This window comes from Oryza sativa, chromosome 3, assembly GCF_034140825.1.
Source record: "Oryza sativa Japonica Group chromosome 3, ASM3414082v1".
Classification (NCBI taxonomy): domain Eukaryota; kingdom Viridiplantae; phylum Streptophyta; class Magnoliopsida; order Poales; family Poaceae; genus Oryza; species Oryza sativa.
This window is the reverse complement of record NC_089037.1, coordinates 26,169,361-26,404,271: the sequence shown is the minus strand read 5'-3', so window position 1 is coordinate 26,404,271 and position 234,911 is coordinate 26,169,361. Positions and strand designations below refer to the sequence as shown.

The 234,911-nt window shown below is 43.3% G+C and overlaps 11 protein-coding genes, 2 long non-coding RNA genes and 3 pseudogenes across 25 annotated transcripts; 9 read left to right on the top strand and 7 right to left on the bottom strand.

Annotated features, from left to right (window-relative positions):
* The first annotated feature begins 5,814 nt into the window (after positions 1 to 5,814).
* On the top strand, positions 5,815 to 10,993 carry LOC4333605 (plant cysteine oxidase 3). The gene is made up of 6 exons (XM_015773402.3): positions 5,815 to 7,077; positions 7,197 to 7,634; positions 9,607 to 9,743; positions 9,978 to 10,137; positions 10,283 to 10,501; positions 10,587 to 10,993. The coding sequence occupies exons 2-6, from the start codon at positions 7,199 to 7,201 to the stop codon at positions 10,715 to 10,717; spliced, it is 1,083 nt and encodes a 360-aa protein (XP_015628888.1). The 5' UTR covers positions 5,815 to 7,077; positions 7,197 to 7,198; the 3' UTR covers positions 10,718 to 10,993.
* A 1,483-nt stretch (positions 10,994 to 12,476) lies between these two features.
* On the top strand, positions 12,477 to 17,540 carry LOC4333604 (chlorophyll(ide) b reductase NOL, chloroplastic-like). 2 transcript variants are annotated; one of them, XM_015772787.3, is made up of 14 exons: positions 12,480 to 12,848; positions 13,442 to 13,510; positions 13,945 to 14,006; positions 14,142 to 14,228; positions 14,510 to 14,577; positions 14,676 to 14,724; positions 14,824 to 14,909; positions 15,350 to 15,407; positions 15,834 to 15,884; positions 16,085 to 16,135; positions 16,220 to 16,261; positions 16,780 to 16,842; positions 16,925 to 17,035; positions 17,131 to 17,529. In XM_015772787.3, exons 1-14 carry the CDS (start codon positions 12,599 to 12,601, stop codon positions 17,176 to 17,178), a joined length of 1,095 nt encoding a protein of 364 aa, XP_015628273.1. In that variant the 5' UTR covers positions 12,480 to 12,598; the 3' UTR covers positions 17,179 to 17,529. The 2 variants fall into 2 exon arrangements, with proteins under 2 accessions (NP_001405320.1, XP_015628273.1); NM_001418391.1 differs by lacking the exon at positions 16,780 to 16,842 and having other exon boundaries at positions 12,477 to 12,848; positions 17,131 to 17,540.
* Positions 17,541 to 18,089: 549 nt separating this feature from the next.
* LOC107280215 (myb family transcription factor PHL12-like) lies at positions 18,090 to 20,191 on the top strand. Of its 10 annotated transcripts, none has more exons than XM_015772790.3 (9): positions 18,090 to 18,203; positions 18,471 to 18,634; positions 18,748 to 18,833; positions 18,970 to 19,061; positions 19,253 to 19,301; positions 19,396 to 19,431; positions 19,510 to 19,545; positions 19,682 to 19,714; positions 19,800 to 20,191. In XM_015772790.3, the coding sequence occupies exons 2-9, from the start codon at positions 18,475 to 18,477 to the stop codon at positions 19,908 to 19,910; spliced, it is 603 nt and encodes a 200-aa protein (XP_015628276.1). In that variant the 5' UTR covers positions 18,090 to 18,203; positions 18,471 to 18,474; the 3' UTR covers positions 19,911 to 20,191. The 10 variants fall into 10 exon arrangements, with proteins under 10 accessions (XP_015628276.1, XP_066164850.1, XP_066164854.1 ...); XM_066308753.1 differs by having other exon boundaries at positions 18,095 to 18,203; positions 18,973 to 19,061; XM_066308757.1 differs by having other exon boundaries at positions 18,139 to 18,203; positions 19,621 to 19,714.
* A 360-nt stretch (positions 20,192 to 20,551) lies between these two features.
* Positions 20,552 to 33,585, top strand: LOC4333602 (uncharacterized). The gene is made up of 24 exons (XM_015774111.3): positions 20,552 to 20,867; positions 21,507 to 21,699; positions 21,771 to 21,928; positions 22,038 to 22,183; positions 22,761 to 22,823; positions 22,933 to 23,025; positions 24,109 to 24,270; positions 24,396 to 24,493; positions 24,572 to 24,732; positions 24,970 to 25,284; positions 27,809 to 28,276; positions 29,411 to 29,612; positions 29,781 to 29,865; positions 29,967 to 30,107; positions 30,204 to 30,322; positions 30,399 to 30,495; positions 30,574 to 30,746; positions 30,848 to 30,914; positions 31,676 to 31,834; positions 31,976 to 32,219; positions 32,306 to 32,414; positions 32,505 to 32,617; positions 32,711 to 32,786; positions 33,140 to 33,585. Exons 1-24 carry the CDS (start codon positions 20,639 to 20,641, stop codon positions 33,294 to 33,296), a joined length of 3,828 nt encoding a protein of 1,275 aa, XP_015629597.1. The 5' UTR covers positions 20,552 to 20,638; the 3' UTR covers positions 33,297 to 33,585.
* A 247-nt stretch (positions 33,586 to 33,832) lies between these two features.
* LOC107280325 (uncharacterized) lies at positions 33,833 to 54,735 on the top strand (annotated as a pseudogene).
* Positions 54,736 to 69,552: 14,817 nt separating this feature from the next.
* Positions 69,553 to 74,934, top strand: LOC9270359 (60 kDa jasmonate-induced protein). The gene is made up of 8 exons (XM_026023862.2): positions 69,553 to 69,588; positions 69,691 to 69,753; positions 69,843 to 69,903; positions 69,989 to 70,054; positions 70,662 to 70,727; positions 72,640 to 72,753; positions 73,529 to 74,355; positions 74,682 to 74,934. Exons 3-7 carry the CDS (start codon positions 69,896 to 69,898, stop codon positions 74,334 to 74,336), a joined length of 1,062 nt encoding a protein of 353 aa, XP_025879647.1. The 5' UTR covers positions 69,553 to 69,588; positions 69,691 to 69,753; positions 69,843 to 69,895; the 3' UTR covers positions 74,337 to 74,355; positions 74,682 to 74,934.
* A 2,029-nt stretch (positions 74,935 to 76,963) lies between these two features.
* On the bottom strand, positions 76,964 to 132,794 carry LOC136355673 (uncharacterized; annotated as a pseudogene).
* Positions 132,795 to 140,947: 8,153 nt separating this feature from the next.
* On the bottom strand, positions 140,948 to 142,567 carry LOC136355872 (uncharacterized; annotated as a pseudogene).
* Positions 142,568 to 144,650: 2,083 nt separating this feature from the next.
* LOC136355588 (uncharacterized) lies at positions 144,651 to 148,151 on the bottom strand. The gene is made up of 2 exons (XR_010739867.1): positions 147,227 to 148,151; positions 144,651 to 146,107 (listed from the first exon to the last, which is right to left on the bottom strand). It is a non-coding gene; the product is annotated as an uncharacterized lncRNA (long non-coding RNA).
* Positions 148,152 to 156,488: 8,337 nt separating this feature from the next.
* LOC112938223 (protein argonaute MEL1-like) lies at positions 156,489 to 160,722 on the top strand. 2 transcript variants are annotated; one of them, XM_026023844.2, is made up of 5 exons: positions 156,489 to 157,026; positions 158,629 to 158,935; positions 159,019 to 159,733; positions 159,827 to 160,327; positions 160,418 to 160,722. In XM_026023844.2, exons 2-5 carry the CDS (start codon positions 158,711 to 158,713, stop codon positions 160,591 to 160,593), a joined length of 1,617 nt encoding a protein of 538 aa, XP_025879629.1. In that variant the 5' UTR covers positions 156,489 to 157,026; positions 158,629 to 158,710; the 3' UTR covers positions 160,594 to 160,722. The 2 variants fall into 2 exon arrangements, with proteins under 2 accessions (XP_025879629.1, XP_025879630.1); XM_026023845.2 differs by having other exon boundaries at positions 159,827 to 160,339.
* Positions 160,723 to 179,602: 18,880 nt separating this feature from the next.
* On the top strand, positions 179,603 to 181,285 carry LOC136355876 (uncharacterized). Its single transcript, XM_066309057.1, has 2 exons — positions 179,603 to 180,390; positions 180,499 to 181,285. Exons 1-2 carry the CDS (start codon positions 179,645 to 179,647, stop codon positions 181,187 to 181,189), a joined length of 1,437 nt encoding a protein of 478 aa, XP_066165154.1. The 5' UTR covers positions 179,603 to 179,644; the 3' UTR covers positions 181,190 to 181,285.
* A 615-nt stretch (positions 181,286 to 181,900) lies between these two features.
* Positions 181,901 to 182,539, bottom strand: LOC136355672 (uncharacterized). The gene has a single exon (XM_066308500.1). It carries the CDS (start codon positions 182,537 to 182,539, stop codon positions 181,901 to 181,903), a length of 639 nt encoding a protein of 212 aa, XP_066164597.1.
* Positions 182,540 to 193,288: 10,749 nt separating this feature from the next.
* On the bottom strand, positions 193,289 to 204,418 carry LOC4333598 (uncharacterized). Of its 2 annotated transcripts, none has more exons than XM_015776827.3 (16): positions 204,259 to 204,418; positions 203,954 to 204,085; positions 201,934 to 202,071; positions 200,424 to 200,474; positions 199,914 to 200,003; positions 199,665 to 199,811; positions 199,447 to 199,557; positions 199,290 to 199,358; positions 198,148 to 198,888; positions 197,661 to 197,825; positions 197,223 to 197,289; positions 196,961 to 197,085; positions 194,195 to 194,464; positions 193,979 to 194,113; positions 193,681 to 193,862; positions 193,289 to 193,509 (listed from the first exon to the last, which is right to left on the bottom strand). In XM_015776827.3, exons 1-16 carry the CDS (start codon positions 204,349 to 204,351, stop codon positions 193,434 to 193,436), a joined length of 2,592 nt encoding a protein of 863 aa, XP_015632313.1. In that variant the 5' UTR covers positions 204,352 to 204,418; the 3' UTR covers positions 193,289 to 193,433. The 2 variants fall into 2 exon arrangements, with proteins under 2 accessions (XP_015632313.1, XP_015632314.1); XM_015776828.3 differs by having other exon boundaries at positions 201,934 to 202,050.
* Positions 204,419 to 208,685: 4,267 nt separating this feature from the next.
* LOC4333597 (multiple C2 domain and transmembrane region protein 14) lies at positions 208,686 to 212,209 on the top strand. Its single transcript, XM_015773196.2, has one exon. It carries the CDS (start codon positions 208,887 to 208,889, stop codon positions 212,049 to 212,051), a length of 3,165 nt encoding a protein of 1,054 aa, XP_015628682.1. The 5' UTR covers positions 208,686 to 208,886; the 3' UTR covers positions 212,052 to 212,209.
* A 79-nt stretch (positions 212,210 to 212,288) lies between these two features.
* On the bottom strand, positions 212,289 to 213,676 carry LOC112938331 (uncharacterized). The gene is made up of 2 exons (XR_003241509.2): positions 213,359 to 213,676; positions 212,289 to 212,993 (listed from the first exon to the last, which is right to left on the bottom strand). It is a non-coding gene; the product is annotated as an uncharacterized lncRNA (long non-coding RNA).
* Positions 213,677 to 221,449: 7,773 nt separating this feature from the next.
* On the bottom strand, positions 221,450 to 223,294 carry LOC4333595 (putative germin-like protein 3-2). Its single transcript, NM_001418390.1, has 2 exons — positions 223,020 to 223,294; positions 221,450 to 222,319 (listed from the first exon to the last, which is right to left on the bottom strand). Exons 1-2 carry the CDS (start codon positions 223,141 to 223,143, stop codon positions 221,775 to 221,777), a joined length of 669 nt encoding a protein of 222 aa, NP_001405319.1. The 5' UTR covers positions 223,144 to 223,294; the 3' UTR covers positions 221,450 to 221,774.
* Positions 223,295 to 234,911: the final 11,617 nt, after the last annotated feature.

Below are 234,911 nucleotides of genomic sequence, written 5' to 3'. Positions count from 1 at the left end.
ACCACGCGAAATTACTTTCTTACCCTTCCACCTCACTTCATCCGACGGTACCAAATGTGGTACCTCACGGTACCGAACTCTAACAGCCATTCGATCGGGCCGATCCAACAGCCAGGATTTAGGTACCTCGCGGTACCGCCCCAGTTGCTTGGACGGTAGAAAAACTCTTATGCTAGGGATAGGAGTCGTGTTCAACAAGGACCTGTTATGTATTTTGGGTATAAATATAGGCCGACCCCATGTAATCAAGGGACGACAGTTCAATACACTTCGGCGCATCGCCACCTTTTTACTTTTATTATTTCGACGAGTTTTTGCTTTCTAGTTGGGCTGCATCGGGTTCGATCTCCGACAAAAAGGTAAATCTTGTCATGGCTGCTTGCGTTCTCGGGATTAGTGCTTACATCTTCGTGACACTCTAATCATGTCCACGCAATTCATTGAGTTATCATATATATATATATATATATATATATATATATATATAGTATATATATATATATATATATATATATATATATATATATATATATATATATATATATATATATATATATATATATATATATATATATATATATATATATATATATATATATATATATATATATATATATATATATATATATATATATATATATATATATATATATATATATATATATATATATATATATATATATATATATATATATATATATATATATATATATATATATATATATATATATATATATATATATATATATATATATATATATATATATATATATATATATATATATATATATCGCATTATCTAGACCGATCTCGTCATCTAAGCTTTATCGGCTAGCCTCTATCATCGAAAACGAACGATAGGCTTAGGCTTCGATATTAAGCTAGATTATGTGATGTATCTACCATCTCGAACGAGCTTTCATCGATTTGATTAAATCTTATGTTTCTCTTCATGCTTAATGCTGCATCGGTTAGGTTCGATCTGTTAAGTACTATCCCGAAACGTTTTATCTATTCATTTCTTTGACTGCTAGTAGAGATAGTATCGGGGTTTCAATCGATTTTACCTGATTTAGTCGTTTTACTTCCTTATTTGGCTCTAGATCGCCTAAATCGGCCAATTATATCAAGATCCCTTCCTTCTGAAGTATATTAAGCTAGTTCGTCATTCTCACTAGATTGGTCTTAGCTTCATATATTTCATCTGCGCTGATATCTTGGTATAAGGTGGTATCGGAGTACTAGCCGATACAGGTTAGGTTTACCCCATCAGCTATGCTGTCCAAAAGGGCTAATCGGCGGTCAGTCGTGCGCACCCTCCCGCGTGTGACTGGACACGTGTCGCGCGCGGAGAGGGGGCGCGAACGGGGCGCGTGGAGACGATTTTTCCAGTTTTGTTTCCGGTTTTCTTTTGGTTTCTCTTTCTTTTTTTCCTTTTTTTAAAGATGTACGTTTGCAAAGTTTGTATTCGTATGTATACCAAATTTTGTATTCGCACGTATACAAAGTTTGTATTCGTGATTTTTTCTCTCGGGTTTTAATACGTACATATACAATGTTTGTATACATGTACGTAAAGTTTGTATACGCGTATGCAAAGTTTGTATACGTGTATGCAAATTTTGTATATGCGTATACGTGTATATTTTTTATACGTCAATTTGTTGATACACATAAAAATTATATATATGTATGTATATACTTTATATACATACGTAGAAACTTTATATTGATACGTAAAAACACAAAGTTTAAAATATATAAATACGTATATATACATGTAGTAGTACTGTTATAGTAATAGACTAGTAGTAGTAGTACTAGTAGACTAGTAGTAGTACTAATGGACTACTAGTAGTAGGAGGAGCCTGGTCGCGCGGGGGTCAGGGCACGCGACCAGTCGCTTATTAGGCGTCCCCTATGCTGTCAGCGTACCTAATCCCTACTCTGGGGTGCTTCTAGGTATAGAGCGATTTATACTGTCTCAGTGTTCCCACCGATCTATCCCAGTCACTCAATCTAAGCATGCCCCGTTGGATAGATTACGTATCGCTAACATCTACAACTGATCGAGCACACCGAACAATCTCCAAGTTTTTACCTGCTTCTGCCGATCTGACTCAAGTTACATCAGCGTGGCCTCGGACAATATGTCATCGGCAATCTTGCCGATCGGCTATCGTTGATGGATTTAACTCTTTGTTGTTTTCTACCTTGTTGGTTGCAGGATCAAACCATCTGGCACGCTCAGAACCCGAAGGCGATTCTTTTGGACCTGCACTGGAGTTAAGCAGATCTCCCAGGCCACTACGCGTTGATTTTTCGCGTCAACACGCTCTTAATAGTAAGGCATTCCTAAACTCAAATGTAAATAGGAAAATAATTATACCAATAGGAATGCCTTCTTTCCATCTTTTTTTCATTGTCTTAAGGGACGCCAATGCCAAAACCGTTTTACCATATATTCTTCAAATGATTGATGCGGTTACTTGTAGCTTCAAATGGCCTCGCACGGTCCATCATGACAAAGCCGTCACTCGCCCTTCATCGCCGGATTTGGTTCTTCGGCGCCAAACCCCTTGCTTGCCCTTCACCGCCGCATGGTCCATCGTGACCTAGCATCACTTGCCCTTCACCGTCGTGCCATAGTATCCACTTCGTATCTTCACTTTGTCATCCTTGGTATCTTTAGGTGTAGTGATATCACTTGAGCATCAATACCTTTGCAATCCTTGGGACATATTTCTCTCATTCAACGCAATAAAATTATTATTCCTAATGATCCGGTTGTCAACCTTCACATGTTGACCAACCGATCACGTATATAAAAGGATATGAATAAATAATGAGTACTAATCGACACCACAAGTGTCATATACTGGAATGTATACTCAAATGTAGAGATCCCAATTAAATGAAAGTGAATAACTTGGATCAAATACATGCATAACTAATGTATAGGATTTGCTCCCCTAAATGTATGCATACGGAATATTTGTGTGAAGCAAGAGTATATTATATTAATATATCAATATGTGTACGGAGAGAAAGAGTATATTTCATCCTTGTGATTTAGGTCCACCATCAATGAACGTTTCTATCTTAACTCACACGAAGTACGGGAATCATCTCTCACATATTCCACTTTCATATCCATATGAGATTAGTAGACAAAGAAATGCTTATAACAATATTAGTCTCATTTAATTGGATTTATCATTAATCACCAAAACCAAATTAATGACACATGAACTTTCAATCGCCATGTCTATCTCCTCGAGTCTTCTTCCTCATCCATTATCTCCACACTACACCACTTTAGTGGCCATCCCTCGTATTACCGCGCGAAAGTAGTAGCACTCCCTTGTTCTAAGCTTTAGGCCTGTATCTATGTTGCACTACCAACAACACACTTTTAGATTCAAATGGAGGATCGAAAAATGGAGAGAGAGGGTGAGTTGGTATAGTAGAGGGAATGGTGAGGGGACACTTGCTGTAAGGAACTCGCATTGCGGCAGTGGAATAGAAAAAAGAAGGAAGAAAGGTAAACATGATGCATAATAGAAATAGTATAATGGTGCACGCGAAGTGCAAAAGAAGAAAAAAGAATGTTGTTGGAGTTGTCATCCATGGCATGTGATGGCATATTTCAAGGCTTATCTATAATGAGAGAAGACAACCGGATGTGCAGAGTGTGATACCAAATACCCACCATGGCTTACATATATGATTAGAGATTGGAGATGGTCAGATCAATGTAATATGTAATATAGCAAGACTCAACCGCCATGTTGCCTTGTCATAAGGCGGTGTCTAGAGTCCTAGCTGAATACTACCCTGTATAGATTACAAAACTAAAGCCGTGTCCCCCAACCTATGGGGGGCAGGGAACCCCCTCAAGTCACAGGATCGGCACAACCCACAATCAGGTCACAAGATCGATAACATCACTATGCCTAGTGGATACAATCCATCAAAACAGGAGTAGGCTATTACCTCTCACCGAGGCAGCCTGAACCTGTTTAAACCTCTATCTCCGCGTACCCATCCACTTTTAAATCTCGTGTGCTACCCTATTATTACCAATACAAAACATTGACACCAGGCATATTGTGAGGCTGCAACCTAGAGATGGCAGTGCTAGAGAGAGGAAAAGCAAGGAAGGGACAAGGGCAAGGAGGTGGAGAATGCGTGAGATAGGAGAGCATCGTCGGGTCACACCGATGGAAAGGAATAGAGTAAATAATAGACAAAGAAATTACTATTTTGCCCTTTTAGTAGTGGTCCCTCCACAATTTTGCCTTATCCGTGAGGTGCGCCAAACTTTCTTTGCCCTTGGATATAAATGAATGGATGGCTTAAAACTTTCTCGAGGCCGATTGTACATTTTTTTGCCCTTAATGACTTGAGCTGAGTTCTATACCTCCTTTCCCATTTTCTACACTCTCATTTTCCACGCTTCCTAAACTGCTAAACAGTCCATCTTTTGTAAAAATTTTGTATAAGAAAGTTGTTTTAAAAAATTATATTAACTATTTTTTAAGTTTTATTTAGCTAATACTTAATTAATCATTTACTAACAAGCCATTCCGCTTTACGTGCTAGGAGGATTAGTTCCCAACCTGAAATGCTGAACACAACATCGGTGGGTGTAACATGGATCACACAATAGACTTCCCTTCCCCCTCCCCGAGCTACCAGCTTTACATAAGTGAGGAAGAAGAATAATAAGAAAAAGTTTAAACATATATATGTCTGATATAGACAATAGAATGATGTTTTTTTGGTATGCGGCACACTACGCTCACCTCCCTCCATGTACGGCACGTATTTGTACAGCGCACAATAGTTGTATGATTGGCATGTGCGTGCAAGTGGACGGTCGATATAATTTACATTTTAAATATTCTTTAAATTGGAACATCAATTTCTAGTTGCACGCGTTACGTCTCTTCTACTATTTGTCGTATCCGACACCTTTCACTGCCTTCCCGCAAAATCCTCACCTACCTCTCTCGGTTCTTCTCTTATTTATACGACCTATTCATTGCTTACAACCACACAATCGAACCCAAAGAAATACCCTTCTCGCCGATGTTTATTTGCTTTCAAGCATATGAAATGCTTAGTATCATCTATCGCTAAATCCTCAAGCCTCCTTTCATATGCTCCCAACACATGTACCATCGATAATCTCACACCACACTTCTTCTTCATGGTGTATCTACACTCTAAAATGCTTGATTCATAGTTGCGACTAATATGTCGACGCCAAAAATGATTCTATTAGCCAACCAGCTAACCGGGTCGTCTATCATCATGATCCTCGTATTAGGTAAGTATTGCCTCTTTCTTGACAATTCATTAATTTTTCGGAAATAGAACTGAATTCTATTATTTTCAATCTATATTTGGTTCATTATCAACTTCGATTTGATCAACCTCTTAGGCGTTGCAACCAGCTCCTTCCACACAGGACCCCTCCCTTCACCGCCCCCGGCCTCCATGCTGTGTCCACCACAATCACCGGTAACGTGCCCTTTCCCTCCGTCAGTACAACGCAACATGCAAACAAGAACTAGTTAAGTCTTGTCCGGGACCAAACAAAATCCAACCATTGAATACGAAGTTATTCTCACCGTGCACAGCTGCAGAGCAAACACCAATCACACGAGTGAGGAAAACATAACGCATGAGTCGATGAGCAGTGTGGGGACCTATAGGCAACCGGCATCAAGATTCAAGTTATTCATAAAAAGAAAATTTTACATAGCTACATATAACAACTTAACAACTTAACATGATGCATGTCTAAATAAATTCGATCTAGATCCTCGATTTTTAGATCTAATTTAACCTCTCATGTATAGATTTTATATCATTATTTTCAGTCGTATGTAATAGCGGGGCTACTGTAAAAAAAAAACATGTCCAGTTATTTCCACGGTCACCATTTTTGCTAGGCACACCTGTTTCCATGATCCTATATCTCACCCGTGTGCAGATCGCCCCTGTGATCCGCACATCAAAACCTCCAGTCCTCTACAGTAGCAAGGAGTAAACCACAGATCCAACGGGCGCCAGGCATGCATGCACAGCTATCATCGGTCGATCACGCGATGCACCCGCACACACGGGCCCACGGCGCACACTTAGCGGTACACGTGTACGGCAGAGGCGTAGAAACGGTAAGCCTCTCTCTGTGCTGTCTCGCACCATTCCAGAACCGTTCCAGTTCACTTCCCCCCAAGCAAACAAAAGCACTGCAAAGCTAGCTAGCTAGCGCTGCATGCAACGCACGGCACTGGTGGCCGGGTGGACGGACGGTCGTTGCTAGCTTGACCAGCCGTGTGCGCGGCGCGCCCCAGTCCCGGACGACAAGAAACCCCCCGGCCCGGTTCACTTCCGCGCGCGGGGCGGTGCGCGCCCCACATCGCACCGCGCGCTGCACGCACGCACGTACGCGCACGCACACGCGACGCAAGCGCAGCCGCCCGCACCGCACGCAGGTGCAAAGCCGCAAACAACAAAACGCTCCCCCGTCACCTCCCACCACTGCATGCGAGGAAGCGTGCGGGGGACCACCGTCGGTGTGGTGGTCCACCCCGAGGCAAGCTACGTACGTCGCGCGCCGGCCGCGCCGCCCGTTGGGCTGCATGCTGGCTTGCGTCGCGTCGCGTCGTTGGGACGCCCGGGGAGGAAAAGGCGCAGCTAGCGGAAACCGCCACCCGGCCCCGGAGCAGCGCGCGCCGCGCGGGGTCCGTTTCGTCCGACCCCGATCGATCGATCAACCGGCCACGGCCGTCCGTCTGCACGAAGCATTTCCATCCACCACACGCGTACGTCCCCGTCACGCGATCCCATCTCGGTCCCCTGGCCCCTGCAGTGACGCGATCATATGCATGAATGTACGTGCGTGCTCTCTCTCGTGTGGTCTGGTCCGCGCGCTCGTGTATAAATAGGCCCGGCCGGTCGCGTTCACCTCCCCACGCTGCTCCTCGATCGGCTCTCTCGCGCTCCCTGATCATTCCTGGCTGGTTCGTACGTTGTGATTGATCGAGAGATCGGCGTTGCACGGTGAGCATGCATGCAGCTTCGCGTTCGGTAATGGCTGGGTTTTCCCCGTTGGTTATTTCCCGTGAGATTCTTACTACTTCTTCTCGTACTATACGTCGTTGCGTGTTGTGTGTTGATAGCGATGGCGGGGATCAGTGCCTGTGCCTCGTTTCCTGTGGTTGCGGTGGACTCCGCGTTGAGACCAGAGGCGGTGGAAGGGCAGGGCGCGGCGGCGACGGCGGTGGCGGCGCCCAAGACGGTGACCGAGTCTGAGTCGTCGGCGTCGGCGTCGGCGTCCATGGAGCCGGAGGAGCAGGTGGAGGAACCAGCGAAGAAGAGGAAGAGGGACCCGGCGCCGGACGTGGGGAGCTCCAGCATGGACGGTACTGACGGCCAAGGAAGCGACGACGACAAGAACGACGACGGCGAGGAAGCGCCGGTGCTGCAGGCGGTGTCCCCGCCGCGGCAGAATGCTCTCCAGCGGCTTGTCGACGAGTGCCGCGTGCTGCTCGATGGCTCCTCCAAGTCCACTCAGCCGCCCAACAGTACTACCGTCTCCCGTATCGTCGCCTTGCTCAGTACGTGGCTACGTGCACCTATCCTCATCAGCTTTCTCGATCGTTGCATATATTTCAAAATTTAAGTTAGATTCATATTCTTGCATTTTTCAAATTTTCGACAGCGATTTACAGATGTTTTTGAGAAAACAAGGGATGTTCCCTCGAGGTGTGCGTGTGACACTTTTTTTTTTGATACATAGGTGTGTGAGAAACATTAATAACCCACAAATCACCATGCATGTGCAAGTGCAATATGCATTGTCCACAAACGACACACGCGCGCGCGCGCGCACACACACACTTTTTAGTGGTAAACACACATGTATAGATTGACAGGGCTATTATTTGTTTGAGGGATATATATCAAATTAAAACTTAAAAAGGCTATTTATGCTCGAGTTAATTATTGACTGCCGTTAATTAGTTCGTGTAGACACTTCTTAGTAAAATGTTATGTCGACTGAAATATGTGTATGGCATATGCATGTATGTTGAAGGGGGTGTTTGGCTGAGTAGTGCTCCATTTAACCAAGATTTTTAAAGTTTTTTTTTGTTACATTGCCATTAGTATGCCATACCACAGTTTTTGGCAATGGACTCTACTTGTCATTCATATTTTTCTTGCTCTCGTCGTGCCTAAGGATTTGAGCACATTGTCAACAAATTCTTGACCACACCTTAACTATGCTCTGGTAAGATTGTGCGATTTGTTTGCACACACATATTGACTTTAATATGCATACACCCGTATATGTGTAGTCGGTATGTAATTAATGTAGTATACGTGTGCTATCTTTTGGATGCCCTAGGAGATAGATATTTTTCGCATATAAAAATATTTGTATTGTCGGGTGGACATGTGCTTTGAGTATTTATGTATGATATGGATTGTAGTTGTCATGGTTATATCTTCACTACCAAACACATCGAACCATGCGTATTAAATACATACGTCATTATGTAAAAAAATATTTGAAAAAAAAATCGTGTGCAAATATTTGAAGAAATATGTCTTAAGAGGGGAGTGTTAAAAGTATATGCTGCTATACCAAACATATTTGAGATACATATGTCATTATGTAAAAAATATTATTTTAAAAAAATTGTGTGCAAATATTCGAAAAAATGTGTCTTAAAAGGGGAGTGTTAAAAGTATATACTGCCATACCAAACGTATTTGAGATACATACGTCATTATGTAAAAAAGTATTATTTGAAAAAAATTGTGTGCAAATATTCGAAGAAATGTGTCTTAAGAGTGGAGTGTTAAAATTATATAATGCCAAACCAAACATATTTGAGATGTTGATTTTCTTCTGATGTTTATTTTCTTGTATATTTGTGAAGTGATTGCAGATTAATCTATCTTGTTAAATTTTTTTGATGATTTTTTAAGGTGATGTGTAAAAAAAATGAGGGGACATTTTATCTATAGGAAAAAAAAAACCTTTCCCCCTTCTTCTGCCTTTTTCTTTTCTTTGTGATACTGTAGTCCCCATGGCCCCACCCTTCTCCAAGTAATGTGATTCTGTCCGAAACCCTGAACACAACAATACACCTGATAATCAAAGTGACGACCTTCATTTTTTTTTCGGTTTTGCTATAGATATGTCGCCATAAATCTTCTCTAATTACAGTCAGTTTGTTAGCCCTCAAAGTTTCGTTTAGATTCGTGCAGGACTGCTTAATTTGCCATCGTGCGTGCAAGTACATACACATGCACCTATGCTGCTTGCTGTGATTTATCCGATCGATCACGTTCCTTTGCTATCTACATGTAAAATTACACTCTATTTACATATGTAATTTTAATATTTACATATGTAATTTCAAGATTTACATTATAAATACACTAAAATTACATATGTAATTTAGGAAGTTACAATGTAAATACATGCCGACTATTTTTTGGTGAAAAATATGACGCCATAAATATAGCTACACCCTTTTTTTTTCTAAAGAAAAGTGACGACCTGACTTTGAGTTCCAGATGGAATTGGACCGGATGACCTCAAGCTGGGCACGGTGCTCGACACCTCCGAGGTAACGAGAGCTGCCGCTTTCCGCCGCCGAGACCCCATACAGGTTATCGGGGGCAATTACCTGTACGAATGCGATAATTTCACGGTGCGTACGTACTACTAATTCCGATCCCTGAACGTAATTGCAATTTGTTAACGATGATATATATATATATATATATATATATATATATATATATATATATATATATATATATATATATATATATATATATATATATATATATATATATATATATATATATATATATATATATATATATATATATATATATATATATATATATATATATAGTTACTGATTAATTCTTTGATGCAGGTGGCGGTCTTCTACCTGCCCGCCGGGACGGTGATGCCGCTGCACGACCACCCGGGGATGACGGTGTTCAGCAAGCTCCTCGCCGGCTCGGTGCACGTCCAGTCCTTCGACTGGGTCAGCCCCTCCGTCTACGGCTCCGGCGGGAAGCGCGCTGTTCACTGTACGTAAGCCTTACCCCCCTCCCCCCCCCCCCTTGTGCAGTTCAGCGCCGCCGCTCGCCGGCGTAAGTACGTACGTCGCGCCGCCGATCTGATCACACTCTGCGTGCTTGCGTGCGTACGGGCGTGTTGGATATGATGTGGCAGCTAAGAATACGAAGCTGGTGAAGAAGGTGCTGGACCACGTCGTGGAGGCGGGGTGCGGCACCTGGGTGCTGTACCCGTCCACCGGCGGGAACCTGCACCGGTTCGTCGCCGGCGTGGACGGGCCCTGCGCCTTCCTCGACGTCCTCACGCCGCCCTACTCGGAGGGCCGCCTCCGCCGGTGCACCTTCTACCGTGATTACCCCTTCCAACTCCACCGCAGTAAGCAAGCACAGCTGCAGAAATTTGTGCCATTTCTTGGCTTGATCGATCGGCGTTAATTGTTGATTTGTGCGTATACATGCAGATCACAGGTTCGCCCGCAACTTGAGCGCCCAGGAGAAGAGCCAGTTTGCATGGCTGCGACCGATCAACGCCAGCGCGCCGCCGGACCTTCGGATCGTCCCCTTGACGTACAGTGGCCCGCCGGTCGTCTAGGCCGGCCGGCTCGCCGGCGGGCTGGCCGGCCGCCGCCGGCCGCCGATCGAATGAACGGTGGCCACCGCGCGCGCGCTAGCTCGATCGTGTGTCGCTTACTGTTGACGAACGAATAAATTGGTGTGATATGATCGATGGTTTGCGACGATGATTATTAGTATTGGAGCGAGTACTCGATCCGCTTGTTATCTTAGCAGTACTTTGCGTTGCAGCAACTTGCTCTCTTCGTGTGCAGCAATAATAAACAATAATGACCATCCCCAGATGTTTTAATTACTTTGAGTGTCCTTAGTGTAATTTGTTGGTGTGAATTTCTCAATCCTGTGTGATGTGGTGCTCATGCGTATGAAGTGATTGTCAGGTTGTGTATGCAAAGAGTTTACTGAGGCTGAGGACGAACTTATGCAGATCAAGACAGAATATTATGCTCTGCAAATGCAGTGCACAAGGATACTACAATTAATTTGGTTGGGAGTATATGCGATGTACAGCCAGCATGTGCAAACCAGCAAGCAACGCTCACCGCGAGAGTGGCATGGTGACAGCGACGAACTGATCGAGACTTAATAGTATCACTAGTGCAGAAGCAACGGCAACATATCGATCGTAGTACTACTAATTACTACCAGGACACGTGTAATCACTACCCCAGATGCAACAAGAGAAGGGTGGCGTTTCTTCCCAGTAGCCACATTTTCCCTTTGTCTAACTTATGAATCAAGTATGCACTAACACTACAGTCCATAAATCCCAAGTGTTCCTTACCTGTAAAACTGAAACACCCTGCTCAAAGCCAAGCAACTAACTGAGTTTCTAAGCAGCATAAAAACCGAAGCAAGCAATTAACCCATAATTAATTAATTATTAATTATTATAAATTTGATAAGTTGGTCCATTTGAATCCTTTAGAAAACTTCTATATTTTTTTTTAAAAAAACACTTTTTAACAGTTTGAGAAATGTTCTAACGAAAAACGAGAAAAGTTGAAGTTTAGAGTTAGAGTCTAGAACAAAGCATAATCATCTTACTTTCATCCCCTTCTCATCATGTGTTTCTCATAGGTGTGTAACTATATAGGATCCAATACATTCTTCCCAATTTATAATTATATATGGTTTAGCCCATGTTTTATTCTCAATTCACTCATCCAGTCAATTCCTAATTATATGGTTTAGTCCGTTGCATGTTACTATAAGAAAGGAAAAGAAACTATTATAAAAGGAACTATTGTAAAGCTTCGACTCCAGGTATTCCTAGTCTCCTGGTAGCTGTGGAAGGAACGAAACTCCAGGGTTTTCGACTCTGCGCTCGCTTCGGTCGCAGTGGTTCTGGAGTCCATCCGCTCGGAGGGCCAGCTGTGGTCTTTAGTCGGCGTTGCTTTTTTTGGGGATTTATTGGGAGTGTAGCGTGGCTTTGCCCCCTCCCGCTGTTTGGAATTACGTTTTTAACCGTCGTAGTAGTTCCTAGCTTCAAGTCCCCCCTTTAGGCATAAGCCAATCTGGCTGATTGCTTTGTGTAACAAAAACTCTTTTCCTACTAATATATTGACGTGCAATTCTTTTGCGCGTTCGAAAAAAAAAACTATTGTAAAGCACATGCATATAATAGTTAAAAAAACCTTGCAAAATAGTACTAGTACATACTACTAGTAGTTTAAAAGAGAGAGAGAGAGAAAGGATGATTGCTCACACTGACTTGTGGGCCACCTCCACCTCTTAACATCCGTACTTAACTCGCAGGCCCCCTCCCTTCTAAAATCCTCGCTCGTTAATCGTTATCCAGACTCCGCGACGGCGAGCCGGCAAGGCGAGCACCGCAGTTGACGACGCCTCTCCACTCCGCTCCCCTCCCCTCCCCTCCCCTCGTCTCGCTACCGCCGCAATGGCGGCCACCGCCGCCTACCTCCCGCTCCGTGCCCAGGCGCAGGTGGGCCTGGCTCCGCTCCGGCCGTCGGGCTCGGCCGCTGCTGGGGCGCGGTTGCCCGGCCGGACGGCGCGGCGCCGGCTTGCGGCGAGAGGCGGGCCGGAGGCTGCCGGTATCCGCGCGGAGGCTGTCCCTGGTGGTGGAGGGGTCGCGCGGAGGGCGGCCATGGTGCCCCCGTATAATGTTCTAATCACCGGTTCCACGAAAGGTGTTGTTGAGTTCTCCCCCCCTCGTCGTCGTGTTGCTTCGCATGCTTGATCTTGCTTACAAGAAAGAAGTAGGATGTCTGTGGATGCTTTTTGTTGGGATGCAATTTAGTAGGAGCATATAGGAACTGGTGGTGATCGATATTTCTGAAATTCTGAATGCTTGTGTTGGAAATAATTCAGATGGTCAGGGTGTGGTGTGGTGGCGATGTTGTTTTTTCGTGCCTTATGTAGCCGAGAAGAGAGCAACACCAATTTGGAAGTAGGGGTGGAAGTGGGTAGTGCCGCTACCAGCATAAGAACCTGCTTAATTAGTTCATTTCCTACTTTCTAGTACACAATTTAGAAGACAAAATGAACTAGAACATCAGTGCATTCGGCATTGACCTTTTAATCAAACAATGCAAATCAGCTTGAAACTGTGTGGAGCAATTGCTTTGATACTGTATTGTGGTAAAAAAATATTTAAATCCTGACATATTAGATCTTTTGGTCAATGGTGGTAGAGGTATATCTCCTAAACGCTTCCTTTGTGGAAGCTTGTTTCAAAAACCTTTGTAGTACAACTCAATGACCCTTGTTTGCTCTTAAACAGGTATAGGATATGCTCTGGCAAAGGAATTTTTGAAGGCTGGCGATAATGTTGTAATCTGCTCAAGATCAGGTACAGAAATGATTTTGTGCTTTCAATAGGTAGCGCTAGTTTTAGTAATTATTTTTGAGTGATGACATAAATAAAATTGGATAAATTATCGAGCCTAAGATGCATTGCAAATTGATTTGCATGGTCAAGTCTCGTTTACCTGTTTCTTTATTTTCCTCTCTTCTCATTTGGATGATCCATTGACCTAACACTAAAATATGCACTATCCAGCTTTTGTCATTTGATGCTCATTATCGCTCATTAGGTGCTCTATATAGGGGTCATCTGCTTGATATGACTGACCTGTTAAATTGATCTTTCATGAAATTTTAAAATGAATAAACAAATGGATTGCTAGGATTTTCTTGAGCCCACTTTTAGTGAGAGAATGAAAAAAAAAAAAGCAAACAAGTTACAGTTTAGCCTTTCCTTGACATGCAGTCTATCCTCTACAGCTGAAAGGGTAGAATCTGCGGTGACTGACTTGAAAAAGGAATTTGGAGAGCAACATGTGTGGGTACCTACTTCCTACTGCTGAGCTACTTGATACTTTTACTGCCATTGGAGTCTCCACTTATAATTATGTTTGTTGAAAATTTTACAGTGCAATAATACTTATGCAACTGAACTGCTTCTATTTGTATTATTGCAGGGAATTGTCTGTGATGTTAGGGAAGGAAAGGATGTAAAGGCACTAGTTGATTTTGCACGTGACAAGATGAAGTATATTGATATTTGGGTACATAATCACCCCATCATCATCAAATATCTGCACATGAACTTACTCATGTTTATATTCTTTTCATATGTACAAATATGAAAATCACTGGCTATAAAGTTATGCTGATTCTCACTACATACTCATGAGTGTTCGAAATTTCTCAGCTACCCTTTTTGAATATTTAAACTTCAGTAATTTAATTGAAGCACTCAGTTATGTAGTGTTGAATCTTTTTGGGTAAAATCTAGAACCATAAGAAGGCAGGATTTTCTCCTTATCTTTGTGTTCCTTTGGCACAGATCAACAATGCTGGATCAAATGCATATAGTTACAAACCGTTGGTCGAGACCTCCGACGAGGCTCTCATGTAATTTTCATGCTGTCTTTTTATTTATGGCTTGACCAAATACATTCAATTGTGCTTTCAAGCTATATTCAAACTCCACTCTTTCTTTGATTTAATAGGGAAGTGATCACAACTAACACTCTTGGATTAATGATATGTTGTCGTGAGGTATTTCTTTCAACTCATACTAGCTTTCTGAATTTCATTACAACAACTGTGAAGATTCATTTTCCAAATATTCATCTTCTTGCCATCTTGCCATCTTAGGCAATAAATATGATGAGAAACCAACCTCGAGGTGGCCACATATTTAACATCGATGGTGCTGGTTCTGATGGAAGGCCAACCCCAAGGTATGCATTTCCATTTGTTCTGTTCTGTAGTAAAATGTAGACACTCAATGTGCAATTCAATCATTATATCATTATGTTTGAATTCTCATACAGTATGAAGCTATGAAATTTCACATCATGTATTATGTCCTTTTAGTTTATTGCTAATTGCTAATAGGAGAGTACCTATGATTCCACATAACTGTGCCTCATAAGTTTCTGTGCTGAATTTGGCTTCCATATAGACATATACTGTACTGTTATCAGTAGTTTCAACCAAATGAAAAAATTACACCACTGCGGTGGCCCCCGCGCGCGCGCGTTGGGGGGTTGGGGGTATCAAGCGATATTAAATATAATTATATTTTGGTAACTAGTGCTTTTGTGGTTACACCAGGATACTACTTAATAACTTAATATCCTTTCAGAAATAGACACTGATTATTATTGATAATGACTAGGTTTGCTGCATATGGTGCAACGAAGAGAAGTGTGGTGCACCTTACAAAATCTCTGCAGGTAAAGGTTATGTGAGGATATAACCTCATATCATTTTGTTTTGATCAGAACATATCCAGTGTAGCATTTATTCATAGTCCACTATTTGTGGCATTGTAACTTCATATAAATTGTTAACTGCATTGTGACATCACAACTATGATGCAATATTGATTACCACCATTTCTCAGTATCCAGAACAATAAAGCTGTGATTATCAAATAGTTACTCAATACTCATTAATAATTTGAAAAAAAAAACATAAAGCTGTAATCATCCATATAATCCTTGGACTTGAGTCTTGAGGTTCAGACCCTTCCCTTCTTAAATGGAACGATTTTTCTGGAGAACTCGCAATGTAGGTTTTCATTTCCTCTTTTTTTTGTCCTTCTGGAATTCTTGTTTATTAGAATTTGCAGGAAGAAAATAATTTGATTCTAATTGCAGGCCGAGTTGCAGATGAATGAAGTGAACAATGTTATGGTGCACAATTTGTCGGTACATAACTCCAACCTTTTTCCTGGTGTCTTACTACTTTAGACTTAACTAGATGATTAAACACTGGAGTAGTTTAGCAAATTAGTTCCTGTAAGCTTTGAATCATGCATCTCTGCAAGTTAATTGGTTGCATTCTTCTTGTATAATCGATTAATAATGATGCAAGAATAATTATACCGAGTACATATTAATCTGTGCAGCCTGGCATGGTTACAACAGATCTTCTTATGTCTGGTGCCACAACAAAGCAGGTGAGTGATCCACATGGTCTCCTTTTAACAATTGTTGACAAGATAGTTCATCGTTATTAAATTCTGGATTTATACTGATGGCAGGCCAAATTTTTCATCAATATATTAGCTGAACCTGCTAATGTGGTAAGAGCTCCATCTTGATTTCTTTTTTCCCCAGCATATCGTTGTTTCTTGTTCTAGTTTCCATATGGCTGAAGACTGAAGTAGCAAACATGATTTAGCTACTGCAAGCCAAATAGCTTGAAATATCTAACCAAATAGCTTGAACATGATCTCTGGACCTGGTTATATGTTCATGAAAATCATGAGACAATTCTTTATCGATGGGTTAAGTTAAACCTGACGTATTTACTTGCATTATCAATGTTCAAACATGCTAATGAATACCTCGTTGATCATGCATACCTTTACATCTGTCATGAAACACATGCATACCCTTAGTATTTATTAATTTCAGTGCAAAACAATTATTCGCACAGCTTCAGTTGTTTTGATCAGAACAAATGTGGCCATCTAATATTTTCATAGGACACATAAAAAAACTAGTTGTTTATAGTTCAATACGTTAGCTCGATTGAACTTAAAAAGTTGAAAAGCTTTACATGACATGGGCAGTGCTTTATACCACCAATGACATCCAGGTTCATGTAACACGGGATATATCTATGAGTGATCCAATTTACCTGCCTTACATGTTATTGATGGTAATGTACACTCGTTGAGTCTTCTAGTTAGCTGTAAGGTCCAAAATATATTTTTTTATAACTTTATTATGAATTATGATAGGTTGCGGATTATCTCGTTCCAAACATCAGAGCAATACCTACTAACCAGTCCATGAAACCAACCTACATCCGTTTTCTCACAGGCTTGAAAGCCTACTCCAGAATATTTTCAGTAAGATCTCCACTGTATTTTGTTATTATTTGACATCCTCAACTACTGTCAATTCCACTGTGTTGAATAACCATTGTCCCTGATTTCACTTGCAGAGGATTGCTTTTGGTGCTCGTAGGAACAAGTATGTTGCTGAGGATTAGTGTCCGTTTTGCTGCCATCTTACAACCCTGAAGAGAACTAGGGACATTTTCTTGTTCTCTCTTGTAATTACATTCTTTGTAAAATAGCATGTATTACCGATGGCATTTCAAGAAGGTGATGTACTCCTATGTATAATATCAGCAATTTGATTATACACTAATTCAGTTGCTGCTCATGTGATGCACTTCTTATCATCCTTGTGATCTCTACTGTTCTACAAAATTTCCAACCATACCTAGAATACAAGTTTGACAAGAGTTGCATTTATGTATGTTTCATCTTCCATGTAAAGAGCACCTCATGATACATCTGTGCAAATACATGTATGATTGAACTAATTTTCGATAGTACTTCCAGTTCCAGATCTTTTGGAGTTGTTCCCTACTTTTCCAGTTTCAATTTGAAGGATGGACAACGTTTTGCAGTGTCAAAATTTAGGCACCTAGTATGGATGATTGATTTTCTGTAATTCTATATTTTCTTGATTGGAAAAATGTGCAGATGACATCACAATGACAAGACAAGGTCATGCTGCCATGCTGCTGCTAGGTGTTGGCAGGATAGGACTTTGTTCACATCATAAACATCCAGCTTGCCTGATAAGTTAACCTCAACATTCATTTTGTACCTAATTTATATTTGCAGTTCTGTGCTTCTTTCTTTATCACGTTCATGATTTTGCATGATCTATGATGCCCTTCCATTCATGTATTGGGCAGAGGCCGCATGTGCTGCGAAAAGAGCACCCTGTTATACTCCATGCTTAATATGAGATAATCATTCATTTTGTTATCTTACCATTTTGAAATCTTGTACTTCTCTGCCTACCTTTCCTTCCATGTACACCAACTGTGATGACCGATGTGCTAGACAAAATGTAGAATGTCCCTTCCATAGGCAGTGTAGTGATAGGAAGAACTATATAAAAGGGGTGATATCCTTTCAAGGTTGGAATGCCATCTCACTCTTCTCCCTAAAAATAGACGGCACAGTCTCAATTCCTTTTTCTTCATCATATACATTGGTACTAGTATTTGTATTAAGTTCTGGTTTCTCTTATTCTGATCTAATGCATTCTTGATTTCTAAATAGGATTTTAAAACATCGGTACTCATGTTTGATCTCTCACATTTCTATTTGGAAATGTTTTCCCTTACCATAAGGGCACATCCTCACATTTACTCCATACTGACAATTTAATGAATCTGTCTTGTTTGATTACACAAATACACAATCCAAACAGGCTTTATGTCTTTTATATTTACTGAAGTGCTCTGAGTATGATTTACAGAATAATGTCCAACAGCCAGCCAGCACAAGAGGATGATTGCATGTCGAGCATTCTGGTTTCTCGCCTTATCCGGGCTATGCAGCCAACAAGGAGTTACCTTCGATGGTCTGATGATCTCCATAAGATGTTTGTGGAGGCTGTGGCCTACCATGGAGGTCCCTATGGTAAAACTGTTTGTTATTCACTGCTTGATCTCAAAATACTCGTTGATGGAACTGATGCCATGTTATTGTTAAAAAAAACTGATGCCGTGTTATACATTTGTTGCAATCTTCAGAAGCTAAACCAACTGCAGTGAAGGAGACAATGCAAGCTATGGGTGTCACAAGCCTTACGACCCACAACATCAAGAGTCACCTCCAGGTACCCTCCTGCCATGTTGCAGAGCTTTTTATCAGATATTTTGATAATTCTTTCTCTCTATTATCATTCTCGTTCTGCTGCACAAGATCTTGATGCATCTTGATTGTTCGTGCTATTGATTTCTTTTGTTTTTCAGAAGTACAGGGAGAGTTTCAGTTCAGGTGTTGGGTCTCTTCATGATCATGATCTGCTGAGAACCACTTCTCCAAGCAAGGAAGCACTTGATCTGTATGGTTGTTTGAGGAAACTAGATTGTGGAATTCACATGCTGCATGGCATTTTTTCTCTTTCAAAAAGATACAGTGCTGCATGCCATAAACTTCTCTGAAACATGTTGCAGTTGGCTGTGTATATCCACTTGTGGATATAGAGACCGGATTTCTATTCATTATCTCAAAAAAACATGTTGCGATGTGCAGGGCATCTGAGATGGTTAGGGACAACGATGCCGCTATGGCTGAAATCGAGGTACAAATCTTCTTTCATCTTTAATTGAAGTTTTGCCTTCTTGTACCTGATTTGAGGGTATATATCGTCATGATGAATTCAACATGTGATGCAGATGTTGAACGATTTGCTGTTGGATCACGATATAGAGGTATGTTTTTCGCGACACACCTGCAAATGCACTTGTTCTATGCGATCGCAACTTAACATCGATGCTGCGCCTTTGCAGATGGTAGAGACCAGTTTCTCTGTGGACGATTTGCAGGTAGAATGACATCATCATATTTGCACCTCTTTGAATTAATCAGATATTGAAAACTTCATGATACAGAACTTCCAGATAACAATGTTTATGTGCATCTTCTGCTCGTGTTTTTTCTTGAAAAAAACGTGTGATACAGATGATGGAGAGGGAGCTGATGAGTGAAATCAAGGTACCAACCACCTTGTTCGTGTTACCTTTGCTTGAATTGGCTTCGTTCTTGTTGTGTTTCCCTAATTATTCCCCCATGCGTGCAGCTGATCGAGCACAACTTCGAGATATCTGAGAGTGCTCTTGATGAGTACATGGATGACTTGGCCAACTACGCATTTGACCTTACGGGTCCTGCAAACTCTTCTAGTCCATGACGAAAGAAAACGCAATGAAACAAGCTTATTTTCTGCAGAAATCAAGAAAATCTTCCACGTTCTGTCTCTCACTGTGTAATTGGGATTCTAATACCCGTGATTTGCTTCTTGTCCAAATGGTCATCAAAATGCGATTGATCATTTATATATATATATATGTAATCGTGTATGTTTAGCCTCGTGTGCTTACATGTAGTCCCCTCGTGCCTCGTGAGGCGAATGTGAATTTGGGGTGCACGTTTGATCTCAATGCTATCGGGCTTACGCTGAATTTGTAGTTTGTAGTTCATTTTCAAAACAAAATCTTTTACCATTTTTAAAATAATTTTTTTGAGAAGGGGTCAATTTGTCAAAATTTAGGTACTCACCGAAACCAAGTACGCGCTAACCGACTATTGCGGTAGCCATGGCGGATTGGCGGGCATGGGCCCGCGTGTCAGCCTCTTTGCTCGGAGGTCTTGACGGTCAACGGAGGAGTCTCCCTCACAAACTCATCAGGAATTTCCTCGCAATAAAATAAGCCTAAGAAGCGCCGAGTCAGCAAAAAACAGGCCCACCTGTCAGTGACAATAGCCGTAGCTTACCATCGAAGACAATCAGCTGTTTCGCCATAAAAACCAATCTCCTTTTCCCCTCGCTTTCTTCATCAGATAATAATAGCAATAAAACAAAAAAAAAAGAAGAAGAAGAGTCGCTTGAATTTGCAGCGTCGCCGCCGCCCGCGCGAGATGGCCCCCGCCGCCGAAGTCTCCTCGTCGTCGGCGGAGACCACCGGCTCCTCCGCCGGTAGCGCGCCCTCGACCGCCGCCGCCGCCGCCACCTCCACCTCCCATTCGTCGTACCGGCGCACGGCTCCCCCGCTCCTGCTCCTAGCCTCGCTCGCCGCGCTCCTCATCATCTCCACCGGCGATGACACCGCGGCCTTCGATTCCGCCGCCGTGGGGCGGTCCATCAAAGGTATAATCGTGCCCGCTGTTTGGTGCACCATGGGCCGGATTTGGGACTGCTGCTGCGTTTGCACGGGGATCGTAGCGCCGTTCTATCTAGGGTTTAGGGGCCTTTGGGGTGGTTTGGGGTTTTCGCTGTAAGATGCGTCTGGTAGCTGCTTCATATTTTAGGTTTTCATGGGGCTTAGTTATAGAATAGGGTTTTGGAGTTGGTTTGTGGAGGGGTGATTGGAAAGTTGCAACTCTTTTGTCGCGAATAAATCTGCAGTAACATGCCTCTCCTTTTACTTCAGAACCAATGCATTTTTGATAATGTCTCAAAATTTGTTTTGTATTCAGTGGTTTCGGCCTTGGCTGAAGGATAAGTATTGTCATTTTGAAGTATACAGATGGATGATTTTTACCTGAATAACATCTCTTAATAGCTAGACCGTACCCACTTTGTTCCGATTCACCTGTGTGTTTGGTATGAGCTTCTTTTCATGTATAGCCCTTTTACTTACATGTTCCTTTTAGCACAACACTTGGATTTTTGTATGATAATCCCCTTGTAGGTTTGCCTATATGGTTCCAATGTCCTATTATTATTATTTTTTTGTGTTCCAATGTCTTCTACCTAACATGCTGGTCTAATTGATTACTTCCGCAGATGTTAGTCTGGAAAATCCAGAGGTGACTTTTGTTCCTTCATCCCTGGGTGGACAGTTTTGCGAGCGAGTTCGCTTGTCTGGAATACCGAAGTTACATATTGGAAGCTATGCAAATCAAATACGAGTCAAAATGAATGTTTCCCAATCAATGCCTGAAAAGTTCCATTGGAAAATAGAAATTTGCTTTCATGGGTAAGTCATACTGTCCAAAGTGTAAATATACACATGCTTCGGGAAAGAAATGAGTCAATTTTCCTTTGCAGGAATGCTTCTATGGGATTATGCCAATGTGAGACAGGTGAATGGCAAAATTTGCAAAATGGCATGTGGAATGCTGTAAAGTCTCCATATGGAAACAAATATGTTGATGTTAAAGTGGCTGATAAGACATCTACTAGGTTCAGTATTTCCATTCAAGAAGGTGTGTATTATTCATGAACCTAATATTTGTTCTACCAGTCATACAATCAAGAGCATCTATGTCCATTCCTTCCCTATAATTACTGTTCTTGTTCTGTGTATTTATGCAGAGTTTCAGAAATGGCGTCTAGCTTGCCTCGGTATTGGATTTATTCTGCTATTCCTATCACCCATTGTTAGCAAATGGGCGCCTTTTTACTATAGCAGTTCTATGGCTCTTGGGGTCCTGCTTGTTGTTCTGATTGTCCTTTTCCAGGTATTCTCAATCAAATAATTTTGTATGTTTCTTTTTATCATTGTTGGTATAGACACTTCGTATTGTGGCTGGCCAGCAGCAACTGCCTAAATAGTTCCTAGACAGGCTAGGTGCTTGCTAAGGGAACACCAACTTACTGTTCAATAAAGACTCATATTGAAAGACATGAAAATACAACATTGTTAAGTTAACTGGCTGCATTTTGTTATTGGGGCACTTCCACCAAGTTTATTATTAAGGAGTAATATACATTGTTAACTTACTGCATTTCGCTAAAACACCTCACTCTTGAGTTTATTCATAATATTTTCAAGTCTAAACTTAGATCTCTTGCTCTAATTAGCGAAGATAGTTTTATTTTTCTCTTAGTTTCCTGTAAAATAGAGCATGAAGCAACTCTAAATTCTGTGACAAGACCAAGAAGTAATAACATTTTCTTTTGATAAGGAACGATCAGTGACTCAATTTTAACAAGTATTTTATTTTGCTTATGGAAAAATGTGTTCTATCAAATTGATTGATGGTCTGTCCTGGCGAAAAAAAATTGATTGATGGTCTGACCTATTTTTCGTTATAGGGGATGAAATTGTTACCAATGGGCAGGAAAAGTTTATTTTACCTCACAATTTATGGATCTGTGGTAAGTTACCTATGCCCACAACTTCCTGGTATTAATTTTATTGATATACTCTTCAGGAAATTGCAATTAATTCTTCTTACATGTTTATCATTACTATTCTGATGTTCAGGTAGGGGTTGGCTCCTATGCTGTACATTATTTCTCCACATTGGTTGCTTCTATTCTGGAAAATTTTGGTTTGAGTGAAGAGATGCACAACCCTGTAAGTCATTCCTCTTGAATGTGTCAATGATATCAATTAACTGATCCGTTTATTACTTGACATAGTATATTTGCTTGCTATCTGCTTGCTTATAATTTCTGTTCCATAGGGCACAAAGCACATCATCTGTTGTTAAGTTGTAATGACTAATAAACCACTTCAGAAAAATATGAATTTGAAAAATGAATTATAGAAATAATAATGCATTTGTATTAAAGCTAAAGTAAAGTGTTCTTGGTTCTTTATTTTACTTTTGTCCTGTCTAAGCTGAATTGTAACTACCAGTAAAGTTTATTTTGTGTTTTCCTGTTCATTTTGGTGTTCATACTTTATCCTTATTTTCTCCAGTAGTAAATTGACTTGAAACCTCTCTCTAAATTGTCCCCTAAGATTTGATTCAAACAGTGCCCTATTGAATGATTCAATAGTAAGTGTTGGGACTAACATGAGATGACTACAAACTATAAAAGTAATCAATAATAATGCGTGATTTTTCTAGGGTAGGAAATCATACGGTAGCATAGTTATTAATGTTGGGTTGGAACATCAGTAATTTGATTTACAGGGCAGGGCTTATATTTTGTGAAAAGACGCTGATTTCAAGTTCTACTGCTCAGATTCAGTGTTATCTGGACACTGACACGTGTCAGGTTCTGTCTCGGATTTCCATGTCCAATTCGTTTTTTAAAAAAATTGGATGTGCGAAATACTACCTGGAATCCACCACAGGTGGAGTCCAATTTCGGACTCTGGGATTTTTTCTCCTTGTTATTGATGTTTTGATGCTAAAAAAGCTACTATATGTGCAAAAGCATAATATAAATTACAATTATTATTTTTTGTCTACATATGGAATTGTATATCTTTATTTTCATCTATGCATGGTAGGCCTGCTTGTTTACTTATTTAGCATATGCATGTGATACCATTATGCACAATATAATTGAATATCTATTTTCAGTAGTTAACACATAATTTTGTGATCCCTCGCTTCTTGTTGCATGAACAATGGAATCTATTATGTTACATGCGTGTTTGTTTACATTGTGCCACCTAATGTAATGAGTTAAAACTGGATTACAGGTATCAATCTTCCTGCTGGTAGCAATTGTCTTGACTGGCGCTGGTTTTGGTTATTGGATGGTCAGAAGATTCATCCTTTCAAAAGATGGTAGTGTTGATGCTGGGATAGCACAGTTTGTGAAGTGGGCTATGCGTGTTGTTGCTATATGCTTTGTTATGCAGGTGTGGTTTATTTTTACATATCTTTGGCATTTTCTTGGTTTCTGAGCCGTGGTTACTAAATCTGCCAGATTTTATTATCTTGTTTAGTTCCCTAAGAACATGTCTGGTATGTATTTATTTTGCAGAGCACACTTGATCCTCTTCTAGCGTTATTCGCGCTGGCCGCTAGTTGGTGGATTTGTTCTGTGTTCACAGCATATAGAGCTCCAAAGTCAATGACACTGTGAGTCCCTTCAGCTATCTCTGGTCTGTGTGCACGTTCACTGTCATTGAAGTCCTCAACATGCTGATTCTGCTGCAGGAAGCAAAAGCAATCAAAGGCTTCTACTCAGCCAATGTATAATAAAGGATCACCTAACCCTCGCCAAATCCAATTCTTAAGCCCATCCAAGAGGGATATTGGAAGAACCACATCAAACAGTTCAGCCACACAGTATGGCTGGAGCAATTTAGCCAATGGAGGTAACATAACTGCTACTGTTGTATGCCTTCCTGGAAATGATTTTTTGGGGCTGGTCTGTACCCCCTATAGTGAACTGTCAGTAAGAATATTAACACATTTGAACTTTTGAAGTGCTGTTTTAATTTTTGTCTGTGTGTTGTACTAGAATGGTGCTCTTTTAAGCATGATTAACTTGAGTATCTTTAAAAGCATCGTATTTGTAGCATTTGAAATTGGCTTTCTACTGGTTTTTGCAGGACTGGTGTCTCCAACACTTACAAAGAGGGTGGTACCCGATAATCAAGATGAAGACCACTACTCCACCTTCCACAATATCCAACCAAGGAAATATTCAAAGGAAGAATGGGATGACTTCACCCAGAAATCCACCAGAAAGGCACTTATGGAGTGCACGGCAACCCCAGAGTTTGCTAGATGGGTTGCTGATAATGCTCACCGGCTACGAGTAGAGCAGCAAGATGACGCCTCGGAGGACGAGCTCATCGAGAGTTCCTCAAATTCATCCGAAGAAACAGCACAGGAAGCTGATACCGGGCTGTTCAGGTGGTATTGATCTTGGCATGCTAAGAGGCTATGCCGAATTGCTGATGCTGTGCACGCTCTGTAGAAGTAGGAGGCAGTAAGAAAGCTAGTTAGCAGTAGGGTTAGCATTTCTATTATTTCCACTATTGTTCCCACGGTTCATGCTTCTTGGTGACTGTAGTTAGTTAGCGATCTCAAGTTAACTAATGGTAGATTTAGCTTAGTTCGTAACGGGCCATGGATCGGTAGTTAGCTAGTTGCCTAGAGTTGATCGACTTACCAGAGGGCTCGAACTTGTGTAAATGCAGTCTATTCGATCCATCATAATTGATAAATCAATCCTGTTGGAACGTTGGATCGGTATTAGGATTACAGTGGTAGCTCATCTTATGGCTAAGAGGAACACATGGCAGGAAATGTAATGCTTGGGATCTCCGTGTTGACTTCGATGTCGATATGAGGTAAGGGCAGCAAGAAGCCAAGGGAGTATGATGTCGATAGGATGTGGGCTTGAAAGAATCATGCAACTACAATTCTCTTCCTATTGTTTTAGTTTCTTTTACCCCTCAGTTCCTTGCGTCTGCTCTTCTGCAAGGCATCCCAGGCGATTCTTTTCTCCTTTTCAATTTTTCTAAAGGCATGCGTGCCCATCGTTTCCATTCTATGACAGGGGTAAAGAACGAGGACCACTGTTTTCTTTTCTAAATTAGGACCACAGTTGCTTAATCAACTACGGAGTAATACGAGTGTTTGCTTTTTCTCATATAGGAAAAACATTTATGTGAAGTCGTGTTCGTCGTCCAGCCGCACAAACGTCGTCCACAATTCTCACGCATCTGGACGAGGCTACTGATGCAGAATGTTTGCTGGTACGAATGTTTGGTCCCTTCATAAAAATCTGAAAGCTGTTAAACAAGAACTAGTGCTGCTTGTAGCATAATACAGTATCATTTGGATTCCGATGTTATCAATCAGCTGACGAGCCGTGCGTATGGAGATGGAATAATAATCGGACGCGCACGCTGCACGAATCGATTCGATTCGACCCATCTCTTGTGGATCTGTGTCTTGGCCGTCTCTTCTTCCTCCCACCAGCCTCCTCCCCTGGGTCTGCCTGCAGAGTGCAGACAAAACCCTCCCATCTCCAGTGGATCCTCTTCTCGTCTCTCGACCCCACACCCTCCACTGGAGGCCTCCAATTATTGGCCAACGCACGAAAAAAAACGTGAATACTAAAAAAAATGATCGGATGGGACGTTTACTATAAATCTGGATATGGACATGTAGTACTAGGAAACGTCACATCCGGTTATATGTTGTTATATTCTGAGATGGAGGGAGTAATTAGAAGGGGTAAGACTTCGAATATAGACCGGCTAACCTACCACCTTTTCACAAGGCTATCCGGAAGACTCTTGAGTGTTTCTCGCCAACGCACGTCTCTATCGCATGAGTTTCTCCCCATTCTAATACGGATAATTTCAAATTTCTATTCCATCACTTCCGTCTTAGTGTCCGGATTTCTCATTGCCTAACGCCTCTGCTGCATCTTGTGCTGCCGCCTGCGTCAGGTACTACGAACTACTCACCACGGCATAGATTAAAGGAGATAGAGAGGGACAGAACAAAATAATGGTTTGGTGAGATGATAGTATTAATCAGTATATAAACCAGCTTATGACATTCCTGCGCGTGGAGAACGTGTGATTACGAACTCTTGTCGTCAAAGACCCACTCCACAGGACCACAGCCTTGTCTGTGTATTTTTTTTTTAGAATGAAGAAAAAATGAATTTTAGAATGAAGCCTTGTCTGTGTATTGGAAAAGAATAAAGATATTTTTATTTGCCTCGTATTCTCGTGTAATGGCATACTACACCTACTCTATACAATTAAATGGTACTGTGTTAAGGAATGAGGTAAACATGGCATGCTGATTGAGTTTATGTTCAGGTAAGCTATGAGAAAATGACTCACTGATTTGTTTAGATGATCGATTAATTGCATTACTTGTTTATTTAGTTTATTTAGGCTGAGTTCTTTTCTGCATCTCCAAATAACAACTTCATTTCCGTTATCATACTTTACGAACTACTACACAATATATTTCGTGCAACAAATTTCTATATATTTTTCTAAAGTGAAATAAAATCTATTTTTAATTTTATAGTAGTTAATAATTAATTAATTATGCTCTAATGAACTTTATCGTTTTACGCATGGCTGAATATTCTATGAAAAACATGCAGAAATAAACAGGCCCTTAGCCATGCTACAGTGTGTTTTTCTTTTAAAAAAAGACGTGGACATAAACCCGTTTATACCCTCATCATGTACTTGTTTGTTTACTAAAATTGTAAACGAGAATCTCGGGAATCAGTTGAATAAGGCAACTGAATCTCAAAGCTTTCGTTGTATCGAGCGTACATGTAGCAAAAAAGGAAAATATTCCTTTTCCCAAGTTGTTTTCTCCTCCTCTTTCTTCTTTTTAATTTAACTCGGCTATCTTTATACCATGGTAAAAAGTGAAACCCTCCACGTGGATCGCTATAAGATTCTCCTCCCCCTCGCTCTCCTCCTCGCCTCCCCCCACAGCGGAAGAAGATTCCAACGAGAAGGCGAGCGAGAGAGAGGAGAAGAAACCAAGAGAGCGAGGGCGGAGGAAGCAGTCGAGCTCTCCCAGCCTCGGCGGCTAAACTCCCCCCCCCCCTCGCTTTCTTCCCCTCCTTCCTCAATCTCCAAGCCTCGATATCCGTGTTCTTCTCTGACCGAATCCGAATCCCGCGTTTCTTTGTTGCGCGCGCGACCGCCCGCGGGAATCTTGGTGGTTCTTGGGCGATCGTGATGGCATTGGATGGCGGCGGCGAGGTTGGCAGGAGGAGGAGGAGGAGGGGATGGGGAGGCGGGTTCCCGAGCCTGATGCGGCGGAAGCAGGTGGACTCCGACCGGGTCCGCGCCGCCGAGGGGGAAGGGCAACCCCAGCTCGCCAAGGAGCTTAACATCCCGGCGCTGGTCGCGATCGGTATGTTCATCGAATTCCTGATTCTTATGTTTTTTAATGAGAGAAATGATTTGTTGGCTTTCTTTTTTCTTTTGTATGACGTGTTTTTTCTTTTCTTTTCTTTTTTTTTTGAAATTTTGATTACTTGTGTTGAAATTAGTTTATGCATATATTCATTGTGAAATGTTTATGAATGTACAGCCTTTTGGAACCAGAGAATTATTAGATGTTTATTGTGGTTTCAATGTTTAGTTGGTTGGCCTATTTAAAAGTTTGAAGATTCAGCTGGCAAATTTATATTTGTTCTTTCTTTAGAAGTTTCATTCTTTCATTCATGGAGTTGGAATGACTAGCATCATACATTGGGGAATCCATTTTTTAATAGTTCTCCAGTTGTTTATTACATATATCTGAATGCTTTGCATTAGTTTGTGACAGAAATTCATTAAGTGTATAGGAGTAAGTGTGTGTGGTACTGTGGTAGTATACTAGTATAACGCTATTTCTAGCTGCTGTGCTTCTACTACTTTTTAGTTGTCTATCTCCAACTTCTTCTACTTGTTAGTTGTCTATCTCCAAGTCTCTGTTGGTGTTATGGTGTATCTCTCATGATCTTTGACTTTCAAAAATGGAAAATGATCCTCCAACTTTAGACCTGTAAATTCCCTCAAACAAAAAAAACTTTAGCTCTGTAATACATAAACACTTGTTTTTGTGGGAGGCATTAACTAATTACACTGTAGTGAACTTCTTTCTACACAGTAAATTAATCGAGCTCATAAGTTCTACGCAGTAAATTAATCTAGTTCATAAGTTGATGCAAGGTGAATGATTGTAATTCTACCTAGGTGTAGAGAAATACTCCCTTTGTCCCAAAATATAAGCATTTTTAGAGTTAGACACGGTTATTAAGAAAGTAAGTAGAATTAAATAGGGGAGAGTTGTGATTGGATGAGAAGTGGATGTAGGTAGGAAAATCGAATAGTGGATGGTTGTGATTGGTTGAGAAGAGAATATTGGTGTAGAAGTTGTTATATTTTAGGACAAATTCTAGCGGCTAGAAGTTGTTATATTTTGGGACGGAGGGAGTATTTGTTTACATGAACTGTCCATGTTACATGAATTGTTTTAGTGAGCGTTTGTGTTATCTACCAGGTGTCGGTTCAACAATTGGAGCTGGGGTATATGTTCTTGTCGGAACAGTTGCTAGGGAGCATGCTGGTCCAGCATTGACAATTTCATTTCTGATAGCTGGAATAGCTTCCGCGCTCTCAGCCTTCTGTTATGCCGAGCTTGCTAGTCGGTGCCCATCTGCTGGAAGCGCCTACCATTATTCATACATCTGCGTTGGTGAAGGGTAAATTACTTACACCATAATGGAATACACACTCTTCATGGAAGAAATATTGCACCTTTGATAGTCTGTGATATTGTCAAATCTATTGTCATAAAGGAGGATTAACAATCTAAGATACTGTAAACAGATGACTAGAGTTTCTCACATGACTCATTTTTATTTTTCTAGTGTTGCCTGGTTGATTGGTTGGGCTTTAGTGCTGGAATATACTATTGGTGGATCTGCTGTTGCCCGTGGCATATCCCCCAATCTTGTAAGTGTCGTTTTTCCTTCATCTAGTTCTATGGCATTTGATCAATATTCGAACTACATGTCTCATATATTCTATTTTCATAAGTTTCGCTCGTCTTTCAGGCCTTGTTCTTTGGAGGACCAGACAGTCTTCCATGGATTTTATCACGCCACCAGCTTCCATGGTTTGATGTCATTGTTGATCCCTGTGCCGCTGCCCTCGTTTTTGTTGTTACTGTTTTGCTATGTGTTGGGATAAAAGAGGTTGTTACATTGGTCGATTTGTAAGTTTCCTATTCTTTCATCTGCAAACTAGGATTATAGGACTGTTACTAATTATTCTATTTGAATCTGTTGCAGAGTTCAGCTGTACAAGAGCTTATAACAGTTCTGAATGCTTGTGTGATGATATTTGTTATTGTAGCTGGTAGTTATATCGGCTTCCAGATAGGATGGGTTGGCTATAAAGTTACTGATGGGTAATGCAAAAAAAAAAAAACAGTTGATTGTATTTTGAGAGTAATTACTGATGCACTTACCATTTGAACATTTCAGATATTTTCCACATGGGATAAATGGAATGCTTGCTGGATCAGCAACTGTTTTCTTTGCATATATTGGCTTTGATACAGTTGCTAGTACTGCTGAGGAGGTTAAGATGATCCTAACTAACCATGTCGTCCACTTCCTGTATGGGGATGCTGATTTTTCCCTCTTTCAACCCTTATAGGTGAAGAATCCACAGAGAGATCTACCACTGGGAATAGGAGCGGCATTGTCTATCTGCTGTTGCTTGTACATGATGGTTTCTGTTGTTATTGTTGGGCTGGTACCATATTTCGCTATGGACCCAGATACGCCCATTTCATCTGTCTTTGCGAAACATGGAATGCAGTGGGCCATGTAAGGACTCGCTCTCCTTTTGTTTATTCCCATATATCCAATTATCTATAATGGTCTTGCAACGTGCTTATTTAGTCTGTCACTATGCTGTTTTGTTTTAGGTATATTGTGACAAGTGGTGCTGTTCTTGCACTTTGTTCAACTTTGTTGGGGTCACTTCTTCCGCAGGTATACAAACACATCCCTCGATATAAAAAAAAATCCTAATAATTCCCAAGCTTTAAACAAGACAGTGAGCACATAGAGTTGATTCTAGTCGTCTACTATATGCTTGGTCCATAAGGAATTTGCGTTCTAATATCACAGTCAATTATTCCGCATTATATTAGTGAGAGTGGTCTTCTAACTAGCCAAAGCTGAATCTATAATCCTTGTGGAAAAAAAGTTATTTTTTTGTTGTACTTCTCACTTGTATTCTGATTTCTGAATCTGAATCAAACTGCTTGGTCCATAAGGTCAATTATTCTGCAGTACATTAGCGAGCAGTTGATTGCACTTTTCACTTGCATTCTGATTTTTGAATTTTAATTAAACTATTCATATAATGATTAACGTTGTTTCTCTCCTTGCAATTTTGCCGATAGGCTCTGTTTTGACAAAATAAACTATAGTACCTGCAAATGTATATTGAACTAATACCATATCAACATAAATGAAATTTGTAGCACACACATCAACACTAGATTGATGATGTGGCATGTATACCAGTACTTGTTACATTTGAGCTATCCCTGATTGCCTTATACGTAAAACTGATCCCATGCCTACACAGACAAACTCAAATGAGAACACAAAAACATAAACTTAGAAACAGACACCCACCCGCCCACTCTTTCCTTGCACATTATTATGTGAAACTGAGAACTTGGGGATGCATTACCTTGTTTTTTAAAATACATTTTAAAGATTTTAGTTGCCATTTCATGCAGCCTAGAATACTAATGGCGATGGCACGAGACGGGCTGCTGCCATCTTTCTTCGCCGATGTTAACAAGAGGACACAAGTTCCTGTAAAGAGCACAGTCGTGACTGGTCTCTGTGCAGCAGCTCTGGCTTTTTTCATGGATGTTTCCCAGCTGGCAGGAATGGTAAGGAACTTACCCGGCTGTTATCTTTGGATATACTGATGGTCTTTTGCAATGAGAGGTGCATTCTATAAGACCATACTTGCCATTAAGCATTACAGAGATTGTAAGGTGGAGATAAAATTAAATACTCATTTGTTGCAGGTCAGTGTAGGTACACTCCTTGCATTCACCATAGTTGCTGTCTCGATCTTAATACTCAGATATATTCCTCCGGATGAGGTTCCTCTGCCTTCATCTCTGCAAGAAACATTCTGTTTGAGCCAAGAATATGATGAGGAAAGGGTTAGCGGTATTCTTGGAGATGAGAGATGCAAAACATCTGAAACAAAGGATGTGATTCTCGCAGAATCTATGGAGGATCCTCTCATTGAGAAGAAAATAACAAGTAAATTGCATTCCCATTTTTCTTATAACTGCTGTATTTTATTTACTTCAGTTATCCAACAAGAAATCTTCTGATAAACTCTGCAGGAAAGATGGACGAGATGAAGCGTCGGAAGGTGGCCGCTTTCAGCATAGGATCTGTTTGTGTTGGAGTTATGGTTCTCACATCCGCAGCTTCTGCCACATGGCTGCCTTTGTAAGTGTCAATGATGCACAAAAACAGTATGTAGTGATAGCCAGGTTCCTTCCTGTTTCGAGAATAACCTCTATCTGTTGTTGATGCCAGTCTTCCTATGTGTATTGGCTGCATCGTTGGCGCTCTGTTGCTTGTAGCCGGTCTTGGCCTCCTCTGCTGGATCGACCAAGATGATGGCAGGCATTCTTTCGGCCAATCTGGAGGTACATAGCAAACTGTTCTCTCTTTTTAGGAAGGATAAAACACTGCTTTATTCTGCCAGTACATTCGGACTAAACAGCACACTTCTTGTGCAGGATTTACATGCCCTTTCGTTCCACTTCTGCCAGTCTTGTCTATCCTCGTAAACACATACCTGTTGATAAATCTGGGGTTCGTGTCTGACTTACCCAAATTATTACTCCCTCCGTCTCATATTATAAACCACTTTGGGTTTGTGCTAGAAAAATGTAGTAACATCTGCAGCACCAATTTAGTTTCAATAAATCCATATTGACTATATTATATTTTTATAGTAAATTTATTTTTTGTTGGAGATATTGATATATTTTTCTGTACACTTGATCGGACTAGAAGAGGTTTGACGTAAAAACCCAAAGTGACTTACAATATAAAACGTATGGAGTATTTTTTTTTCTTTTTCCATACCACTAGATGCCTTTAATCTCACCATTTTCTCTACCATCCATCATGAACATTAATTCATTTTGCATTGTCTTGTTCAGTGGAGAGGCATGGATGAGAGTAGGCATATGGCTGCTGATAGGCGTCTTGGTGTACATTTTGTACGGACGAACTAACAGCTCCTTGAAGGATGTCATCTACGTCCCCGTAGCGCAGGCCGATGAGATATACAAGAGTTCATCTGGATATGTGTCCTAGAAAAAAATATTTTTTAGTTTGCACTATTCTTCAGTGACAACATGCCTCACCTGTCTGCAATTGGAAGATTAGCCTGGACAGAGGAGATGCTAAATCATTCATACTTGGGGAAAAAACATGGATGCAATATTATATTTAGGATGTGCATAGGTGTATATATAAACCCAATTGGACAGTGGAATACATGATTTTGTGTATATAAGCCCTTTGTACTAAATGGTAAACTGAAAAGCAGTTATCGATGAAAAAAAAGTGCAATAGACGAAGTACTACTATACTTATATCCCTATTGCATTATCTTTGCTGTATTTGTTTTCTTTTTGGTTGTTTGTTCGGTGGAACACGTATGGGTTATACCTCTATACGATGCGAGTTGTAGTAGTATACGTACGTACTGCATGATCCCAGTCCGAATCGAAGTCTCATATATATGTGTTAGCCTGTATTTTTACATGCCTAGCTAGTCGATCATTGTAATGTAATAAAAAAGGAGTTGCTGTCCGTCGACCCGTTCCACCAATACGTACGTGGAGATGATGGAGGAGGATCAACCGGCCGACGAGGTGGTGCTGCTGCTACCGGAGGAAATCCTCGCCGAGATCCTCGCCGCCTGCCCCCGCGCAGCCTCGCGGCGTCGCGGTGCGTTTGCACGGACTGGCGTTCTACCATTGACTCCCGCCGGCTGCTACGTGCGGACCTCCTCCCGCTGTCGCTCGCTGTCATATTTATCGACTTCTGGGGCCTTAGGTTTCCGGACTTCTTCTCCCGCCCAACCTCATCGACCTCACCGTCGACGATCAGCGGCAAGCTCGACTTCTTGCCCATCAAAATAGATCTCCACAGCATCTACGCCATAACAGGCCACTGCAACGGCCTCCTCATGCTCCCCGGCGTCGTGGTGAACCCGGCCACTCGGAGATGGGCGCGCTTGCCACCATTGCCACGCCACTTCACCGTGCCTCAAGGATTGTTTTATAACGAATTCATCATCTTCGACCCCACCATATCGCTGCACTACGAGGTGTTCAAGATCCCATACGGTGGGACGACGGACTACGTCGACCGGATGGATCCCGTCTTGAAGGAATCGGAATGGCCACCATCGTCCCTCGTCCTACGTGTCTTCTCCTCGGCCACAGGCCAATGGGACGAGAGATCTTTCACCAGAGAAGGGGATGCCACAGGAACACATGCCGATGCACAGAGGCAGCCATGGCCGTGGATTCAACACGGACATGCTTATTGGAGGGGAGTACTTTATGTGAACACATGCCATGTAATGAGGTTTGATCTCTTTACACTATTTGTTTACTAATTTTGTAAATTTCAAATCCTTACAAGTTGAAATCTTTTTTATGTCTGGTAATGTGTGCATCTCTATATCTTTGTTCTTTGCAGGATATCTCTGTCTGATGGAAAATATCAAGTAATTAAACATCCCACAGTTTACTACAAGAAGTTTAAACCAAATTTTTTAATTGGAAAATCAGAGAAAGGGGTGTACCTCGCGTCACTTGAATTTGACCATAATCTTTCAATTTGGGTCCTTAATGAATCATGTGGTCATTTTGAGTGGTTACCGAAGCACCAGAACAACCTTATGCCTTTGTTGCTACGTTTGAACTGTGGAAAACAAGCTCGCCGGCCATGGATTTTACAGAATGTTAACTATCATCTTTACTGTCAAAAGTTTCCTGGTGAATGGAATTTATATGATTGGGAGTATGATCCCTCTCATCCTGATTATCAAAGCGATAGTGATGACGACGATAGTGATGAAGCATTGGATGAAAATAATTTTAAATGGAATTTTGACGATGATAGTGTTGTAGACACTCAAGAATGTTTTGAGAACTATAAAAGTGGCAGTCTTGATTTCCTCGGCTTTCATCCATATAAAGAGATGGTTTTTTTAGTTCCTCGAAAGGATTGGCATATCATTGGAATAGCACAAAGCTCCAATATTTGGGAAATTTATGCCCGAAACATCGTGAGTACTTCGTTCGAAATGGAAATATAAACCGGTCATTTCCATACACACCATGTTGGATGGACAATTTCTCAGAAACTAGATAACTCAATCAAGATTAGCATGCAAAGCTGTCATTTGGTGTAGGTTTTTGGTTTGTTATCTCAAGTAATGATTCTAAGTTATACATATCATATTGTCTTGTTGCTGCTATAATATTTTGTTGCATAAGTTAGCCATGTCAACTGACGGTTGATTGTGAACGTCAATTTTCTATAGTCATTTTACAATACCTCCCACTAGGGGTGGCAATATTTTAGTAGGAACAAGGGCGAATTAAGCCAGGATTTGAGAAAGAGGAGACAAGCCAATAAGCCACGTCCACGAAAAAAAAGTATATGCCTTTATTATAGCTAATACATAAGGAACCAATATATGTAAAAGCAATCATCCGGCTTCTTGTTCATCTTGGCTAGATGATTCGATTTTAATAAGTGGCTGATTTTTTTTTCAAAGAACATAATACGTGACTGAATTGTATTATCAGTGGATTGGCTCCATTCTCTTAGGAACTAGGAAAATTAGAGCTCAAATATTTAGGGTATTAAGACAGAGCATAAACCCGTGGACGATGGCTCGACTCTGGCAACCCCACCGCAATACCTTCGCCGCTGAGTAGGAATAGATCTCACTGTTGATTTTGTTGGTCCTCAGTCATTTGCTTAAGTGGAAGGGCAATTTAGTCGTCGTGATCGTATCATTGGCCAAGCATGCCAGCTTTGCAGGTCCAATAATTTCGTTCCATCACAAGTTGTTGAAGCAGGAGGAACAGCCGCTGGCATAATCTTGTGCTCGTGGCCATAGTCTGCCGTTGCACAGGCAGAGTAGTGCCACCCCTCCTTCCCCCGAATTCAGTGTGCACCACGGTCACCGTGGGTTAGCCCGCATAAGAGTGTGCCCAAATAACAATAGCAAAGCCAAACAAAACCAAAACCACAAGCACTAATATTGGTAAATAATCGGATCTAACAACTATAGGCCTAAAACAAATCCACACATAGGATATATCAGGATTAACATGTGTTCATTAATACAGCTTCCAGGGATTTAATAGGTAAGTACAATACTAAATAAGAACTCAACATATAGCCGTATAGGATGTGAGAATTAACATGCGTTTAACACTTCATTTTTCAGGGACAGAACAGGTACAATACTAAATACGAACACCATTTTTTTTTCTTCCAGCTTCATGACACATAATTCTCAAAAGGCAATGTATATATTTTCCTCTTCATGATGATAAACCAGCCGCTTCATTTGAAAAGCGAGAAACAAACTGCTTCCAGCTTCATGAACTTTTCTGGTCTAACTCCATATTTCCTTCACCATACATACATTAAATAAAGTTAGAGTGGACGAATTGCTGATCCAAAATTACTATATGTACAAGATCCTGAAGGCCAAATCACACACTACTGAAAGTCAAAATCATTTCTATTGAGAACCATAAATAACAAGATGCGGTAAAATCATGCATGACAACATCCTGAAGAAAATTTGGCTAGCTGATAGAAGTCATAGAACAAAATGATTCCATCAGTGATTTCAAATTCAGATTTTCAGGAGCCCGATATTTTTTTCCTAACTACTCAACTGCAGGAAAGCTTACTATAAACCACTAAAAAAAATTAACGAAAGCATTATATGTTGCCTTGGGAATGCATCGGCATGATAACTATATTATCTACTATCCCCAAAGTAGCAAACGTATTGAAGGATGATACCAGGGATACAGTCTGGATAGTTTAACTTTCTGTAATACCTTGATTAGAAAATTCTCAATCCCACTCTTCATATATGTGATTGACATGGTGGCACTCACTAACACACAGACGTCACCATAGAATATCACATCAGAGCATTGGAATGGTTTAGAATCCGTCTGGACCTATATGACACACCTAAGATAAATCCAGAGACCTAAAAATACATTTTGTGAGTTTAGGAATCTAGATGATACACCCGTACAAGTAATCTAGATGACACACACGTACAAGTATAGGACCGTCAATGTACTTCACTCTTCTACTACATCACTACCCAATCTAACATGAGCGGTAGTAACAGATCTGGTCCATTACATCTACTACAATAGATGACTCATATTCACGAGTGGTATAAAAAGAGAAAAATCTAATTTCTACGGTTGATGCATAAGATGATCTACTTGACTCCATGAGTGTGGTATTCTCCAGGTGTGTTCGATGGATATGGCTGCTTCTATATATACAGCCACACCAGCTACATCAAATGCAGTAAAATTTGTATTGGCTTGTACCGTACTGCAGCCAGCCACAACTGGCTGCAATGTAGCTCAAGCGAACAAGCCAAAACTTTCAACACACCTAGTTTACCTCATCATCGAGGGAGGGATAATATACTCTTTTTTTTAATTCTAATAAGCTAGCTTTTGTGACTAAAGGGCCCAACAAATTCCATCATTAGCATGTTATATAAATTTATCAGAGTAAATTTCATAAAACCCCACCTATTATAGTTCAGGTTACACAAAACCACATGGATCTCGACATGTGGCATATAACCCTAGTTATTGTGGTCATAAAATTTCACAAAACCGTTAATCAATTTGACGTACTCCTATATCAAAATTATAAAATACCATATTTATATTTATATGTATGTAACATTTGTATAATAGATAAAGAATTCGTAAATTCGAGATGTGATCGTAAACTGAAAAGTGAGGTAGATTAAAGTCAAAATGATCAATAGTGTGATTTCTTGAAACTTTATTATCATAATGCCTAGGGTTATGTGCCACGTACCAAAAACCATGTGGTTTTATGCAAATAGACCACAATACCAGTGGTCAAGTGAAATTTACCCTTCTGTGATATGCCTCACGCCACTAGAAAACCATTTTTGGGGACACCACCCATTTATTTCTACTATCGGATTTAAAAACATGTACTTGTGAAAATGCATTGAAGGGGTTTCCGATCACAAACTGCCAGTAAAATTTGATTTTCATTGGCAGCCGCTAAAACGCTCTACATGAGAAAAAAAACACGATACTAAATCGCAGTCTCCTAGATGCGAGAGCCAGCTAAATCTATCTTCTCCCCAAGTCTCTCCTCCTTCTCACCTTTACCACTCCCCTCTCTCTCTCTCCGTCCCTACTCCCTCTAGCCTCCTACCTCCACCGCAGTGCTCTCAGCAATGGTGCCACGGCGGCGATGGCGATGGCGATGGCATATGTGACAGCGACGACTGCAACACGCCAATACGGGGGTGGTGGATCCGCCGCTGGTAGGTTCGGGAGTGGCAAATTCACAGGAGGAGCTTGTCCAGGCATTCGGACGGTGGATCCGGCGGTGGGGGGCACATAGGTGGTGGATCTAGCAGGGGAGAGCTAGGCTCACAGGCAGTGGATCCGGCGGTGGTGAGGCTCGCGGGGCATATATCCTGCTATTGAGCTCGGGCATGAATGCTAGCGGGTGACGGAGTTCAGGCAACAAGCAGCCTTGGTGGGGCGTTGGGTTCATTTTGTTACTGCAGGTAAGCATAGTATCCTAGGACTGATATCGGCATCACGGTTATGCACGAGACAGTTCACCATTCCCCAATGGCGTACCCTCATTTGCATTGTCTATATGGTGGTGTCAAGGTGGGGTGTGACATGGATGAAGACGAACTTTATATGAAAATTGTAGCTCTAGAATAGATCTACATCTTTGCTGTAGAAAGTTTTTTCATTTGAGATTATTTAGTATTCAAATATTCAATTGTTGCATGTGGTTCTACGTATGAAAACCGCCTTTAAAAATGAGAGCAGTAGTAGTACTTAAATATAAAAGAAAATCATAACTCTTTTAAATGAAGTCGGATGATGACATACTTTGTATGAAAAAATTGATCTACAACTTTGTAGATGAAAGTTTGTTTATTTGAGATTGTTTACGGATTCAAGTATTTGTTTTTCTATCTCATATTTATTTTTCTTTTATTTGTAAACGACCGCAGATGGATACTGTCGACGTTTGATGTCGCGATTCCGGTATTTGCATAGTATGGGGATCGTTGGTACTAGGATATACGTGAGACTGAGGTAAAAGAGACAGAGACGATGATTTTTATACAGGTTCGGGCCCCTGAATTGTTAGGTAATAACCCTACATCCTGTTGGCCGAAGCCGGTATTGCTCTTATTCACCATAATCACACCAGTATAATATTTGGGGTAGCCTATCTAACTGTTGTCGACATGGCGGTCTGAAGTTCTGACTCGTAATCGACAACAGGGTAGTCTTCCTCCTCGAATCCGTGCCCGGCGAGATTAGAGATAGCGCTTTCGTCTCTCCTGACAGTATCCGGAGACACCGTAGGGGACTAGCCGTGCTTATCCCTGAAGTCGATATCCGGCGTCTTGTCTTGGCGTATGTTGGCTTGTATGTTGATCTTGTGTCTTGATCTATTGTTCCGTGTATTCTATGGTGGGTGTGTCCCCTCTCCTCCTAGGGGGTCTTGTATTTATACCCATAGGTGTCCCCTTGTCCAAGTAGAACTAGGAAAACCAATATGGATACAATCCGAGTAGTCCTTGTCGTTTCCATGTAGAACTCTGGTTGTCTTTCCTTATCCGGAACTCTCTCCATATCCAAGGTCAGTTTCCGTATAAAACATGGTATGTGGTGGGTCTTGCCGAGATTTAGTCAACTACTATTAGATATGTGGTATCCATAACCCTGACAGATACGTATTATATATGAAAATTGTAGCCCTTGACGAGATTTACAACTTTGTAGTTAAAATGTTCTATTCGTTTTTTGTTCTCAGATCTATTTTTGAATTTGTTTCTTTTAGTTTTTTAAACGACCTTGGATAGGGACATATTCTATATTAAAATTGTAGAGCTCAATGATATCTATAACTTTATATTTGAACTTTTTTTTCAATTGAGATTGCTTAGGGGAGCAAATATTCATTAGAAACTCTCTGGTATATATGTTTATAAAAAAAATTATTTTTTTTTCAAATGAGCTTGAATGGAGATATGCTTTATATTAAAGTTGTAGAGCTCGGTGTGGTTTACAACTTTTTAGTTGATGACTTTTTCATTTTATATTATTTAGAGTGTAAAATATATGTTGCAAGTTTTATGAGAGGTAGAGTAAAAAAGAATAGCATTCAACTCATAGTCAGAAGTGCTTCATATGTGAGATGGTAAGGAGACTATGCACTAAATGATAGGACTTAGGTTCGAATCCTATTCATGTGTGAAATCATGTGACTTGTGACATAAGAGAGATGCCTGCTAAAATACGAGATTTTTTTTTGAGTTTTTTTCCCTATAGAGATCAAAAACTAAAAATTCATTTTCACGGGTAAGTACTTAAGAGAGTCACCCGTGAAAATTTCCAAGGATGGTCGGTATTCCGCCCGCACAAATCATGTGATATCTACATACCATAGCTACATGCATGTCTGAAAACACCTGTGTAAATGGGTTATTGGCCGTATGCACAAACGCTTCTTAAAAGTAGTGGATGATCTTGGGTCGTGACCTCAGGCCATTGCTCCACTGTTGAGTTGTAGTCTTGCAGATTCAGATTCAGTTTGTATTAGAAACAAAAATGAAAATATATTTTATTTTTAGCATTTTTACAGTTATATACATGCTTTGGAAAAAAATATAAAAATATACGTGTGCCACGAAATGGTAACACGATTGTTTGGCGCAATGTGAAGGTACGGGACCGTCTGCTGGGACAATCCGGTGTCGTGGACGAACGGTACCGTGTTGCATTGGTCCATGGCTTGGCCGTGCGGCACTGCAGTCCCGCGGGTCAGCCGCGCATGCGGCATCGCGAGCCGGCTGAGTAATGCCGCGAGATGGCTGCGCGCGACATAGCCTCACACATGCATGCATATATCTCACGTATACCTCATGCATGCACATAGTATTTATTTGCATCTTGGCCGGTGTCACATTGCCAGCCCAAGGAACTATGCGGTGCCGAACAGACAGCCAGCCCGGGACCCAAGCGGTGGTCCACATTTTTACGCCGCTCCAAACACTCTGTCCCGCGTTTCCACCTGGCGGTACAGGCATATTTTCACAATTCTGCTTAAAAAGAAGTATATAATTAAAAAAATAGAAATAATGCATATTTTTCAATTTTTTTAAGGTGCCATGCTGTGTGATTCGTGATGGAATTTGTGACTTGTAGTTTCTGTAATTGTGTGGTGTGTTAATTTATGGATGACAATAACTGCAATTTTGTTCCGTGATGAGCATATTGATTATGTTGGATTTGTTACAATAACTAATTGTCATTTCGTGCATTTTTTAATGGAAAAATCGGCTCGATTAAGTCGAGCTGACTCTTTTTTGTTTTTTTTCTTGTGGAATCAAAATATGTAGGTGCCGGTTCTCAAATCCTCGTGTCCTCATTAGCACCACTTTGGTAGTGCCTGCATCAGATCCGACAGTAATAAAGGTACGAACTGGTACTGTTTATATGTTCTAAAGTGGTGATCGATCACAGCAGACGCAACCATTTTCGGTATAAACCACCTGAAAATGCACCTGATCCGCATGCTAAGTTGCTGCTACTAATCACACTTCTGTTTACATGTTCTAAAGTGGTGAGCGATCACTGCCGACGCAACCATTTTCGGTGTAAACCACCTGAAAATGCACCCGGTCTGCATGCTAAGTTGCTGTTACTCTTCACACTTCATGCTTTTTGAGTTGTTGCCATATAATGCATGCATGCCTGATGCCTTCAACAACCAAGCACCACATGCATGCCTCAATGACCAGTGAAATTCACATAGCCACACCTAACTCCACGCCTCCACCTCATTATGTATCTATATATCTCTATATCCTCATATTCTCGTTGCTCGTATAACTTCTCGTGTGTTAATTATCCCGTATTAATATAATGGGGCACTTGCACTCCTCATGTGCATATGGATTATTTTGCTTGATATCGCACACTCCGAAGACGTGGTGGTGGCGCAGACAGTTTTATGCGACAGCATGGATATGTCTTTCGAAATGGAGAATGCTTGCTTCCCAAACACAATGCCTAGCATCGATTGTTGCATTTTTGCTGTGCATGTCATTGACATGGCGATTTTAAACGATCTAGAGTGTCTCTGCGGTTTGAAGGATGAACGGTCATTCTTTGATAACGGTTTATCCCTACAGGATATGGCTGATTTCTATTCCAGTAGTATTTGCCAGGGTCAGGATCTTATAAATGCCCAGGTTGTCGTCGACGCATGTGAAGGTACGCACGTAAAATTATTTCCACATATTACCCCCCCTTTATTGATCGTGAGTATATTCATTCGGTCCTTGCATCGATATCTTTATCGCCTTTTCCCCCTCCCCTTTTTTCTTTCTTTCTTTCTCTCTTTTGGAAACTTTAATCTTGAAGGTAGTCTCCTTTCTTTTGGTTCTCTGTTAATGCGACCAAGCGTGCATCGTTTTCTGTATAGGTATGGAGCAACGTAGCAAGATGCCCTCAATGCCTCCTCAGCGGTTGCTCGAAAGCAGGGTCCGGGTCGAGGCTAGCCCTGCCGACTCGCCAACTCCGCCGGCTTCTACCTGATTTGCTCCTTGGAAGAATTGTTAGCTGGGGCTGGTGATCATATGCCTGATCAGTTCTACTTGAGCAACCGTGGCCCTTTTCATTAATGTAGTTTAGTAAATCGATTTTTCCATGCTATTATTTGGTTCTTGTATCCTGGGCTCCGCCCAATCTATCTTTAATCGTGCTAGCTGTGTCCTTGTAGTTTAGTGGAATCTATCCTCTTAAAGAAAGTGGTTTTCGATCACCATCCTCATTGTAATCGTGTTTTGTCAGTTGTCAAATAACTCTGGTGTTTTTTTTTTCTTTCAGTAGCAGTTATTTCAGTTCCAGCTCCTCGATTCTGTCCTTTGCTCCCTTGTTTAGTTTCGTTTGGTTTCCACATCCTTTTTCACTGTCAGGTTCATTTCTTAGTTTCTTTTGGCGGCAACTTGAATTTCTTTTCTGTTTAGTGGATGACACCGCGTACCATGTCAACATGTCCGCTCTGTTTGATGAAAAGAAAAGAACAAACACAGAAAAATATGATAAAGTCTACTTCATCCTTTGAAGTATTGAGGTTGGTTTACTTAAACCCTCTAGTATGAAACCGGATATTTTATTCCCTAAAATATAGAAAACGGTTTAAATAACCTCATACAGTGGTTTTATAGGTGGTTTTATGGTAAACATGACGATGCAGCAGTAGTTTTAGCCACATGGACTATATGGAGTGGCTATAGCGATAGACTCGATTAAGTTTTATATGGAGTGGCTAATGACATGGCGATAGACTCGATTAAGTTTTTTTTATAAGTGGAACATCTTGAGAACGATATCATTACTATAGAAAGTAACAAAGGATACGACACTATAGATGTCGGAATAGGTAAAACTAACATCTACAGTGCTTTTCCTACCTTCAAAGGATGAAAAAAGAAAACCGCCACCTTTAAGCAACTATAAATGTAGGTTTTAGAGAAAACCGGCACCAATGCTATAAGTCCTTTTTTTTAAAAAAAACGAACACTTTTAATATATTATAGATGTTGGTTTATTAAAAAAAAGGCACATATAATATTATTATATATGCCAATTTTAAAAAGCCGGCCCCATAAAAATCGAGTCGGGTCGAGCCGGCGGGTAGGAGAAAATATTTTTGGCTAGCGGGGCTCAGATCCACAAGGAGGAGAGGATAAGGCCACTACGGCACTACCTCTCCTCTCTCTATCCATATCCAGCCACAACCTCCACTCTCTCTATCTATCTCTCTATCTCTATCGTCGCTGGCGGCTGCGTCATCCTTGTCGCTCGATGACCAAGTCATCCCTGCCATCCTCGTCCGGTCATTGCCGATGCCCAGAGGCAGCCATGGCCGTGGATTCAACGCGGGCACGTTTATTGGAGGGGAGTACTTTATGTGAACACATGTCATGTGACAAGTATTTACTTACTAACTAATAATTTCTAAAAGTCGGGTAATGTTTCTTTGCAGGATATCTCTGTCTGATGGAAAATATCAAGTAATTAAACATCCCACAGTTTACTACAAGAAGTTTAAACCAAATTTTTTAATTTGAAAAGAGAAAGGGGTGTACCTCGCATCACTTGAATTTGACCAACGTCTTTCGATTTGGATCCTCAATGAATCATGTGGTCATTTTGAGTGGTTACTGAAGCCCCAGAACAACCTTATGCCTCTGTTGCTACGTTTGAACGGTGGAAAACAAGCTCGTGGGCCATGGATCTTACAAGCTCGTGGGCCTTGGATCTTACAGGATGTTAACTATCATCTTTATTGTCAAATGTTTCCTGGTGAATGGAATTTATATGATTGGGAGTATGATCCCTCTCATCCCGATTATCAAAACGATAGTGGTGAAGCATTGGATGAAAATAATTTTAAATGGAATTCTGATGATGATAACGTTGTAGATACTCAAGGATATTAAATCGCAGAGTCTCCTAGATGCGAGAGCCAGCTAAGTCTATCTTCTCCCCAAGTCTCTCCTCCTTCTCACCATTACCACTCCTCTCTCCCTCTCCATCCCTACTCCCTCTCCATCCCTACCCCCCTCTACCCTCCTACCTCCACCATGGTGCTCTCAGCAACGACGACCACGACGTTGACAGCGATGACATCTCTGATGACGACGGCTGCAACACACCAATACGGGGGTGGTGGATCCGTCGCTGGTGGGCTTGGGAGTGGCAAATCCGTATGAGGAGCTTGTCTAGGCACCTGGGCGGTGGATCCGGTGGTTGGAGGCATGTGGGCGGCGGATCTAGCAGAGGTGAGCTAGGCTCACAGGCAGTGGATTTGGTGGTGGCGAGGCTCGTGGGCGCGAATGTTGGTGGGCAACAGAGCTCGGGCAACAAGCAGCGGCCATGGTGGGGCGTCGAGTTCATTTTGTTACCGTGGGTAAGCATATGTAACCTGGGACTGATATTGGCATCGCGGTTATGCATGAGACAATTCGTTGTTCCCCAATGGCGTACCCTCCTTGGCGTTATCTGTACGGCGGTGCCAAGGTGGGGTGTGACATGGATGAAGATGAACTTTATATGAAAATTGTTGCTCTAGATGAGACCTACATCTTTGCTATTGAAAGTTTTTTCATTTGAGATTATTTAGGGTTCAAATATTCAATTGTTGCATGTGGTTCTACGTATGAAAACCGCCTTTAAAAATGAGAGTAGTACTAGTACTAAAATATAAAAGAAAATCATAACTTTCAAATGAAGTCGGATGATGACATACTTTGTATGAAAACTGTAGCCCTTGATTTGATCTACAACTTTGTAGATGAAAGTTTGTTTATTTCAGATCGTTTAGGGGGTTCGAATGTTTGTTTTTCTATCTCATATTTATTTTTATAGTTAAAATGTTCTATTCGTTTTTTATTCCCAGATCTATTGTTGAATTGCTTTCTTTTAATTTTTTTAAACGACCTTGTATAGAGACATATTCTATATTAAAATTGTAGAGCTCAACGACATCTACGACTTTATGTTTGATCTTTTTTTTTCATTGGAGATCGTTTAGGGGAGAAAATATTCGTTAGAAACTATATGATACCTTTACTTATTATAAAAATTAAAGATGTTTTTGCCAGAATTTTGGTACGTCATCTGTGTTTGATTAGGTTTTGAGTTTGTCCTATTTCTCTTTCGTATGTTTTTTGTCAGACACTAGCGCTAGGTCGCAGCCTCACACGGGATCGGCTCCGTTTCCACGCGAATCCGCCCCGCACAGGAATACACAATCACTCCATCATCCTGGACAAGATTGTGGTGGTTTCGGCATGGGACCAAATCGGACTGATCAAAGTAGTAAAAGCTAATCCAGCCCGTTTAAGTTCTGGCCGAGTCATCTTCGAGACAAATCATCACGCACGAGCGAGGAGTACGCATATCGATCACAGGTGAACATATGGCTGCTCTTTGATTAGTTGAGGAAATTATCTGAATAGCATATATTATTCTTAGTGATAAACATGTCGGTGAAGTATGCCTTGCAAAAGTGTACGTACAACATCTTGAATCTTGATGATTGTATAACTAATTAAAATTGATCTCTATATCTATATCTCTATCTCTTCTCTACTTCTCTATCCCATCTCTTCTCTATCTCTACTATTATAAAAATCGAAGATATTTTTACCGGTTTTTTGGTACGTCATCTTTATTTGAGTCGGTTTTTAATTAAGTTTGTTCGCTTTTAGAAATATAGATCTGTGTATGAGTCGGATTCTAAGTTCGTTTGCTTTCGGAAATACAAAAGAAGTCGTATAAGAAATTTCTTTAAAAAAACATGCATAATAATTTGAGATAAAAATCGGGCTCCTAATTGCAGCTCATGATTTTCTTAAAAAAATATTCAAGCGAATTCACATAGTGTATTTCATCCCAGCTAAACCGTATAACAATAATAAGATTAAAATAGTATTCTCCCGTTGCAACGCACATGCATTTTGTCTAGTATATTTAATAAAGCAACATTTTTTTTTCAAATGAGCTTGATTGGAGATATGCTTTATATCAAAGTTGTAGAGCTCGGCGCGGTTTACAAATTTTTAGTTGATGACTTTTTTATTTGATATTATTTAGAGTGTAAAATATGTCTTGCAAGTTTTATGAGAAGTGGAGTAAATAAAGAATAGCATCCAACTCATATTCACGAAGTGCTTCATATGTGAGATGGCAAGGGGACTACGGGTCTGTTTGGTTGCTACTTTGATGGAGATTTGCCTGGCCTGTAGCAAGCCTGAGCAACATACAGCTATGTTTGGTTGTCTCCCTGAAGACTTGCCTGACTTAGGCCACCGAAAATGAATGCCTGACTTAGGCACGGTGCATGCCTGCTTCTCCTTCATAGATTCTTCATTGATGTGACTACTACCAATACTTGTAATCATCCTAACTCACACAAGTGTACTTTTTATGTTTAATATATTTACTCAGGCTTGGATTACAACCAAACAATAAATTTTCGACATGCCTGGCCAGGTAGAACTCAACACAAATTTTCTTTCCACACAGGCACCTTTTTTTTCAGGCACATAACTCAAGTCATCAACCAAACTGACCCTACACACTAAACGATAGGTCCTAGGTTCGAATCCTATTCGCGTGTGACTTGTGACTTAAGAGAGATGTCTGCCAAAATACGAGATATTTTTTGAGTATATATATATATATATATATATATATATATATATATATATATATATATATATATATCTCAAAAAACTAAAAATTCATTTTCAAGGGTGGGTAGAGTAGCCTGTGGAAATTAATTCCCAAGGATGGTCGGTATTCCGCCCGCACAAATCATGCGATATCTACAGGCCATTATCTACCTGCGCGTCTGAAAACACCTATGTAAATAGGTTATTGGCGAATTTTTTTGAGGATTAATATTATTTTTATGGAAAATCGCAAAAGTAGTGGCCAACCGGGGAAAATCGCGAAAGTAGGTCCCTGTCGAACGGGTGCAATTCGATAGGGCACCTATCGAACGACGGGCAGTCGACAGAGCCCTGTCGAACGGCTGGCGTTCGACACGCTCGCCCGTCGAACGGAGGGAGTTCGACAGGGCCCACCACCCCGCGCCGCCAGGCCTGTCGAACCGGGGGCGTTCGACAGGTCCCTCCACCGACCCTGTCGAACAATGGGCGTTCGACAGGCCGGTTTAAAGCCCCGTCTCCCCAGCCCGCGATGCTTGTTCGATTTATTTGAGGACCACATCGCCAGCCGCCGTCGAGAGTCGCCACATCGTCGCCGTGAGCGCCGGAGGGAGCGAGGGGAGGGGATAGCAGGCCGGAGAGGAGGCGCCGGCCGGGAGGAAAGGGTTGGCGACGCCCTCCAGCAGTGAAGTTAAGGTATACATTAGTAATCCCTAAGTACAATGCATATGAAAGTTTAATAAAAAATTGGTTTAAGAGTTGTTAATTGTTTCGCATTGTTCGATGTTAGTATGTATGGTTAGCACATATTTGTTATTGCTAAATGTTGGTAGAGGTATTTAAGTAATTGTACGGTTAAATTAGTTCTTAGTTAGTACATATTATTGATATGTTGTGTGTTAAAATATGTACAAAGGTGTTATATTTTATTTGGATTATTAAACTAGTTGTTTGTTACTAATAGTTGTAAATTAGTACACGGCAATGTAGTATAAGTTGTAATAGGGTAATTATCGAATGATTAAATGATTAAACGTGAGACTATTTGTCATGTTTTATCAGGATGTCAGGTGATATGCCCATTCGTCTGTATTATGGCGATGCTCCTATACAAATATGTGATAGCGGGGTGGATTTGACTGTATATGCCTTCCATGATACTAGTCTGAATGCACCGGAGCATATGGGTTTGAACGACGTGTTAGGGTGGTTGTATAATATGTTTGGGGTAGATCCAGTGCACGATAAATTTATCATAAATGCCGTGTGGCTAGTGAGGGGTCAACATGGATGGCAGTGGAGAGTAGTGGAGGTTGCGTCAACTGGGAGTTGGAGGAAGTTTGTTAGTAAAGTAAGGGAGAAAGGCTATAGCCTGGCAATAGTGGTGCAGAAGACAAAATGTGTTGATCGATCGGGGGAGTCAAGTCATGCCGTGGTGGAAGAAACTCCGTTGGAAGGTGGACAAGCTGAAAATGTTTGGCGGACTGAGCAAGGTCGAGGGGAAGAAGTAGTAGAGGGTAATACACAAGGAGAGGTCATTGTTCGTGGTACTAATCGTGAGGCCAACGACTCGGACGATGAAGAACCGGATTCGCCTATGCGTGTTGATGCAGCGGAGGAGAATGAGGCGGTAGTGGATCAGATGGAAGTGGAAAACGAGGAATACATTGCGCTTGTAGTGGAAGGAGAAGATACAACACTGTGGGACAACGAAACTTACATACCCGATAATTGGACGACCATATCAATGAGTCGTATGAAGGTAAACGATGGTTTAGATGCCCACTGGTGTTATGATAGTAAGCAGGTGAAAGTTGGACAGATGTTTCATGACAAAGGTCACTTACAAGATGCGGTGAAGAGGTGGGCATTTGTCCAGAAGCGTGAGTTCAGGGTGAAGGTTTCAAATAGGACGACGTATGACGTGAAGTGCATACAGGGTGGATGTCCTTGGAGAGTGCATGGTTACAAGCCACAACATGACACTTTATGGGTAGCTTCGAGGGTTGAGCAACATACGTGTTTGTTGGAGAATACCCGTCTGGTGCACAGAAACCTGACAGCGGCATTTGTGGCACAAATGGTATATTCAAAGGTGGTTAGAAAAACATCTTTGTCCCCTTTCACCATAATGCATGACGTTGAGAAAGAGTACGGATATGAGATATCGTACGACAAGGCTTGGAGGGCAAAACAGAAAGCATTGGAGATGAGGTTTGGAACTTATGAGGATTCTTATCACAATCTTCCCCCACTATTGGAGGTGATGCAGGCAAGAAACCCAGGCACACACATGGCTATTCTCGATGAGGTGAATGAATATGGGGAGAATGTTCTTCGTCGGGCTTTCTGGTCATTTGGGTGCATGATAGAGGCCTTTAAAAATTGCATTCCTTTGCTCTGTGTTGATGGCACTTTCATGACAGGCAAGTACAGAGGAACAATTCTAACCGCGATCGGAGTTGACGCGGATAGCCATGTCGTTCCTGTTGCTTTTGCATTTGTTGAAAGCGAGAACACATCAAGCTGGCTATGGTTTTTGCGGCACATTAAAATGTGTGTTGTTGAAAACAGACCAAATGTGTGTGTTCTGCAGACCGACACGCCGGTTTGCTATCCGCGATACAGAAGCTTCAAGAAGATGTCACACAGTCCGTGCCATGGCCAGATTTACATAGCAGATGGTGCATGCGACATTTTGGGGCTAATTTTTATAGACAATTCAGGAGTAAGAGATTGATGGACCTGTTCAAGAAGTTATGCAAGCAGAATCAACAAAGAAAGTTTGATGCCATATGGGAGCAACTGGATCGTTTGACCACTACACACATGGAAGAGGTTAGGAAAAAACCCATAGTTGCCAGACAGGAGGAGCCGGAGGGACTTGAACCCATTCCTAATGAAGCACCAAGTATTACTCGGCGCAGGAAGCGTGGAAGGGCCACGAAGTGCTTCACGGAGTGGGTAGAATTTGAGCCAAGGGAGAAATGGTCGTTGTTGTACGATACAGATGGATCGAGGTATGGTGTGATGACAACAAATCTTGCTGAAGTATATAATTGGGTTATGAAGAATACACGACCTCTACCACTTGTTGCTATCCTGGAGGGCATCACGAGGGGTACACAGAAGTATCTCTGTAAAAGGTATTCCATGGCTAGTCTGAACCTCAGCAAACCCAGTGTTAAGTATAGCCCCGCTATTACACAGTACATGGATGAGAAAAGTAAGAAGGGAGGAATCCACAGAGTGTGGCCTGCTGGGAATAGAGAGTTGTTATTTGAGATACGACTTCGTGACAAGAGTGGTGTCGGCATTGGGACTACTGACATCACATTGGAATGCACGTTGTGGCCAGAGTATCACGCTTGCAAATGCAATTGCAACAAGCCTTACCTGTTACATCGGCCATGTTCCCATGTTCTTGCTGCTTCCGCAAAAGGGGGTGTTGATGGAAACATTTTTGTTTCTCCCTACTTTAGAAAGGAATCGTGGGAGGCAACTTGGCGTGGTGAATTGCGTGGTTGGCGTGCCGTGTGTGATTTCACTCGTCCTCCTCCAGGGCAAGCCAATTGGGTTCCTGACTCAAATTTATTAGTTGATACTAAGGGTCGTCGCCAGTCACGCAGGATCAAGAACCTTATGGATGAAGCTGAAGTGAAAGATCGTTCTCGTCGTAAGAAAGCTTGCATTCTTTGCGGGGAGAACCATTCCCGTAAAGATTGCAGCATGTACAATGTAGGGCAAGATGCCACAGGCGCTGATGTTCGTCGCGTTCCAAAGGGGAAGTCGAAGAAGAAAAATAATCCTTAGTTCGCTATTATCCTTGGTGGACTCCCTACTTTGAAGATCGTTATCGTTCAATTTATGTTTAGTGCGTCTGTAATTTTAATTTGAACTTTCTTGCACTTTTATTACCCGAATCTATTTGTAATGGCCTTGTAATTTTCATTTTGAACTGCACTGCACTTTTAATATCGTCATGTATTTGTATTGGAATTGTAATTTAAATTTCGAACTGCACTGCACTTGTAATATCGTAATATATGTGTCGTGGGCTTGTAATTTTAAATTGAAATGTATTGAACTATTCTTATCTGTATCTATGTGTGCTGGTACTGTAATTTTAAATTGAAATGGCATGCAAATTTGTTAATTGAATTATGTTGCATACATTTATTGTACTGTTACCATACGTGCATTGTACTAATGTGGTTTTCGATCTGCAGGTATGGCTGATCAAAATGATGGGCAGCTGATAGACAAGGAGATCGATAGGAACCATCGATCGCGACGTCTTAGTACAGGAACTTTCTGCAATGTGCTAAAGATGCGAGGACCGGATCAATATTGGCGTATTGATCCTCGTTGGGTTCCAAGGTGTGTGAAAATATATTGTTTTTACTAATACAAGGTGTTTATATTTTCATGTATTAATAACTTGCGCTCTGTCATGTTGTAGGCTGAGAGCAGCTGGGTTGTTGACGTTTGCACGGTTGGTCGAGCCTTCACGTGCAAGGTCCGAACGAATCCACATTGACGCGGCGCTTATGAGTGCTCTTGTCGATAGATGGAGGCCTGAGACCCACACTTTCCACCTCACAGTTGGAGAGATGGTGCCCACTCTGCAGGATGTGTCTTATTTGTTGGGGCTGCCGATAGCTGGGCCAGCAGTTGGCCCAACAATGGTGAATGCTGGATGGGCGGATGACCTTCTGGCCAGTTTTGGTGGTGTGCTGCCTGTTGCACTGGAGGATCTCACAGATGGGCACGGGCCTACGAAAAGTTGGTTGAATCAGTTTCGACAGGATGTCTTCCCTGATGACCAGGAGGAGTGGATCGTGCAGCGGCACTTAGTCGCTTACCTGTTGTGGTTGTTTGGATGGGTGATGTTCACGGGAACTCACGCTGACTCCGTGGACAAGCACTTCATCCACTTTGCGGAGCAGATTGCAGAGTTACCTATCGCGGAGATTCCACAGTACAGTTGGGGGTCGGCGGTACTTGCGGCGACATATGCCGGACTGTGTGATGCTTGCGTGAGGAACAGCAAGCAAAGTTCACTCCCTGGATGCTCGTTGCTACTTATGTTGTGGGCGCACGAGCGCTTCGACATTGGGAGGCCTCAGCTTGACTCGTACGCAAACTACGGTTTGCGAGAGATGTACAGGTCTGGTGTTGATGACATCGACGATCGTCCCACTATGGGATCCTTGTGGACACACCGTGAGGTAATTTTTGTTAAATTCGTTTATGTTATCATTATGAATACTAGTTCACAAACTTTCCTTATATGACTGATGAAAACTACTACTTGTTACAGCCGCAGTGGGTTAGCGGGACGACACGTCGTGTCTACACTCAGTTTGTAGCTGACTTTGATCAGCTTACGCCTGACCGTGTTCGGTGGACTCCCTACACTCAGCACGATGTCAATGATCGTGCACCGCACGGTCTCGCGGATCTTTGCACGCGAGATATGCAACTCTGGAGGACGACTTGTCACCTCGTGGTGGACGTGCACGTCGAGCCACACAATGTCCACAGGGTTCTCAAACAGTTGGGCATGTATCAGGACTTCCCTCCGAGAGATGGTCGTCCTTTGGCTGATAGTCTTCATAGGTTAGTTCACATCACAGTTGTTTAATCCTACATTTTTTAAAATAAATCACTGCACAACATTTTTTCTGATGTGTGAATTTGTTGTTGTGCAGGTACTCCAGAAAGGGGCTCGGGCTTTCCTACGAGCTAGTTATTGTGACCACAGTTCAGCTGACGGTACAAGAGTGGGAGCACGCAGCTGATAACTTGGCACTTCAGACACCTCCAGACGATGGGAGTTATTATGGAGCTTACCTTCGTTGGTACCGCAGTGTTACACGATGGAGGTGTTTTCCTCCACAAGGAGATAGCACCGTCCCCCACCAGGCAGCGATTACTGACACGTTTGCCCCTCAGCCTAGATCAGCTTACAACTCAATGGTACGTGTTTATTTGTGGAATTTGAGCAACTAGTTCAATATTTTTAAAAAGTTAGCAAGTAGTTCAGTATGTCTAATAAATGTGCAATTGGTTCACCTAGTTCCTTTTCTTACATAAATGTGGAACTAGTTCAGTATTTATAAATGATGTGCAACTGGTTCATTATTTCTAACAAATGTGCATCTTGTTAAATACTCTTAATAAATGTGCAACTGGTTAAATAATTTTAATTGCCTTGATTATTTGTGGAACAGGCGGAATTTGTTGAGCACGTTCACGTGGAGTCCGACACCCTGCTGCAAAGACTAGAGGCGAGACCTCCAGTCGTCAGGTCTGACGACGTGGCAAGTGTCCTTCGCAACTTCCGTGCACGTGCTGCCGCACTACTACGTCGTGTCTCCTGTCGGAGCGCGGCAGATGTGGTGCAGACGTCGGGCCGACGGCCATCACCACCACTACCCCGACGTTCCAGCGTGGATCGGAGTGGTCCATCCTCTTCACGTCGCGGGTACGAAGCGGCCCACACATCTCACGGTCGTCCTTCCTTTCAGCACACCCCAGCACCGGAGTACACCAGGGGGTCAGCCGGATCAGGGGTACCCACGTCGAGCACGGCACCACCACGTCCGCAGGTATTCCAAACTCCGCCTTATGTTCACCCCTCGCAGGGAGCATCTGGGTCGGCACACTTCCCTTACATGCCAACGGGGGACAACGTGTTGAACACACCAGCATGGGGACTTCATATCACTCCGCGTGCGCCAGAGCAGGGCCACACACAGCACACATGTAAGTCATTTTAAACAATAACACGCTTTAGTTTCTAATTATATGTATCGTTACTAACTACGCCATATTTTTTGGTTTCTCCCTCTTGTACAAACAGACGATGAGTACGGTTCGGCGTCGACGCATCACGGAGTGCCTGCTTACTCCCCTCGCACAGCATTCATTGAGGACTTCTTTTCCACTGATCCTCCCCAGGGGGAAGTAGGGATGGATTACTGGCACGCAGCACCTCAGGTCACACAGCCGACGCAGGAGACGGAGGCCGGTCAGGGGCCAGACGTGACACCACAGCAGGCAGCTAGAGATAGGCACCCCCCTGATAATTTGACATATCCCACTGAGCAGATTAGGCGTAGGAAGAAGGGAGGACCTAGCAAGCGTGCGAAGGGCACTGATCGTCCTTGACTTATCTATTTGTATTAAACTTTTAGTCATTTATGTTCTGTCCGTACTATTTGAGAAACACTTTACGATTAACTTAGTACTATCAGTACTATTTCATAAACTTCTTCGGATAATTACTCAGTAGCATACCCTTCGAATGAATCATGACAAATTATCATTCAAATATACAAATAATGAAACTAAATAATTCAAATATTTTAACCAACAAATAAATACTACAATTTCTGACCAAACATTATCAAAACCCTAAATCACATACATATAACATTACAAAAATATTTTCCTTTCTTACACACTAAAATAAATTACATATTATTAAAAAAAATAACTTATTACAAATAAATGGAGAACGCGACCCTGTCGAACTGCGGCAGTTCGACGGACATCCTGTCGAACTGCGGCAGTTCGACAGCCCAGCCTGTCGAACGGGGGCTGTTCGACAGCCCTGCCTGTCGAACGGGGGCTGTTCGACAGGTCCTGTCGAACGGCAGCCTTCCGATCTCGTCGCCAGTCGCGCTCTGGCCGTTCGATAGGCGCCCTATCGAACTGCACCCGTTCGACAGGGACCTATTTTCGCGATTTTCCCCGGTTGACCACTACTTTTACGATTTTCCATAAAAATAATATTAATTCTCAAAAAAATTCGTTATTGGCCGCCTGCACAAACGCTGCTTAAAAGTAGTGGATGATCTTGGGTCGTGACCTCAGGTCATTGCTCCACTGGTGAGTGGTAGTCTTGCAGATTTAGTTTGTATTACAGGTGCCATGCTGTGTGATTCGTGATGGAATTTCAAACCTGCAGTTTCTGTAATTGTGTGATGTGTTAATTTATGGATGAGAATAAATGCAATTTTGTTCCGTGATAAGAATATTGATTCTGTTGGATTTGTTACAATAATTAATTGTTATTCATTTCATGCAATTTCATTTTTTAATGGAAAAATCGGATCGATTAAGTCGAACTGACTCTTTTTTGTTTTTTTTCTGGAAATAATAATATGTAGGTGCCGGTTCTCAAATCTTCCTCCCCTCATTAGCACCACTTTGGTAGTGTCTGCGTTAGATCCGGCAGTAATAGAGGTATGAACTGGCACCGTTTACATGTTCTGAACTGGGGATCGATCATTGCCGACGCGGTCATTTTCGGTGTAAACCACCTGAAAATGCACCCGTTCCGCATGTCAAGTTGCTGTTACTCTTCACACTTAATGCTCTTTAAGTTGTTGCCACCTACCTATGCATTCATGCCTGATGGCTTCAACAACCAAGCTTGCATGCATGCCTCAACGACCAATGAAATTCACGCAGTCACACTTACCGCACGAACGCAAGGTAGTAGTTGGTAGCTCTAACCACATTATGTATATCTATATATCTCTATATGTTCGGTTGTCGCTTTACTCGTATAACTTCTTATGTGTGTTAATTATCCCATATTAATATAATGGGGCACTTCTACTCACTCCTCATGTGCATATGGATTATTATGCTTGATGTCGCACGCTCCGGCGACGTGGTGCTGGCGCAGACTGTTATATGCGATAGTAGTGATATGTCTTACCAAATGGAGAGTGTTTGCTTCCCAAACACAACGCCTATCATGGATTGCTGCATTTTTGTTATACATGTCATTGACATGGCAATTTTAAATAATCTGGAGTGCCTCTGCGGCTTGAAGGACGAACGTGCATTCTTTGATAACGGTTTATCCTTACAGGATATGGTTGATTTCTATTCCAGTAGTACTTGCTAGGGTCAGAATCTTAGAAATGCCCAGATCGTCGTCGATGCATGCGAAGGTACGTAAAATTATTTCCACATGTTACCCTTTTTTATCATGAGTTTCATCCTGGCCTTGCATCAATCCTTATCACCATTTTCCCTCCCTTTCTTTCTTTCTTTCTTTTTCTTTTTTTGAAACTTTCATCTCCAAGGAAGTCACCTTTCTTCTGCTTCTCTATTAATTTGATCAAGCGTGCATCGTTTTCTGTGTAGGTAGGGAGCAACATAGCAAGATGCCCTCGATGTCTCAGCAGCTGCACGAAAGCAGGGTCCGGGTTGAGGCTAGCCCCGCCGATTCGCCAACTCCGCTGGTTTCCCCCTGATTTGCTCTTTGGAATAATTGTTAGTTGGGGCTGGTGATCATGTACCTGATCAGTTTTACTTGAGCAGCCAAGGTTTTTCATTCATGCAGTTTAGCGATCAGTCGTTTCATGCTATTATTCGGTTATTGTATCCTGGGCTCCGCCCAATCTATCTTTAATCGTTTTGTCCTCTTAGATTAGTGGAACCTATCCTCTTAATAAAGGTAGTGGTTTTCAATCATTAATCGTAAGAGATGTGCTTCTATGCTCTACAAATAACAAACAGCACAATTTTTAAAAAAGATGAGAGGCCCAAATTAGATGGTACATAATTAATAGTATGATTATGAACATCATTTAGAGAGGGCAATTTCATCATTGAGGGAGTTAATCTCCGACAGCCCCACCAAAGCTCACACTTTTCCTGCTCGAAGCCGTCACAAACTGAAAACCACTAATCAACAATCACGATCACCATTGTGTTTGCAACGCATCACAAACACAAATCGTTCATCAGTTCAAACGGCGAGCCCGTTGGCGCAGTAGACCTTATAGAGGAGGTGGGGAGATGTTTTGCTTCCGGACACAACACAGGTGAAGCCCATGAAGAATGAGGATGGGGCCGACGACTGCCAATGTTACCCACCCTGCCCATCACAAACGGATGGTTAGATTCGATTTGATACCTCGAGACATGTTGGACCGAAGCAAATTTCTACTTAAGTACTCTTGGATAATTTAAATAGATAAAATGAACCTCTCAACTCATGATGCAGGATTAGGGGGAAGTTACACATCAATTCTCTAGGAATCTTCGCAGATTTGATTCGAATCTTGGAATATTTGTACGTCCTCCAAAGCGAGTTTGTCAGGAAGACTCTAGTTTACCAAAAAAAAAGAGTATACATAAATCACATGAACTATTATGTTCGTAATTTAATCTTCTGAGACAATAAGCATTTTAGGATAAACAAAATAATTGGATCAAAATTATGATAATCAATGAATATGCAATGGCATGTATTACTGAAATTCATAGATGTATTTCTAGGTCATTAAGTAATGGGGTGAAATTCATTTTCCATCCTGCAAGAGGCCCTAAGCAATATATGCCAAAACAAGAAAGGTATCCATAAAATATTTTCCTTGGGATTAATGATTAGTTTATGCAAATATTATTGGCTTCGAAATGAGGAATGATTTATACTTGAAATGCCCTGTTATAACGCAGATGAGCCCACGTTATGACAAGATAGCCTATCATGCTCATGGAGTGAATTTGAGTGTCTAAACTTAGGCCTGGTTTAGTTCTAAATTTTTTTCCCAAAAACATCACATTGAATCTTTGGATACATGTATAAAACATTAAATATAGATTAAAAGAAAAACTAATTACACAGTTAAGGGGGAAATCACGAGACGAATCTTTTGAGCATAATTAGTCCATAATTAACTATAAGCGCTACAGTAACCCACATGTGCTAATGACGGATTAATTAGGCTCAAAAGATTTGTCTCGCGGTTTCCAGGCGAGTTATGAAATTAGTTTTTTCATTCGTGTCCGAAAAACCTTCCAACATCCGGTCAAACATCCGATTTGACACCCAAAAATTTTCTTTTCGCGAACTAAACAAACCCTATATTAATGTACCTAACTTTGTACGATAGATATGGGCGGATCAACTAATCAACACGTGTTGAGGTGGGTGTTTTTCTTTTTACAATAAAATAAGTTATGGGATGAAATCTCATAACTAAGTAACAATTTTGATGGTTTATGCTTTTCTGCCTTAGGAAAATGGCAATTACTGAAAAAAATTTGATAATATACCTTCCTTTTTAATGATTTGCATTTATATATCTGTATAAGAAGAATTAGCACAAATATACCCGTATCGCACGATGGGAATACGGGAGCGGTACGTAACCGCAGCCGGGTTGTTCACGCAGGTTGAACGAGCGGCACTGCGGTCCCGTGCACTGAAAGTGCGGCACCGCGTCGGTGCCGTGGTCTCGGAGAGCTGGAACGTGGTGGCGAGGCGGTGCCGCGGCTGTGTCCTGCGGGACCGTCGCGTCCCCGCAGATTGGTGATGCGGGATGGCGCATGCTCCTCCAATACATGCATGCTTACGTGCATATGCTTTGCACGAGCCAGCCAATGGAATGCCGGCTCACAGGATGCTACAGTACGCACGTAATCTAACTTACTGCTAATGCATGCATGCCACTAATCCCGAGCAACCAATCCGCGGAACTGCGTCGGTTCCGCGCAACTGTATCGCGGCACCGCTAGACTGACACGGTCCCACGTCTTCAAGCTGCGCCGCCGGTGCGGTAGCGCGTTCCCGTTCAGCGGGAAACGTATGTTTCGTATATATGTGTAAAACTACAAAAAATAATGCATATTTCAAAATATAATTCGGCAATTACTCCGTTAGTTACTCACCATTGAAGATCATGAGCGTACAACGTAAGTAGGAGAAAAAATTGAACCATGTGTATAGGGAAGAGGCTGCCCTGCTCTTTCCAGCTTATACACCGGATTATTGAAATGAATTATTTGCTCTAGTTTCTTAAAAAAATCTTGTTCTAATGACGTTTAGGCCACTTGTTTTAAGTTATTTATAAATTTATTTTTTAAAATGTTTTATTTATCCACATAATCAAATTAATAATCGATGATATTAATATGCTCAGTAATTGTAACATACCCGAATTCTAAATCTTAAAAAATTTCCTATCAAAATAGTTGGAAGCTAACTTTTCCATTTTCGAGAGCCGAAAATTTTCATTTTTAACCTAGGAGTGGTCAATCTGACTTGTACTAAAGTAAAATTTGAGAACATATTAAAACCATTTCATCTCTAACGTAGGACATAAATGCGAACACAAGTGTAGACATGCATACTCACATATGATATGGTTTAACTTAAGTCTTTCTTGTGCATTTGGATCTTTGTTTGCATTTCATATCAGGACTCATGAGCATGATTAAAAGATAATTTCACTAAGCAAAACCTAAAAGTGTTCATGAGTAATAATATTAAAGACATGAAAAGGAAGTCTAATATTACCACTTCAGGTCAAGAGTAGTCTAAATAAATTTCTTATAACTATTTAGATGCATCTAAAAATTGGAAATGCACATATAAAGAAAGACCTTGCTAATTATCTAAAATAATTTGTGCAAGATAAAATCATGGGAAAATTCATGTAGGCTCTAATTAACACGTAGAACTCACTGTAATTTTGGTACAATTTAATAACTAAATTTGATACCTTAAATAAATCAGTCAAACCAGTCAAATAATAGACTAATTATAATTCCTAATCGGCTAAAACCATATTTTGTCTAAAAGTGCATTTAACTGCATGGAAGAGCATAAGGGAAATAATTTATTCAAATATTAGGTTAATTTTAAAGAATAAATATTATTTTTCCAGAATTTATTTCTTCTGTTTAGACCTCCTAAAAATTCAAACAAAGTTCTATCGAGCCCATTTTCTCCATTTTTCTAAGAGCAAACTACACATACTTTTTGAGTGTAACCCAAGAAAATGGAAACTAGGTACATACACCTACCTCCAGAAAAATCCACCTGAATTTATCTACACCACAAATTAATCCATGAATTAACAAATATGGGGAAGAGAAATAATCCTGAAAAATTCCTGAAAATCTCTGAAAATCAAGTCTTTCACCACTCTCACCCACGGACCCACCTAGCTTACATCGACTTGGGCTCACTTGGCAGCTACTTGGGCTTGCCCACTCCCTATCCATCTCTTCCAACCGACCAGTAGACAGAAAGAGAGAGATCGAGGGCGCTGGCAGTGCTCGACGTGTTGGGAGCGACGTGTCGACGCCTTCAAAATGCCGAGCTCCTTCTCTACTCTCCCAGACGCGTCGCCACTCTTCACTTTCCATCCCAGTGCCGATCCAACCGAGGGTGAGAGCTCCAGCTCTCCCACTCCACCTCTATTTCATCGTCGGCCGCCGAGAAAGAGGGCGCCACCGATCACCAACAAGCCGTCAACATCCCTATATAATTCACGTTCTATTATCTTCTCTCCATGCCGATCAAAACTCGTTTTGACAACCTCTCGATTCATGCAGCCAATCGATGGGAACGCTGCCATGCCCACCGGAGCTCTGGAGCGCACTCTGTGCACCGCCGCAGCGACATCATCGCCGTTCCCGCTTCTGTGGTCAGCCAGGCCAAGCTGTCGCGCCACCATCATCGTCTCATCACTACGACCAAAATCCCTCAAGAACCCCCAATATTTATGGGCCATGGACGGAGATCGGTATTGTCTTCTCTGGCTTCGGCCAATCGTCGCCGTCGCCGATTCCTTCTCCTCTGGTGAGCCATTGTCCGATACTTTGCACATGAAGCATCCCTGAGACCTCGCTAACAATGTATGTCCTCATGAATGCCAATTAGATTGGTAGATCAAGCCGTCGACATCATCCCGGAGTGAAGCGCCGTCGCCAAGCCATCTCGTGTGCTGCCGCCATCGTCCGGACCTCGTCAACTCCGGCCAACACCTCGGTAGAGACCCAAGAACCTCCAATACTCACATGCATGCACCCAATGAACCAATACATGACTGCGGATGCACATGCACCATCACCCGAAGACACCTTCCGCTCACACTCGCCATCGGCGGTACTCCGATGTCCCCTAACCAAGAAAACTAGAGGAATGGAATTGCGAGAACATGCTCTTCATTTTATATTTTGACCTGAACTCCAACCGAGCCGCCGTTTGCCGCCGGCGAAGCCATGGCTTAGCTCTGCTTTATCTAGAGCACAAGGACGTCTCCTGTGAATTAGATTAAGTACAGGGGTCTGTATATAAATGTAGAATCACACTGACATATGGGCCTAGGACCGAGTAATGATTTATGAAACTCTAAGGGCCTTTTTGCATATTGGACTGAGACTGACTTAGACCCATAAGCTTAGGGCCCCCTTTGATTTGGAGGAAAAACATAAGAATTTTAGAGGATTTTAATCCTATAGGAAAATTTCCTATGAAGCCCTTTGAAACAAAGGATTGAATCCTATCCAATCCTTTGAAATTCCTATGGAATGGACAATCCTATAGAGATTTTGGAGGAAATTTTGCAAGAGCTTCAACCTCTTGCTAACTTTCCTTTGAGTCTATCTCTCTCATCCAATTCCTGTGTTTTTCCTGTTGTTCAATCAAACGGTCATTCCTGTGTTTTGCAATCTCTGTTTTACACTTACATTCATATTAAAATCCTACGTTTTTCCTATCCCTATGTTTTCTCAATCCTGCGATTTAAAGGGCCCTTAAAATCTGAGAATATAAGAGAAAACACCAAAAGCACTCATTTTTCAACAGAAAAACATGCAAAATTGTAGAGTCCATAATAAATTGAAAACAACTCATTTTGGAGTAAATCAAATTTCTGTGAACTCACCGGATTATGAACTTTAAAGTTATGAAATAAAAACTTGCACTCACAGTACAACTTTCACCTCTAAAATTTATCTAAGAAAAATTCTACATAAAGCATGCACAAACTTATAAAATGCTTACAAAATTCATTTCAACTCATTTTGGGGTAAATTCACTTTACACAGATTCACCAACTTACACTCTCTGGTAAAGTGAAATAAAAACATATACTTTTTGCCAAATGTCTCTAAAACTAATATCTTCAAAATAATTAGTTTTATGTAGGCTGAACTTTTAGAAGTTTATATAAAATTCATATTAACTCCTTTTTCAGTAAACTCAATTTCTGTACAATCACAAAATTATGCACTTCAATGATATAAAATAAAAACACACACTTATAGTACAATAAAAGCCCCTAAATATTTATATAAAGAATAAACAACCAAATATACACTTTAGCTTAAAAAATTTGTAGAAAATTCATCTTTAGTCTAAATGGAGTGAACCAAATCTCTATTAACCAGCAGGAAATGAACTTCATCCCAGTAAAATAAAATATGGCACCTTCTGTACTAAATATATCTCTAAACTTTAAATTGATAAAACTATATGCTAATCACATATTACTAGTTAAGCAAATTATAAAAAATACATCCAAACTTCAAATGAACCCATTAGATCCTAGATGGACCAGAGAACCTATAACTCCAACCTCTCCCACCAAAACTTAAGGCACTTAGCTCATATAATAATTTCTATGTTGACATAATAAATTGCTAGCATAGACTAGAGCTCCCCTAGTTTATAAAAATATGAACCATGATAATAAAGACCATAAGCTTATGAACTACAAATGGATTAATTAACCAAATTATTCCTTGAGTAAATTGCATCGCCAGTACATGAACTCGGCAGGTAGGTGCAATCTAGTGCACAAACTTGTAAAATGCTTGTTTTGGTGCATGAACTTGTCCAATGCGTGCGGAGGAAGGCGAAAAGGACACTAGATGGCTAATCTTATTGATTTAGGAGCTAATTAGGATACTATGTAAACATATATCTGAGAAGGATACCATTAGACATACAACTCTTCAATAAAGAAAATAGAATAGGATAGAGGGATAGTAGAAAAAGATTACAAAACCAAGCAATTATATAAAGGTTAGAAATATATAAAATTCATCATTTTTATGATGAAGGATAAAGTAGAGACCAAATTTATAAATATTGCATGTCTTTTGCATACTCACTACATGTATGCATGTTACATCCTAATCAACATCAACATCATAAAATTAACATTGCCAAGTTATTTTGGTCCTCGTTCACATGAACTAGACAAGTTCATGTACTGAAACGAGCATTTTATAAGTTTATAAACTAAATTACACTCACCTAACAAGTTTGTATACCACCAATGCAATTTACTCTTATTCCTTTTACTCAACTCAATCAAGAAGTAACATGTTCTGGACATAAAACTATTAAGACATATACATGTAAAACACTATATGCCTACAACACGCTATAACTTGTAAAATTTATAAGAAAATCATTATAACTCCAAAAAATCGTGAAACCAAGTATGTTAGTCTTAAAAAATAGACACCACTACACGCCTGTGAAGTCTAATATAATAAAAATCACTTGGCAAAAATATTTCATAATGCTACCTAAGCCAATAGTACACTATACCGACGTAACTTCTAAAATTCATAACTCTCTAATGTAAAGTGATAAAATATAAACCCTTTCACCTAAATTCATATTTGACTAGTACCTATTCACTATGCACAAATCATTCATTTTAGAGCATTTTGGATTTTTCGCATATTTTGGTGTTTAATTGTATAACGTGTACTTTGTATAGATGATTGCTTAAACGGTGAAGAAGTGATTTAGATGCTGACTTTTTCCAGTTACTAGTCAAGTCCCACCTCCCTATCTCTTTGATCACATTGGTCCTATGTTTTGGAGGTTATTGAAAATGTTTGCAAATCTTGCATGTCATTTGTACACTAATACATTAAAATTTTGTTAAACTTGTTAAAATAACACCTATTGATTGCATTATCACTTGAACTTCACATATAACCATAACCTTCATTCCTAGCCCTAGAAACAATATGGCTACGTTGGAATAGGTAGGGAAGGCCCAAAGGGGAACTCGCCAGTCATCTAGTGGCGGTGGCTAGTATCGGTGATGTCAGTTTGGGAGGAGGTGATGGTGACGACGAGGCGAGGGAGTAAGGTGGCAGCGGCGGTGAGTGCCATGGAATTGGCACTCGTTTTACCTTTTTTTTCCCGATCGTAACCTTTGCAATTGAACGATTGGATTTATTTTGGTACCTAATGATACCAGTACCCCAGGGTACCAAGTGCTGGACTATAACAAAGCTCTTCCTATATACAACCCAAGTCAGCGAGACAAATCTGACGAGTTCACTAGATGTGTTGATAACTTATGTCAAAGACTACTTGTGGGCTCATCAGAACAAAAGCTTCATCCTACTAGCTCATAATCATCAGTAAACGTGTTACCTAATTAGATGAAAAGTAAAGATGCGCATAGCTATAGTTTCTAACTTGCAATATATTAATGCCGCAAGTACCATTGGGTTCTCTTAGTCATAGTGTTGAAGTGGAGTAAGGTCTACTACCTTAACTCCCGAATAAGTGATAAATATGACTTTTTCATGCTTAAAGGTTCATTTTATGATGCGTGGGCACCAAACGTGGAAAAGGGGGGGGGGAACCTCTATCACCACAAAGACTTCCCATGCCATCAACAAATTAGTGAAACTTGTGGTTTCCACGTGTGCCATAACATAAAGACCTTGCTGAATAAGGTGACAAAGGGGGGAGGGAGGGGGGGAGGGGGAGAACCTCTATCACCACAAAGACTTCCCATGCCATCAACAAATTGGTGAAACTTGTGGTTTCCACATGTGCCATAACATAAAGACCTTGCTGAATAAGGTGACATTGCTAGATATTGAGGTTCGTATTTACTTGCATGTACTTAGTTGTAAAAAAATGTTAGTTGCTCAACTGTATGCTAACTTGGTGCCTCCACTTGCAGGCAAGCATTAACAACAATCTGTCATGGCTATGGATACCACATATCCAATAGTAATCGACTAAAGCTCAGCGGGGCCTACCACATACCAAGTCTTATATGGAATCATACCTCGTATAGAGAAGTAGTTCCGAATAAGGAAGGATAAGTAGAGTTCTATATGGAAACTACAATGACTACTCAGATCGTATCTATAATTGTCTCCCTAGTTCTACTTGGATAAGGGGACATCTATGGGTATAAATACAAGACCCCCTAGGAGAAGGGGAGACAGGACAAGACAAACAGACACACAAGATAGAATAGACACCAACACATGCCGCCAAACATCGACATCAGAGATAAGCCTAGACAGACCCCATATGGTGCCTGCGGAGGCCGATAAGAGGGATTTAGTGCCATCTCAGATATCGACGAGTTCGTATTTGAGGAGGAAGACTACCCTGTCGTCGACTACGTGTTGGTGATCCATACCGGCAAGTCGACGACAACTAGATAGGTTATCTCAATTATTGTGCTTGTGTGAATCAGATGAGTAAAGAGCAACACCGGCTTCGGCCAATAGGAGTAGGGCTATTACCCGTCAGATAAGGGACCCGAACATGTATAAAATCCTTATCTCTGTCTCTTTTACCTCAATCTTGCATATACCCTGGTACCGATGATCTCCCTACCATCCAAATACCGTAGTCGTGACCTAAAACGTCTACACAATCCGCCGCACAAATTTGAACACATTAGAGAAGAGTTAGATGCCTTCATAATTGCAGAAATAACATCTTCAAAAGGAAGCTTCGTTTTAAAGTAGCCTGTCCAAAAATTGTGGAACATTTAACAATGCTTGTGTGAGATTAATTAGCTCGTCCAAAGACATATGATCATGTGACATTTATGTATATATTATATAGTACAATATCATATGCTTCTGTATATATTTGCATTGCTAATTACATATCTCCTTCCAAATGGTAACTCGGTTGTTGCACATTGTAATGCTTAACTCTTGGAGATGCATATCGACGGTTTGGTGAAATGTGAAATACTTGTACATGTTAATGTGAATGCATGGATGTATAACATGTCAATGGATTTGCGAAATGAATGTGTTTTGTGTTATGAAATGATTTTCCTAGCAAAGGCATGAGGTTAATCATAAAAAATATTTTTAGCCATAAAAATATCTTTTTATAAATTAATCATCGGTGTCAGGTTTTTACAAACCAACATGACAGATGCACATCGGTGACGTCGGTTCTAAAGAAGAAACCGTCACCGATGAGTCATCTGTGACGATCTCCAAAGGAAACCGACAAAAGGTGACCTAGTCATCTTTGTCGGGTTTTAGTACGGGACCATCACGGATGACTCATCGGTGACAGTCGGTGATAGACTGTAGGTCGACTCATTTCTAGGTCAAATTCATCGGTGACAGGTGTTCAGTTAGGCCCGACAAACATGACTGTCATCGGTGACGGTGGTCGGATCGAGAAAGATGATTTTTCACATCACTAACCAATAATCCATGATGGCCTCTTGCCGACACAGATGAGGATTCCCGTCTGATACATATGATCTATTCCGCATTAGTGACAACAAACCATGACAATATAAGTTCAGGGATTATTCTTTCCAAAAATTACTATTTTGTAGTACAATATAGGGATGTCAACAATAATATTTATAAAATCTATAAACATATTTTTATTATAGATTCCTAGCACAACGGATGGATAAGAGAACATTTATGAATGTCTGCATCCAACATGGCTGTTGCAACGCTCTTGGTCTGTTTTTCAACGATGCAGCGCACTGGCGACAGAAGACAAATACAAGCTACTTTGAGAACGGGAAAAAGAACATATACAATGAAAACTTTATTCTTATGCGATCCAAGATAGACCATTTGTAATCAACTTTAGACGAGCAATTTTACAGTACTTAAGAAGGTACCATAAGATATCACCTTTTCTATTGTAAATTTGGTACCTCACAATACCTAGGTACTAATAGGTACTATGAGGTACCAAATTTTACATAAAAATTTTGGTACCTCATGGTACCTTATCAGGGACTATAAAAATGCTCACTTCATAAACATATATTTATACTAGTCGATAGCCTGCGTTTTGCTGCGGGATATGTTTAAATAATGCAAAAAAATGATGTGGAGATAATGATTTGACATTGCTTCTTTATTAAGTTAGTTTTAAAAATACAACAAAACTGCAAATGATATGTTATGTTTGTATGATATTTAAAATATTCTAAATAATAATTGCTATAGTGGGTAATGATGTGATATATTTTAGCTTTAAAAGTCGGTGGGCATCAACTATATAGATATTACAGATATGTCTCCGTTTGTGCATATTCAACATATTTGTCAACCCAAATATTAGTATATTAAGAGGTACAGAAAATACCGCTAGCTGTAGCCTATAGTACTACTACAGGATAGCGCCACTCAAAACTGAAAATTTTCAATTTGAAAAACATTTTCAAATTTTGATTTGAAAATAGGCAAGGAAATCTATAAATATGGTGCTTCTTCCCAAGCGAGCCTAATTTGCCACAATTGCATGGAAAAACCTTCTTTCCAGTTGAGCCGCTTAACTCCGTCATGTTAGGGCGGCCACCTGGGATAATCATTTTCCTTACGTGGTTGGGTGGCCAGCCTTCAATAATTACCAAACATTTCTCATAGACATCTGCGAGCCGCCTAACCGCTTTGAAAAACTGATTTTAGCTGTCCGCTATCTGCAGAAATCTTTTCCATAAATCTTTTCTATGGTAGTGGCTTAAACAAATCTCTAATATTATAAAAATTGAAGATGTTTTTGCCGGTATTTTGGTACGTCGTTCTTGTTTGAGTCGGTTTTTAATTTCGCTCACTTTTAAAAATATAGATTAATGTTTGAGTCAGTTTTTATATTTGTTCGCTTTTGTAAATACAAAAGGAGTCGTATAAGAAATATTTAAAAAAAAACTCATATGCTAACTTGAGATGAAAGTCGGACTCCTAATTGCAGCTCATGATTTTCTTTAAAAAAATCAAGTGAATTTCTAGAGTAAATTTTATCTTAGCTAAACCGTATAACAATAATAAGATTAAAATATCTTTCACCAGTTGCAATGCACGGGCATTTTTTCTAGTAAGGATGATGTGGCACAATGTGAGAGCTGGTAATGGGTTAGAGATGAACCCTGAGCTCCTTTCGATAAGCTCATGGCTTTGATTGGCATGATATTTAGGCGAGTTGATGATAACTATAATTTGGAAGAAACGTTAACGACATGACTACAACCGTACGAGACATTATTGTGTTGCGCTTTAGTGATCAATATACCTCTCCGCGAGTTTTTAATCTTGCCGGTGCAGATCAACCTTATTTCTGCAAGCAAATCAAAGAAACAAGCAAAACAAGATAAAAGCAATCTGGATTACAAATAGAAATTTAATACAAATAATAAGTTGGGTTTCCGTAACGAGCAAACCGGCGATCTAACCAATCACAAGATTACATGGCAAATAGCGAAGCTAAACTTTAATATAAACAATACCCAAGAAACCCTGAAGGGTACCTTGTTATTTAAGGAGGTGGGAGGACCGCCAAGGGGTCTCTAGGGTCATACTCCACCAGGTTGGGATGCACCCACATGGGCTCCACTTGTGCCAGGGTTCCAAATTGAAGTTACAAGCCTATAGGCTCATCATAGGTGATGTAGCATATTGTTTTTGTGATTTCAACTGACTAAGATGGAATTTGGAGATGATGCTAGATTCATTGGAAAGAGAACTCTGAGAGCTTTGCATCATGTACTCACAAGTTAAAAACGAAGCTTCTATGTATATTTGGTGGCTGTTCGAAATCAATATTGTTGTAGGTGACTGAACTAGATTCCGTACCTTTTACGGCTTGATCTCGATATCTTTCAGTAACCATGGTCACATTAGTTGGATGCACTTGTATCCAAAGAAAGGATGGCATGTTTCTAACTCCTAGCACATGAATGTAATTCTAGTTTTTGCAGCCACACTGCCACTCAATGGCTAGACCCACAAGATGACCCGGTCGCAATCACGCTAGACGCACCCGAGAAAATGACCCGGTCGCGATCACGCCACACGAACCCCTCACCTGCCGCGATCATGCCACACGACCACCTGCAGTCGTCCTCGCTGCTCCGGTTTTAAATGTTCGCTCTGGAGCCTCTTGTCCGCTGCCGCGGCCTCCCTCGTTCTCCCGTTGGTGAGCCGGTGAGTGTCCCGGGTTTTTACTCCCATCGCATTGCACCCAAAAATTTTTTTTTGTGCTGCTCTCTGCTCTCAGATTCATCACAATTTACTGTTCGCTCACAGTTTCAGGTAGCTCCAGGGGGCCTATCTGCCGCGGCCCTCGTCGATCTGGCCATCAGTGAGCCGGTGAGTGTCCCCGGTTTCCATTTGTTTGCCTTTCTTGCTGCCATTTTCTTTTTTGGTCCTGCATCTCACATTGTACTGTTCGCTCCCAGTTTCGTCAGGCAAGAAAAGCCTTGTCAGCTGCCGCCGGCCGGCCGGTCGGCGGATGAGACGGTGAGAGAGCCTCTCCTCCATCCCCAGACCCCAGTGCCGTCCAATTGCCTATATCTAATACTTGTCGACTTTGTTTTCATTCCAGGTGTATGCATTCCGGCGTTGCAACGGAAACCCGTATGGAAGCTCGCGGTGGACTGAAACTTAACAGGTACATCATTCGTCCCAAAATATAGCTATTTTTAGCACAGTATTTTATACTAAAATAAAGTTATTTCTCCACTTTCCTCATCCTTTCAACCAATCACAACCATTTTTCTCCACCTATTTTTTCTTTTCAACCAATCACACACTTCTTCAAATCATTCTCATCTAATTTCTTAACCTGTACCAATCTTAAAAATAGTTACATTTTAGGACGGAGGAGCTTCGTTAAAAAAAATGTATAGGTAATTAATGTTTACATTGCTGTTATTACCGCAGAAGGATCACAACGACACTTTTCATATTTGAACCGATCTTTCGTCACAAATTAACTTTTGGTCTTCTAAAACATTGCCTCAACATCCATAAAAAATTCCCAGTTATAAAAAGAAAGAATATGAGCTATAAATTTAATTAAATTCATCTTAAGCCCATGTTTTCGGTGATTATATAAAATGCTTCAGTTAGAGTTTTAGGGGAGCAGCTCATTTTGATTTAATCAGTTTTTGCTAAACGAATGAAATGGACCGATTAATCGCGACTATATATCCACTGTGCCGCACGCCGAACTGCCCGTATCTAATACGTACTTCTCTACTTTGTTTTCATACCAGGGGTATGCATCCCCGCGTTGCGGCGAAAGCATGTATGGAAGCTCGCCGCGGACTCAAACATAACAGGTAATTAACGTTAACATTAATTAATTGCTGTTTATCACCTCGGTAGGCCGACTTGTTTTGAACTGATCTTTCGCCACAAACTTATATAAAAATATATGAATCGGCATTTAAAATTCTAAGCAAACAGAAGGAGCAACACAGTGATAAAATTCAAAATAACTGTATGTATGTATCGCCAGAGGGCAGAATATACTCCGTTTTCTAAATATTTGATACAGTTGACTTTTTTTAATATGTTTGACTGTTTATCTTATTCAAAAAAATTTAAGTAATTATTAATTCTTTTTCTATTATTTGATTCATTGTTGAATATGCTTATATGTATACATATAGTTTTACATATTTTATAAAAAAAAAAATAAGACGAACGGTCAAATATGTGCTAAAATATCAATGGTGTAAAATATTTAGAAACGAAGGGAGTACATTATATTAGGAAACCTTGTTTTGTACTTACTAGTGGTTTATGGGGTGATTTATAATTATTTTCATAAGAGCATGCATGTTTAACTCCCTAGCTAGCTACACAGTCGTCCACAACTTTTATAGCTGGCCTGCTGCAGCCTGCCCATATTATTTGTCCTGCAAAGCGAAGAGCAGTCATCACGCATCAGTAGGGTAGATACATAGATTATGCATGTATACGGTACGTGAGTTAGCATAGGCAGCTAGCTTGCCCTACTGTTATGTACTCTACTCGACCACCTGCAGCTCGTCGACCCCGGCGCGCAGCAACAGGCCACGGGCAAAACGCCAGTGAACACAGACTGCTGTGAGATTACTCTGCGGCATTTTTTTTTTCCAACAGCTTTGTCTCATTTTACTCTGTGCCATATACTCACACCTTCTCATTTTAAATGCAGCAATGATTTTCTACACCTAACTTTAACCGTCCATCTTATTTAAAAATATTTTAAAAAAAATTAAAAACATAAGTCACGAGTAAAGTGCTATTCATATTTTATCATCTCATAACAAAAGTACTAACTATAAAAAAATTTCAAACAACACGGACGATCAAAATTGGGCGCATAAACTTATGGTTACACTTAAAATGCGACGGAGCGAGTATATAATAGCCCGTTATAACTAGTTTTATTAGTCGACAAACTAGCTATTTTTCCTTAAAAAACAAATTAACTATATTTTTTGTTGCGTAGTGTGTTTATCCATGCAATATATATAGCCTACACCTTTTTAGTTAATAATCAACTATGAGACCTTGCTTTTGTGGGAAAAAAAATACTACATTGTTAGCGCAAGGGAACGGCAAAGCCATGTAATGGTACAGTTCAGTAGTAAATTGTCGGACTAACAGTAGATCAGATCGAAAGCCATTTAAGTTTGTTAATTTGTTCACTTTTTTATTGTTATAATATATATTTGCTCCCGCATAACATTTTTAATTCCTTGAATATATCGCTAACCATTTTACCAAGAATTTGTAATGTTTTCTGAAGGAGTAACACAAAAGTGAAAGAAATACGAAACAACATTTGACAATTTAATTTGGCTTAGCGGTAAAATTTGTAAAGTTTTCTGAAGTAACACAAAAGTGAAAGAAATACGAAAAAAACATTTGACAATTTAATTTGGCTTAGCGGTAGATTGTAACTGATCTTAAGCATCCCTAATGTTGTAATTATTTTGTACATTTACAGAAACTTACCAGTATTATATGTTGAGATTTGCGTAGGGTAATGTTTGGTCAGGTCTTAAGATATTGAAAAAAATACGTATATAGTTAATCCATAAAAGAAGGATGTATTCTTTTTTTTTTAACTTGGACATGTTTTTATTATTTTTGCTCCATATAATATTCTACTTTAGAGTGTTCTTTTAATTGCATTTCATGAATAGTTTTCTAAAGTGTGAAAGAAATCCATCTTTATATTCTCCCTACTATCTGCAGATGCAGTACCTCCACGAGCTTGAAAGAAATTATTAGCACTAATTTGTTGATCCTGGTGGCACTATCATATCTAGTTCATGCTGTCAGTGCGCAATCACTAGATGAACCATTCAGGTATATACTGTATATTAAATGCTTTTATATTGTCAACGTGCATAAACATAAGTTATTTTTGAATTGATCTTCCTTTAATTAAAGTAGTTTAGAGTATAAAATGAACTTTTCCTTTGTTAAATAAAAAATTGGATTCTAAAATTAATTATAGTAAGAAGAAAACTTTATGCATTTCTCTCATATATAATTAAGAGAATAAATTTTAAAACGTTTTTACCTTATGTTTAGACATTTCAAAATAATTTATACCTCTAACATTATATTTTATCCTATTATATAATATTAAAATGGATTTAAAGAATAATTTTATTTTCTTTTAGTACAGATGTGATTTATTTATACACTTTATTACTTTCAGTTAAGCAAGTTTCAAAGACTTTTTTTAAGTTGTAGGTAAAATTTTCTGCAATTTAATTGACGGGAAGAAATGATTATTTGAAACAAATAATTATGTCCAATTGTACTTTCCTATTGTGTTCTTCATGCATTTCTAGTGCTAGTACTCCCTCCGTCTCATAATATAAGGGGATTTTGAGTTTTTTACTTGTATTGTTTGACCACTCGTTTTATTCAAAAAATTTATGCAAATATAAAAAACAAAAAGTTGCACTTAAAGTACTTTGGATAATAAAGTAAGTCAAAAAAAATAATAATACTTTCAAAATTTTTTGAATAAGACGAGTGGTTAAACAGTGCAAACAAAAATTCAAAATCCCTTATACTATGAGACGGAGGGAGTATATGTTTAATTCAATTGTCTAATGGCTTTATATAGGGGGACTGGAGCAGAAATTTATGAAATGACATACGACCTCAAACAGGATCAGCAGGCTTCATTTATTGTTAGCTTCATTGACTGTGCAACCAAAGAATCTGAATTTCACTTAGGGACCCTGAAGGTTCTTAGAAATCAAACAGATACCGATCGAGAAGTGCCATTTGGTTGGATCCTACCCAGACTAATTGCCCGTAAGGGGTCCGTTACCTTGGCTTTTAGGACCGATAACTTATACTTGATAGGGTTCACAGATAAATATGGAGGTTGGTATAGTTTCAATGGGTACAAAGTTTTGATCCCGGGTTCCACTGAATTGGAAATTAATGGAGGATACGGAGAGGGTGGGATGGGTGGGTTTAGAAAACTGGAAGATCTACCCCTAAGCAGGAGACATGCCTTAGATGCTGTAGATATTCTTTGGGATTACGACCCATCTACTACACCCAAGGAAGTCCTCCAAAATGCAACAGCAACACTACTGTTAGTAATCCCTGAATCTGCAAGATTTAAAGAAGTGTTTGAGCCGGTCATTGCTGATTGGGACAGTAATGAGGGCATCAGCTTAAAGGAAAAGATTAAAAGCATAGGACTACTGCATAATTGGGGTATGCTTTCAAGTGTGGGAATGATCGGATTACCATGGGATAGCAGCGAAGTGCAGGGCTATGTTAAAAAAATGAGAAAAGACGAAGTTTATATAAATAGCAAAGAGGATGCACTCCGACCTCTTAAGGTTTTACTTATGTCGAAAGCAATGAGACCAAAAGAACTCGTCATCAAAAGGATTAATGACCCCCAGTCCTAGAGTGTGATGTCAACAAACGGTATGATCTTCAACTTTTAATATGATTGGAGTCTAAAATTAATTTTACTCTGCTTTGCATTCGTAACAATAGATCCTTGGAAGTAATGGGTGCTCATATTTTCTTTATGATCAAAATATTAGTAAATCCCTAGAAGTACATGCACCTGTAGTAGGTTGCTAGGATGCACTCAGAAATTGTGTATAACTTCTGTAAATCTTGCACACTCCCAATTACTAAACTTCCATAATACATGTACTAGATCGATCCCAGTCATTATAAAAATATTTAAAATAGGTATAACATATATTCTTAGTTTAATGTGTACCTTTTCTTGTACAATGCAGTGATGCTTTGAGGAAGTGATATTTGCTAGAAGGACCACAACAAATTTTAGTTGCAGTACATTGGATGGAACTGTGTCGATATGTCCAGTTTTATTGAATTGAAATAAATTTGGTGCACTCTAGCAATGTTAGATTTATTGTTGAAAATAACAATCGTAGGCGTATATTATTTACACTGTGGATCAATTAGCAGTTAGGTAATGCCAGGTTGAGATGAATTGCTGTTGTGGTATGAGTAAAGGACGAAACACTGAGAAAATTCATTCAGCACAAAGGCTGTGTTTAGATCCAAAGTTTGGATCTAAACTTCAGTCCTTTTCTATCACATCAACCTGTCATACACACGCAACTTTTCAGTCACATCATCTTCAATTTCAACCAAAATATAAACTTTGCGCTGAACTAAACACAGCCAAAGTCCTATTTGGATTAATGCGTCAGTTGCCACGTCTTGGCATGCTAGTACTGCTAGTTAATTAGTGTAGTGCTAGTTTGCTTAATGCAAATTAGCCTGCGCCAAAAAGTTAGCCATCAACGAACTGCTTTGCCAAAAGGTTTCTTTGTCAAATGTGTGCGCTCAAACAATATTCGCTAGATTAACTAGCTAGCTGTGCCCCCCGCGCGTTGCGCGGGCATATGATGAGGCAAACTGTAATATCTCAAGATAAGAAAAGAGCACATCACAAGATAACATGCAACACTGTTCCACAGTAATAGCTCTGCATATCATAAGATAAGTGCAACACCGTTCCAGGGTAATAGCTCAAGATCAAAAAGGACATATAACATTGTTCTCAATTTTGAGTGATGTAATCAAACCGTTGAATAGTCTAACATTAGTTGTCTAAGGACAAGGGACCTAGGCTGTGTTTGGAGCAATATGGGTTCCTGACATGCATAGTGCGCACGGAAAATGGAGCGGTCCATTAGCGAGTGATTAATTAAGTATCAGCTAATTTTTTTTAAAATGGATCAATATGATTTTTTAAGCAACTTTCGTATAGAAATTTTTTTACAAAAAAACATACCGTTTAGCAGTTTAAAAAGCGTGCGTGCAGAAAACGAGGCGGAGGAGCTGGGAATCAGTAGTTCCGAACACACATCCCTAAGAGCAAGTTTAATAGTATAGCCAACTAGTGGCTCCAAATCATTTATAGTTAATCTAATAATAGCCAGTTCATACAATAGTTACCAAGCATATACTACACAATTAATATTTGGTCCCACCTATCATACACACATGCATCTTGGAGTATGTACTGCAGCTGGCTATAAATCTGTAGCCCACTGCTCTTCTTTATCGTCTTTTATTTTCTCGAAATATGTTTATAGCTGGTTTATAATATGTTATTGTACATACTCTAATATATAAGTGAGGGAGCCCTTCACCTCAATGGCTAGCTTTTGAGGTGGCAAAGGCATCTTACGATTCTACAGTTGGTATTAGAGCCTGGCTAGTTCAACATCTATGGTCCGAAGGATATATTGTGTGAAGCCCTGATGGACTGTGGGTGCCTGCGCGGGGGCAGGGGGGAGGGGCTAATGCACGACTAGTCGCGCGGCCCCCTAGGTGCGCGACCGCTGACCAGTACTACTCTACTACTCTACTCTACTACTACTAGTAGTCTACTACTAGTACTACTACTACACTACTATACACTACTAGTACCAGTACTACTACTGCTGCTATACTACTACTAGTATTACTACTATAAAAAATATATTTTTATAGGTATATATTTTTTATGTATAAAAAAAATATACACATATGCAAACTTTGTATACGACATGTACAAATTTTGTACAAATTTTGTATATGATGTATACAAACTTTCTATATAACGTGTACAAACTCTCTATACATACATATTAAAAAATTGAAAAAACAAAAAAAACATCATGTATATTCGAATACAAATGTACAAACTTTATATACGACGTATATAAAGTTTGTATATACGTCGTATACAAAGTTTGTATACACACATACAAACTTTTTATATGTATACGTATATACTAAAAAAACCAAAAAGAAAAAACTGGAAAGAAAAAAAACGAATGGAAAACCGCAAAAAACGGAAAGAAAAAAACCGAAATCAGAAAAAAAAACCAATGGAAAAAACCGCGGCTCCACCCCGACACGCGCTGCCGCGCGGCCCACTCTACGCGCGCCTTGTGCCTTGCAGCGCGCGGGGGTGGGGGGGGGGCTGATCGCGTTTTAGCTGGCGAGACCCGTATACCTGAGGGACTGTGGTGAAACGGTGAAATATTGAATCCTTCAGCTACTCGTAGACCCATCCTTTTATTGATGCGGAATTCAGATAGACAACCTCTTTGTAATCAGGGGCGGATCCAGCATGGGGGGCGGGGTCTCGAGCCCCCACTACTGGCGTGAAGACTATGAGAGACTCTACGAAAACCTCACTAAATTTTTTGTTACCATATTTAGATGGGAGGGGAGACTGTAACTCTATTTAGTTTGCTCAGACCCTATTGCTATTTCTTTCTGGATCCGCCACTATTTGTAAGGGTGAAATCCAAGGAATTCAAGATGGTCACCATCATTAAGACTGTTGCCTTGATTGTCTACAATGTTATTATCATCATCAGAATACCATTCGAAATTATTTCCAGCCGGTGATTCACCATTCTGAAGAATGAAAATTAGCGGGATCATATTCCCAATTGTATAAATCCCACTCCCCTAGAAACTTTTGGCTATAAAGATAATAGTTAATATCCCCTAAAATCCACGGTCCATAAACTTGTTTGCTATGGTTCAGACAAAGCATAGGGCTTAAGGTTGTTTTGGTGCTTCAATACCCACTTAAACTCGCCACACGATTCATTAAGGACCCAAATTGAAAGGCAATAGTCAGTTTTAAGTGATGCAAGGTACATCCCTTTCTCTGATTTTCCAATGTAAATATATGGTCTGCTCTTGTAAATCCCAGTAGGATTTTTGATTACTTGGTAGATCCCATTAGATATACTAGGTGATTCCCCGCGTTTTGCTATAGGAATTACTAATTAATTTTCAATATTATTTTTCGTTACAATTGAGCTAGTAGCAAAAAAGAAAAAAAACAAATCTTAAGGCTTATCAGTATTTATCATGAAAAAAATGAAATTTACTCTTTAATGTATAACATATTGTAAGTATGCTTGCATGAATTATTGCTAGTGGATGATGTGGCATGGTTGTATGTCAAGCTTTAGAGTTAGTGGGTTATAACTTTATAGAAAGTATAGATATGGATATCCTACGAAGGAAAAACACAAAGATCTATTATATAGTAAAAGTTCATTAAACTTCCTACAAACGCTCCTAAGCTACTACATAGTACCTTAAAAACACTCTTAAGCCGCCACATGGCATTTCAACAAATTCTAAAAAAGACAAAATATCTAACCGTCGATTTTCATTTAATCTGATGGACCCATTATTTTCAACCATTAGATCTATCTTAAATTAAAAAAATATCAATTAAATTTATCTTCATCAATCCTACGTACACATGCATGTAAGCACAACACGTACGAGAATGATACCTAGCGATCGATCGCTAGGGGTCGCTAGGGGGCAATCAGATTCTGATTCCCTCTCTCCACCTGGTTTCTTTTTAGATACCATATTACTTTTCTATTTTAGTAAATTTATGCACCCTAAAGTTTGTACACCTCAAGTTTACACATTTTCACAAGCATTTTGTTTATTAGAAAAATTTATGTATAGAAATACTATATATAAAAAATTTGAATTTAAATTCAAATTTAAATCAGGTATGTAAACTTTTGACTTATAAACTTTGGGTCTATAAACTTTAGATGTATAGAAATACTATATATAGAAAATATTTGAATTCAAATTTAAATTTGAATCAGATATAATTCAAATTCAAATTTGAAGCGGGTCTATAAACTTTAGGTTTATAAAATTTAAATGCAAATTTAAATCGGGTATGTAAACTTTTGACTTATAAACTTTGGGTCTATAATGTATAGAAATACTATATATAGAAAATATTTGAATTCAAATTTAAATTTGAATCAGATATAATTCAAATTCAAATTTAAAACGGGTCTATAAACTTTAGATTTATAAACTTTAGGTGTATAAACTTTAGGTGTATAGAAATACTATATATAAAAATATTTGAATTCAAATTCAAATTTGAATCGGATATATAAAGTTTTGACTTATAAACTTTTGGTCTCTAAACTTTAGATGTGTAAACTTGAGGTATATAAACTTTAGGTGCATAAATTTACTAAAATAGAAAAGTAATACGGTGCCAAAAAAGTAAACAGGTGGAGGAAAGGAGGGGGATCGATCGCTACCCCTGTCGCCGGGCGATCGATAGCCCATTAGGCGTACCCCAACAGGTACGTATGTACGTAACTAGCTGGCCTCATGTCCCTCTTTTTCTTTCCTTTTTCTTTCTGAAATAAAAAAATAAATACACCGTTAAAAAACCATTAGATCTATCATGAAAAAACAATTAAATTTAAGTCTACAAATCCCTAAATACACGTGCACATAAAAACCGTATGTAAGTACGTAAGCACAAGCACTTTGGCCTCACAACCCTCTATTTCTTTCTTTTTATTTCTGAAATCCAAACAAACATAAATACACCATAAAAAAATTGGATTCAGCTCAAAGCTATATTTAGGATCTAAAATTAAAATTCTAGGCTCCTTTGGATTATAGGATGTAAAAACAGTATGCAATTTGGATTCCTATTGATTCATCGCTATATTATCCTTTGGTTTCCACAAATATTAGTAGGAATTACACGAATATGTCATAACAATTCTGAAGGAAAACAAATCCATTTCCCACCGATACCATGCAAGAAACACACAAAAATTTAAGCCCATTAAACATCATCAAAACGCTCCTAAATTATCATATGACATCCTACGAACACTCCTAAGCCGCTACATGGAACTTTAATAAATTATAAAAAAATCATATAAAAATTATAATAAAAAATGCTTAGTTATCTGTTATAACTTAAATCGGTTGACCCATTATTTTCAACTGTTAGATCAATCGTTCAAAAACACAAACCCCTTCCACCTCACACCTCCCTTATGTACATAATCACTCGTCCCTCCCCAACATCCATATGTACAAAGCATATATCTTACGTACAACAGTCAATGAACCCTGAGTTCTACAAGACACTTAAGGTAGTTTTTTGGTCCGATCTTTCGGTGAGTTGTGGATAACTACAATTTGAGAGAAATGTTGACGATCCGACTACAACCGTACAAGACGTTGTGTTGCGCCTTTGCGATCGATACACCTCTCCGTGGGTTACTGATCTTGCCGGTACAGATCAACCTTATTCCTACAAGCAAATCGAAGAAACAAGCAAGAACAAGATAAAGCAATCTGAATTGCAGACAGGAATGAATACACACGATAAGTTGGGGTTTCGAATACAAGCAGACGGACGGTCTAGCCGACACGCGTGCTGCAAGGAAGTAGCAATGGCTAAACTTTCATCTCAACAAAACCCAATTAACCCTGAAGGGGTATCTAGCTATTTATGGAGGTGGGATGACCCTAGGACGTCCTCCACCTGGTTGGGGCGCACCCCACATGGGTCCCACTTGGGCCGGGGTCTCAGACGAAGTTACAAGCCCATAGGCCCATTACAGGTGACGCATCACCTTGTTCCCTCAATTGCGCATGTTTGAGAAGGAGTTTGGTGGTGAGGCTGGATCCTTTGGAAAGAGGACTCCGAGAGCTTTCTGTCAAGTACTGATGGGTCGAAAACGGATGTTGTATGCAGATTCAACAGCCGTTTGAAGTCAGCAGTGTAGCAGGTGGCCGAATCGGATTCCAACACTTGGAGGACTTGATCTTGATATCATCTTGTTCATCCATGATGTGGGCAACGGTTGTATCCGTAGTAAATATGGTCACATCATCCTCCCCTTCTTCACAGAAAACCGTCCTCGGTTTTTCCATATGGTGCTCGTCACATGGTCCATTCAAAATATCATGTTTCATCCAATCAAAACTAGAGAAACTCGAAGTAGTGTGATTAGCAATAACATATCTCTCTAAATCCGAAGAGATGAAAACTCTATGAACCAAATATATTCCTCTTTCATTATATTCACCAAAGATATGAAAAATAACATTAGTTGGACATGGAAAATCAGTCTTAGCAAATAATTTCTCCTCCAAATTATTGAGCTCACAAAAATCATCAAACTGAACATAGCCCAAAGTATTTAAATAAGTTATCAAATTACGTTCCTCAACATCATTAGTAATGTGAACAACATGCTTAAAATCAGCACACAATGAAACAGTAGATATAGCATGTTCATTCACTAGTTGTGGCATGGATATAAGTGAAGCATTATCACACAACTCTTCTTTATCACAAGGAACAACAAATAAATCAACTTGTGACAAAGGCAAATCAGCAATTGGTTCCACTAATGGTTGCTCTATTATAGCATGAAAATTGACACGTGTAGCTCAGCTTGAGAATACTCACCTTCATTTATCTCAGCACCAATTAGTTGACGTTGCAAACTTTCTTCAGACTCCGCTGGTGCAACATCCTCTTTTTTCTCAAGTACACCATTCTCCTTTTGTTGAATGTTTTGAACTCCCTGCAAAACGTTAGTAACGGGAGAGACAAAAGATTGCTCCTCCAATGTTTGCACATCATCATTTTGCACATCATCATTGCATAAGGATATAGGAGATTCAGAAATAGGAGATAAATCACATTGTTCATACTTCCTCCCATTTGATATGATCCGACTCTCAATGCTACCAGCAAGCATGAATAGGTGTCCAATATGATTATATGTCACATTAGCAAGCAAAACCTGAATTTCAGAATTAAGCCCATTGAAAAATATGCGCATTGTATTTTCATTGCACTCTTTGAGACCACTGTAGATGATACAGACCTCAAATTCATGAATGTACTCCCTAATAGTTCTATCACCTTGTTTCAGATGTTCTAATTTCTCCCGAAGAGTACATTTGTAATAAGAAGTCACAAAGTGTTTTCGAATCATGGTTTTGAATTGATCCCAAGTTTCAGGTTTATTACTCACATAACTCCACCAAAAGAGAGCAGAAGAGGTAAACTTATTACTAGCAGCCTTAACCATTTGAGCATCAGAAAAATCATATTTATCAAATTCATTGTCTACTGCTAGTTCCCAATCAATATATGCAACAGAATCATACTTCCCATCGTAAAATAGTAACTTAGATTCAACTCGTGCAAAATTATAGTCAGGTACCTCATATGCATCTTGTGGAGAAGTCGACATCTCTCGTCGATGGTGAAGAAGCCGATGTTGAGCATGGCCGTTTCGTGTCCCCTTGCGCAATCCTGCCATGGTTAGTAGCAAACAACAAACATAAACAACAATATGCATGGTCCTATCAACTACTAGGTAGTGGAAGCTCCAATATCACATACACTCAAGCTTTTTACCAAGCTCTTACAAGTTCTTACCAAAGCAAGCGGAATGGTGATGTACACCGACTCAACCAAGCACCTCAATGGAGGTTGGATATATCGATGCCTTGGCAAACAATTGTTGTACGGCTGCAATCAAATCTGTGGAGCTCTGGGTAGGCTTAAATATTTAGCAAAGGATAGCAATTGCACAAATCAGAGAATGCAAAGTTGAATAATCGTTTAAAGTCAAGTACCGTGCTAGTCCTAGGCTAGAACGTACTAGAGACGCAAGCTTAGATACAAACGATACCACAAGATAACACCAGAAACAATTGAAGCACACTCTAATATATCCAAATTCAGCTCAAAGATACAACTGCTTTTTTTTATTTCTTTCTTCTTCTTCTTTTTTCTTCTTCTTGTTTTTTTTCTTTTTTTTCTCCTTTTTTTGGGTGCGGCTTTTTTTTTCTCTTTTTTTAGCACCTTTCTGCCTTTTTTTTTCGTTTTTCTTTAAAAGAAAAGACTCAAGGACCTCAATGTAAGGTCATAGGGACTCAAATGTAAATATAAAATATACAGGGACTCAAGTGTAAAAGTCCAAAGTAAAATTAAAAATTATATAAAAATGGAATGCTGAATTTATACTTGTTCCGTTTCTCCAAACAGATCTTGGAACCGACACCAAACAAAAATTCACCAAGGTGTTTGACACAACTCGGAAGAGGCGAAACCGACTTGAGAGGGAGGGAGTCGGACTCAGGTAAAGTGGGCGACAAGAGGAGATGGCGCCAACCGGTCTTCACGCGTGGGGGAGGGAATAGACTCGGCCCAAGTGGAAAGTTTGGCCTTAGATGGAAACTAACCAACCGGATTGATCTAATATGCAAAACTTCCTCTGAAAACCGATCTGTTATCCTCTTTTCTACCGATCTGTTATCTTCTTCCTCACACACACATGCCGTTCCATGCACACACATGCACGGCACAACCACCGAACAGAAGCCCTTAGATGCAACTCAAGAACTTAAAAACTAACCGACAGAAACTTCTAAAAACTACAAAAATAGAACCGTGGCAGCGAGCTGATTCCATTTTCGTAAATCCCGATGAGAGCAAACATACGGCGGCGGCGATGATAGTGGTACTAAACGTGACTAAAAATCGAAACTCTAAACGAACTAGACGCTAAGACCAGCAACACGACTTGACGATGCAACACAAATTCAACAAAGCAAAAACGGAAAAGAACAATGCAATGGCACAAATATAGCTAGGTGATGGATGTAACTTTTTTTTTAGCTTTTTCTGGTTATAGGTAGATAAAAACTCACCGAGCAACGAAAGGTCTGATACCACATGATGAACCCTGAGTTCCACTCGACACTCAAGGCAGTTGTTTGGCCCGATCTTTCGGTGAGTTATGGATAACTACAATTTGAGAGAAACATTGACGATCTGACTACAACCGTACAAGACGTTGTGTTGCGCCTTTGCGATCGATACACCTCTCCGTGGGTTGCTAATCTTGCCGGTGCAGATCAACTTTATTCCTACAAGCAAATCGAAGAAACAAGCAAGAACAAGATAAAGCAATCTGAATTGCAGACAGGAATGAATACACACGATAAGTTGGGGTTTCGAATACAAGCAGACGGACGGTCTAGCCGACACGCGCGCTACAAAAGTAGCAATGGTTAAACTTTCATCAAAACAAAACCCAATTAACCCTGAAAGGGTATCTAGCTATTTATGGAGGTGGGAGGACCCTACGACGTCCTCCACCTGGTTGAGGCGTACCCCACATGGGCCCCACTTGGGCCGGGGTCCCAGATGAAGTTACAAGCCCATAGGCCCATTACAGGTGATGCAGCACCTTGTTCCCTCAATTGCGCATGTTTGAGAAGGAGTTTGGTGGTGAGGCTGGATACTTTGGAAAAAGGACTCCGAGAGCTTTCCGTCAAGTACTAATGGGTCGAAAACGGATGTCGTATGCAGATTCGGCGGAAGTTTGAAGTCAGTAGTGTAGCAGGTGGCCGAATAGGATTCCAACACTTGGAAAACTTGATCTTGATATCATCTTGTTTATCCATGATGTGAGCAACGGTTGTATCCGTAGTAACCATGGGCACATCAACAGTGTTTTAAATAATTCAATTAGGTTAAAAGTAAAAAAAAATGACACATAAGTTGTTTCGTAGTAAGTATGTCTAAGGAGGAATAAGTTTACATTAATCACTACCTTTCTTATAAATAATGGAGGTATAGTTCCAACCTTTTCATATAAAAGGTTGTGTTTCTCAAATGTGCTTTCTTGCGCACTCATTTTAAAATATACAAATAATCAGTTTGAAATATATATTTTATATTTTTATAAATAAGAAAATACTTAGAACATGTGACAAGTTTTTAATACACGCATATTGTTATGATGCCAGACTCAGTCGTCATATAGAATATAATTACGATTTTAGTCTCTTACTGTCTAAATATGTCACTGATTGTTAGGATAACTAATGCTCAACATTTAATTTTGAAAATATCAAACACTCATATTCAAAAGAAAAAGATATGGTTGTATAATTTTATACGATATTAACAAAGTGCCCGTAGAGTGAGCTATAAATATTAATCTTGGTGGTTTATAAATATATACAATCTAGCTACTAAAAATTTTTTTAGGACAAAGATCATATATTTAAACATTGTCAAATAACATGTTAAGTAAAAGTCACTATATATCCCTACGGCAATAAAAACAATAAAATAAAAAATAAGATGTCCATGCATGTTTTATTCCTTCACATAGCATCGAGCCAATCAAGCTGCTAATGCAAAGTTTTTTTGGTTATTATTTATGCATTGATTGATGATAATTTGATCTAGGTGCGTTAGTAAATTTTCAATTCCTGTGTTTTCTATGCTCCATTGAAACATTCGTTCTTTTCAATACTCTACTTTACACATGTATTATTTTCACACTTTTCAATTTTTTTTTTCAATGCTGTGTTACAAAGGAACCTTTAATTTCTTTCACCGAGAGACAAAGTCATAACATTTCATAATTGTAATAACACAAATTATGATAGCTTAAATAAGATGCTCGCGCAAATGCGTGGGCTACCTTCCTAGTTTGTATTAATTAATATATAAAAAACAGAATACAACTTTAAGGAGTTAACTAAGATAAAATAGAAATATTAAGGCTAGAGTTGAAACCTAATAACAAAATGTGATTTCACATAGAGTGCTCCTCGCCAGTAGACATGTTGCTCGAATAAATATAGCCTCTGAGCGTCAGCCATGGTCCCTGCACCATCCCCTTATCTAATGAATGATCTCTCCTCCCATCATTCCGTTGCTGATGAGAAGACATGAAGGATAAGCGGCGACGGTGGACATTCTGATTCCTTCAAGACGGGATCCATCTTTCAACGCTGTACCGTCCGGTGTTAACAAATAAGATCTTAAACACCTCGTAGTGCGGTGATACGGTGGGGTCGAAGACGATGCATTCTTTGTCGAAGAACCCAAATTATAGCTCGGGTTAGTGGCAGGGCAATAGTGGCAAGCTCACCCACCTCCGAGTGGCTGGGTTCACCACGAGGAGAGAGAAAAGCAAAAGGAGGCCGTTACAGTGGCCCATGATGGTGGGATTTTTTTCACAGAAGTGCTAAACATCAGTCGACTGAAAACCTACCTCCAAATCTTGCAAATTTTGGTTCACTAGATGTGCTTCGTGATTCATGCTCCAGCTGCTTCTTCTCCAACTTTGTCACACCCAGAAATTCCCGAATAGATTTCCAAACAGAATGTGCATTAAAACCCCCGTCTAGGACCGGCTGGGGTACACAAATGACAAAATTGACACACAGATTCACGTCTTACAAACATCATAAAAGTCTTACACAAATGCAGCGGAAAATTGAAAGATAACTGGAGCTAAGCCTTGACTTGGACTGCAGCGGGAACACCACTCCACAGGCATCCTCGACGGCACGGATGAAGCCTACTCCTCGGAAAAGCCACCATCTGACGCGTACTCAAACTCTGGGGTTTTGGGGGAAATAGAGCAAGACTGAGTACAACCACCGTACTCAGCAAGTCATACCGGAATAGGGGGTATGATGCAGGGTATTATCAAAGGATAGCTAGAGTGGTTCATTTGCATACGAGCATTTATAAACAGTAGTTGAAAGCAGTAAAAACAGTTGTAATAGTTACTCAATATTAACCATCCACTGTCCAACGCTACACCACGTTGCAACAGGCCCAACCATCCACCTGAGCTAATCAATTCCATTAGACTAGACTAAGGTGAGACTAATCACGGTGAATCTAGTTGACCGCCCAGAACAGCGGGCACGGCTGTTCGAATAGTTTTACTCTGATCAGAGGTGTACAACTGTACCCACAAGACACAGCCCCACGACACGTTTCCGTGCGCCGACATGCCACCACGACATACCGGAAAGAGGCCGTGACAGGACCCTTCGCATAACCCCCTCTAATCAAGCACACCATACCTCAGGTTTCACCCCCGTCCCCAGCGGGCAACGGGCAGTCCCCTCTCGTGCCTAGGTGAATCCGGAAGCGACAGAGGCCGTCGCAGGGCCCGCCCCACTCCATCACGCCCACCCTTGCCTGGATGCGTCAGCTAGAGGAAAGCTACACTACAAGCCCAGCCGTTGCCCACGCTGGCTTGTGGTGAGTACGAGGAATTCTTCCAGGGTTTCCCGCGAACCGGTCCTTAAGTGCCATGGGTGCGACCATCAAAACCATACACCCACAGCCCACCATTTAGTTAATTTTAATTAACCAACACCGGAGCGGTGACACTAAACCAACATGAACACTAAAACCTGAAGTCTAGTCATTAATGTGATTCCCCCATTGTGTGCTAGTTGAACTAAGCATGGCTAAGCAATCCCTAGTCCAATATCTAGTCATGTTATATCCCAGGCTAACAAAGGAACATGGTACAAATATCATGGCGGTAACAGTAGGTAAACATCCCATGGTAACATTATAAAACAATGCAATATTTAAGGGAAAACGATAGAGCATTTGTAATATAGGTTCAATATGTTCAAGTGACAAGCATGACTTGCCTTGCTCTGCTGCTGGAGGAAACTCGGCGACTATTTCAAAGTACACCGGAGCGCCGGAAGAGCCGCAATCTAAGCGACATACAAAGCAAACAATACAAACAGGCCATAAGACTACTGAAACAAAGAACAAAATTATTTTTAATGGATTCTTTGCATTTTTCTTGATTTACTGAGACTTGAATGGGCTTAAACAGAGCTCGGATGAATTTTCTATGAATTTTAGAAGATTCACTAAGTTTTTACTATAAACAGAAAAACCCTTAAATGATTTATTGTGCAATAAATAAACCCTGGGAGAGAGAGGGGGCGGCGCCGACATGCGGGCCCCACATGGCAGTGACTCGGGTGGCGGTCCGCGGTGGACCGGTTCGACGGACCGGGAAAGGGGCGGCGCACCACGTGGAGCTAACGTGGCACCGATGCAGGGGCCACGCGGCAGCCACGCGGGCGGCCGAACGGACGGCCCCGATCGACCCGGGGTGGATCGGACGGCAGAGGGGTGGCACGTGGCCGGCGCACACGGGTGGCTCAAGCCGGCCCGGCGGCCACGGCGCGCGGCGACGTGGCATTGACGCAGCGGTGGCGCAAGGCGGCGACCGGCTGGCGGTGGAGGGCGGCGGCGCGGCGGCTAAGCGGCGCGCGAGAGAGAGAGATGGAGAGGAGGATGGGCCTCACCGAAGAATATTGACGACGGCGAGCGACGGAGGGCGATGGCGACGGCGGGACGAGCTCCGGGATCACCTAAGGGAACAAAAAGGGAGGAGTTAGAGAGGGGGAGAGAAACCATGGATGGCTAGGGTGCCGGCCATGGCGAAGCTCACCGGCGTGCGGTGCGAACGGGGTTCCTGCGGCGGAAAACGGCGACGGAGAGGCGGACGGCGTGGCCCTCGGGCTCGTGAACCCGACCGTGACGATGGCGCGGCTCGCCATGGCGGCTAGCGGAGTAGCGGCGGCGGCGGCGGAGTGGAGGGCGATGGCGCTAGGGCGATGGAGGGCACGGGGAGCTCGGCGAAATGGAGAAAAAGAGAGAGGGGAGGGCGGTGATGCTTAAATGGGGGAGAGGGGGCTCGGACGTGGCTGGGAGCGGCCCGATTTCGCTGGCCGACGTGGGGAGGTGGAGGTGGAGAGAGAGGCGGGATTTGAAAATCGAATCCCGGCCGTCTCGAGCGCGGACGCGGGCGGGAGAGAGAGGGAGTGGGTACAGGAGACGAGGGGAAGGCGGCGACGTGGGCGACGTGGCTCCGGGAGGCGAGAGCGGCGGTTGCGGGACGCAGCGGCGCCAGCCAGAGGTGGGAGACGGGCCCGACAGGTGGGGCCCACCTGTCGGTGACCCTAGGGGAGAGGGGCGTGGGGCAGCCGGCTTAGCTGGGCCGTGGCCGTCGGCCGGCCCAGTGGGGAGGGGGAGGGGGAGGGGAAGAGAATGGGCCGGCGGCCCATTCGAAAAGAAAAAGAAAAAAAGAAAAAAAGAAAAAGAATTTCTAGGGATTAAATATTGCTTGTGCTCATTTTTAATTGGTTAAAATTATTTCTAGATCTCCAAAAATTCCATTAAAAATCTTGTTAGCATATTTCGACATGTAGAACTCAAGAAAAATTCCACATGCCAATTCCGATTATTATTTACATTACTTTCTTTAGGGTTTCTCTCTTGCTTTTACACCGATATTTTGTTGAGACCATTTATAAATTCCATTTAGGCTTGGGATAAGAACTTCAGGGTGTGACAAACCTATCCCCCTTAAACGGAATCTCAACCCCGAGATTCGGAAGAGCTGGCGAAGAGGTGCAGATGGGCGGCCTTCAACTCGTCCTCCCTTTCCCAGGTTGCTTCTTCCTCTAAGTGGTGGCTCCACTGAACCCTGCAGAACCTGGTAACCTTATTTCTGGTTCTCCTTTCACTGGTCTCAAGAATACGAACTGGCTTCTCCACATAAGTGTGGACCCCCATTTTTATAACAGGAATCAATTGTGTAAACAGTACCATTTCCCTGGATCAAGTAGTCTGGTACACACGAATTCATAGCTAAAATACCAAGTGCACATACACGAGTGTCTAGTACGAATTATTACATCATAAGCCCGCAGGCATAGTTTTAAATCATCGAACCGAGCGGTCCAGAATACATCCCAAAAATAGAAGTAGATAAGGCAGCGGAGTTAAGGCAGCGGCACGCCATTGCCACAGGCAACGACCGTAACTAAGACCTACTGAGCGCCATCGTCTTCATCACCCTCCTGGTAGTAAGCGTAGGGGTCCACCGAAGCTTCATCTCCGACCTCTGATTAAGTTTGTATATTGCAAGGGTGAGTACCAACCGTACCCAGCAAGCCACCACAGCAACAACACACATGATAAAGGGTATTCAAGGAATGGCTATGGTTCTTTTGCACAAAGCAAGTTTTGTAATTCTTTTCACAAGCCTAAGACCTAGCATAGACTGATCAAGTTTTAATACCAGTGTTCGCATTAGACAACGACGGTTCTATCCACCATCCATTGTGATCCCAAGGATAGCTTCCCGCCATTGAATCGTCATGGTTTTCTGAGGACGTCCACCTTCCCGCCTCTCAGGAAGTGGCTCCATCAGTATAGAAATCATTATGCAATATCCCATCCCATACAAGTTAAGAATTTAGAGTCTAGCCAAGTGTAATACATGTCCCGGTGCTTAATAACCGCGAGCACGGCTATTCGAATAGATTTGGTTTACTCACACTGCAGTGGATATACACTTTACCCGCACTCCACGATTGCCCAACACATGAGCCTCATCCCAACACATGAGACTCGTCACGGCAAAGCTTTTCGATAACCTTGCATTGGCAGTACCCGCTCCATGAACTTAAATCCTCATGCACTCTAGGCGTCCATGTTTCTAGCAGTGAGAGGAGTTCTGGCGCTCCCGGGAAAGAGAAGTCTCACACACATATTAAATTATGGTTCAAGTTAAGTTCTCTCTCACACACACTCATGGCAGTCCTACCAATGGCGACACCGATGTAGGGCACGCCTCTCGGCCCTACCTCAACGGCTGTCCCACCGTAGCGCACCTGCCTCACTCGGGGTGAACCATCTATGCAGGGATACTGCCTCCGCTGTCACGTCGCAAAACGACTCTAAAATACATCCTCTAAATTATGCCTAGAATAATTAAAATCCGTGTGAAAGCCTCCAACAATTAAAATGTGGAAAGTTAAAAGTCAAATAAGGCTTGGAGGATTTTTGTATATTTCCTAAAAGCCTAAAATGCGTAAATAAATTTTAGTGGAATTTTTAGAGCACAAATAATAATTATTAAGAAATAAACAAAGTTAAAATGATTTTATAAAAAGAAAAACTCTAAAAAGTCCCCTTTCCCTGCCTCTCCCACTTGGGCCGGCTCGGCCCATCTCCCTCCCCCTCCCTCTCCTCTCCCCGCGGCCCATCCGGCCTCTCCCCGCGCGCGCGCCGCTGACGGGTGGGCCCGCCCGCCACCCTCGCTGACGGGTGGGGCCCACCCGTCATCCCCTTCCTCCCGCCGCTCCCGCCGCCTCGCCCGCGCCCTAGCGCCGCCGCCGCCGCGAATCCCGCCGCCCCCGTCCTCCCCGCGTGCAATCAATAGGGGGGAATTATTCCCCGTGATTCCCTCCCCCTTTCCCCCCCCAATTTTCCCTCCCTCTCTCCCTTGGATTCGTTTGGAAACCCTCCCCTAATCCCGCCGGCGCCATTGATGGAGCCCGAGAGCGCCGCGCCGGTTTTCTTCCCCTCCGGCCGCCCTCTCCCCCTTCCAACCCAATATAAACCCTCCCCGCACCTCCTCCGTTCGTTTCCGCCTCTCGCCGCCCTTCCTCCTCGCCGGAATCGAGCTCGCGCCGTCGCTCTCTCTCTCCGCCGTCGCCGCCGAGCTCCAGTCCGCCGCCATCGTCGCCCCGGACCACCTCCCACCTCGGCGCCGCCTCCTTCGGCTTCGCCGCATCCTCGCCGACCTCGTCCACCCCTCCGTTTCGCTCGTCGACCGTCGGAGCGCCGCCGTCCCCGTCTACCCGAGCCGCGCCGCCGCCTTCCTCCGCTCCGGCCGCCTTTTCGTCGTCGCCGTCGACCTAGGGTGAGCCGTGGACCGCCGCCTCGTTTCCCCCTTTCCCTCCCTTCTCTCGGCCGCCGCTCCGCCGTGCCTATGGCCGCCGCCGGCGACCATAGGGGCGCGGGCGCGCCGCCTCCCGCCGGCCGCGCCGCCGTGGCCGCCTTCGGGCGCACCGAGCGGCTGCCGCGTGGGGCCCGGCCGTCAGCCGCCGGCGCCCTCGGGTGCGGCTGACGCGTGGGGCCCACGGCGCCGGCCGGTGTGAGCCCGGGTGCACCCGGTTCACCGTGGACCGTGAGGCTGCCGTGTGGGCCCCACTCCCGTGGACCCGGTCCGCGCGCCCCCTCCCCTCGGCTGACGCAATAAACTTTTGTTTAAATTAAAATTTAAATGAAGAAATTCGCAAATATTCACTTAAAGAGCATATAAACTTCAAATAGCCATAACTTGGCCATTTGAACTCGGAATTGGACCGTTCAAGTCTCTAATTTTTTCTTAAGAAGTCAAGAACCCATTTTTGTGCTTTGTTCCTGCTTGTTATATGGAGTTTATTAGAGTAAAAGCCTTTTCTTTTCCGTTGGTCGTGTAGACGCTGCAGCTTCGGAAGATCCGCTCTTCGTGAAAGTTGAAGCCGACGGTTGGGAAAGCGAGCAAGGCAAGTCACATCATCCTTGAACATATTGAATCCCAGTTTATAAAATTATGTTGATTTAAATTATTGCATTATCGCTTTGTTCACCCTAGAATAAACAAAACCCCAACTAGTGGACACTCTACTAATGGTACCACTAGTATAATTTTAGATAGATGCTTCGCCGCTTAATTAGGCAACATTAGGTGGTTTTACAACTCTAGACTTTGGGATATTCATATCACCTGGACACTATGGAATGGTTGGATTATTGTGTAATTGGATTCACACCTCCCCATCTATTCAAAATCCTCAAAATGGTTTTAGGCTGGTCTCGGGGTGCATGGTTTTGATAGTAGCACCTCGGCCATAAAGGACCGGTCTTCGGGCCTCTGTTGCAAAGCACTACCGTAGTTCCACATGTCTAGTGGGTAAGGCTTAGTTTGTGGCTCAGTCTGGTTATAAACAAAAGTACACGGATGGAGATGGACGAAGTCGGGGGTCGATGGACATCTCTAGGATAAATGAAGGCTACACGAGCTGCGGCCCGGTAGTCGAGATGTCATGGCACAGGGCCGGTGTCCTGCTGCTAGGGGCTCAGTCCTGCCTACCTGTCCCGGGGGTTCCGGCCGTAGGTGGGGTTGGGTCGGTACTCTTGTCTATGGCTAGGATGGGTTGGAAACTATGTCACGTCTTCCGTCTGTATACCGTGGTGGTATGCGGCACGTGGTTACACGTGAGGAAGATGTGTCTTGTGGGTAAAGATGTACACCTCTGATCAGAGTATAATCTATTCGAATAGCCGCGCCCTCGGTTATGGGCAAGCCGAGCAATGTACCCAAGTTAGTGTTTTAATTCTTAAAACCTTCTTAACAACTAAAATGTGGAATGGTTGCCCTAGGTTGGCTTGGAACGAGCTGGGACCCAGGGTCGGGTTGTCAGTTCGGTCTGAATCATCGTAGGCCTTGGGTTAAGGCAGGTTCGTGTGGGTTCACGGCCTTGATTAATAATATTGTATAGCTCTGGAATCGTGTTTACAAAATAGCTTTGAGCAACTAAGTGTCTTTTAATGCTGTTTACTGCAAACCCTAACCCTTTATATTATAACCCCCTTGTACTCCCTTGCATTTATCCTGCACTTGTGGGTGTGTCTTGTTGAGTACGGTGGTTCTACTCAGTCTTGCTCAATTTTTCCCAAACCCAGAAAAGGAGCCCCTGGAAGATGAAGGCTTTGGTGTCTAGCTCGTGCCTGCCATCAAGCGCCTGTGGTCGTCGCCCTAGTCTTCCGCTGTTTCTCATTTGTCTTTGTGTGTGCTGGGCCTTCGCCGCCCATGTAATAAATTAACTATTTACGCTTCCGCTTGATAAACTCTGAAATGTATCAACTTTTGGTGTACCTTGCCTCCTGGGACAAGGAATAATACACGCACGTAAGGAACGCCCGTTGGGTTAATTCCGGTCGTGACATCCGCTCGGCTATCTAATCCGCTAGGTCTATACCCATTCAAGAAGTACGGTTGTACGGGGGTCGTTTCATGCTTAACTTCATGGCTCGGTCCTTAATTGACCGGGGACGGTACTAGCCTTTTCCATATATCACCAAAATCCTCCGTCCGCCCCAGTCGAAAACAGTTGTTTAGTTTTATTTCTTCTTTCACAAATCATGTCATCAATATCATGGCAATGTGGCGCTCATGTCTTCACATGCCGCATCTCAATTACCTTCCCAAAGGTAATTACCCAAGCATATATCATTTGATAAATATGAGTGTGCATGATTCTAGAATAGCATTTCTAAGCAATTGTCATAATTGACTAGGGACTCATACGTAATCATAGTTACAAAGATTTAAGGATAAACAATAATCAAGGCATGGCATAATCACAAGTGGGATGTTTATCATTGCATGTAATTTTATTTGTAAACAAAATAGTTTCGCAATTGGGATCAATATGTTCAAGGAATAGTGATGACTTGCCTTGCTCAAAGTCTTGCGGGTCTTGACCTTCGCTTGGATCCGCAACTCCCTCGGGCTCTATAGTTACGTGCGAAAATCTATTTGAATTCAGTTATAATTCAAATAAAAATCCAAGTAAATCCAAATGGAAGTCGAATGCGAAAGTCGATTCTTTTATATTAACTTTACTATTCGCGAACTAGGGCAAACCCAATTTCGATTTATACATCCTAAACTATTTTGCGGGTATAAATATTTTGTTATCATAAGTTTTTAATCTAATCTACCCAAGCATTATATCCATATAATAGGTTAGAAATTTCTATCGTGAGCTAAATATCGGACGAAATCCTAAAATTATCTTATAATATTATACGATTTAATTTAGTCTATGACTAAACGATTAAATATAATATACGTCTAAAATTCCTAGTAATTAAATCCGAGTATCTACCGGGAATTGATCACCTATAGAGATTACCAAAACAATCTATAATTATATTAAATTTTGCAATTCTACGACTATAATTGATCTATAATTAAATTCTAATTATTTTAAATTTTCTAACTTCCCTAATCTCCCTCTAATTTCTATTTATTTTTCCTTTTCTTTTTCTCTCCTCTTTTCTTTCTTTTCTTTTTCCTCCCTCCATTTCTTTCTTTTCTCTTCCTTCTCCCTCCCGGCTTCTCCCTTCCTCTCTCTCTCGGCTCAGGCTACCCGGGGCGGCGACGGCGGCGGAACGAGGGAAGGGGCGACGGCTTACCGACGGTGGCGGTGGCGACGGCGGCGCAAGGCGAGGCGACGCTCGGCGCGGCACACGGCGCGGCGCGGCGGCACCGAGGGCGGCAGCGCGGCGGCACGAGGACGGCGGCGCAGTGGCACGAAAGCGGCGGCGCGGTGGAGAGGGAAGAGGGGAGGAGGAGGGAAATGGAGTGGGGGAAAATGGAGAGGGGGTGGGGTATTTATAGGGAAGAGGGGGAGAAGGAGAGGGGAAGGGGCGGCGGCTTAATGGCGACGTGACGGCGGCGCACGGGGCTCGGGACGACGGCGACGCGCGGGCGGCGACGCGATGGCGGCGCGGGGCTCGGAGCGGCGATGCGACGGGCAGCGGTGTGGGGCTCAAGACGGGCGACGCGACGGGTGGCGTGGGGCTCGACGTGGCGACGACGACGGCGCGGGGCGTCGGCGACGGTGAGGGCGCGCGGCGATGGGACGGCGATGCGGCGGCGACGGGCGACGCGACGGCGACGGCGGAGCGGGGCTCGAGACGACGGCGACGCGCGCGGCGCGGCAGCGGGACCGGTGACGCGACGCGGCAGCGGCGGCACGGAAGCGGCGACGCGACGGGCGAGCGGCACGGCGGGGCGCGGGGCGCGAGGCGGCTAGGGGACGGGCGAGCGGCGTGTGGGCGCGGGGCGTGAGACGGCGAGGGGACGGTGTGCGGCGACGGGACGACAGAGGGGAGGCGGAGCGGCGAGCGACGCGCGGGGCCCGAGGCAGCGCGACAGAGGAGGGGCTAGGGAACGCGATCGAACACCTAGGGAGCAATGAACAGTGTATTTTCCTATTTTTCCCATTTTAGTCTATTTCTTATATAAATTTGATTCCACAATTCCTAATTTTTGCATATTTGAATATTACTCAATATTTGTGTTATCTTAACTAATGAATTCACCCTAAATCAATATTACTCATATTTTATTTATATAATTTATTTGAATTTTTAATTAGGGTTAATTCTTATTCTGTCGCATTTAAATTTAATTGACACTATTATGGTCGCGATAATATTTTATTTATTTCTATCCTTACATAATCTTTATTTTAAATTATAATTTATTTATTTCTTTAACCAACCTAATTTTAGGGTTAATTCCTAATTAATTTTTCCTCTATTTGTGATCGATGAACTCCGAGATCATAATCCAATAAAATCATCGAACAAAATCGGCATGATGCAATTTATTTAAAAAGTTTTCGCAGGTCCATATTTTTAGAGTTTTGTTTTTATTGGTCAAATTTTCAGGGTGTTACAATAAGTCAGGTCCTCCTGAATGTCAATGTGCTCCGAATCGGCTTGTTCTTTGGGTACCCTCAAGCACTTCTTTAACTGGGACACATGGAACACGTCATGGATACCAGCCATGTTGGATGGAAGTTCTAGCTGATATGCAACTTATCCTCTTCGTTCCAAGATTTTGTATGGTCCTACAAAGCGTGGTGCCAACTTGCCTTTTATCTGGAAGCGGTGTACTCCGAGGAGCGGAGTGACACGGAGGTACACAAAATCCCCTGCTTCAAAAGTGAGCTCCCTTCGGTGGTTGTCTGCGTAGCTTTTCTGTCGAGACTGTGCAATTCTCAGCCTCTCTCTGACGGTCCTGACTTTTTCCTCTGCTTCTATTAGCACTTCTGTTCCGAACAGCTGACGTTCGCCTATTTGATCCCAGAAGAGAGGTGTCCGGCACTTCCGACCATACAATGCTTCGAACGGTGCCATTTGTAAACTGGCCTGATAGCTGTTGTTGTAAGAGAATTCAGCATAAGGCAGACTTTTATCCAAAGCTCCACCAAAATCGAGCGCACAAGCTCGCAGCATATCCTCCAAGATCTGATTGACCCTCTCGGTCTGGCCATCTGTATGCGGATGGTAGGCTGTGCTGAAATTCAAACGGGTCCCCAATTCTTCCTGCAGCTTCTGCCAAAATTTTGAGGTGAACTAACTCCCTCGATCAGATACAATCTTCTTGGGTACCCCATGCAGACACATGATCCTTGCTAAGTACAGCTCTGCCAATTTCTTTCCCGTCTATGTGGTATGCACTGGAATGAAATCGGCAACTTTAGTGAGTCGATCCACGACTACCCAGATTGAATCGTGGCCAGATGATGTCTGTTAACGACCAAATTTGGTAACCTCAATATCGGAGATGAAGATTAGATCGAAGTGGAATCCAAAACCAAGATTGTTTCGGAGACAGAGTAAGAATCGGCTGGAGTTCAGATCGGCTACGTCAAAACACGGCCGAGTTCAACTTAGACTGGGTTAAGTGATTGTCACGTCCTGATAAATTCATCCCAAAATAAAAATCATTTTCTAAAAGGAATAATAGAATTAATTAAAATTCGAAAAGAAATTGGCAAACACTAAAATACGTACAAGAAAAATTCGAATGTGGTCCGGAGAATTTTTGTTAAATTCTCCTTGGTCTAAAAGGAGCCCTCAAATTTTACTTGAATTTTCATAGCACCGGAAATATTTATTAAACAACAACAACAATAAACAAAGTTGAAAAGGTTTTATAAAAAGAAAAACCCTAAAAATCCCCCTTCCCTCTCTTGGGCCGAATCCGGCCCATCTCCCTCCCCTTCTCTCCTCTCCCCTGCGGCCCATCTGGCCTCTCCCCGCGCGCGCGCCGCTGACGGGCGGGCCCGCCCGCCACCCTCGCTGACGGGACGGGTTTCATCCCCTTCCTCCCGCCGCTTCCGCCGCTCCGCCTGCGCCAAGCGCCGCCGCCGAATCCGCCGCATCCTGTCCTCCCCGCGTGCAATCAATAGGGGGAAATTATTCCCCGTGATTCCCTCCCCCTTTCCCCCTAATTTTCCCTCCCTCTCTCCCTTGGATTCGTTTGGAAACCCTCCCCTAATCCCGCCGGCGCCATTGATGGAGCCCGAGAGCGCCGCGCCGGTTTCCTTCCCCTCCGGCCGCCCTCTCCCCCTTCCAACCCTATATAAACCCTCCCCGTGCCTCCCTCGCCCGTTTCCGCCCTTACCGCACCGTCTCCCCGCCGGAATCGAGCTCGCGCCGTCGCCCTCTCTCTCCTCTGTCGCTGACGACCTCCGGCCGGTCTTCTCTGCTCGCCGGGACCGTCTCCCGCCCCGGCGTCGCCTCCTCCGGCTTCGCCGCACCGCCGTCGACCCCGTCCACCCCCTCGCCGAGCCCGCGGACCGCCGGAACGCCGTCGACCCCGTCGACCCGAGCCGCGCCGCCGCCTTCCTCCGCTCCGGCCGCCTTTTTCGTCGTCGCCGTCGACCTAGGGTGAGCCAAGGATCGCCGCCTCTTTTCCCCCTTCCCTTCCCCTCTCTCGGCCGCCGCTCCGCCGTGCCTATGGCCGCCGCCGGCGACCATAGGGGCGCGGGCGCCGCCTCTCGTCGGCCGCGCCGAGTGGCCGCCGCGTGGGGCCCGGCCATCAGCCGCCCGCGCCCTCGAGTGCGGCTGACGCGTGGGGCCCACGGCGCAGGCCGGTGCGAGCCCGGGTGCGCCCGGTCCACCGTGGACCGTGAGGCTGCCGTGTGGGCCCCACTCCTGTGGACCCGGTTCGCGCGCCCCCTCCCCTCGGCTGACGCAATAAACCCTTTTTAAATTAAAATTTAAATAAAGAAATTCACAAATATTCATTTAAAGAGCATATAAACTTCAAATGGCCATAACTTGGCCATTTGAACTCAGAATTGGACCGTTCAAGTCTCTAATTTTTCCTTAAGAAGTCAAGAACCCATTTTTATACTTTGTTCCTGCTTGTGATATGGAGTTTATTAGAGTAAAAGCCCTTTTATTTTCCATTGGTCGTGTAGACGTTGCAGCTTCGGAAGATCCGCTCTTCGTGGAGGTTGAAGCCGACGTTTGGGAAAGTGAGCAAGGCAAGTCACATCATTCTTGAGCATATTGAATCCCAGTTTATAAAATTTTTTTGATTTAAATTAATGCATTATCGCTTTATTTAAATTCCTGCGTTATCACTGTTTTATTTAGCCATGCCTATTTACCTTTGTTATGACCTTATTATTATTGCTAATGTTATTATTACCTTGTTCACCCTAGGATAATCAAAACCCCAACTAGTGGGTACTCTATTCATGGTTCCACTAGTATGAATTTAGGTAGATGCTTCGCTGATTAATTAGGCAACATTAGGTGGTTTTATAACTTTAGACTTTGGGAATTCTCATATCATTTGGACACTATGGAATAGTTGGCTTACGTTGGAATTGGACACACACCTCCCCCTCTATTCAAAACCACCAAAATGGTTTTAGGCTGGGCTCGAGGTGCGTGGTTGGGTTTTGTTAGTCGTACCTCGGGTACTATAAGGATTAAGCTCGGGCCTCTGTTGCAAAGCAGTACCGTACTTCCACATGTCTAGTGGGTAAGGCTTAGTTTGTGGCTCAGTCTGGTTATAAACAAAAGTACACGGATGGAGATCGACGAAGTCGGGGGTCGATGGACATCTCTAGGACAAATGAAGGCTACACGAGCTGCGGCCCGGTAGTCGAGATGTCATGGCACAGGGCTGGTGTCCTGCTGCTACGGGCTCAATCCTGCCTGCCTGTCCCGGAGGTTCCGGCCGTAGGTGGGGTTGGGTCGGTACTCTTGTTTATGGCTAGGATGGGTTGGGAACTATGTCACTTCTTCCGTCCGTATACCGTGGTGGTATGTGGCACGTGGTTACACGTGAGGAAGATGTGTCTTGTGGGTAAAGATGTACACCTCTGATCAGAGTATAACCTATTCGAATAGCCGCGCCCTCGGTTATGGGCAAGCCTAGCAATGTACCCAAGTTAGTAATTTAATTCTTAAAATTGGCTCAACAACTAAAATGTGGAATGGTTGGCCTGGGTTAGCTTGGGACGAGCTGGGACCCAGGGTCGGGTTGCCAGTTCGGTCTGAATCATCGTAGGCCTTGGGTTAAGGCAGGTTCGTGAGGGTTCACGGCCTTGATTAATAACACTATGTGTAACATCCTGAAAATTCAATACAATAAAAATCACTAAAATTTTGAACTTTTTAAAACTTTTGCATCATGCTGGTTGTTATGATTGCTATTGCTTGCCAAACCATAAATGATCACAAAGAAAGTAAAGTAAGGATCGATATTTAAACAATAGATATAATTTATGAGAATATATTTAATCCTACAAATAATTATGCACAAGATAGTAAAGTCAAATATTAATTTCTATTACAAATTACAAATCAGGTATTAGATATTCGAACCATGATTGATAGCTTGATGTCACAATTAGCTAAAGAAATAGTAAGATTAAATCTAATTCATTTGAATCGAATCTCACATGAAATATAAGAACACATGAAATGATGATCACCACTATAGTGATCGTGTTTATAAATAAGTAATTCACCGGAATATATAGATTGATACTTGCAACATGTCGCCGAGTTACCCATGACAGAAAAATCACTCATATAAAATAATGGTCATATAAATAAATTAATCCTTATATATAAACAAGAATATGTGAGTGTTTAAAATTAGATTAATGTTGTACCGAGTCTTAATATACTATTTATAGAATAAATAGATTCAACCTATCCGTGTAAAATATATTGCTATAAGTTCATTCAATGTGCTATTGTAATAATAAGGGCCACACTAGGATATTTTAGAACCCTCAAAGCCTCCAAAATTATCTAGGCTAATTTTAGAATTAGACCTCATTTAAATAATACAATAGAAAAATATATATAAGAATAAAATATGGGTAATATTAAAATTTGGTAAACTTTCATCTAAATTAAAACATATATTGGGTAAACCTCATTTATGTAAAATTTGGATTTATAGAATGAAATTTATACAAGGGATAAACTAAAATCGGGTTAAATAGAAAATGGCACTGTTCATTGCGCCTAAGGTGTTCGATGTGGTCCCTAGCCTTCCCCCTCCTCTCCCACCTCTTCCCCTAGCCGCCCCGAGCCCGTCCATCGCGTCGCCGCTGCCGCGCCGCGTCGCCGTTGCGTCGCCGTCATCACGTGCCGCCGCACCGCCGTCGCCGTCGCGCCATCGCCGTCGCGTCTTGTCGCCGCCGCCGCACCGCGCGTCACCATTGCCGCTGCCGCGCCGCGCCGCCGTCGCGTCGCCTCGCGCCTCGCGCCCGCACGCCGCTCGCCCGTCCCGTCAACTGCGACGCGAGCCTGCCGTCTCGCGCCCCGCGCCGCTGCTGTGCGCCGTCGCCGTCGCATCCCGTCCCCGCTGCCGCGCCGCGCGCTGTCGCCGTCGCGTAGCCATCGCAGCGCGCCGCGAGCCGTCGCCCTCGCGCTGCCGCGCCTTCGAAGCCCCGAGCCCCGTGCTGCCGCGCGCCGTCCCATCGCCGTCGCATCACCGCCCACATCACCGTCGCCGTCGTCGGTCGCATCGTCTCGAGCCCCTCCCCTCCGCGCGCGCTGTCGCCGTCGCTCCCGCGTTGCGCCCCGTGCCGCGTCGCCTCGCGCCCCGCGCCCACGCGCCGCTCGTCCGTGGCTCCGCCGCCTCGCGCCCCGCGCCGCGTAATCATCGCATCGCCGACGTGCCGCCATCGCCGCGCGCCAAGCCCCGTGCCGCGCCGCGCCGTCCCATCGCCGCGTCGCCGTCCCGTCGACGCTCCGCCGTCGCCGTCGCATCGCCCGTCGCCATCACCGCCCGCCGAGCCCCGAGCCGTCCCGAGCCGCGCGCCCGCCACCTCGCGCCCCACGCTCCGCGCGCCGTCGCATCGCCATTAAGCCGCCGCCCCTTCCCCTCTCCTTCTCCCTCTCTTCCCTATAAATACCCCACCCCCTCCCCACTTTTCCCCACTGCATTTCCCTCCTCCTCCCCTCTTCCCTCTCCACCGCGCCGCCGCTCTCGTGCCACTGCGCCGCCGCCCTCGTGCCGCCGCGCTGCCGCCCTGGTGCCGCCGCGCTGCCGCCCTCGGTGCCGCCGCACCGCGCCGTGTGTCGTGCCGAGCGTCGCCTTGCCTTGCGCCGCCGCCGCCGTCGGTAAGCCGCCGCCCCTTCCCTCGTTCCGCCGCCGTCGCCGCCCGGGGTAGCTTGAGTCGAGAGAGAGAGGAAGGGAGAAGCCGGGAGGGAGAAGGAAAAAAAGAAAAGAAAGAAAGGTGAAAGAAAAAGAGAAGGAAAAGGAAGAAAAGAAAAGAGAAAAGAAAAAAAAGAAGAGAGGGTAGAGTGGGCCCCACCTGTCAGTCACTATAGCTTGTGGATAAGGTTGTAGTATAAATAAATGAATTAGGAACAGTAGCCTTTTACAATTTTTCGGATTTATTCCAATTTGAATCCATAAACTAGCGTAACTTATTCGTTTTAACTCCGATTCGAGTGAAACTTGAACCTAAATTCATCTAAATTCATAAGCTTACCAATGGTATACAATTAACTATTTAATAAAATATATTTATAATTATAAATTAATTAATATCAAATGATTAGATAATAGTTAACCTAAATAGTGTGCCAATAAATAAAAATGGATATTGTACAGTAGAATAATTATCCTTAATATGTTTTGTCACTGTAGCAACCACATAAATTAAGTATAATCAATGTTTGAAATTAATGGATATATAGGAAAATATTAGTGCCATTTATTAATCTATGTCCAAATATAATTAAAACCCACGACTTATTAGTTATTTAAATAGAGTTAGCCTTATAATTATTAGGTAAGTAAAATATAGATACACATAGATCGGTCCTAAGCTTGTTTATGGCAAATAATAACAGAGCTAGTGTGATTAAATCACCTATATGAAATTAATCAACGACATATCCCATATAATAGCATATATTAGGAGAGGTGAGCAACCCTTAGTTAACCAAGCAGTAAATAGAAACTATTCAAATAAATGATTCAATATATTAAGATATTGTGCACACGTATATTGTACATCCCATTATAGATATATGGTATCGTATTAATTTGCTTGTTGCATATATTAATTTAGAGGGAGTATAAGACAAACATGAATATTAGATAAATACTAGCTATACATCTTGTCCTCGTATAATTACAGATCAACTGTAAATTTGGATTATTCATTGTAAAATTATGTGATGGGATAATCCGTAACCATAATATGATTAACCTAAACAATTCTAACATACAAAGCAGGGGTAATTGTTAACCTTTTATAATTTATTTTGACAAGTGAAATATGTACATAATTAAAATAAAGCCTCCATTAATAAAATAATAATACAAATGATTCACAGTAATTATTTGACCGATCCAAAATCCATCCGGCAACAGAACCTCTAGTGTATAACCGTGCTATGTAGATAAATGCATGCCTAGCCATAATCCTTCCATAGCCATTTGATAGACTAAACCACCGATTAGCCAAATATATATGTATCCTATAAATGCTATGTTGGTTAACTCCTAAATAGGCCACGTTGACAATAGAAAGATTAAGAAACCTTAGCCCCTAGCGAGATTGGAATCCATTAGCAGACATGAATAGTATATTTTGTTGTGCATATTTGGTTGTTATTTGAATATTGGTTTTTCTTGCGTATTATAGAATTTATGTATCGGTTAGTCGTGAGGCAACGTCAGCAACTTCCAGGAGGTGAAGGTTGATCAAGAATTATATCAAGAATAAGGACTATCCTGAGCAAGGCAAGTCATCACTATTCGTTGAACATGTTGATCCTAATTGCGAAATTGTTTTGTTTACAAATAAAATTGCATGCAATGATGAACATCCTACTTGTGATTATGCCATGCCTTGATTATTGTTTACCCTTAAAATCCTTGTACCCATGATTACGTATGAGTCCCTAGTCAATTATGACAATTGCTTAGAAATGCTATTCTAGAATCATGCATACTCATATTTATCAAATGCTATATGCTTGGGCAATTACCTTTGGGAAGGTAATTGAGATGCGGCATGTGGAGACATGAGCGCCACATTGCCATGATGTTGATGACATGATTTGTGAAAGGAGAAATAAAATTAAACAACTGTTTTCGACTGGGGCGGACGGAGGATTTGGGTGGTATCTGGAAAAGGCTAGTACCGTCCCCGGTCAATTAAGGACCGAGCCATGAAGTTAAGCATGAAACGACCCCCGTACAACCGTACTTCTCGAATGGGTATAGACCTAGCGGATTAGATAGCCGAGCGGAGGCAGTATCCCTGCATAGATGGTTCACCCTTGAGTGAGGCAGGTGTGCTACGATGGGACAGCCGTTGAGGTAGGGCCAAGAGACGTGCCCTACATCGGTGTCGCCATTGGTAGGACTGCCATGAGTGTGTGAGAGAGAGAACTTAACTTGAACCATAATTTAATATGTGTGTGAGACTTCTCTTTCCCGGGAGCGCCAGAACTCCTCTCACTGCTAGAAACATGGACGCCTAGAGTGCATGAGGATTTAAGTTCATGGAGCGGGTACTGCCAATGCGAGGTTATCGAAAAGCTTTGCCGTGACGCGTCTCATGTGTTGGGACGAGGCTCATGTGTTGGGCAGTCGCGGAGTGCGGGTAAAGTGTACATCCACTGCAGTGTGAGTAAACCAAATCTATTCGAATAGCCGTGCTCGCGGTTATTGAGCACCGGGACATGTATTACACTTGGCTAGACTCTAAATTCTTAACTTGTGTGGGATGGGATATTGCATGATGAATTTTATGCTGATGGAGCCACTTCCTGAGAGGAGGGAAGGTGGACGTCCTCAGAAAACCATGATGACTCAACGGCGGGAAGCTATCCTTGGGATTACAATGGATGGTGGACAGAACCGTCGTTGTTTAAATGTGAACACTGGTATTAAAACTTGATCAGTCTATGCTAGGTCTTAGGCTTGTGAAAAGAATTGCAAAACTAGCTTTATGCAAAAGAACCTGAAGCCATTCCTTGAAATACCTTCTATCATACGCATTGTTGTTGTGGTGGCTTGCTGAGTACGGTTGGTACTCACCCTTGCTATTTATATATCTTTTAGGAGAGTGTTGAAGAGAAGCCCTTGTCGGTACGCCTGCGTATCCAACAAGATGATCGGAGTGCAATTTCGTTCTAGGTCTCGTTCCCCAGTCGACTGCCTGTGGCATGTTAACCGGGCCCTTATATTATTTTGTCTTCCGCTGTTGTTCTCTGATAGTTGTTGGCCTACCTGGCCCTAATGTAAGTATTTAACTCTTTTAGCCCGAATTCATTCGTGATATGTTGTGATACAACTATGTATGTGTGTACCAACTACTGATCCAGGGATTGGTACAGATAAACACAGAAGATTTCCGATTTCCAAAATCGGGGGTCGACACTATGTAACTCTAGGATCGTCTTTATAAAATGGCTTTGGGCAACTAAGTGACTTTTAAATGCTGTTTTCTGCAAAACTTAACCCCTATATTATTACCCCTTGTACCCCCTTGCATTAATCATGCATCTGCCGGTGTGGCTTGCTGAGTACTGTGGTTGTACTCATTTTTGCTCAATCTTTTCCCCCCTTCAGTAAGAGAAGCTTTGGAGAAGAAGTCTTAGGTGGAGTCCTAGCTTATACCCCAGTTGAGCGCCTGTGAAGATGGAGCCGTAGGCCCGCTAATCCGCTGCTGTTTATTTTTGATTGTCAGGCCTTAAGTGCCTTTGTAATAATGTAAATATTATCGATATAATAAAGATGTGTCTTTTATATCATGTTTGTGTGGTGTACCCCGGCTTTTCCTGGGACGGGGATTAATACACTAGCGTTCGGGAAAATGTATTTTTCTCGGTCGCGACAGTAATACAGCCGATTCTAACAATGCGACTTGGTGTATGACATCGGGTTGAGTTGATATGCTTCAAGATGATTGCCACGCATGGATAGAGTCCTGAGAAGGCAATTGTATCTATTAATTAGGATATTTTAAGTAATTTGCTTAGAGATATGTTTGGGCAAAAGTCTGCCGTAAAGACTTATGGTATCTTAGAGTTTGTTAGAGATAAGAGTCGTGTCCAATATGGACATTGTTTGTAATTTTTGGGTATAAATAGACCCCGAACCCCATGTAATAAAACAACACATGTTCAATACAATTTCGGCGCATCGCCACCCTTTTTGCTTTAGTTTTATTTCGACGAGTTCTTGCTTTCGGGTTGAGCTGTATCAGTTTCGATCTTCAACAAGAGGTAAAACTTGTTATGGCGGCTTGCGCTCTCGGGATTAGTGCTTCTATCTTTATGACACTCTAATCTTGTTTATGTAATTCGTCGAGTTATCTTATATCTTACATAATCTCCGGCAATATCGGTATCAAACCTACAATTGGCTAACATCTGTCAATAGAAGGCAGCCGATTAGCCTAAATACCAGTGTTGACTTAGATCATATATGATATCTACCACTCTATGACACATCCAACGGCTTGATTGTCTAGATATTGTCCTTCTTTTCATACTTATAGCTGCATCAGTTGAGTTTGATCTTATGCATCGTGATTAGAATCTCAATCTCTAGCCTGTCTTTGGTTGCCGATTAGGGTAGTATCGGGGTTTCAGCCGATCTTATCTGATTTAGCTATATTTGTCCTATATGCCTCATTGACATGTTAAATCCGCCCTTTATGTCGAGATCTTATTGCATTTAAGTATATTAGGCTTTTGTTTAGTATATTCTACTTGCCTTAATATCTTAATATAGAGTGATATCGGAGTATTAGCCGATACGTGCTAGATCTATCTGGTCGGCTATGTTATGAACGTATATAGTCTCATTATTAATATATATTTCGATCTAGATGATTTATACTGTCTCGGCATGGCGACCGATCTATCTCGATCACTTGATTTAAGTATATATCGATATAAGGACTATATATTGTTAATATCTACAGCCGATCGAGTAGATTTAGTCCTTTCTTATTTATTAATGACTACCGATCGTTGCATACATGACATCGGCTCAAATATAAATGATATGTCATCGGCACCTAGCCGATCGGCTATCGTTTATGGATTTAACTACGGTTTCTTGTCTTTGTTTCTTGTTGATTGCAGGATCAAATCAACTGGCACGCTCATACACCCGAAGGCGAGTTTTGGACCTGCACTGGAGTTAAGCAGATCTCCCAGGCCTTTGGCACGCTTTTCATCAACACGCTTTTGGCACGCCCGGTGGGACCGATAAGAAGTCAGCAAGCAATTCTTCCTCATGGTCGAGAAACCACCACTATCACCATCCTCGGCTAGCCCAGGCACTATCAAAGAAAAGATCCAGAAGTTAGGATTGACCGACGTCAATGAAGCAAACGTCGTGCCTATCGATCCGGAAAAATTCACACCTGATCAAAAGAAAGATTTTGATGCGATGATGCAGCAAGCACGGGATCACTTCTTGAACTCATTCATGCAGACTTGCAAGGGAACACTTGTTCAAAAGTATAAAGTAAAGGTAGTTGCTGATGATCCTGAGACCAGTTCTTCTAGAGGTGCAGATGGGAAACAAGCTCCAGACGGCTCGGCTCAACCGAGTGATAAAAGTGCCACAGACGGTTCTCTAGGAAGTCAAGGTGACAATTCTCAAGGAGTTCAAGGAGTTCAAGGTGGAGGTGTTAATCAAGATGGCAATGCATCATAGGAATTTTTTAACAACTTCCAAGATCGAGTTGACTATGCCGTGCACAATGCATTGATCAATCAGTCTGGGGTGTTAGTCAATACATTGTCAAATATGATGAAGTCAATGGTCGATGGTACAATAGCTGAATACCAAGCTGCAGGCCCAGTTTATTTGCAAGGAGGAGTATTTCCAAATTATCGGCCTTTGATTACCAATACTCATCCACCTGTTCAGGCAACTCCTTCTATTGCACCATCGGCTTAGCCGATGGCATCAGCATCGGCTCCCGCACCTACTGTACCACCTTCGGCTCCAGGCCAATTGGTCAATCCCCGATTGCTGATAAGAGAACAGTCTCAACACGCTGGACAGAATGTGGATCGGCTAACACAAGACCAGGTTGCATCTACGTTTTTGCCTCCTCAAAACACTATTGATCCAACCCAGCAGCAGCCGATTCAACAAACACCACCAAGGCAGCAGGTTGTGCAACCCATCCAGCAAACACCCTCTATTCAATGAGTTGTACAACCGATTCAGCAAACGCCATTGAGGCAACAGGTTATCCAGCCGATTCAGCAGCAGAGTTCGTTAAATGCATCGGCTGGGTTTGCAACACCTGGTGGTCAACCTGTGCAGCATGCTGTGAATCAAGTTTTTCCGGAGCACTTGGTTCATCACGTACAACCAGATGGCGCAGTAATCCCTCAGATTGTCCCTGAACACTTGGTGCGTAATATCCAGCCGGATCTTCAAAATTATCAGGGGGCAATTTAAATTATCAGTATCAGCCACCATCACCCCAAGTTTAGTACCAACAGACAGGATCGGCTCAACCCCAATATGTTCCTCAATACAATCAATTTGAGTCTATGCCACAACAGTCTCAAGGGACGCCTCAGCAGCAGCCATGGGCCGATTTGATTGCAGATGTCATGAAGGAGCAGTTCGGGCTCAGGCCAAAAGATTCTGGAAATTTGTACCGACAACCTTATCCTGAATGGTTTGAAAGGGTTCCTCTGCCCAATCGGTTTAAGGTTCCAGACTTTTCAAAATTTTCAGGGCAAGATAGTACATTAACTTATGAGCATATTAGCCGATTTTTAGCTCAGTGTGGTGAAGCGTCGGCTGTGGATGCTTTGAAGGTTAGGTTGTTCCGGTTATCTTTGTCTCGATCGGCCTTTACTTGGTTTTCTTCTTTACCTTATGGGTCAATTAACAGTTGGGCCAATCTAGAAAAGCAATTTCATAGCTATTTTTATAGTGGGGTTCATGAGATGAAATTGTCCGACCTAACGTCGATCAAGCAAAAACATGATGAGCCCGTGTACGAGTATATTCAGAGATTCAGAGAGATGAGGAATAAGTGCTACAGCTTAAGTTTGACCGATGCCCAATTAGCCGATTTGACTTTTTAGGGCATGATACCTCCGATCAGGGAGAAGTTCTCATCTGAAGACTTTGAAAGTTGTCACATCTTACTCAGAAGGTAACCCTGCATGAACAGAAGTTTGCAGAGGCTAGGAAGAACTCTAGAAAGGTTAATCATGTTTGTCCTTATATGTATGGATCGAATAATGATGATGATGACTCTGAGATAGCAACGGCCGAGTGGGTGAGAAGCAAAAAGGTTATACCATATCAAAGGGGAAAGAAACCTAGGAAAGAAGAAAGGTATGAATTTGATATTACTAAGGCTGATAAGATTTTTGATTTACTGCTTCGGGAGAAACAGATTCAACTTCCTGCTGGTCATACAATTCCATCGGCCGAAGAATTGGGCAAGAAAAGGTATTGTTAGTAGCATAATTCTGGGTCCCATACTACAAATGATTGTAAGGTCTTCAGACAGCAAATTCAAGCAGCCATTGAGGATGGCAAAATCAGGTTTGATGATTCTAAGAGGCCGATGAAGGTTGATGGCAATCATTTTCCTGTCAACATGGTGTATACAGCTAGTCAAGTAGCCAATGTGGGACGTACGAAAGGTTTCCAGGTAAATTCGGCTAAGATTATCACTAAGTATCAAAAGAGGTATGATGGACGGCATGAGAGGTACTATGAGGAAGAGGATGATGGATTTGACCCTCATTAGGGTTGTGAATTCTTTAGATTTTGTTGGAATGAAGGTATGAGGCTGCCATCTATCGAGGACTGTCCTGGATGCAGTGATATAGCAGTGAGTTCGAGCCGATCATATAATAGAGGCAATCGGCTCAGGCAGACAAGAATTCATGTTCATCAAAGGTTGGGCCCAATGAATCAAGTTGAAGGTCGGGCCGATAACAAAAATGCGAAGGCTCAATGGTGTCCTTCTGGTATTTTTACAAGGAACCAGAAGAGAAGGGTTCAAAGATAGAGGAGCAGGGAGCGTTTTCAGGAAGTCGAACAGGAAATTAACCATTGGCTGAAGAAAACAAAGCCAAGGCAGGAGTGGCGTGTTAAGAATCAGGTTCCTGTAGCCGATGAGGCCCCAGATGATGAGGCAAAAAGGTTAGCTAAAGGAAAAAGTGTTGTAACCGCTCCGGTCAATATGGTTTTCACGCTGCCTGCTGAGTTTGGGGTACGACAAGCCGATATCCGATAGTGATGAAGCTGTTGTTGAATAAGAATCGGCTAAGTTTGTTTTGTCACCACAACAAGCGGTTTTTGAGAAGCCAGAAGGTACAGGGAATCGTCATCTTAAGCCATTGTATATAAATGGTTATGTCAATGGGAAACCGATGTCCAAGATGATGGTCGATGGTGGGGCTGCGGTAAACTTGATGCCTTATACTACATTCAGGAAGTTGGTAGAAATGCTGAAGACCTTATCAAGACGAACATGGTGCTCAAGGACTTTGGCGGCAACAAAACCATCACTACAACGTTCTTTGTCATCGATGGGAAGGGTTCCTATAGCTTTTTGCTTGGAAGGGATTGGATTCATGCTAATTGTTGTATACCTTCAACTATGCATCAATGCTTGATTCAGTGGCAAGGCGACAAGATTGAAATTGTACCAGCCGACAGGTTAGTTAATGTTGCCAGTGCCGATTTGGCTCTTTGGGAAATGGATGGTCTTGATTGTTTATCTGAAAAAGTTTGGGATGGAGATTTTCTAAAAGTGTCCGATTCTGATATACAGCCAATTGAAGATGGAGAACCCAAGTTATTATTTTTAGGGCGTCGTGGAGGGTTCAGGTATCTACAACAAGGACACAGTAGATGATCTCGATGACAAGCAAGGATAGGGTTTCATGTCGGCTGATCATTTGGACGAAATTGACATAGGTCCAGGTGATCGACCAAGGCCAACATTTATTAGTAGGAATTTATCTGTAGAATTTAGAACCAAGTTGATAGAGCTATTGAAAGAATTCAGAGATTGCTTCGCTTGGGAGTATTATGAGATGCCTGGACTCAGCCGATCGTTCGTTGAACATCGGCTACCTATCAAACCAAGGGTTAGGCCACATCAACAACCTCCGAGAAAATGCAAAACCGATATGCTTGAGCCTGTCAAGGCTGAAATTAAACGATTATATGATGTTGGTTTTATTCATCCCTGCCGGTATGCTGAGTGGGTTTCTAGTATAGTTCCTGTTGTCAAGAAAAACGGCAAGGTCAGGGTATGCATTGATTTCCGAAATTTGAATAAGGCCACCCCAAAAGATGAATACCCAATGCCAGTAGCCAATCAACTAGTTGATGTTGCTTCGGGACATAAGATTTTGAGTTTTATGGATAGAAACGCGGGATATAATCAAATCTTTATGGCTGAAGAAGACATCCATAAGATAGCTTTTAGGTGTTCTGGTGCAATCGGCTTGTTTGAGTGGGTTGGGATGACTTTCGGCTTGAAGAGTGCTGGCGCTACATATCAAAGAGCTATGAATTACATTTACCATGATCTAATCGGCTAGTTGGTCGAGGTATATATTGATGATGTGGTTGTTAAGTCTAAAGAAATAGAGGACCACATAGCCGATTTGAGGAAGGTTTTTGAGAGAACCAGAAAATATGAATTGAAGATGAATCCGACAAAATGTGTTTTTGGTGTATCGGCTGGCCAGTTTTTAGGATTTCTTGTTCACGAGAGGGGGATCGAGGTAACTCAAAGGAGTGTTAATGCGATCAAGAAGATTCAGCCTCCGGAGATCAAGACAGAACTACAAGAGATGATCGGTAAGATAAATATTGTTAGAAGATTTATTTCTAATCTGTCTGGAAGGTTAGAACCTTTTACACCATTGTTGAGATTAAAAGCTGATCAGCAGTTTATTTGGGGGGCAGAGCAATAGAAGGCTTTGGATAATATTAAGGAGTATCTTAGTTCTCCTCCTGTTTTGATTCCTCCACAGAAAGGGATACCTTTTAGATTGTATCTATCGGCCGGTGAGAAGTCAATCGGCTCAGTCTTGATTCAGGAGTTGGATGGAAAAGAGCGAGTTGTATTTTATCTCAGTCATCGGCTCTTGGATGCTGAAACTAGATACTCCCCTGTGGAGAAGCTATGCTTGTGTCTGTATTTTTCGTGTACAAGGTTGAGGCATTATCTATTAGCCAACGAGTGTACTGTCATATGCAAGGCCGATGTTGTCAAATACATGTTATCGGCCCCAATTTTCAAAGGAAGGGTTGGAAAGTGGATATTCTCTTTAACCGAGTTTAATCTTAGGTATGAGTCGCCGAAGGCGATTAAGGGACAAGCTATAGCCAATTTTATTGTGGAACATCGTAATGATTCAATCGGCTCGGTTGAAATTGTGCCATGGATTTTATTCTTTGATGGATCGGTGTGTACTCATGGTTGTGGTATCGGCCTAGTTATAATTTCTCCTCGGGGGGCGTGTTTTGAGTTTGCTTGTACTATTAAACCTTAGGCGACTAATAATCAAGCTGAGTATGAGGCAGTGCTCAAAGGGTTGCAATTACTCAAGGAAGTTGAAGCCGATGCTATTGAAATCATGGGGGATTCTTTGCTGGTAGTCATTCAATTGGCAGGAGAATATGAATGCAAGAATGATACGTTAATAGTTTATAATGAGAAGTGCCAAGAATTAATGAAGGAGTTTCGGCTGGTTACTTTGAAGCATGTATCCCGGGAACAGAATATTGAAGCTAATGATTTGGCCCAGGGGGCATCGGGATATAAGCCGATGATCAAAGATGTTAAGGTTGAAATTGCAGCTATGACGGCCGATGATTGGCAGTATGATGTGCAACGGTATTTACAGAATACATCTCAATCGGCTTCTAGGAAATTGAGATATAAAGCGTTGAAATACACTTTATTGGATGATGAGCTTTACTATCGAACGATTGATGGGGTGTTGCTCAAGTGTTTGAGTGCCGATCAGGCTAAAGTTGCAATCGGCGAAGTCCATGAAGGAATTTGTCGCACTCATCAATTGGCTCATAAGATGAAGTGGTTGCTTCGACGTGCGGGGTATTTTTGGCCGACAATGCTGGAGGATTGTTTTTGATATTACAAATGGTGTCAAGATTGTCAGAAGTTTGGGGCAATTCAGCGAGCGCCAGCATCGGCTATGAATCCTATTATTAAGCCATGGCCATTCCGAGGTTGGGGAATTGATATGATCGGTATGATAAATCCACCATCGATTAAAGGATATAAGTTTATGTTGGTAGCGACCGATTATTTTACCAAGTGGGTGGAAGCGATTCCTTTGAACAAAGTTGATTCTGGGGATGCAATACAGTTTGTTCAAGAGCATATAATTTACCGATTTGGTATTCATCAAACTATTACAACTGATCAAGGTTCAATCTTCGTGTCCAATGAGTTTGTTCAATTTGCCAAGAGCATGGACAACAAATCGTTGAATTCTTCACCTTATTATGCACAAGCTAATGGGCAGGCCGAGGCGTCTAACAAGAGCTTGATCAAATTAATTAAGCGGAAGATTTCTGATTATCCTCGGCAATGGCATACTCGGCTGGCCAAAGCATTGTGGTCCTATCGGATGGCTTGTCATGGATCGATCCAAGTCCCGCCTTATAAGCTTGTTTATGGACATGAAGCTGTTTTGCCATGGGAGGTTAGAATCGGCTCAAGGAGAACTGAGCTGCAAAATGATTTAACCGCCGATGAGTATTATAAACCTTATGGCCGATGAGAGGGAAGATTTGGTTCAATCACGATTGCGGGCCCTTGCAAAAGTTACTAAAGATAAGGAGCGTGTTGCTCGGCATTACAATAAGAAAGTTGTACCCAAAGATTTTTCGGAAGGGGAACTTGTATGGAAGTTGATTCTGCCGATTGGGACGCGTGATAGCAAATTCGGCAAGTGGTCACCGAATTGGGAAGGACCATTTCAAATTTATAAAGTTGTATCTAAAGGAGCTTACATGTTGCAGGGACTCGATGGAGAGGTTTATGGTAGAGCACTAAATGGCAAATATTTGAAAAAATATTACCCAAGTGTCTGGGTAAATGCATGATCGGCTGATGTCTGCCGATACAGGATAGCCGATGTATTTGTATCGCCTTTAGATGGCCGATATAGTTATATCGCCCTTAGTTTTTTTTTTTGTAATCGGTTGTGGTTTGCTGATATACAATGGCCGATGTTATTATATCGCCCTTAGTTGTTCTTATAATTTTATCAATGCTTTTGACATTATAAAATTAGGGGGGCACATATTACACAAAATGAAAATAAAAATTTTTGAGCATTTTTGAGCGAAGTTTGAAGTTGTATTAATCGGCACAAAGGATTGGTAAGACAGTAAAGTACTAAAAGTATCTTAGCCGATTACAAAAATTTCTAAGGTCTATTACATAGAAAGTCATCAAGACAAGTATTGATGGATAGCTGAAATAGCCCTTTGCCTAATTTGTTCTACTTCTTCAATGACTTGGGCATCTTGAGCATCGGTTCTAGGGATGACTTTTAAGGATTTGGTTAGATCAGCAACATTCTTGATAGCCGATTTTAGTCTTGCCTTTTGTTCTTCCACAGACTTTGGGAGATCGGCTAACTTCTTGTGTTCAAGAACCAGTTCGGCATTGCATTCTTGAAGTTGGGCCAAGAGCTCAATCTTGCGGGCTTCGAGCCGATCAATGTTGGATTTGATTGGACCCTCAGACAGCTGATCAAGTTTAGCCTTCTCCTCATGAACAAGTTGCCGATTAGCTTGGATAGTAGCCTCAATCTCTTTGCGTTCTCGACGTTCAGCTAGTCTCAGCTTGGCTTTCTCCAGCCTGAATTGATGTTGTTCAAGATAGATTGCTGGAGTAAGGATGTCGGCTAACTCATCTGGAATTAGAGCTTGGATCTCATGTTGCCGAGTCCTAATAGGCCCACAGTTTACCACCAAGTTGTCTAGTGATGATGCTTCCAGCCGATGAGAAATGTCTTCAAGCGTTTTCTTCACATCATCGGACAAGGGAACCAGAGATTTGCTGGTGGTATCATCTTCTGTTTCTTCGTCAAGATAATCTTTAATATCGAAGGAAAACAGATCGGCTAAAGCCTGCAAAGGGAATTTAAAGATAATTAGATGTGAAGACAGATATGGCTGATATGCGATTTGATGTTTAAGAGAGAACTTACTAGGATAGCAGGGGCAACTGGTTGTTCTTCTTCTTCAACATGGTGACTTCCTACAGCCGATGGAGTTTGGTCACTTGACGATTGTTGTACAGGAGGAGAAGAAGGAGGAGGCTGCAAAAAGATAAGTATTAAGGAAAATCGGCTGAAATCGAATAGTAAAATTAAGAATGTCTTACTGGTGGAGTTGGTTTCACAATTGTTGCTGTCAATTTCTTCTTTACAGCAGTTTTCTTCTTCTACAACTACAAGGCCTATGAGTAATCGGCTGAAAAGAGTGAAATAATTACAAAGGAGGTTGAAGGGAGATGCTTATTCTTGAGAAATGAGTGGGGGCAGAAGGAGTAGGAGGTGTCTGCTTGGGCGAAGCTGATGGTGTTCTTTCTATACCACTCACTTCAACTGCGGCCTGATCAACATCATCTTCGATGTCTTCTTCGTGCAGAGCTTGCTCAATGGATGGATCGAAGGCAGGCAGGTCATCGGCTGGCTTGGTCTTCTTTAGTTTAGCCTTCTTCTTTGGAACAGGGGCTAATGTGTCCATAGCCGATGATCTGGTTCTTCTCTTCTTACCCGCATCGGCCGGTTCCCTCATTTGCCCATGGAGTAGACTTGAGGTCTTGGGGGCATGAAAACCCATAGCTAGGGGAGCCAATCCACCTCCATTTGGAATAAGACCTGGAGCATACTCTATGTCCTTGCCAATTCTGTTGTCTGCAAGATAGAAGAAGAAGTTATTCAAGATATGAATCGGCTGACATTTGTGTTTACCACATGGATGAAGAAAACATACCTAAGGGATAACGTCCGGGAAAAGGTCTGTCAAATACATGGAAGCCGATTTATGAAACAGATGCAGCTTCCATTCACCCCACCACCTATCAAAATTTCGGCTCTTAAACTTTGCCAGTTCTATGTTTTCAATACTGCCCAATGGGGGTCCTTGAAGGTTAAGCAACCGATCCATCATCAGAGTTGGTGAGATTTCTCCTCGGCACTGGATTTTGTCAACAAAATACAAGCCGATCGGGAGTTGGCCCATTCCAAATTGTCTAGCTGAGCTCATTGGATGATAAAACTCATAAGAAACTTGAATATTTCTTCCCTGATGGATGCCAACAGGAAGAATGCATGGACTAATAGCAGCTGAGAAGACTTCTCTGGATTTATCATATTTATCAGAATTAATGTCTTCAAATCTGAAATCTGATGGGAGTTTAAAGCTCATTGAATCCTCATATGAAAACCAGACTCGAGCACCTTTTTGGAAGCCTTCATAAAAGCTACAGAACTAGTCTTTGAGCAGTTCGGCTGACAATTTTGCTACAGAATCGACTGGTGTGGATGCATATTCCCCATAGGACATACACCTACGGTGGGTGCGCTCTTCTCCGTTTTCATTTGTGATCGGCTCTAACCATGGGAATTCAGCTTTTGCTACTGGTGGCCGATTCACAACGTTCATGGCTACCAAATTCAGCCAAGTTTGTAGAAACCACCATGGCCCACCTGCGCCAACGACGGAGCTGACAGCTATCTTGACCGATGCGTTGCCCAACATTTGATATAGATATCCAAGAAGGATTTTGCCCAGGGGGATCTGTTTTTTGGTTTCAAGGGCTTCGGCTAAGAACTGCCAATTGGTTGTAGGGCCGCAACTGGATCCGCAGAAGAGGAATTTTTCAAGCCACATCAGTAAGAAAGCTACATGTTCTCGGGAAGAAACAAACCTTTGCCCATATATGCTCCGATATAACCTGACCAACCTCCGATGCTTTTGGTTTTGAACTCGAAGATATTCTTGGTATTTAAGCTCATTGGGTTGATCGATGAAGTGACATCTAGGCCAGTGATCATAGTTATGTCTAAGATAGTTGGGGTCAACGGCCCTTGGTTAAAAAGGAAGGCAGTAAGGTCATTGGACCAGAAATAGGAAGCAGAAACCATTAGGGGTTCATCCTTGGCCGAATTTGCTATTGTAAGAGCTAGAGCTTGGCCGATTCCGAGTTCATCCCAGTGAACCTGCTTGCTGGCCGATATGCGCTTATACCAAACGGGCCAACTTTTCTCGAGAGATGGCCAAGACTTGAAAGTATTCTTCCAATGACCTAGATTAGGGTTGGCTAGTCTAAAGGGAATTCTATTGGTTTCACCGATGATAAAATCAGTGGGGTCAAGATTGTTGATTGGACCAAGAAAGTAGTGTTTTTCATGTGACAAGCTGGGAATCGCAACTAGATTGGAAAGGTGCTGCAAATCCAATTTCATGCGAGGAAAAAGGATCTAGCTGACGAGAACTTACCTCGGCGTACTCGGCCGATGGCGCGGCAGATGGGCTGGCGGAGGATGGCATCGCCGCAGGTGGGGATCCGGCTGAAGATGAAGTCGCCTGGGGATCGCCTTATGCATCGGAGAAATCGCCGGAAGAGCATAGTTGGCTTCGGCGGTGAAAACGGGAGTAGACGCTGTGAGATTTCTCGAGGGTAACGGTTAGTATTTAAAGCGCTGGAATAACGGTCGAGAAACGGCCAGAGTGGATTTCTCTCGGAATCGATATATGGCAAATCCGAAACATTATCCAATATTTCGGACTTGCGGGGCATGTGTTAACGACTAAATTTGGTAACCTCAGTATCGGAGATGAAGATTAGATCGAAATGGAATCCAAAACCAAGATTGTTTCGGAGACAAAGCAAGAATCGGCTACGTCAAAAGACGGCCGAGTTCGAGTCAGACTGGGTTAACTGATACAGCCGATTCTGACAATGCGACTTGGTGTACGACATCGGGTTGAGTTGATATGCTTCAAGATGATTGCCATGCATGGATGGAGTCCTGAGAAGGTAATTGTATCTATTAATTAGGATATTTTAAGTAATTTCCTTAGATATATGTTTGGGCAAAAGTCTGCCGTATAGACTTATAGTATCTTAGAGTTTGTTAGAGATAAGAGTCGTTTCCAATATGGACATTGTTTGTAATTTTCGGGTATAAATAGACCCCGAACCCCATGTATAAAACAACACACGTTCAATACAATTTCGGCGCATCACCACACTTTTTGCTTTAGTTTTATTTCGATGAGTTCTTGCTTTCGGGTTGAGCTGCATCGGTTTCGATCATCAACAAGAGGTAAAACTTGTTATGGCGGCTTGCGTTCTCGGGATTAGTGCTTCTATCTTTATGACAATCTAATCTTGTTTATGTAATTCGTCGAGTTATCATATATCTTACATAATCTCCGGCAATATCGGTATCTAACCTACAATCGGCTAACATCTGTCAATAGAAGGCAGCCGATTAGGCTAAATACCAGTGTTGACTTAGATTATATAGGATATCTACCACTCTATGACACATCCAACGGCTTGATTGTCTAGATATTGTCCTTCTTTTCATACTTATAGCTGCATCAGTTGAGTTTGATCTTATGCGTCGTGATTAGAATCTCAATCTCTAGCCTGTCTTTGGTTGCCGATTAGGGTAGTATCGGGGTTTCAGCCAATCATATCTGATTTAGCTATATTTTTCCAATATGCCTCAATGACATGTTAAATCCGCCTTTTATGTCGAGATCTTATTGCATTTAAGTATATTAGGCTTTTGTTTAGTATATTCTACTTGCCTTAATATCTTAATATAGAGTGATATCGGAGTATGAGCCGATACATGCTAGATCTATCTGATCGGCTATGCTATGAACGTATATAGTCTCATTATTAATATATATTTCGATCTAGGTGATTTATACTGTCTCGGCATGGCGACCGATCTATCCCGATCACTTGATTTAAGTATATATCGATATAAGGACTATATATTGTTAATATCTACAGCTGATCGAGTAGATTTAGTCCTTTCTTATTTATTAATGACTGCCGATTGATGCATACATGACATCAGCTCAAATATAAATGATATGTAATCGGCACCTAGCCGATCGGCTATCGTTTATGGATTTAACCATGGTTTCTTTTCTTTGTTTCTTGTTGATTGCAGGATCAAATCAACTGGCACGCTCATACACCCGAAGGCGAGTTTTGGACCTGCACTGGAGATAAGCAGATCTTCCAAGCCTCGTGTTCTTCATCAACAATGTCCTGGGCAGACCTGTTATGAAATCCATTCCAATTTCTTCCCATTTCCATTCCGGGATCTGAAGAGGTTGTAACAATCGTGCAGACCTTTGATGTTCTGCCTTAACTCGCTGACAAACATCGCAGAGTGCGACGAATTCAACTATTTCTCTCCTCATACTGGCCCACCAAAATTTTTCTTTGAGATCTTGGTACATCTTGGTACTGCCTGAATGAATGGAGTATTGAGTCTGATGAGCCTCAGTGAGTATCAGGTCTTTCAGATCTTTGTCCTCAGGTACGCACAATCTTTCTCCCAACCAGATTGTGCCGTGTTCATCTTCGTGGAAATCCCGGGCTTTTCCGATCCTCATATTCTTTTTTAGCTCTGCTATTTCAGAATCATTTACCTGAGCCGCTCTGACTTGATCCACGAGCGTAAGTCATGCCTCTAGGGCAGCCACGTACCCATGTTCTACAAACCCCAAGTTGAGATGTTCAAGCTCCTGCTGTAATTCCTTACACATGCCTTCGGTGCACAAAGCATTGTAGTAGCTTTTTCTTCTTAAGGCATCTGCCACCACATTGGCTTTGTTCGGATGGTAGTGAATGCTAATGTCATAATCCTTGATTAACTCCAACCATCTTCGCTGTCGGAGATTTAGATTAGGTTGGGTGAAGATATATTTCAGACTCTTGTGATCCGTATAGACTTCGCAGCGGTTGCCAATCAGATAATGCCTCCAGATTTTCAAAGTGTGAACCACCGCTGCTAATTCTAGGTCATGTGTTGGATAGTTTCCTTCATGTGGACGCAGCTGCCGCGAGGCATAAGCGACCACTCTGCCCTCTTGCATTAGGACACATCCAAGCCCGCGGCGGGACGCGTTGCAATAAACTTGGAAGTCTTTCGTCTAATCGGGCAGAATCAGAACTGGAGCAGACACTAATTTCTTCTTGAGCTCCGCAAAACTCTTGTCACACTCGGCTGTTCATTGGAATTTCTCATCTTTCTTCAGCAACTAAGTCATAGGTCTGGCGATCCTGGAGAAATTTTCAATGAACCGACGGTAATAACCCGCAAGTCCAAGAAAACTCCGAATCTGTGACACGGTCTTAGGTGGGGTCCACTTGGTGACTGACTCCACATTCGATGGATCAACTGCCACACCCTGAGCTGTAATGACGTGACCCAAGAATTTGACCTATGATAACCAAAAATCGCATTTGCTAAACTTGGCATAAAGCTGATGTTCCTGCAACTTCTCGAGTACCAGACGAAGATGTTGCTCATGCTCTTTTTCCGACTTAGAATAGATTAGAATGTCATCAATGAATACCACAACAAACTTATCCAAAAATTCCATTAACACTTTGTTCATCAGGTTCATGAAGAATGCAGGTGCATTGGTAAGTCCAAAAGACATAACCGTGCACTCATACAACCCATACCGAGTGCTGAAGGTTGTCTTGGGAATATCCTCTTCCCGAATCCTCAACTGGTGGTAGCCTAATCACAGGTCTATCTTGGAAAACACTTTGGCTCCTTTCAGTTGATCAAACAAATCATCAATCCGCGGTAAAGGATATTTGTTCTTGATTGTGACCTCATTGAGTGCACGATAATCGACGCACATTCTCTTCGTCTTGTCCTTCTTCTCGACAAAAATGACCGGAGCACCCTAAGGTGAAGTACTCGGTCGAATGTACCCTTTCTGCAGCTGCTCCTCAACCTGTTTCTTGACCTCTGCTAGCTCGTTGGCTGCGATTTTGTACGGCTTCTTGTAAATCGGGGCAGTTCCCGGTGCCAAATCAATCTGGAATTCAATCTCTCTCTTGGGTGGCATGGTAGTGAGGTCCTTGGGGAACACTTCTGGATACTCGCAGATGATGGGAATGTCTTCCAATTTCCTCGAATTCTTCTCCTTGGTGACCACCGGAATCCCCATCTCAATCTGATTCAAGGAGACTCCCTGCTTTGGTGAGACTGGAGATTTGTACACTACCGTTCCTCCCTTCTCATTGGTCAAGGTGACTGTGCGATTCGCACAATCAATGACACCCTTGAACTTGGTCAGCCAATCCATCCCAAGAATGACATCTAGGTCTTTGGATTCGAGAAGGATGAGGTTGGCTAGAAATGGTGATCTTTGGATTTCTATTGTTACAGAGGGGCTGAATTGAACCGAGGTGGAGCTATTCCCTGGGGTATGAACCCGCATTGGTGTACTAAGTTTTTCTCTTATCAACCCATGTATCCCAACAAACTGCTTTGAAATAAATGAATGCGTTGCACCAGAATCAAAAAGTACTGTAGCGGGGACTGAGTTGACAGGAAACGTACCCAGTACGACCTCTGGTGCTGCCTGCGCCTCTTCAGCTGACGCATGATTAACTCAAGCCTGGACAAACTTGGGTCCAGTGCGCCTGGGCTTCAGGCACTTGTCGGCAAAGTGACCGGACTCACCACAGTTGAAGCCGGCTCCTGGCTTTGGGGGAGCGGGTGCAGCTTGCTGAACTGGCGCCATTGGCGGGCGTGAGGCAACGCCGCGGTTGTGCTGACCTTGGCCATGATGGCTGCCACTGCTGCCGGGGTGGAAGTTGCTTGCGTTGTAAGGGCGATGCTGTTGAACAATCATGGTGGTAGGCCCACCCTGCTGTTCGGGAGTGAAGCGCGGTCGCTGGTGACTTCCTTGGTTGGACCGGAACTGAGCCGCCTTCCTCTTCATGTCCATTTTATTTCGCTGATCCTCCTGACGGATGGCCTTGTCTACCAGCTTCTCAAAGTCAGCGTAATCCCCAGAGATCAACTGGTTGGTCAGCTCGTCATCCAGGCCTGCTAGGAACTTCTCCTGCTTCTCTGCGTCAGTGCGAACATCCTCCGGCGTATACCGCGCTAGGCGATTGAACTCATGCAGATACTCAGTCACCATCCTGTTGCCCTGGTGGAGTGCCCGGAATTCCCTCTTCTTCTGTGCCACAACCCCGTCTGGCACCTGCGCCTTCCTGAAGCTGTGACAGAACTCCGCCCAAGTGACTTCCATACCTGGCGGACGGGTAGCCATGTGGTTGTCCCACCAAGCTGATGCGGGACCCTGGAGCTGGTGTGTAGCGAAGGCGACTTTCTCCTGATCATTGCACTGCAGAAGATTGAGCTTCTTCTCTATGGCATGGAGCCAGTCATTTGCCTCCATAGGGTTGGTGGTGCTAGAGAAGGTGGGTGGCCTGACGCGTAGAAACTCCGGCCGCTTGGACTGAGGAGAAGGGGGACCAAACTGTTGCTGCTGCTCGGTCTGCTGCTGCATCCTCTGGTGCATCTGCTGGTGCTGGTGCTGCATCTGTTGCATCATGGCCGCCATCATCTGGGTCTGATGGGCCATTACTTGTGCAAGCGTCGGGTTCTCGGAGAGCGGTGGCGGACCATTGCCGGAGGCGCTGTTGGGATGCCCACCGTCGGTGCATTCCTCGCCGTTGCTGCCCTCACCTGCTTCTCGGCTGCCATTTCGGGTGTTGACCATCTGAAGGAAGAGCAGGCGGAGGGGATGGAAAAGAAGAAAAACAGATGCTCAGGAACTAAGCTTTATTATATAGGAATTTAAGCTGCAATTGTTCTTATCTGAATTAAAACACTTAAAACAGCAAACAAATCCTTATTAGGACAGCCATATCATAGGCATGATATCGACCGTCAACTGACCCACGAGCGAACAGACCTAAACACACAAACTAACAGACAATTACTAAGCAGTTGATAAACTAAGGGAAAATGAGCCTAATGCTCAGAACGACTCCTGCGGTCGGTGGAGTCGAAGGCGCCCTCCTGCTCGTCGCCAGGTCCCTCCGAGCGGCTCCTGGAGTATGGCAGATACGTCTCGCCGCTGCCCGGCTCTGAGCCACTGGAACTGCTGCTGCTGTGGTCACGGCTGCCACTGGGAGTAGCAGGCAACCAACCTCCGTTGCCACTAGCTGGACCCTTGACAGCTGACGCTGGAGCGAAGGAGAGAGCGGACGCGGGAGCTGACACTGGAACCGGAGCTGGGGCTGTGTAACATCCCGGCCTAGGGCTTAATAGGATTAATAGAATACTCATATCAACAAGTTGCAACTTCTTTTCCGGAAGCCAATCTCCAAAGAACTCCAGGGTTAAGCGTGCTTTGCCTGGAGCACTTTGGGATGGGTGACCGACCGGGAAATTCTTCCCGGGTGCACACGAGTGAGGACAAAGTGTACAGAAAAGACATGTGTTGGTCTGTGAGGGCAGTCTATGACCTATGAAGCGTGCTTTGCCTGGAGCAATTTGGGATGGGTGACCGACCGGGAAATTCTTCCCGGGTGCACACGAGTAAGGACAAAGTGTACAGAAAAGACATGTGTTGGTCTGTGAGGGCAGTCTATGACCTATGAAAGCTATCAGATGTAAGCGGGCCCGGCCTGGAGGAAGGCGGGACGTTACAAAATGGTATCAGAGCCGACTTTCGCGGTTTCACGGGAGCGTGGGTTTTCCGGAAGCCAATCTCCAAAGAACTCCAGGGTTAAGCGTGCTTGGCCTGGAGCAATTTGGGATGGGTGACCGACCGGGAAATTCTCCCTGGGTGCACACGAGTGAGGACAAAGTGTGCAGAAAAGACATGTGTTGGTCTGTGAGGGCAGTCTATGACCTATGAAAGCTATCAGATGTAAGCGGGCCTGGCCTGGGGGAAGGCGGGACGTTACAGGCTGGAGCTGGAGCTGCGGGCGCTGCGGAACTGCGGGAAGAACTGGAGGATCTGCGGGAGGAGCTGGGTTCCTGGGCACAAGCTGAATGCGCACGGGAGCAGTCGTAGACTTGCAGGGCGTGGTGCGGATCCGGACTCCTCCTAGCACTGGGAAACCCTTCAGCTGAGCGTTCTTCTTCTTCAGGCATGCTATCTCATCCTTCAGAGGTATGATCCTCACAAGCTTTCCATCATTCAAGGCCTTGGATGCCTTGTGCAAGTCAGAGTGCATCCGGTCCATTCCCCTCATCACGGCACACATGTGGCTGAAGGTGGTGTTGTTCTCTCCGGCCATTGGGCGGAAGGTATTGACGTCGTCGCCACTTGCTCGGCGAGGGTGGAAGCGGTACGCCGTGTTGCAGAAGGTGTAGCTGTGGCGATCACGAAGCCTGGCCATCATCAGATAAGCTGCCTCCTGACAGGCATGATCTGCGGTGCCTCCAGATGCCTCAACCACCATGTTAGCGAGGCAGGTGCCCACGAAGCCATGAACCTCCAACCAGACATGATGGGGAAGCTCACCACTGAGCGGCGGAACAGTCGAGTACTCTGGCGCGTTGGGGTAGCCCACCACTAGGGTCATGCGAGCCAACTCTGCCACAAAATCTTCCATGCCTTCTCCGCGGTGGTTGGGTGGGTGGTCGGCCATCTAGAGAAGACAAAGGGGGTAGGATCAATGTATGCTCAAATTCAATTTAAATAAAGCAATAAAGGACTCAAATAAAATAAGTGAATAAGAGCGGAATTTTGTGCATAGATCATTTGCATGAGAGCGAACAAATAAGACTGACTTACATAGCGATAAAATGATGAGAAATTAGATACATACTAATAATAATAATAATAGCAATAGGAACATAAATAACTTGCAACCCATATTCCTTAACTAGGGCCTAATGCATTTCCCCCATCAAATCCCGACGAACTGACAAATAAGTCTCAAATGATTTTACTAAAACCCTAAACCGACCTGATTTGCCAAATCTCCCTGGAACGAGCGATCAAGATTTTTCCCATGAACCAAAGGAACAAATCCCAATTTTCCCGAAAAAGATCGAATTGCAAAGAACATATGCAATGAAAAGGATTTAGAGGGCTCTTAGGCTTTCCATTTGGCTTGTCCTACGGTCAAGGTCGGCTCTGATACCAACTTGTCACACCTAGAAATTCCCGAATAGATTTCCAAGCAGAATGTGCATTAAAACCCCCGTCCAGGACCGGCCGGGGTACACAAACGACAAAGTTGACACACAGATCCACGTCTTACAAACATCATAAAAGTTTTACATAAATGCAGCAGAAAATTGAAAGATAACTGGAGCTAAGCCTTGACTTGGACTGCAGCGGGAACACCACTCCACAGGCATCCTCGACGGCACGGACGAAGCCTACTCCTCGGAAAAGCCACCATCTGACACAGACTCAAACTCTGGGGTTTTGGGGAAAATAGAGCAAGACTGAGTACAACCACCGTACTCAGCAAGTCATACCGGAATAGGGGGTATGATGCAGGGTATTATCAAATGATAGCTAGAGTGGTTCATTTGCATAAAGCAAGCATTTATAAACAGTAGTTGAAAGCAGTAAAAACAGTTGTAATAGTTAATCAATATTAACCATCCACTGTCCAACGCTACACCACGTTGCAACAGGCCCAACCATCCACCTGAACTAATCAATTCCATCAGACTAGACTAAGCTGAGACAAATCACGGTGAATCTGGTTGCCTGCCCATAACAACGGGCACGACTATTCGAATAGTTTTACTCTGATTAGAGGTGTACAACTGTACCCACAAGACACAGCCCCACGACACGTTTCCGTGCGCCGACATGCCACCACGACATACCGGAAAGAGGCCGTGACAGGACCCTTCGCATAACCCCCTCTAACCAAGCACACCACACCTCAGGTTTCACCCCCGTCCCCAGCGGGCAACGGGCAGTCCCCTCTCGTGCCTAGGTGAATCCAGAAGCGACAGAGGCCGTCGCAGGGCCCGCCCCGCTCCATCACGCCCACTCTTGCCTGGATGCGTCAGCTAGAGGAAAGCTACACTACAAGCCCAGCCGTTGCCCACGTTGGCTTGTGGTGAGTACGAGGAATTCTTCCAGGGTTTCCCGCGAACCGGTCCTTAAGTGCCATGGGCGCGACCATCAAAACCATGCACCCACAGCCCACCATTTAGTTAATTTTAAATAACCAACACCGGAGCCGTGACACTAAACCAACATCAACACTAAAACCTGAAGTCTAGTCATTAATGTGATTCCCCATTGTGTGCTAGTTGAACTAGCATGGCTAAGCAATCCCTAGTCCAATATCTAGTCATGTTATATCCCAGGCTAACAAAGGAGTATGGTACAAATAGCATGGCGGTAACAGTAGGTAAACATCCCATGGTAACATTATAAAACAATGCAATATTTAAGGGAAAACGATAGAGAATTTGTAATATAGGTTCAATATGTTTAAGTGACAAGCATGACTTGCCTTGCTCTGCTGCTGGAGGAACCTCGGCGACTATTTCAAAGTACACCGGAGCGCCGGAAGAGCCGGAATCTCAGCGACATACAAAGCAAATAATACAAACAGGCCATAAGACTACTGAAACAGAGAACAAAACCATTTTTAATGGATTCTTTGCATTTCTCTTGATTTACTGAGACTTGAATAGGCTTAAACGGAGCTCGGATGAATTTTCTATGAATTTTAGAAGATTCATTGTGTTTTTGCTATAAACAGAAAACCCTTAAATGATTTATTGCGCAATAAATAAACCCTGAGAGAGAGGGGAGGCGGCGCCGACATGCGGGCCCCACATGGCAGTGACTCGGGTGGTGGTCCGCGGTGGACCGGGTCCACGGACCGGGAAAGGGGCAGCGCACCACGTGGCGCTAACGTGGCGCCGACATGGCGGCCACGCGGCAGCCACGCAGGCGGCCGAACGGACGGCCCCGATCCACCCGGGGTGGATCGGATGGCGGAGGTGCGGCACGCGGCCGGCGAGCACGGGAGGCTCAAGCTGGCCCGGCGGCCACGGCGCACGGCGGCGTGGCATCGACACAGCGGCGGTGCAAGGCGGCGACCGGCCGGCGGCGGAGGGCGGCGGCGCGGCAGCTAAGCAGCGCGTGTCACGTCCTGATAAATTCATCCCGAAATAAAAATCATTTTCTAAAAGGAATAATAGAATTAATTAAAATTCGAAAAGAAATTGGCAAACACTAAAATACATACAAGAAAAATTCAAATGTGGCCTGGAGAATTTTTGTTAAATTCTCTTTGGTCTAAAAGGAGCCCTCAAATTTTACTTGAATTTTCAGAGCACCGGAAATAATTATTAAGCAACAAAAACAATTATCAAAGTTTATTAAAAAGAAAAACCTAAAAATAATCCCTCTCCCTCCTTTGGGCCAAGTCTGGCCCAAAGCCTCCCTCTCTCTCCCCCGGCCCGCGGCCGAAGTCCTTCTCTCCTCCCTCTTTTTCTCTCCCTCTCCTTCCCTCCCTCCTTCCCCGGCCCACTCCCTCCTCCTCCCTCTCTCCCCGGGCCACCCCTCCCCTCCTCTCCTCCTGTGCCGGCCGCCCGGCCCACGCCGCGCCCCTGCCTGAGCCGCTCCCCTCCCGCGCACGCACGCCGCGCGTGCGCTGACCGCGCGCCCGACCGCGTGGGGCCCACGCGCCAGGCCGGTCGTCTCCTTCCTCCCGCCCGGCCTCCTCTCTCTCTCTCTCCCGTGAACCCTAGCTTCGTTCCTCCCTCGAATCCGCGCGATTTAAGCGTTTGATTCCAAAATTAATTGGGGGGAATTAATCCCCTTTCCCTCCTCTCTCTTTCCCCCTTAATTTCCCCTTGAATGGCGCCCCCAATCGCCGGGAACGGCCGCGCCATTCCCGGCCGCCTTCCATTGCCGCCGGCCGTGTTTCCCGTCGACGTTCCCGCTCCTCCCGTGGCCGGCTCCCTCCCCCATCCCATAAAATGGAATCCCCATCCTCCGTTCTATCGTTTTAACCTCATCCCGAGTCTCCCCGTGGTCGTATCACCTCTCCCCGCCGTCCTCCTCTCTCTCCCGTGCCGCCGGCCGCCTCCAGCCGCCTCTCCCTCCTCGCCGGAGCGCCGTCCGGTCGCGCCGTCGCCTCCTCCAGCATCGCAGCCGCCTCCTCTTCGCCGGCCTACCCTCTGTTTTCCGCGGAGACCTCCGGAAGTGCCTCCCCGCCGGCAACCGTGGTGTTGCCGCCACGATTCCGCCTCCGGCCGCCTCTGCCGCGTCCCCTGTGCGCCGGCCGACGTCGCCACCACCTCTCCCGGCACCGGAGTGCCGTCCTCTTTCCCGGCCAGGCCACGGCGTCGCCCGAATTTCGCCGGAACGCCGTCACCCGCGCCGGCCTCTCCTTCCTCCTCGTCGACGTCTCCTCCGGCAGCCCCCTTCCGCCGCGCCCGTGCATCAGCCGGCGCTGCCGTCCCCTCCCTCGGCACGGTGACGTAGCCCTCCACCTCGTCCACCCCTCGGTTTCGCCCGGAAGCCGCCGCACGTCGCCGCGAACCTCTCCATCCGCCTCACCGGAGTGGTTCGGCCGCCCGTCCCTCCTCGCCCGTGCACCGGTCGGCCGCACCTCCACCACCTTCGGCATCGCAGCCGCGATGTCGTCCTCGGCATCGCTTCCCCTTCGGCCGAACACCGCCGGTGTCCGTCGTCGTCTTCACCGTTCATCCTCGCCGGCTCGTCGTCTCGCGGCGCCGCCTCCATCGTCGGCATCGCAGCGGCGTGTTCCACGCCATCCTCGCCTCCGTGCAGCCGCTGCCGGCTGCCCTCATCGTCTCCTCGCCGGCCCCGGTCGTCGTCGTCGTCGTCCTCCCGTCGTTCCCGGTCGTCGTGGCGTTCGTCCCTCCATCGAGCCGTTCTCGTCCGTCGTCCGCGTTCGTCAAGCGAGCCGCTGCAGCCCCGTCGTCGTCTTCGTCCTCGGCTCCGCATCGTCAAGCGTTGCGCCGGCCGCGTCTCGCCTTCGTCCAAGGATCGCCGCCGAAGTCGTCCCCTCGCCGTTCGTCTCCGTCGTTCCCGGCCGCCTCCGCCGCGCCCGTTCGTCGTTGTCGTTCCCTCGCCTCGTTGCGTGGTGGTAAGGGTCCCTCTCCCTCACTGCCCCGTCCTCGTCCTTTCGGTGTCGCCCGTGCTCGTTGTGCGGTTGTCGGCCCCGGTACCCGTGTACCGGTGTCGGTAGTCGTTCGCTTGTGCGTGTGGTGACCGTGTTAGTGTGCCCGCTCGGTAGCAGCGTGGTTTCTACGTGTGCAACCCGTGTGGTGTCTAGTGGAGTCCGTTTGTCGGCCACTCGCCTCGGTTGACACACGGGATCCGCTTCCATCGACCCGTGGACCGTCTCTGTGTACTCGGTCTGCCGCGGTCCTTTTTGTTGACATGTGAGGTCCGCATGTCAACGGCGCAGCCTTCCTGTCTTTTCTAGGCTAGCGCTTACACATGTTTTATAATTGCAAAGCTTAATTATAATAATCCGCAAATCTCCATATAACAGCATTAAACTTCGGATGATCATATCTTGGTCATACGAACTCTGAATCGACCCGTTCAAGTCTCCTAATGTTTGTTATAACTTAAAGAACCGTGTGCTTTCTTTTTATGTATTGTTATTGCTTCTTTATAGGCTTGTAGCTTTGCTTGTGTGCTTCGCGTAGCTTCTGTCGTTCCGGAGGTTCCCGAAGCGTGGTTCGTGGTCGTCGCCGAAGGTTCGGAAGGCCGTTCTCTCTGAGCAAGGCAAGTCACATCATCCTTGAGCATATTGAATCCCAGTTTATAAAATTATTTTGATTTAAATTAATGCATTACCGCTTTATTTAAATTCCCGCGTTATCACTGTTTTATTTAGCCATGCCTATTTATCGTTGTTAAGACATTATTATTGCTATTGTTATTATTACCTTGTTCACCCTAGGAAAATAAAACCCCAACTAGTGGGTACTCTATTTATGGTTCCACTAGTATGAACTTAGGTAGATGCTTCGCTGGTTAATTAGGCAACATTAGGTGGTTTTATAACTTTAGACTTTGGGAAATCTCATATCATTTGGACATTATGGAATTGTTGGATTATGGTGGAATTGCTTAGTTTGTAGCTCAGACTGGTTATAAACAAAAGTACACGGATGGAGATGGACGAAGTCGGGGGTCGATGGACATCTCTAGGACAAATGAAGGCTACACGAGCTGCGGCCCGGTAGTCGAGATGTCATGGCACAGGGCCGGTGTCCTGCTGCTGGGGGCTCAGTCCTGCCTACCTGTCCCGGGGGTTCCAGCCGTAGGTGGGGTTGGGTCGGTACTCTTGTTTATGGCTAGGATGGGTTGGGAACTATGTCACGTCTTCCGTCCGTATACCGTGGTGGTATGTGGCACGTGGTTACACGTGAGGAAGATGTGTCTTGTGGGTAAAGATGTACACCTCTGATCAGAGTATAATCTATTCGAATAGCCGCGCCCTCGGTTATGGGCAAGCCGAGCAATGTACCCAAGTTAGTGTTTTAATTCTTAAAACCTGCTTAACAACTAAAATGTGGAATGGTTGGCCTGGGTTGGCTTGGGACGAGCTGGGACCCAGGGTCGGGTTGCCAGTTCGGTCTGAATCATCGTAGGCCTTGGGTTAAGGCAGGTTCGTGAGGGTTCACGGCCTTGATTAATAACACTGTGTAACTCTAGGATCGTCTTTATAAAATGGCTTTGGGCAACTAAGTGACTTTTAAATGATGTTTTCTGCAAAACTTAACCCCTATATTATTATCCCCTTGTACTCCCTTGCATTAATTGTGCATCTCCGGTGTGGCTTGCTGTGTACTGTGGTTGTACTCATTCTTGCTCAATCTTTCCCCTCTTCAGTAAGAGAAGCTTTGGAGAAGAAGTCTTAGGTGGAGTCTTGGCTTATACCCCAGTTGAGCGCCTGTGAAGATGGAGCCGTAGGCCCGCAAGTCCGCTGCTGTTTATTTTTGTTTGTCAGGCCTGAGGTGCCTTTGTAATAATGTAAATATTATCGATATAATAAAGATGTGTCTTTTATATCATGTTTGTGTGGTGTACCCCGGCTTTTCCTGGGACGGGGATTAATACACTAGCGTTCGGGAAAAGGCAATTTTCTCGGTCGCGACAGCGTGAGAGAGAAAGAAAGAGGGAGAGGAGGAGGGGCCTCACCGACGACGATTAACGACGGCGAGCGACGGAGGGCGATGGCGACGGCGGGACGAGCTCCGGGATCACCTAAGGGAACAAAAGGGAGGAGTTAGAGAGGGGGAGAGAAACCATGGATGGCTAGGTTGCCGGCCGAAGACGCCAGCCATGGCGAAGCTCACTGGCATGCGGTGCGAACGGGGTTCCCGCAGCAGGAAACGGCGGTGGAGAGGTGGACGGCGTGGCCCTCGGGCTCGTGAACCCGATGGCGGCTCGGCGCGGCGGCTAGCGGCTAGCGGAGCGGCGGCGGCGGAGAGGAGGGTGACGACGCTAGGGCGATGGAGGGCATGGGGAGCTCGGCGAAATGGAGAAAAAGAGAGAGGGGAGGGCGGTGATGCTTAAATAGGGGAGAGGGGGCTCGGACGTGGCCGTGAGCAGCCCGATTTCGCCGGCCGACATGGGGAGGTGGAGGTGGAGAGAGAGGCGGGATTCGAAAATCGAATACCGGCCGTCTCGAGCACGGGCGCGGGCGGGAGAGAGAGGAAGTGGGCGCGGGAGACACGGGGAAGGTGGCGATGTGGGCGACGTGGCCCCGGGAGACGAGGGAGAGGCGAGAACGGCGGTTGCGGGACGCGGCGGCACCGGCCGGAGGTGGGAGACGGGCTCGACAGGTGGGGCCCACCTGTCGGTGACCCTAGGGGAGAGGGGCGCGGGGCGGCTGGCTTAGCTGGGCCGTGGCCTTCGGCCGGCCCAGCGGGGAGGGGGAGGGGAACAGAATGGGCCGGCAGCCCATTCGAAAAGAAAAAGGGAGGGAAAAAAAAGAAAAAAAAGAAAAAGAATTTCCAGGGATTAAATATTGCTTGTGCTCATTTTTAATTGGTTACAATTATTTCTAGCTCTGAAAATTCCACTAAAAATCTTGTTAGCATATTTCGACATGTAGAACTCAAAAAAAATTTCACATGCTAATTCTGATTATTATTTACATTACTTCCTTTAGGGTTTCTGTCTTGCTTTTATACCGATATTTTCTTGAGACCATTTGTAAATTCCATTTAGGCTTAGGAGAAGAACTTCAGGGTGTGACAAACTCTAACAAACTCCTCTTCTTGTCCGGTGCTGGCAACAACCCAAACTCCGGCGAAGGCCGACGAATTAGGGTACCAGGGTGAGGTGGGGTGGGAGGGGGAGGGGAAAGAAGGGGGAGTTCACTGGGCTTAGAGGAATGGTCGTGGGAGGCGGCGGCCCGGCGGTGGGCAGCAGAACGGGCGGGCGGCAAGGCGCCGGCGGCAGTGCCGGAGCCGCGAGGATGGAGGAGGGCGGTGGGCTGGTGTTGGTGGCGGGGGCATAGCGAGCTTGTGTCTTGTGGTGGCCGACGGTGGTTGATCCGGCGGCGAGTAGTCGCCGGAGACAAGAAAGACGACGGGGCGGGAGCATCTATCTCACCTTCGATGGCTCAAGGAGGGAGGCGAGGGGGAGGGGGAGTGGGAGGAGGCCGGCCGGGGGGGCCTCGCCGGTGCCGTTCACACCTTCCGGCCAGCCGGCGAGGCCAGGCGGTGGCACGCTGGGGCGGCGGCGGAGGCGGCGCGCTCGTGCTAGGGAGAGCGGCGGCGTGACCGAGTGAGGAGTAATCGGTAGAGGAGGCGGTGTTTTAGGGTTTGGTTGGTTGCACGAATCTTAAAGCAGTCGGATGGTCTAAATTTTACAAGATTTCTAAGATGTTTTCTGTCAAATGATCTATAGACAGCCCCTTTTTTTCAGGGGCAAAATATCGAGCACGCCGCTAATCATTGTCGGCGATGGACGGGAGAAGAATTCCGAAAACATAAGGCCGTTGAAGTCAATGAAGATACCGGCGAGCGACAACGGGAGGAGCTCCGCGCGGAGCAGCCGGCGAGAGTCGATTGGCAGAATGCCAGTCTGTGCTAACGCCTCGCGACGCGGCGAGGCTGCGAGGGTAAGGCGCCGGAGGATTTCGGCGAGCACGTCCTCCGGTAGCATCACCTCGTCGCCTCTCGCTGCGGGCGGCTCATCCATGACCTCCATGTTTTGGCCGATACGTGGCCTTCATTGTGTACTGCAGGCTGAACTGGACTACGATACGGATTGGAAATCATGTGCGAGTACGTGTACAACTAAACTCGGAAATAGCTAAACTCTGCTCCGTTACTCGTAACAAGTAGTACGAAAATCATCAACCTTGTGCAGTGCCACGTTGGTCACACGGATTGATATTGCTCCGCGCTGCAAATCTAGCTGTGCCTGCTGCGCCAGCATACACATTACTAGCATTAGCAGACAAGTCCTCATTCTCACTCGAACTCGGCTCAACCTCTAATATAATCACCTTTCTTTAGATCAAAACCTCAACCTCTAATCACCTGATTACAAAAACTCGATTACAATTAGAGGGTAGCTACACAACGGGATTCTGTTACTACGAGATACTTTAAGTGACTCCTCCATTTCCTTTCTTCTGTATAGGTGAGTTTTGACGTGTGCTCCCCTTGGTACCTGGTACCATGTAACAGAGGCGCGATACCTATCCGGTTCCTACTCGGTATCGATACCTCGTCGCCGGTGTCGCTCCTCTGCAGCCGGAGCAGTACAACACAGGCTGGTACCTGATACCTGGTATCAGTATGGTACCAGCTGCATGGTGTATGGTACCTGTGGTACCTGGTACCTGTAGAATTGGGGGATTTAATAGAATAGGACAGAGGAATCGATACTATCCATATAAGCCGGAGAAAAAATCAGCAAGAAAATCATCAAGAAAAAAAAGAGAAAAACACACGTGAGGAAGGGATGCAAGCGGCGGTAAAGCACTGCCGACGTGGGGGTGGAGGAATCAGCCGGAGTGGAATGGAGTGCGAGGGGTACTTGCAGGTATCGAAGGAAGGGATGCAAAGTAGCGGCGCAGCACTACCGGCATGGGGAGGCAGATGGATGGAGGGGAGTGGCGGCGGTGCAGCACTGCCGCGTGGGGGTAGAAGGACAAAGGAGCTCGCGGTCCTCGTCGGCAGGGGCGCGACGACGCGACAACTCGCATGCTGCTTCACCGCCGCGCTGCGCGTTCCTGAGCTGGCAGGAGCAGCTCTGCGTGGCGCCGTCTTCCCCATCGCCGGTGGAGGAGGGAGAGCAAGACGCCGGCGAAGCACCGCCACATGTAAGCGACGGCGAGGACGGCGGAAGCCGCCGGAGATTCGCCGCTGTGAGCGGCAATGACGCCGATGATGTCGCCTAGAACGCCCGTTTTTCCGAGAGTCACGGGTGGGTGGGGGAAAGTGAAACATGCACTAGACGCTTCTGTTCAGAAAAAATGGTTTATACACTAATTAATCGTGGTTAATCGCTATCGGTAATCGCAATTTAAGTTCTCCGGTTGCAACTAATTAATCGTGGTTAATCGCTATCGGTAATCGCAATTTAAGTTCTCCCGTCGCAACGGAAAGCCCTGGAGTAGATTTTCTGTTACAATTAACGTGGCAGGGAGCACAGTCCTATACCGATTGACATAACCCACCGAGCACCAGATAAAAGCGTTAATTGGATTCCTATCATTATAAATTATTCAGTTTTGACTCCCATCCATTGTAAACCACTTAAGTTACCTATTAGAATTACTACTAAAATGACAACGATTTTGTTGTGTCAAAACCACCGCACATAACTTAATATATATTTATATTCACCAATTTCCGCAGCAACGCGCATGATATTGTCAGGGTTATAGATACCACATGCCTAATAGTAGTCGACTAAATCTCGGCAGGACCCACCACATACCATGTCCTATACGGAAACAACCTGCGGATATAGGAGGAGTTCCGGATAAGGAAAGACAACCAGAGTTCTACATGGAAACAACAAGTACTACTCGGATTGTATCTATATTGGTTTCCCTAGTTCTACTTGGACAAAGGGATACCTATGGGTATAAATACAAGACCCCCTAGGAGGAGAGAGAACCAACACAGACAACCCACCACAGCATACACACAACATACAAGCCAACATACGCCAAGACAAGCCGCCCGATATCGACATCAGAGATACGCCTGGATCGACCCTATCCGGTACCTTCAGAGGCCGGCCGTAGGGATCTAGCACTGTCTCTGATTTCTCCGGGCACGAGCTCGAGGAGGAAGGCTACCCTGTTGTCGACTACGAGTCAGACCTTCAGACCGCCATGTCGACAATAGTTAGATAGGCTATCTCACATATTGTACTGGTGTGATTATGGTGAATAAAAAGCAATATCGGCTCCGGCCAATAGGATGTAGAGTTATTACCTGATAACTCAGGGGCCCGAACCTGTATAAAAATGCCTGTCTCCGTCTCTTTTACCTCAGTCTCGCATATATCCTAGCACCAACGATCTCCATACTGTCCAAATACCGTAGTCGTGACATCAAACGTCGACAGTGGCACGCCAAGTAAGGGGATTTTGGTGCTTCAGGATTCCAACGAGATGGGTTCGAGAGATGGATTTCCCGATGACAAACTCTCGACTTCGGCTGTGGGAGATACCGCAGATCCGCCGACATCGGTTCAGCCTCCGCCGCCGAAATCGATCCGTAAACAGGTTAACCGTTCTAATTTTGCTTCTAATCATAGTTATATCGGACTTGCTCTTTTTTACTGCTCATGTATTTTTTTTTGTTCCTTCTGGTTTATGCATACACATATATATACCGCCGACCGAGTCTGATTGGACCTCATAATTGAGTTTTGACGAGTTCTCGGATGCAACGGGATATGCTGTGCCAAAGACTGGGCCCTGTTTAGATGGGACTAAAACTTTTAAGTCCCTATCACATCGGATGTTTGAAAATTAATTATAAATATTAAACGTAGACTATTAATAAAACACATCCATAATCTTGGACTAATTTGCGAGACGAATCTAATGAGCCTAATTAATCCATGATTAGCCTATGTGATGCTACAGTAAACATTCTCTAATTATAGATTAATTAGGCTTAAAAAATTTGTCTCGTGAATTAGCTTTTATTTATGTAATTAGTTTTGCAAGTAGTCTATATTTAATACTCTAAATTAGTGTCTAAAGACAGGGACTAAAGTTAAGTCCCTAGATCTAAACACCACCTAAGGAAACCAACTAGCTACTGAAGCATGATGCAGAAGCAATGACTACTGGTCAACTCATGACGCATCTACGCGCGTCACGTGCGTCAGACCATCTAATACACGAACAAAGGTAATTAGTGGATTGATTTTTAAATTAATCTACTAATTTTATATATACATCCAGCATGTATTTTATACACAATTTACCGTACCTATTTTCAGATTATACAGCATTGTCAGATCTATAATTTATTATGTTTACCTAGAGCATGTCTTTTATACAATATCTGTTGCGCGAATGTCCCCGATGTTAAATCGACTACGGTCTAATACTGGAGGCTCGCTCTATTTTTTTTCGTATAAATCATGCTTGTTTACGGTTTACATAATGCCTGATATCTACATCTACTCGTTATATCCTGATAATGCTAGAAGATCCACACAGTTCTTTGAGTACATACTCGATATTATCTGTTATATGTCTTGCCTTCTAGAAAATATTTTTCAGGAACAATTGAGCACCCGAGTAGGTTGTGGTCGAGTACACCGTATTATCGAGAACGATCTCGACAAATGCAGAGTCGTCGCGCCCAATCTACCAACGAAGACCGACGACCTATCTCATAGCACCGGCCATGGCTGGACTACTCGAGAAAAGGTTGTTAAAGGATAATTCCTCGCGAACGTTGTCAACTTGATCACCCGACATGATTGCGAACGGACATCGGATATGCTACAAGTTAGGTGTGTGAGTCATGTTGGCCACATGAGACGCACATATAATAAACCAACTCTAGCACCTCCATTGGTATTCGAGAGATAACTCTACACGTTCGCTGGTCCTCGAACCAGTACGTAGCAATCTCTCGTACCGCAAACTCCATTGGTGTTCAAGAGATAATTCTACTCGTTCGCTGGTCCTCGAACCAGTATGTAGCAATCTCTCGCACCGCAACCTCAGATGGTCGAGGTACGACTACGACTGGTCTTCGACCGGCAGCAGAGTAGCGGTCCTAGCACCACGATTTCAAACGACTTCAGATGGTCGAGGTACGAGTACGACTGGTCTTCGACCGGCAGCAGAGTAGTGTTAACAGTGAAATTTGGTAATCGGCAAAGACGTCATCGGCTTAGAGTCATAATCGGCTGCAGCATCTCGGAATCAGCCGATGGGAGTTATCAAGTCGCCAATAGTCAGATTTCTGCTATATTCGGCTAAGGAAATCAATTTACTAAAGAAAGATTATCCATAAGTGACCGAGTTTAAAGAGGATACGGCATGACAAGTTATCTATTAATTAGGAATAGTTTGTTAGTTTCCTTTTATCTTTAGGAAAATGTGTTTAGTGTCCAATAAGGACTTTATCTTTTCCTTTTATCTTTAGGAAGGTTTCTTTCTTGTCCGACAAGGTCTTGTATTAACCAATGGGTATAAATATGTACACCCGGGGTCATTGTAATCTGTCACTACGATCAATATAAGTCGGCGCATCGCCACCTTTTACCTTTTCTACTTTATTTTATCGTCCGGTGGGACATGGCACCTGACGCGGGGCTGCATCGATGTTCGATCTCCGGCGAAGGGGTAAGTCCAATGTTCCGTCGGCCCGGGCAATTGTATCGTTTACGTCGGCGTCGTTCAAGGCTGCATCAGTATATTCGATCTCTTGGATTGCTCTGGTTTGGATGATATATTTGCCTACCTATTTATCATATGTCTCTGTTAATCTAGTCTTAGCATATCAATTTAGCTCTATCGGCTGCTTCTCGTTTTAGGGTTTCTGCCGGTATCGGCTAAATCGCGTTGCTAGATTAGATTAGCTTAGACATCTACCACCCTGAAAACTCAGTCATCGGCTTGATTGTCTAGATATTATGTTTCTTTCATACTTAGTGCTGCATCAGTTAAGTTTGATCTACTAAGTCATGCTTAGAACCATAATCTCTAGCCTGCTTCTTGATTGCCAATAAGAGTTTCATCGGGGTTTCAGCCGGTGAGTTATCTGGATGTTACATCGGCTTATAAGGATTACATATACATATAAGTTGGATTTAGCCGATGACAACAAAGGTTTCATTGCTTAATCTAATCTTGTGGATTTCATGACATCGGATCTCCAGCCGATGTGTGCTTTAACCTTCGGATCGATGCTTATTTATCATATTAATGCTAGCCGATTGGTTTATACTGGATTATATTGTTATTTTATTATATCATCATCAACCGATTGCCTTTATATCATTATCTACATTTGACATATAGCCGATTGCTTAAACCCTATCGCTATCGGCTGGTATCGGCATCGGCTATTATTGGCTATCGGCTGGAACTACTCCATCGGCTTGTCAGCCGATCGACTGTTTTATCTACTATTTGCATATCTTGTCAGTTGCAGGATCAAACTGACTGGCACGCCCGCATCTCATCATATTTGGACCTGCACTGGAGCTAAGCAGATCTCCCAGGCCAGTGTGTTCGATTTTTTCGTCAACAAGTAGCGGTCCTCGCACCACGACTTCAGATGACTTCAGATGGTTGAGGTATGACTACGACTGGTCTTTGACCAGCAGAGTAGCAGTCCTCGCACCATGACTTCAGACGACTTCAATTGATCGAGAGACACCTACTCATTGGTTCTCAACCAGTCGATCGTAGCGATCTCTCGTACAATTATTTCTAGTGGTCAAGTTTAGACTACACCAGGTTCTCGGGCAGCAGTGTAGCGATTCTCCCACTACCCTCACTTTTAGTGGTCGAGTTTAGACTACACCAGGTACTCGACCAACGGTGTAGCGATTCTCCCACTACCCTTACTTCTAGTGGTCGAGTTTAGACTACACGAGGTTCTCGACCAGCGATGTAGCGATTCCCCCACTACCCTTACTTCTAGTGGTCGAGTTTAGACTACATCAGGTACTCGACAAGCGGTGTAGCGATTCTCCCATTACCCTTACTTCTAGTGGTCGAGTTTAGACTACACCAGGTTCTCGACCAGCGGTGTAGCAATTCTCCCACTACCCTTACTTCTAGTGGTCGAGTTTAGACTACACCAGGTCCTCGACCAGCGGTGTAGCGATTCTCCCAATATTTCCACTTCAAGTGGTCAGGTTACGACTACTATCTGGTCCTCGACCAGAGTGTAGCGATTCTCCTATTACCTCTACTTCAACAAAGTTGATATCAGGTACACAATATCGCCAAGTGTTTTACCTAGAGATCCCTTACCACGATGACACCTAGCGTTGAAACCTATCCTATTGTCCCTTTACGCCGTCTTGATAAGGCCTCCAAGGAACCTAAGGGAACTTCGGCTGGGGACGCCTAGAGCCGATAAGGCCTTGTCGGATCCTGTAGAGACAAAAGACCATGTAAGATATGGTCGTGTAAGAGTTCTCGCCGTGCGTATTAACCAAGCCGTGTAATCGGAAATTGGGTTTTCCAACTTCACGGCTGGGAGCTATGATCAGTGCTTGTTCAACCGAGGCATGTCAAAGGTCCAAGAGCCTTATCCTCCGAGAATGATTATCCGACGACAAGGCTGGGGGCTAGGGAGAGTGTATAGCTCAACAAACCGACTGATCGGGATTGGTAAAAGAGAAGACGCTCATACACAAAACATTGGTCTGCAAATTTAATTCATTTTCAGTTTTCCATACATATTATAACATGTTACCCTTGAGCATTTGCTCGGGGGCTATTTCTATCTAATATTCTTTTCTGAGTATTGATTTCAGGAAAATTCTATTCGACATTGTTGAAGACTCCATGTCTCTATGGTTCTACACCAAGATCGACTAAGGCCAGTACGACCAAATGTTGACAAGGCTCCGTCGCAGATTCTGCGCCTTCTCGATCACTCGAGAACGGTTGGTGGATCTCGACAAGGGATACAGAATGAAGAGATGGTGTACCCGCTGAGATAAAATTTCTTGACTTCAATCTAAATTCTCGATTACAGCAAGACGGGAGACTTAGTCGTATGCTCTGTACTTTCTTGGTTAACATCGGAGATTGACTCAGACAAACCCTTTAGGTGCCCGCACGAGGCTGACAAAGGTAGTCTAACGTTATCTCTTAACTCACCGAGAACGGTCACATGAGTTCGATAACAGTTACTCCAAGGTCTGCAGTTGAGAATATGAAACCATTCATTTGCATTGAAGTCGGGGGCTACTGTTAGGGTTATGGATACCACATACCTAATAGTAGTCGACTAAATCTCGGCAGGACCCACCACATACCATGTCCTATACGGAAACAACGTGCGGATATAGGAAAGACAATCAGAGTTCTACATGGAAACGACAAGTACTACTCGGATTGTATCCATATTGGTTTCCCTAGTTCTACTTGCACAAGGGGACACCTATGGGTATAAATACAAGACCCCCTAGGAGGAGAGAGAACCAACACAGACAACCCACCACAGCATACACACAACATACAAGCCAACATACCCCAAGACAAGCCGCCGGATATCGACATCAGAGATACGCCTGGATCGACCCTATCCGGTACCTTCAAAGGCCGGCCGTAGGGATCTAGCACTGTCTCTGATTTCTCCGGGCACGAGCTCGAAGAGGAAAGCTACCCTGTTGTCGACTACGAGTAAGACCTTCAGACCGCCATGTCGACGACAGTTAGATAGGCTACCCCACATATTGTACTGGTGTGATTATGGTGAATAAAAGGCAACATCGGCTCTGGCCAACAGGATATAGGGTTATTACCTGATAACTCAGGGGCCCGAACCTGTATAAAAATCGTTGTCTCCGTCTCTTTTACCTTAGTCTCGCATATATACTAGCACCAACGATCCCCATACTGTCCAAATACCGTAGTGGTGAGATCAAACGTCGACAGATATCATCTAGTTATATCTATTTTAATCAGCATGTAAATTTTTTATCCACGTAGAGTAAAATAAAAAATTCGTTTTTAATTAGGAGGTGCCTATTTTTAGCTGATAGACTCATATTTGATTTATGCTGATGGTTATAGAATTCAAATACTTTCTGATTTTATTGTCTCTCTCCGCAACCACATATATAATCAAAATATATTCATAACTTGGAATGTTTTCTTGAGGTTAGAAACAAAAGCCTTACCAAACAGAATTCCCCAAACAATATACAAGCTAATCTTGACAGACATTATCTACTGAAATACTAGTTTCAGGCAGCTCATCAACCCAGCACGGTGTATACAGAAATGACTGGCATATGTCTTCATGTTGGGCAAAGTGTTTATAGTGTTTTGGGTATAAGTTACCCAAACATTGAAGCTTTGAGCTTTTCAAATGGTAGGCGAATCCTTTCATTGATCCAGAAGACATAAAGACAACCTCTTTGTAAGGGTGAAATCCAAGAAATGTAAGGTAGTCACCACTATTACGCTCTTCACTGTTGCATTGGTTGTCTATAATATCATCATCGTCGGAATGCCATTCAAAATTATTTTCCGCTGGTGCTTCATCGTTTGGAGAATGAAAATGAGAGGGATCATAGTTCCGATCGTATAAATCCCACTCCCCTGGAAACTTTTGGCTATAAAGATGATAGTTAATATCCCTTAAGATCCACGGTCCATAAACTTGTTTGCTGCGGTTCAGACCTAGCAGCAGGGGCTTGAGGTTGTTTTGGTGCTCCAATACCCACTTAAACTGACCACATGATTCATCGAGGACCCAAATCGAAAGGCGACCATCTATTGTAAGTGATGCAAGGTATACCCCTTTCTCTGATTTTCCAAAATAAACATATGGTCTGCTCTTGTAAACTTCAATGGGATGATGGATTACTTGGTAGCTTCCATCAGAAATGGATATCCTACGAAAGAGCAAAAGCACAAGGATTTAAAACAGTAAACAAAGAAAGCAGAATGCAACTTTAAGAAGCTGTAAACTAACTAAAAAATATTAAGACTAGAGATGAAACCTCATAAGAAAATATGAGTTCACGTAGAGCGCTCCATGCCAATAGAAGTTTCCACGTTTATCCAGATGACACTGCCTCTGAGCGTAAGCCACGGTTCCTGCAGAATCTCCTTCTCTGACAAATGATCTCTCCTCCCATCACTCTGCCGCCGATGAGAAGACATGAAGGATGAGCGGTGATGGTGGCCATTCTGATTCCTTCAAGACAAGATCCGTCCTTTCGATACAGTATTGTCCGGGGTTAACAAATGGGATCATAAACACCTCGTAGTGCGGCGATACGATGGGGTCAAAGACAATCAATCCTTGATCGTACAAGAACCTAAAATCCAGCTCGGTGGAGTGGCTGGGTAATGGTGGCAAGCACGCCCACCTCTGAGTGGCCGGGTTAACCACTAGGAGAGAGAAAAGCAAAAATAAACCGTTGCAGTGGTCCATGATGTCAGGACCTTCTTCGAGAGGAAAGAAGTCGAACACACCACTAATCGGTGTTGGCGGCGGGCGGGAGAAGAAGTCCGGAAACCTAAGGCCCCAGAAGTCGATGAAGATGCCAGCGAGCGACAGCGGGAGGAGGTCCGCACGTAGCAGCCCGCGGGAGTCGATGGTGGAACGCCAGTCCGTACAAACACACCGCAACGCGGCCAGGCTGCGGGGTGGCAGGCGCCGGAGGATTTCGGCGAGCACGTCCTCCGGTAGCACCACCTCGACGCCTCTCGCTGCGAGCGGCGCCTCTTCCATGATCTCCATGTTTAATTTGGTGGAACGGGAAGCAACTGCCTTTCCCGGCGTTTTTTTTTTCCTCAATGTCGTCCCTCCCTCTTGATCACACGGATTGCATGATCGACTAGATGGCCTTTATTGTGTACTGGACTCCGATACGGATTGTATTCGAATAATCATGTACGAGTACGTGTACAACTCGGAAATAGCTAGACTCTGCTCCGTTGTTCGTAACGAGTAGTATGGAGTACGTACATCATCGACTTGTGCTGCGCCACGTTGGTCACACGGATTGCTCGGAAAAGCTAATGCGCGCGCGCGTCCTCTGATCTTTTTTTTTCTTTTTTTTGGATTTTTTTCACACTTTTTTCTGATTATTTTTTTTAATCTTTTAGCATATTTTGAGTTTGAAAGTTTTTAAATTTTGAGTTGAAAATTTTCAAATCTGAACTTGAAAGTTTTTAAATATCGACTTGAAAATTTTCAAATCTTGATTTGAAAATTTTTAAATCTCAATTTGAAAATTTTCAAATTTTTTCGAATCTCGATTTAAAAGTTTTCGAATCTCGATTTGAAAGTTTTCGAATCTCAAATTAAAAGTTGTTGAATTTTTCAAATCTGGACTTGAAAGTTTTCGAATCTCGATTCTCGAGTTAAAAGTTTCGATTCTGAGTTGAAAGTTTTCAAATCTCGAGTTGAAAGTTTTCAAATCTAGGTTGAAAGTTTTCAAAATTTGACTTTAAAATTTAAAACTTAAATCGAAAGTTTTCAAATCTAACCTAAAAAATTTTTAATCTGTTAGTAAAAAAATCTTCAGAATCTTTCCTAATTACGATTATTAGTGTTAAGATATTAACTAATATAAATAGTTAAGACTAAAGACAAGGAGTTCTCGGCAGTTGCTTTTCCTGGCGCGCACGCGCGTGCTAACCACCCCCCGGATTGCTACTGCTCGGCAAAGCAAGTTGCATGCGCCTGCTGTTCCACGTTGTGCCCATGGACAGAATCGTTTGCCTGTACGAGTACTTGCACAACTCCGAAATAACTATCTGCTCCGTTGCTCGTAACGACTAACGAGTAGTAGTATGCGTGCCACGTTGGTCCCACGGACACCTACTACTCCGCAAAACAAGTCGTGCTTGCATGTCCCGTGCATTACACTTCATCTGGTTGCATAATTTAACCGTTTTATAAACAATAGATTTTACAACTTTCAAAATATTTAGACGTGACTATAAATGAGACGCCCATTTAACCGCACTTTGCCCTCTAATGTGCACGCACATCATAGGCAGCATTATGTCAGTACTCCCATAGCATCTGCAGGCATGCAGCCTGCATGCAATGTTTGGAGTAAAGTTTCAATCAATTTTTCTTTAATCTATGATTTAATTATACTGTTGTATTTTTTAAAATAAATTATTATAACAAGCCCGTACACGATTATATTTTGATAAAAAAATCAAACTGTGTTTAACCTCTTATAGAAAATTGTTTGAATTCACTTAATAAAATATTTCAAAGAGATACAATTTTCAAAATATACTGACTGTTATCAAACCAACATCAAGTCTTAACAAAGTAAAACATGAAGAAAAACTCATACAAAATATTATCCCGTTTTAGGTTATAAAACGTTTTAGATATGGTTAAAGTCAAACTGCTTCAAGTTTGACTAAGTTTGTAGAAAAAAATAATACTCCCTTCATCCCAAAATGTTTGACGCCGTTGACTTTTTTAAAAATGTTTGACCATTCGTCTTATTCAAAAAATTTAAGTAATTATTAATTATTTTCCTATCATTTGATTTATTGTTAAATATACTTTTATGTATACATATAGTTACACATTTCACAAAAGTTTTTGAATAAGACGAACGGTCAAACATGTTTAAAAAAGTCAACGGTGTCAAATATTTAGGGAAGGAGGGAGTAACATTTTCTACCCAAAATAAATTTATTATAAAAATATATTCAATTATTGATTTAATGAAACTAATTTAGTATTATAAATATTACTATATTTATCTATAAACTTAGTCAAATTTAAAGTAATTTGACTTTGACTAAAGTCAAAACGTCTTATAACCTTACTTGATATTGTTAAAAGATCACATATCTACATCGCGCACAGTCACGCAATTGTTGTCACGCCCGGAAATTCACTAGTAATTTCTGAACTTATTTGTGCATAAAATCCTCGTCCAGGAATCAGCCGAGGTACACAAACTGACAATTTAATATACAAATCTATCATAATAATAACGTTACACACTTACAAAAGAAAAGAAAACAGCAGCGGAATAACGGTCTAGCGATGGCTTCAGCTCCACTCCCACAGGCAGCTCAACTGGGGTATAAGCCAAACGTCTTCTCCTTCTGGATCTTTTTCTTCAACTGAGGTTGATTGATTATTGCAAGAATGAGCATATGACATACTCAACAAGCCACACAGCAAATATGCAAGTGCACAAGGATACCAAAGGATGGCATAATATAGGCTCATTTGCAAAAGCAGCATTTAGCAAAGAGTTAAGAGTAGTAAAACAGTAGAGTAATTAATTAAAAATTTTAATCAACACTGAACAGCACACCCATGCTGCACAGGCCCAACCATCCTGAACAACCATACCCGGCTGTACAGATCTAACTCCAAACCAGGAGCTAAGCAAATTATTACCAGTTATAGCATCCATAATTATTGTGAGAGGTGTGAGACTAATCACGAAAAACGTTGCTCAACCCGCCCATAACCGCGGGCACAGCTATTCGAATAGTTTTACTCTGGCCAGAGGTGTACCACTGTACCCACAAGACACAGCCTCAACATCATGTCTACCATGCGTCGCGATACTGGAAAGTACCCAAATAGAGGCTGTGACAATACCCTCTGCACAACACAACTCACCACAATGCACCATTCCTATATCATAATCACCCCCTTATAAAACAAGGCATGGACTCCCCAGCGACCCCCGTGGGCTTATCTCCGCCACTTCTCAGTCTGGTGCTCTGCAATGAACCATGCTATACAAAAGGTAAAGCCGTTGCCCACGCTGGCTTGTGGTTGGCACGGTTAATGTTTCACAACAGTAGCTCGCGAACCGGTCCTTAATTGCCATGAGCACGACCTTCAAAACCATGTGCTCACAACCCACCATTAATCATATTTTAATTACCAATTAATTATCATAACATGATTAACCATCGTGAGCTACCATTAAATATAACCATAGATAATAATGTAGTATATATGATTCATCCCATTAATGAGCTAATGTTTCTAAGCATGGCTAAGCAACTGTAAATAACATTTAGCTGAACCAAACTAATATATAAGGTTCAAGCTAATCAATTTATTACCCAAGGTATCAAGGAATAGGGCATTCAATGCAAATTGGCCATAACAAAGGAATAGGTTCACACCACCCGGTGACATTCGAAAATAAATGCACAGTTGAAATAAATAGAGAATTTAAATATAGGATCAACATGCTCAAAGGATTGTGTTTAGGATCTGTGTGACTTGCCTTGCAATAATCGGTCTTCAATTAATCTTCTGAACACTCCCGACGCACTCACGAACCTTCGCAACGACGGAAACGACAAGCTAACACGCAAAACGAAGAAAAAGACTAATAAAAACCAAATAAACAGTACATATAAAGTAAACAAACATGTAGATCATGATTTTAGATGAATTTAGAGACTTGAACGGCCTCATTCCGATTTCATATGAATTAGTTACAAATTTTACAAGATTAAATTCCAATTAAACCTATTAAAGAAAAGACTATTCCAAATTAATTAAACAATTTACAACTGATTTATAGCTGAGACAGAAGATTAAAACATCCTCCGGAAAAAGATTATATCATATTTGGTAGATGACATATATTAAAAAGGAATAATATGTCATTGAAAAGAAAGAACGGATTTATATCAATTTTGGACGGCTAAGATTAATCTTGCAAGCGAACCTCACGAGATACCGACTCAACGAGTCAATTCTACGTGACACGGGATCACCCAAATGATCAACCGAAACCGGCGAACGGAACCGGCGGCTCTGAAAGGCTCTAAACTAAAGGACGACTCAACACGGACGAACGGACGAAGCACGGGGAACACCTCGTTCGAACGAACGAGCGAACGACTCAACAACGACCGCGGCTAAACCGGTGGACTAGACACGATTCACGGTAAAGCCCCGGTAAGGCAAACGATAGGCCGATAGGAATTTAGGGATGGACCTACGGCTAGACAACTTGGCTACCGAGCAACGGCTAAAGCGGCAGCTAGGTTTAAGTGGTACACAGCTGCGACACGGCGGCACTAGGGCGATTTGGCTCGGCTAGGCGGCGGCGACTCGGCGGAGACACGTGGCTGGGGTTAGGGCGACGGCACAGCGACAACGGCACATGGCTACGGCAGAGCGACGGCTACTCGACAACAAAAACAAGAGATTAAAAACTAAACCGAGGGAAAACGGATAGAAGTCTCACCGAACCAAAATGATCGGAGAGGGAGAGATGACGATGGCTACCCGACAGCAACACACGGAGACGACTACTACGCTAGACAGACAGCAGATTAGGTTAGATCGGATTAAGGCCCTAGGGAAAACCTCACAGGTGAACGGCATAGGAGCGGCGGTTGCCGGCGAACCACGGCACAATAACGCAAACGGAGGGCACCGGGAGCGAGAGGGGATCAAAGTGACCCTTACCACCATTTATGCGACGACGAACGGCAACGGAAGATAGCCGGCGACGAGCTTCGAAGGGCGGCGAGGTACTGTCCACGGAGGCGATGACTTTCCGGCGATGTGCGGCGACAACGGAGGGGTGGCCGGGCTTCACTTCGCAGCTGCGAATCCAATGGAGGCAGCGGCAAAGCTTGGCGATGACGGGAGGAGCAGCAGGGCTTCGCCGGAGATCAAAACGCGACGGCGAGCTTCGGGTTGACGGCGACGATGGAGCTCTGGTGGATTTCGGCTTCGGGGAGATGGCTGCCGAGCTCCCTCTCCTTCTTGCGAACCCAACGGCGGCAGCGGCGACCAAATGCGGCGGCTAAGGCGGCTGCTAGCTGCGGCTGGAGATCGGAACATGACGGCAACCCAATGGTTCATGGCGAGGACGGCTTCCGGCGAAGTTTCGGCGCAAGGGGAACGGCGGCCGGGGTGGACCTCGACCTTGCGGAGCCGATGGAGGTGGCGGCGCAGGAAGGAGGCAGATGAGGCGGCGTCTAGGGACGGCTGGAGCGGCGTCGGCGTTTGGAGAGAGAAGGAGAGCGCGGGGAGAGCGTTTCCAGCGACGGCGGCGGACGGGACTTGAGGGGATGGGTAGAGGACGACTAGGGGGTCCTTTATATAGGCACGGGAGCTCAGGATCAAGCCCACAACGACGGGAAAAACTCGGGAAAGTCTAGGGTTCTCGCCGGAAAAAAGAAGGATTTGATCCGCGAAATTGGAAAGAATTTCCATATAAAATTTTGGGGATTTCTTGGGGAAAAGAAAGAGGAGATTGAGTGGATTCCATTCCCGCAACTAATTTGGAAAGAAGAGCAATGGAGAGGTTGGATTTTGGAAGGGGATCGGCGGCACTGTGCATGGGCTGGAGAGCTCGGGCTCTGTCTGGAGGTAGAAGAAGGAGCACTGTAGCGACAGGGATGAAAAATAGACTTCTATGCGGGCTGAGAGGAAGGGAGAGAGAAGGGGAGGCAAATTAGACTTTTCGTCTTGGGCTGGCTGAAAACAAAGCAAAGAAAGAAAGAGAAGGGGGAAGCTCGGCTGGGCCGACTTGGGCTGCACGGCCGTGCACACAAAAGACGGAGATGGACTGGAAAGGGCCCAAGACTAGGAAGAGGATTATTAATACTTTTCCAATTAAATTAATCAATGAAATGATCTTTGAATTGTTAAAAATACTTCCTATGCTCAAATAATTCCAAGAAAAATCTTGAACATACTTGGACACCCAAAGTATTTAACAATATTAATACCAGACCATTTAATGATTAATTTAATATGTGGGTAATTACTGAAATGCTCTTTGTATGATTAAAAATTAGGAATTGAGCTCCGAAAAATCCGAAAATATTCCAGAGTGTATAATTAACCATGCAGAATTTAATAAAAAATTAAATCCATCCATGCTTTATATTTAGGAAATTTTATTTCCCACATTTAACTTCACTTGTAAATTAATGAACATTTAATATAAATTCTAATAATAATTTATTAAATAATTTATAAATCCTGAAACAAAAATCAGGATGTGACAATTGTCTAAACACAAGACTCCCTTTATTTCCACAATTAACATCAGGTTAAATCAAAGGAAAAAGTCCAAATCCCCCCCTAAACTTTGCCCAAAAGTCCATCTAGTACCCCGAACTATAAAACCGGGTATTTAGCCCCCTAAACCTTATAATCCAGTCCATTTAACCCCCAGGCTGACTGGACCGTATTTGCCACGTCGTCATGCTGACCAGGCAGTTGCAAAGTAACAGGAGGGAAAGAGAGAGTTCCTCTCGCTCAAGGGTTCATATTCCCCACCTTGAGTTCTTCCCGCACATCAGTGGCAGCGTCAAATCCCAGAACTGGAGGCATGGCGACTCTAGCGCAGGAAATCATAGCAGTGGCGCTGGTGCGCAGCCACGGCAAGCGCGACGACCCTGGCGCCCGTGACAGGCTGGAGCCGTGCAGCATCCTGTACGGGTCATCTTTGCCGGCGCCGGGACTCATGTGTTCCCGGAGCTGGTAGGCTGCAGGATCAGTTATGTGCCTGTCGGGGCAGGTCAGCATGGGCTGCACGGCGACGCTCGACGCGCTGGCCGCCAGCACGGCAAGGATGGACAGGGCTAAAGAATATTTCAGCCGGCTCATCACCATGGCCACCCCCCTGTATTTTAGATCGGTGTTCCTGAAGCAATTTCTGACGAATTGTAGAACATGGTGATAGAAAAGAATTTTTACAATGTAAATCCATGCATATAGATTAGGGAGGAATGAAATGTGTAAAATAAGCTCATGTATTATCCCTTTGTAATCTGAAGATTGCCCATGTGATATTGTATAATCTAGTAAGCATGTTATTATGCAATTCAAATGATGTATCCTTTTGGGATTGTCTTATTCGCATTTTTCTCAATGAGGCAAGAATGATATATGGAGCGATATGCATTCCCTCCCTCCTGTTATTTCACGATCTCTTCACCTTTCCCTCCCTATTACTTTGCAACCGCCTAGTCAGCATGACGATGTGGCAAATACGGTCCAGTCAGCCTGTCACATGTGCAAAACCACCTCGCGAAAGAGCTTAGGGGGTTAAATGGACTGGAATACAAGGTTTGGGGGGGCTAAATACCCGGTTTTAAAGTTTAGCGTGCTAGATGAACTCTTGGGCATAGTTTAGGGGGGGATTTGGACTTTTTCCTAAATCAAATGAATCTTGTGCACAACATACTTACCAAAAAATAGAGGAGGGGAGGGGGAGAGGGACGCCGGCTGTGGGAAGAGACGGGGTCGGTTGCCGCCTACCCCTCGCCGACCACGCCTGGACCGGCGTTGACATCGACGGAGAAAGGAGGGGAGGGGAAGAGGGGCGCCGGCGGCAGGGTATCCGAAGGATGTCGGACGGCCGGAGTAGGGAGATCAGGATAAGGGAGAGATGGGAGAGAGAGAGAGGTGAGGGGGGTTTTTATTTTTTTTTTCTAGATTCTAGGGTGTTTAGTATAAATTTTGGACCTTCACACAAATTACGAAAAATAGTAGAACTGAAACAAAAATATCAGGGGCTGAAATATAAAAATTAAAGCCACTTCTCAAGCACTTGCACTGTGAAGAATCAATATTTTGGACCTGTGACGGAAGGTCCTCGCCGCCGATCGTGACGGACATGAGGCCAGAAGTATAGATGGCCATAAGGCCTGCCTGGCCCGGCCCAGGCATGGCTAGGCATGGCCCACCAGCCATTGGGCCGGCACGACCCAATCGCCCATGGGCTACACCTCCGGCCCATGCACGGCCCACCAGCAGTCAGGCCGTGCCGTGCTGGCCCGAAGGAACGCGTGGGCCATCGTGTCTTTTTAAAATAAGTCTACTTTCCCTCCCTCTTCTTTGGGTATATATATATATATATATATATATATATATATATATGTCCGATTCCAAAAAATAAGAAACAAACTCCGATCCAAAAAAAAAAGAAAAAAAAACTCCGTTAACGCCGTAAAAAAAGGCGAAAAAATAAAAAAAAAAGAATCTGTCCGATTCCAAAGAAAAATAAATTATATGTGACGCGGTAAAAAAAAATCAAATCCTATTATATGTGGCACGGTTAAAAAAAATGCGACTTGGTAAAAAAACAAATCGAATCCGATTCTGTCGACAAGGTAAAAGAAAAAACCAGGCAAAAAAAATCTATCCGATTCCACAAAACTAGAAAACAGACTCCCATCCGTTTTCGCTACTTCTATCTATCTACTCTACTTATATATCTCTATCTCTACTGCTTATAAAACATAAAAATAAGAGGTGCTTCCATCGTCCGTAAAAAATCGGGCGAAAAAAAACCAAGTTTGTCCGATAAAAAAACCGGGCGAAAAAAATATGTCCGATCCAGAGGGAAAAAAATCGGGCGAAAAAAAACCAAAATTGTCCGATAAAAAAAATAGGGCGAAAAAAAACATGCGAAAAAAAAAGAAAAAACAAAATAGCAATAAAAAAATCCGACTCGGTCCCGTAAAAAAAATAGCGATAAAAATAAAAAAAAAGTCCGACTCCTCGTTGCGATTCCCTCTCAGAAAAAAACGTCATCCGAGTCCCATTCCTCTCGGTTTGAGTCCAAGATAATATGCACCACTTCTCTCTCAGTTTCAAAGATATTCCATACATCTTGGTGAAAAAAAATTGATGTGTCGGATTGAAGATCTGTTTGCAAAAACATAACCTACATGTCGAGAGAACTCTATTTTTATATGATTTTAATTTTTGGGTTTGTACATTTGCATTTGAGTCCCTGTAATTTTTATATTTACATTTGAGTCCCTATAATCTTGCAATAAGGTGCTTTTGGTCTTTTTTAAAAAAAAACAACAAATAAAAGGGATAGAACAAAGGCAGAAAGGTGCATAAAAAGAAAAAGAAAAGCCACACAAAAAAGAAAATAAACAAAAAAAACAACAACAAAAGTCTATTTCCCCTAAGTGGCGAAAAAAAACTATAGATGCAAACGAAAAAAAACCCGATTCCTATAAAAGGCAAAAAAAAGTGGTGAAGAAAAACGCTAGATCCGATTCCTTTAAAAAGGGGAAAAAAGTCTGATTCCTGTAAAGTTACAGGTGAAAAAATCTGAAAAAACATCTAAAAAAGTTCATCCGATTCCCTAAGAAAGTGGCAAAAAAAGCTGGTTCGTATAAAATAAAAAATGCACGCGAGAAAAAAATAGAAAGGACGAAACAAAGTCCAATTTCTAATCAGTATAAATCTCTTCTCTATCTCTAATCTAATCTAACTATTTAAAAATAAAAAAATGCACGAGAAAATAAAAACGATCAAAAAAACGTGTGAGAAAAAAGTCAGAAAAAAGCGCAAAAAACACGTTGAAAAGGTTTTTCCATCTTCTTAAAAAAACGCGTGAGAAAAATTATTTCCATTGTCGGCAAAAACTTTTTAAAAAAAACATGCGAGGAAAAGACTGTCAGAAAAATGCGCCATTTCTAAAAAAAATAGTTTGAAAAAACCACGCAAGAAAAAAAACTATCTATATAAAAAAATCGCTCTGAAAAAATTGTCAGAAAAAAGCTAAATTGATGGACGCTTGAGTCGGATAGGATCCATCAATTTTTTACCATCTACTACATGGCTTTTATTTCGTCATATATTCTCATGTATTGGAAAAAAAGCAAAAAATCACATTCAGAAAAAACTGGCAAAAAAACCACGGAGAAAGTAATTGTCAGCAAAAATAGGCAAAAAAAACATGCGAGAAAAGCAAAACAAAAAAGGGGAGAAAAATATGGTTTTCGTCATCATTAAAAAAAACATGCTATGAAAAAACTGTTAGAAAGAAATGCGCTATTTCTAAAAAATGGTTTGAGAAAATCGTGCAAGAAAAAAAAACACCGTTTATAAAAAAAACAAGCCGCTCATTAAAATACAAATATTGTCATTGACATGATTATTAGAATTTTTTCACCCGTTGCAATGCACGGGCATTTTTGCTAGTACTTAAAAAAATATGAGGTGTTTCCGTCGTCCGTGCAAAAAAATCGGGCGAAAAAAATCATCCGAAAAAAATCGGGTGAAAAAAACACGATGAAAAAAAAGGGGCGAAAAAAAAAAGAATCCTATTCCGTGTAAAGAAAAGGGCGAAAAAAATAAAAAACCAATCTGTCCGATTAAAAAAAAAGAAATCGGGCAAAAAAAACCTGCGAAAAAATACCGGGTGAAAAAAAAGGGCAAAAAACAATGACGATTCCGTGTAAAGAAAGGCGAAAAAAAATCAATCTGTCCGATTAAAAAAAAGGAATCGGAAAAAAACCAGGCCAAAAAAATCAATCCGTCCAATTAAAAAAGAAATCGGGAAAAAACCGGACGAAAAAAACGGGTGAAAAAACTGGGCAAAAAAATGAATCCGATTCCGTGAACGCAGTAAAAAAAAGGTGAAAAAAATAAACAACGAATTCTGTCCAATTAAAAAAAAGAATTATATGTGACGCGGTAAAAAAATCGAATCCTATTACATGTAACACGGTACTATTTATCTCTATCTTCTCTATTTCTATCTCTACTACTTAAAAAATCATTAAAACAAAAAAAAAGTCCGATTCAATTTACTTCTGTCGTCCGTGAAAATCTTATCTTATCTTAAAGGTCCAGGCAGCTCGGTGCTCATCGTTGTTTGCGCGCCCGCCTAGTCGGACCGCCGACACCGTGGCACAGCTTTGCGGTGCCCTCGAGTGCACCCTTAGCCGGCGAAGCAGGAGCCGCTCGGCGGTCGTCACTGCACGTGCTCACTCGCTCAGCGGACTACCGTCGTCGCCTTTGCCATCGTTCTGCTCGCTCGTCGCCGGAGACAAGGGATTTGGGAGCTAGGGTTTTGCCCCTGTCTCCCGGTCGGCGCTTCTCCGGCATGGGAACAATCGGAGCCGTCCATTAGATCGGATGGCTCAGATTTACCCAGCGTCGGGCCTTTGCCGCCGCTGATTACACTGCGCCTAATGGGCCACGGAAGTGCATCGGACCGTCCCCGCATATGTGGGCCACGCTCAGCTGCTCGGCTTGCGAGCTGTCGAATTGACTCAGCTCGCCGAAGATGGGTCAACCCAAGTTTGGGCCGGCTAGGAAGACCTGGGCCGAAAGCAAATTTGATCAAACAATATGGCTCAGATTTTTTAAATTAAAGTCCGTCGGATAAGCTCCTAAGTAGGCTCGAAAAATTAAATCTAAAACTAAATCATAAATTGTATGCTAATTCATCAAATTAGACTCGGTTCTACCTATCTGTTAATATATCAAATTAGACTTGATTTTTACCGATTTGAGGTTTTCAAGGTGTGACTACCAAACAGTGTTTTTCCCGTTGCAACGCACAGGCACTGTTGCTAGTCATTCAAAAATTATGTCATGGTCCTTGTCTCTCCCTTACATCTCTCTTTCTCTCCCCTCCTCCCTCCTGTCCTTTCTCCCTCATCGCCGGTTCCTTCTCCCTCCTCCCTCCCTCTCTCCCGCGGCGGGCGGAGCGGTGGCAGGCAAGCGGAGACGCAGGAGTGGTGGCGGCATGCGCTGGAGAAGGGGCCTTCTGAGCAGTCGTCCTCTGGCTCCTCCGCAGAGTAGCTGGGGTCGGCGCCGCCTTCTCCATCTTGGGCGCAGCAGCGGTCGGCCTAGTGGTCGCAGGGGTCGGGATCGGCGCTGGTGGGGCCCTCGCGCGGCAGCTGGGTACTACGCAGCGCCACGCCCGGGTCACAACCCCTCTCTCTCTCTCTCTCACAACTTGTCACTTTGCCAGTGCCAGCCCTGGCCGATCGGATCACCTCCCAGGCCCCCACCCTCCCTTTTGCTTTTCGCCGCAGTGTACGCTGCTGCCTCCGGCCGCTGTCCCCTCCCCTTCCTCCCGCGGAAACCGCCACGGCACAGTGCATCGGAGGCAGAGATGGTGTGTGCATGCATTTGCTTGACCACCAGTCCACCACCAACCTCTCCCCTACACACACAGAGAGACAGAGACAGAGACAGATACAGAGACAGACACACACACAGAGAGAGAGAGAGAGAGAGAGAGAGAGAGAGTGAGTTAGTTTTTGTGTGAGGACCGCCTCCTGTGCAGCTCTCCTTCCAGGGTACTACTCCATTTTCCCGGCACTATACTAGAGGTAAAAAAACGTGGTAAAAACGCAACGGGATAGAGAGTGCAGTAAATTTTGCTGCATGTAGGTACATTCATGTGCTAATGAAACTGTTTCTACTCACAGGTTAGTAGGTTACTGATGACAAAAACCGAGCTACTACAGAATACATAACTCAATTGCAGTTAAAATCACACAGGCGCCACAGCTACTACTATACCTCCCACACACACTTTTTAACTCCGGTTTGGACTATAGAGACGAGGGATCCGAGAGATGACCAAAATTTGGCTGCCTTTTCCTTTTGCTTTTCGAGCAGTGAACGCACTGTGCGCTGCAACGTATACATGCATGCATGAGCTGGGCCGACCGCTTGGACGCATGTGAGCCAAAACGCTGATACGAATCAAGACGATCGCTTTGCAAAGGGGAGAGAGAGAGAGCAGTACACTGTACACCGTCTGGCCTGATCGTTTTTGAAACGTGACACGTACGCCGAAATGCCGATGATGATCAGGCCATATGGTTTTAATTTCACTGTAAAGTTGTACAGATTATTATTTATCTACCTATGATTAAAAGCTTGGTAGCCATTAACTACGGCGTGACAGTTTTTTTCAAACTTGGGCACAGCTGTGGCTGTGAGTATCTCATGTGGCCCAAGCACGTACGAGAGATAAGGCCAAGGCGCATGAGACGCCCATGGGTCATTCCGGAATCTTCTTTTTTCTGTCCGTTGTGACCGAGTTGTTCGATTGATTAAAACACGATCTATTTGATTTGTTCGATTGACAAAATTAAACATTTGCTGGCCATAGCGATCGAAATTAATTGTGCAAGACTACAGAGGCATTACGTGGCAGCAATTAGAGAGACTCGATCGCTGGGAAAAATGAGAATATACTTGGGGCCTGTTCACTTTGATGCCAAAAAAAACTTGGTATAGTTACCAAAATTTTGGCAGGATTTCTTATATAGTTACCAAAATTTGGCAGCAAACTAAATATAGCCACTTTTTTGGCAACTTTACCAAAATTTGGTAAGGTTTTTTTTTGCATCAAATTGAACAAGCCCTTGGCTACATTAATTATAATCTGCTCTTTCCAGCTGGCATACAATAATTCCAATCTGTATATTAGTATTTAGTTTGTCAAATCGGGACAATGTATATCATAAATAGCACTCCAAACATATATAACTTCAAATATTTCGAGAAATCAAAACGGAAGGAGGTGTCAAATTTAATGGGTCACTACACGAACGTACGCCTTTCGCCATTTGCAGTTTAACTTTGAAGATTAGGAACGGTGCTGCACGTATGCCAACTACTGACTATACGTATAACTTCACGTTTATAGTTATATCATAGCTTAGTTCGTTCTAACAAGATCGTAACACCAAAACTAATAAATTGACGAAAAACAACCTCAGAATAATTAATTCACCACAATAAACTCGTGCCAGGTTGCACTGATTAGGAAAACCTAGTCTTGAGTAGTAGCCAGTTATTCCGTACAGACAAGCATAGAGTCACCGAGCGGGTAAGGTCACCACCCCTTTCTCCCTCCCACCGGTCTAGGGTTTCTCGTCGATTACTTCCTTTGCATATAAACGCCCCCCTCCCTTCCATTCGAATCATAGCCACTCCACCCTTCCCTTCCCCACCCATCCGGCCTCACCTCCATCTCGTTCCCTAGCTTCCTCCACATCTCTGCCATGGCCTACCTCGGCGGCGACCCTGGCCGTGGCGGTGGAGCCCCGCCGGGGATGACGCCGTGGCCGGGGCCTCCTCCTCAGCCGGGCCAGCCGGCCGTCGTCTACACGGCGCTGCACCAGGGCGCGTACCAGCCCGGGGTGGCGCAGGTCGTGTACTGGGCGCCCTCCCCGGGGGCTCCTTCTCTGGGTGGCATCCGCGCGCCTCCGGCTCCGTACCAGCCGGCGCAGGTGGCTGCGCCACAGGCGGCCGCGCCGTTCGCCGCTGCTCTGGCCAAGGAGGTCGAGCAGAAGCTGTTCGTGACGGAGAACGCGCTGGGGCCACCCGCTGCGGCGGCGGCGGTCTCGAAGAAGGGGCCCGCCCACCCTGGGCGACCGGGGTACGGCGCGGCCGGGAAGAAGGTGATGATCCACGAGAACAACTTCCTCCACAACGTCGTCGACAACAACCTCTTCCACAACGATGTGAGCTCACCTCACCCTCTTCCTTCCCTTCCCAGCCCTAGATCTACGTATACTCGATCCATGCATCTTTCTGTGTATTTGTGATTGTCAAATTTATTTAATTTATCTATGCATGTTCTATGTATACACGCACGGTTCTTGCTTGCTTCAGGATGATTTTGTTTCGTTCTTCCGAATTCGGTTGCAAGTTCGTTTCTCTGCCGCTTTCGTTTGCAGTTTTTTGCATGGAGAGAATCTTCCGATCTCATCCTAGTTTGTGGGTGTTTGGTCGGAGAGTCCTCGCGTCTCCTTTCTTGCATAAAGTTTCTTGTCCCTTTTTTTATCCTCCGTTTCTTTATCCTTTTCCACTTCGGTCCTTGCTGTTAATTTGGTGCTAGAGAACTGGCCGATGTCGAGAGAAATCTCATGGCCGCAGCACACGCAGCTCACCCGTTCGAAGCCTTTCGTCGTGTTCGTTTAATTTGGTGATATGCATGTACATATGTACTACGCATGTCGTTGTTTGCTTGGGAACATTTCGGACTGTGTTTTGGAGTTACTGATTTCGTACAAGGGTAGGCCTGATCTACATGGGTGGGCCTGATCTCTCCCTCGTGGGAGCTGGTCGGGTCTTTCCCTCTGCAAGCAAAGGTTGCTCGGTACAGTTTACAAGTTTTGCCTCTTTTGTGTGATAGATGGAAGAAGACAAAACCTCTCTGTGCCATGCCCGGTCGGTTCTACCTCTGGTTTTGACTGTTTTTTTTTTTGTCTTTTGGAGACTGCCATTTTTGTGCAAGTGGATGCTTTCCCGTGAGCTTCTTGCTGTTTTCTTGCAAGGGACATGCTAAACTTTCTCCCTGCATGCGAAGCCTTCGCGTGAACTTTTGCATCCAATCGTTGTCAGATCGATTCTTGTTTTTTTTTTTTGTAGCAGCGGACTAGCGACCGCTGTCCTTTTTCTGATCTTGCAGCAACACTGAAGCCTGTCGCTTGCATGGTTGCAGAAGTAGAGTGGTGGATCCACGTTTAAAAACTCGGTTAATACTGTTTAGCTTTTGGTTCTGTGTTTTCTGCCTTTTCTTTTTTGGCAAAATTTATGAAAAAAAAATTTGTTGTTTTTGTCGGATGTCGTTCTCATTCATAATTTTGTACGCCTAGCTTTTATCTAAAAAGCTTATTCCATGCCGAAATAGCAGTCGTCTTCGTGTAGAATCATATGTTGTCTTTCTCGGGAAGTCGGGATGCCGTTCTCATTCATGATTCCGTGGGCCTTTTATTTAAAACGTTTAGTTTATTCCGTGCGAAAGAAAGCAGTCGTTCTTAAAGACTTCATGTTTGTGGATGCGTTGTTCCAAGGAACGTAATCTTTTCCAATAACGTTTTTTCGTTTAGAATTTTTCAATAGTTTGTTTCGTGTGTAAGCATTTCTGTAGGCTCGTTTCTTGTTTATTAATAATACTAGTAATTTCTAATTTCGTTTCTTATTTTGTTGTTGGGCTTTTCAAGATGTTGGTTCTAATTTCTGAGACCGACTATCTCTTTAGTGTTAGAGGCTCAGAGCCCAATAGCCCAATTTCTAAGAATCATAATCTTTGTACTTGATCTACTTGTTTATTTTTTTAGGAAATGATCAATGGAGGAACTGAGGAACCAAGGTTCTGCGGCGGCCTGATTCAGATGTGCAATGTGGAGAATGCTCTGAGGGATGTTCAAAGGAGAACAACAGAACTGCCTGTCAGATATGCTCAAGGAAGTCACAAGAGTGAAAAAATTGTTGGCTATTACTGACAATGTACATAAGTTACTATTTGAAGCATTTGATGGTTGGCTTATTATTCAGTTTCGATCTTATCCTGCAGGAACTGTTCTGGACAGTCAGATTGGCCTTCTTGGAGAAATAGATTCGAACATAAATGCTACTGGCTTGCAGGTAACGCCTTTTTGCGGCTTAAACAAAAGTTTTTAGCCAATTAAATTTTCAATTAAATGAGTGCATGTTATTTCTTCTTTCAGCATACTCATGACTTGATGAAAAAGATGAAGTTTGCAGCCTCGGCAACTCCGCATCCACGCCGGGTTCTCGCTGTAGCTCTAGCCCTCATGGTGGCCTTTGCAGTTGGCCCCATGGTGGCTCTAGCTAAGTGCGAGCAGCAGGCCCACGCCGTGGCTTCTCTGTGCGGTGGGACAGGCATATATGCAAGATGCTGTTTTGCCTTGAAGAGGTCCCTTGATGGTGGAGATCCTCTATGCCTCTGTTCGCTCGCCAACAACAGGGAGGTGGCTGAGATGGGGTTGAATTCAACCCGAATCCTTTCTCTTTATCGGAAATGCGAGGGCAATGTGTTTCCTGTTCTACCCGCTGGTGGATGTGAAGAGGTCCCCGCTTTGTCTCCCTCTCCGCCGCCGCTGCATGGCTCTGTGATGCCACCTCCACTGCCACCGGCGACGGTTGAACCGGTCATTTCAGCACCGATGGTCGAGCCGCCGCCTCCGCCTGCCATGATTACACCATTGCCACCATCCACGCCAGTGTTTACGCTGCCTCCGCCACCACCAGTTACTACTGCGCCGAGCACGGCCCTGCCAGCCGGTGCAAGTGCGGCAGCGCCGAGCACGGGGGTGCTGAGAAGAATCTATCAGGCGCTCATTGGTCTTCTATGTCTTGTGGCTGGTTTTCTGCTGGTGGCGGTGTTTGTTGTGGTTCGCAAGTATTGGAAGCCTCAGTTGAGTAAGTGGTCTCCTGTTCAACCAAATTCCTTTTTATCAATTCTTAGGATTTGCTTTCCTTTCATGGCTTAACGTAACCCATATGTATTTTCAGACAATGACGTGGAGATGGGCTCCTCAAATGCCGCAGATCAGTCAGCCATTGAGAATGCCAAGAAGGCAGCGGCCGAGGCCCAAAGCTCCGCCGAAGCAGCTGCAAGTGCTGCCGCTGGGTCCCTGGCCACTGCGCAGGCTGCTTCTGGAGCGGCGCAGGCAGCGCAAGCAGCAACTGAAGAGGTGGTGACGGTACAGGCAAATGCGGCTGAACAGGCAGTGCTATTTGTGGAAGCATTGGGGCGAGCCGCACAGCAGATAAGTACTTGCACCATTACATTAGGCCAGCTTCTACAACTTGTGTCACAGATTATTCAGGCAGTGAGAGCAGCCCAAGGAGGCGCAGCTTCAGCCGCCGCAGCAATTACGGGCTTGTTCGCCCGCTTTGGGGAGATCTTTGGGCGTGTTGGAGCCGCTACAGCATTTGTGGAGGCTCAGGCCGTGGCTGCACAGGGCGCCCCGTCAGATTTGATTGATATCGACTGCATTAATAGGCCTGGAGGTTAGATTGATGGTATATTTTTTCTCTCTTTGTTTCACAGATCTTTTCTAACACTATTCGTATTGAATCTGATGTATTTTTTTTAATTAGGAGATAGAGGCGTATCCTCATTTGATGAAGGAGGGTCCAATGAAGATGAAGATGAAGCCAATGTAGAAAGAAGTACTAGTAGGACTAGTAATAGGATTAGAAAAAGTAATGTGCGTTATTCTGAAGATGTTTGGGTTTTAGATCCTCCAGCTAGGGGTAAGGGTAGACGTATTTGAGAGAATTTTTCAGTTTGAAGATTTCTGACTTTGAGAGAATTTTTCAGTTTGAGGATTTTTGGCTTTTTGAGTACCATTGAGATGTTGTTCATATATGATCTATCAGATTTGCAGAAACAATATTGCATACTTCATCGTTCACTATCTTTATCTTTTTTTTCCCTTGTCTGGGCTTTGTGGTTCACTATCCCTGCTTCTACAATTTGTTTTGCCTAGGTGTCTGAACCGTTTAGAAGAGCAATGTTTCAGATTAATGATGAAAGTATCTTAGTTTTTTTCATTTTTTGCTTAACTCATTATATTTGAACACAGCATCCATAACAGAAGGCACTCAACTATCTAGAGACCCTGATCTACCAGATGGTCAGTCTTTGTAACCTGGCATGTCATCATCTGGTGTTGGTGTTATTGGCCGGAGGAGTGTATCTGATCATCTTGGTGCAATAGGTGATAACCTCAGTGTAGCTTCTGCAAGTACTAGTCATGATCTACTTTATAATCTGCGATGCTCGAAGCTGCTTACCATAGGCTTCCACAACCAAAGGACTCAGAGCGAGTCAAAAATTATATTCCAGTAAGATCATTTCGGTAGAGTTGTTATGAACAAAATATTCTGGCGTATTGTTCTAACTTCTTTGTCATGTGTTATGTTCAGAAGCACCCTGCAGTCACCCCTGCCAGCTTCCCGCAAATTCAGGCACCTGTAGTATCAAATCCTGCCTTTTGGGAAAGAATGGGTGGCGATTCATTATCTACGGTTTTGTTTTTTGCTTTCTACTATCAGCAAGTAAATTTCCATATTTTTTTTTTCAATTGTTTTCATCTGCCTTGCCTGCCTTTAGAAACTTTCAATGAGTTCTAACCTGTTTGCTCTTGCTCCTGGCATTTTCTGTTGCTTTCGTAGAATACATACCAGCAATTTTTAAGTGCCAGAGAACTAAAGGAGCAATCGTGGAGATTTCAAAGAAAGTACAATACTTGGTTCCAACGGCATGTGGAGCCACAAGTTACCACTGATGAGTTGTCAGCAAAATCACTCACTCACAATCTGTGGAAGAAAACAGCTAAGTCTGACGGTTGTCGAAACAGCAACAGTTCACGAACGAAACTGGAATTCAGAGAAACGAAAAACAGAGTGAAACAGAGTGTTTGTGCTGCTTAAAACTTGCGCAGCTTTTCAGGGGTTTTCTCTTCTATTTATTATCCTCCCTGAGAGTTTGTTACATGCATCTAAAAACCGAGTTTTCAGGATCATAACAAACGCGCCATCCCACGATCTAGCTCCTGATCCGGTCAGCAACAGAAAAGAAAACAACGATAAATGCTCAACTGAATTCCGGTACTCCGGACTATTTTCAGTCTTGCCTACATGCACGGCTAACACAAAATTACATGCAAACTAACATGCATCAGATACAAAGTGGATCAATGCTCAAGATTATATCAGCTTCGTCAACAATTCTCCCCCTAATCTTGAAGCATCTTAAGTCTGAACCAAGCCCAGCTTGTTCTTCAGTTCTTGAAACCGAATCCTCCCAAGTGGCTTAGTCAGGATGTCTGCAAGTTGCTCTTCAGAACAGATGTGCTCCACCTCCATCTTTTTTTGTTCAACACACTCTCGGATGAAATGGAACCTTGTATCAATATGTTTGCTCCTATCATGAAGAACTGGATTCTTGCAGAGATTTATAGCAGATTTGTTGTCAACTTTCAAAATTGCACAACTTGGTTCCTTATCTTGCAGCTCACCAATCAACCGTGCCAACCAAATACCTTGACAAGCTGCAGTTGTGGCAGCTATATACTCAGCTTCACATGAGGAAAGGGCCACAACCTTTTGTTTCTGGGACTGCCAACTTATCAAATTTTCTTCAAACTTGAATAAAACCCCGGTTGTGCTTTTTCTATCATCAACATCCCTGCCATGTCTCTATCACTATAGCCCACCAGCAGAGATCCCTGACCCTGCTCTCTTTTGAATTTTACTCCCACATTCAGAGTTCCTGCAATATAGCGCAATATGTGCTTTACTGCTGCCCAATGTTCAGTAGTTGGTTTCTCCATAAACCTACTCACATACCCCACTGAATAGGACAGGTCAGGTCTAGTGTTAAGTAGATATCTCAAACTCCCCACAATACTCCTTAACTGTGTGGCATCAATGTCTTCCCCTTTACTCTCCTTGCTCAATTTCAGTCTATTCTCCATAGGAACCTGAGAAGAATTGCAACCTTGCATCCTGGCCTTCTCAAGTATTTTTGTTGCATAAGCTGACTGGGACATAGTAACTCCTTCACTACTCTGATTCACCTCCATACCAAGATAATAAGTCAAGAGTTCCAAATCACTCATGCTGAATAATGATCTCATCTGTTCCTTGAACTTAGAGATCTCACCAACCTTGGCTCCTGTGATTATCAGATCGTCAACATACACACCTACAATAAGTCTGGCATCTCCCCTTCCACGAGTGTAAACTGCTCCCTCTGTCACACTTCTCCTGAAACCCAAACTTACTAGACTTTCATCGAGCTTAGCATTCCATGCCCTTGGAGCTTGTTTTAACCCATAAAGGGTTTTCTGCAGTATGAGCACTTTGTCAGGGTGTTCCTCATCGACAAAACCTGGTGGCTGAACAACATAAACATCTTCCTCCAGATCACCATTCAGAAAGGCTGATTTAACATCCATATGATGAATTTCCCAGCCTTCTTGTGCAGCCATTGCAACCAGCAATCTCACTGTCTCCATCCTTGCCACAGGTGCAAACACCTCATCATAGTCCACACCATGTTGCTGCACGTATCCCTTTGCCACCAACCTTGCCTTATGCTTCAGTATTTTTCCAGATGCATCACGCTTGACCTTGAACACCCATTTTAGGCCAATTGGTTTGTGTCTTGGTGGCAGATTAGTGAGACACCAGGTGGAGTTATTCTCGATTGACTTCATCTCCTCGAGCATTGCCTTTCTACAACAACTCTGCTTCTCTGCCTCAAGAAAACTTGTTGGTTCTTCTTCAGATAGCAAACACTCTTCACTATAATCAAAATCAAGAATAGGTTGCATCGTGGCGAGCGTGTTCGCCACTGTTCGGTAGCGTCGTGGAGCCTCGTCAGTGCCTCTGCTAGCATCAGTTGGGGGAGTACAGAATTCAATTCCAACAGCTGAGCTTGATGCAGGTGAACCGAGCACAATCGTCGTGTCAGGCGTGGCCGGCGAGCTCGGCACAGTCTCTGCTTGTCATGTGCTCCCCTCATACACCACGCAAGGAACGCGCTCCCCAGCCGTCGGAGCAACAAAATACTCCACAGTGAACTCCTCTTGTCCAGCTTGAGCGATCTCTGGATCGCGCCACGCCCATGTCGCCGCCTCATCAAAGATGACATCCCGCGACACACAGACACGGCATGCCACAGGGTCATACATGCGATACGCCTTTCATCCCTGTTCATAACCAATGAATACCATGCACGTACCTCGATCATCAAGCTTCCTTAGGTTTGGTTTCACCGTCTTCACATATCCAACGCAGCCAAACACCCTCAGATGTTCGACCGCGGGCCTTCGACCGTGCCAAGCTTCATACGGCGTGATGCCGTCCACGCTCTTGGTGGGCGAACGATTCAACAGATATATGGCCGCCACAACCGCCTCGCCCTAGAAGTGTGCAGGTAGTCCCACTGCCTTGAGCATGGAGTGCGCCGTAGCAACCACGGTCTGGTTCTGGCGCTCCACGACCCCGTTTTGTTGCGGCGAATAGGGGGCCATGAGATCATGCCGAACACCACGATCGGCGCAGTATTCCGTGAACTCCACGGATGTGAACTCTCCCCCATGATCAGTGTGTAGTGCCCGGAGTTTCCTCCCGGACTCCACCTCCACACCAGCATGAAATTGCTTGATTGCCGCCGCCGCCTCATGTTTGCCGGAGAGGAGACGAATCCACATGTAGCGGCTCATGTCGTCGACGAGCAGCAGAAAATACTTCCTGCCGCCCGGTGTCGCTGGCGTGATCGGGCCACAAAATCTCCATGCACCAACTCGAGTGGCACTTGTGCTCTGTACTTGGCCTCCTCCGGGAACGGCGCTCGCCGTTGTTTGCCCTCGAGACACCCATCACAAAGCTCATCAACATGATCAATGGACGGGAGTCCACGGACCATATCGCCTTGTGCCAGCCTCCGAAGGGACTGGAAATTGAGATGACCGAAACGGGCATGCCAACGCCATGCCACGTCGGTGTTCGTCGTTGCCAGACAAACTAGGCTAGCCAAGTTCAAATTCAGAATATACAGGTAGCTGGGGGACCTCTTTACCTTGGCCAGCAGAAGAGCAGTAGGATCCTGCAGCGTCAGACACAATGGTGGATGTGTGCGTCGTAGCCGTGCGCGTCGAGCCGCACCACACTGATGATGTTCTTATGCAGTTTAGGAATGTAGTAGACAGCTTCCAGTGAACGATGATCCCCATTCTTGCACTGAAACATCCGTGCGCTACAATGTTATAAAATAAATACGATACCTTTGGAATACTCTCGGGTGAAATGCTACAATTGTATATCCGTACGCTTGTGGATGAACTTTGTAACCATAATATACCAGAAGTATTTCTGTATCATTGCTAGGAATTATATTTATAGTAATGTCGTTAAGAAATACCAACACCCTCCAATCGTGAGGGTTCCCGGCCAAAATCAAGAAGATGAAGTAAAGTCGCCGGAGCCCTCGATCCATAAGCTCGTCGCTCAAGTGAAGAAACTCCGTAAGGAAAACATAGAGCTTAGGAATCACAATGCGGAGCTAGGGGTAGAACTCGCTGAAATTAGAAATAATGTTGATACCCTTAATCGCGGTTGTGCGCTAAAATCAAGCGTGCATTCATAGAGATGGGGAAGGAGAATAAAATGGTAGTAGGTGCTTGGTTTTTATTTTTCCAATCATATAAGCACTTGCTATGAATAATATAGCTCATTGGTGTTAACCCCAATGGTTGCCAAAGTTGTTTTTTGTTTTATGTTTAATAAAGCTCAGGTTTTGAATAAGTGTGGGGGAGATATCCCAGCTTCAGACTGATAGAGCATTTATGCCCCTAGTGGGTTTTGGTTTATTGATGACAAACGATTAAGGGACTAATGCACTTATTGAGTGTATAAGCAAGTGATTAGTCTGATGAAGAAGCTAGGAAATGGACTTATCGATGGATGAGAATTAAAGAGAAGATATTGAAGATGCGGGTATGCAGTGACTACCTATGTCAGGACGGTGAAGCGCAAGCGACGCTCAGCTGCGATGGACCATGCGGTGGTGAAGGGCAAGCAAGGGGCTTGGCGCCGACGAACCGAAACCGGTGGTGAAAGGCGAGTGAAGACTGTGTCGAGATGAACCGTGCGAGGCCATTTGAAGCCATGGATTATCCACATCAATCATTTGAGAAATGGAAGATGAAATGCCAAAGATCAAGAAGATGAGATCTTCCCGATGATCAAATGACCTTGACGTTGGTAACCCTCCAAGTGAAGAAACAATATGGTGTGAAGGTACTCCTATTGGTATAACTTTGCTTTTTAAATTTGAGTTTAGGATGCTGTACTATTAAGAGGGATACCACATGCATATAATTGGTTGAATACTAGTGCTCAAAATGCTTCATCTTTGTGTGAGTTGAAAAACCTAAGCCAAAATTTCAATCCCGAGTTGTTTCACTTGTCACAACACTTACACCGGGTTTCTTTGCAAGTTTTTCATAATCTCTTGAAGGTTTTGGACCATGTTTTATGTTGAGTTTGATATCCCACGAAACTAGCTTTCCATAGAGTCCAAGATCTTCAAAATCGGAGTTCAGAGTAAAAAGTTATTACATTTTTACTTGAGCAACATCAGACTATCTGATGTATCGGACTATCCGATTTTTCACGGAACTTCACTCTCTGTCTTTGTTTGAAAAATCCTTTCGAGTGAGTTTTTCTAAGTGTCGGAGTATCCGATGTTGGATCAGATAGTCCGATGATACAGAGACTCCGAAATTTCATAGAACTTGAGTCTCTGTTTGAGGACGAAGTTCTTGCTTCTAAAATATCAGATACTCCGATTTAACATCAGATAGTCCGATGTCTCGGAAAGTCCGAAATTTCATGGAACTTCATTCTCTGTTTCTTGTTGCCTTGGATGTTTAAAATATCGGACTATCCAATCTTGTATCGGACTATCCGACGTGGGCTGAAAGATTCCCCTCCAACGGCCACATTTTTGGGGATCTATATAAACCCCCCACCAACCCTTTTCTAGGGTTGCCCAAACTGATTTCATTCCAATCTTGCTTTGGGTTGAGCTTTGGGCTAAGTGCTTTGGATTTTTGAGCTCTCTCCCTCTCTATCTCAAATCCCCCTTGTTCTTTGTGACTTGGATCTTTGTGTGTGGATTTGGAGTTTGGGAGCCTAGTGTGTGTTTCTCTTGATCTTGAGCACTAGGATTTGTCCAAGAGTTGTGTGGTGTTTATTACTCTTGGAGGTTGAGGACTCCTAGACGGTTAGGTGTCGTTCTTGGCCACCGATCTACGTGTGGTTGGCCAAGAGAAGTTTGTGAAGGCAGGATCTCGCCTCCGCAAGGAAAGAGATACCCTTAGTGGAAGGAGGAGTGCATTTGTGCAACCTCATGAGGATAGGGTTGAAAAAGACCCGGTTCTTTGCGAGCCCCTCAACGGAGACTAGAATCCCCTCAAGGATTTGAACTCCAAGAAATACATCGACGCGTAAACCTCGGTGATATTCTCACTCTTTTTACCTTCTTGTTCCATTGCTTTGTGCTATGCTAATATTGTTGTTGGTCGAGCTCACCTCTTTGCTTGTGGATTGAATCTAGAGCTCTTAGGTTGCTCTATTGTTTGTATTGTTGTTGTGCAGGTCAGATAGTCTGATCTTAGTTCAGACAATCCGATCACATAGGACTATCCGACTTGATATCAGACAATCCGACCCTATTTTGTTTTAGCTTCTGCATTTATTTTTAAAAACCGCCTATTCACCCCCCTCTAGGCGACATCAAGGTCCTTTCACAGACGCGCATATACTCTGAAAATTGTGTTGAATTTATGAACACCTGGAAGGCACTGAACTCTGCAGAAAATTGCAGAGGGATTAAGCACCAGAGTTGTTCGGCCGAACCAGTGTTGGCCCCAATTCCTCTCAGTTTTCACAGGTAAGAAGGTGAGCACGTCTTATATCTGTATATCTCCACCATTGTGTAGTACTAGAGCTAAAAATTCAGGAAACACTTGGTTCAAGCATAAGTAAAAGATAAAATTTCCAACTAATGAAATTATTCATATGATTGATCTTGTATATTCATTATTCTCTGCTAAACTTGTGCTTGTGAACAACGATCCATGTTTAGGAAACCTTATGCATCTAAGTAATTGCTTCATGTGAGATGATCTAAGATAAAAGGAATTCTTGTAACTGATGTCATGATTCATGGGAATTTGTTTTCAAATTAAAAAAAAAGAGGTTTTAAAGAGCTCATTCCTCCAATTGACTTCATTTTATACCTACCAAGGCCATATGCAAGTATATCTTTGATAAACCTTATTATGCATATGACTGCTTAACATTATATTGAGCTTTGTCAAATTTATGTGACTTGTGTTAGATATCATTCATACTCTCATGATCAAGGGATCGATTCCACTTTCATTCCCGCATACATGATAAAAGCTAAGCTTCTACACTGGAAGTTGGCTTCCCACAGGAAAAAAATTCCATTTAAATAAAACTCCTACTTTAGACTATGGTTTCTTCTCCTAGAAAAGTTCTTGGCAAAAAGAAAATGAGAAAAGGAGGGAAAGGCATGGCTATGAAAAAAAAAGAGGGAATAAAACTTGCTCTCAAAACACTGAGCATGATGAAAAGAAAATATAGCCATGCCCCTTCCACATTCATGCCAAGAAAACAAAATGGAGAGAAGGTATAGAAAAAGGAGAATCATTTCTTTATTCCATTTCCTACCACAAATAAAGACCCTTGATCTAGGAGTATGACTGATGATCTTCTTGAGTCCATATTTTTAGCTTTGCAATATATATGATGCAGGTATGTCACAATTTATCCCTATGAAGCTCCATATATTAGCCTTAGAATAGGAGTAAATGCTGGCACACTTTGCCTTGGTGAGGATCCAAAAAGAAAATATACATTCTTGAGAGATAAGAGAGAAAGCCAATATGAGGAAAAGAGCTGGTTTGCGAAAATTCATAAAAATCCCATGAGCCTGACAGAAAAGCAAGGAGGACTGGAATCGAGATCGTTCCATTTATCAATTATCCAAGATGGTAAGATAGCTACTGATAAAGTTCACAGGTGCAGGTATAGTTGTGAATGATTTATATGCTTGATTCATATTTTGAAGAAATTCATTTTACATTAACCTTTACTCAGGGACGAGCAAAGGGCTAAGTGTGGGCGGTTTTGTTGGCGCCTGTTAAATGCCGATTCTATACCGCCAACATCTGCATAAAGTTCAGATAATAAAATATCCAACATAGTGATAGGTGCTTAATCTCACATATTCCACAAGTGTTGCTATATATTTGTATGCAGATAATAAACCCTGAAGTTGGGAGGAAAATCAGACTAAAGTGAGGAGAAATGTGTATCCATGCAAGGATTGGTTGTGAACTTTATCAAAATACCCGAGAATCAACCCAAAATCCTAAGAAATAGATAGAGGAGGTCTAGGGGGAAGATGGGCCAAGGGCCAGGCCAGATGGGCCTAGCCCAGGTTCAGCTGAACCAGGGACCAAAATCTCAACCGTCTAGGCTGGGGTTTGGCGTGGACAGTCCTGATCATCTCCTGATGGCGGTTGCGGGGCATTTTCGACAATTCGCGTTGTATAACCGTCATACCTACCCCTATATAAGGACATCATCTCACTCACTTCAACACAAACTCCCAAGCTTGAGCTGAATTATAAGAGCCTCTATTGTACTATATTGTATACTAGAATAGGAAGAGAGTAGAAGAAGAAGTTGGAAGAATTCCAGAGTTGTCGGTAATCTCCTCTAATTACTTTTATTCTGTTTATTACTCTGAATTCAATATAATATTCTTCGTGAGAAATTTAGATTTATCTTGTGAGAATTATCTCTTGGTTAGTTCTTAAATAGCATACGAGATTATTGTTCACTATAATTAACTAAAATATAGTATAGTGATTGCTTTGGTGAGTTATAAACACTAAAGTAGATATTAATTGCTTAGACGTGGTGTTTAGGTAATTGTTATCCAGTAATTGCTACGTACCCCACAGTATGTTTGAGGTAGGTGTAGAGGTGGTGATAGCCCTCGAGATCACTTTTGTTCTCCTTGTCCGGGTACGTAGCAGAGCGATATCTGGGAACAATGGGTTGCCAGTGCCTGGAGTATTGCATTAGGATTAAAGTTAAGCTTTCCCTAGACACTGTTTCTCACTAGAAAATCCTCTCTATCCTGGCCTATCATTTGCTTGGTGTCCTTGGATGAACCGGAGGAAGATCTGACCACACACGTTCCCTTGAATTTGATACCCTTGAAATACTCCATAGGGGAAGTGTTACATCGGTATTTCCGTGCGCTTGCGGATTTTATCTATGATCGTAAGAAATACCAACAGTGGCTGTACTATAGAACTAACATGCTCATTCACTAGTTGTGGCATGGATATAAGTGAAGCACCACACAACTCTTCTTTATCACAACAAACATCAAACAAATTATTTTGTGACAAAGGTATTTCAACAATTGTTTCCACTATGGGTTGCTCTAATGTAGCACAAGTAGTGGACATCAGAAATTATAGGCGCTTGGTCAATTAATCATTCCTCAAGCATGCATGGAGCTATGGATAGGTCTTTTTGCTCTTCGCGTTTCTTCTCTTCCTCCTTATCGTCTTCAACGTCGGAGGTGCTGATGTAGCCATCTTCCATAGCAAACTATGCCCGTTGACTAGCATAGCAAACTGGAGCAATTGGTTGACAATATTAAATTATTTATAATCAACTATGTCCAGCATTTCGCGCCTCAATCCCGAGTAAAAACGACAAATAGAATCCTCGGTTCCCTCCACTATGCTACATCGCATCAATCCCTTTTGTAGCTCACCATAATAATCCTGTACAGATGTATCCCCTCGTTCTAAACGCATCAGTTTCTTGCTTAAATCTCTAAGATAAGATGGAGGAATAAATGTATCACGCATAGCTACCTTAAGTTCTTTCCAATTAGTAGGTAAAGCTCTCCCTACATCTAACCCAACCCACCAAATATAAGCAAATTCTTTAAACTCAGTAGTAGCTTGTCGAACTCTATATTGGTCAGGCACAAGGTTGGCACTAAACTTTTGCTCTACACTCATCTCAACAATCAAAGTATTTCTCAGCATCATAATAACCCGAAAAAGATGATATTTTAAACTTAACCTTAGAATAAGGATCATCAGGCACGTGATTATTGTTACCTTGTTGGTATCGCTGATTTTGAGTGCCACCCATACCTGTCATTGCAAACACAAAACACAACAACAAACAGTGCAGGTTATCCCTAATAATCTGCCATGCGGTGTAGTGGTGCCTCCCAACAACTCAGGCAAATGGAGCACCTTACCAAGCTCTTACAAGTGTGTTACTAGCAATGCTAAGGACGGTACAACCAGTGGCTGGTTCGTGACACCTTGAAGGACGTGATGTGGCGATTGCAAGGATCAAAGTAGTGCTGACCAGAAGTATATATGTGGAGCTTGGGAGGCACAATGTATAGTAGCAAAGGAACACAATAGTGCTAATGAGAAAATGCAAAGTTGAATAATAGTTCAAAGTACTAGTCAATGTGCTGGCCTAGCCTAGACTCAACTCTAGCTCAAGCAAGCACCCAACAACACTAAGGACTAGATATGAATCAATGTACAACTCTGCACTCTGAAAACATACTCAAAGGATGAATGTTTTTTTTCTTTCTTGGTGCGGCTTTTTTTAAGCAGCTTTCTACATTTTTTTTCTTTTTTAGGTGCGGCTTTTTATTTCTTTTTTCTTTGCACCTTTCTGCCTTTTATTTCTTTCTTACTTTTTACTATTTTTTTAACAATAACTGACCACTAACCTCGAACAGAGACTCAAATGTAAATATGAATATTACATGGACTCAAACGCAAAGTGCAAAACTAAAAGAGAAAATTCCCTATCTAGCATCAAAAAAAGTTGCTCTTCCCTCTATAGCACCCAACTTTCAAAAGTTCCCTATCTATGCACCATCAAAATTTTTGTTCCCTATCTAACACTTCCGTTACTCCCGTTAGCCTCCACCGTCAAAACAAGCAAGGACCCACCCTCATAAATTTTTTTCGTCGCTCTTTCTCCAGGACCGAGCGCAACCGCGACCTGTTTTCCCCAACCCGCGCGCGCCTCTCAGCAAAACCCTAGATCGTCGCCGCCCCCATGGATGGCGACCCCTCAGGCGGCGAGGACGGCAAATCAGCCGTGCGGCGAGGATGGCAACCCCCCGGGCGGCCATTGGCGCTGGCAAGCTCCCCCGGACGACCAGCGCCAGCGGCACGGGAAGCCAGCCCGTCATGGCAATGGAGGGCAGCGCCGGCGGCACGGGAGGCCATCGCTGGCGGCACGCGAGGGCGGGGCCGGCGGCACGGGAGGCCAGCGCCCGGGAGGCCTCCATGGCCGGCAGTGTGGATGGCGACCCCCCGAGCGGCGAGGATGGCGACCCTCCGGGCGGCCATTGGCGCCGGCGGGCTCCCCCGGATGATGTGGATGGTTATGGTTATCTATGGATGTGAATTTGGATGCTCTCTAAAATTTATTTGGTTCATTATTGTGTTGCAAACATGCCGTTGTTGAAGACATGCTGTCAAATTTCTCTAAAAATTTTAGATATAGAAAGGGTAAAAAAAACTGTGAACAAAATGAAAAAAAGACGTGCAGACGGCTGGACACTAAATGAAAAAAATAAAGAACAAAAAAAACTGTGAACAGAGAAAGGGAAAAAATGTATAAAATACAGAAGGGCAAAACCGTCTTTCCTCATGCTACTTAACAGTTAACACCGTCACCCTCAAAACTAACGGAAGTGTTAGACAGGGAACAAAAATTTTGATGGTGCATAGATAGGGAACTTTTGAAGTTTGGGTGCTATAGAGGGAAGATCAATTTTTTTTTGATGCTAGATAGGGAATTTTCTCAAACTAAAATTGGATCACCTTAAAAATGAATTGCTCATATCATGTAGGTTCTGTTTTTATAAAAATATCTCAAATCCGATTCGATATAAGGAAAACTACGGACTTGATACCCGCAGACGGAGGTGGAGAAGCTCCGTACCCAGAGGTTCGCACGTGGAGGGTGGGAGTCGGCTCGGTCAACTGTGTGAATCGGCTTGGTTTCGGAGTGGTCCCACGTGAAAAATTAGGAAAACCAATATATTATATCAGCCACCAACCGAAACCAATATATATTTTCTTCTCTTCTTCCTCACGTGAACAGCAGACACCGAACCACGGTATGGTGAAAACCCTAAGACTTAAATTTCACAACCGACCGACAAAAACTTTTGCAAATTATAAAAACAGAATCCCAATGACGAGAGGATTCAATTTGTACGTGCACCACAACTGCATGGATTAGATGAAGGCCCATACAAAGATTGGTCGGCTTTAAAACGCAAGATTAGTTGGGCTTTAGAATTAAAAGCTACATACATGAATCGTGCTATGTAGGGCATGATAGATGGTGATGGATTTATTGATGTTTCTGCTGGACCTGGAGAACGGCGGCCAAATCATGGTGTGGGTGTGCTAATCATCTCAACTCAAGATATCGATGGCTAGCTTCTTCGCGTACATAGGCGGGTTCGCCCTCGTCTTTGATCGGGGAGCTCCACAGTTGTGATCTTGCACGACGTGTGCGGAGTCCTGACCAGATACGATATCCACCGGCCAACTACCGAGATATCTGTTCTTTCATATGTACGTGCACCACAACTGCATGGATTAGATGAAGGCTCATACAAAGATTGGTCGGCTTTAAAACGCAATATTAGTTGGGCTTTAGAATTAAAAGCCATGTGCACATGTTGTATTAATCTGTGGTCATGATATTATGTTGCATCAAATCAACGGTTAGATCTTTCTGGTTAACGTGAGAGCTCCTAGAAAGTGCCCGATTAGTATAGGTATAGATAGATAGATAGATAGATAGATAGATAGATAAAGGGAGTCTTGTGTTTAGACAGTTGCGCGACTATGCGTGGTGTAGATGCGTGTTCTTTTAACAATATCAAATATTTGTAAACATATCATGTACTCCCTCCGTTTCAGGTTACAAGACATTTTGACTTTGGTCAAAGTCAAACTACTTTAAATTTGACTAAGTTTATAGAGATATATAGTAATATTTATAATACTAAATTAGTTTCATTAAACCAATAATGAATATATTTTCATAATAAATTTGTCTTGGGTTGAAAATGTTATTATTTTTTTTCTACAAACTTAGTTAAAATTGAAGCAGTTTCACTTTCACCATAATGAAAACATCTTATAACATGAAACAGGTTAGTATTTTGTATGAGTTTTTCTTCATGTTCTACTTTGTTAAGACTTGATGTTTTGATTTTTCGTGCAGTGGTTTGATAAAAGTCAGTATATTTTGCAAATTGTATCTCTTTGAAATATTTTATTAAGTGAATTCAAACAATTTTCTATAAGAGGTTAAACACAGTTTGATTTTTTTTATCACAATATAATCATGTATAGACTTGTTATAATAACTAGGAAGGTAGCCCACGCATTCGTACGGGCATGCGTCGTATGCTAAGCTGGGGACACTTATAAGAGCAAAATATTAGCCGGAGAACATCTGCCACGATTTCTCCATAAATTATTTTTGTCGGCATTAATTGCTTTTATAATTTCCTAACCTCTGAGCTTTATCTTATATCATATTTTAGTAATATCTACAAGTAATTATTTATAATCTTCTTCATCATTTGAAAAATAGGTAGAATTATTTTCTTTAGAAAACATGTCAACAAAAGATAAAGTAAGGTTTTTTTTTCTTTTTTTTAATTGCATATATGTTATCATGGTTTAATAGAGGAGAATTGGGTGGGACATGAAGCTCTACTAAATGTATGGGTTTATATAGCCTAATATAACTGATGTATTTTGAGAGGTGATCCGTCTATAAACATTTCATGTAGAGTAGGTTAGAGCCTCCACACAGCCTAACATGAATACTATAATGACAAAATATAATTGTGCAGTATTAATTTTGAAATGTTATAGTATTCATATTACGATAGCATGAATACATGTTTGTTTTTTATATAAGATATATCCAACGATAAGAAATAATGGTTCCACCGGTTTAAAAGGCATGGGAGTATTCCAAAAATATAGCTTAAAAATTATGTTTGTTTTAATATTTAATATTATTGCAAAGTGAGTGTAGCTCAACTGGTTAGGTTCCTTGTAGTGGAACTTGCCACCGAGTTCAAGTCCTAGACTTTGACATGGTTGCTCGCATTTACGACTAATTATTCTTTCAGTGGTAGGTGATGTATCCATCGACAGCGAGACGCACGTGGTGATTTCTTAAATCTCAAAATATATCGTCTAATCTTTTGGAGATACTCAAAGGGGGGTAAGCTATGTGTTTGTGAGTTCATAGGGGTGAGTGTGCGTCTGTTAAGTTGTGAGCGCCTACGTTTGTTGTGTGTTTCTAAAAAACATTCATAGGATAGGCTATGTATTTATGCGTTCATAGGGGTGAGTGTGCATGTGTTGTGAGTGCCTATGTTTGTAATATGTTTCTAAAAAATATCGAACATTATTGATTGTTTTTCTTTTAGTTTAAGATCTAAACAATATGAAGGGGACGGGCAGTGTTGTGCGCATGTGAGGGCGAGGAGGAGGTGGAAGAGATTTTTTTTTTAATTTTTCTAAATGATTTAAGTGATAGCCGATGATGGGGTGCTTCATTTTTTTTTAAGAATTTCTAAGATACTTTCTTTGTTTTATAGGACGTGGCACATGGCGATTTAACATTATGTTTAAGAAATAGATCTAATAGTTAAAAATAATAGATACATCAATTTAGTTGTATTTCTTTAGAATCTTACCACATGATAGACAGTGACTTATGAGCGCTCGGGAGGGAGTTTAATTGATTTTTGTTATATACAATGATTTAGTATAACATAATACATATTTTTAATTATTTTTTGGTTGTTAGGATATATTTTTTTAAGATAGATATTGTGGGTCCTAGTTTTGAGTTATATATTTTTATAAATACATTTAATTTTAGATCTATTAGAAAATACTTTGGGTGTTGTATTTTCTAATTAAACCACTTAGATTGTTTTAAATTGTTCTACTCGAAGTACATGTTATTAATCAGAAGGTTTAAAAATCTATTTGATATTTTCTTCAAAATGTATGAATCGGTGAACAATAGTTAGTCCATAGAATATATATGACACAAAGTAATGAATTTCTTTAATAATAACTTGGATCTTCAGTTTTAAATTTTATAGTAAATAATCTAATGGTGTGCACCAATAAAAAAGTAGCTATATGATTTAGATAATATAGTTGTTTAAAATTAGTTTTCATAAAATATTTTTTCCATCTAACTAAAAGAGAAAAATAGGAGAGAAAGAAAATAGGTGGGGAGGCATGTACGTACTGAATGGGAGGGGTGGATATGCGGGGCTTGTTTTCTTATCTTTTTCTATTTGATAAACAAATCTAATGATAGAAAATAATGGGTTATAAAATATTATTTCCATCTAACAAATTGAGGAAATTAGGAGAAAAACATGAGAGAAGGAAAATTGGTTGGACTGGGGAGGTACATACTGGTCGGGGTAAGTACGGGAGAGGTTTGAGATATGTAGGCCTTTTTTTTTCATCCTTATCTATTTGATAAATAAATCTAATGATAGAAAACAATGGGCCCACTGCATATTAGTGAAAATCGACAGATGGATGTTTTGCTTATTCTCAGATTTTTTGTGATTTTTTAAATTTATTAAAATGCCACGTGGTGGCATAGGAGCATTTAAAGGAGCGCCATGTAACGACTTAAGAGTGTTTATAGCACATATGCGGGCACCTTACTTATTTAGTGCTGATTAAAATATTATTATAAATCCTTATGTGGAAATGACTTTTTAAAGGAAAATGTATGAATTTCACCCTTAAACTACAACGACGACGGTACGAATTGTCCCGGTTATATATAAAATCATTTATCACCATCGTTTGTAAACATATGAGTTAATATATTTTTTATTTTGTTTTTTGTTTTATTCTACATTTGATTCACCTATGCATGTTCATGGGTATTATAAGATAGAATAATCTATATTGTCAAAATTATTTATGCTAATTATTAACATTATATAGATGAGAATGACATAATTAAAAAAAGATATAATGTGGTTCCATAAGACACTTTCATTGACTATGTATATGCTTTTTCTGGCAAATACTAAGCACGGAGTTGTTCCTCTTAGTGTAGGTGTGCGTATGTGTATTTATATGATGGATGTGCATACGTTTATATATGCGCTCGTGAATGCCTTTTATATCATTAGTAAAAAAAATACTTTCAAGAAAATTGGTGAGATGGCATGAAGTGATGATGCGGCGACGTGGATTCTTCGACAACCTCGTTAGGAATGGTCGCTACTCATATGCACAATTTAGAAAAATCTCATAGCTGCAAAGAAAGAAAGAAAGAGAAAACTACTCGATGCAGCTGATCGTATACACACTCTTCTTTTTTTTTCCTTTATGACATCTCTTGTGTACGTACATAGTGTGGGATTACATGAATATATATAATGGTTGAAAAAAATATATCCACGGGGTATGTATAAATAAATAGCTAGATTTTGCATTTTTATTTTTTTTCTTATATAAGCACAGGTTATGTAATATATATATAATACTTAATTAATCTTACACTGATGATATGCTTTGTTTCGCGTGTCCTAGATATGCTCATCCAATGAGATAGACCAAATAATTCCTAAAAGATAAAAGGACATCTACATGCTGTAAAAAAATATATATGATTGTTAATTTTCCTAAAAAAATATATGAATAAAGAAACATATAATATATAAAAATACATTCATGATACACCATTTGGATATATCAGTTTCGCGTGTCCTAGATATGCTCATCCAATGAATGATTCCTAAAAGATAAAAGGACATCCACATGCTGTAAAATATATATATATATATATATATATATATATATATATATATATATATATATATATATATATATATATATATATATATATATATATATATATATATATATATATATGATTGTTAATTTTCCTAAAAAAATATATGAATAAAGAAACATATAATATATGAAAATACATTCATGATTAATTTAATAACGTCATTTGGATATATGAGTATTACACAGGATGGAATGAGTTAACTTTTAGAGTGCTACTCACAATTTAAATTGTTTTTATTTTTTAAAATATAAGTCCAATTTAACTATGCTCTTCAGTGATATACAATCATATAATCCACAATTTTAATTTTTTATTATTATTATGGATGATTCGATGAGATCCGCTGTTTAGAGTGAAACTTGAAATAAAATATACTTTTAGAACTTAAAACATATGGTTAACATGGATTTTTTTTTAGTTTTTCATCTAATCTAAAATATACAATAAGGAAAAAGGAAAAAGACATATAGGGGATATGTACGGACGTACAGCTCCATGAGGATACGTACGGCCGGGTAACATGGGAATCTTTTTTTGATAGATTGATTTGGTATTTTCTTTAAACTAGAAAAATGCCCGTGCGTTGCAACGGGTGAAGGATATTTTAATCTTATTGTTGTTGTACGGTTTAGCTAAAGTGAAATTAACTGTAAGAATTCGCTTAGATATATTTTTTACAAAATCATGAGCCGCAATTAGGGGTCCGATCGTCTAAAGTTAGCATGCAAGTTTTTTTAAAGAGAATTCTATATGACTCCTTTTGTATTTCTAAAAACGAACACAATTAAAAACCGACTCAAACACGGATATGTATTTCTACAAGCGATTGAACTTAAAAACCGATTCAAACACAAATAGCGTACCAAAAGTACCAACAAAAACATCTTTATGTTTTATAGTAGTAGAGATAAAGATTTCTTATACGACTCCATCCATATTTCTAAAAGCTAACGGACTTAAAACCCGACTCAAATACAGATATATATTTTCAAAAGCGAACTAACTTAAAAACCGACTCATAATAGTAGAGAAAAGATAGAGATGCAACCCGTTTAGACTACTGGACGGGTTACGTAATATTAAGTAATGGCTACTCATAAAACTCTTCAACGGAATACTGCACTTGGATTTACCACGACATTTGAAGGTTAATTAATTACCTAACCTATAATGGTCTTGCTTATACCCCAAATTACATTAGGAAAGATTAATTAATTAATCACAACCTGGGCTCCATAACCTAACTAAGTCAGATTGTCATTAAGATTAGGTCTCCATGCGCAATGGACAAGCGACAGACTCGGACAGGCAAACATGAGAAATCTGCACACACCCAAGATATATTCTCGGTATTACGTATAGATAGAAACATAATCGGTCGGTGCATGGAAATCCTGATCCGAACAAAATTACAAGGACGAAATTGCGGACTCGAGCCTGACACTGGTAACAGACGACGTACCAAGCAATCCAAAAAAAAATCCGTGTGACCAACGTGGCGCAGCACAAGTCGATGATGTACGTACTCCATACTACTCGTTACGAACAACGGAGCAGAGTCTAGCTATTTCCGAGTTGTACACGTACTCGTACATGATTATTCGAATACAATCCGTATCGGAGTCCAGTACACAATAAAGGCCATCTAGTCGATCATGCAATCCGTGTGATCAAGAGGGAGGGACGACATTGAGGAAAAAAAAAACGCCGGGAAAGGCAGTTGCTTCCCGTTCCACCAAATTAAACATGGAGATCATGGAAGAGGCGCCGCTCGCAGCGAGAGGCGTCGAGGTGGTGCTACCGGAGGACGTGCTCGCCGAAATCCTCCGGCGCCTGCCACCCCGCAGCCTGGCCGCGTTGCGGTGTGTTTGTACGGACTGGCGTTCCACCATCGACTCCCGCCGGCTGCTACGTGCGGACCTCCTCCCGTTGTCGCTCGCTGGCATCTTCATCGACTTCTGGGGCCTTAGGTTTCCGGACTTCTTCTCCCGCCCGTCGCCGACACCCATTAGTGACGTGTTCAACTTCTTTCCTCTTGAAAAAGGTCCAGACATCATGGACCACTGCAACGGCTTATTTTTGCTTTTCTCTCTCCTAGTGGTTAACCCGGCCACTCAGAGGTGGGCGTGCTTGCCACCATTACCCAGCCACTCTACCAAGCTGGATTTTTGGTTCTTGTACAATCAAGGATTGATCGTCTTTGACCCCATCGTATCGCCGCACTACGAGGTGTTTATGATCCCATTTGTTAACTCCGAACAATACTGTATCGAAATAGCGGATCTTGTCTTGAAGGAATCAGAATGGCCACCATCACCACTCATCCTTCATGTCTTCTCATCAGCGGCAGAGCGATGGGAGGAGAGATCATTTGTCAGAGAAGGAGATTCTGCAGGAACCGTGGCTTACGCTCAGAGGCAGTGTCATCTGGATAACCATGGAAACTTCTATTGGCGTGGAGCGCTCTATGTGAACTCATATTTTCTTATGAGGTTTCATCTCTAGTCTTAATAATTTTTTAGTTAGTTTACAGCTCCTTAAAGTTGCATTCTGCTTTCTTTATTTACTGTTTTAAATCCTTGTGCTTTTGCTCTTCGTAGGATATCCATTTCCGATGGAAGCTACCAAGTAATCCATTATCCCATTGAAGTTTACAAGAGCAGACCACATGTTTACGTTGGAAAATCAGAGAAAGGGGTATACCTTGCATCACTTACAATTGATGGTCGCCTTTCGATTTGGGTCCTCGATGAATCATGTGGCCAGTTTAAGTGGGTATTGGAGCACCAAAACAACCTTAAGCCCCTGCTTCTACGTTTGAACCGTAGCAAACAAGTTTATGGACCGTGGATCTTAAGGGATATTAACTATCATCTTTATAGCCAAAAGTTTCCAGGGGAGTGGAATTTATACAATCAGAACTATGATCCCTCTCATTTTCATTCTCCAAACGATGAAGCACCAACGGAAAATAATTTTGAATGGCATTCCGACGATGATGATATTGTAGACAATCAATGCAACAGTGAAGAGCGTAATAGTGGTGACTACCTTACGTTTCTTGGATTTCACCCTTACAAAGAGGTTGTCTTTATGTCTTCTGGATCAATGAAAGGATTCGCCTACCATTTGAAAAGCTCAAAACTTCAATGTTTGGGTAACTTATACCCAAAACACTATGAACACTTCGCCGAACATGAACACATATGCCAGTCATTTCCATATACACCGTGCTGGGTTGATGAGCTGCCTGAAACTAGTATTTCAGTAGATAATCTCTGTCAAGATTAGCTTGTATATTGTTTGGGGAATTCTCTTTGGTAAGGCTTTTGTTTCTAATCTCAAGTAAACATTCCAAGTTATGAATATATATTGATTATATGATTGCGGACAGAGACAATAAAATCAGAAAGTATTTGAATTCTATAACCATCAGCATAAATCTAATATGAGTATCAGCTATAAAAAATAGGCACATCCTAATTAAAAACGAATTTTTATTTTATTTTACTCTACGTGGACAAAAAATTTAAATAGATATAACTAGATGATATCATGCGCGTTGCTACGGAAATCGGTGAATATAAATATATATTAAGTTATGTGCGGTGGTTTTGACACAACAAAATCGTTGTGATTTGTAGTAATTCTAATAGGTAACTTACGTGTTTTACAATGGATGGTAATCAAAACTGAAGAATTTATAATAATATAGGAATCCAATTAACGCTTTTATCTGGTGCTCGATGGGTTAGGTCAATCGGTATAGGATTAGTCCTTGCCACGTTTGGGGCAGCTATATAACGGAATCCCATTTTTGAACGGGATGATCCTGGTTAGGTATCAGGTCCGGTATCGGGTGATACATATCAGGTATTAGGCGATTCTACCAAGTTTTCAGGTGATACTCGCGACATATCAGGTGATACCTATCAGGTATCATGCGATTCTTGCCACATATAAGGTGATACTTGCGAGCTATCGGATGATACTTATCAGGTATCACGTGATACCTATTAGATGATACTTGTGATGTATCATGTGATACCTATCAGGAATCACGCGATACCAGCCAGGTATCACGCGATACACACCCGACATTGACGCTGACGACCACTGCCGCCCCAGCACCCCTTCCTCCCTAGCTCCGGCCACCGCCGCCGCTCCCTCCTCCGGCTCCAGCGACGCACCACCACCGCCCCCTCCCATCCCCTGGATCCGGCTACCACCACCGTTGCCCCTTCCTTCCCATGCTCCGGCCACCGTTGTTGCTCCCTCCTCCGGCTCCGGCAACCGCCGCCGCTCCCTCCCCCGGCTCCGGCCACCGTCGCCGCCCCCTCCCCTGCCGGCTCCGGCCACCGCCACCGCCCCCTCCCTCGGCTCTCTGGCTCTGGCCACCGCCGCCGCCTCATCCCTCCGCTCTCTGACTCCAGCCGCCGGCGCCCCGGCTCCGGCCACCGCCGTCACTCTCTCCCTCGCTCCGGCCACCACCGCCGCCCCCTTCCCCGGCTCTCTAGCTCCGGCCACCGCCGCCGCTCTCCCTCCACCACCGGCTCGGCCCTTGTGCCTTGTGCTCTTGCAGCTGATAGAGGTGGAGGGGAAGCTATCCCATTGGGGCAACGGTATCCCGTCCCCTAGCATTCCTTCAATTGTAATCGAGTTTTTATAATCAGGTGATTAGAGGTTGAGGTTTTGATCTAAAGAAAGGTGATTAGAGGTTGAGCCGAGTCCAAGTGAGAATTGGATTTTTGCAGACCCTTTGGGGCAGACGTGCTGGAGGTTCACACACGAAAATCAGTTTTGCTCGTCTGAAAAAGTCAGTTTTGTAGTAGTGGGTGAGTTACTGAAAGGTATTAAATTTCACGCTAGAAACCATGGTGTCAAAACAGATACTATCACTGCTACGAAACCTGTAATAGGGACGTGCCAGTTTATGGAAAAATCAGTTTTGTAGCTGTGGGTGAGTTACTGAAATGTATCAAATTTCACGCCAGAAACCAATGTGCCTCCATATTGCAAAAACAGATACTGTCGCTGCTACGAAACCTGTAATAAGGACGTGCTAGTTTATTAAAAAAACTAGTAAGCACCCACGCGTGGCCGCGGGTGAAGTGTGAGAGTATCTACCTATCTATTTTTTTTTTAGAATTCTTTGAAGACTGGGCCGGTGGAAAAATCCTGGAAAATTCGCTCCCACGGGGAGTCGAACCCAGGACCTCAGGTGCTACTGAAGCTCTTGTAACCTCCTGGAAAATTCGCTCCCACGGGGAGTCGAACCCAGGACCTCAGGTGCTACTGAGGCTCTTGTAACCACTAGGCTATAGGCCCTTTCACATCTATTTATCTATCTATTCTATTATTCTATTATATACTAAAAGTCCATTAAACTTCCTATAAATATTTCTAAGCCACCACATGGTACCCTGTAAACGCTCCTAAACCACCACGTGGAACCGTCTAATTTTACCGTTGATTTTCACTTATATTAGTGGATCCGTTATTTTATACTATTAGATTAGATCTATACACAGTTGATTTTCACTTAATTTAGTACACTAATATTTTAGTAGTAGATTACATATAATATGTATATGTATATGTAATACCTTCCTCCTATATACGAGAGAAGATATAGATGCCGAGAGAAGATATAGATGCCAACAGTTGGCCCAAAAAAAGGCAAAAGTACGTACTGTACGTAGTATGGAAAAGAAAATCCATACACGTTGATTTCCACAAATTAGTAGACCGTTTTTTTAGATTAAATATCTATGGGTAATACCTTCCTCATATCTCTATCTCTTGTCTATCTCTATCTCTACTTACTTAAAAAATTTAAAAGGTTTCCGTCGTCCGTCTAAAAAAAGTGAAAAAAAAATCTGATTGTAGGGTAAAAGGGGCGGAAAAAAAGCGCTCCAATTGTATGGTAAAAAGGACAAGAAAAAAAAAGTCCCGAGCCACCTTCACCCGTCGCTGTGCGCCTTCACTCATCATCTGCCTTGCGTTAGCCCATGTCCGCTTCCCCTCAAGCAACCACCGGTGGAGAAACCATCTTTGGTCGATCCACTAGATTTCACAATAGTCCCGGTTATATTAAAAACCAGGACTAAAAACATCTTTAGTCCCGGTTTGAAAGCTCTGAGGAATTTTTTGATACCAACCGAGACTAAAGATCTATTTATAGTCCCGGTTGATAATAACAACCGGAGAAAAAGATCGATATAAACTTTACTCCCGATTGATGTTACCAACCGGGACTAAAGATCTATTTTTAGTCCCGGTTGGTGTTACCAACCGGGAAAAAAGTCGACATAAGCGGGGTGGTTGCACGCGGATCGGATCAATACAATCTCCTCCTCTCCTTTTTTAACTCATCCACCCTTATCTCTTCCTCTCCCTCCTCCCTTCCTTTCCTCCTCTCCCTCCTCCCTCCTCCCCACCTCCCCACCTCCCTTTGCAACAGCGCGGTGGCGCGGTGCACGGAGGGCCGGGCGAGGCGGCGCGCTGGCAGCTGGCGGCCTCGCGCTGGCGGCTGGGGACGCGGCAGGTGGCGTGCGGCGGCTGCCGGCCGGCGCGGCGCGCGGAGGGCCGGGCGAGGCGGCGCGGCGGTGTGCTGGCGCGCTGGCGACGCGGCGGGCGGTGCGGCGGCGGCCGTCGACGCGACGGGCGGCGCGCCGGCAGCCGGCCGCCGGCGGGCCATTCGTCTTCTTTCTTTTTTTTCTTCTTTTTTTTTGTTGAGAATCTGTGATTCGGATCTGAGACGATTTGTGTGTGATGTATTTGATTTGTGTGTGATGTGAATATGTGATGTATTTGTGATGAATTTTGTAGAAGTTGTGATGTAATTTTTTTAAGATTTTGTGATGTATTTAGAGATATTGATTTGAGAATTTGGAGACTATTCGGGATGATTGATTTGGGATTTTGGGATGAGATAGAGTGAATCAATATATTAAAAACAATGAAGAAAAGAATAGAATAAAGTAGCAACTAATCGAGCCTCTTTAGTCCCGGTTGGTGTTGATACTCTATCTTTAGTCCCGGTTGGTAATGGATTTTTACTCCCGGTTTTTTCACTCGGGACTAAAGATAGCGATCTTTACTCCCGGATTCATAGTCCCGGTTAGAAAAACAGGACTACAGGGAGGTTACGACAACCGGGACTACATGGGGTTATGAACCGGGAGTAAAAACTCATTCTCCACCAGTGAACAAAAGAAACAGAAAGTGAAACCTACTCAAATATCGGATAAAAAAGGATAAAAATTAATCAGTGGTATTGTCATGTTAAAAACCAAATCGGTTAGAGAGAGAGGAGGAAGTAGAACAGAAGTCAAGATAAAAAAAACTGGATAAAAAAATGCATACACAAATCACAATTAATTGATTTACCTCTAAAGGGAAATTAATCACATATAATAAGATATTTCTCCCGAATTCGAGTGTCCAATTCAATTCAAACATTAGACAAAAGTACAACAGAATAAACCTCACTATTCCTCACCATTCACTATTCCTCACCATCTATTGCTAGAGCTCGTCCTCCCGAGCTATGGAAGACATGCTCTATCTGTTGTGAGAGGGGACGGCATGGAGTAGATGGATGACATGCTCCTCTCGTCTCCGACCCACTGTGGAAGAGTGTGAATCCTCTCCTCGTCTCCTAGTGTTAAAAGTTTTTTAAGTTCAATCGAAATCCATTAGAAGGGAGAGTTCACCACTCGCTCATCCCCGTATCCCAGAACGGCGTGGAAAGACCCTACTGCTGTTGTACCTCTTCTCGGAGTCGCGCTGACGCTGAACGGGTGGATGAGGCTCAGATTGTCAGCGTGTCCCGTCACCGCCTTCTCTAGATATGGAAGCTTGAGGGTGCCGTCCTTGCCACCACCACCACCATCATCTGCCTCTCCTCACCGTTGCTGGCGTTGTCTTCCTCACCGGCCTTTGCCTCCGTTCGCAAGCTTCGGCGCACCAGATCCACCGGCGACGAACGGACCCTAGCCACCACCCTCCAGTCACCGGATCCCGCCGCCTCCTCCTTCCTTCAACCTTCCTCACCATTGCTAGTGCCGCATCCCTTCTCTGTCACCGCCACCGCCTTCTCCTCCCTCCACCAACTGCTAGCCCATCGGATCCGGTAGCGACAGGCTTAAGGCCACCGGATCTGGCCATCATGGTGGCCGGGAGCAGCTGGGAACTGCGGCGACTTGTAGGCAAGGTTGACAGAATCCGGATACTAGGTAGTATCGTTTTGCTCAAAGTAATATCGTATCGTAGGATCGTATCGTAGTATCGGGATACTATGAGATTTTCTTTTTTAAGTTTAATTAATATTTATATTAATTATATATAGCCATTCTATATAAAAAATATAGTAATGATATATGTCATGCAAATGGAGACATTTATCGAGAGAAACCATGTTGGTTTTGATATATTTAACTGATTTTTATAAAAATTTGAGCATATTTATTTATATTATTTTCAAACCATGTTATTTTAAATAATATTTTGTAGTATCGTAGGGATCGTAGAATCGGGATACCACCTAAGATTTCGTAGGATCGTGTAGTAATGAATAGTAGGATCGAGATACTATGAAAATTAGGATACTAGGTGGGATCGGTATCGTTTCGACTTGGTAGAATCGTAGTATCGTAAGATACTAGGTGGGATCGGTATCGTTTTGACTTGGTAGAATCGTGGTATCATAAGATACTAGAATTCGTATCGGGATACTGACAACGTTGCTTGTAGGGAGAGATGGGGACAAGCGGCAGCGAGGGCGAGGATGCTCGTTCTCCTTTTTTTTTTCCTATCTTTTCTTTTTTCTTTTCTTTTCTATCGAGAGAACCGCACAAGTGAATGGTTATTGAGCGGCGACGAGGGCAAGGCCCCGTTCTCTCCTTTTTCTGAATGAGTATAAATTTTTTTAAATGTTTAGGTTTGAATATTTTTTTTGTTAGATTTTGGTTGTAGGTATATAATAGTGAATTATGAAATAAAGTTGAGTTTGAGTTGCTTTGTTGATAGGTATAGGTATGAATCAAATTCTTATACCTAGATATATACTCACAATTTGAATTTTTAAAAAAAAACATGAGAGAATTTGTGTTTCATACCTTAGAGCCCGGACACCATGGTGCCGTATCATATATACACACACACCTCTCCCATGGGCTAACCCCACCTCCCACCTTGATCAAAGGGCGGTCAAAGCATCCCCCGTCGGTCAAACATCGGTCAAACCAGCCCACTCACTTCCCCCATGCTCACCTCTTTGTTGTACTCGTCTCGTAAGAATTGCGCAGTAACAGGACGACCATCATGCAGTAACACGGCTGCTTTCTTACAGTAACAACATTAAAAAATAGTAATGATGAATCTAGTTTTGTCAGGCACTTTTTTACGAGTATCATGGTGCAGACGGATTAGAAAACAATATATAACGTGAGAGATATTGCTCTCTAAAGATTGATAATGGTCAATGTATAGTAACACGACTGCTTTCTGCAGTAATGACGTTAAAAAATAGTCATGATGGATCTAGTTCCGTTAAGCATTTTTTTTACGAACGTTATGGCGCAAGAGTATTAGAAAAACAAGATATAATATGAGACATATTGCTCTCTGTAGATTAAAATTCAAAATGTTTCAGTTCTACACAAGCATTACTATTATAACACCACTGTTACTGTAACACATTCTTTGTTAATGTAATTTTTATCATGTGTTACTGCCGAAAGTGTAGTAACGACATGTAAATTTACAATAATATATATATATATCATGTTATTGCGCTTCTGCGATTATGTTACTACCAAATCATAGCAACAAGATATAATTCATATAGTAACATAACTAGTTTGTGTTCACAAAATTTGAACATATATATAGAGTAAGAAAACAATAATATCTAGACATATCGTGTTATAGGGTGAATTTATTAGGAGGGGTTGCTATGAACTATGAGATTATGAGTTAAAGTCTTGAATTCATCAATTTATTTTAATTTTTTCTAAAAAAGAGAAAAAAAAGAAGGTTTATTCGATGAAAAAAATGAGAGACGGATAGGGAGAGGGAGGCACGTGCGGGGGTTAGGCACCGGACTTATTCCTAACTATTCTACACCTCCCCCTCCCTTCCAATCCAGCCACCTCCCTCCGGAGCCCAACCCCCCGTGCGTCCCTCCCCCTCCCTCGCGCCTCTCCTCCAATCCCAATCCCTCCGGTTTTCTCTCCCCTCCCTCTCCCGCGACCTCCTCTTTTTTTCGTCCCCTAGTCGGAAAACCAGGTACGATGGGTCCCCCAATTTATGAAACCATTCAAATGAAATCCCTCCCTCTTCCGCGACCTTCTCCTCTTTTTTTTCGTCCTCTGGTCAGAAAACCGAGTACGATGGGTTCCCCGGCTTACGAAACCATTCAAATGAGGTCCCTCGGCGGTATTGTGTCCGGTTTTGGCTGAGGTAGCACCTACGTGGCTCCTTTTGATTAGTTTTTTGACCAACGTGGCATTGACGTGTCGCTTACGTGGCAATTAGATCCCACAAAATAATAAAACCCATAGGACCCATATGTCAGTTTCACACAAAAAAAAATAAAAAACGATGGACCCATGTGGACCCAGACGTCATCCTCACTACCCTCTTCACTCTATCCTCTCTCTCTCCCACTTCTCTCTCTCCAGCTGGCGGCAGAGCAGAGGGCGTGGAGGCGAGGGGCGAAGAGGGGCGGGCGCCGCCCGTGGCCCGCCATTCGTTCCACGCGTTCTCCCGGTGGTCGTTCGCCTGCCCCTCCACGCCGCGCAGTGGGCTCCGCCGGTCCAGCACCGCGTTCTTCGTCAGCCGGTTGAACATCCTTGCGACCGCCTTGTCGCTGCCCAGCCCGTTCGACACCACGCCGCCGCTCAGCAGCCGCACGTCGTCGCCGGACTTGATGATGCTGTCCATGAAGAACATGTACGCCGTCACCTCGTTGGTCCCGCGCTGGCGTGGAGGCGCTCGTACGCCATCAGGCTGGACAGCTTGTGCTCCGTCGTGTCGTCCACGGCGAGCTCCGGGATGTACAGCGTCCCGCGCCAGAAGCTGATGTCACGGAGGCTCCGCGTCGGGCTGCGGCTGAAGTGGACGCTCGGCGCAGGCGGCGGCGCCGTCCCGTGGAGGAGGCTCTAGTGGCAGACGTCGATTGGGTGTAGCCGCGCTAGGCCGTCGCCCGTGATCGGCGGTGGGTCTCACGTCATCGACATGAATCGGAGCACCATGTCGTTGATGACGTCGTCTGTCTGTCCATCACACCGATCAAATCAAATCGGTTCTAGGATGATTCTTGATTTCTTGATTGATTGATCGATTCCACGATCTGATTGTACCTACCGCTTTGTGCAGGCCGCGAACGACGGCGACGAGGCGCCGTCCTGCTCGTAGCCCGCTCCGGCCGCTGCTCAACCTCTTCCTATCGGCTTCGCGCGCCGCCGCCTGTTCCGCTCCTCCTATTGGCTTCGCGCGTCGCCGCCCGCCACCGCCGCCGCTCCACACTCCTGCCAGCTTCGCCCGCTGTCGCCTTGCCTGTCCGCCTTGCTCTAGCGAGTTGGCATGGGAGAGAGACGACAGAGATAAGAGAAGAGGCTGAATGTGACATGTGGGCCCCATCATTTTTTATTATTTATGTGTAACTGACATGTGGGTTCCATGGGTTCTATTATTTATCAGGATCAAATTGCTACGTAAGCGTCACGTCAATGCCACGTTGGACGAAGACCTAGTCAAAGGAGCGCCACGTAGGCGTCACGTCAGCCAAAACCAGGGACTATACCGCCGAGGGACCTTGTTTGTACAGTTTTGTAAGTTAGGGATGTGTTGTATCCGGTTTTGTGCTGCAGGGACGAAAATCGGACTGGACGACAAATAGAGGGACCTAAAATGAACTTATTCTGAATAGTTATATTATAGGGAGATGGGTGTAGAATAGTTATACTATAGGGGGTGTACATTAGAGCAGTCCTATATATCTCTACTATTATATAAATTGCAGATGTTTTTGCTGGTATTTTGGTACGTCATCTATGTATGAGTCGGTTCTAAGTTCGTTAGCTTTTGAAAATACAATATCCGTATTTGAGTCAATTTTTAAGTTTGTTTTGAAAATATATATCCGTATAAGAAATTTTTTTTAAAAAAAATCGCATGCTAACTTGAGACAGAACAAACTCATATATATATATATATATACACACACACATACATATATATATATATATATATATATATATATATATATATATATATATATATATATATATATATATATATATATATATATATATATATATATACATATATATATATATATACATATATATATATATATATACATATATATATATATATATATATATATATATATATACATATATATATATATATATATACATATATATCTATATTTTTATATATATATATATATATATATATATATATATATATATAGATACATATATATATATATATATATACATATATATATATATATATACATATATACATATATACATACATATACATATATATATATAAGCGAATTCCCACGGTAAATTTCACCTTAACTAAACCATATAACAATAGCCTTCACCCGTTGCAACGCACGGGCTTACGTATGTACGTACGGTTCGCCAAAAGAAAAAAAAAACATATGTACTATAAATAAAGATAATAAAAAACCATATTTACGAAGTACCATCGCAAAAAAAAATCTACGGTCTCTAACTTTCTACCATATCATATATATATATATATATATATATATATATATATATATATATATATATATATATATATATATATATATATATATATATATATATATATATATATATATATATATATATATATATATATATATATATATATATATATATATATATATATATATATATATATATATATATATATATATAGACACACACACACAAATATGCGTAGTTAAACTAGATCTGTATAAAATGTCAAATTAACGATCTTTAAACATTCATATTTTAGAGTATTTTTAAAATTATATATCTAATTTGATCACGTTGTATTCCTTTATCTAAATAAATTATTGACATATTCCTTGCAAAAAGAAAAACTATTGACATATTATAAAAGTTATATTATGGTCCTACTAAATACATCACCACACATAGAGCCAATAAATAGTAATTAATATTATGATGATTTTTAAATGATTTCGCATCATATTTTAGGGTGTCAAATATCACTTGAAAAGTTTTTTATGTAGATATGATTTAGTTTTAATTTGTTTAATCTCAAAGTGTTTTTTGAAATTTTTCAGCAATACTTGATTGGTATTTGAGAAGTAAGCAGCATAGATGGTACATAGATGTGAAAAATATTTAAAAATATTTCAGCCAATGATCATGCTATAGCACAACCCTTTAATCCATCATGAGATTTTTGTTATATATATGTATATTTTGTTTCTCTGGGCAAATAGTTTGACAGCAAATAAACAATTAAATAATACAATAAACTACACATGATATATTTTCTTATAATTGAGGAATTCTAACATATCAGTCATAATTAATAGATGTATATCATACATCCCACCGACGTGACTAAAGTTTACTTCAACAAATTAGTTTGAAAAAAAAACATTCTTAAAGGTGTCTCGTATGATTATCAAAAATAGGTGTTGAAAATAATTCAAGTGCTACGCTATATATATTTGTCAAAATATAAAAATAATATAGTGCTATGGAGATTATCCTATTGGTATGTCTCTTTAGCTATAAATTTTGTATTCTATCAAATAATTAAAATCGCTTATTTTCAAAAGAGAGTATTCTATCTATATCATAAAATTTCTTTTTTTAGAAAAAAAATATTTTGATCATCTCCATTTCATCTTTGTCTTTCCTTGAAGGGCACCAAGCACCAACAATAGAGTTTGCTACAATATCATAAGTGTAGTCAGGGCATATATATATATAGCTGAGTTGAGACCGCCCCAATGGTGGCCACCGTCGCCAATAATACTCAACTTACTACTTAGCAATGCAATACACCATGAGGGTGTGATAGTGAATTAGAAATTATAATTATGCTCTAGACTGGTATGTGTCTATATCTATGCAGGACCTATGTTTCAAGGCACAGAGAAAGAAAGTCTTACCGACTATATTGAGCTTCACACGGTATAGAGGCATTTAGGTTTAACATCCTCAAAACCAGATATCCAGCATCCCTTAACTAATCAAAGCTGTTCACAGTAGATCCTTCGGCGGTTTTGACTACGGTTTTGTCCGACGTGACGGGTGACTCAGCGTGGGACCCACATGGGCCCCACACGTCAGCCACTTATTTCCCAACCTTCTCTTCCTCTCTAATCTCTTCTCTCCTCTCCACGAGCGGTGGAGGGGGAGGAGCTAGGCGCGAGCTGTGGGCATAGGCGGTGGTGGGAGGAGTTGCGCGCGGGCGGCAAGCACAGGCGGCGTTGGGAGGAGCACGCCCGTTGCCGTCATCGCTGCGGCCGCTGGACGCCGACACCGATGTGGAATCGGTCTCCTCCGGCGGTTGCACCCACTTCAGCTTCGCCTCCAACCGGTGGAAGAGCCGTGGGTCGTGTCGCGTCACCCCCCCCCCCCTCACGCCATAGCCGCCAGACTCCCGAGCTCCTGCGAGCTCACCGGCGACGGCGACATCTCCTTAGCGTCATAGCCTTGGCTAGCATTTTGTCGAGCTTGATTTGCGTCGGGGTGGTGAGGTGCGTGTAGTCATTAGCCATGGGGAGGCCCTTGGCATCCACGTACTTGAGCCATGCACCACCTTCTGGGCCTCCCTCACCAGCTCGATGAACTTGCCCTGCCCCGTCGCGATCCCTACCTGGATCACCAGTAGCTCCGGCAACGCCAGATCTCACCGGACGCCAAAGGAAGGGAGGGAGGGAAGGGAAGGGAATGGGAGAGAGCTCGTGATCGCGCGACGCCCCATAGAGGTGGCGAGGGTTTTGGGGGGTCGGCGCCGCACCAAGTCGCCGCCGCCATCGCCCGACACTGGCCACCAGACAAGGAGGAGAGAGTGAGAGGAGGGAGAGAAGAGGGGCGAGAGAGAGGGTGATGACGTGGTCACCTAACATGTGAGTCCCACACTGACTCAGCTACCACGTTAGACAAAACGAGGATCAAAACCACCAAAGGATCTAAAGTGAACGATTTAGTAAGTTGAAGGATGTCATATATCTGGTTTTACGGTTGGAGGACGATTTTGTAACTCGATGACAAGTTGAGGAACCTTCAGTGTACTTTTTCCTCACCGGAATAACGGAGCTATTCGGAGAAGAAAGAGCAACGAAACAAGGCGAATGAGTGTTTTGGCCATTGTGTATGAATATGAATGGAAAGGAAGGCACAGAACAGCTTTTAAATCCAACCACAAAGTTAATCTGTAAGTGTTCCAGATTCCAGCAGTTCCGTTCTAAAAGTTACAAGATTCACAATGGTGAAAATGATTTGATTAGCCCTAATATCCTGGCTCTCTAATTTGTCTGTACTGACAGCTCATCCTCAAGGAAGTTGTACTCAAATGTGAAGTCGTTCTTGATTCTCTGACACCTGCAAGCAACGGTATAAGCAAGTTAAACACAGTCGAAGAAGGGTACCATCTTAGAAATTAGTATTACTACTGCCATACTGAGCCCAGCTAATAGAGAACTCGATTGGAAACAGCAATACCATGCCAGAAAATAGATTCTAATATGCATGCAATGATGTTATTAAACATACCATCCTGATCCTGTGCCGTCATCTATGACATGGAAATCAAAGTACACATAAGATCCCCGCTCATACTCATCAGTTGTAACTTGTGGCTCCACGTGCCGTTGGAACCAAGTATTGTACTTTCTGTGAAATCTCCACGATTGCTTCTTTAGTTCTCTGGCACTTAAAAATTGCTGGTATGTGTTCTATGAAAGCAACAGAAAATGCCAGGAGAAAGAGCAAACAGTTTATAACTCATTGGAAGTTTCTAAAGGCAGGCAAGGCAGATGAAAACAATTGAAAAAAAAGTGTGGAAATTTACTTGCTGATAGTAGAAAGCAAAGAACAACAAATCCGTAGATAATGAATCGCCACCCATTCTTTCCCAAAAGGCAGGATTTGATACTACAGGTGCCTGAATTTGCGGGAAGCTGGCAGGGGTGACTGCAGGGTGCTTCTGAAAATAACAGAAGACAAAGAAGTTAGAACAATACGCCAGAATATTTTGTTCATAACAACTCTACTAAAATGATCTTACCGGAATATAATTTTTGACTCGCTCCGAGTCCTTTGGTTGTGGAAGCCTATGGAAAGCAGCTTCAAGCATTTGCAGATTATAAAGCAGATCATGACTAGTACTTGCAGAAGCTACACTGAGGTTATCACCAATTGCACCAAGATCAGATACACTCCTCCGGCCGATAACACCAACACCAGATGATGACATGCCAGGTTGCAAAGGCTGCCCAGCTGGTAGATCAGGGTCTCTAGATAGTTGAGTACCTTCTGTTATGGATGCTGACGGATTCTGAGAAAACAAGAACAGTAGGTGTTCAAATATAACGAGTTAAGCAAAAAATGAAAAAACTACGATACTTCCATCATTAATCTGAAACATTGCTCTCCTAAACGGTTCAGACACCTAGGCAAAACAAATTGTAGAAGCAGGGATAGTGAACCACAAAGCCCAGCCAAGGGGAAAAAACATAAGGATAGTGAACCATGAAGTCCATGAAGTAAATGCCATTATAGTATGCAATATTTGTTCTGCAATTCTGATGAATCATATATGTTAGCATTGTTCTTTCAACATCTGAATCGCACCCAAAAAGCCAGAAATCCTCAAACTGAAAAATTCTCTATTGGTTTCCTCTATTAGAAAAATAGATTTACACTTTTCACCAATAGTTAGTCCACACTCCCTCCATTTCAAATTACTTGCCATTCTAGGATCAATTTTTGTACCAAAATACTTGTCATGCTCACATTCCAAAGCACTTTTAGAGGTGAACTTCCCTCCCCACCCTTCATCAATGCAGTCACACATCAATGCAATCACAGTTCTTATTGGCTCATCTCAACTAATTAGAGTTAACTAGCTGAATGCCAGTGCTTTGCTACGGATAAAAAATATTATATACTGCCTAAAATAAATAAAAGTGTATTTCCCATGAAATGTGTTACCCATCTTTTTGCTATAGGGAATATGTGGCTATCCATTTGATTTTATATGTGGCTAGCATTTAGATTTTGATTTTTTTTATATTAATAAGTTCCAAGGGATAATTTGCAAAAGAGTAAAATACACCAGCGGTCCTTAAACTTGTCATGAGGTTTCACTTAGGTCCACGAACTTGCAAAGTGCACATCGAGGTCCCTAAACTTGGTTTAATGTATCATTCCGGTCCAAAGCCACGTTTGACTATGGTCTTGCCTACGTGGCACGCCACGTGGACAATGACATGGATTTTTTTTTTATTTTTTTCTCCCTTCTTCCTTCTTTTTTCTCTTTCTTCCTTCTTTTTTCTCGGTGGTGAGAGGCGGCACGAGGGGAGGGGTTGTCGCAGTGGTGAAAAAAGAAGGAAGAAGGGAGAAAAAAATAAAAAAATTCCATGTCATCGTTCACGTGGTGTGCCACGTAAGCAAGACCATGGTCAAACGCGGCTTTGGACCGGGATGATACAATAAACCAAGTTTAGGGATCTCGATGTGCGCTTTGCAAGTTCGTGGACCTAAGTGAAACCTCCCGACAAGTTTAAGGACCGCTGGTGCATTTTACTCTTTGCAAAATTTATAATGGGAGTAGGTGGGGTGGCAGATTCACTGCCACCACTACCTTCTTATAAAGGAGTATAGATGACTGCTTTGGGAAAACAATTGGCATGCATTTAAAGAGGGTATCAATATAATTTGCCACAGCTCCTTGGTTAGTGTGAGATATGCTAGAATGCCAAGTAATTTGAAACAGGAGTAACCTTTTTTTTTAGAAAATGCAGAAGAGCCGGGCTTCATTTCATTAAGGAAAACGAACCACCTATACAACCAAGGGCTCACAAACCCCTCACCAAGAACCCATCCACAAACAGCAAAGGTAAAACTAAGGCAACACATGACCCAAAAAAACACCCTACGACAGCCTGTGCCCTTGGGTTAGCAACCTACAAAGTAAAACTTGGAGCACAAGGGCTCCAGAGTCCAGACAGGCACCAAAGCCTAGCTTCTGTTGACACTGCCCGCAACACCTCTGTGATGTTTGGATTCACTCCTTTGAAAGCAGAGTCATTACAGCGTTTCCGAATTTCCCAAGCAACTAGGATAATCAATGAATTTCCCAAGCAACTAGAAGTAACTATTTCACTGATGATTGCAGTATGCTTGAATTCAAGCAATAGTGAGACATTAATTTCGCTTCTGTTCATGTAACCACCTTATTTCACTGGTTACCAGGTTCACATTGCTTGGGTGGCAAATCTTCTTGTCAACATGAAGCTCAGAATCAGAAAAGCACGTCCAAGTTCATGTCCATACTTCAGCATCCAACTCTGCCTATTCTACAGTTCCAGCATTCTATGGCATTTATTAACTTGCTTGTGCAAAGCTATTATAGCATTAACCTTCAAGCTTTAACATGGGCAAGTGGGGGAACATATTTTTAAGTTTTTTCTAATATTTTACACTGGGATACAGGAATTATCGTTAACCTTCTGGATTTGGGTTTTTAAATTAGCTCGCTTTTCTGATCAGCTAAAGTAGAATTCTATTAGTCAGAAGCTGAACTGACCAAATTAACCAACCAGAACCCCTAGAAGCTACAATCAGAATTCCAACCAATTGCAACTTGGTAGCATCTGAAACAACGAACGACCCCCCCCCCCCCCCCCAACACACACACACACACAAATCATAAATTTAACTGTAGAATCTTATCACATGAAAATTGTGGAATATAGAAAGTTTGCATGGAAAACTATAGTGTTCCTAGAAGCTGATATTCTTGAGTAACTTTGCAAAAGTTGGATCATACCGAAAATGGAATCTTTGTATCATCTTCACTCATGTGTTTGTTTGCTCCAGCTGTTGCAACGGATTCCACACTAACATCTTCTGCAAAACTTTGTTGTTGTTCCTCACTTTTTGTATGCCCAGATTCTGCACAGACAGGTAAATTCTCAATACAGCCAATAAACAGCTAGTGGTTAAATATTATGAACCTTTCCATTACATAGCTAAAGACTTGGGGATTTATAAGGCTGTACACAGCTGGTATGAGCAGAAAGAAGCAATACCTGGTACTTGTACCTGCCCAAGCCCAATACCCGCTTGGGAGGAAATAGAGGAACTCTGAGAGTTAAACTGCATAAATAAGATGACCAGAAATGTGAAACTGGTCTAATCCAGAAGCAAGACTGACTGGCATATCTAGTGCACCAAAAAAAGGTCCTGTATTTAGGGTGTCTTAACAAGAAAAAATGCTGAGACATTCCCAAATGTGATTTGCCATCATATAGAAGGCACAAAATAATGAAATACTAAAATGCCATAAGTGGAAAGGATTTTTTTTTTATTTTTCTTAGTTAATTTGATGCCTTAATGGAAATCAGTGACCTTCCAAGGGGTCTGCACTAGATATATCTGATGTGATCAACTATGTTGTGTTTCTCAACCACAAGGAGACCTTCATGTAACACAATACAATTCAATTAAATAATAACAGCGTGAAGTACCTGTTGTAAGAGCGGGTTTGGTTGTTGTGATGGAAATTGCTTCTGACTTATGCCCGTTATATGAGAAACATTAAGAAGGCTGCCTTGTTGTTGTACTTGCTGCAATCTTTGCAGGTACTTCTCCCTTTGATCTGCAGAAATTTCAGGTCTTCCACAAAATTGGCCCTGGAATACAAAAGGGTTAGTGTAACATATTACAAAGATAATGCCAGTATGCAAAATCAAACGGGAATAGCAAAAGCTCAACATGAATAAAATCCATGATGGCATTGGATCAACAGGAAAGAGCAAAGCACAATTGAGAGCACGCAGAAATTCTGAAGATTGACTTGAATCAGTTATTTAGTTGAAAGACTTAAAACGGTGAAATACTGTTTTCAACAATTAGCAGGTCTGGCACACCTAGAAAGTTTATGGTAAATGCCAACATATGCAAGAGCATAGAAGAATTCAGAAGGGGTGGGTATGGGGGTTGAAAGGTACTTACCGCTTCACTTTGATTTTGCAAACCAGCAGTGTTTTGAGGCCTCCATTGAACCCCAGAAACAACTGGGGGAGAAAAGATTCTTCCTCCAAGAACAGTACTCTCATTTGTGTTACTAGAATCAGAGCTAATTGTATCAGTAGTCCTCAGAACCTGCTGAGGTTGAGCTTTATTACCAAGTGGTGAAATCAACTGCTGAGAAATACCACCACTGTTAATCCTCTCATCAGTATTCAACATGTTTCTTTTGGACAAGTCAGTAAGTGCACTAACTGATCCATTCCCTGATACTGGACCTATACTTATTGGAGCTGAACCTAATCCCTGACTAGTTAATCCACGAGTAATACCCCTGCCAAGGCCAATTTCGGTGACTGCAGGTGATGATCTACGTGAAGGAAAGCTCATGTTGTCATCATCCTTCAAGGTACTAGATGAGTTCGCAGGAGCTGAAGTAACAGCTGGTATGTTCTCTGGAGCACTTCGAGCAGTGACAGAAGCAGGAAGTACTGCAGCTGTTGTGGTAGGAACAATTGGGCGTACAGGGGAACTAATGGTTTCAGCTGAAACAGAGACAGCAGCGGTACTAGTACTGATGGTAGTCGGCACGACTGGCACTGAAGGTTGACTTCCAACTTTTGAAGGTGGTGTCTGTGGTGCCGATTCAGGATTGCTTTCTTGTGAAGCCGTTTCCTCTGCTTGATCTTGTGATACACTTAGCGAAGGAGCTGCTGATACAGTAGCCTGGAGAGAAGGGAAGTTAGTAAACCAGCACAATAATAAGTGGTAACCAGGAGAAGACATTAGAAAAGGCCTGGACAAAACATATTTCCTTGATCTTGTTAGCACATGTTTTATGAAATCTAAATATTAGAAAAACAACATAATTTTTTGAAGAATATGCAGGAGATAGATATTTTCATTGCATTAAGAACGAGAGTTGGCATACAGATAAAAGAACAGCTGAAGAAAGAGCCACAGGAGAGGACAAACGACAGGAATTCAAACATTAGCTTTAATTATAATGTGCATACAACAAAAATGGCATTTGACAGTCAAACAAGAAACAGTACATTATCAGCTAGACTGACCATGTGGTTAGGGAAAAGACAATCTAGTGAATCATAAATAATAATAGCCAATACCTGAGTAGGTGAAGTTGCTACAGAACTCTTCGTACTCAAAACTGCAGTAGTAGAAACAGAAGCAACACCCTGCCAAGCAAGAAACAAGGTTCAAAGATATACAACAAGCCCAAAGGTGAAGCGCGTGGAAGAGAAAAAAACCTCTACTACAGCTCACCTTGACAAGACTGGAAGGGGCAAGTGAAACCATGTCTTCTAGTGCTTCAACCTTCTCCATAGGTAATGTGCTATAGAGCTCTTCCACATCACTAAATTCATCAAAATCTTCCTAGATTTGAATAACGTACTGACATAATAAGAATGTGTTCTGCGAACATAGCAATAAACTAAATCGGATGAAAATATTGACACAAATAAATAGGAATACAGCCACACCTGGTTACGTTCAACATAGTCATCCAGGAAATCTTTCACATCATTAACTTGCTCAGGACTCAACTCATCATTATCCAAAAGTCTTAATATTGACTCCAATTTCTTTATGTGAGCTTTATGCCGTGTGATAGATTTCTCTAAATGTACCTGATGATGCAAAGTTACTTCCTCTATTCTAGATATTATTGGAAATATTTCTCACAAACACGCAAAAATGATCGGTTTGCACTCTGACTCAATTGATCATACCAATCGAGGAGGTCTTTGCTTTCCTTTCTTAATTGAAAGTCCTTCAACCTCAGCTTCGAAGTTATCGATTTGGTTTTCCAAATCACTAACCTGTAAACAAGATAAAGAATATAATTAGATATGTCACGTGCATGTACAACAAAGGAAAAAAGTATAAATGTTATAAGCAGAAGTCATCACAAATAACATGGTAATACAGTCAACTTCTCAATAAAAGTTATCAAATCAAAGATAATGCAATTGATAACAGTGATCAGATCAAAGAAAATATTTATAATCAAGGATGACAGCTGCTGAGAGATTGTATCTAAAGAACCCCATGTCTTCTGGAAAAAAAAATCAACTATGTCTTTAGGCCCTAACAACTCATGACAATGAGAACTGTCAAAACGCAAAATACACCGTATTTTGCAAACCTGTTCTTTGCTTCAGAATGATTTACAGAATATTGGAAGGGCGTGAAGACATACACGCACGAGACAGAGCATACAGATTATGTTTCTAACATACCACATTGTTAAGCCAATCTCTTGTTTCAGCTTTTGCCTTCTCTTTTGGATCCTGCACAAATTGAAAATAAACCATTAGACTAAAGGGGAGCTGCAAAATCCTGCAACATACACAGAAACTGACAAAAAAGATAATTGATAAATCAAGACTCACTTTCTAAGACTGCTGTGTAAAATTAAGAAATAAGGCCATAACTAAGCAGACAAGGCTCGCAATGGAAACTTGGACCAGATACAAAATACAAGCTCAAATCTAAGTTGGATATTTTTTTAAAAAAACCATAAATTTTCCCAACAGCCAAATGGTCACTGCATCTCCTAGTTTTTGGAGTAAATTAATAGCTTGAGATAAATTTACTTTCTAAAAGACGTCAGTAGCATCATTGTAATTCCAATGAAGGTTATGAACAATCAGTTCAGAGCCTCAGGCTTCGATTTATCTTTACTCGTTTAGATAGAAGGGGGGTGGTACTGGTGTTGTGAGTCTGCCACCACCAATAACAACCTGATGTGCGGGACCAAGTGTCAGCGACCTAATGTCACCTTCTCCCTTCACCAAATCCCCAAAATTATAGCAGAAATCCACTCAATCACGCTTGTACTACCCAACCTGAAGGCTGATACTGCTGGCAGACGGTAGTGACAGTTCAGCAACAGCGGCAAGCTCTTGATGGTGCAGTTAAACCCTGCGCAAGCACAACTGCCCCTCAACACGGCACCGCATTTTCAACACCCTGTGCCACCCTCATGAGCCCATCCTCTAGCACTACCATCGATATCTCTTCCACCTTTTGTGCCATGCACCTCATCAAGCTCGCCTTAACCCAGCATCCATGCAGCAAGTAAGATCTGTGCAGTCACCAGTAGTGGATTGAGTTGTTGTTGCTGGGGTGTTTGGCAGATTGGAGAGCAGTAAGGAAGGAAGCAGAGGGGAAGAGGAAACATATCATGAATGAGCAGGCAGTTGAGCAGTGGTCTAACCATAGCCCACTAGTGTGGGCTGCAGCTTTCCCACAGGGTCATGGCTAACAGGCCATCAGCTGACTGAGCCAATGGATCAATCCATCCCGGAAGATGGAAACGGAGTTATGGTCGTAGGCATGTTGTGCAAAATGAAAACTAAAACTTGCCGTTGTGTGGCATCTGCTAGGGAAGTGCCAATTACCAGCTAGATAACCATCTCGAATTCACAATGGCATTAGTTGGATTTTGGACATCTTATTTCGTACAATAGTATTGTTTTAAAAATCATAGCAACAGCTAGTTTTAACTTAAGTTGCTTTCAAAGTTTGAATATTCTAAGACGACGAATGCCTATCACATAAAGATAGAGTTAGCACAAAATCTGAACACTCCGTTACAAGATTACAACAAGCATAATGCAGCAAGAATTTATAATCAGAACCTTCAGCCTTCACCTCTTGCGAACAAAGCGTTTAAATAACAATTCAAATTAGTTACAACCAAAACCAGGAAAAGTATGATGCAAACAGAGGAGGGCAAGTTCTTACAGTTTTCGGTTGTTGACCTAACCCTTCCTTGGAAAAGGCCTTCGTTTTAGTTTCCTTCTCACAAACCTTAAATCGTTCCATCTCGCGTTCAATCTGCTTTCGGGCATCCATAAGAGCCTGCTCATAAGAGGCACTAACCTATGTCAACACATATATTATAAATGGGTTAAACCCAGAACAGTAAGTAATGTTAACAAAAAAGTCATTTGCAACGGCAAAATATATCATACAAAAAAAAAACATGATTGAAGAAGAAATTCAGAGGGGAAGAACAGAATACTGCTTTTAAAACTATAATCGTGAATCCTGCTCCATTTCTTTATTGGAACACTCCCATATGTTCATGGTAAAATATGTTTCGTAGTATTCATAATTAGAATGGTTAACCAAGGTTAACAAGTACCAACAGCAAGATGAAGCAAATACTCCCTCCGCCCCCAAAATGTAAGAACTTTTAGAGTCAGGCACTAGTATTAAGGAGAAAAGTTAAATAAAACAAGGGATTGTTGTGATTGGTTGAGATGAGGAAATAGGTGGAGAAATTAAATGGGAAATGGTTGTGATTGGGGCAAATTTTGAATGGTAAAGGTAACTACACTTTGGGACAGAGGGACTACTTATTAAGAATGAAAAAAATGGACTTATTGAAATAACAGTGCATCTGGTTTACAAACAAAAACCTTCAAAAATAATTTACAAGGAAAATAAGCAACAAAAAGAGCTTCAAGGAGAATCAATATGCAATAGATTCAGTGAATTTGTCCCTAAGCTTGTGTGACCTTGAAGTTTAGCATGGCCTTCAGGTAAATTCTGAAATTCCGGTGGCCATCTGTACAGATTGATTTGAGACATACTGCAACAAACAGTAGTCTAAGTGAAGAGGATGCCTTAAAACAAAATATCTTCTCAATACAGTAGGTTGCACGCCTTGATCAAGTATTTCAGTCATATAACAATTGCAGCATAAGTTGAAAACTGTGTCACCAGACTGCCATATAAGCCATGTTTTGGGCTGAAGACCAAAAATAATTTCCAAAATGCTCTGTTGTACCAGAGTCGTTCATCTACTGGATCTCCTGATTAACAGCATCTAATACATCATCCAGATTCCTCTTTACTTCCCTACTGCAACTAATGCTGCAGTTACATACTTTAAGTACAGATATGTTTTATGTAGTTCCATAAAATGCAACTGAAAACATTTTAAAATTAGTTACCAAAAGTATGAATGCCGCAGTGAGCCAATAAGAGCCAACTATAACTACATCATCATTCAGAATTATCAGGAATGTTCTATACTCACTCTTAATTGAGATTTAGAAACACCACAGTAAATATGGATACAAATGTCAACCATGGATAGTATTGAAAAGTGGATCTCAGTTCTCATCATCTTTACTAACCTATCCCCAAAAACTATTCATAATTCTGCCAAATAATTTAGCATCACAACAGGCTTACAAACATCTACTGAAAACTTACTTAAGAATGGATTTCCTTGTCACAACAAGAAAAGAAAAGCCTACAAACCACAAAATCAGCATCCCATCTTAGTGGCAATAGCATCACATCGAGATTGAAGCTACACAACAATGCAGCTACTAACAGCATAAACACGAAAAGAGAAAAGGCGTTGCATACCAACAGTAACCTCAAATATATTTTCACGCACTCCCCGCAGACCACATAATGTATAATACATAACTCGCTAGGAAAGCTGATAGGCACCTAGAGTTCTGTTAACTGAATCAGGTAAAATAAAGAGCATTCCCAGATCAGTGTTTGTACTGACCAATCAGCAAGCATATAAGTCTTCACTCAACAAAACTAATCACTGCACGTATGGCGTAACTTAATGGAGTTTCTTCTAAAATCATCAGTTTCTCCGTACAATTAACTGGACAGAACAGCAGAACATACATAATTCTAAGCACAGGAGGCAGTGCATTGCACCATGAACCGCATCCCCTGGAGCTAAAGAGAAGCTACCGGCTACGGCTAAGAAGTTAAGAGGGCTCACCTTCTTGTCCTTGATCTCGCTGGACTGGATCCACGTCTTGATCTGGTCCCTGTACCGCTGCAGCTTCTTGATCTCCTTCTTGAGGTCGGCCTCGAACTTCTCCTTCTGGTTCGCATTCTCGGTGTCGTAGACCTGTACAAGCCCCACCGCCGCAGCAGCGAAACAAAAAAACAAAATCTCAGAGGGACAAACCAAAACCTCTCCGAAAGCAGCATCAGGAGGGGGAGACGAATTCGACGGAGGAGAAAACGAGGGAGGGGGGGGGGGGTCGGGCCGCCGTGGGGAGGGGGAAAGTGGGGGAGTGCCTTGTTCCAGATGCTGTCGAAGACGTCGACGCCCTCCTGGACCTTCTTGAGGACGCGGTCGATCTCGCCCTGCAGCTTCCGGCTGGCGCCCATGGCTGCCCCGCGGGGGGGAGGTTGCCGGCTAGGGTTTACGATTTGGGGGCGGAGGCGAAGCTGAGGCGGAGGGGGAGAGAGGGGGGGGGTGGGGGAACGGGACGACAGTGGAGGAGACGACGAATTATTTTTCTCGGGCGAGAGAGTATGGGTTGGATGACGTCAGCGAGAAAGAGAGGGGGGCCTTGCGATGGGCCGTGCTAGTGAGCCCATGGGCCGAATTTTTCTATCGATCTCTCGAGTGGGTTTGCGGGCCAGAGGCCCACTCGGCCCGTTTGAGATGGACTAAGATTGATGTGGGCCAGGCCCAGAATCACTGCGTCTCGAACGCTGAAAGACCATCACAGCACGTGCTACCTCTCTCTCTCCTTTTGTAGTCACAGTGTGTCACACTAAAAAACAATATAACCATGAATGATCCAGAGATATTCGACGAATTAAACGGGGTTAATATAATTAACTATTTTATGCTTCGTAGTACTAATGAGCCGTTGAGAAACGGGGGAGCCTGATCGACTCTTTCGTTTTGCTCGATCGCCTGTCACACGTTGTACGTAATATTTGTACGGTTTTTGATATAGACAAATAAAATAGTATGAACTTGCCCTGTTTATGACAGAGGAAAAACCCCATCGATCGAGACACGAGGACATGGGCTTAATTAGCTGCACTATTAACAGAACAAGCTAAGTTAACGATCGGCCACGAACAGACCAAAGATAAGCTTACTCCTGCACGCACCCATGTGGACTATTGTACCTGCACTGACAAGAATTTATAAATTTACAGGACAAATCTGCGTATCGGAATCACAGAGAGATGCAATAACAATAGTAGGGGAATAAACCAGGGGGGAACGCTTGCAGGGTTGCAGGAAGCAGTTGCAGCAGCTCATCAGCAGCATCCACAGCATATAGCGATCTCAAACGGGCGTACTACGTACGTGTACGAGTTGTTCTTACGCCAACGCGATGCTATGCATGCGTGCTCGGACGCATGCGCCCAACAACGATTGCCCCTCGTCGCCGCGCCGAGGCCACGATCCATCCACCTGCGCGCGCACCGCGACGAACGCAACGTACGGGGGAGAAGAGGCAATGCGCGCGGCAGTGGATCCCCCACACGCGCGTTCCGTACGTCTCGCAGCTGCGTGGGCGAGCGGTGTAGATGACTTCATCAAATTCATCGTCGTCTCACTTGTTTGGCTAGCTAGTGCGCGCGCGCGTTGCATCGGGCAATGACGAGGCCTGCAGTGCAGTGCAGGTGCAGGCGTGCAGCATCGCCGGCCGCGGCGCAGTAGACGTTGCGGGTGGTGGCTTGGCTTTGCTCTGCTCTGCATGCTAGCTACTAGCCGCCACCGACCACGCTGCGTCGCTGTGAGGTTTGCCGGGCGGGACGAGACTGGACGTGCCCAAAATTTAATACTTCCGGCGCAGTAAAAAGCAGCTGGGATCGAGTAGTAGTGACAGTTTTCGGCGATGGGACTGCACGCCACGCTGGTGCAAATGCTCTTTTGGAGCCATGCCACGGCTGAACTTTAGGCACCCACTAGCCTCGGTCGATCTCGTGTTCTTGCATCCGGATGCCGTGGCAATGCAAAATATTGATTGTTGGTGCTGCTCACTGCTCAGTGTTAAATAGGTCTCCAATATATTTAACTGTTTGTCATAAAACGGGGAGATGCTACGTACATGAGCGCAACTGATGCACGGTTGCATGCACACCACGGCCGATATTGTAGTATACTACTACTTCGTAGGTTTTTACTACGCCTGCTAATATATTGATGCCACACCGATGGGGTGATGATACACAAGTCCAACTAGGGATGCAAACGGGTCGACCAGCGAGTTCACTGATAGGTCAAATAAATGATAATTTATGGATTTTCATGTCGTGGCTCGGCTTGTCGTATCTAGACATGCAAGTTAGTCGATCTATAAACCCATTTATAGATCAAATTAATAGGAAACCCGCGGGTTACGCACTAATTTTATCTATAAGCGAGAGCGCGGACAAGCCTACTTACACCCCTAAGTCCAACCGGTAATCTTTCTGATTGTACTCCACATCCTAGATAGGGTGTATCTACGGTTGTGATACACTGATATTTCCTCCGTTTTTTAATAAATACATATAGTTGACTTTTAAACACATATTTGACGATTCGTATTATTAAAAAGTTTTATACAAATTTATAAGATATAAATCACGCTTAACGTACATTGAGTGATAAAATAACTAACAACAAAATAAATTAGTCGTTCAAAAAAACAACAAAATAAATTATAATTATGTAATTTTTAAAAATAAAATGAATGATCAAACGTGTGATAAAAAGTCAACATCGTTATTTATTTAAAAGACGGAGGTAGTATGTTATACTAGTACCTAGCTTGATATTCCTTCCGTACTCGTAAAGGAAGTCGTTTTGGACAGCGACACGGTCTTCAAAACACAACTTTGGCTGCTTGTTTCTATAAAAAAATATTTATTGAAAAGTGATATATGTATAATTTTATGAAAATATTTTTCAAGACAAATCTATTCATATAATTTTTATATTTTCAAACTCAATAACTTAACTTGAGAGTTATTCATGATTTATATTCCCAAAGTTTGACTTAAATATTATCCTAAACGACTTCCTTTAGAGCAAGTATAATAGTAGGCTATAAACCAGCTAAATGCTGAGTTGGAGGAAAGAAGAGAGGAGAGAGAGGAGAAGCGGGCTGTAAACTAACAGCCGGCTTGGACACAAGAACCAAGAAACTCTGTGAAAGAGACAAGTGGGCCCTGTATTAATTGTGAAGAGCTAACTATTATATGGGTAGGCTGAAAGAAGGCTATAAAGAACCTTATAGCCAGCAGCTCGGCTGTATTATTAGCCTTGCTCTTATGAGTATGGAGGGAGTATATATGCTTATTAAATGTGCACCAACACTGATCGATTTATTACTTAGGCTGTGTTTAGTTCCCTTCAAACTTTCAACTTTTCCGTCACATTAAATGTTTAGACACACGCATGAAGTATTAAATGTGGACGAAAAAAACCAATCGCACAATTTAGTGAGACGAATCTTTTGAGCATAATTACGCCATGATTTGATAATGTGGTGCTACAGCAAACATTTGCTAATGACGGATTAGTTAGGCTTAATAGATTCATCTCGTAGTTTACAGGCGGAATCTGTAATTTATTTTGTTATTAGTCTATATTTAATACTTCAAATGTGTGTCCATATACATCATTTTTTTTACCAAAACAACTAAACACGGCTTTATTAGTGTGAGATACGAAATGATCGTCTTGTAATCAAGACACGGAAGATATGATGAATCAAGGGATGCCGAAATAATGACGAGGATAAATAATCCACACAAGAGAGAAAATAGTATTTGAGTAATTAAGCCAACGGTAATTATCTTTGGCATAGGAGTGGTAAAATGTTCCTTCTCGAATTTCTCCATTAAACATAGAGTGCATGCCCTTAGACTTGGAGAGAAAATTTGTACAAATAACCCCAAATAATGCCAAATATTAGGATTGTCTTAGCTTTGATTCTAAAACCTACCACATAATAGGAGTCTTCAATAATAATATTTGCGTATTTGGATTGAAGCCAAAATTTATCCCAAGTTAATATAGTTGAAGCATATCTATCCTATTTTGGTAGTGCCAAAATTTAGCTCAGTTTTAACCGTTTGTCAGATTTATGGTAGAGCGCCAATCAGAGCTGACCCTTAGCATATTTTTGCGTTACCAATTTTTGTTACGATTGTATGTGTTTGGTTGGAAGACTTACATAAGAGTCCTAATATTAGCACCACAAATTTAAATATAATCTATCACAATTCACAAATGCTATAGAATTTCGCGTGAAGCATCTGTAAGAATAGGAAAGAATTTCGTATACCAAACGTAATTCAACGGCCAGGATGTACGGCAGGTCGGCAGCACACACTTCCTCATTCTCGGGGACACGGCCGGTCGCACAACACATGGAAAAACATCAGCCCAAAAAAAAAAAAATTGCATCGGCCCACGTACGTCTCCGCCCGCTTCTCCCGGCGAGAGGGATTTCCGCCGCCACCGTCTCCGTCGCCGGTCGCGTCAATGCCGTTGCCGTTAACCATCACACCCAACAAACACGCTGACCTGCGCGGCCCCACCGCACCATCCAGCCACTCAGCCACCGGCTCGCCCAACCACGTCGCAACCGGACAACGCTCCGTGCCACGCAGAGCTCGCCCACCGCCTTCCTACGTGGCCTCCGGCCCCACCTCCCGCCCGTTGCCGCCTTTTAAACCCCGACCCCCACCTCCTCCAAGACGGCAAGACCCAAGTCACTCTCTCCGCTCCAGTCTCCACTCTCCAACGGTCACATTCTCTCTTCTCCTCCCTTCCCCGAATTCCCAACTCGATCCACGTCGCTCTCGCTCGCCACAGACACGGGCGCGCGGCGATCGGAGAAGCCTCGGACATTCGAGATCTCCCGCTGACCCTGTGGGCGGGCGGTGGGGGGTAGCCAGCCATGGTGGAGGAGGGGGCGAGGCGGCGGGTGGTGGTGGAGGTCTGCAACGCGCGGAACCTCATGCCCAAGGACGGGCAGGGGACGGCGAGCGCCTACGCCGTCGTCGACTTCGACGGCCAGCGCCGCCGCACGGCCACCAGGCCGCGGGATCTCAACCCGCAGTGGGGGGAGCGCCTCGAGTTCCTCGTCCACGACCCCGACGCCATGTGCGCCGAGACGCTCGAGCTCAACCTCTACAACGACAAGAAGGCCATCGCCGCCACCGGGGGAGGCGGCCGCCGCGGGGGCACGTTCCTCGGCAAGGTCAAGGTGGCCGGCGCCTCCTTCTCCAAGGCCGGGGACGAGGTGCTCGTCTATTACCCGCTCGAGAAGCGGAGCGTTTTCTCGCAGATCAAGGGGGAGATCGGGCTCAAGATTTGGTTCGTCGATGAGCCGCCGCCGCCGCCGCCACCCGCCGCCCCTGCGGATGGAAAGGCCGATGCTGCCGCGGAGAAGAAGGAGGCTGCCGAGGGTGGCAAGGAGGAGAAGGAGAAGGCGCCAGCCGCTGCCGCTGCCTCTGCGGCCGAGGAGAAGAAACCGGAGGCGCCGGCCGAGGAGAAGAAAGCAGAGGAGGCCAAGAAAGAAGAGAAGAAATCAGCTGAGGCCGACAAGAAGGAAGAGAAGGATGACAAGAAGAAGTCGCCGGAGAAGGGGAAGAAGGACGGCGAGAAGCCCAAAGAGGAAGGCAAGGCTAAGGACGAGACCAAGAAGGAGGTTGCGCCGGTGCCGCCTTCGCCGTCGAAGGCGCCGCCACCCTCACCGTCGAAGATGGAGCTCGCGGCCGCCGGAGTCGCCGGGGACCTCGAGATTCGTCCCCAGAGCGCCGCCGAGCGGAGCATGGCGGCCTCTGCGGGCAACGCGTCGTACGATCTGGTGGACCGCGTGCCTTACCTGTTCGTCCGGCTTCTCAAGGCCAAGCACCACGGCGGCGGAGACAAGCAGCCGCTGTACGCTCAGCTGTCCATCGGCACGCACGCCGTGAAGACGCGCGCGGCGACGGCCGCTGGCGAGTGGGATCAGGTGTTCGCCTTCCACAAGGATAGCCTCACGGCCACCTCACTAGAGGTCACCGTCCATGAAGAAGCCAAGAAGCCGGCGGCGGAGGGAGAAGCCACTCCGCCGGACACCAACCTCGGGTACGTCTCGTTCGATCTTCACGAGGTCCCAAAGCGGTCGCCGCCGGACAGCGCGCTGGCGCCGCAGTGGTACACCCTCGAGGGCCACGCCAATGACGGCACGGCGGCCTGCGACGTCATGCTCGCCGTGTGGGTGGGCACGCAGGTCGACGAGGCGTTCCAGGAAGCGTGGCAATCGGACTCCGGCGGCTACCTCGTCCACACCCGCTCCAAGGCGTACCTGTCCCCCAAGCTCTGGTACCTCCGCCTCAGCGTCATCCAGGCGCAGGATCTGCGCTTGCCGGCGCCGCCGGACGCCAAGGCGAAGCCGATGGGACCGGCCTTCCCGGAGCTCTACGTCAAGGCGCAGCTCGGCGCCCAGGTGTTCAAGACCTGCCGCGTCGCGCTCGGCAGCGCGGCGACGGGGACATCGAACCCGAGCTGGAACGAGGACCTGCTGTTCGTCGCCGCCGAGCCGTTCGATCCCTTCCTGACCGTCGTCGTGGAGGATATCTTCTCCGGGCAGCCGGTGGGTCAGGCGCGCGTGCCACTGTCAACCGTGCACCGGCGATCTGACGACCGGGTAGAGCCGCCTTCGCGGTGGCTGAACCTGTGCGGCGACGAGGCTCGGCCGTACGCCGGGCGGGTGCACGTGCGCGTCTGCCTGGAGGGCGGCTACCACGTGCTCGACGAGGCGGCGAACGTGGCCAGCGACGTCCGCGCGGCGTCGAAGCAGCTGTCGAAGCCGCCCGTGGGGATGCTCGAGGTGGGCATCCGCGGCGCGGCGAACCTGGTGCCGATGAAGATCGCCAAGGACGGCGCGAGCGGGTCGACGGACGCGTACGTCGTGCTCAAGTACGGGCCCAAGTGGGCGCGCACCCGCACCATCCTGGACCAGTTCAACCCGCGGTGGAACGAGCAGTACGCGTGGGACGTGTTCGACCCCTGCACCGTGCTCACCATCGCCGTGTTCGACAACGTCCGGTACAGGAGCGCCGAGGCCAGCGGCGACGCCGGGAAGCTGCCCAAGGACGCGCGCATCGGCAAGCTCCGCATCCGCCTCTCGACGCTGGACGCCAACCGCGTGTACGCCAACACCTTCGCGCTCACGGCCGTGCACCCGGTGGGCGTGCGCAAGATGGGGGAGCTGGAGCTCGCCATCCGGTTCACCTGCCCGTCGTGGCTGACGCTGATGCAGGCGTACGGGAGCCCGCTGCTGCCGCGCATGCACTACGTCAAGCCGCTGGGCCCCGCGCAGCAGGACGTGCTGCGGCACACGGCGATGCGCATCGTGTCGGGGCGGCTGGCGCGGTCGGAGCCGCCGCTGGGGCCGGAGGTGGTGCAGTACCTGCTCGACACGGACACGCACTCGTGGAGCATGCGGCGGAGCAAGGCCAACTGGTTCCGCGTCGTGGGCTGCCTGTCGCACGTCGCGACGGCGGTGAGGTGGGCGAACCGCGTGCGCACGTGGACGCACCCGACGACCACCGTGCTGGTGCACGCGCTGCTCGTCGCCGTCGTGCTCTGCCCGGAGATGATCCTCCCCACCGTCTGCCTCTACCTCTTCCTGGTCCTGCTCTGGCGCTACAGGGCGCGGCCGCGGGAGCCCACGGGGATGGACCCGCGGCTCTCCCACGTGGACAGCGTCAGCCCCGACGAGCTCGACGAGGAGTTCGACGGGCTCCCCTCGGCCCGCCCCGCCGACGTGGTCCGGATGCGGTACGACAGGCTGCGCGCCGTGGCCGGGCGGGCGCAGACGCTGCTCGGCGACGTCGCGGCGCAGGGGGAGCGGATCGAGGCGCTGCTGTCGTGGCGCGACCCGCGGGCCACGGCGGTGTTCGCGGTGGTGTGCCTGCTCGCCGCGCTCGTCATGTACGCCGTGCCGTTCAAGCTGCTGCTGCTCGCCATGGGGTTCTACTACCTCCGCCACCCGAGGTTCCGCGGCGACATGCCGTCCGCCGGCTTCAACTTCTTCCGCCGCCTGCCGTCCAACTCCGACCGGGTTCTCTAGGAAGAACCTGATCAATCAATCAGCTTCTTGATCGTTTGGACCATTTCGGTGTAATCTCCCTACTTTCTCCAGATCGTTTTGATCATTTGTTTGCCCAGTAAAGCCTTTCTTGATTAGGCTTGCTGATGCTAATAACAATAATAATGATGGTTATTTCATTCATTGGTTTATTAGGAATCACTTCTTGCATCTTTGCAGACTCTGATGGTTACGACTTACGATCCGCACCATATATCGTAGCTTAGCTAGATAGATTCAGAGAGGACCAAATTGTAGTATCGAATGGTGATCAATACTGAGAATCCTAGCTTTAAATATGAAATATTGACTGTTTAACTTGGCATATATATGAAATTATACCGAATCATATGCCGTTAAAATAGAATCAATTTACTCATAGAGATGCTACAACTACAAGAGCTTGTGCCGCAGTAGAGAGGTTGATTGAGGTTAATAGGCAGATGAGATTGAGCGAAGAGGCCAAAATTAGGCGGCGAAATCTGCATCGGCGAGGGGATTGATTCCCTACCGATCACATGCTCCGTGGCACGTACTACTACACCCTCTCTGATCCTTCCAGGTTCATCACTCACCCCCCAAACACAACCAACTGAACCAAGTGCCTCAAATAAGATAAGCCTGCATCTGGTTAGCTCACCAGAACCATCTGCTCGATTTTAATCCCACTTGCCACACACTTGCAGATTGCAGTGGTGCGGTCTCTGAACAAAAGCCCATATGCTTTTGTCAGTAATCACTAGGAGGCAACCATCACACTGAAACACAAAGCGAGTAAACCAGTAAATGCGTGTGTAAATCATCACAAAAAGAAAAACTTACTGATACTACAAAGCGTGCCGTTGATGTCGGCAACAGGAGAATGTTTGTACTCTATTGCATCATCACAAGATCGACAAATCCGATAATAATTGCCCCACGCATCTGATGAACACAAGAAGCAAGGTGAGTAAATATTTGTCTCAGTTAAACAGTAAAAAAAAACTAAAAAGTGCATGAGGCAATGGATCCGTTGCTGATAGAAGAAAAATGAAAAAAAAAAAGAGACCATGATCAGACGCAGAGGAGCAATTTTTGTGTGCCACATAACCTCATTGGATTTTTCCCCCTTCTCTGATCAGATCTACCACACACTGTTACTGTAGTATTCTACATTGCACACACGCGAAAAAGGCCGAACTGCCGCACGTGAAATCACAATAGCCTTTTGCATCATATGGCAGACAGGATTCAGATTTCAGAGAGCCAAAAACCATAAAAATAGTGTGTTTTTTTTTCTGGACGCTTACCACGTCTGCGAGAAATCTAACCCCTTTCTGGGACCATGAACTGGAGAGGAGAAGAGAGGGCAGGGCGCCACCACTAGGAGTGATCTGGTTGTTCTCGTCTCGAGAGGTGGAAGGATCAGGCAGTGAAGTGGAGTGACTGTGACTGTGACTGTTTGAGAGTGAGAGCTTGCACTGAAAATGATGGCGGCCTGATCGAGGAGACGATCGATTGGGCTGCGGGCAGCGTCGGAGATCGGGGAGGTCTTGGCCTCACCCTGCTCGTCTTTTGTGCAGCTCAGAGGTGGCTTTGCCTGCATGATTCGGTTTGGGCACTTGCACGTTTGTAGCTACAGGTTTTCTATTTTCCTCTTCTCTTTGCTCTCTTTTCTTTCACTCATCGGGCTCTATCGACTATCGTTTCGCTTATTCACGTAACGCATATTTGTTTCGTTTTACTTATTTATTCTCTCAAACCACCCTCGTTTTGTCGTAAAATTTGGTAATTTGACACTTTGTTTGTTGTCACTCGACTTGTTTGGGAAGAAGGGGAGAGAAAGAGAGAGAAGGGAGATAGGGAGGAGGAAGAGGACATGTGGGCCCCACATGTCAGTGGGCCCACATTTTTTTTTGTGCCAATGACTAATGGGTCCCACGTATATTTTTTAATTCTACTGCCACGTAAGTGCCACGTGGACTGAAGACTCGGTCAATATCACCACATAGGCGCCACGTCAGCGAAACCATCTCCTAAAACCGGCGAGGGAGTCAAATTGCACCGGTTTTGCAAGTTCAGGGGGTCGAGATTTCTGGTATTGCGGTTGAGGGATACGATTTAGATTCGGTGGTCAGTTGAGGGAGTCAAAATGATCTTATTCCTTTGCCGGCTGTTCTCAATATCATGGATTTTCCTTCGTACTAGTCTGCCCTTTCTTATACCTTTTTCTACCTTGGAGTGCCGTGCTGATTGCCCTCCTCCTATCCATATAGCACTATCAAAAGAAAAAGGCTAGGTAATCATTGGGAAGCAATGGGTTCTCTTCTCCATGCCCATGCTTAATCCTTTTATATGCTTTCATTCCATAGGGAAATAAACCTACAAATATAATATACTCCATCCATACTCACAAAGAAAGTCGTTTAGGACATTGATACGGTCTTTAAAACATAACTTTGACTTCTTGTTTCTATAAAAATATTCATTGAAAAATAATATATGTATACTTTTATGAAAGTATTTTTCAAGACAAATCTATCTATCTATTATATACTAAAAGTCCATTAAACTTCCTACAAATGCTCTCATGCCGCCACATGGGACTCCTACAAATGCTACTAAGCTGCTATGTGGTAATTTAATAAACCGATGGACCCGCTATTTCAGATTTTCAGTTATTTGATTTACACTTATTTGGTGGACCCAACATTATATGGAATTAGATATATTTTTGGGAAAAAATCCATATCCCGCTTGGCCATGCCGTGCGTACGGGAGATCAGGGATGTACGCTCTCCCCTCTATCCCTTCAATTCTCGCCTATTTCTATGCATATGATATCTCCTATTTCCATGCTATATTAGTCAGATGTAAATCACTATTTATCATAATAGTTTTCAAAAAAAAAACTTAATCAGCCGGTGTCCACCCTTTTCTCCTATATTGATTAAGTAAAAAACAAAAAACCTAAAAAAATTATAACATATAAATCAAGCTGCTAATTTAAATTATCACGACTAAATTTATGGTGCGAGAAAAAAATCTACTTCATAGGTATTCTTGAAAATAAAATACGTTGTGTTGGCTCATGTTCTAAAATTTTACCGGTCGCTCAAATAATCATAAAAATGTAAATGAAAAAAGAGAAGAAAATACTCCTGCTACTATGGAATCATGATACTATATGATTTATAAGGAAAACTATAAGAAAACTAAATTCATGTATTTATATTTTAAATATATATATTACGAATACATATCTTGACGTCAAATCTTAACCAACATAAAATTCTAAAAACATGATAATGGTGATTATATTATTGTATAGAAGTCAACAGATACATATAACTAAATTATATCTACGACGCCATAAGAAATAAAATGAACCTAACTATGAGTGATCGATGTTCCTTAAAAAATACTCATTTTATTTTGAATTGATAATAATTTTATTAAATCTGTTATGAAAACTTTTTTTCATGTATACAGATTTTTTTATTGTGAAACGGAAGTAGAAAAGATAAATATAAAGCTATTAGTAGGGTTCAATCTGGTCAGGTTATACGCGGATAAATTAAAGGTCAAGCATATATATGTTCCACTAATCTCTAATGTGTCACTTTCATGTAGAAATACATATCCACCAATCATCGAGTTACAAATGGAAGCGAAGCATCTGTCCATCACATCGGCTACTATGAGTATGCGTAACATCATATAATAAAGATAAAGTGATATTATATTATAGATTATATTATCTTATATCACTTTATAAATATACGTAGTTGAATACAAACATTATTTAATTTAAAGCTAACGCAAAAACATACATGTTCACGATAATGATAAAGAGCTTCTATAAGAATTTAAACAATAGAAAAACTCAAGAGCATTGATCCTAACAGTAAACAAAAAATATCAACGGCTAATCTATAGGATATATAAATTTTAAAATGGCATGATAATAATAAAGAGCTTCTATAAGAATTTAAACAATAGAAAAACTCAAGAGCATTGATCCTAACAGTAAACAAAAAATATCAACGGCTAATCTATAGGATATATAGAATTGTAAACCATTTTAAGGCCCATTAAACATCCTATAGAACCATCCTACATCATCTATTAAAGCTTCTAAGAAATAAGAAAATAAACTTCAAAAATTCTCTATAAAAGGCAAAACATTCAATGCTTAATCCTCCATTAATTTCATGGTTCCTTTTATCTTGGCCATTGGATGATTTCAATCGCTTTACATATGTATACGCACATGATAACTAGGCCACCATATTGAAGAAAAAAAATAATCAAAGCATGTTATCTTATAGAAAATCAAATCACTTGAGGTGTCAAGTGGGGTTATAGTGATTGTTGCAAGGTGTACGGTGTTATAGCAAGGATTATTAGCACCGAGTCGTACGAGATTGCCAGCCATCCAATCACAACACCAAAAGAACCCAGTAGGAGTTACAAAGAGCCACCACAACAAGCCAACAAGGAAAGGCCATGATAATTAAATTGTAATGATAAAACGTTCTTTCAACTCCCATATATGTGCATTATTATTTATATCACATCATTTGAAATTAACATGCACAAAATGATAGCATAGTAAATCTTTGCGGCAAAGAGGCTACATATGAAATCATTCGATTAATCCCCTTAACCTTGGAATAATAATACCAAACAAGAACTCAAGTGGGTAACAAAAAATTTTGATATTGAATTTTAATCCCTGGAAAGAGAGAACAAAGAGAAGGGTTCAAGCATTTAGTGAATATTACCCATTTTATAAGATGAGTGTTTTATTTAAAAATATGAGACGGTTCAGCGGACTACTTATTTCGAAGTATTAACATACTATTTAAGAGTAGAGCAAGTAGGACATTCTATCAAAATCATTTTATTTGAGGTTTTTATAATAGAACTATCTAATGATGAACTTGATGAAACTTTGCTACAGTACTATTTGATGAAAACATATTTAAATGACTTTTTTCATGTCATGTTTGGAGATCAAAGACTAAAAAAAAACTTTAATAAGGCACTACATATTTATTACCACGCTATAAATTTATAGTACAATGAATAATATTACAGAGTATCATCGGAGTAGGGAAACTAGAATAAGGCCATGTCATAACCTAACTCCAAAATCTATATTACCTTAAATTTTATGTGGATTATGTATACATATGCATACATAGTACTTCACTTACACATTCATTCTCACTTAGTGTAAAATGGTTAACACACTGTTATCATATTTAAAGTGCCAAGACTGATTTATAAGCTGACCTAATTATCCATGTAAACTTTTAAACTTTTATGGTGGTACCAAACCACTTAATTATAATAACTTTTTGCATAGATGAGTCTCTATTACACCGTTTTATAGGCTACAAACACGCTAGGGAATTATGGATCATAGGTCGCTTGAAGAATGGATATGTACCATAGGAACTTCTAAATTTCATATTTAGAAGTCATATTTGTGGATGTCCAATTTGATATCACTATAAATCATGAGAAAATTAAATGCTCATGAGTCAGTAAGAAAAAAAATACAGATATCAAAAAGAATAATTAGTTCGGTATTATCAAAGATCTCAGCTGTAGTTAAAGTTTATACGTGCAAAGGTGTGAAACTCTTAACCATCAGAAATTTGAATGACTAACAACTACATGATGTGGGTGACTGCTTGCTATATATATATATATATATATATATAGTAAAGTAAATTTGTTTGGTGCTCCATGGTGCCCGGGCACCATTGTTGAAATTGAGTATATACCCAATTCAAATGAGCATGAAACTTTTTCAATTATTTAGGTATTAATATTAACTACTTTACTAACTAGTTGAAAGTAAGTTTGAACTGAATTTGAACTTGTTTTTGTTAGATTTTGATTCTAGGTATATAGCATCCATACATATAATTAGTTAGGTATGTAATCATGGATTGTGAAATAAAGTTAAATTTGAGTTGTTTTGTTGATAGGTATAGGTATGAATCGAATTCTTATAACTAGGTATATACTCACAATTTGAAAATTTTGAAAAATTTGAGTGATTTTGTGCATTTGAAACCATGGTGCCCGGGCACCATGGTGCCCCATATGAGTGTCCTATATATATATATATATATATATATATATATATATATATATATATATATATATATATATATATATATATATATATATATATATATATATATATATATATATATATATATATATGAACTTTTTACGGAAACTTTATATATGTATAAAAAATAGTAATCATAAAAAGATTTACTTAGAGAAAAAGAGAAGCCTGCGCAATCGCGCGGGCTACCTTTCTAGTTCATATTTTCAAACTCAATAACTTGAGAGTTATTCATGATTTATATTCCCATGTTTGACTTAAACATTGTCCTAAACGACTTACTTTACGAGTATGGAGGGAGTATTCCCTTTGTCCACAAAAATTACACATATTACTTTTGACACCAAGACAAAGGAGAAATTAAATCACCTTGGATGTTACAAAATCAAGGAGTGAATGCAAGCATGCAACCAATGAGTATTTAGATGACTCCTTGGGTTCTAATAAAATATTTAATTTATCTCTTCAATTAAGTCTTGAATGCATAAAGACTATAAATAGGAATAACTTATTTGGAAAAACTCAAATATAAAATAGGTGTAACTTTTGTGGATGGAGGAAGTACTAATAATATTTTGTGGGGTATACACTAATCATCGAGGCCTCCTTTACAAGAAAAGGATTTTAGTTTTTTTTTAGAAACAGAACTACTCCTAATTCTTAGGAACCCTCTGTGTTTCAAAGGAGCTTATATTGTCTTAACTTTTTTTTATCTGGAATGCACGGTAGATAATTTGAGCAAAACAAACAACATCTCGCAAATAAAAAAAAACAAGAACAACAAGCAACAAAATGTCTTACTATTGTTATCATACGTGTTAACACAAAATACACCATTTACAGTTTAAAAATGGAAATAGCTATACAACTGCCTCTGTTTTTTTTTTCAATTTGTCAGCCGTGTTTTGTGACCGTTGGATTTGTCTTCAAGATTCGCGTGGAGCCCGGGCTGAAAGGTTACGCGTAGCCTGGCCCAACTGTGTCTGCGTGTCCTACTCCACACACCGACACACATTTTCTCCTCCGCTGGTACTGTTTCAATTATCCCCACCATTTTCTCCTCCACGAACTCGAGAGAATACCAACAATCGGTGGCGGCGGCAGCACGGCTGCGAAGTCGTCTCCCCGGCGGACGGCGCCCCAAGCCGCCGGCGCAGGAGATCCGTGCGTTTCTCGGTAAGCCGTTGCACGGCGCTTCCCCTTCGATTCTCGCTTGCATGCGTGGTTGGGTTAGTAAGGGAGGAATTCTCTCCCTTGTCCCGTAGCTCGTGAAGCGCCCTTGTCCAGAGAGGGAGGAATCATCATTTCAGTTTGTAGGGCTGTGGAGTGGAGTTGATTCTGGCAGCTTTACAGTTTAGTTCATATTCAAATATGCCTGAGTTTGTGCAGAATTTCTCATGCAAGTGAAGAAACGAATTTTTGTACAGAGAGTTTTTACTGTTCGCTATGTAATTAGTGAGAGACTCAGCGTGCTTGATTATTTGCAACTTCTGATACTGTCAATGGACGCTTAATCTCCATAATTATTATATGGTGGTTTACTGACTAGGTAGCTCTGTTGTACAGTTGTACTCCCTGTCCCATAATATAAGAGATTTTGTTATTATATTTACACTGTTTGATCACTCCTCTTAAAATATATGTGTAAATATATAAAACGATAAGTTGTGTTTAAATTACTTTGGATAATAAAGTAAGTCATAAATAAATAAATAAATAATTTTATTTTTTTAAATAAGACGAATGGTCAAACAGTGTAAGTAAAACGTTAAAAACTCTTATATTAGGGGGACGGAGAGAGTAGTTTGGTTGATGTTCAGATATGCGTGAGTTTTTACAGAATTTTTCCTGCAGGCTGCAGGTAAAGAAACGGATTTTTTATTCAAGGGTTCCTACTATTCACTCTGTAATTTTACTTGTGAAATCTAGGCGTGTTTAGTTGCAAGTTTTTTCTTCAAACTTTCAACTTTTTTATCACATCAAAATTTTTCTACACACATAAACTTTCAACTTTTTCGTCACATCGTTCCAATTTCAACCAAACTTTCAATTTTTGTGTGAACTAAACACAACCCTAGTGCAGCTCAGGTCCTTTGTACTGATGACAGAACAATGATTTCCTCTGAAAATTCTAAATGAACAGAGACAGACATGATCTGATTTTCAGAATGAGCATCATAAAGTTCTAATCACAGTATTTGACATGTATTTTGTCTGATTCTGGGCTTGATCCACTGAACTAGTTAAAGTTGGCATTAGCAATCATTTTCAGCTTGTAAAGTTGCGCTTTATTTTTTTTACGCAAAAAGGTAGAGAGTCTCTACCTTATAACCATTATATTATTGAAATAGATGAGCAAATTTACTCCCCAGCATTTGGCAATATTGTTGTCCCTGATAGTCGTGGTTGCTGCAGTGGTTTCACATCCAGTGTCACAAAAGTGGTGTTTATCTTACACCTCCTTGCTTTCATTGCCCTCACAATCTTCCTTGTGTCCAGGCCTCTTCCCGACAGAATCCTGCCTACAAGCCTTTCGCCAACTTTGTTCCTCTTGCCTCCTCTGTCATAGTATCCATAATTGTCGGTTGCTTTTGGGTCATCCTTGCAGTCATTAACCCTCCGAAAGCCATCAAGACCTCACTCTTGGCATTCCCTGTTCTTGCACTGGCCTGCGATGTAAGTGGTGTTTGGATCAGGGCTAAACTTTAGTTCTTATCGCATCAGATGTTTAGACGTTAATTTGAAGTATTAAACATAGATTAATTATAAAACTAATTGTATAAATGAGAGCTAATTCACGAGACAAATTTTTTAAACCTAATTAATCCGTAATTAGCACATGTTTAGCATCACATAGGCTAATAATAGATTAATTAGGCTCAATAGATTCGTCTCGCGAATTATTCGAAGATTATGGAATGGGTTTTGTCATTAGTCTATGTTTAATTAGTGTCCAAATATCCAATGGACTAAATTTTAGTCCCCGGATCCAAACACCACCGTAGTCATACTCCTTGTTGGCAATGGGGCCGCACTTGGTATTGGAGACACCACCCGATCAATCAATGACTCAAAAATCTCTACTATATTATAGAAGATGTTTTTACCGGTATTTTGGTACGTAATTCGTGTTTGAGTCGGTTTTTAAGTTCATACATTTTTGGAAATGCAGATCCGTGTTTGAGTTGAATTTTAAGCTCGTGTACTTTTAGAAATACAAAAGGAATCATACAAGAAATCTCTTTAGAAAAACTCGCATGTACATAGTCCTAATTACAACTCATAATTTTCTAAAAAAATCCAAACGAATTCGCACAGCGAATTTTACTCTAGCTAAACCATACAACAATAACAAAATTAAAATAGCATTTACCTGTTGCAACGTACAAGCATTTTTCTAATAAAAATAAAAATTACAAACCAAACCAAATCAAACGACTCACAAACACAAACACACACTGACACAAATCCTGTCAATCAAATCACAAACTTCTTAACGGTACGCCCTCTTAATTATTATCGCGGTAGGGCTTAGCTCAGCTGCCATCTTGTTCCTGCAGTATGCATGCAATCTAGTATTTGGGCGGGAACTTGGACTTGATGGACTCGACCATGCCGCCGTCGACCTGGAACGCCCTGGCCAGCGTGTCCGACGGCAGCGGCGGCGCGGCGCCGAAGAGCGTGTCGGCGATGGACTGCGTCCCGGGGAGCTGGCTGTTGAAGGCGGCGATGGCGAGCGCCGACGTGTTGCCGCTGTTCCTCTGGAAGTGGACGAGGCCGCGCGGGAAGACGAACACCTCCCCCTTGCTGACGGTGCGGGTGAAGAGCTTGTTGGCGGTGGTGACGAAGCCGACGTCGAGGGTGCCCTCGGCGACGAACATGATCTCGGTGGCGCGCGGGTGGGTGTGCGGCGGGCTGAGCCCCCACGGCGCGTAGTCGATCCGCGCCATGGACACCCCCATCGTGTTCAGCCCCGGCAGCCTCTCCACGCTCGCCGCCGTCACCAGCGACCCCACCGCGTTCGTCGTGTTCCCGGCGTTCGTCAGCCCGTCGAAGAAGAAGTCGTTCGCCGTCACGTTCTCCAGCCTCTTGCACGGGATCCCGTTCAGCCGCAGCGCTGCACGCAAGCATACATACACGTCAATATGGTCGTTAAAAAAAACCGATCAATTCATATTAACTGGCTGGCTAGCACCCATTTAAAATTGTATATTTTTTAATATAATTTTAATTAAAGTTTATTAAATAGTTATATCGTTGTATTAAGACTTTAAAAGACTAAACCTTATCATCTTTGTGTTTTTAATTTTATAGTTTTTAAAAGTCACACCAGTTGCTATTCTTTACTTTTGTCATATCCTTATTTATTTGCTTGTTTGATCTACCACTGTTTCTATCCATTCTCTTTGGAAACTTTAAAAATTTGACTTATAGTTTTTAAAGTTTATTGTCCCGTTGTGTTTCGTTTTTATATTTTTTAGAAGTCCCTTCAAACATTACCATTATAATCCTTTATGACCGTCCACTGTCTCTTCTCTTTATTGTTATTGGTATTTTAAAAATCAACATAACTAAACAGGTTCATTTTTTTTACTTTCCAAAAGTTTCGCCAAAACATCAGTGTACTCCTCTACGACTCGCCCGCCGCCTCCCTTCTTTATTATCATTGAGATTTTAAAATCAAACAAGAGTATCATTGAGATTTATTTTTTTTACTTGGTGTCTTCTTTTATGGCCGTCTTAAAAATATAATGGATGGATGGATAATGTGTGGGAGACGATGTCAAGACCTATAATATATATGGTCGAGCACTTACGGCCTCGGAGGGACTTGTAATCGGCGACGCAGACGTCCTGGAGCATGTCGGGGTCGCCTGCGAGGGAGGTGGCGGCGAGCGCCAGGAACACGACGGCGAAGGTGGCGAGGATCAGCTTGGCCATTATAGCTAATTTGGTGAGTTAATTAGTTCGATCAACCTATGCAAAGCAGCTAGCTAGCTAGCACGCACAGTGAAGTAGCTATAGCTAAGAAGATCAGTGAAGCTGAGCAAGCTAAGCCGTGTTGTGTGTGAAGTGAACTGCATGCAGATGAGAGCTGAGGACGACGAGGAAAGGAAGCAGGGGACGCTGCTATTTATGCTCGCTGGGGCCTGTACTAGCTAGCTACGCCTCGTGTAGCTAGCTTAGTAATGAAGAGTTAAGTGAATAAGCTAAATCAGAAAAGGCTAATAATTAAGATGATATATGGTTATGAATCTTCCTCACACGCTAGCTACTACTCCTAATTAAGCTTTTTCAGTGAGAATTGAATGGTTCGGCGAGCGATGTTTTTCGATCTGTCCTTGCCAGGGGGTCTGTTGTCCTCTTGAGATCAAGAAATTAATTAATTAAGGCGAGATCAATGTTTAGTGTACTGGTAAAGGGGATCGATTGAGAGATCCAGGTGTACAGTATACTATAAGAACATGAGGAATAAGGGGTTGTTTGCCTGTTACATAGGATGTTTAGACACTAATTTAGAGTATTAAATATAGACTAATTATAAAACTCATTTCCTAACTAACTCACGAGACGAATCTTTTGAGTCTAATTATGCTATGATTGACAATATGATGCTACAGTAAACTTTTAATAATTATGGATTAATTAGACTTAAAAAATTTGTCACGCAGATTAGTTATTATATATGAAATTAGTTTTTTTTATTAGTCTACGATTAATACTTCAAATTAGCGTCCAAACATACAATGTAACGGAGACTGAAAAGGTTTTAGCACCATCTAAACAACCCCTAAATTTAAGGGCAACGCTCCGGTACTCTCGTACGGCACTTTCTCCTACAGCTGCGGCTTCACTCAGGTGGGCGACGACGGCAACAATGTCTTCTCCTTCTCCGTATGGTTCACCGCTGTCAAGGACAGTACTGCCGTCGTCTGGACGGCAACCTCGTCACCCCCGTGAACAGTAGGGACTCGAGCATCTCTCTCTGCCACAACGGACGGCGAGCTGGCCCACGACGTACGAGGTCCCGTTGGTGTCGACGACAAGGTGGTCTCTTTTTTTACGTACCAGATAGGCTTGTTCTTCGATTGGTTAAATTGCATCGATATTTTCCTAATCTTTTGAAACAGTTGACGGTAAGAGTTTTATCGGATATATTAGAAGAAGAGAGTTGATCCTTTTATAAGGAAAACTGGGTCTGAAAACCATACAACTGCACAGTTTGCTAAAGGAAACCGGCAAAACTATACACAAGACATAAAAAGCCTGTGACAAAATGACTAGTCCCACAGAAATGATTGAGGGAAGAGTAAAACCTTCAAGGCGAAGCCTCCAAGGAGGTGAACAACGACAGAGGTCGCTGCCGACGTCCGCCCAAAAACTGGACTGGTTTTTCACCCGAAAGGGAGAGAGTCCACAAGGTAACATCTCCAAGGAGGAAACGGCACCCACAGGCGTCGATGTCACCGATCCTGGAAGACCAGGCAGAGCTTTCACCCAAGACTCCCTTGAGAAGTGCAGGATCTCCAAGAAGCTAGAGCAAGAGTGGTGAGTGTTATCGTTGCCCAGCTTATTGGCTGAACCCGATATGATGCAGCAGCTCCGACTCCACCTTAACACTAAAACTCTAACACCGTACTCCCTCCGTCCTAAAAAAAAGTGAATCTAGTACTGGATGTGACATATTCTAGCTAGTACAACGAATCTGGACATGTAGTAGAATGTGTCACATCCAGTACTAGATTGGTTTTTTATGGGACAGAGGGAGTAGAGGATAAGCACACCGCTCCACACTCGGCACAACTACAGGTTTACACAGCCACAGGGCGCATGAAGCACCGGCGAGGCCCAAGAGCCCTGACTACGGACAAACTGGACCACCAACGCGGACAAACAAATCTCTTCAACCACCAAAAGACTCCACGGCCAGGTCTGAAAGTAGACGGCCAAGAGAAGGGAGGATCATCAAGGAGGGGAGGAGGCCTGGCCAGCTTGAAAGGGGACTGAGAGCTGAAAGCAAGGGCATCAAAGACATCGGTGTCTTCCATGTTTCTGTCGAGGGTATCCCGGCTTCGTGGGGAAATCTTTACAACTGCGGCAACCACCTCCAACTTCACCACCAGCGCAGAGAGAGGAGCGCTGGGGCAAGCAGCAGAGCAACTGAAAGGAAAGAAGAAATGGGGGGCCTCCCCCTTCTACTTGTGCTGAGAGATGACAGAGGGAGGAAGACAGAAGAGGGAAGGAAGGAGAGAAGAGGGTGGCTGCCGGCGACTGGAGCGGTCGGAGTCACCGACGTGACCCCAGTGAGAGCCCGGTAGGACCCGAGCAGCCTGCTGACCGCTGAAGCCGGCTGGCGCCGCAGCACCGCCTCGTGAGTGCTGGCCTCCGCCCCAGCGCGAGCCAGACTCCGCCGCACTGGCCACCACCAGCCGCGCCAGCCCACGTCGCCGCCGCCGGTGCTAGATCCAGCAACGCCGGCGCCGGATCTACCGCTGCCTAGCCAAGAGGGCGGCCAGCTGACGCACACCCCCCAGCAGGCCGCCGCGCCACCCCAGACGCCGACCCACCGCATGGACCTCCACGCCGCCTCGCGCCGCAGCGGCGAAGCCTCGCAAGCGCTGGCCACCACTGGCCATTGCACGGGCCGCCACCACCACGCCGCCTCCCGCTGCAGCGGCCTCCGCTGGCCACACCGCCCTTGCGTCGTGCTTCCCGACGCCGCCATCGTAGATCTAGCGGCGGCGGGGCTGGATCTGCCGCCGCCCTGCTAGCTTGAAGACCCCGCTGCCATCGGCGACTGCCGCATCCCTCGCACAGAGAAGATGCGCCACCGCGGGAAGGCCCCGCCGTCACCATCCTAGCTCGCCAGCCGGCTTTGCCGGCGGCAAGCTCCGGCCGCGGCGAGGAAGGGTGGAGGGGGATAGGAAGGGTGCTGTGGCTGTAGGGTTTCACCCCCCGTGTCGCCTGCACGGGGGCGACGCGGGGGGTCTCCCAGAGCGTTTGTTGCAGCAAAAATTAGCTGTATGCGTGTGATCAATATGGAGTTTTTTCGGATGATTGTTCTGGCCTGATATTTTCCTAATAATAACCATGATTGATGCGATCAAACTGTGAACAAGGAAAAGAAGACAATCTCTATACCTAATTTTGCATGGTTCAAGCCAATTTCTTTTTCTGCTCTATTAAAATTAAAGTGCTGTTGATGCTCTATCCGTGTCTACGCCGCCGCCGCCGCCGGCGGCGGAGCACACCGCCCCAAGGTGAGGAAGAGCGGTCGCTGCTAGCTTCAGGAACCGCACCGAATTACTGCCTCAATGCTCGGGCCACTACGGCCCAAACATCGGAGGACTAAAATTATGATATCATCCCCCCATGCTCTTATCTTAATGGACTATTATGCTCTTTCACTTTTCCACTACCATTGATTGAGGTGGTAGTATAATAAATACATCTGGTCTCTTGGATTGAAAAAAAAATCAATAGTTAAGATTAATGCTACTACTAGTATAGGGTACCGTAGAGGGACTCTAAATAATTTAAAGCTTGTTCGTTTCGTTGCCCAAATCAACAATACTTTCGATAGCATTGGTTTTGCTTGGTTTGATGTTTTTTAACGAATCACACAAGACGGTGCGAAGTTCTATTGATAGAGCATGAGAAAAATTAAAATATTACAACCCTGTAAGGTCGTAACCAGGAAAAGAAGAAAAGTATACCACCACCCATACATCGACAATGCTAACACACAGAATCAAGAGAAGGCTAGCACCGGACCAGCCGCCGCTAGGCCAACAAAGAAACACGGCCGAGATCGCCCAAAACCCAACCCTTAAAATCAACACAAAGCCCCGTTCTATCCAAGTCTTCAGGAGTTAGGGAGAGAGAGGGTGTGAGAGAAGAATGGAACTCCTCTCCTCCCTAGACCCTCCGACGTGGCCAACTTGTAGAGACTAGGACGCCGCCACAAGAGGATGAAATCTAGAGTGAGCTTGCACCAATTGGTTGGGGGGGGTGCCGGCTAGGGGATGCCTAAACGACATCTTCAAGGAAAGAAACGACGAAAAACACCGCCGCCGCCATCCATCAAGGTCTCAAAGAGAACGAGATTGGGCTTTCACCCGGCATCCACACATAAGGGATGAGACGGCACGACAACGCCCTCAGGAGGGGAATGACGTTTCAAGCGTCATCGTTGCCGGCCCGGCTGAGGCCAGGCTGGGTTTTCACCCGCCGCTCACCACCTGCGAGTCCACGGCTGGCGCCCCGATGCTCCACCACCATCCAACCTCTGCCGACATGTGGGACCACTACACCGACGCCCCCCGCCGGCCAGCCTTCGTGCGCCGTAGACTGCATCGCACCCACCTGCAGCTCCTCCTCCCTACACCATGCCCAACTCCGTCACCGCGGGCCGCGCCTCATCGCGCCTGGCCAGCCTTGTCCACCGCCGGTCGTGCCTCATCACGCCAAGCCTGGCCTCCCACCGTCGACCATGCCTCCTCGCACCAAGCCAGCCTCCACCGCCGCCGGCTGCGCCTCCTTGCGCCGTGCCGGCCTACGCTACCACTGGCCGCGCGTCTACACGCCGAGCTGGCCTCCGAGCACTCCTCCCGCCGCTGCCGCACTGGGAAAATGCGGTCGTCTGCCACACCTCCCCGGCTAGCCGCCCGTGGTCATCCGTGCCTCCTCTCACAGTCGCAGTCGCCGTCGCCCGCTCTGCCAGCTGTCGCCGCGCCTCCTGGTTGCTGTCCGCTGTCGCTGCGAGCTCTGCCGCTGCCAGAGCAGCCTCTGCCAGCGACCACCGCCATCCCCACTGCCACTGTAGCGCCTTCACCCACGGCTTCCCATAGCCCTCCAGCCACCGACGCCAGTCTCCCACTTCCAACGCCAACCCTGTCGCTGCTGCGCCGCCTGTGGCCAGATCCATTGCTGGGAGCGCCGGATCCAGCCACGGGGTGGCTAGATCCGAGCACGGTCACGCCGGATCCCCGTCATCCACCACCGCCACTGAAGAGCTGAGTCGTCCACGCCGCCGTCGGCCACGACGCTCGCGACCGTCGCCCACGTTCTCGCTGCCTCTCCGGACTCCTCGCGATGACTGGCGCAACACCAACGGCGAGGGTTCGCCAGATCTGGCCAGGTGGCTTGCAGCCGGCCATCTCCACCGTGGACGCCGGGATGCCCCTTCGCGGCGCCGCCTAGGGAGGAACATGACCGGAAGACGGGGCCGGGCATGGCCGAAGGCGACCGGAGAGATCGGAGGGGTAGTGCCATGGACGGTACGCCCGACGCATGCAACGATCGTGGATCTGCAGCGGTAGGGAGGCCTGTGATGAAAGGGCGAAGTCGGCGAGCGTGGCGCGGCACGACGGACATGGAGGGCCGGGACGATGAGATTGTGGACGGTGAACACGAGGGTTGCGACTGCGGTGCGTGCGAGGGCACGGACAGCATGTATGGAGTACGTGCTATACACGCACACATGCACATATTGTCATCGGGAGAGCATAATCACCACGGTACGGATGCAGAGATGTAGAAGAGAAAGCAGAGAGGTAGCGTATGAAGTTGAACTTGACTCGGAGATGGGTTCACGATGCAAGGAGGATTCGACCACGGCTTAAGGAGTTCATCTTAGATCAGACTTAAGTACATGGGTCGAGTCGCATCGATGAGGCCAGAATCTGTCTCGCCTTGAAATGTGAGGACCAATACCGAGAAGAATTAACAACAACAGGAAGACTAGAGCTTCGGAAGACACATCTCAGCAGGCGCGTACTACAGCTTGTGTTCGACAGGTCGGAGGCGGCAGTGACCGACGGTTTGGGCAGCAGTTGCCGGCATGCACCCAGGCGCGCGCGCGGCGACTCCTGGGAAGAAGCAGGAGGCAACAACGTCAGGGGTTGCGGCTCAGAGCTGGCCAATTGGCGTGACGGATTGTCTCTAGACTGAGTGTCACGTGCACGTGGATCTAGTCATTCAGGCAAGATTGCTGGTGGAGTACTTGGCTGCATGCAAGGGGTGATTAGTAGTGCAATTAAGCTTGTGCATGGATAATGGTCACGTGGACCATTAATGGCATGCATAAGTGCGGCACTACTATGACATGGTCACGTAATCTAGCATGGTGTGGCTATATGGTGATCAAGATGATGCAGTGCGGGAGAGTTACAGCTCGGGAAGACAAGGTGCGCAAGGTGTCCATATATGTCGGTTGGCTGGGCCAGCAGGGCGATCCGACCAACAGACAGGTTAGATCGTGGAGCTTGGACGGTTGAACGGAACCGTGATACAGTGGATAGATAGTTTGCTACAGAAACTTGTGAACATATTCAGAAGAAGGGCAAGAAGGGTCTACAGATGGATAGTTTGCAAGTGTGAAGGATGAGTAGACTAGGAGCAACAGGCGCATACAAAATTATCTGGTGAAACAGGATATATCTGGACTCGATGAGGAGTTGAGATATATGGAGTTAGACCAAAACTGAAGAAAAGATACGGGCAACAGCGGGTCAAATATTATTGATGGGGTCAACGATACTGTTTGGCATTACAGGATATATCCAGGATCTGCGGCGTTTGCATGATGGGGTATATGAAATCTGCGTCACTGAAGAGGAAGAGAAAGCGCTATGGTGTTAATTTCTTCGGGTGATTTAAGGTAATGGTGAATTTTCTGAAAGTATCATGGGTTCAGTCTACGGATGCAGAAAGCGTGGATCTTGGATTTATTAGCTTGATTCATAAGACTACAAGGAAGAAAGGATTTCTTCAACAGACTGGTGAGTTTGTTTTATCTATTTGGTGATGACGCGGGTTATCTGGCCATGATTAGATAAAATCAAATTAAAGACAGAAGGTGAAGGTTAACATGGTCTTCGAATAGTCTGTGATGTGACAGCTAAGGAGGAATCCAATTTCGCTTGGCAAGACGACTATGATGATAAGGGAGAAGGTGGAGCACTGTTGCAGATGGGGTCCAAATAAAGAAATTACAAGGATAGTGGGTGTCTCTTGATGACGGTTAGTGGGTGTCTCTTGATGACGGTGAGTCTGGTGTAGGCTTGTCGAGCGGCTCGTGGTGAAGCTGCAAAATGAACCAACTCAAGTCTAGAGGACCGGTGCATCGGCATAGTGATTCTACTACTTCTAGGTGGCATATATTTGCCAAGATGGAGTTTGTTAGAATATGTGTCGAATATACTAGTCTTATTTAATTACAGTTAGACTAGGAGCTATATTGGTTGGGGAGGAGCGCCCATAATCAGAGCCCCGAAGATGTAGGATTTGGCTGAATCTCATTAACAAATATCGTGTGTACCTGTGTCGTTATCTGACGTATCTTGGGTATTCAATGACTAAAGCGATCGGAAAGGTTAGTCGTCGTTCCGCTATATCGACTAACTTTTATAATATTACGTTCCGCACCATGATCGTAGCTTAGCTAGATTAGATTCGGAGAGGACCAAATTGTAGTATTGAATGGTGATCAATACTGAGAATCCTAGCTTTAAATATGAGATATTGACTGTTTAACGTGGCATATAAATGAAATTATACCGAATCGTATTGCTATTACTAGTCGGCCGCATGCCGTTAAATCAGAATCAATTTACTCGTAGAGACACTACAACTACAAGAGCTTCTACAGCAGTACAGAGGTTTGTTGAGGTTAATAGGCAGACGAGATTGAGCGAAGAGGCCAAAATTATGCGGCGGAATCTGCATCGGCGAGGGGATTGATTCCCTGCCGATCACATGCTCTGTGGCACGTACTACAACACCCTCTCTGGTCCTTCCAGTTCCAGGTACATCACTCACCCCCCAAACACAACCAACTGAACCAAGTGCCTCAAATAAGATAAGCCTGCATCCGGTTAGCTCACCAGAACCATCTGCTCGATTTTAATCCCACTTGCCAGTTGCCACACACACTTGCCAGTTGCCACTAGGAGGCAACCATCACACCGAGGGCTTGTTTAGTTTCCATTTAAAAATTTTTCACCCGGTAACATAAAAATTTTGGACAAATGAATAGAGTATTAAATATAGGTAAAACTAATTACGTAGATTGCGTGTAAATTGCGAGACGAATCTTTTAAACCTAATTACGCCATAATTTGATAATGTGGTGTTACAGTAAACATTTGTTAATGACGGATTAATTTGGTTTAATAAATTCGTCTCGCAGTTTTCAAGCGGGATCTGTAATTTGTTTTGTTATTAGTCTGCGTTTAATACTTTAAATGTGTATCCGTATATCCAACGTGACACACCAGAAATTTTTGTTCGCGAACTAAACAGACCCTGAAACACAAAGCGAGTAAATCAGTAAATGCGTGTGTAAATCATCATAAAAAAGAAAAACTTACTGATACTACAAAGCGTGCCGTTGATGTCTGCAACAGGAGAATGTCTGTACTCTGTTGCATCACAAGATCGACAAATCTGATAATAATTTTCCCGCGCATCTGATGAACAGAAGAAGGTGAGTAAATATTTGTCTCAGTTAAACAGTAAAAAAAAACTAAAAAGTGCATGAGGCAAAGGATCCGTTGCTGATAGAAGAAAAATGAAAAAAAGAGAGAGAGAGGGGGGGGGGGGGGAGACCATGATCAGATGCAGAGGAGCAATTTTTGTGTGCCTCATTGGATTTTTCCCCCTCTCTGATCAGATGTACCACACACTGTTAATGTAGTATACACACATGCGAAAAAGGCCAGAGGCTATCATTACTATGGATAACCAAACAACTCATGGTCTTGTCATATTGTCATGGTTATATTCTCTTTCCTTGTTGGACGTTTTGGAGATCATGCATGGGATCAAGAGGTTAGCAGTTACCTCGCATGGTAGCCCAACTAGGTGAAAATACTGAGTTATTTTTTCTCCCATCTTGGAGGTACAGATATGTTTAGCATTAATTATGAGGTATATATCCTTGTGGAGGCATCGTGATTAACAATGTAGAATATTTTGCATTATCTTATTAATAGTTTAATACGAGTACCTCGTAAAAACTGGAGAAAACATTTGACATCATACCTTCTAAAACTATTGGTTGATTCTCTCAAGCCACCCTCGTTTTATCGTAAAATTTGGTAATTTGACACTTCATTTGTAGTCTTCGATGATATGTGGAACTATCGGAGTCAATTAAAATGTGACAAGGTGTTGCCGCTTTTTTTTTGCCAACACAAGATCACCTAATGATTTGCAGTGTAATCAACAGAGAGTCGCCAAAATCAATAGATCAAAACCTGCTAGCAGAACCGATTTCAAGATTAATTCACTTTCACGGAATCAAGCGACTAATTTACAAGCAAATTAGTAAAGAAGATAAATATCGTGCTTACGTGACGATAAACGACTAGTTTCCGAGCAAACTAGCAAAGAATAACCTCCTCGTTTTCGTGGAGAAGCACGACCATTTTTCAGCGCAAAACGGCAAAAATTAACTAAATTCTAGGGTTGATAGAACTCAGCCATGAAAATAAAATAGAAAAAACTTAAAAAATAAAAAGTAAAAGAGATGAATAGTAGATTGAAATTGTTCGGGAGTTTCTGCCGACGTCGGGTCTTCAGCTTTGTAAGCACCGCATGCCGCATCAGACGGATATCCTTTTTCTGCACCATGGGCCCATCATTCCTTCCTACTATCCGAGACGGTACTGCATGCAAGCAGTCAGGCTGGCCCATCTGATTCACTGCTGTTGCTTCATCCACATTATGTACATGCATGCCATCGTTGATGTCCTCCATCTGCATCCTCTGGCGCCAGTCCTCCTGAACAGGAGCCCCATTCAGCTTTTGAGCAAACCACTCAACACTCTTCTAAATAATGTCTTGCACAAATTAAGTAACTAAAAGCCAAATTATGATACAAACAGGGGCGGAGCTAGAATAAAATGAAGGGGTTCCACTCGCTTGCTTTACTCTGGATTGAATCAAATTTAGCTTGATACATGTGCCTAAGCTTAAACTGATGGGGTATATGTATGGTGAAAATAGATAAACTATAGTAATTTTTTTGAACCGGGTTCGTGGGCACCCTCTAACTATACCAGCTCCACCCCTGGATACAAACACCAGACCATTAAATAATCGAAACCCACTTTTTGAAGGGTTGAATTAGACCTCCTCTCTGTTTTATATGGTGTCATTGGACTTTGGACAATTTGGTTTTATCCGGAAGAAAACGGGAAGAAAGTAAATCAATCCAAAGTCTAAGTGCTTGTTTGGCATGGCTTTAGCTTCAGCTTCATCTTTTTCGGAGCTAGAGTTCAGCCAAACAGATTTATTTTCATCTAAAATGAGAGTGGAGCTAGCTATAATGCTAAAAAAAATTGTTACATAATTCACACTAGACCCAACTTCTAAAGTTAAATTTAGAAGTTGGAGCTACCAAATGAAACCTAAACTATAGAGTAATGAAACTCAAACTTTGATTCTCTTGCATGCGTTATATTTTCTGTCGCTTAGAGTGCGATCGTTTTCCCTCTTGTATTTTTCTTCCCTTCTTAATAAAACGACACGATGTTCACTTGCGTGTTTAGAAAAAAAAAAGACTCATACGTCGATGATGCCACTTTTTTTTTGAACTTGTGGATGCTGCCACTTCACAAGGGAAAAAGTACACCGAAGGTCACTCAACTTATCATCGAGTTACAAAATCGTCCTTGAACCGTAAAACCAGATATATGACGTTCCTTAATTTACAAAACTGTTCGCTTTAGGTACTTCGGTGTTTTTGACCCCGGTTTTGTCCGACGTGGCGGCTAAGTCAGCGTGGGACTCAAGTGGACCCATATGTCAGGATACCACGTCATCACCCTCTTTCCTTCCCCTCCTCTCCCTCTCTCTCTCCTTTGTCTTCTCGCAGGTTGGCTGGCGGGTGGGGTGGAGCCGGCGGGGCGAAGCGGGAGAGGAAGAGAGTGATGGCGGCCGGCAACGTGGGAGAAGAGGAAGCAGTGGTAGCAGAGGCCACAACCGCCGTCCAGCGAGGGAGTGGGGACGGCGGGAGAAGGCGAGGTGGGGATCGACCGCGATGGGAGAAGGTGAGACGGGGGCGGCCATTCCTCCCTCTTGGTGCCGCTGCCGACGGCGGACGGCCCGGCACGGCGTGGGGACGCAGTTGTGGGCGCCGTGGCGGACAGTGGTGCGCACCACTCTCCGTCGGGACCGACGACGCGGAGCGGCGTGGGGGCCGTCCTCAGGCACGGCGCTACCCTGGATCCAAGTGGCGCGAAGATGGAGGAGATAGGGAAGAGGAAGAGGTGGTGCTCCTCCTCCTCGAACCCATCATCGTCGTCCGCCAGCCGCCTGCTCCACGCGCCACCGCCTCACCGGCCTGCTTGCTTTACCCTACTTGACGGTGCCCGACGGTGTGGCAGCATCATCATCGTCGGAGCTGGAGGCCATCCGGTGGGGGACCGCCAAGCGGCAGGCCGCCCGCGATAAGGTCGAGGATGAGGTCGTCCTCCGTCCGGGCTCCCTCCTCGACAGCTTCTCCTTCGCTGCCGTTGAGTTCCTCAGGCACGTTGAGCTTCTCCTTCGCTGACGACGCGGCGTGGGGGCGCAGAAGGGGGTGCCGCGGTTGATGGTGGTGCACACCGCTCTCCTACGGGGCCGACAGCGCGGCATGGCATTGGGGTGCCACGACTAACGGCGGTGCGCGGGCTCCACCGATTCTTTCCACCGACGATGCA

What these genes read in the sequence shown, in the direction of transcription:
- LOC4333605 (XM_015773402.3), top strand. Translation starts at nt 7,199, where the DNA reads ATGGCGGGGATCAGTGCCTGTGCCTCGTTTCCTGTGGTTGCGGTGGAC. An exon ending in CCGTATCGTCGCCTTGCTCA is followed by an intron (nt 7,635 to 9,606) that starts GTACGTGGCTAC and finishes TTTGAGTTCCAG; the next exon opens with ATGGAATTGGACCGGATGAC. An exon ending in CGGGAAGCGCGCTGTTCACT is followed by an intron (nt 10,138 to 10,282) that starts GTACGTAAGCCT and finishes ATGATGTGGCAG; the next exon opens with CTAAGAATACGAAGCTGGTG.
- LOC4333604 (XM_015772787.3), top strand. Translation starts at nt 12,599, where the DNA reads ATGGCGGCCACCGCCGCCTACCTCCCGCTCCGTGCCCAGGCGCAGGTG. An exon ending in TGTAATCTGCTCAAGATCAG is followed by an intron (nt 13,511 to 13,944) that starts GTACAGAAATGA and finishes TATCCTCTACAG; the next exon opens with CTGAAAGGGTAGAATCTGCG. An exon ending in ACCTTACAAAATCTCTGCAG is followed by an intron (nt 15,408 to 15,833) that starts GTAAAGGTTATG and finishes TTCTAATTGCAG; the next exon opens with GCCGAGTTGCAGATGAATGA.
- LOC107280215 (XM_015772789.3), top strand. Translation starts at nt 18,460, where the DNA reads ATGATTTACAGAATAATGTCCAACAGCCAGCCAGCACAAGAGGATGAT. An exon ending in CTACCATGGAGGTCCCTATG is followed by an intron (nt 18,635 to 18,747) that starts GTAAAACTGTTT and finishes TGCAATCTTCAG; the next exon opens with AAGCTAAACCAACTGCAGTG. An exon ending in AGCTGATGAGTGAAATCAAG is followed by an intron (nt 19,715 to 19,799) that starts GTACCAACCACC and finishes CCATGCGTGCAG; the next exon opens with CTGATCGAGCACAACTTCGA.
- LOC4333602 (XM_015774111.3), top strand. Translation starts at nt 20,639, where the DNA reads ATGGCCCCCGCCGCCGAAGTCTCCTCGTCGTCGGCGGAGACCACCGGC. An exon ending in CAGTATTTCCATTCAAGAAG is followed by an intron (nt 21,929 to 22,037) that starts GTGTGTATTATT and finishes GTATTTATGCAG; the next exon opens with AGTTTCAGAAATGGCGTCTA. An exon ending in TGGGGTCACTTCTTCCGCAG is followed by an intron (nt 30,915 to 31,675) that starts GTATACAAACAC and finishes CATTTCATGCAG; the next exon opens with CCTAGAATACTAATGGCGAT.
- LOC9270359 (XM_026023862.2), top strand. An exon ending in GGTGGACTGAAACTTAACAG is followed by an intron (nt 70,055 to 70,661) that starts GTACATCATTCG and finishes TTTTCATACCAG; the next exon opens with GGGTATGCATCCCCGCGTTG. An exon ending in CGCGGACTCAAACATAACAG is followed by an intron (nt 70,728 to 72,639) that starts GTAATTAACGTT and finishes TACTATCTGCAG; the next exon opens with ATGCAGTACCTCCACGAGCT.
- LOC112938223 (XM_026023844.2), top strand. Translation starts at nt 158,711, where the DNA reads ATGTTCAAAGGAGAACAACAGAACTGCCTGTCAGATATGCTCAAGGAA. An exon ending in TAAATGCTACTGGCTTGCAG is followed by an intron (nt 158,936 to 159,018) that starts GTAACGCCTTTT and finishes TTCTTCTTTCAG; the next exon opens with CATACTCATGACTTGATGAA. An exon ending in CTGCATTAATAGGCCTGGAG is followed by an intron (nt 160,328 to 160,417) that starts GTTAGATTGATG and finishes TTTTTTAATTAG; the next exon opens with GAGATAGAGGCGTATCCTCA.
- LOC136355876 (XM_066309057.1), top strand. Translation starts at nt 179,645, where the DNA reads ATGGAGATCATGGAAGAGGCGCCGCTCGCAGCGAGAGGCGTCGAGGTG. An exon ending in AACTCATATTTTCTTATGAG is followed by an intron (nt 180,391 to 180,498) that starts GTTTCATCTCTA and finishes TGCTCTTCGTAG; the next exon opens with GATATCCATTTCCGATGGAA.
- LOC136355672 (XM_066308500.1), bottom strand. Translation starts at nt 182,539, where the DNA reads ATGCTAGGGGACGGGATACCGTTGCCCCAATGGGATAGCTTCCCCTCC.
- LOC4333598 (XM_015776827.3), bottom strand. Translation starts at nt 204,351, where the DNA reads ATGGGCGCCAGCCGGAAGCTGCAGGGCGAGATCGACCGCGTCCTCAAG. An exon ending in TCGACAGCATCTGGAACAAG is followed by an intron (nt 204,086 to 204,258) that starts GCACTCCCCCAC and finishes GGGCTTGTACAG; the next exon opens with GTCTACGACACCGAGAATGC. An exon ending in ACTATGTTGAACGTAACCAG is followed by an intron (nt 199,558 to 199,664) that starts GTGTGGCTGTAT and finishes ATTCAAATCTAG; the next exon opens with GAAGATTTTGATGAATTTAG.
- LOC4333597 (XM_015773196.2), top strand. Translation starts at nt 208,887, where the DNA reads ATGGTGGAGGAGGGGGCGAGGCGGCGGGTGGTGGTGGAGGTCTGCAAC.
- LOC4333595 (NM_001418390.1), bottom strand. Translation starts at nt 223,143, where the DNA reads ATGGCCAAGCTGATCCTCGCCACCTTCGCCGTCGTGTTCCTGGCGCTC. An exon ending in TTACAAGTCCCTCCGAGGCC is followed by an intron (nt 222,320 to 223,019) that starts GTAAGTGCTCGA and finishes GCTTGCGTGCAG; the next exon opens with CGCTGCGGCTGAACGGGATC.